The sequence below is a fragment of the Mustelus asterias genome, chromosome 11 (assembly GCF_964213995.1).
Source record: "Mustelus asterias chromosome 11, sMusAst1.hap1.1, whole genome shotgun sequence".
Classification (NCBI taxonomy): Eukaryota; Metazoa; Chordata; class Chondrichthyes; order Carcharhiniformes; family Triakidae; genus Mustelus; species Mustelus asterias.
Genome location: NC_135811.1, coordinates 76,988,005 through 77,272,464, shown reverse-complemented (window position 1 = coordinate 77,272,464; position 284,460 = coordinate 76,988,005). Strand labels below are relative to the sequence as shown.

The 284,460-nt window shown below is 45.7% G+C and overlaps 1 protein-coding gene across 2 annotated transcripts; it reads left to right on the top strand.

Annotated features, from left to right (window-relative positions):
- Positions 1 to 48,336: 48,336 nt before the first annotated feature.
- LOC144500606 (rho GTPase-activating protein 27-like) lies at positions 48,337 to 274,185 on the top strand. Of its 2 annotated transcripts, XM_078223802.1 has the most exons (17): positions 48,337 to 48,636; positions 101,716 to 102,765; positions 211,995 to 212,387; positions 216,259 to 216,489; positions 218,892 to 218,972; positions 222,218 to 222,349; positions 231,119 to 231,186; positions 238,853 to 238,940; positions 242,196 to 242,300; positions 245,251 to 245,349; positions 248,548 to 248,644; positions 251,127 to 251,255; positions 254,312 to 254,410; positions 257,208 to 257,285; positions 259,394 to 259,528; positions 262,927 to 263,032; positions 265,940 to 274,185. In XM_078223802.1, the coding sequence occupies exons 2-17, from the start codon at positions 101,737 to 101,739 to the stop codon at positions 266,136 to 266,138; spliced, it is 3,069 nt and encodes a 1,022-aa protein (XP_078079928.1). In that variant the 5' UTR covers positions 48,337 to 48,636; positions 101,716 to 101,736; the 3' UTR covers positions 266,139 to 274,185. The 2 variants fall into 2 exon arrangements, with proteins under 2 accessions (XP_078079928.1, XP_078079929.1); XM_078223803.1 differs by lacking the exons at positions 48,337 to 48,636; positions 101,716 to 102,765 and adding an exon at positions 183,683 to 183,805.
- The last annotated feature ends 10,275 nt before the right edge of the window (positions 274,186 to 284,460 follow it).

Below are 284,460 nucleotides of genomic sequence, written 5' to 3'. Positions count from 1 at the left end.
CCCGTAAATTTATCTATACTGCTCGCTTCAAGAACTCCGTGATAGCAAGTTCCACACTTTTACTACTTATTGGTTGAAGAAGTTTCTCCTGAATTCCCTATTGGATTCCTTGATGACTATCTTATATTGATGGTCTCGAGTTGTGCTTTTAGAGGAAATATTTCCTCCGTATCCACTCTATTAAAACCTTTCATCATTTTAAAGATTTCTTATCAGGTCAACTCTCAACCACCCTTTTTCAAGTGAGGAGACCTAACTTGTCATTCCTTTCTTGATATGTACATTATTGCAATCAAGTGAGAAGGAGTAAAAATTTACTTCTCTATCACTTCAGGTCTGGTGTACAGGGTTCCATTGTGATTATAGTGAAAATGTGTTTTAACAATACTGCAGGAGTCCCACTAAGTCGCTTTCAGATTATAAAGAATTAATCAGATAGGTTTTCTCAGTTTAAATCAAAGAACAAGATAAGTTTATTGATCTTCCTCTCTGAATTTAAAACAAAAACTAGATAAATGTTAACCCTAATTAGCATGTCACACACATTCCCTGGACCCCACGCACACACAGACTTGCAGACTTTTTACAGTTCATGAAGAAAATAAACGATCAAAGAAATATACAGTTAACTGGTTCTATATATGGTGATTCAACATTGTGGCCATTTTACTCAATTGTCTTCCTGTGTGTAGCTGTAAGGAATAGATATACATGTTTTATCTCCAAAGATTCTTGGTTTGCAGTAGATTCTTCCTCTTAGGAAAGTTACTCTGCAGTATCTGTGCCCAATACTTCCCAGAGAGAGAACGAAATGGCTCTTGCAGCCTTTTGGCATATCCTTCCAATCCCTCCCCGACCTGGTTAAAAACAGTTCTTGCTGGCTGTATATTCCAGAGGAATTTGATAACCGTGTCTGTTGCAGTCATTATGTTGTAGAATTACATTTTACAATTACATTTTTTGACGTCTCATCTCAAAACCTTTGAAGAGTAATAGTGTAAAAGTCAACAGGAGATGGGATCTTTCATGCTTCTCAGGGTTGGCGGAGGTGGGTGGCATGGTGGTAGTAGGGTTATGAGTCTGTTCCTTTTCATCCGACTTGTGGATAGGATGCTAACTATATGTTAGGCTAGCTGGTAATCTTTCCATTCTCTTAATGGGATTAGAGTTTATTAAAAATCCAGTGTGGGGGGGAAAAGATATTAGAGACTGGGGGGGGGGGTGATTCTCCCATCCAGCTGCACTAAAAAATTAGCGCAGCGGGCCAGGAAATTACAGCAGCACCTGATGCGTAGGATCTACACTGGGCGGGGATGTGCATAAATTATGGAAATGAGAATTCCCATATTTTAAATATCATTAGCAGGCTGCGACTGAAGTCACAGGCAGTGACCCGAGGCCGGAATTGAACCCGGGTCCCTAGCGCTGTGAGGCAGCAGTGCTAACCACCGTGCTGCCCCCATCATATTCACTGATGTTTGCACATCATTCATGATTTTTCAGATACTGAAGCAGTCCATGTCAATATGTAGCAATATCTGCACAATATCCAGGCTTGGGCTGACATATGGCAAGTAACATTTGTGCCATGCAAGTGGTAACGACCATCTCCAACAAGAGAAAATCTAACCATCACCCCTTAACATTCAACATCCTGGGGGTTACCATTGACCAGAAACTCAATCGGACAAGCCATATAAATATAAAGGGCAAGCTAGAGGCTAGGAATCCTGTGGTGAGTAACTCACTCCTTGATTTGCCAAACCTGTTCACCATCTACATGCTTAAGTCAAGAGTGTGATGGAATACTCTACACTTGCTTGGATGAGTGCAGCCCCAACGACAGTCAAGAAGCTTGACAGCATCCAGGACAAAGCTGCTCACTTGATTCGCACTCCATCCACAAACATTCACTCCCTCCACCACCGATGCACTATGGCAGCAGTGTGTACAAGATACACTGCAGGAATTCAGCAAGGCTCCTCCGACAGCACCCATGAAACCCACAACTGCTACCATCCAGAAGGACAAGGCAGCAGGTAAATGGGGGCACCACCACCTGGCGGTTCCCCTCCAAGCCACACACACATCACAGAAAGATCACAGAAACCCTACAGTGCTGAAAGAGGCCATTTGGCCCATCGAGTCTGTACCGACCACAATCCCACCCAGGCCCTACCCCCTTATACCTACATATTTACCCGCTAATCCCTCTAACCTACACATCTCAGGACATTAAGGGCCAATTTTAGCATAGCCGATCAACTTAACCCGCACATCTTTGGACTGTGGGAGGAAACCAGAGCACCCGGAGGAAACCCACGCAGACACGAGGAGAATGTGCAGACTCCACACAGACAGTGACCCAAGCCGGGAATCGAACCCAGGTCCCCGGAGCTGTGAAGCAGCAGTGCTAACCACTGTGCTACCGTGCCGCCCTGTTTTCCCTGCCATCCTGATTTGGAACTATATCACTGTTCCCTCACTGTCACTGGGTCACAATCCTGGGACTCCCACGCTAATAGCACTGAGTGTATTGACGCTACAAGGACTGCAGTGGTTCAAGAAGGCATCTCACCACCAGCATCTCGAAGGCAATGATTGCCTCTAGCACTCTTCTGTTTTGTTACAGAAACTATCTACATTGCTGTAGACATTTCAGCACATTTTAATAGGATTTCCTCTCCCTTTATGTTTAACCATCTTTTTAGACACCCGTTCTATTTCTCTACTTATTCCCTTGCCATTAATGTTTTCCCTTACTTTATACTGTCCTATCTTCTCCTGCCTTGTTCTGTTTACATTTAGACTACTTGATCAGAATTTTACTGTCCTGCCCTCTGCGGGAATCGGAGCGGGCAAGGGGCGGACAATGGAAAGGTCCATTGCCCTTGGGTGGAATTTTACGGTTTCAGGACGAGCGAGGCCATAAAATCCCACCCTTCATCTTCATTGTAGATCCCTTCCCCACTCCCTCCTCATGGCTCACTAATGTAAAGCATTTGCCACGTCTGAATTTACCCTTTCCAGGAGAACATGGCTCCCACCTTGGTTCAGATGGAGATCATCCCATCAGTGCTGCTCCTTCCTTTTCCATTCCCCATGAAATCAAACTCATTCTTTTCCACAGCAGCCACTCAGCCGTGTGTTATTTCTCCTGATCTGTTTGCTTTGTTGCCAATTTAAACGTGAATTCAGGCAATAATCCAGAGACTATTACCCTTGGGGTCCCCCATTTTAATTACAGCGCAACTCCTGATCTTCAATAGGGATCGTCTGCCTTTTTCTACCTCTGTCATTTCTTGCAACATGGGCCATGTCAACTGGATTCGTCCCTGCCCCTCCCCCACAACCCCTTTCCAAATTCCTCCCCAGACACCATAAAATATGCCTTAACCTGGGGTTGGCAACAACCCTTTGGGGATTCTTATTCTTGGCTGTGGAGGATTCTCTTTATCCTGCTAATTATAATGTCCCCTATTAATACAAATTTCAGTTTTGTTTTTGCTCTCCTCCCCACCCCACACCCTTCTAAGCAACAGTTTCTTTATGCATTGTACATCATCTCTGTTCTCAAGACTGGTGTTTGTGGGGCCTCCTTCTTTAATCTCTCCTAAACCCCAGCTACCTTGCTCCCTGTCAATAACACCTACCCTTTCCTGACTTTTTGTTTTCCCCTGGGGTGTCATTATATTCTGGATAAATGGATGGTATAGTGGCATGGTGGTTAGCACTGCTGCCTCACAGCGCCAGTGACCCAAGACCTGCGTAAGATGTTCTTTCGGGCAGACTCAATGGGCCAAAAAGCCTCATTCTGCATTGTAGGGATTCTATGGTAAAACTGGCCAGAAACTCTTCTCTCTGTCTTTATGTGTTACAGTCTCTCTGACTCGTAATCCAGTTCAAGGACTGCGCCAGAGAGATTTGAGAAGGAGACATCTTCTGCAGACGTATTTGTTCACAACTATCTCACTGTCCACAAGATTCCACATTCAGTGCTCCAGATATGTAACCTCCTCTGCCATCTCTTAGAATAGCTTTATGTTGTTTGTTTAATTAATTAACTTCTTACTGAATTTTATAGCTGTATCAAGCAGCTTAAGTAGTTTGAACTACAAAATGAATACAGTACTTGTACTTTCCCAGTCCTAGTTTAATGCTGTCTTAGTTTAGTGAAGAATATGCACCCTAAAATTCATTAACTAACCACTCACCTGCTTACCAGTTAATGTCTGTGCAATCCAGCTATCAGGTCTTGTTACCCCTTGATCCGCTATTGGACCATTACTTAATCTGTAAAAGACAAGAACAGCACCACTTTCCTCACTGCACTGAATCCCTTCACTCACCACAAACCCTGAGTTAAGCAAATACTCTCTGTAGCCATGCTCTGTCGAGCTGGACTTGGTGTTATTTGTTGTTTTCATGATTCAGAATTGTATGACAAGTTGCTTTAATGTTGTTGAATATTATCTTCAGTAAGGTCAGATTGTAACTGCCCCAGGTGAAACTGAACAATGAAAAATGTCTGCTGCTCTGTCTCACTGCTTGACTCTGCCTAATGCTCCCCCTCTACCTCTGTCCCTTTGTCCCCCCCCTTTCCCCCACCCTTACCTACTCCTCCTGCCCCTGCCACCTGCCCTCAACTCCATCCTATGCCCCAATCCATTCCCCTCTCTTTGGCTCTCGTCGTGTTCCCATTCCCCTCTCTCTCTTTCTCGCTGTCTGATGCCCTCTTCCCCTCTCTCCCTCCTCTGGCACCTTCTCTCCATCTATTTCATTCTCTGTCATGCTCCATGTTCCATGTGCACAAATTCTTTGGTCTGGATTTGTGCTACTTTGGGGAGACCAATCCAGCAAACCCAAAGTCCAAAGATGTGCGGGTTAGGTTGATTGGCCGTGCTAAAATTGCCCCTTAGTGTTCTGAGATGCGCAGGTTAGAGGGATTAGCGGGTAAATATGTAGGAATATAGGGGTAGGGCCTGGGTGGGATTGTGGTCGGTACAGACGCGATGGGCCAAATGGCCTCTTTCTGCACTGTAGGGTTTCTATGATTCTATGAAAGATCTGAGCCTCTGTCATTGTCTGTCTTTGTCTTTTTGTCTCCCTTTCTGCCACTGTCTCTCTTTCTCTTCCCTCGGTGTGCTCTCCCTCTGCATGCTCTCCCCACATTCTCTGCACTGTGCATTTTCCCGTATGCTCTCCCCGACATGTGCTCTCCCCTGCATGCTCTCCCCACTCGCCTGCATGCCCTCCCTCTTGTGCACTCTCTGCCTGCACGCTCTTTCTCTTGCATGCTCTTCCCCTGTGCATTCTTCCACCAACTCATTTTCACTCTCTCCAATCCACCCTCTTTCCTCTCCTCACATTCTGCTTACAATACCCCTTCATTCTGTCCCTTTCTTGTTCTCTTCCCTTTTGCTCTCTGCCCATTTGCACTCTCCCCCACTCACTCTTCCTCTCACTCTCTTCCCCCACTCTCTCTTCCCTTCCCTCCCATTATCTCCTCCACTCCCCTCTCAATCTCACTCCCCCTTTCTCTTTCCTCCTCCTCTCTCTTTTCCCTTTCTTTCTCTTACCCTTTGTCACTGGATCTCTCTTGCTTTTCCTCTCTCTGGCTTTCTGACTCAATCAATGTTGCTGTCTGTCTTCTGTCTCTGTAGCTGTGTCTCTCCCCTCTCTATTTTTTAATGCTCTCCTGCTTCCTCTCTCCCCCGCTTCCCCTCTCTGTTATAATTGAATCTTTTTTTCCCTCTCGATCTATCCTCCTTTCATGCTCTCTCCCTCTCGCTTTCTCTTCCTCTCGCTTTCTCTTCCTCTCGCTTCCTCTTCCTCTCGCTTTCTCTCACTCTCGCTTTCTCTCCCTCTCGCTTGCTTTCCTTCTTGCTCTCGCTCCCCCTTGCTCTCTCCCCTTTGCTCTCTCTCGCTCTCTCTTTTTCCCCCACCCTCTCTCTCCCCTCTCATCTCTCTGTCATCAGATCTCTCTTGCTCTTCCTCTCTCTGACTCATTCACTGTCACTCTCTTGATCTCTTGTCTCTAGCTGTAGTTCTCCCCCATCGCTCTTTATTTCCAATGCTTTCCTGCTTCCTCTCTCTCTCACTTCCCCTCTCTGTTAGAATTCAATATATTTCTCCCTTCCTTCTCCTAGGCAGTCACTGGGTGACAGGGGAGCTGTATGATTCGTGATCACCATGTTGTTTCCCCTTTCTTGATTCTTTTTGTTAAACAGAAAACCTCTGGCTGCCCACTCCCACTCCCAGCAGAAATCAACAGCTGATCATGTGAGAAATAAGTCATGTTAACCTCAAAGGATGACCAGTGCAAATTTGACTAAGTTTGTAAAGAATTTATTTTGATTTGAATTTTTTAAATTTCAGCACCTAAAGTAGTGCTAAACCTTTAGTGTTTCAGTAACTTTAAAAGATAAACCTGCCTTCAAATATTGCAAACCTAAATTATTTACACATTTATAAACAAGAATATATATAGATGAACTGAGCATGGTAGAATAGAATCCTGGCAGTGCAGGAGGAAGCCTTTCGGCCCATCGAGTCTACACCGATTCTCTGACAGAGCATCTTACCCAGGCCCACCCCCCTTGCCCTATCGCCCTAGCCCCACACATTTACCCCACTAATCCCCCAAATATACACATCTTGCATCATTAAGGCACAATTTTAGCATAGTGAATCCACCTAAACTGCACATCTTTGGATTATGGGAGGAAGTCGGAGCACCCGGAGGAAACCCACGCAGACATGGGGAGAACGTGCAAACTCCACACGAAGTCCTCAAAGTTGGAATCCAATATGACTAAGTTTGTAAATAATTTATTCTTTACACTGTGAGGCAGCAGTGTGCCACCGTGCCACCTCTAACATAATTTAATGATTTAAAAGCACTTTTTACATCAATTTGAATGATCTTTACATTGTGAACATAAGTGCCTGTGCAGCTCAAACACTGGTACAAGAATACGTAGAATACATACAGTGCAGAAGGAGGCCATTCAGCCCATCGAGCCAGCACCGACATCAATACTACCCAGACGCTATCCCCGTAACCCCACATACTTACCCTACTAATCTCGCTAACATCCCCCTAACACTAAGGAGCAATTTAGCATGACAATCAACCTAACCTGCACATTTTTGGACTGTGGGAGGAAACCGGAGCACCCGGATGAAACCCACGCAGACACAGGGAGAATGTGCCGACTCCGCACAGACAGTGACCCAAGCTGGGAATCGAACACGGGTCCCTGGCGCTGTGAGGAAGTAGTGCTAACCACTGTGCCACCGTGCTGCCCCTCGTAATCATTTATATTCATTTGAACAAGGATGATTAATGCTACCCAGGAAGCATCAGCTTTCACAGATGACACTTGTGCTCAATTGTCCTGCTTTAAAGGAGGTTAAACCGATCATTGTGCAATTATCTGTATTGTTTGGGATTATTGTAACTGGATGTTTCCACTGACTCTGTATTCCTCAGGATTAGGCCAAAGACTGTATTTCTCAGGATAGTGCCATCAGACCTTAGAACAGTTGACAAATGTTTTCAAGTTTATTGACTCGGTGATGGCTATACGTCCGAGGATTTTGATACCTCTTCTTTCAGCAGACACATTGCAACCTTCTGGTTAGCTGTGACATCCTAGGTCTTCACTCTTGCAAGTAAATTCACCTGTGACCTGATGCTACTTTCTAAGGGCTGCACTTTGAACACAATAGCTTTCTACTAATGGCAAGGAAGTCCTGTCACACTGAGTATTGAATGATGAAATAGGTAAGTAGACTCTGATTGGTAGAGGCATTGCCATGGAGAATGCAGCAGAGAACAGTTAACTGCCAAGCTTTTGTTTAAATTCAAACTTGGCAGGTCAGATCTAATTGGTCAAGGTTCTACTAATCAGAGTCCACTTGCCGACAAATCAGCACACTCTTCTCATGCAGTGTAAATTGTTATCTTTTTTACTGTTTGTTTATCTTGGATAGCTGTCCAGATGAGTGCAAGGTGTAAAGTATCAACAGCATGTCTTTTTTTTCAGCAATACTTAAATAATTTTAATTAAATCTCTTCACATTCCTACATGTTCACTTGATGATCCACAGCTAAGTTTCAGACCACATATCAATTAATCACCAAAACTGCCTCCTTCTAGAGACTTCAGCCATCTGAGTCCTCATTGTGGATATCTTTCGCTGAGCTCCTCCACTTTGCGCATCTCTTTAAACCCTCAAAAACATTCTTAGAATCCTCAATCTCTGGTGCGCGTAACCCCTCTCCCCTTAATCTGGCCACTTTCCATCATATCCCAGCTACTCCCACTGTAAAGCACTTTGGGACATGTTAAAGACATCCTATAAATTAAAATTAAAATTCAGATGTGTCCAAAATAAATTTTGGAATTGTATCAAATAGATACGTTGACCAAAGGCTTTCAATATATCAATTCCATTTTGATGATCATTTTTACTCATAACGGAAGAACCAGTTCCTCACAATTCATCTTGGTTTTAGAAGTCATCGGAAATGGTTGCTATTAGGATCTCAATGAATTGAGCTTCTGATACAGGTTTCAGTTCATTGAGAACCCCATTGTGAATTATGATTAAAGCTGGGGTCTTACTATGGACTTGGGTTGGGATCTGGACTCTTTATTGGGCACCTTTGTCCCATGGAGTGCCTCACATCCCTCCCTCCCCCGCCCCCCTCCCCCCCCCGCCCCATGCACCATCCTCCCACAGTAATCCACCCCCTCACTGATGCCTGTCTGACTGACCCCAACAAGCCCAACAAACTTACCTTCACTCCAGGATATCTTCCATGGTGGCTAGTACTTACCAGCTGTCGTTCAAGCAGGGGCCATAACTTCCTTTTTGCAGCTCGGATCAGAAGTCTATGTTGAAATAATGCAATATGGTCAAAGGACAGAAATATTCGTGGGCATTGGCAATGCATTGGCAATGTACCCAATATCGATGCAGATGGGAAGATCTGGGCCATGTTTACAAAAGATATAGTTTGTGGATTAAGAACATTATTAAGGTACAATCTAGTTTGTGTAAATACATAGCATACTAATACTTCACACTGAGCTGTTTAAACAGCAAAATATTTTTCATTTTAACCCAATGGGCAGAATTTTTCCATCCTGCTTACCATGGGAATTGTAGCGGGCGAGACAGAACTTTTGACACACCATGTAAAAGTCCGTTAACCTTAGGCGGGAATTTCTGGTCCTAGGGCACATGGCCGGAAAATCCGACCCAATATCTGCAGTTTTGATAGCCACGCATATGGCACCACTAACTCCACCTCATGGTCCTGACAGTTTCATATATGAACCAACAGTGCATGGATGCACATCATGATGTTACCATTTTATTGTAAACCATTAACAGTCCAAGTTAATAAGGCCATTAAAAATGCAAACAATGGAAGGGGTTCTATTCTAGAAAATTGAAATGAAAAGCAAGGAACCTAGTTCAAACTCAAATAGGACCTTATAGATAAAGTACAGTGTAGTGTTCAGGAAAGATGTAAAGACCGCAGGGAGGACACAGAGGAGATTTACTAAGATGTTACCAGAGATGAGGGACTTCAATTATGATGGGAGAATGGAAAAATTTGGACTGTTCTCTCTGCAACAGAGAAGGGTGATTGATAGTCTGATAGAGGGTTTCAAGATGATGTGGAGTTTATAATAGAGGAAATAAAATAATACTTTCTTGAATAGGTCAATAAGCAATGGTCATTAACATGATTGTCAAAGATCTGGAGGGGGATGAGAATTATTTTCCTCTCAGAGTTGCTGGCATCTGGAATTCTCTACCTGTAAAGCTAGTTGAAGATGATTCCATATATAATTTTAATAAGGGCTTTGACAGTGACCTGTACCTTGAGGTTGAGGAGCTTCTGGGATTTTGGACAAAAAGTGAGGATGTGGGACTAAGCAGGATTGCTCTTTCAAAGAACAGACACAAAGCTTGGGCCAAATTCTGTGCTGTAACCTTTTATGATTTTGTATTATCAAAAACAGATGTAGAGGCGCAAACCGCATTTACAAGGATGACAGTTGCATTGAGAGATTATAACTATCAGGAGAGACCGAAAAGGCTAGAACTCTTTTCTCTATAATTTGATTTGATTTGATTTATTACTGTCACATGTATTAGTACACAGTGAAAAGTATTGTTTCTTGCGCGCTATACAGACAAAGTATACCATTCACAGAGAAGGAAAGGAAAGAATGCAGAATGTAGTGTTACAGTCATAGCTAGGGTGTAGAGAAAGATCAACTTAGTGTGATGTAGGTCCATTCAAAAGTCTGATGGCAGCGGGGAAGAAGCTGTTATTGTGTTGGTTGGCACATGACCTCAGACTTCTGTATCTTTTTCCCAACAGAAGAAGGTGGAAGGGAGAATGTCCAGGGTGCGTGGGGTCCTTGATTATGCTGGCTGCTTTTCTGAGGCAGTCGGAAGTGCGGACAGTGTCAATGGATGGGAGGCTGGTTTGAGTGATGGACTGGGCTTCGTTCATAACCCTTTGTAGTTTCTTGCGGTCTTGGACAGAGCAGGAGCCATACCAAGCTGTGATACAACCAGAAAGAATGATTTCTATGGTGCATTTGTAGAAGTTGGTGACAGTTATAGTAGACATGCCAAATTCCCTTAGTCTCCTGAGAAAATCGAGGCGTTGGTGGCCGTTCTTAACTGTAGCATCCACGTGGAGGGACCAGGACAGGTTGTTGGTGATCTGGACACCTAAATACTTGAAGATCTTGACCATTTCTGCTTCATCCCCATTGATGCAGACAGGGGCATGCCCTCTACCACACTTCCTGAAGTGAAATTATTTTGCAATTTTGATGGAAAATATTGTTCATGCCATGTTGTAGTGATCCAAGTGACCCTTTGCATGAAAAGTGGATTGTGAAATTTGTTCACAAAATGCTAGTCATCAAATGACTAACACATGAGCAATTCCACCTGTCCCAATGATACATCACATGAGGTTGAATCCTAATTATTTCCATCCACATCTTTCATCTGACTTCCTTCTCAAGACAATTGCTTGACTTATTTTAAATTGCAGTTTGGAAAGAATGGTTGCAATCTTAACATTTTAACTGTCCAGTTGCAATCTACTGGATTTAATTTATTAACTGTTTACAACCGTGCTCCATTGACAAAGCAGGGATTCCAAATTTGCCCAGGATGAGTATTCATATGTTTGGAGTATCACATAGAACATAGAAAAGCTACAGCACAAACAGGCCCTTCGGCCCAAAAGTAGCGCCAAACAATTTCCTTACCTTCTAGGCTCATCTATAACCCTCTATCTTACTAACCTCCATGAACCTATCCAAAAGTCTCTTAAAAGACTCAATCGAATCCGCTTCCACCACCACTACCGGCAGCCGATTCCACGCACCCACCACCCTCTGAGTGAAAAACTTACCCCGAACATCTCCTCTATACCTACTCCCCAGCACCCTAAACCTGTGGCCTCTCGTGACAACCATTTCAGCCCTGGGTAAAAGCCTCTGAGAATCCACTCTATCAATACCTCTCAACATCTTGTACACCTCTCTCAGGTCACCTCTCATCCTTCGCCTCTCCAAGGAGAATAGACCTAGCTCTCTCAACCTATCCTCATAAGGCATACCACTTAATCCCGGCAACATCCTCGTAAATCTCCTCTGCACCCGTTCTATGGCTTCCACATCCTTTCTGTAATGAGGCGCCCAGAACTGGGCACAGTACTCCAGGTGGGGTCTGACCAGGGTCCTATACAGCTGCATCATTATCTCCCGATTTCTAAACTCAATTCCTCTATTGATGAAGGCCAGTATTCCATACACCTTCTTAACCACAGCCTCTACCTGCGACGCCTATGAGCGTCCTATGAACCCGGACCCCAAGATCCCTCTGTTCTTCCACACTGCCAAGCGTCTTACCCTTAATATTATTTTCTTCCAACCTATTCGACCTGCCAAAATGAACCACCATACACTTATCTGGGTTGAAGTCCATCTGCCACTTCTCCGCCCAGTCTTGCATCTTATCTATGTCTCGTTGTAACTGCTGACATCCCCCTACACTATCCACAACACCTCCAACCTTTGTGTCATCAGCAAACTTGCCAACCCATCCTTCCACTTCCTCATCCAGGTCATTTATAAAAATCACAAAGAGCAAGGGTCCCAGAACAGATCCCTGGGGCACCCCACTCTTTGCCTTCTGTGGGCAAGCCAGTTCTGAATCCACAAAGCAACATCCCCTTGTATCCCATGCCCCTTCACTTTCTCCATAAGCCTTGAATGGGGCACCTTATCAAACGCCTTACTGAAATCCATATAAACAACATCTACCGCTCTTCTCCCATCTAAGTGTCTAGTCACATCTTCAAAAAACTCAATCAGACTCGTAAGGCATGATCTGCCTCAGACAAAGCCGTGCTGGCTACTTCTGATCATACTATTCCTTTCCAAATGTTCATAAATCCTGCCTCTCAGGATCTTCTCCATCAACTTACCTACCACTGAGGTTAGACTCACCGGTCTATAATTTCCTGGACTATCTCTTCTCCCTTTCTTGAATAACGGAACCACATCCGCCATCCTCCAATTCTCCGGAACCTCTCCCGTCTCCATTGACGATGCAAAGATCATCGCCAGAGGATCAGCAATCTCTTCCCTCGCCTCCCACAGTAACCTGGGGTACATCCCATCCGGTCCTGATGATTTATCTAACTTGATGCTTTTCAACAGCTCCAACACATCCTCTTTCCTAATGCCCACATGCTCAGTCTTCTCAGTCCACTGCAAGTCTGCATTGCAACTACCGAGATCCTTTTCCACTGTGAATACTGAAGCAAAATATTCATTGAGTACCTCTGCTATTTCTATCGGTTCAATACAGACTTTCCCACCGTTACATTTGATAGGTCATACTCCTTCACATCTTATCCTCTTGCTCTTCACATACTTGTAGAATGCCTTGGGGTTTTCCTTTATCCTGTCTGCCAAGGCCTTCTCATGTCCCCTCCTGGCTCTTCTAATTTCCCTCTTTAGTTCCTTCCTACTAGTCATATACTCTTCTGGATTTCTAACATTACTTAGCTCCCTGAACCTTTTGTAGGCGTTTCTTCCTGACTAAATCCGTTACAGCTTTCATGCACCACGGTTCCTGTAACCTACCATAACTCCCCTGTCGCACCGGAACATTGCTGTGCAGAGCTCCAGACAAATTTTCCTTGAAAGTTTGCCACATTTCTTCCGTACATTTCCCTGAGAAAACCTCCTTCCAATTTATGCCTCTAATTTCCTGCCTAATAGCATCATAGTTGCCCTTACTCCAGATAAAAACTTTCCTAGCTCGGCTGATCCTATGTCTCTTAATGCTAGTGTAAAGGAGATAGAGTTATGATCACTATCCCCAAAATGCTCTCCCACTGATAGATCTGACACCTGCCCAGGTTCATTCCCTAATATCAAATCAAGCACAGTCTCTCTTCTTGAGGGCTTATCCACATACTGTGTCAGGAAGCTCTCCTGAACACACCTAACAAACTCCTCTCCATCGAAACCCCTTACCCTAGGGATATTAAATTAAAATCTCCCATCACGACCACTCTGTTATTATCACATCTCTCCAGAATCTGCTTCCCAATCTGCTCCTCCACATCTCTGCTACTATTGGGCGGCCTATAGAAAACAGCCAGTAAAGTTACCGACCCCTTCCTGTTCCTAACCTCCACCCACAGAGATTCCGTAGACAATCCTTCCGTGGCATCCATCTTTTCTACAGCTGTGACACTATCCCTGATCAACAGTGCCACTCCCCCACCTCTTTTGCCTCCTTCCCTGTCCCTCCTGAAACATCTGAAACAGGCACTTGAAGTACCCCGTCCTGACCCTGAGATAACCAAGTCTCTGTAATGGCCACCACATCACACTTCCAAGCAGTGATCCACACTCTAAGCTCATCCATTTTGTTCACTATACTCCTGGCATTAAAATAAACATTCCTCAACCCTTCGGTCTGAGAGCTCCCCTTCCCCTTCACCTGCCGATCCTCCCTCTCACACTGCCGACCAGCCCCTCTTATTTTTATTCTAACCTCCCCTCTCCCAGTCACCACATTTTGATTCCCACCCCCCAACCATTCTAGTTTAAACCGTCCCCAGTAACCTTAGCAAACCTTCCCGCCAGAATATTGGTCCCCCTGGGATTTAAGTGAAACCCGTCCTTTTTGTACAGGTCGCACCTGTCCCTAAAGAGGTCCCAATGATCCCGGAACCTGAGCCCCTGCCCCCTGCTCCAATCCCTCAGCCACTCATTCATCCTCCTCCTTATTCTGTTCCTTCCCTCACTGTCTCGTGGCACAGGTAGCAATCCTGAGATTATGACCTTAGTGTTCCTTTTACTTAACTCCCTACCCAACTCCCTATATTCTCTTTTCATAACCCCTTCCCCTTTCCTGGCTACGTCGGCAGTACCAGTATGCACTACGACCTCTGGCTCCTCTCCCTCCCACTTAAGGATTTCTTGGACCCTGTCGGAAACATCCCTGATCCCAGCTCCAGGGAGGCAAACCACCATCCGCGTTTCTCGACTTCTTCCACAGAAACGCCTGTCTGACCCCCTCACTGTGGAGTCCCCAATCACCACTGGCTTCCTACTCCTTTCCTTACCTTTTTTTGCTACAGGGCTGGTCTCCGCACAGGAGGCACGACCACTGCTGCTACCGCCAAGTGGGCTGTCCCCCCCAACAGTACTCAAACAAGAGTACTTATTCTTAAGGGGCACAACCACTGGGGTACTCTGAACCACCTGACTCTTCCCTTTCCTAACTGTGACCCACTCGCCTGATCCTTGTGGCCCTGGTGTTACCACCTGCTTATAACTCCTATCTATCACCTCCTCGTTTTCCCTGACCAGACGAATGTCCTCGAGCTGCAGCTCCAGTTCCCTAACTCGATCCCTTAGGAGCCGCAGCTCAATACACCTAGCGCAGATATGCACCTCTGGGAGGTTAGGCGACTCCACGACCTCCCACATCCGGCACTGAGTACAGTAAGTTGGTTTCACATTCATATTTCCCTTTTTCCTCAGATTCCGCAGGGGAAGAAATAAGAGTTAAACGTTGGGGGGCGGGGGGGGGGGGGGGGGGGGGGGGGGGGGAGGAACCTACCCTGTCTCTGCCTGTTTACGCCGAAGCCCGCTGAGCCAAAGCCCTTCAGCTCTCACTCTGCTCCCTTCTCACTCCGCTGCCCACTCTCAACGCTGCCCACATCTTTATAACTGTCCTTTTCATTGCAACTTGTGGTTTGTTGCTTATGTGTTTTTACTTCCCACTTGTGAAAATATGTGTTAGAGTTCATTTTTGTGCCACGCTACAATAAGAACATAAGAACATAAGAAATAGGAGCAGGAGTAGGCCATCTAGCCCCTCGAGCCTGCCCCGCCATTCAATAAGATCATGGCTGATCTGACGTGGATCAGTACCACTTACCCGCCTGATCCCCATAACCCTTAATTCCCTTACCGCTCAGGAATCCATCCATCCGCGCTTTAAACATATTCAGCGAGGTAGCCTCCACCACCTCAGTGGGCAGAGAATTCCAGAGATTCACCACCCTCTGGGAGAAGAAGTTCCTCCTCAACTCTGTCTTAAACCGACCCCCCTTTATTTTGAGGCTGTGTTCTCTAGTTTTAACTTCCTTACTAAGTGGAAAGAATCTCTCCGCCTCCACCCTATCCAGCCCCCGCATTATCTTATAAGTCTCCATAAGATCCCCCCTCATCCTTCTAAACTCCAACGAGTACAAACCCAATCTCCTCAGCCTCTCCTCATAATCCAAACCCCTCATCTCCGGTATCAACCTGGTGAACCTTCTCTGCACTCCCTCCAATGCCAATATATCCTTCCTCATATAAGGGGACCAATACTGCACACAGTATTCCAGCTGCGGCCTCACCAATGCCCTGTACAGGTGCATCAAGACATCCCTGCTTTTATATTCTATCCCCCTCGCAATATAGGCCAACATCCCATTTGCCTTCTTGATCACCTGTTGTACCTGCAGACTGGGCTTTTGCGTCTCATGCACAAGGACCCCCAGGTCCCTTTGCACGGTAGCATGTTTTAATTTGTTTCCATTGAGATAGTAATCCCATTTGTTATTATTTCCTCCAAAGTGTATAACCTCGCATTTATCAACGTTATACTCCATTTGCCATATCCTCGCCCACTCACTCAGCCTGTCCAAATCTCTCTGCAGATCTTCTCCGTCCTCCACACGATTCACTTTTCCACTTATCTTTGTGTCGTCTGCAAACTTCGTTACCCTACACTCCGTCCCCTCCTCCAGATCATCTATATAAATGGTAAACAGTTGCGGCCCGAGTACCGATCCCTGCGGCACGCCACTAGTTACCTTCCTCCAACCGGAAAAACACTCATTTATTCCGACTCTTTGCTTCCTGTCGGATAGCCAGTCCCCAATCCACTTTAACACACTACCCCCAACTCGGTGTGCCCTAATCTTCTTCAGCAGCCTTTTATGGGGCACCTTATCAAACGCCTTTTGGAAATCCAAAAACACCGCATCCACCGGTTCTCCTCCATCAACCGCCCTCGTCACATCTTCATAAAAATCCAACATGTTCGTCAAGCACGACTTTCCCCTCATGAATCCATGCTGCGTCTGATTGATCGAACCATTTCTATCCAGATGCCCTGCTATCTCCTCTTTAATAATGGATTCCAGCATTTGCCCTACTACAGACGTTAAGCTGACCGGCCTATAGTTACCCGCCTTTTGTCTCCTTCCTTTTTTAAACAGCGGCGTAACATTAGCCATTTTCCAATCAACCGCCACTACCCCAGAATGCAACGAGTTTTGATAAATAATCACTAACGCATCCACTATTACCTCTGACATTTCTTTCAATACCCTGGGATGCATTCCATCCGGACCCGGGGACTTGTCCACCTTCAGTCCCATTAGTCTACCCAGCACTGCCTCTCTGGTAACATTAATTGTATTAAGTATTTCTCCTGCTGCCAACACTCTATCGTTAATATTTGGCAAACTATTTGTGTCCTCCACCGTGAAGACCGACACAAAAAACTTATTTAAAGACTCAGCCATATCCTCATTTCCCACTATTATCTCCCCCCTCTCGTCCTCCAAGGGTCCAACATTCACTCTAGCCACTCTATTCCTTTTTATATATTTATAAAAACCTTTACTATCATTTTTTATATTAATTGCTAGCCTAGCTTCATAGTCTATCCTTCCTTTCTTTATCGCTTTCTTAGTCTCTCTTTGTTGTTTCTTAAATTTTTCCCAATCACTTGTTTCTCCACTATTTTTGGCCACTCTGTACGCAGCTGTTTTTATTTTAATACTCTCCTTTATTTCCTTCGTTATCCACGGCTGGTTCTCCCTTTTCTTACAATCCTTGTTTTTTGCTGGAATATATTTTTGCTGAGAACTGAAAAGGATCTCCTTAAAAATCCTCCACTGTTCCTCAGCTATCCTACCTGCCAGCCTGCTCTCCCAGTCTACCTTAGCCAATTCATCCCTCATCCTATCATATTTCCCTCTGTTCAAACAGAGGACACTGGTTTGAGACCAAACTTTCTCCTCTTCCATCTGAATCAGAAATTCGACCATATTGTGGTCACTAGACCCAAGAGGGTCCTTCACAATAAGATCCTTAATTCTACCTACCTCGTTACACAATACCAGATCCAAAATAGCTCGTTCCCTCGTCGGTTCCGTAACATGCTGTTCAAGGAAACTATCCCGACAGCATTCTAAGAACTCTTCCTCCATTCCACCCTTACCGACTTGAGTCTGCCAGTCAATGTGCATGTTGAAGTCCCCCATGATTATTGCCGTTCCGTTTTTACACGCATCCCTTATCTGCTTGTTTATAGCCCTCCCTACCTCAACATTATTATTTGGGGGCCTATATACCACACCTACTAGTGTCTTTCTCCCTCTACTATTCCTCATCTCTACCCATAATGATTCCACGTTTTGTTCCTCAGAGCCTATGTCATCCCTCAGTACTACCCTGATATTATCTCTTATTAATAGCGCAACCCCACCACCTTTTCCTTCCTGTCTATTCTTCCTAAACGCCTGATACCCCTGGATATTCATCTCCCAGTCCTGGTCACCTTTCAGCCACGTTTCTGTAATGGCCACTAGATCGTACCCACTTGTGCTGATTTGCACCATCAACTCATTCACCTTGTTCCGAATGCTTCGTGCATTCAGGCAAAGTGTCCTTATTCCAGCTTTTATCTGAACCCGCTTTGATGAGTCGCGAACACCCTCTCCCTCTACTCCCTTATCTAAATTACCGCCTTCATTCACTTGCACCCTCTCCTCTACCATTAATTTTGTAATTCCCCTTACCCCTGCATCCTCCCCCCCATCAATTAGTTCCTTGATCCTAGTCAACTCTTCTAGCTCCCCTCCCCCCAACCTATCTAGTTTAAATTCTCCCCAGTAGCCTTAGCCAACCTATCGGCCAGGATATTGGTCCCCGTGTGATTCAAGTTCCACCCGTTTTTTGTATACAGATCACCCCTGCCCCTAAAGAGGTCCCAATGGTCCAGGAACCTGAATCCCTGCCCCCTGCACCAGTCCCTCAGCCACACATTCATCCTCCACCTCACTCCATTCCTGCCCTCACCTTCCCGTGGCACAGGCAGTAATTGGTTTCACACTCATACTGGACACTTTATGTCAATTATTGCCTTGCTTTAATTTCCCTGTTCCAAGTCCTGTGGTTTATCTTATTTACGTGCTTCTGCTAAATAACATGATCTGCAAGTATGGAATCAGCTGTCGTACATGAACCAATACCCCATTTGAATTCCTACTACTATCCAGGGATGGGGCATGTGTATTTGCCACCCTAAGCTGAACATTCAGCCTGGCGCCAACCCCCAGCCCACCCATAATTACCTTTCGAAAACGAACACAGTAAATTGGTCCCACTCTTGCAGAACTGCCAAAAATTGTCAAAGTCTCGACTGGATGTAATCTGCGGCCTGCCCTCAGCTCCCGCTCCAGTGCCAAACTTCTGAGTCCCACTGCTCTGTTTCTGCAGCACCACCTTCACTTGGTGGCACTGGGATTTGTACACTCCACTCCTGCACCTCTCACAAGGCCTCAGACCACATCATGAGATCGTCGCCCAGCAACTTGCCTTTCAGGACGCTTGAACTTAAAGCACTCATTCAAGGTGCTCAGAATAAACTCATATCAATAACATTTCAAAGTTTCAGAATTCAAACTTTTTGCCATGGCTGCCGCAATCTACACTTTCCACTGCCTCGGAAAAGTAGCCAGCATAATCAAGGACCTCACGCACCCCGGACATGCTCGCTTCCACTTTCTTCCATCAAGAAAATGTCTGAGAACATGTACCAACCGATTCAAGAACAGCTTCTTCCCTGCTGCCATCAGACTTTTGAACCTTATATTAAGCTGAACTTTCTCTACACCCTAGCTTTAACTGTAACGTTACATTCTGCACCCTCTCTTTTCCTTCTCCCTGTGCACTCTATGAATGGTATGTTTTGTCTGTATAGGGTGCAAGAAACAATACTTTTCATTGTATCCCAATACATGTGACAATAATAAATCAAATCAAACCCCAGATTCTGCTTATCCAGAATTTTCTGTTTTTTAATCCTTGATACAGAGGTCATCCTGTTCGCTCTCTGCTCGACACCCTGCACCCTAGCTCCTCAGCTCATCCCTTGTCTGCTTAAGCCCAATTCAACTGTAATAACTTTACCGAGGCCCCCGATCTGGACCTCTTAGAATATGAGCTTGTTGATTAAGGCAGTAATGGCTTGTCAAATCAGGGAGCCCTGCATGTGTATATAATGTGGAGTGTCAGGCTTACTGGCACTTTGGGTTTATACTCTGTAAGAAGTACTTGTCGGTGTGTTACTTACTCTGTAAATCAATCTAAATTTGGTAAAGGGACACTGGCCTCGGAGGAGTTGTTTCATCAACCATATTGTTCGACTCAAACTACAGTTGCACAAACTCTGCAACCAATCCATCACCTTTACTGTCTGTTTCATAAGAACATAAGAACATAAGAAATAGGAGCAGGAGTAGGCCATCTAGCCCCTCGAGCCTGCCCCGCCATTCAATAAGATCATGGCTGATCTGACGTGGATCAGTACCACTTACCCGCCTGATCCCCATAACCCTTAATTCCCTTACCGATCAGGAATCCATCCATCCGCGCTTTAAACATATTCAGCGAGGTAGCCTCCACCACCTCAGTGGGCAGAGAATTCCAGAGATTCACCACCCTCTGGGAGAAGAAGTTCCTCCTCAACTCTGTCTTAAACCGACCCCCCTTTATTTTGAGGCTGTGTCCTCTAGTTTTATCTTCCTTTCTAAGTGGAAAGAATCTCTCCGCCTCCACCCTATCCAGCCCCCGCATGATCTTATAAGTCTCCATAAGATCCCCCCTCATCCTTCTAAACTCCAACGAGTACAAACCCAATCTCCTCAGCCTCTCCTCATAATCCAAACCCCTCATCTCCGGTATCAACCTGGTGAACCTTCTCTGCACTCCCTCCAATGCCAATATATCCTTCCTCATATAAGGGGACCAATACTGCACACAGTATTCCAGCTGCGGCCTCACCAATGCCCTGTACAGGAGCATCAAGACATCCCTGCTTTTATATTCTATCCCCTTCGCAATATAGGCCAACATCCCATTTGCCTTCTTGATCACCTGTTGTACCTGCAGACTGGCTCTGAACCATCACCGTCTTAGTCCTTATCCCAGTTCCACTACTTCATCGACACCTTTTTCATCTCACATTCAATTTATCCCAAACTATACCATTGGCCTGCCAGGTTTACATCAATAACAGCACATTGAGCACTCTGCTGCTACATCCCATTGTGCATTAAATCCCACTCAACACCTGCTAACCTCTGTAGGACCCCATTCCTCATTTGAAAATCCTTACTTTCGGAGTCCTCCAAGACTCCCTTTACTACTTTTGAACCTTCTTCTGATACTGTGTTCCTACCCACAGCCTTGCTTTGCCAACTCAGTCTCCTTCCTGCTTCCCTCTCTCCTTCTGTCCCTGGATTGTTGATGCAGCATTTAATTGTGCATAATCTGGAATTCCTCTTCTAAACCTACATCTGTTTCGCATCTTGAAAGTCTCTTAAAGTCCACGATACTGTGTCAGCTAACTTCACTCTCACTCATGCTCAGTTTTGCCACCCAATTAGGAAGCACTTTGGTACATTTTGCAATGTTGAAGTTGTGTAAGAAATGCAACTTGTTGCAATAAAATAGCACCGTGTTCTTTTTCTGAAGTTCCTTTTGGTACTGCAGGACATAACACACTCAGCCTTGGAGTGCTGGAAGCATGTATGATCACCCCCTTATACTTAATTGCCTATTTCAGTCACATTACTGTGGGGAAACGCTGAGGGTTAAAGAGAGACAGAAGGATATGAGTTCACAGCTGAGTATGCCTGTTTGAAACTTGAGTACAAAATCTAGGCTGGCACTTCATGGCAGGATTGAGACAGCGCTGCAATCCCCGAGTTGTCTTTCAGATGAGAAGTTAAACCAAGGTGGGTGGAAAAATTCCACATGCCACTATATCGAAGTGGAATGGAAGCTTTTCCTTGCCGTCCTTGCCCGACACCACTAAAAATGAAACAAATTATTTACACAGCGTCACAATGGTGTTTGTGGTGTCTTGTTGTACACATACTGGCTGCCTCATTTCCCACATCACAACAGTGGCTATACTTCCAATGTAAGTCATTGGTTGCAAAATGCTTTGGGATATCCTGAGATTGTGAAAGGTACTATGTCAATCCAAGTTCTTTCTTTATGATCTAACAATATCAATGTTCTAAATGAATGGCACATTGTGCAATACTAAAATGTATCTTTTATTAATTCCTGGGATGTGAGCATCACTGGCAAGGGCAACATTTATTGCCCATTCCTAAATACCCTTGAGAAGATGATGACGAGGATTTGTCTTCTTGAACTGTGGCAGTCTGTGTTCATGGTGCTTTTTCTGTACCAGTTTGAAACCAACTGTGTGGCATGCTGCAGAAAAGTCAACTAATATTGCTGCAGGTTTGTAGCTCTTAGGGGTTTTGGTAGTGTAGTGGTAGTGTCACTACACTGTTAATGCAGATACCTGGACTATACTCTGGGCACATGAGTTCAAATCCCACCACAGCAGTTGGTGGAATTTGAATTAATAAATCTGGAATCAAAAGCTGGCCTCTGTAATGGTGACATGAAAATCTCATTGATTGTTGTAAAAACCCATTTGATTCACTAATGTCCTCTGGGGGAGGAAATCTACCACCCTTACCCATGTGACTCCATAACCTTGAAATGGTCCAGCCAGCCACTTAGTTAGAGGGCAATTAGGGATGGAAAACAAATGCTGATCTTGCCAGAGATGCTCATATGCTGAATGGGGTGGCATGGTGGCACAGTGGTAGGGGCGGCATGGTGGCACAGTGGTTAGCACTGCTGGGTTCAATTCCGGCATCAGGTCACTGTCTGTGTGGAGTTTGCACATTCTTCCCGTGTCTGCGTGGGTTTCCTCTGGGTGCTCCAGTTTCCCCTTCCCACAGTCCAAAGATGTGCGGATTAGGTTGACTGGCCATATTAAATAGTGTTAGGGGATTGGCAGGGTAAATGTGTACGATTATGGGGATAGGGCCTGAGTGGGATTGTAGTTGGTGTGGAATCGATGGGCTGAATGGCCTCCTTCTGCACTGTAGAGATTCTATAATTCTATGGAAAAAGGAAAAAAAATGTCATATGTAGGCCAGACCAGGTAACAAGGACAGATTTCTTACACTCTAGGACATTAGTGATGGGTTTTTAGAGCAATCCGGTAGTGTAATGATCATTATTAAATATGGTCTAAACTCTGGAGACTCAATTCCTAGTCTGATGTTACTTTTACTCCCTTTGAAATTTAAAAATCTTGGCAATATTTTGCAGCTCAATGGATAAATAAAATTTGGCATGGTGATAGGTTGGCTGCCTATTCATTACAAACATGTTTTGCATTGCTGGCATAGTTCAATTTCACCCCTTGACTCCCACTCATTGAGCAGGAATCATGTTGTACTTGTTTTCTGGGTTTGTCCGTGGCTCACAGTAAAAGTCTGGGAACAATTCAATCATACATGTACCACCATCCTGGGGGTTCCCATTGACCACAAATGAAACTGGACCAGCCATATGGAGACTGTGGCTACAATGGCAGATCAGAAGCTGGGGATTCTGCAGAGAGTAACTTGCTTCCTGACTCCTCAAATCTCTTGTCCACCATCTATCTACAAGACACAAGCCAGGATATGTGCAGCTCCAACAATACTCAAAAAACTCGACACCATCCAGGACAAAGGGTGGGGATTCCACTGTCTGGAAGGAAAGGTGAAAATAAAACACTGGAAAAGATTTTTGGATGAGGAAGGCTTTTTGACTCATTCCTCAGATTAAGTGATTCATATTGTTGCTGTTTGTGGAATGTTACTGGCATGCTCACCTACATATTTCTCAAAGCAATTCATTATGTGATAAACTTCAAGCCATTTCAGTTATATGAGGAAATGCTATATAATTGTTTTAGTTCTCTTTCCTAATCATTCTTTGCCTTACTCTCAGGCTAATTATTTTGTATGCTTTGGCATGGAATTACATTTTAAAGTTTATTTATTAGTCACAAGTAAGGCTTGCATTAACACTGCAATGAAGTTACTGTGAAATTCCCCTAGTCGCCATAGTGCGGCGCCTTTTCAGGTCAATGCACCTGACCAGCACGTCTTTCAGAATGTGGGAGGAAACCGGAGCACCTGGAGGAAACCCACGTAGACACGGGGAGAATGTGCAGACTCCATACAGACAGTGACCCAAGCCAGGAATTGAACCCAGGTCCCTGGCGCTATGAAGCTGCAGTGCTAACCACTGTGCTACCGTGCCATTTGGTATCATTGAGCTTGATAACTCTTACCTCCTTCTGAATGTGGTGACGTCAATGCTCCCTTTTCTGCCCTGTCTCTCATTTTATTATCAGCTGCAAACTTGGATTTACTCCTTTAATGTCATTACTCTCAACCAAGTCATGAGTTGGGACATCTTGTTGAAGTTGTCCAAGACATTAGTAAGGCCACATTTGGAATATTGTGCACAGTTCTGGTCACCCTATTACAGAAAGGGTATTATCAAACTAGAAAGAGTGCAGAAAAGATTTACTAGGATGCTACCGGGACTTGATGGTTTGAGTTATAAGGAGGGGCTGGACAGACTGGGACTTTTTTCCTTGGTTTAGGAGGCTTAGGGGTGATCTTATAGAGGTCTATAAAATAATGAGGGGCATAGATAAGGTAGATAATCAACATCTTTTCCCAAAGGTAGGAGAGTCTAAAACTAGAGGGCATAGGTTTAAAATGAGGGGGGAAAGATTCAAAAGAGTCCAAAGGAGCAAATCTTTCAGAGGATGGTGAGTGTCTGGAATGAGCTGCCAGAGGCAGTAGAGGCGGGTACAATTTTTTCTTTTAAAAAGCACTTAGACAGTTACATGGGTAAGATGGATATAGAGCGATATGGGCCAAATGCAAGCAATTGGGATTAGCCTCGTGGTAAAAACTGAGCAGTATGGACAAGTTAGGCCGAAGGGCTTATTTCTATGCTGTAAACCTCTATGACTGACTCGAAAGACCAATCCTGGTACACTCCAGTTGATGGTTATTCTACCAAACCATTGATCTACCCAGTATCATGTTTCAGCCTCTAGTTCATGGCTCCATGGCTTTGACTGTTCATTGTGGGTATGAAACAATGTCAAAAGCTTCCTGAAAATCCAGGTATTAAATATTTGCATTTCATACCACAATGTCAGCAACATCCTCAAAAGACTTTCTGGATTTGGCTACAACTGCACATTGTTGCCGTTGATGACATTGACAAAGCCTCGGGTGCCATGTCCAGATTTCTCAATCAATGTTTGTTTATTCATTCTTGGATGAATGGGAAAGCACATCGGTAGAATGGACGAATAGTTTGTTACCTTTTCCACTGATTTTGGTCGCTAAATTTACGAATGCATTCAATGCACTTGCGTGTCCACTGTAATTACCAAAGGGAATGGTTGTGGCTGAGACAGTTGTTTTATTTTTAAAGGAAATGTGAATAAATATTTAAAGCAGAGAAGATGCAGTGCTTTTCAGAGAACAGAGCGATTGAATTAATCTTGAATTGCACTAGTCAAGTATTGGCACAACATTATGGGTTCAATGACCTTGCTCTAGAGGGAATGCGGAGAAAGTTTCCCCAGACTGATTCTTGGGATGGAAGGATTGACATATAAGGAGAGATTGGGGGAGAATTTTTCCTTCCCACCCACCTAGGGAACCATAGCAGGCGAGGGACAGACCATGGAAAGTTCCATTCAGCTTGGGCGGGATTTTCCGTTTTCGAGGTGAGCGCGGCTGGAAAATCCCGCCCACTGAATCGGTTAGGATTGTATTTGCTGGAGTTCAGGAGAATGAGGGGGGATCTGATAGAAACCTATAAAATTCCAACAGGACTAGACAGGGTAGATAGAAGAAGGGTGTTCCCGATGGTGGGGGTGTCCGGAGCCAAGGGTCACAGTTTGAGGACACAGAGTAGACCTTTTAGGACAGAGATGAGGAGAAATGTCTTCACCCAGAGGTCAGCCTGTGGAATTCACTACCACAGAAAGTAGTTGAGGCCATAACATTGTGGGAGTTAGAGATAGCACTTGAGCTGAAGGGAATCTAAGGATATGGGGTGAAGGCGGGATCAGGCTATTTAGTCGGATGATCAGCCAAGATCATAATGAACGGTGATGCAGGCTCGAAGGGCTGAATGGTCTCCTCCTCATCCTATTTTCTATGTTTCTATGACCTGTTACCTCTTAATTTCTTTATTCTAGTAAAAGCCTACTTGTCCATCATCCTTCTCACTCAACATACTGTTAAATCAACTTGTGACAGGAATCACTGACAATTATATTTCACTAATTCTCAGAATTATTTTCCAATGAAAAGACACGACCCAAAATGCGAATCTTTCTTTTCACTTTTCACCTGCACACGAATGTGTAAAGCTATTTTTAAAAATGACAGACCAGAGTTATTGGCCATTCAGTCTGCCTAAACAGCTATGCTAATAAATGTATCACAACACAGATGTTCCCCACTTCAACCAGAGCCATATAATTTCCTGGAAGAGACTTTAAAAATCCCAGGCCAATTAGGAGGACTGAACAGGAAAATTCCTCTTCAACCCTCTGAGGCAAACGGAACTGGTTCAGGAGACCACATTAGCCTTGATTTATATACAGGGTGGCGCACTGATAAATGGTGACCTCAGCCCAAGCCAGAAACAGATCCAGAATTCAAAGGAATTAAGCAAATCAGCATTCATTGCACACACTGACAAACTGTAATCATTATTCTCTAGGCAAAGAAGAACCATCTAACATCCAACCCAGTTCTACTCTTCCACAATCTCCAAACCTGATACGAAATCTTCCTAATGTTGAAATAACTGGTCTGCAGAAAAGAATCTCGTTTCTTGATTAATTTATTAATCTCAATCAAGTAGCCCATAAATCTACACTGCGCTAAAGTATAGGCACCCAGTTCCTTGAGCCTATCTATGTAACTAAAATGTTTTAAACTTGGAATGAATATGGCTCCCTCCACTGCACTCTCCCCAAAGCCTCAATATTTCCCATTACATGAGAACAGTACACCAGGCACAGAAAGCTGATTAAGCCTATCCAAAAATAGGCCAGAATATTTAGTTTCAATTCACATTGCAGATTTTTAATCAGTTTCAAATTTTCATTAAATTTCTTGAAGACATATTTCACTCTGAACACATTGGTCCATCTTTACAGTTTTGATTAATAACCTTGCTGTGTTTGTGAATGAGTTTTAATTTAATTAGAATTAAATGAGAAAAAAAATATTAAACTCAGGGGCGGACATACAATGAAACACACCATTCCCAGGCCCAGGGCCCCAACCAACACCCCGTGTTGGTGGGTGCCTGTCGGCATTTCTTGGGCACCAATTAGAGCTAGCCTGATAGCTCTGCATTTGTTGATAGACTCAACAAATACAAATGAGCCTATCATCAGGCAATCATAGAATCGTAGAATCCCTACGGCACAGAAGGAGGCCATTCGGCCCATTGAGTCTGCACCGAGCGCAATCCCACCCAGGCTCTATCCCCATAACTCCGTGTATTTACCTTAGCTAGTCCCCATGACCCTAAGGGGCAATTTAGCATGGCCAATCCACCTAACCCGCACACCTTTGGGCTGTGGGAGGAAATCGGAGCACCTGGAGGAAACTCATGCAGACACGGGGAAAACCTGGAGACTCCACACAGACAGAGATCAGGCTCTGATTGGTGGAGTCCCCTTAGAGCGGGAAAACACTGATCCAAAGTTGTTGAGGTGATTGGGAGGTAGAGAGGCAGCAGTCAAGGCAAAGATCTTCTCTTATGTTTTTGTAAAAAAGGCAGCAGGTTTCTCGATCTCGACCCAGGGCTGAGGAGGGCAGGCCAAAGCCAGGCAGCCTGAGGCAGCAGCGAGGCGAGCCAGTCATCGCCTAGGTGAACTGCGAGGTGCCAGTCATCAAGGGGAGCGGCAGAGCGACTCAGTCCCCAGCCAGGGCTGAGATAGACTGGGCAGTCTATGTCCAGGCAGCCAACACTGAGGTGCGTTCATTGAGGGGAGCAGGGGCAATTCGGCTCCCAGGGCTGAGGAGGACTGGGCAGGCCATATCTAGGCAGCCAGCAGCGAGGCAAAGTTTTGAGTGAGGTGAGAGGTGCCGGTCATTGACGGGAGCAATGGGGCGACTCAACTCCCAGGCTAGGGCAGGCAAGGCCATTGCCAAGCAGCCAGCTGTGAAGGGAGGTCATCAAAGTGAGGTGCGAGCACCGGTCATTGAAGGGAGCACCAGACAGTCAAACTCTTCTGTAGGGTCAATTCATTCCTTTGAATTGACGAAGACAGCACTGGTACAATGGTTTTGTTTTATTGAACAAAACTTAAAATTAACATTACAGAAGCGAAAAGAAAGAGAAAAGTTGGAGAGACTGGCTTTTTCACTGCCAGCCTCCTGTACTGACCTTGAACACACTGAACTCAAAAACAAAGCTGAACTGAAAACACAGAGCTGAAACTACAACATATGTCACTCATTGCTGTCTCCAACTTGGAGAATCAGGCCTGGTAGATGTTGTTTATGAAAAACGTGTTTTGCTTATGGAAAGCTTGTCTTGCTTGCATTATACTTTTCAGGAATGTGGTCAATTTCTAGTTAACCCAGCATGCCTTCTGAGTTTTAAAATGTAGTCAAGTTAAAACTAAGTTAGTAAACCCCTGCAGTCTAGCATTTAAATGGAATTGCATAGGCAGAAGTATCTTAAAATGAAGCCTTTGCATAGACTGAAGCAAACAGAGCTAAGCATACATAGGATCCTGCACCTTCTGAGGTCTAAAAATGCCTCTTGAATCCAATTTTACTATCGACTTCAACAGATTCCCACGGTAAATTATTCCACATCACTAATATCCTTTGGGTAAACAATTTAGAAATCTTGCAAGGCTGGTGTCTCTACCCAGTTCAAAGTATCATGCCTGAATGATCTCCAGCTCTTTCTCAGCTGTATATAGGGAGGCTGCACAATTGATAAATTGAGTCTGGAATATACAGCTCACTGTAGTGTTGTTGTGTGTTACAGCAGCATTGTCAGTCTGAGGGAGGACAGAGTCCAAGGTCTCTGTGCTGGTCATTGTGGGGAGGAGCGTAACATCATGGGGGGAGGGCCGTGACATAACTGGGGGAGGGGGGCCAGAAATGAAGGTGAGCGCGGGGTCCCACAAAGTGTAAGTCTGCCACTGATCAAACTTTTTTCTAATTTTAAAAATATACTTTATTCATATATAATTTGAAAAAAAATTACAGAAATATTTCCAATCATTACAACAGCAAAAACGGTCATATTTACATTTTCATTAACATCAAAATTTACAGTGTTCAGTCCAAAATGTTTCATATATTACAATACAATGCCAAATTCTTTATCAAACTGTGTACATTCGTCAAATTGCACTGTGTGGTGCTTTTATAGAGATACACACAGTTACGCAGTCCGAGGGCTTTTCCCAGTTACTAGCCCCTCGGTCTACATTGGCTGAAAGGCCTTACACAGTTGCCTTTTCCCATTATGCCTTTGCGACGGCCGCCCCAGTACATAGTCCTGGACTTTGGAATGTGCCAGTCTGCAACATTCGGTGGGGGACAATTCTTCACACTGGAAGATCAACAGGTTTCTCCTTTTCCGTCAGGGGCCTCGAGGACATTACGCGCTGACCACTGCTCGATCGCCATGTGGTCAAAGGTGTGTCTCTGAATAAATTTCTCCATGAGGGAGAGGTGATGCGGCGCCACTGATAAAACTGTGAAATGTTGGAAGTATGCAGGACAATCTAGTCAGGATTTGCTCATTTTTTTTTAACAGAACGTGCTGGCAATCCCTCTAAGGTCCGACCAGTTGCTGTTAGTAGGCAACTGGCGCCCTCATTTGGCTGAAAAGGATACCTCCACTTTGGTTGTCAGGATTGATTGGCAGGTGAAGATCTCTCTCTAGTGGCACAACTTAAACAATTGTCACTCAACCGCACTTCTTCAAATTGGCTGCTGCTCACTGGCTGAGGTTACATCAGTAAAGAGCCAATCACATCTCACGCTGTGTAGCGTATGCGAGGGCTACTAGCTAAAAGCAAGTTGTTGTCAAGCATACACCAGTACTGTCTCCTTTCACTCTGAAAAATTGTCACCACAGCAGTGAATACAGCTCCAATTTTGTCTATGAGAAGTGTTTACAGGATTTAGTACTCACCAAATACAACTAAAACAGACTTCAACTCAATGTTTTAGTTTAGTTTAATTGCAATTGAAGTAAATGTAGTTCTTTGGTGAGGTGAAATTTCATGACAGATGCATGTGATTCATAATAATGAAACACCAGCCGATAAGTCACATGTGTGGGTTTCGTAAGTTTCCACAATGACTTTTAATCATTGTGCAGTCTACCTGCCTTCTGGTGCAAAAGGCATGTGACATGCAACATACAAATCTTCCAAGTTAAGTGGTATTTTTGTAAGTGGGTGAAACTAATACAGAAGGCTTTCCCATATACTGAGCCGCACAGAGTCGGGGCTGCCAGATTTTGTTGCTTGCTCTAAGTTGGGTTAGTTGATCTCAGTGGTTGGTATCTACCATATCTAGCCATCAACTAGCTGTGGGCTGAGGCTCAGATATGAGATTCTTTGCAATCTGATTGATGCCATCTGTCACCCTATCGACTGACTCATGAATGGTGGTGAGCAGTATTTTATAGAATCATAGAATACTACAGTGCAGAAGGAGGCCATTCAGCCCACCGAGTCTGCACCAACCCAGCCCCTATCCCCACAACCCCATGCATTTACCATACCTAGTCCTCCTAACTCCATATTTCTTCTCTCGCTGGCCAATAAAAATGCCAGGCCAGCCGGTGGCGCCCAAGTCCCATAAACATATTTTTTTTAAATTGTAGAATTGTAACCCAACAAGCAGTTAATGCCCTTCTGAGCAAAGTGATGCCACCAGGAACGGATCTCTCAGGGCAGGAGTCTGTGGGCGATGGTCTGACTGGCACGGCCACAGTCACAATTTGAGCGGTTCCCTATGTTCCGCTTGTGGAGCAAGTGGGCACCTTCGCTGGCCCGTCCTCAAGTAGTTGAGGGTTGTCCAGATTTTCTGCGGGAGTTTGAAACTTGGGACCTCACCACTCTGTTAGCAGGTTGCGGATGGTGGCGTTTGCAACCCCAGGTAGTAGCTGCATGGGGCTTCACCCTCATTTTGAGCTTGGCTCTCGTGTTCTGGATGTGTTGCTGCCAAGTCAATGTACAGTCAGGAGTGGTGCCAAGGTATTTGTGCGTTGGGTCATGGGTGAGTGGTTGGCCACAGAACTGGAAGAAATTCCTCCCTCGCCTTCGAGTTCACATGGAAAGCTGAAATGGCAACCTTGGCAACGTTTGGGCAAAGTCTGCAGTTTCTGAAGGTGGCTTCCAGAGAACGTGGGTCTTTAGTGAATCTTTTCTCAACATCCTGGAGTTCTTTAGACTGAAAAGCCAGACCTTATTCATCAGCATCTGTGAAAATCCGTGACTTTATGGGAGGGTATATATGTCATTGGTATATCTGTTGAAGAAAGCCAGTGTAAGGATTGATTCCTGTGGGAGTCCAGTGTGGGTTATACTTGGATGGCTGATTTGATCTCTAAGGTGCACACAGAACCCTTGCTGATCATGGGGGTTGACTATTTGTCATATTTTCACACAGCAGATGATTTTGGAGAGTTTCAGCAGCATGCCTGTGTTCCACACTGTGACACAGCCACAGGATAAGTAAACAAGGGTGGTTCCCGCCTTCGGGCCTTTCTGGAAATTAATCTCGTGTGAGGTCAGTGTCAGAACAGATGCAGCCTGTGTGAAAACCTGCCTGTTGCGGGGTTGAGGGAGGGGCTGGGTGTGTACGTTACTGCTTCCACAATGGGTCTCAGTCCGTTTAGCAGATGTTCCAGGGCCTTGACCTCCAACTCAGAATCTACATCTTCGCTATGCAGAGGGGCCAAAGTGGAGGCAGCTTCAAGCTGAGGGCTGGCACTGGCGGTAGTTACCTCCATAACCGGTGGCCCGGGTGGCTCGGACATGGACTCCCTGGCCCTGAGATGGTCTAAGTTCTTCTTTAGGGTTTTATCCTGAACTTTGACCTTGTAAGTGTGTGGAGTGTGGAGAGTAGAGGATTTTCACAGTAACTCCATTGCAGTGATAATGTAAGCCTACTTGTGACACTAAATAAATAAACTTTAAAGTTGAAACTGTGTGCGTTTGCACATTCTCCCCATATCTGCGTGGGTTTCCTCCCGGTGCTCTGGTTTCTTCCCACAATCTAAAGATGTGAAGGTTAGGTGGATTAGCTAGGCTAAATTGTCTCTTAGTATCCCAAGGTGTCTCAAGGTAACTAGGTTAGGGGGATGAATGGGGTAAATATGTGGGGTTATGGGGATAGGATCTGGATAAGATGATCTATCAGAGAGTCAGTGAAGACTCAATGGGCCAAATGGCCTCCTTCTGCACTGTAAGGATTCTATAATTCTATATCAGTCTTGCATCTGTTTCCTTGAATTTACTTTCTTTGACCGTTAAGAAATTGTCAACAGGCTCACCTGGTTCCTGCCTTAGGCTTGGAAACTCACGTTGATGCATCTGATGGTTTGACTTTGGCTGGAGATGTGCGCTGGTTTTTTTCAAAAATATTTTCTGTCTTTTTATTGTCATTGCCACTCAGCTCCCAGCTATTTGAACAAATGTAACCATTTCTTTCCTACCCACACAAGGATATAGCTGACCCTTTCCTCCTCACTAGTGCCTTTTAGAAAGTCACTGAATTCCAGTGTGCACTTTTGTTTGAACTTCTCAAGTGCCTCGACGATGTTATCAACCTTTTAATTTATCACAGGCTGTAGCTATACATTCATCGCTGTGGAGCTGGCCTTTTCATTTTTGCACGATTCACTCACTCCCCCTCTCTCTCTCTCTCTCTCATTCTGGCACTAATTCAGGATGAAATTTTTTCAATCTAATTCTAGTTACTCGCAGAAATCGGCTGTCACCAAACTATGTCTTTTAGTTCCCAGAAGTCCAAAATAACTGCACTTTAAGCTCAAAGTGCTGCAGCTTCGGCGTTTGGGGTAGCACAGAGGCACAGTGGTTAGCACTGCTGCCTCACAGCGCTAGGGACCCGGGTTCAATTCCAGCCTCGGGTGACTGTCTGTGTGGAGTTTGCACATTCTCCCCATATCTGTGTGGGTTTCCACCAGGTGCTCTGATTTCCTCCCACAGTCCTAAGGTGTGCTCAGTAGGGGGTTTGGCCATGGTGAATTGTACAGGATTACGAGGATAGGGCAAGGGGAGAGGGCCTGGGTAAGAGAGTTGGTGTGAACGGGATGGGCCAAATGGCCTCCTTCTGCACTGTAGGGATTCTATGAGTGTATTTCTTACAGCTCTTCAAGCAGCTGACAAACTGAAACATGGTTGTTTGGCACCTGACTACAATACAGCAGTAAATGTGGCACTCTGGATACCATCCACAGAACAATTAGTTCCTAGCTATTCATAAATAACAATATAACATTAGACAACTGTTCAACCTACAACTGCACAGACAAGAGGCCCTGGAGCTTGTTTGTTTAAGGTGGTGTTCAGTGTGTTCCTACTTCAAGCTGCAGCTTGTTGATAAGGGCCGTTCATTGACTGAGGCTGAATTCTGCATTTGCAGTGTGCTCCTGGTGAATGTGGAAACTAATTCTGGTCAGAAATGAAAACAGTGTTAAAACTGCAGAACCAATCATTTTATAACTCATCATAAAACTTGCATTGAAATGACAGTCTGGTAATATCATGATAATTTGAAAAGTTACAAATAAAAGACTGAAGTATTAACCTGCACAGAATGAAATGTCAGTTTCTTTTCTGTCCACCTCAGTATTTGTTGAAACTCTTCTTTTTCACCAATGTTCTCTCCCTTCCCACCCAGTCTAAAAGCATCAGCCCCTTCCTTGGACTGATTTTAATGCAATCCATTAAATCCCAACAGTGCAGAAGGAGGCCATTCGGCCCATCAAGTCTGCACCGACTCTCCGAAAGGGTAGCTTTCCCAGGCTCACTCCCACCCCAACCCTATCCCTGTAACCCCACACATTTACCATGGCTAATCCACCTAACTTGCACACCTTTGGACACTAAGCGTCCGATTCTTCCAAAAAAATTCCAAGTTCTGAATTGGCGGGAATAATGGTGTAATTCACGATTGTTTTTTCAGTGGGAGTCCAGACTAGAATCTCCCACACTCTGCAATGCAGAGGCCACAATCGTAGATATCATTAAAAGCTCGGGGGCAGTGGGGGGGAGGGGGGGGGGGCGGGGCTATTCACACCGGATGTGCAGTGGCCCCGAACTGTCAGACTGCAGTTTTCTGGCCAGCTCGATCGCTGGCCAGCCCGGGACCCGCACTGCTGCCCCTCGGGACACCCCCACAGCCCGATTGCTGGCCAATCGCGGCCCGCACAAGAATTCCTGGGCCAGCTCCGACCCCCCTCTCCCGCCCGTCCCGGAGCACGGCAATCTCCAGCAGTGACAATCCCCCCAGAAGACCCCCCCTCCACTGACCCCTCCCCCCCCGGGAGGCAGGCCTCCCCCTGGCAAACATCCCCCCATCCAGCTTGTCCCGATTTCTGGCCTCCCTCCAGCCCCGACCGATCCTATTTGCAGACTGGCAGCAGGACCCCAACCCCCACCATTCACCCCATAGGCCCTGCCCACAATAGGCCCCACCCCTTTGGCACTGCCTCCCTGGCCCCACCCCTAGGCCCCGCTCTCCTGGCACTGCCCGATGCCTGGTGGACAGTGCCAAGGTGCCCCCTGGGCATGGGTACTTTGCCCCTTGGGCACTGCCAGGGGTACAGGCTGGCACTGTCAGGGTGCCCAAGTCCGGGGGGGCACCACCCCCCTCCGCCCAACACCCCCCTCCGCCCAACCCCCTAGGGGGCCCCAATTGATCCCCTTCACTCCAGCGGGGTCTCCCACTAGTTCCCCGAAAGTGGGGAGCTACTCTAAACCCCACCGGAGTGAAATACTCCTGGGGGGGTTGGGAGATGCTATCGGGCCCGATAATGACATTTAAAATAGATTTAAAACAGATTTAAATCACTTAGCTGGTCATCCCGCCAGTTTCCAGCACGGTCCCGACTGCGCCTGTTCTTTGTCTGTGGGAGACGTGCATGAATCCTGCAAAATGGCCAACACGCGCATCTCCCAACGCAACGTGCAAAAAAAGTGTATGTCGGGATGGGAGAATCAGGCCCCAAAGGGGCAATTTAGCATGGCCAATCCACCTAACCTGCATATCTGTGGACTATGGGAGGAAATCGGAGCACCCAAAGGAAACCCACGCAGATACGGCATAAATGTGCAAACTCCGCACAGACAGTCACCCAAGGTTAGAGTTGAACCTGGGTCCCTGGCGCTGTAAGGCAGCAGTGCTAACCACTGTGCCACCATGCATGTGAGATGAAGTCCTCTCCTAGGTAGGAGACATATAGGGGACTAGGTGAAGACATGTGGCTGCTGTATTGCTGTACAGTTATTCTTATTAATAAATCCTTTTGTGTTTCTAATGAAGTCTGTGAAAATGCATCATTACATCTAGCAACAAGGATAAAATTATCGTGACACCGCCTTTGGCCCAACACCTGTGGGTATTCTGTTTTAATTGAAGCCTGAAAAAAAGGTGCTTACCCGAATGCCTCTCTTTGGGAAAATGGGCCCATTTGAGATGCTGAGATCTTGCCAGACCCTGAGAAATGTAGAATCAGAAACGCTGGACAGTTCTAAGGTATGTGGGCAATGGAGCACGGCAGGAGCCCAGGTCAGAATCTACAAGAAAAGTAAACAAAATGCAGAAACGTTCCTCCACTTACATTGTAGATGAGGAGGTGAGGCGTTCCAGGCTCAACGCATTGGCGAGGCTAAGAGATAGACGTAGAACAAAGCTGAATTGGCCAGTACAATCAAAAGTTTAGAAAAGTATGGAGAGAAAAAAACAGGAGAAAATAGCCCTGTGAAAGCAGAGCTGTGGCTTTAAGTTAAAAAAATATAGAACTTAAGTTAAAAAAAAACCGAGTAGCTGCAAAGGTATTTTTCATCAAAGAGAATACAGGAAGTAGTGCTTTAAATAAAGGCAATGTCCCAAGTGAGCTGCAGTGAGATCTCCCGAAGCACGGGAAAATCAAGAAGCTGAAATTGCGACGCTCCTTATGTTGGAGCAGAGCCTGTGGGGTTTCTGTAGCAGCAATCGTTGCACTGATGATCTTCAAGTTCTGAAGATTTTAAAAGAACTTAACAAGTTTTATAATATAACAATGGCCCCAAATGAACCTCACCGGGTGTCCAAGTGAAGTTGACAAAAAAAGGCACATCAAAGAAAAACAAATGCAGGGAAAAAACCGAACTCTCCAAATGGAGAAAAACATTCCAGAGATCACTGAAAGGGTTTTCCTTTAGTAAAAGGAGAAGTTTTAAAAGTTAAAAAAAGAGGATTGCCAAAACTCCAAAAGTGCAGGAAAAATACAGAGAGAAAGCTGACAGCTAAGTAAAGAGAGTGACAGTCTTAAAGGGCAATGCATTTAATGTGGCAATGCATTTAAAGTGACAACCACAAGAAGGAACAAATGACTGTGGAGAGTAAAATTGGAGAAGACACCAGATAGAGGACAACTCTCAAAAAAGACCATAAGCAATGAAGGCCTGAAGGAAGAGGCAGCAGAAGACTTCAGAGGAGGGAACAAAGACCTCCAACAGGGAGCAACAAAGACTTCAAGGAAGAGACGATGAAAGACCTCAAAGAGGAGGCAACAAAGCTACCAGGAAGGAGGAAATAGAAGACCCCAGATGGTGGGCAAAAAGACCCTAGAAGGGCAATGAAAGACCCCACATGGCGAGTAATGAAAAACTCCAGAAGGATAACAATGAAAGACCCAGAAAGAGGGCAAAAGGAAACCTTAGAGAGGAGGCAATAGAAGACCATGGAAGGTGGAAAAAGAAGACCCCAGAAGGGGGGCAATGAAAGACCCCACATGGATGGCAATGAAAGACCCCACGTGGAGGGCAATGAAAGACCCCACATGGAGGGCAATGAAAGACCCCACATGGAGGGCAATGAAAGACCCCACGTGCAGGGCAATGAAAGACCCCACATGGAGGGTAATGAAAGACCCCACATGGAGGGCAATGAAAGACCCCACGTGGAGGGTAATGAAAGACCCCACATGGAGCGCAATGAAAGACCCCACGTGGAGGGCAATGAAAGACCCCACGTGGAGGGTAATGAACAACCCCAAAAGGAATGCAATGAAAGGGCAACAACAGAATTGCAGAATGGAAACAAGTTAATATTTCATCAGAGTCAGACCTGACCAACAGTGAAACCAAAAGAGTTTGGTTGAAGTTAAGACAAGTAGAAATGAAGATTCCATTTGTGAAATGTATATGTCCAGTAAGAACATGATGGATTCCCCTCAGAAGAAATGCAGAAATTAATGACTTCAAAAGAAATTAGGAACTATTGAACATAAATAGGAATCAGCAAAAAGAATTAAAGCTCTGGAAAAGATACTAAAACTAACAAGATGAAATGACTGACAGCAAACTGTTTAAAAAGTTGCAAACATTTACAAAATGAAGTTAAGAAGAAGGAGAACTTAATGAGACGATGGATAGTAAGCTGAACCCTGTGAAAAAGCAACTAGAAAATAAGAGCAAGTCCAGTGAATAATTGGATTGGGAGAACAAGAGCTTGAAGAAGGAGGATTAGCAATGAGAAATTAACTGAAGAGGTAAAAACATTGAAATTGACAGCAGAATCAGCAATTCGGAGAAAGAAACTGAAATTACGTGTGAGAACAAGATTGCTGAAGTGGTCATGCAAATGTAAAAGCACAAGGAGCAATATGATAAAATGGTCAATGAAAAAGATGCTGAATTGAAATGCTGGAAAGAGAAGAAACTTGGGCGGAGAGATGGCAGATGGAATTTAATCCGGACAAATGTGAGGTAATGCATTTTGGAAGGTCTAATACTGATAGGAAATATACAGTAAATGGCAGAACCCTTAAGAATATTGATCGGCAAAGGGATCTGGGTGTACAGGTGCACAGGTCACTGAAAGTGGCAATGCAGGTGGAGAAGGTAGTCAAGAAGGCATACGGCATGCTTGCCTTCATTGGCTGGGGCATTGAGTTTAAAAATTGGCAAGTCATGTTGCAGCTTTATAGAACCTTAGTTAGGCCGCACTTTGAATATAGTGTTCAATTCTGGTCGCCGCACTACCAGAAGGATGTGGAGGCTTTGGAGAAGGTACAGAAAAGATTTACCAAGATGTTGTCTGGTATGGAGGGCATTAGCTATGAGAAGAGGTTGGAGAAACTTGGTTTGTTCTCACTTGGTTTGTTGAGGGGCGACCTGATAGAAGTCTACAAGATTATGAGAGGCATGGACAGAGTGGATAGTCAGAAGCTTTTTCCCTGGGTGGAAGAGCCAATTACTAGGGGGCACAGGTTTAAGGTGCGAGGGGCAAGGTTTAAAGGAGATGTACGAGGCAGATTTTGTACACAGAGAGTAGTGGGTGCCTGGAACTCGTTGCCGGGGGAGGTAGTGGAAGCGGATACAGTAGTGACTTTTAAGGGGTGTCTTGACAAATACATGAATAGGATGGGAATAGAGGGATATGGTCCCTGAAAGGGTAGGGGGTTTTAGTTCAGTCGGGCAGCATGGGCGGTGCAGGCTTGGAGGGCGGAAGGGCCTGTTCCTGTGCTGTAATTTTCTTTGTTCTTTGTTCTTAATCGCATGATAAGAACCAGAAACAGAAGAACAATTAAAAAAAAGCAATATTAAGTACATTATATGACATGGTGTCATAGTGTGAAAGCTCAGGAGTGGATCAAGTTGGATCCCTGGAATTATTGTTTGGAAGGTGGGAAAACGAAAACCCCAGAAGGAGGGCAATGAAAGACCCCATGTGGAGGGCAATGAAAGACTGGACTCCTGTTGCACCAAGTGGACATGGAGGGACAGATCACTCGCAAACATGTGGATCACTTGAGGAGTTGAGAGGGGCTCCAGCAGTCAGCATTGCCATCAAGAAATGTTTTGAACCCGTAAGCACCAAACAACCTGATTGACCTGCTATAGACAAAACTGATGTCTCCATGGAAGCAAGTAGTGATGGTCTGCCTGTGTGAGAGGAGATACCTGTTATTGCAGTTCCTGGTAATGTTGATCTTCTGAAAACATCTCAGACTACACAATTACACTGCTCTACAAGAAACAGAAAAACCCCTCAAAGACTCAATTTATAATTGTCCGATGCATATAATATTTAGCTAAAATGTAGGATTTAGTTATTGAAGATTGTATGAAGGAATTAAAGGGGGAAGGATGTGGTGATTTGTGGTGATTGTCCTTTTAAGGATAACACAGCAGAGTAAAGGGTCACCTGGCTTAGGCAACCAACTGGGACACAGACTTGGTAATCACCCTAGGGGATGGAGTCCTCTCCTACTTGGGAGACATGTAGGGGACTAGGTCAACCATATGGCTGCTGTATTGCTGTACGGTTCTTCTTATTGATAAATCCTTTTGTGTTTCGATTAAAGTCTGTGAAAGTGCATCATTACAGGTTTCTTCTTCTGGTAGCATTCCTAGCCTCTTCTATGGCCCTGGCTCTTGTCAGACTATGACCGCCACTTGCCTTTCTCTCTGTTTCTGGACTACTGCTACACAATCTCCTGCTCCTACAATCAGAGTCCCTTTTGAAAGTCCGTGATCTTTTTCTAGGGCCGTGATCACTTCCCAGTCCACTTTCAGAACTCACACTGGCTCCACTGGTGTATATGTTACTCTGATGCCAACTTTGGGTAGTTGTCCTTTGTGATGAACAGCTTTATCCTTATCACTTGATCAATGTTCAGTCAGCAATTTATCTGCCATTATATGTTCCTCGTAATTGTCCAACATATGTATCTGTGAAGTACATGGTGCCTCTTCACTTTCTACTACATGTTCAGATTCTGTAAATGTATAATCAGTGCCAGTTAGCCTCAAGGAATACGCTCTAATAGTTTGATCACTGTTTTGTAAAATTACTGCTTTTCTATTACTGCCTATAACCTTACCTGGGCCTCTCCACTCTTTCTGCCCATTTCCTTTGTAATATATCATGTCCTGTGGATTAAAACCTATTTCTGATGGCCTTATGCAGTGCAATAAGACTTCCTGAATTTTCTCTGAAACTTCAGTCTTGATAACTGCCCTTCTCCCTGCATGCGGAGCATTTAAACGCTCAGGAAAAAATGAACTAATCATCATTCCTTTCATATCACTAAAGGTATTTTTGGATTTCTCCTCTAAACTACTTAATAGGGACTGTAACTACCATCCCCTCCCACCACCACCCCACCCCTCCAACCATTTGAAGGGAATTGCTTGTATGGACTCCCCATGTCAGGGCAGATGTCAGGAGAACTTCCATATTCCTTAAGCTTAATTCAGTCTTTACTATTTAGGAAATCCAGGTTATACTTTAACCAATCTAACCCATGTACTGTGGATGTGCAGCCACTGTCTAACACAGCACAATTTAATGAATCGACAACTAGAACACCCATTACCGAGTACAGTTTCTGGTGATCACTGAAGTTCATTCTGCCAGATCAGCTATCATCATCTCTCCTTCTGAACCTTCCATGTCAGGTGTCATTTCAAAAACCATGTTACTTCATTTTGGATAAATCATCACACAATGACCTTATGAGTCACATCTGAAACACCTGTTGCACATTCTGTGGTCATTCTTGGGGTTCAATCTCCTGTTATTGCTACCCAATTTCCATCATTTGTGGAGCTACCAAAAGGATCTCTATCCTCCATCCTTTTGTTTGTGGATCTTATTTCATACTGATGCATGTGTTGTACATCTGAATGGTCTTGAAATGCTGCCAGCATTGAATCCTCCATCTGTTGTGCTACTGCTGAAGGTCCCACTAGTGTCATGAAAGTGGCTGGAAATGATTTTCTCCAGAATTCTTTTTAATCTTCCAGACATCTGTTCCAAAAACATATTGCCTTCCGAGAATGTATCTCCAGTCAAGACCAGAAGTCTATCCATATTCAATACTTTAACAATCGAACAATTTGAAAGCAAACATTGAATTAGGGATCTCCAAATAGAATTTCTGCAAACTTGGAAATCACCCAGTTAAATTCTATTTATGGAATAAATGTCCATCTTCTAAATTTATCAAAGTCCTCATGTGCATTTAACATATCATCTTTCTGAAATATTTTGTCTATAAATTTTACGAGATTATCCAAACCTTCCTCACTGTTCAAATGATGAGCCTTTAGTTCTGAAAATACTTTGCACCTGATCTCCCCCCTCCACCTTCACTCCATTTCCATTTTTAAAAAATTTCATTTTGTTTCATCTCATTCATCCATTTTATCATCCCTTTTTCTCACTTGTATTTTTCCACTTACCATTCCAGCTCTCCTTCTTGCCCCTCCCCCCCACTTTACCCCCCTTCAGGGCAACTGCCACATTCCTTGGGCAGTCCTTTAACTATCTGCACCTCTGTTCTGCCATTCACACATTCTGATCACTTAATGGACATTTTTAGCACCTTCTCTGCCTTCTGTATCCTCATTTACATTCCCTTTGTCCCATTCAATCCCACCCTCATTGTATAAATCTCTGCTGATTCTCTTTGTTCTCAGCTCTGACGAAGGGTCATCTGGACTCGAAACGTTGGCTCTATTCTCTCCCCACAGATGCTGTCAGACCTGCTGAGATTTTCCACCATTTTCTGTTTTTGTTTCAGATTCCAGCATAAGCAATAATTTGCTTTCAGCTTGCACTTTATCTTGCCTCTATTGGGAAGCATACATGCCAATGCCACCCGAGTCCATTTATACCGTGGGTGGCACGGTAGTGGTTAGCACTGCTACTTCACAGCTCCAGGGACCTGGGTTCGATTCCCGGACACGAGGAAAAGGGGCACATTCTCCTCGTGTCTGCGTGTATTTCCTCTGGGTGCTCCGGTTTCCTCCCACAGTCCAAAGATGTGTGGGTTAGGTTGATTGGCCATGCTAAAATTGCCCCTTAGTGTCCTGAGATGTGTAGGTTAGAGGGATTAGCGGGTAAATGTGTAGGGATATGGGGGTAGGGCCTGGGTGGGATTGTGGTCGGTGCAGACCCGATGGGCCCGATGGCCTCTTTCTGCACTGTAGGGTTCTATGATTCTATGATCTACTTCACCCTTCCATTGGGCATAAGGTTCATCTTCACCCAACAATATTGGAAAATCAAACCCTGACCCTTTACACTTGGGGAGGGATTTTCCACCCACCGGTGCCCCAAGACCAGAAATTCCCGCCAGTGATCAACGGATCATTAAGTGGTCCACTGAATTTTCTGTCCACTCGCTACAATTCCCGCAGTGGGCAGGACGGAAAATTTCCAGTCTTGGTTTCAGCCATTCTTCTCCAGAATAACTCCAATTACAACCTCCTGTATGAAAAAGTATCCTAGTTTCCAATCTTCACATTAGGACCAAACGTTCCCTGCCACCAGTGTTAACAGAATCCAGTTGGTCAGGTCAAAGCCAAGACACACAGCTTTTTCTTAGTCAGAGTCTATTGAGTTTGATCAGTCTCAACACTCCTCATACACGCCCAGTGTCCCATCTGTCCCCTATTTGTACACGCTCAAATACTTAATTAAACAATGTCCTTCACCCCCATGCATATTAACATCATAATTATCATACTATTAACACTAAGGACCACATCTGTGGTAGTTAGCTTTTCTTTTCATATCTCTCTTTCTCTCCTTCCTATACTTTTGCTTTTTCAGAAAAAAAGTACTGTAGGAAAATGGAGATGAGTTAGCAGGTCAATATTGATCTTATCGAATAGCAGAGGAACTCAAGGGGCTGCTTTTGCTCCTATTTCTTATATTCTCATGTTCCATTTCTTACTTTGATGACTGAATGAGGGTGAATATTTATGGCTGTGCCTCTTGCCTTCTGTAAATGAAGGCTGATAGAAAGCAACAGGAAGCATTTGAGGCAGCACTGTTCTAACATTCAATTGTCTCTTTTTGGTCACCAAACCTCTAACACTTCAGGAAATCTATTACCAAGCTTCAAATTGGGTGGCACGGTGGCGAAGTGGTTAGCGCTGCTGCCTCACAGCACCTGGAACCCGGATTCGATTCCAGCCTTGGGTGATCGTCTGTGTGGAGTTTGCACATTCTCCGCGTGTCTACATGGGTTTCTTCCAGATGCTCCAGTTTCCTCCCGCAGTGCAAAGATGTGCAGGCTAGGTGCATTGGCCATGCTAAATTGCCCCTTAGTGTCCCAAGATGTGTAGGTTAGGGGGATTAGTGGGGTAACTATGTGGTGTTGCGGGAATAGGGCCTGGGTGGGATGCTCTGACAGTCAGTGCAGACTCGATGGGCCAAATGGCCTCCTTTTGCACTGTAGGGATTATATGAATCTATGAAATTCTCTAAACCAAGTTATTGCACCATTTATTCTGGCAGAGTTTCTGTCTATTTGATATAGAATTCAACTCTTTCACTATAAGGATATGTCCCACTTACCTAAGCCCAAATAAATTAAGCAGAGGTTAACAATAGCCAAAGCAAAGGTTCCTGCAACTAAGTAGGTGGGAATTGCCACAATATAACATGTGAAAACAGCAGTTTGTGGTGCGTTGTAACACTACCCAGAGCCTCACTAAGGGTATCCTGCTCACTAGGACACTGTCCTTCAGCAATGTCTCGAGCCAAGAGAATTAATTCCAGTATCCAGTGACAAATCTGCTTCTCAGGTCCAGCCAGTGACCTTACCTGGCTGCTCAATCTGGCTGGCTGGAGCGCTGACATGATTCCACTGTTCCATCAGCACTCAATTCAACATTTTGCCACCGTGCACAAACACCTTGGAATCTAATGCACCATTAGATTAGCTTGGGGGAGGCGATGGCCTAGTGGTATTATCGTGAGACTATTAGCCCAGAAACTCAGCTGAGGTTCTGGGGACTCGGGTTCAAATCCTGCCGCAGCAGATGGTGGAATTTGACTTCAATAAAAAAAATCTGGAATTAAGAATCTACTGATGACCATGAAACCATTGTTGATTGTCAGAAAAACCCATCTGGTTCACCAATGTCCTTTAGGGAAGGAAATCTGCCATCCTTACCTGGTCTGGCTTACATGTGACTCCAGAGCCACAGCAATGTGGTTGACTCTCAACTGGCCTCCGAGGGCAACTAGGAATGGGCAATAAATGCTGGCCAGCCAGCGATGCCCATGTCCCAGAAAAGAATTTTTAAAAATTGCCTAGAAACAATGAGCTATAAGAAACATAGAAACTAGAAGCAGGTGTAGGCCATTTGGCCCCTCGGGGCTGCTCCGCCATTCATTTTGATCATGGCTGATCATCGAATTCAATATCCTGATCCCTCCACCCCCCTTCCTCCCATATCCCTTGGTCCCTTTAGCCCAAGCGCTACATCTAATTTCTTCTTGAAATTGTCAGGTGTATGACTCTGAGCTGGATAGTTGGATTTTTATCGAGTAATTTATAAAATTTAAACTTGACAACGACACCCAAAGTGTTAAAATATGGAAGTAATTTATTCCAGTTGTTTCTGTTCCTTGTGCCTTAGTTTTTAAAAGTTTCACTTCATTTTGATGCTGAACTGAGAGATACTAAACATGATCCCAGCCTGTTGGTAGAGTTATATCCCTGTTTTCTAAATGTTCTGGTGCTTAAATACAGCACCAGCCAGGGCCAGCGTGAGAATATTTGCCGCCCTGGGTGATCATTCAGCCTGGAATCGCCCTGCCTTATATTCTAGGGGATGTCAAAGGATGAGACATCACACAAAAAGCCAGTTGCAATACGTGAGAGAGTTTTCAGAGGACACAAGTCTTGGGAATCTGGGGATGGGCTTAGGGAGCAAGTTAATGTGGCGATTCACTGCCTCCACATTGGGAAATCAGACTCGCTGCTATGCTGTGCTGTGTAGACACACCAGAGCAACGAGTGAGCTGTGAGATGAAAATTTGTTGTTTAGTTTCCAGTCATAGTAAGTTTAAAGTTTATTTACTAGTGTTACAAGTAGACTTACATTAACACTGCAATTAAGTTACTGCGAAAATCCCTTCGTCACCACAGTCCGGCACTTGTTCGGGTACACTGAGGGAGAATGTAGCATGGCCAAGACACCTAACCAGCATGTCTTTCGGACTGTGGGAGAGAACCGGAGCACCCGGAGGAAACCCACCCGGAAGAAACCCATGCAGACACGGGGAGAACGTGCAGACTCCACATAGACAGTGACCCAAGCCGGGAATCAAACCCGGGTCCCTGGCGCTGTGAGGCAGCAGGGCCAACCAGAGTGCTATCCTGCTGCCCGATAAATTGAAATAATGTGGGAGCGTTTGCCTTAATCTTTGGAACCAAATCACTGACCTGGTCAGAAATGAATTGATTCAAACCCGTTCGCCCCCATTACATTCGGACCAACACTTGCTGCTCGTGCCTGGTCCCTCAATGAGATCCCACCAATGCCAAAATCCTAGCCAATCAGAGTCCTCCTGGCATCTGTTTTGGGTCAAGGAGGTTTGAATCAGATTGGACAGCACTGTGTTGGATTTAATGCCACCTTGTGGCAATGCCTCATGACAATGGGAATAGGAGTTTCTTTCCTCTTGTTTACTGGCAACTAATTATGGTTTCAGTTCCCATTTTTTTGAAAGCTGGCAGTATCTTGCTGCTGCCCTGCCAACCCCCCTCCCCCCCCCCAACTACCTGAAGCCCTTTCCCCTCCAAGTCTTGCTGCCCCAGGTGAGTGTTTAGTTTCTTCCAGGAATGCCTACTCTGAAGATGTACTGCTCTTCTCTCCGACAGAATTTCCATTTGTCTCTTTTGTCCTGTCCCCTTCATTGCTTCCCATTTCCCCCCTGGTGTTTGACAAGGTGTTTACTAAAACTCACTTTCACAGTCACATTGCCTTCCTCAGTGGCTGTCTTCGTCTCCGCTCCCAGGAGTGCCTAGTTTGCTTAGTGGTAGCATCAACCTGGGACCAGCTTACCTTCGCCAGGCTTTGTCTCAACTGTTCATTGACAGGATAATGAGAGCAGTGGGTGGGATTACATGTCCATTTTGGGTATCAACATGGAATCATAGAATCATCGAATTCCTACAGAGCAGAAGATGGCCATTTGGCCCATCGAGTGTGCACCGACATCAATCTCATGCGGGCCCTATCCCCTGCTCATTGCCTTGACACAAAGGGGCAATTTTGCATGGCCAATCAACCTAACCTGCACATCACGGTGGCACAGTGGTTAGCGCTGCTGCCTCACAGCACTAGGAACCCGGGTTTGATTCCTGGCTTGAGTCACTGTCTGCATGCAATCTGCACGTTCTCCCCATGTCTGCATGGGTTTCGTCTGGGTGCTCCGGTTTCCTCCCACAGTCCAATAGACCTGCCGGTTAGATGCATTGACCATGATAAATTCTCCCTCAGTGTGTCCGAACAGGCGCCGGAGTGTGGCGACTAGGGGATTTTCATAGTAACTTCATTGCAGAGTTAATGTAAGCCTACTTGTGACACTAATAAATATACTGTAAACCTTTGGACTGTGGGAAGAAACTGGAGCACTTGGAGGAAACCCACCCAGACACAGGAAGAATGTGCAAACTCCCCGAGTGAGGACCCGAGGCTGGATTTGAAATTGGGCCCCTGGGTCCCTGGTGCTTTGAGGCAGCAGTACTAACCATTGTGCCACTATACTGCCCGGTGGGGGGGGGGTACTGCCCGGTGGGAGGGGGGGAGGGGGGGGTTCATTCTTTTTCAGGGAGATTTAAATAAAGAGATTGCCCTACATTCCACCGCTGCTCCTCCGTTCGGTTGTCTTTGAACCTGAATTGGGCAACAGTTAAATCCAGGCCAATGCTTTGAGTATCTGGCTGCAAAATGGAGTGTGGTCAACATTCACATTCTCCAGTGAACAGCACACAACCAGCTGGTCATATCCAGCTGAATCTCCAGTCTACAGGAAGAGTTGTTAATGAAAAGGCTAATTATAACTTCAACATCCATCGCAGTGAGTGCCTGTAATTTGTACCCACTCCTATATCCTGGTTTCCCTGTGGTGAACCAGTTAGAGGGAGCAGGATCTGCGTTATTCCCTGAAACAATCCTCCCCATAAAACAATTATTAATTCAACTCTCATAACTAGTAATTCAATTTAATTAATGCCAATCAACATCTAACCTTTATTTAAAAGCTCAAATATCAGTAACTATTAATTAACTTGGAATTTACTATATTGACTATTACTTAACTTCTAGCTTGTTATTTGCTTAACTTGTAGAGTCATAGTGATAGAGATATACAGCACAGAAACAGGCCCTTCGGCCCAACTTGTCCATGCCGACCAGGTTTCCTAAACTGAACTAGTCCCATTTGCCTGCGCTTGGCCCATATCCCTCTAAACCTTTCCCTATCCATGTACCTGTCCAAATGTCTTTTAAATGTTGTCATTATACCCACCTCTACCAACTCCTCTGGCAGTTCATTCCATATACGCACCACCCTCTGTGTGAAAAAGTTACCCCTCAGGTCCCTTTAACATTTTTCACCTCTCACCTTAAACCTATGCCCTCTAGTTTTGGACACCCCATACCTGGGAAAATGACTCTGGCTATTCACCTTATCTATACCCATCATGATTTTACAAACATCCATGAGGTTGACGCGGTGGCACAGTGGTTAGCACTGCTGCCTCACAGCCCCTGGGACCCGGGTTCGATTCCTGGCCCAGGGTACTGTTGTGAGGAGTCAGCACGTTCTCCCCGTGTCTATGTGGGTTTCCTCTAGGTGCTCTGGTTTCCTCCGAAAGGCATGCTGGGCAGGTGCATTGGCCATGCTAAATTCTCCCTCAGTGTACCTGAACAGGCGCTGGAGTGTGGCGACTAGGGGATTTTCACAGTAACTTCATTGCTAAGTTAATGTAAGCCTACTTGTGACACTAATAAATACAATTTAAATAAGGTCACCTCTCATCCTCCTATGTTCCAGAGAAAAATGTCCCAGCCTCTCATAATTCAAACCTTCCCGTCCCGGTAACATCCTTGTAAATCTTTTCTGCACCCTTTCCAGTTTAAAAACATCCTTCCTACAGCAAACATATAATTAATTACAGTTAATTATGCTTATTGTAAACATGACTGTTTTATATTATTGAAACACTTTTACAATAAAAACGAAACTGATTTTTTTTTCATTGTTAATCTTAAAATTAATTTTCCAGTTTGCAGAATTGCAGATAGAGTCCCCCCTTGTCAGAATGAGACTGAAACTCGGCGACTGAGGAAGTTTGAGAGATTCAATTTCAACAGGAAGCCAGAGGCGAACAGCAAAGGGGAGAGAGAGAGAGAGAGAGCGGCTGAGAACAAGTTCTGACCCGCAGAGAGAAAGCGAAGCGAGAGACAGAGGGAGAGGCAGAGAGAGGCAGATACGTGGGTCGGCTGGGGCATGCCATTAAAGACCATCGCCCAGTCAAGACACCACACAGACCTGCCAGGGGACACCCCACCCCGCTGGGAGGTTACATCAACATTCAAGGGCACTCCGACCAGAAACATTCCCCAGGGAGGAGAATATGCAGGAATTCCAGCCACGTTCAGATGAACCTGTTTGGTGGACTGAAGCGTTTGAGCGCAGCCCTCTCTGAAAGGTGAAGATTCATGTCCAAGCAGCAGCTTCAGGTAAAAACACGTTTGATTTCTTTGGATCGAAGGTTAATTATTTACAATTCGCCAGCCCTTTTTACCCAAGGTTGTTTTGTATTCAAGACTTACTGGAGAAGCAATCTCTCTTATTTTTTTTAAAGTTTGAAAATAATACATGCATTATTTTTGTAATCTCGGGGTGACGTTCATTGTTTAGACCGCGGATTCAAATATAAGAGGTTTGAAAGTGCTTGAGGAAGTGTTTCCGCACTGCCCTGTGATGGGTTGGTATATAAATTTACAGTAAATAGGGCAGTGCTGGAAGTTAGGTTCCAGGAGCCCAGTTGAATTCAAAACAAGCCGATAGCGCTGCTTAATCAGGTCACCCAGAAATGGCTAGTGTAGGTTAAAGATGGTTACAAATGAGCATTATATTTCCATACTTTAGCTTACTGCATAATTTATATATTGCAAAAAAAACAATTTAGCATTTTTAAAACAAAAGAAATACAACGATTTTGTGCATTTTCAGTTTCCAATCCATACATGAATTGCTCTGCAATATCTTGTTGCCAATTCACGGTAATAGCATCGACAATAATTAAATCTTCAGTGTGAACGCCTTAACACGTCATGAACATGGATTGTACTGAAGGTTGCCGTCTCCACACTGACAGTTCATGTTCGCATAAAGTGTAAAAATACAGGCAATGCGCGTTAAAAAAAAACGATCGTGGAAGCGCTTCCAACATGATCTAATTTAAAGGTTCAAGTGCTGACTAAAGAACCAACATCATGTTAGGCGTGACATCTATCCTCAGAGCAAGCCACACAGGTTGCAAGCCCATTCAGAGTTTTGGAGCAGTTAAGAACGCCATCCATCCAAGTAGACACATTTTCCTACCGGCCTGAGAGATTGTCACTCCACCCCCATGATATTCCTTCAGTCGGTTTGGTGTCACTCAGAAGTGCCATCTGATCCAGGTATCATTTTTTTAACGGTATTTCAACCGAATGATGTATCCTGCATAGGCAGAATAGTTCATGTTCGCATAAAGTGTAAAAATACAGGCAACACGCGTTAAAAAAAAACGATCGTGGATTATTATCTAAATGGAAATAAATTACAACATGCTGCTGTGCAGAGGGACCTGGGGGTCGTTGTGCATGAGACGCAAAACCCAGTCTGCAGGTGCAACAGGTGATCAAGAAGGCAAATGGGATGTTGGCCTATATCGCAAGGGGGACAGAATATAAAAGCAGAGATGTCTTGCTGCATCTGTACAGGGCATTGGTGAGGCCGCAGCTGGAATACTGTGCGCAGTATTGGTCCCCTTATTTGCGGAAGGATATATTGGCCTTGGAGGGAGTGCAGAGAAGGTTCACCAGGTTGATACCAGAGATGAGGGGTGTTGATTATGAGGAGAGACTGAGCAGATTGGGTTTGTATTCGTTGGAATTTAGAAGGCTGAGGGGGGATCTTATAGAGACCTATAAGATAATGAAGGGGCTGGATAGGGTAGAGGTGGAGAGATTCTTTCCACTTAGAAAGGAAACTAGAACTAGAGGGCACAGCCTCAAAATAAAGGGGGGTCGGTTTAGGACAGAGTTGAGGAGGAACTTCTTCTCTCAGAGGGTGGTGAATCTCTGGAATTCTCTGCCCACTGAAGTGGTGGAGGCTACCTCGTTGAATATGTTTAAATCACGGATAGATGGATTCCTGATCGGTAAGGGAATTAGGGGTTATAGTTTAGTTGCTAATTTGGCACAGTGGTTAGCACTGCTGCCTCACAGCTCCAGGGACCGGGTTTGATTCCCGGCTTGGGTCACTGTCTGTGCAAAGTCTGCATGTTCTCCCCGTGTCTGCATGGGTTTCCTCTGGGTGCTCAGGTTTCCTTCCACAGTTTGAAAGACGTGCTGGTTAGGTGCATTGGCCGTGCTAAATTGTCCCTCAGTGTCCCCGAACAGGCACCATAAGAACATAAGAACATAAGAAATAGGAGCAGGAGTAGGCCATCTAGCCCCTCGAGCCTGCCCCGCCATTCAATAAGATCATGGCTGATCTGAAGTGGATCAGTTCCACTTACCCGCCTGATCCCACCAGAATGTGGGGACTAGGGGATTTTCACAGTAACTTCATTGCAGTTACAGTGACTGTAACACTACATTCCTTCTCTATGAATGGTATGCTTTGTCTGTATAGCATGCAAGAAACAATACTTTTCACTGTATATTAATACATGTGACAATAAATCAATTCAAATCAGTGTTAATGTAAGCCTACTCATGACACTAATAAATGAACTTTAGTTTGAATATACTCGAAAGGGGAAGGTTAAATATAACAGTGATGAGATCTGAAAGGACGGTGATTCTAATATGACCTGATATCTGCTCAAGGTCTGATCAAATTTACTTTTTGTCTCTATTCAAAAGCGAATTTCTCCAAATAGCTGCATTGTCTAGTATGAAATGTGCAGAGTCTTTATCCTGTTTATTTAAAGTTTATTTATTAGTCACAAGTAGGCTTACATTCACACTGCAATGAAATTACTGTGAAAATCCCCTAGTTGCCACACTCCGTGGCATGTTCGGGTACAGTGAGGGAGAATTTAGCATGGCCAATTCACATAATCTGCACATCTTTGGACTGTGGGAGGAAACCACAGCGCCCAGAGGAAACTCATGCAGACACAGGGAGAATGCGCAAGCTCCACACAGACAGCGACCCAAGCCGCGAATCGAACCTAGATCCCTGGTGCTGTGAGGAAGCAGTGCTAACCACCGTGCTGCCCTGCTAGTATCTCTTAAGCAATGTTAGAGTGGTGACTGCCTCATAATATTATATTAACTCTTCAAGTCTATGTTTTGTGAGGCAATGCTTTTTTAACCCATTATGTAAAAAGGGAAGAAATTATTGCCAGATTGGAGTGAGTCACAACACTTGGTAAATAAAAACACCATTCAGTGTAGCACTAAATCTTATAGAAGAGTATTCAATTTCCGGACTATGCTCAGTAACTGATAGCAGGAGTAAAGTTCGGGGTGGCTCTAGGAAGTGGGGTGGAGAGGAAACCAAGCAGACACTCCCTGCTGGAATTGTGTATGGAGGAGGATTGGATTTGGTTGTGATGCCCTCTGTGATCCAATAGTCTACTGACAATCACCTCTTTGGGCTCACAGATGAATAATTAGCATTTGGGTGAGGTACAGGAATGTTGTTGGTGCAACTGGAATCAAAGCCCATGAATCATCACTGACTGAAGAGTAAAAGAGAACACTGGAAACAAACACTTTAAATTCAAATGTATTGCAGCAATGCTGTTGAAATCCAGTTATCATTGCTGCAAATTAAAATGCCTGATTGCTAAGATACCTAACAGAACAGGGTTACGGAAGTGAGAATATACCTTCCACAAAGAGCTTGCCATCTTGAAACACTTCCTAGATTTGGCCATTTAAACCAACTTGTAGCTTGACCAAAAGCCCTTTGTTCTATTCAATGTAGCACAGGTGACACAGTGGTTAGCACTGCTGCCTCACAGTGCCAGAGACCCGGGTTCGATTCCTGGTCTCGGATGACTGTTTGCACTTTCTCCCAGTGTCTGTGTGGGTTTCGTCCAGGTGCTCCGGTTTCCAATCCAAATGTGTAAGTTAGGTGGATTGGCCATGCTAATTTACCCCTTTGTGTCCCAAGATGTGTCGGCTTAGGGGGAATTAGAGGAGTAAATGACTGGGGTTGTGGGGGATAGGGCGGGGGTGCGCCTGGGTAAAATGCTCTGTTGGAGAGTTGGTGCAGACTTGATGGGCCGAATGGCCTCCTTCTGGACTGCAGGGATTCTATGATCCACTCAATGCTTCCACAGAATATCTGCAATCTATGTAATATCTTGATGGAAAATTCTAGATACATATTTCCAATCTCCAACATTTTACAATCATTATTCAGTCCTTGGTTTGTTGTGCTTTGCAGATGATATTTTCTGTGGTTCCAGCAATTTAAGCAAATTATGTATCATTGGATATTTGACCTTCTCGATCTTGTTTGTGATTGTAAAATATTCGACTTTTTGAATGTAATATTTCTTCTCTGGTCTGATCCCCATCGGCAAGGTGTAAAAGGGTGTTCTAATTGTGATAGATACTGTGGTTTAAAAAGGATCATAGCTCTGCCAAATTTGTTTATGGATTATTCTTGCACGGTGGCACAGTGGTTGGCACTGTTGCCTCTCAGCGCCAGGGACCTGGGTTCAATTTTGGCTCCGGGTCACTGTCTATATGGAGATTGCACATTTTCCCCATGTCTGTGTCGGTTTCCTCCAGGTGCTCCAGTTTCCTCCCACAGTCCAAAAGATATGCAGGTTAGGTTGATTGGCCATGCTAAATTGCCCCTTAGTGTCAGGGGGACTAGGAAGGTAAATACTATATTAGGATGGCACAGTGGTTATCACTGCTGCCTCACAGCACCAGGGACCCAGGCTCGGTTCCGGCCTTGCTCACTGTCTTTGTGGAGTTTGCACTTTCCCCTCGTGTCTGCGTGGGTTTCCTCCGGGTGCTCCAGGTGCTCCCACAGTCCAAAGATGTGCGGGTTAGGTTGATTGGCCTTGCTAAATTGCCTCTCGTGTCAGGGGGATTAGCAGGGTAAATGTGTGGGGCTATGGAAATAGGGCCTGGGTGGGATTGTGGTCGGTGCAGACTCAATGGGCCAAATGGCCTCCTCCTGCACTGTAGGGATTCTTTGATAATTTTATGTTAAAAATGCTATAGATCCTCTTAGACTGCATTATAACCACCCTCATCAAAATAGAACGGAAAATCAATGTGGGATTTTATGTGGAAATTAAATATTAAAGATGTTTTGGTACTCTTTAAAATCACAGTGCAAGAAGCAATGATTTAAGACACACTTTTCCTGCTTCTCATAATATTTCTATTGAAATAATGAATGCTACTGAAAATCTAATCAGTAAAGTCAGCTGATAACTGTTGATAACCCCCGAAGCAGCTGTATTAAATGGCAGTCATTAACTGCAAGTGCTTCAGTAATATTCAGTCAGTATCCCAGTCAGACTGGTATCCATGGAGATGCTTCAAAGTTACTTTTCCCTGATGGCGTACATAGGAACAGGCCCTGAGCCCAGCTCTGTCATTCATGTGGCCCAGGGATATCAAACTCAAATGATCCAAAGGGCCAAACTTCTTCTTATGAAAGTAGTGACGGGCCAGACCAGCATTTGTTTTTATTCATTCACAGGAGGTAAGTGTCGCTGGCAGGGCGCAGCATTTATTGAGCGTAACCAACTGCCCTCCATTGCGGAGGGCATTTGAAAGTCAGCCACATTGCTGTGGATCTGGAGTTGCATGTAGGCCAGACCAGGTAAGGACGGCAGATTTCCTTCCCTAAAGAACGTTACTGAGCCAGATGGGTTTTTACGACAATCGACAATGGTTTCATGGTCATCATTAGACTTTTAATTCCAGATTTATGCTGTGGTGGGATTCGAAACCGGGTCCCCAGAGCATTTCCCTTGGCCTCCGGATTATTAGTCCAGTGATAATACTACCAAGTCACTGCCTCCCCGATTGTTTTACAAAACAGGTATCATTAAAAATGTATGTACTAAGACCCAGACATTCCAGTTATAAGGACTGAAATCTTCCAGCTATTCTTGCCAGTGAGATATTCCAGTCCTGCTGATGGTGACCCTGTACCCGCGGCGAGCAACGGGTAAACCCATTGAGAGTACCGAGACCAGAAGATCCCACCAGCAGCCAATGGTGGGATGCCTCCTCTATGGCAGGGGTGAGGGGATTTAGAAAATTCCACCCAAAAACTTTTAATAAGTGAGTGCACGCTCTACAGTAGCAAATAAAATTAATGAAAAGATTAATAAAAGAGAAAAGATAATACATTTTCTCTTCATAGGCATGGTTAAGTACATTTTTATAATACAAGTAATTCTGCAGCTATCTGCATATGCACAATGCACTTATTGAATAAAGTAATTTATTAGTAACAAGTAAGGCTTACATTAACAATGCAAAAAAGTTACTGTGAAATTCCCCTAGTCGCCACAGTCCGACACCTGTTCGGATCAATGCACCTAACCAGCACATTTTTCAGAATGTGGGAGGAAACCGGAGCACCCGGAGGAAACCCACGCAGACATGGGGAGAACGTGCAGAGTCCACACAGACAAGTGACCCAAGCTGGGAATCAGACCCAGGTCCCTGGCGCTGTGAAGCAACAGTGCTAACCACTGTGCCACCGTGCCACTCACTGTCGCCAATTAGGTGGGATATATGTCTGAACTGCACACCCGAGAGAAGGGTAGCAATTTCAAAGCTTTTTGCTTCTGTACACAAATCCACAAGAATTTCCATCCTCTGCCTTTAACATGTTTGACAAGTTTACTTTGGGGTAAGTTCACTTACTGCTTGGAACTCTCTGCCAATTTCAAAATCGCTTTTGTCTTCTGTTCTATCAGGTTTGGATCAATTCATAACAGTGAGTGGGAAACCTGTAACAAAGGAAAAATGTTAGTCCTTTGAGACAAATATCCCATCACTTTAAAAAGAGCAAGCTGTTGTAACCTCGAAAATGCAGTTGAATTATTTTTGGACATAATTTGTTTGGGTATCATTTCTGGTTTTCTGTTCCCTTTGGACCCTTCTATATATACTCAGGATATGAACCAGAAACCCCCCAGGTTTGAAGATACCGTGATGGGGATTTTGTATCGAATCATTGGTGAATGTGTCTAAGATCAGTATTAAAAAACTGAAATTGCTGGCGATACACAGCACATCTGGCAGCATTTGAGGAGAGAGAAATAGAGTTAATGTCTCAGATCAGAGTTCTGATTATAAATCACTAACTTGAAACATTAACTTAATTCTCCTTTTCACAGATTCTACCTGCACTGCTATAGGTTTTTGCAGCATTTTCTGCTTTTATTTCCAATTTTCAGCATTTAGCAAATAGTTTTTATTTGGCAAATGTGAGGTCAGTGTTTCGGGCAGGCTTAGGGTCATAGAATCCCTACAGAAGGAGGTCATTCGGCCCATCGAGCCTGCACCGACAACAATCCCACCCAGGCCCTATCCCCGCAACTCCACGTATTTGCCCTGCTAGTCCCCCTGACACTAAGGAGCAATTTAGCATGGCCAATCAACTAACCTGCACATCTTTGGATATGTTTAGAATCATTGAATACTTCATTGATGTTAACTTTCATCTTTTCCCTATGTCCCTGAGGTGTTGCTAAGATATGTTTCATGGGCGTTAGTTACCATATCGTACTTGGCCCAAGTAACGATTCTTTATGTGTGTTGGCAGACTGTTCAACCATGTGAGTCACCACAGGTGGGCACAGTCTAGTCCTCACTTGAAATTCACACGTTTGTGCCCTCCAGCAGGATCACTGGATAGCAGTCAGAAATGGCTAATTATTCTCCTCGCTAGCTCAGCAGTGCTGAGGCTGGTTCCAGCGTCTGTTTATCCCAGAGCAGCCACCTCAGCAGTGACAGGAGATCAAAGCTGAGATGTGGCATGATTTGTCTCTCAGTGAGTGCCCTCACTCCTCCCTATCTCTTTGACCCCTACAACCTTGCCGGAATGCTACCTACCTCCATCTCTGGCCCCTTATGCATCCTTCATTTCCTTTGTGTCATCGTTGACAGCCATGTCTTTAGCCGTTTAGGCCCAAATGCTGAAATTCCCTCGCAAAACCACTCCACCTCTCTTGTCTCCTTTTCTGTTGCTGCTAAAAAAAGAGGAACATAGGAGCAGGAGTAGACCATTTGGCCCCTCGAGCCTGCTCCATCATTCAGTAGGATCATGGCTGATCACTTACCACATTGCCATTTCCCCAAGCTATCCCCATAGCCCTTAATGTCATTGGTATCGAGCTAGGAATCTATTGATCTTTTTCTTGAACATTCTGAGCCCTCTGGGATAGAGAATTCCAAAGATTCGCTAAGTTCGGAGTGGAGATATTCTGCCTCATTTCTGTTCTAAATGACCTTTATTCAGAGATTGTGGGGAAAATTCCCCCAAAAATGACAAGTCTCATGACGGCGAGAATAATGGAGTGATCCACGCCGGTCCCTCGGGTGCACGCTGCACCGCAATCCTCCCACACTCAGTCACTTTTTTTGGAGATTTGGGAGCTTTGTACCAGTACTAGGGTGGGCTCAGCCTAAACACGCTGGTGAGCCTGGCTTCAGGGTGCTCAGGCACCGTTCCGCAAGGGCGGCCTGATCTCATGGTACACTGGGAGACCCTCTCTCTAACCCCATGGATATCAGCCCTCCCCCACCCTTCTATTGACAGCATGTCACCCCCCCCCCCATTCCCCCCTATTCCCCCCCCTATTTCCCCCCCCCCCACCTCCTTCCGACACAGGTCGCCGGCAATGGGACCTTCCTGATGGGTCCCCCAACATCACCCCATAGCCCCCCCCCCTCCCCCCCGCCTCTGTCATAGTCTCCACTCAGGGCCCACCTCCACTTAGGCCCCACTCCCTGGGCACTGCCTCTAGCATACTGGTGGTGCCCAACTTGGCAGTGCTGGGCTGTCCTCTGGCCATTGCCGGGCAGTGACAGTGTCCCAGGCGACCCCGCCAGGTGGACACTGCGTGATGGGCACCACCCGGCCATGCCCCCAACCACTCACCGGCTTCAGTGGCCTCCTAGCTCCCCCAGTATGACCATCTTGACTGGTCTTCGCTCGTGGAGACCAGTAGTGATTCTTGCTGTTATCGCGCCACGCCTGAAGGCTGGCAAATTCTGTGTGCTGGGATTCAAATGGGCTCTACATATTTAAATACTACTTCAGATATGCCAATCGGCCTCACGTCCTTTCTGGGCATGAACCGGTTCGTACCATTAGGATGGGGCCAGGATACTCGAAACTATTTGGTGCCAGGTGCAAAATGACTTTTAGGCCCACACACTATTCTCCAGGACTGGCGTGGCACAGTGGCACAGTGGTTAGCACTGCTGCCTCACAGTGTCAGGGACCCGGGTTAAATTCCAGCCTCGGGTCACTGTCTGTGTGGAGTTTGCACATTCTCCCCGTGTCTGCATGGGTTTCCTCCGGATGCTCCAGTTTCCTCCCACACTTCAAAAAATATGCAGGTTAGGTTGATTGGCCATGTTAAATTGATTCTGGTGTCAGGGGGATTGGCAGAGTAAATATATGGCATTACAGGAAGAGGGCCTGTGTGGGATTGGACTTGACATGCCAAATTACCTCCTTCTGCACTGTAGGGATTCAATTCTTTGATTTTCACAGTAATTTAATTAGTGTTAATATAAGCCTACTTGTGACACGAATAAATAAACTTGTAAACTTAAACTTAATGGCACGGCGTGGTTGGAGAATCGTTGCCTGCGTCCCCGGTTTTGCCTACCAAACCCCACCCCCCCCAACGCCCCACCTCCAGCACAACCAGGAGAAACACCCTCTTGGCATTCATCCTGTTGAGTCCCTGAAGAACTTTGCAAGTTTTGAAAGTTTCTATGACTTACCTCTTTGGCCGAGCTTCTGGGTATCTGTCTGAAATCTCCATGTGTGGCTCAGTGTGACATTTCCATTTGGTAACCCGAAGCGCCTTGGAATGTTTCACTAAAAAACAATATTTCTCTGCAAGTTATTGTTGTTGAGTCATGCACGCATCAAGTGAATCACTCGGAGGGGAAGTGGATCTCCATTTGTTATATCATTCATTGGGATTAGGCTGAGTGACGGAGCTCGATGGGAAGGGAAGGAGAACACTAAGGAGCCAAGGGCGTTCACAGCTGATGAGATGCGCTGTCAGTTGGTGCGGCTGGAACATGGACCAGCAACAAGTGGAGCAATGAAGCAATTGAAACAACTATGTAAATACCTGGAACTGACTTGGATCAGCTGCTCTCCTTTGGTTGCTGTTTACTTCTATGATTTGAACTGTTGCAATAATTCAGTTCTAAAGGTGGTGAGGTAATGCAGAACTGTGCTGTATTCAAACAAAGCTCCAACGATAACCATCTTGGACTGCATTTTGTGCAACATAGAGTCATAGAGGTGTACAGCATGGAAATAGGCCCTTTGGCCCAACTTGTCCAGACCGCCCAGTTTTTATTACTAAGCTCGTCCCATATCACAGGGCAATGGTCGAAATGTATCAAAGTAAAACGATGGTTACTTTCATAGCCTGGGGCAAATATTTTAGCCCAATTAAGAGCTAGTGGTATTTTCTTTTTCAGTCTGTGCAGCTTGTCTGTTCATGAATGAGATGCGATTAATCAACGTGCTATCACACTAAAGGAATTCCTGTGGGGCCACTTGCAATCGTATATATTTTTACAATGCAAGGTAAATTCGGGTCAGTCTCAATCGCTGAGCCAAGGCAGGTGGATGGAGTTTAGATCCAGGTGAACCATAACCTCACTGAATAGGAGGACAGGCTTGATGGGCTGAATGGCTGGCTCTTTTGGTGGGAGTTTCCGGTCCCGCCTTCCACAGCACTGGAAATTCCCACCCGAAGTCAGAGGGCCTTTTGCTCATCTGTCAGATTTTCCGTCCTGCCTGTGACGATTCCCGCAGTAGGTAGGACTGGAAAATTTAGGCCGGAAATTCTCATCATCCTTTTTAAAGGGTGCTTGTGCTAAACCCATTCCAACATAGGGCAATGACAATGAAATGAAACACAACTCCAGTCCAATGAAAATGTCTATTTAGTATTTTGCAGAGAGGAATTTCATCACAGCAGTTTGAATACAGGCAGGATGTAGCAACATTTTGTTTCTGATGAGTTTAGGTAATAGGTTCCACCTTTTACTAATTTTAGTGTTAAAAACTAAATTTGCGTATTGAGGTATCGAGTGAGTTTTGGTAGCTTTAATATTTTCTTAATTGATCATGGGGTGGCATGGTGGCACAGTGGCCTCTCAGCGCCAGGGACCCGGGTTCAATTCTGGCCTCGGGTCACTGTCTGTGTGGAGTTTGCACTTTCTCCCCATGTCTGCGTGGGTTTCCTCCGGGTGCTCTGGTTTCCTCCCACGCTCCAAAGATGCGTCACCTGACTCACCTGAAGAAGGGGCTTGGAGCTCCGAAAGCTTGTGTGGCTTTTGCTACCAAATAAACCTGTTGGACTTTAACCTGGTGTTGTTAAACTTCTTACTGTGTTTACCCCAGTCCAACGCCGGCATCTCCACATCATGATACCCACAAGAGGCCATTGATGCAAGTCTCACAACTGGACCATCTTCTTGTGTTTATTTTGCTGGATCAATGTCAGCTTTTTTACTCATCTTTTCATGGGTTGCCATTTTATTTCCCTTTGGATGCCACCATTTATTTTTAAGGATAGAGTTGACAGCGGGAAACAGTGCCTGAACTCTCAGCTGTACTCTTCTGATCGGAAGCATCTTTCAAACTGGGGAATTTTCCAGATTAGGCAGCAATTCTAAATGCTAACATCTAAGTTTAACATTGTGTATAAACTTTGAGGGGATCTCAGTGTCCAAAGATGCCTATTTCCACCACTAAAAGGTTGTCTGCCCCTGGCATCAACTAAGCTCAAATACCCTCTTTCACACTTTGTCACTTCCTCGTTCGGTCTTTGCAAAGTTCCTCCCCTTGGCCTCCTCAGATTGATGCCGTCAAACTCATCCATAAATGATTCTGTCACTTGTGTTGCATTGTGTGGAAATTTGAGCTCACCTCAATGCTCCTCTGGCTCCCCATTCTCGATGTGTTTGTGTCAAAACCCTCATTCCCATTTACAGATTTGCTTGCGGGCATTTTCCATCTTACATCTGCAGTCTTCTCAATATCTCAGGTGGTGCACTCAACTCTTCTAGGTCAGAGTCATGTACTCCCCAATCTCCTGGCTGTACTTTCAATGCCAGCACCTCTGTTATAATGGCCCTCTGCTTTGGGATTCTCTTCCTAAATTTCTCTAGCGTGCTGCGTCATCCTGTACCTTCAAAACCCACAAAGCCTACACCTTTACTCCATGAATGAATAGTTGCATGGACGACACTTTGCAACCAATGCGCTTCTTTCAAAGTCTAATCACTGCTAATAGCAGCTCATTTGCACACAGCGAGATCCCGCAAAGAGCAAAGACATTAATGGCCAGATCATCATTTTTAAGACTAGGTTTGAAGATAAATGTTGTCCAGGATCTGGCTCTTCTAACAAATAGCAAACATGGGATTTTACACATCCACCAGAGAGCAGATAAGTTCCCAGTTTAATGTCTCATTTGAAAACCATGCACTTGGTTACCTCCTTGAAACCTTCTTCTGATTTTGCGCTGCTTCTCATCTACCCATTGGTGATTTTTTTACATTTAAGATACTATATAAACGTAATGTGGTATTATTATAAGGAAGTGCAAGTTTCACATTCCCAGCACCAACAACATCACCTTAAAGGAACCAGCCCCAATGTGCAGAAGATTAAATATATCTTAATTTCTTCCTTTTTTTAAAGAAGTGAAATCATTCTTGTTTCCTTCAGCTGCTATTTTATCTGAAGCTAGAGAGGGTTAGCCTTGAAGTTTTTTTTTAACTATTTCTTGGTGTATATCCAACATTTTAATAGTTTGAAACAGCTTGTTTACTCCACACAAACTTTCAGTGCTCTTGTTAAGTCAACTGCCCATCCAACCCTTGGGGCAGCATGGTGGTTCAGCGGCACAGCGGTTAGCACTGATGCCTCACAGCGCTAGGGACCTGGGTTTGATTCCCGAGTGGGGTCACTGCGCGGAGTCTGCACATTTCCCCGTGTCCGTGTGAGTTTCCTGCGGGTGCTCCGGTTTCCTCCCACAGTCCGAAAGACGTGCTGGTTAGGTGCATTGGCCATGCTAAATTCTCCCTCAGTGTACCCGAACAGGCGCCAGAATGTGGCGACTAGGGGATTTTCACATTAACTTTATTGCAGTGTTAATGTAAGACTACTTGTGACACTGATAGATAAACATAAACTTAAACTTGGGATGATGGCAGTGGATATGAAATTGATAACAAAACAGATCTCTCCACCTGCAGTGTGCCAATATGATGGATTTGGAGTGGGAATGCTGTGTTCTGTTGCGTCAGGTTTTGTGGTTTGGAAATCTTTAGATGCTTTTTTGTTCTTTACGAAGGTTCCATTGTGTATTTCCCTGTTGCATACAAATTGAAGCTATTTTAGTCTTCATTAATACCAGTCTGTTGCCCAAGGCAGGGTGTCATCAACTGATGACATGAGACACATTTGGAGAGGCATTTTGTACTCTCTTACATCCTGATGTCATGGTCTAGCATGATTGTTGGGGCTTACATCCTTGCAGTGAAATTTATCATGCCCTGAATGCACAGTTAAATTAGTGACAGCTACTAAATGGAGAAAGGAAGAAATAGCTCTCTTCCAGGTAGGCTGTCTAACATAATATGGAAATTATTAGAATATCAATTATAATCTTAGAAATTATTTGTTACACAAGTGCAAGAATCCTACAGAAGTAGCTTTGGAAATGTCTCTGTAACATCTCTTGATGTGAGTAAAAACTGCAAAATACAAAACCAAACAGGAGATACGAGGTGTGGTTGACAGCATAGTTGTGCCAGCGTAAATGTTGGAGCTCCACAATTACCTTTGAGGGTGGCACGGTGGCACAGTTAGCACAGCTGCCTAACAGCGCCAGAGACCTGGGTTCAATTATGGCTTTGGGTGACTGTGTGGAGTTTGCTCTTTCTCCCTGCATCTGCTTGGGTTTCTTCCGGGTGCTCTGGTTTTCTCCCACAGTCCAAAGATGAGTAGGTTAGGTGGATTAGCTACGGTAAATGCATGGGGCTACGGGGACAGGGTGGGGGAAGGGACCTAGGTAACATGCTTTGTCAGAGAATCAGTGTAGTCTTGATGGGCCAAATGGCCTCCTTCTATACTGTAGGGATTCTATGAAGAGAGTTACTCTCCTCCATTGTTTGTCCTGAAAAGTGTACATGTGTAGACATTGGGGTGGGAATAGGGATGCTTGTGACATTGTTATGATGGAACATCCTAGTCAAGGTCTTGCGAGAAACACAAATAACCCTGTCCCAGGACTTGAGCACAAAAACCAAAGCAGATGCTCCAGTGCTGAACTGAGGGAGTGCTGCCTTTAAGGTGTGATGTTAAACCAAGGCCCTATCTGACTGCTAGTTGTAAAAGATCTCATGCCATGATTTGGAAGAGGAACAGGGTAGTTTTTCCCAGTGATCTGGTCAATATTTATTCCTCAATCAACAGCACAAAAGCAGATGATCTGGTTATTATCATTTCTGGGAGCCTGCTGTGTATAAATTGGCAGATGCATTTCCAAATTACAATAACAGCTACAGTTGAAAAGTATTGCAGCGGCTATAAAGCACATTGAGCCATTCAGTTGTTGTGAGAGACACTATATAAATGTAAGGCTTCTTTCATTATTAAGAAGATAAAGAGGCCTTTCAATCTATTTGGTAAAGGGATTAAGCACTTGAGGGGATTTAAATGTTTTGAATGGACTTTCATGAATGAGAATTGTTTTTCACTGTAGTATTTGCTGTGACGAGGTCCTGTGGCACAGTGATAGTGACCCTGCCTCTGCGCCAGGAGCTCCTGGTTCAAGTCACTCCGAGACCTAGTGACCAAGAAAGGTACCAAGGGAGGCTTGCCTCAGTTCTCCGGGATTTTGTCCCAGCTGTTTTGTTAAGTTTTAGGCAGGGGCCATCGAGTCTGCAGTGTTTCTACCTGATTGAAAGCCAAGCCTATCAATGAGGCTCTCCCTAGGAGGGGACCTGTTGATGAAATCGAACACAGTCTTCTGGGGTCCCTGAGCTCTGCTAGACCTCCTCAGTGGATCAAAGGTTAAATTCCCATCTTTATGTCAGAGAACTCTATGGGACTTCTTTCTCTGGAGCGTAGGAGACTTAGGGGTGATCTTATAGAGGTCTATAAAATAATGAGGGGCATAGATAAGTCAATATCTTCTCCCAAAGGTAGAGGAGTCTAAAACTAGAGGGCATAGGTTTAAGGTGAAGGGGAGCGATACAAAAAGGCTCAGAGGGGCAGTTTTTTCATACAGAGGGTGGTGAGTGTCTGGAACAAGCTGCCAGAGGTAGTAGTCGAGGCGGGTACAATTTTGTCTTTTAAAATGCCTTTAGACAGTTAAATGGGTAAGATTGGTATAGAGGGATGTGGGCCAAATGCAAGCAATTGGGACTAGCTTAGTGGTTAAAAAAAGGGGCGGCATGGACAAGTTGGGCTGAAGGGCCTGTTTCCATGCTGTAAACCTCTATGATCTGTGATGTGTGCTAGCTCCTGAATGCTCAAAAATGGCAAACATCTGTAACCTGTGCATTGGGTAACCACAGGTCAATTTGTTTTGAGTACAATAATGGTAAGTGGTTCTCTGGACTGGTAATCTAGCGACACAGAGTAATGCTCTGGGGATTAAGACAAATTACTGCAGCTGCAGGGATTTGAAACATCTTGGGTGAGATTTTCCAGCCACGCTCCCCCCAAGGCCAGAAAATCCCACCCGAGGTCAACGGACCTTTGCATGGTCCGTGTCCTGCCTGCTACAATTCCTGTGGTGGGCGGGACAGGAAAATTCCGGAGCCTGATATGAAATGTTGGCTCTATTCTCTCTCCACAGATGCTGTCAGATCTACTGAAATTTTGCAGCATTTTCTGTTTTTGTAATACTCCGGTGGGGACCTGGATTTGAATCCCACCACGGCAAATGGTGAAATTTGAATTCAATAGAAGTCTGGAATTAAGAAACTATTGATGATCATGAAACCGTTGCTGGTTGTCATAGAAACCCATCATGTTCACTAATGTCCTTTGGGAAAGGAAATCTACCTTCTTACGCGAGTGAGCCTACATGTGACTCCAGACCCACAGCAATGTGGTTTACTCTTACAATGTCCTCAATTGGCCTAGCAAGTGGTTCAGTTCAAGGGCAATTAGGAATGGGCAATAAATATTGCCCCAGCCAGCGATGTCCACACCCACTGAAATTTTAAAAAGTAATATTTTGGTTGATAATTTGTTAGAATACTTCATGTAAAAATATTGAGTTGAATGCTTGTTTCCCATTAGCTGCCAATGCTTTTATGATGAAGCAACAGAGGAAGATTGTCAGGCAGTTTCTGGTCAGAAGTAGGTGTTATGTTTCCTGATTCTGGGTTGTGAAAATAAATAATTGAAGAGTGGGAGGAAGCTACGTTTATCTCATTTCCGAACAAAGCGTGTTTGTTTTTGAGGTGTGACGTAACTCATAAAAATTTATCATTGTTTTTTGAGGAGCCAACTGACAGTATAGTTTGCAAGTCAAATCTCGTAATCTCACAGATTAACATATCTGTGTTCATACTCCAGCAATCGCCATTCCAGCATTTTAGAATTCATACAATTGCTAGTTGGGGTGGCATGGTAGCACAGTGGTTAGCACTGCTGTCTCACAGAGCCAGGGACCCGGGTTCGATTCCCAGCTTGGGTCACTGTCTGTGTGAAGTCTGCACGTTCTCCTTGAGTCTGTGTGGGTTTCCTCTGGATGCTCTGGTTTCCTCCCACAGCCTGAAAAATGTGCTGGTTGGATGGATTGGCCGTGCTAAATTCTCTCTGTGTACCCGAACAGGCGCCAGAGTGTGGCGACTTGGGGATTTTCACTGTACCTTCATTGCGGTGTTAATGTAAGCCTACTTGTGACACTAATACATAAATTTGATTTTACCTCTGAAATTTAAACTCTCTCTGCTGCTTAATTAAAAGTATAGATTCCTTCAGAAAGAGCAAATGAAAGAAAGAACTTGAATTTAAATGGGGCCTGTGTCCTCAGGGTGTCTCGATGTGCTTTACAGACAAGTAAGTCATTTTAAAGTGGTTTCACAATTGTATCTAAATGGCGAGAGATGGCAGGGTTCTGAAATGAAGAGGGATCTGGGCGTCAGAGTGCATGAATCACAAAAGGTTCATGTGCAGGTACAGCAAATAATTAGGAAAATTAATTATTTGTTTATTGTGAGGGGAATTATAAAAAATGCTCGTTCACCAATTTAGGAAAACGCAGCTCATTTATTCACAGGTTCAAACCATACAGAGGCTTACAACCTTGTGGCTGCAATCAGCTCCTGCGATGTCTCTGAGCACAGAAGCCAGCGCTTATCAGGGTGATTCCCCCACCATGCTCCCCGAATGGTTCCCTGGTCATTTGACACTTACTTTGCAGATTGATCCTTAAAGGGACAATCACTGCAGGAATCGATTACAACAGCAGGGAAGATGAGCTTCAGCTTTACAGGAAAATGGAGTACTGTGTCCGGCATTGGTCTCCTTATTTAAGGAAAGATGTAAATGCGATAGAAGCAGTCCAGAGAAGGATTGCTGGACGAATACCAGGAATGGGTGGGCTATCTTATGAGGAAAGGGTGGAGAGGTTAGGCTTGTATCCTTTGGAGTTTAGAGGAGTAAGAGGCGGCTTGACTGAAACATGTAAGACCCTGAGGGATCTTGACAGTGTGAATGTGGAGAGAATGTTTTACCTCTTGTGGGAGAATCCAGAACTCGGGATCACAGTTTAAAATAAGGGGTGGCTCATTGAAGACATGTTTGAGGAGGATTTTTTTCTCACAAAGGGTGGCGAGTCTCTGGAATGCTCCTCCTCAAAAGTCTGTCGAGCAGGGTCGCTGAAGGCTGAGTGAGATAGATTCTTGATTAACTAGGCGTGAAAGATTATTGGGGATAAGCAGGAATGTGGTTACAATCGGGCCAGCCATGGTCTTACCGAATGGTAGAGCAGGCTCAAGGGGTTGATTGGCCCAATTCTGCTCCTAACTTGTATATTTGTATGAAACACCAATAGCCAAAATGTGTCCAGCAAGATCCCACAACCAGCAATGAAATAATGACCAAATAATCCACCTTTAGTCCCTGTCAACCTGTTTTATGGTTCAGGTGAATGTTAAAAATCCCATGGTATCAGTCGAACAAGATTGAGCTATTCTCACAGTGACTGTGAACAGTTTTGGGTCCCCATATCGAGGGAAAGATATACTGACATTGGAGGCAATCCACTGAAAGTTCACTAGGTTGATCCCAGGTATGGAAGGATTTTCTTATGAGGAGAGGTAGAGTAGATTGGGCCTGCACTGAGTGGAATTTAGAAGAATGAGAAGTGACATTATTGAGACATATAGGATGTTTTCTCTTATTTCATTCATGGGATGTGGGCGTTGCTGGCTGGGCTAGCATTTGTTGCCCATCCCTAATTGCCCTTGACCTGAGTGGCTGGCTAGGCCATTTCAGAGGGCAGTTGACAGTCAACCACATTGCTGTGGCTCTGGAGTCACATGTAGGCCAGACCAGGTAAGGACAGCAGATTTCCTTCCCTAAAGGATATTAGTGAACCAGATGGGTTTTTCTGACAATCGACAATGGTTTCATGGTCATCATTCTCAGGGGCCTTGATAGGGTAGATGCTGAGAGGTTGTTTCCCCTTGTGGGAGAATCTAGGACCAGAGAGCATAATCTCAGAGTAAGGGGGTCGCGCATTTAAGACAGAGATGAGGAGGAATTTCTTCTCTCAGGGGATAGTGAATCTGTGGAATTCTTTACCGTAGACGGTCGTAAAGGCTGAGTCATTAAGTATGTTCAAGGATGAGATAGACAGATTGTTAATTGGTAAGGGAATCAAGGCTGATGGGATAAGGCAGGAAAGTAGAGTTGAGGAGTATCATATGACATAAGTCATGATCTCCTTGAATGGCAGAGTAGACTTGATGGGCCGAGTGGCCTATTCTGTTCCCATGTCTAATGGTCTCATGGTCTTATGGATTTAACCCACTTTCTTAATTGCTCATTTACCCCATTGCTGTTTATGGGATCTGGTTGTTGCTCTTACCTGTGCGATAACCACTTCAGAGTGAGTTATCAATCATTAAACTTGTCAGTGTTTCTTTAATGTGGCTGTTTGCTAAGCAAATGCAAATCCTTTACTTGGTGATGGTGGTGATGCGGACGGAGCAGTGTATGAGAACAACAAGACCGTTATAGCTCACTAGATTTCCATGATTCCAACAGGTGGCCGTTCCAAGTCAACTCCCCTGTTTCACTGTGGTTACCTTTGGGTCACCGACAGAGTCAATCAGACATCTGGGGACAACTGACCTGCCTAGAAGGGAGGTGATGGCCTAGTGGTATTATCGCTCGACTATTAATCCAGAAACTCTGGGGACCTGGGTTCGAATCCCACCACAGCAGGTGGTAGAACTTGAGTTCAATAAAAAATATTTGGAATTAAGAATCTACTGATGAGCATGAAACCATTGTTGATTGTTGGAAAAATCCATCTGGTTCATTAATGTCCTTTAGGGAAGGAAATCTGCCATCCTTACCTGGTCTGGCTTAACTCGAGAGCCTCAGCAATTTGGTTGATTCTCAATTACCCTTCAAGAGCTACTAGGGATGGGCAATAAATGCTGGTCAGCCAGCGACACCCGTGTCCCATAAATGAATAAAAGGAGTAAATCAGATTTTTCATGGTCCTCCACACTTGAGAATTTAAATGGCATTGATCCCATCTTTACCCATCGTTGATTTGATTTGATTTGACCAGGACACATGGATACATAGCCAATATCCCGGACTGCCCAGGGTTGAATCCTTACATTTATACACCAGAAAGCATAGCTGCATGTGAGTATTAGAATGCTGGACAGCACCTCAATATAAACTATCCAGTGAGTTAATGAAGATCCTTGTGGTTCAAATGCAAACAGTGCTGCTGAACCAAAGTGCAACGTTGCTTCTGTTGTTGGTTTTGGACTGTTTACTCCCATAACACGAGTCTCTGATGGTGAATGGCCACATTGGAATGAATAAATCTGTCTGAAACCTTTAGACCAGTAAACAAGAGTGGGGTAATAAGCCTACTCAACATAGAAACTAGGAGCTGGAGTAGGCCATTCAGCCCTTTGAGCCTGCTCTGCCATTCAACATGATCATGGCTGATCCTCTCTCTCATCATATTACTCCAGCATTCTCCCAATATTCCTTGACACCTTTAGAGTCTAGAAATCTATCTATTTCCTTCTTAAATACATTCAGTGACTCGATGTCCACAGCCTTCTATGGTAGAGAATTCCATAGGTTCACCACCCTCTGAGTGAAGACATTTCTCCTCATCTCAGTTGAAATGGAACGGTTTGACATGGCCACTATCGTGTGGCTCATTGCTATTCCAGCCAATGCTTCCAGCTTTGGGACTGTGGACCTCACAAGGACAAATTTTATACAACTGCGCTGCCAACACGTGTTAACGCAAAATCACTGAGATAAGCGATAAATATCAGTAGAGAGCAGGTTCCCCTGCTACTGTAGGCATTAAGATTTTGGGGCCTTGTGTTAAAGTAAGACTTACATTTATATGGTGCTTTTCACAACCACTGGATGTCTCCAAGCATTTGACAACCAATTAAATACTTTAAAAGTGTAGTCAGTATTGTGATGTAGGAAATGCTGCAGCAAATTTGCACACAGCAAGATCCCACAAACAGCAATGTGATAAATGGCCAGATAATCTGTTTTTTTATAATGATGATTGAGGGATAAATATTGGGCAGGACACCAGGGGTAACTCCCGTGTCCTTCATTGAAATAGTGCCATGGGATTGTTTACATCTAACAGGCAGATGGGGCCTTAATGGCACTTATAAGCTCTCTCAGTACTGCACTGGAGCACCAACCTTGGTTTTTGTGCTCAAATTCTGCTCTTCTATGAAATAGTGGTATATTTACCTGCGTGGGCAGTTGGGGCCTTGGTTAAACATCTTGGGCAGGATTTTCCACCCAGCCCATCACAAAAGGTGGCCTGCCATTGGCCAGCAGTGGGATCTTCTGGTTGCACGATTGTCCCAACGAATGCACCCCTTGCTGCCAGGGAAATTGGAAGATCCCACCAGCGTGAATGACCAGAAAATTCCAGCCCTTGTCTGAAAGACTGCACCCTGCAATAGCGGAGTGCTCCCTCACTGCTACACGAAAGTGCGTTTGTGCTCAAGTGGTCCTTGAATGTAAAGGTTAGACTGAGTGACATCTAAGAGACATCTGAGCCATTGCTGACACCTTTACATTTTCCTGTCAATAGAGCCAAAATTGTCAGGTGCAATGGCACATTTTAAAATAGATTTCCTCTTCTACGATGGAAACTGACTGAAAGAGAATAAAGGACAACACCGTATGCGTTTTGCATGACTTCCCAAAGCGATCAGTGAATTGCTTTCTGAAATGTAGTCACTGTTGTCATGTAGAAAGATTGTTGAGAGTTTATTTTGTACAAATATTGTCCGCGTCAATTTGCATACTGAAATATGGCTTCGTACGATTGCTAATCACGTGGGAATAAGTGTGCATGTCTACCCAGAACAAGCAGAGGAAGACCTGCTGCACAGATGAACAATAAAAGTGGGTCAGGCATGTACTATTATAACAAAGATTTAGCAACACAAGGCCTCCTGCAACCTTCAGCAAACCACATTTCACTGCACCACCCTCTGTCACAGACCGCATAATTCTTGATGGTTTTGAGTCCTGAGAGTTGCAGCGTGGTCGGTTTCATGCCACAATCTGAAAAACAGTGCACTGCAACAACTCCAACCTGAGGTGCTGATCCCTTGTCAGAATATTGCAGAGAAACTGAATTCGCCCAACATGATTGCACCTGTAATGGACTAAATAGTTACTTCTCCTAGGAGACAAGACCCTGATTATTCCTGAGTCTACTTTACAGGAGCGCACTTTTTTTTAACAGAGATCGATGGTGCAACTTCACATTCCTTCCCTTGGAGAAGAATGTTTTGCAATGGAAGGATTTGCAGGCTGATTAATAGTCTGATGTGAACATTCCTTCCATGGCATGACCATCTTTACACAAGCCCATCGAGTGGGTAGACCAAGTAGTGGGAAGGATCTATAATAAGATGGGCTTGGGGGCAGGCACTCACACCCATATATAAATATGCCCCATTAGTAAATGTCAAACCTGCATTCAGAACAGGACTTATTGGCAGTGTCTCGGTATGAATTCTACCAATGTGGTCGCACCTTTTGATCCAATTAAGGAAAGCATGTTACTAAAATACATTAAGCATTCACCTACTAGCCAAACTGGGTTTCAAACCTTACTACAGCCCTTACTATTAGGTCAAAATACTGGAACTTTCTCTCTAACAGCGCAATGGATCTACTGACACCAAATGGACTGCTGTGATTCAAGAGGGTGGCTCGCCACCACCTTCTTAAGGGCAATTAAGGGTAAACATTGGTGTTGCCCACCTCACCAATGGGCAAGTTGGTGATAGAGCCGAATGGCTGAATGGCCTCCTTCTGCATTGTAGGGATTCTAGGTTCTCTGAACATTTCTTCAGTCACATCTAAATGTTGTGAATCAAGCTTCCACTAAATTATATGAGGCTTCTGGGCTGAGCTAGGCTCAACTATAGAGATGTTTGCTGGGAAAATATGTTGAGGGATAAGTCATACTGGAGTATTGCGCTGCATTGAGAAGATATATAACAGCGTTGGGCAGCCTGCAGCCAATCTGGGTTCTGAGTGTGGCCCACGAGACATTTTGTCAACCTTTGCTCATGCGTAGTGTTGCTACATTCTGCCGATTTCCATCCGTGTGGTTCCTTTTCCTACCGATATGTGTGAAGTGGTACAGACATAAAGCAAGGGCAAGTGAAGTGAGGCGCATGCTGATTGCTCACAACACTGACTGTGCACTCCCTCTGCGTCCAAAGCATAAATATTTCTTTTGTTTTTATCATCCAAAGTGTCGATAACAGTTCTATTAAGATAGAGCAATTAAGCATTTTCTATAACGCGTTATGAAATATTCGGCGTAAAGTAAATGTTTTTAATCTTGTCCATGGCGTCTCGGCTAGTGAAGAAGCCCCATTGCGGCCCACTGAGATGAAGGGGGGGGAGGGGGGAGGGGTGGGGTGTGGGCGTAGGGGTGGGGTGAGGGGGGAGGGGGGGGCGGAGGGCAGGCTCTCATGCCTCCCAGTCACCAGCCTGGGTTACCCATTACTGATATAGAAGCTAAGAGAGGTGGCTGAGAAGGAAGGGAACAATGGGAAAAAGCATCTTCAAGAATTACTTCAGTGCAGCCTTCATCATCCGGGCCCTGTGATTTACACTTGCTCCCATCTGCGACAAAGATACTCACTGTAGAATTGGACTCACTCAGCAATGTGGCAAAGTAACCAACCCACTTTGTTGCTTAAATGACGGTCTTTTGAAACTGACAGTTACAGAGGCAGAAACAAAGCAAGTTGTTTGTATCACTGATACCAGATTTCATGTTACTTTTTTGAATTCAGTGACCTGGACCTTAAGCCAGGCTCAGAATTATACAGTTTCCTGAGAAAATGGGGCAAGAGAGGTGGCAAGCTCAGGGTCCACCCTCTTTCAACAAGGATTCACACAACACAAGCACAAGCCAGTGAAGGGGAAATCTCTTGTCAATAAAAGTTTGCATGAAAAGTTCTTCAATATTCAACATAAATTAAATAATTTGAATTATTATCCACGGCTTTTTGAACAAGAGATAATTTTAAATGTAGCAGTAGCTCACAAAACCGCACAGTGAAGATGAATGCTGCAGTCGATTTTGCACCTGGTGTGGTCAGTATTTCTGCTCGTGATGCTTATTGCACTGACATGCATCAGTGAGTCCATGTTCAGTGTAACCCGCGCCATGGTTCTTCCAGTTATGTAAGTGGTAATAATTTACACCACTCTGTGCAATACAGAGGTTGTAATGTGAATCTCGCCAGCAGCGGCGGGCAGCTCGCCGGAAAGCCAACTGCAGACAGTTCGGGGCGCCAGTGTACACAGTATACTGGGAGATCTGTTACTCCCCCACCATGGACATCATTCCCCCCCACCACCAGTTGCTGCCACCCCCCCCCCCCCCCCCCCCCCCCCCCCCACCGCCCCCAACCGATCGCTGTCCTGTTGTGTGTCTCATTGTTCTAGCTTGCTTTGGCTTGCCTTGCCTGGACATAGAGAGAGCTAGAGAGTCACATACGGTTAACTGTGGTGGCTCTTCAGGTGGCCTTTGCTTCCTTTTGAGGGGGTCTCAACATAATGCAGACCTTCAGTCTTTCAGAGCTTTTTAATCTATGTTGCAAGGGGTGACGGAGCACAGCCTATCAATGATTTTCTGTTTGATGCAATGTCTTTTTGTCAGAGCTCCAACAACTCTTTCTTCAGTTTCAAATGAATGGAAAGTTGCTGTTGTGCTTGGCCAGGTTTCACTTAAATTAGTGGTGTGTTAGCTATTTCTAGATATTCACCACTGTCAGATTTGCTCAGTTATAGAATTTCACTTTTACACTGAACAACAGATTTGTCATGTGTTATAAAACCAAAATACTGCGGATGCTGGAATCTGAAACCAAAAGAGAAAACACTGGAAAATCTCAGCAGGTCTGGCAGCATCTGTAAGGAGAGTAAAGAGCTGACGTTTTGAGTCTGTTTTTGACAAAGGGTCATTTGGACTCGAAAGGTCAGCTCTTTTCTCTCCTTACAGATGCTGCCAGACCTGCTGAGATTTTCCTGCGTTTTCTCTTTTGTAATATGTGATGATGGTCGCGGGGCCCTGTGGGCCTACTCGAGTACGAGCTCCTTGATTAGGTGGGTCGAGGCTCGCCCAATGGGAAGGAGCAGTGAGGGGATTAAATCCAGCTGCCTCCACTCAGGCCAGCATTCGAAAGCCTCGGGGTTGATCTGTACCCTGGAGCTGCTGAGTACCACTTTGAGCACTTTGTAAATAAAGTGTAATGGTGACACAAGGTTGGTAAGATTACATAATGGTTACAAACAAATTGTGAACGTAGTGATAATCTGTGGTTGGCAAAGTGAGATTAATTTGTTCAGATATGAACTGTAAGCATATAGCCACTTTTTGAATGAAACCTCATAACTGGAAAAACATATTAACATATTTGAATGAAGCTTCCCTCGTTGCCATTTTATAGCAGGCACCTAGTCGCAGAAAAAGGTACTTAGTACAAAGGTGACTATGAAGTTATTAAATTGTCATAAAAATCGCACTGGTTCACTAATGTCCTATCAGTGAATGAAATCAGCCACCCTTATCCAGTTAACCCGTATGTGACTTCAGACCAACAGCATTATGGTTGATTTTTAACTGCCTTCTAGTAACCCATTCAATCGTACCAAATCATTTCTAAAAGGTATAATAAGAATAAGAATAAAACTGGACAGACTGTCCAACATCGATTTAGGCATCAGATTCCGACCTGGCAAAGCCCTTTTCAGGAATATCTGGAGACTTGTGCCAAACTTGGAGAGATGATCCAGATCATATGCCAAAATTATGCCACCTCCTCCCCCCCCCGGCCGCCCGAGGCTCATAAGATCCCACCCGAGGCCAACGGAGAATGCCGTTTTGCGAGCTTTGCTCGCCCCGGTATTTGGGCGGGCGAGGTGGTAAAATTCCAGCCATAATCTCTGAATCACACATTACAGCCAATGCCCAAGAATTATCCATCACCATCCCTTGATACGTCCTGTTCTAGCGGCAAAACAGACCCTCCAGATGTGGTGGCACAATGGTGATAGTTAGGAGAGAAAGGTCTTGGAAGTGCTCAACCCTGACTTCAGACCACACAAAAGGCCAGATTTTCAGAGCGTTATGGGACTTGGATCCAGAAGTCCCACCCCAATTATGACAGATCCCATTTTTTGCAGATAAGTGAAAGGGGGTGTGCCGTGACTCACAAAGGCGGGAAACATAAACCCACCAAGTCCTTTTGAACTCAGTGCTGAGTTCATACAAACCCTGTTTTCGTTGTACTGAGGAACTTAACCTACAGCGTGGGAGGGGATTTTTAGAATAGATATAAATGCTCGTAAAGGGAAAATAAGGTCTGTAGAAGTTATTTAAATCCCCAGCCCTTTAAAATTAACACAACATCCTGCCTATTCCAGCGAGAGTTGAAAAAAATCTGTTCCAGCAGTTATAATAGCTGTTTGGTGACATTAGCCCAAGGGCTTTCATTATATCATTATTAATCTCGATTGCTTTCCACAACCTACAATTATTATAACAGGGGTTCCTAAATTTGACAGCTCAAAGAGGCTATTAAAGGATTAGCAACCGTCTAGCAGTGGGGTTATGAACACAAGTATGTTTGTTTTGATAAGAGATTTAAGTACCTGAGGGCTTAAAGTTTTGAATGGGCTTTGCTGAATGTGTGTGTCCTTTTAATATAGTGAAGGCTATATAGATCATAGAATCATAGAAACCCTACAGTACAGAATGAGGCCATTCGGCCCACCGAGTCTGCACCGACCACAATCCCACCTAGGCCCTACCCCCATATCCCTACATATTTTACCCACTAATCCCTCTAACCTACACATCTCAGGACACTAAGGGGCAATTTAAGCATGGCCAATCAACCTAACCCGCACATCTTTGGAATGTGGGAGGAAACCGGAGCACCCGGAGGAAACCCACGCAGACACAAGGAGAATGTACAAACTCCACACAGACAGTGACCTAAGCCGGGAATCGAACCCAGGTCCCTGGAGCTGTGAAGCAGCAGTGCTAACCACTGTGCTACCGTGCCGTCCCATTTAGGCCTTTGTTTTATTTTTTCTTGGCATGGCTCCTGAAGTCTGCCCCTGGTGGATTATGGCTAAGTTGGCATGGAGAGTGTAGGGGATTGGTGGGTGGTTCGTTATATGTTGGCATAGGTGAGGGCTTTGTGTCTTATGAGTTGGCATTAAGTTGACCTGTCAACATGAATGTGGGTGGAGAGATGATGGGGTCTGAAGGATGAGGGCTGGAGGGCTCAAATTCCAGGAATGAACTGGAGCAAAGTACCAGAGAACAGAGCTGGGACTTTTAAACGGCCACCTTGGCACTTGGCAGCCCCTGTAGTCATCCCTGATCTGTGTCCCAGGATGGCAGGCTGACTTCATCCTACATTCGCTGAACTTAGCGCAAAAATTGGGTCAGATGGGGCACATTTTCTGGAGGTGGGTGCGGTGAGTCAGTAAATTTCCCGACTCATACTGCCCACTTTATGGTAAAACTCTGGCTCAAAGCCTGTTGGCATCAGGTCAAACACAGGCAAGGAAACCTCCTGCTGATTACCATTTACAGTCCTCCTTCAGCCAATGAATCCATACTACTCCACATTGAACACCATTGGGTGGCATGATGGCGCAGTGGTTAGCACTGCTGCCTCACAACACCAGGGACACGGGTTCAATTCCCGGCTTGGGTCACAGTCTGTGCAGAGTCTGCATGTTCTCCCGTGTCTGTATGGGTTTCCTCCGGGTGCTCCAGTTTCCTCCCATAGTCTGAAAGATGTATTGGTTAGGTGCACTGGCCATGCTAAATTCTCCCTCAGCGTACCCGAACAGGAGATTTAATGGAGTGTTAATGTAAGCCTACTTAGAAACCCTACAGTACAGAAAGAGGCCATTCGGCCCATCGAGTCTGCACCGACCACAATCCCACCCAGGCCCTACCCCCATATCCCTACAGATTTCCCCACTAATCCCTCTAACCTATGCATCTCAGGACACTAAGGGCAATTTTTTTTTTTTAGCATGGCCAATCAACCTAACCTCAGTGCCAACTTGTGACACTAATAAATAAACTTTAAACTTATACTTTAAATTTGGAAGAAGAACAAAGGATAGCAAGGCCTCAGAATGTACTCAGATTGTTAACTTGAGTGTCCATCACTACGGCTGGTTCGACAGCAGTGTTACTGGCCTAGCTGGTCGAGTTCTGAAGGATGTATCTGACAGCTGGAGGGCAGATTGGAGAGGATGAGGTCAAGTAGGTATTTCCAACGCATCAACGCGATGGAAATATCTTCTTGACCTCAACCTCTCCAGTCTGCCACAGATGCTTCTGCCCATGAAAGAATTGGTGGCAACAAGTATCCCACAGTCTCTGTGGAGACAAAGACCCACCTCCATCATGTTGTGTTGCACAACCAATGAGATAGATTTAGAACAGATCTGGCAGCTCACATTGGGCATCTATAAGGTGCTGTGGGCCAACATCAGAATTGGGTTTCATTACAGTGTGTAACCTTGTGACTCAGCATATTCCTCATTCTGACATTACCATCAAGCCAGGGGATGGTTCAGTGAGAGCTATAGGAGAGTCTGCCACAAGCAGTACCAGCTGTACCTAAAAATGAGGTGCCAACCTGGTGAAGATATAATAGATCGTTACGTACACAATAAGCAGTGGAAAATACATGCTTGTTAAGCAACCCATGGACAGCAGATCAAATCAAGGCTCTAATCACATTCGTTCATGAGTAGTGGGCTCAAGGGCTTAATCAGGAGCCAATGTTGCCATTTGCTTTCACCTACCAAGACACTCCCAACTATTTCTGAAGGTCCTCGCAAACCTATATGGGGAATACACTGGTAACCTGCCTTCTCAGGCTCTGAGATCAGCAGAAGTGAGATAGCAGAGAATAGAATAGAATCTTCTTCTTTGGTGATCATTCGCTAATGAGTATGATTGTCCACCTATAATATGGGGGTGGCACGGTGGTACAGTGGTTCACACTGCTGCCTCACAGTGCCAGGTACCTAGGTTCAATTCCCGGCTTGGGTCACTGTCTGTGTGGAGTTTGCACGTTCTCCCCATGTTTGCGTTGGTTTCCTCCGGGTGCTCCAGTTTCCTCCCACAGTCCAAAGATGTGCTGGTTAGGGCCTGGGTGGGATTGTAGTCAGTGCAGACTCGATGGGCCGAATGGCCTCCTTCTGCACTGTAGGATTCTAGTCTATGGATTCCAAGAAACTCCGTGTTACTGGTGATAAGTTCTAAGGGTCCTTGTGTAGTTTATGAGCCCAATCCAAGAACCGTATCTTCGACCACACACTTGGCAGGTGTTTCCGAGAGGTGGGTTCGGTCCTTGGACTCTAGTTCATTTGGGATTCCTTTCTCTGGCTCCTTTTCCAGGCCTCCTCTTACCATTGGGTGTCCTCGAAGTATTTAGTCCCGTCAATCAGGAGGTTCCTCCAAGTAGGTCTCTCCTGAGCAAGGGTCTCCCAGGTGTTGACGTCTATGTTACATGTCTTGAGGTAAGATTTCAGGGTGTCTTTGAAGCCTTCGTTCTAAGTGGAAATTTGTCTTTGGCTTCACCATCAGTATAACATCGATCATAGAATCCCTACAGTGCAGAAAGAGGTCATTCGCCCCATCGAGCCTGCACCGACAACAATCCCACCCAGGCCCTGTAATCCCATCTATTTACTCTGTTAGTCTCCCTGGTACTAAGGGGCGATTTAGCATGGCCAACCAACCTAACCCGCACATCTACAGACCCATTCACTTAATTTATTAATATTGCTATAATTTTTATGCTTCCACTGTAGAGTTTGCAATACCCCAGAGAGTGAATGTTTAAGGTGGTGAATGGGAGTGCTGATCCAACAGGTGGCTTTATTTGGTCATCTAATCAAGTCTGCACTGACTCTCCGACAGATTATCTTACCCAAAAACTGTATGAGATGTGGAGCTGTGCCATCCGCTGCATGAGTACCTCCTGGAACCATGTGACTTCAAGCTGGCACAGAAGCTGGGACAGTAATGGTCAGTCAGGACTGAAACGTTTCTTCATCTCGTTGTGGGTTGACCTATTCATTGCATGTTGCTGTGGAATAACACTGACGACAAACTTTTCTGGTAGCTATCAGCAACGACCAAAGAGGAGTTTGAGTGCTGGGCTGCATGTCTGTTGTCTGCACTCTTGATCCTGCATCCACGTTGACCTGTCCTGTCACACTCTACATAATGCATCCTCATTCCCTACTTATTCAGCCTTGATGAAGGTTGTTGATGAGTTGCCAAGTCCTTTAGTGCTTTCAAAAAGCTTTCTGAAGTACTGCTGTATGCTTATTACACTCTGCTCCACTTTAATCATCCCATCCTATCAAACATATCTTACGCAAACAGATCTTTTTTTAACTTCATTCATGGGGCATGGGCATTGCTGGTAAAGTGGGCATATATTGTCCATCTTGAAGTGCTCTTGAAAAGGTCATAGAATCCCAAAAGTGCAGAAGAAGACCATTTGGCCCATCGAGTCTGCGACAGAGTATCTTACTAAAACTCTCTCCGCTGCCCTATCCCTGTAGCTCCACACACTTAACATGGTTAATTCATCTAATCTATATAGCTTGGGACACGAAGGGGCAATTTAGGATGGCCAATCCACCTAACCTTCACATCTTTGCACTGTGGAAGGACACCAGAGCACCTGAAGGAAACCCACACAGATATGGGGAGAACGTGCAAATTCCACACAGTCACCCAAGGCTGGAATTGAACCCAGTTCCCTGGTGCTGCGAGGCAGCAGTGCTAATCACTGTATTTTCACATTGGAGGTGGGAATTGTGGTTGGGGGGGTGGGGGGGAGTGCAGGGAGGGGGGTTAGGACTAACGCCACGATTATGATCCCACCTTAGTCGCTGGGCTGCCAGGCGGTGCAATTTTGTGATCCCAGGGCCTTAGTTGGCATCAAGATGGGTCCGCCACTTATCCTGGCAGAGCCATTCAGAAGAACAGGTAAAAAGGCCAGGCCTCCATTCTACTCCTATGTGAGAACAGGGGAATTCTGCATGGAGAGACTTTGGGCAGAATTGAAACTTGTGTTTAAATATCACGTTATTGGACCCTCCAGACTGTCTCAAATCACTGCACAACCCACTCACTATCAATTTAAATATTATTTTGATATTCGAAATGTGTCTTGATAGCGAGTGGCCCACTTTCTTCACCATTTGACAAGTTCCTTTCCTTCAAATACGGTCTCACATCCCCAATCTGCCAGTGTGACCTCCATCCTGAGCAGAAACTGAACTCAACCACAATTATACATCAGTCGAATTCTCAGCTGTCCTGTGCTTCCGTTACAGCCAGCCTTTATAACAACACAACATTAGGGCAGCATTGTCACTACGTCCATATATTTTTAATAAAATATTACAATGATTATTGGTGTAAATTTAAAATAGAATCCTATAATTGAATCATAGAATGATAGAACCCTACAGTGCAGAAGGAGGCCATTCAGCCCATCGAGTCTGCACTGACCACAATCCCACCCAGGCCCGATCACTGTAACCCCACATATTTACCCTGCTAATCTAATCCCCTGACACCAGGGTCAATTTTGCATGGCCAATCAACCTAACCTGCACACCTTTGGACTGTGGGAGGAAACCAGAGCCCCCGGAGGAAACACACGTAGGCATGGGGAGAATGTGCAAACTCCACACAGACAGTGACCCGAGGCCAGAATTTAACCCGGGTCCCTGGCGCTATGAGGCAGCAGTACTAACCACTGTGCCACCGTGCTGCCCACAATAAAATCCCTACAGTGCAGAAGGAGGCCATTTGGCCCATTGAGTCTACACCGACTCTCCAATAGAGTACCTTACTCAGGCCCTATAACCCCATGTATCCACCCTGCGAATCCCTCTCGCCTACACATCTTTGGACACTAAGGGTCAATTTAAAATGGCCACTGCCTCTAACTGCACATTCTTATGACTGTGGGAGGAAACAGGAGCACCCGGAGGAAACCCACGCAGATATGGGGAGAATGTGCAGACTCCACACAGACAGTTACCCAAGGCTGGAATGGAACCTGGGCCCCTGACGCTGTGAGGCAACAGTGCTAACCACTGTGCCACTGTGCCGCCTGATTTTTCATGCAGATCCAGTTCTGTGGAGAATTCTAAACACATTAACACTATTTTGCTGGAAGCATTGCTGGTGCTTTATGGCTATCGTATTTACCATGACATCAGCCTATTCTGGACCCAATTTTTCCTTAAGTTTGGTATCATGATGTTTTTGCAATTGAAGACAGATGTTAAATTAGTTTGCAGCTTTCTCAAGTCCCCTTTTGTAAATGGGACAAGTAGTTTTCTGCTCCTGTTTAATATTAGAAGAAGCATTCAAATGATTAAATGGGACCTGTAACTACAGTAAGAAGTTTAACAACACCAGGTTAAAGTCCAACAGGTTTATTTGGTAGCAAAAGCCACACATTTTGCTACCAAATAAACCTGTTGGACTTTAACCTGGTGTTGTTAAACTTCTTACTGTGTTTACCCCAGTCCAACGCCGGCATCTCCACATCATGACCTGTAACTATAACAGGGCTAAGTCCTTTAAACTTTTAAGACCATTTTCAGTTAACATTTCACACTGTGTCCTCCTCCATCCAGTGCTTCTTAAGGGCTCCTGAAGTCTGGCCACCTCAATCAAAATCTCCAAACTTTACCTGGGGCAGGTTCTCAATGAGGTAACACTGATGTTAAGTGAGTCATTAACAGACATGGGTCTGCTTTCTGCCTGCGCTCTTTCCCATGTTGCACTGGTCACCCTATTAATGAAAGGATATTATTAAACTAGAAAGAGCACAGAAAAGATTTATTAGGATGATACCAGGACTTGATGGTTTGAGTTATAAGGAGGGGCTGGATAGACTGGGACATTTTTCCCTGGAGAGTAGGAGGCTCAGGGGTGATCTTATAGAGGTCTATAAAATAATGAGGGACATAGATCAGCGAGATAGTCAACATCTTTTCCCAAAGGTAGGGGTGTCTAAAACTAGAGAGCGTGGGTTTAAGGTGAGAGGGGAGAGATACAAAATGGTCCAGAGGGGCAATTTTTTCACACAGATGGTGGTGAGTGTCTGGAACGAGATGCCAGAGGCAGTAGCAAATGCGAGATCAATTTTATCTTTTAAAAAGCATTTAGACAGTTACATGGGTAAGACGGGTATAGAGGGATATGGGCCAAATGCGGGCAATTGGGACTAGCTCAGTGGTTAAAAAAGGATGGCATGGACAAGTTGGGCTGAAGGACCTGTTTCCATGCTGTAAACCTCTATGACACTAAATGACGCTGTGCGTAAACGGAGGTGTGATTTCCAGCCGTCCTATTCAGCAGTACCTTTTTTCTCTGCCATCCCAATTCTGGACCGCAAAACCCACCCCCATGACACCGGAATTTCAGCTTGGGTCTCTGGAGGGGAGGCAGTAGCTTAGTGGGATTCCACTGGACTAGTAATCTAGAGACCCAGGGTTCACTAATGTCCTTTAGGGAAGAAAATCTGCCATCCTTACCTGGCCTACATATAACTCCAGTGTCACAGCAACCTGGTTGACTCTTAAATGTCCTCAGTGATGGGGCAATGAACACTGGCCCAGCCAGCAACACCCACATCGCATGCACGATAACATTTTAAAAAATTACTAGTCCAGCAACGTAACCACCATCCCAGCAAAAGTATCAATCTTGACCATTCTGAGTTTGCAACTTGCAAATAATTATGCAAAATAGGTTATAAGATATAATCGAGCAACGGCATCCAGACTGATTGTAAATTAGTATTAAGCCAAAAGAAAAGCGATTTACATTTGATTATAAAAATCGACCCCATTCTAGTTTGTTGCTGAAAACCAACGGGGCCAGAGGATGCTGCTCAGAATGTCTTTTAGCATTTCACTTATTTTGTTCACATTTTATTCCTGTGCCTAGCTGAGTCTTTGGATATCTTCAACACAAAACTCATTGTGACCCCCTTATTGAGTGTAACTCGGCCATCCTACACAAATGGAATGAGCGACTACATGTCTTTTTAAAACAAAGACGTGTAGACCTGATGCAAGGACACGGCAATATCACAAAAAATCTCAGAATCCGCAGCAACAGAGAAACTGAAAATAGAAACTGAACTCAGCAAGAGGAGGTGGGTGGGGTGAAAGAATATAAGCAAACTATGTCACCGTTTTGACACTGATGGATAACTCGGTGACATTCATTCAGTTCTACTGGGTCAGGGTGATATCAATGGTCCAGATAGCAAGGGAGCCTTCTCATGGGGTTACATTGGTGCTCTGTGTGAGGAACTAGATCAAATGGAAGAAAATCTGCGCTAGTTTATGATGTTATTCTTGGTTCTTTCATGCTATCCTTCTTGATGGGGAGTTTGGTGCATGGATGGGATATCTGAATCTTGTAAGCTTCCAGAGAAGGGCTGTAGTTTGAACTATTTCTCTTAACTGCTTCTCTGTAAATTATCTAAATGGTTAATCTGTGTCTTGATCTGCCACCTTGGTGTGATAATCATGTGACTACTGTGCTCCAAGTTGACATGGACTCATACAGCACAGAAGGAGGCTACGTCATTCTCTTTGAGGAGCACCTCAATTAGTCCGTCCCGAACTGTGCTCCATTTCAGAGGGCATTTAAAAAAAATTCATTTGTGGGACACGGGCGTCGCTGTCTAGCCAGCATTTATTGCCCATCCCTAGTTGCCCTTGAGAAGGTGATGGTGAGCTGCGTTCTTGAATTGCTGCAGTCCATGTTCTGTGGGCTGACCCACAATGTCGATAGGGAGGGAATTCCAGGATTTTGACCCAGCAATTGCGAGGGAACAGCGATATATTTCCAAGTCAGGATGGTGAGTGGCTTGGAGGGGAACTTGCAGGTGGTGGTGTTTCCATGTATCTGCTGCCCTTGTCCTTCTAGATGGAAGTGGTCGTGCGTTTGGAAGGTGCTGTCTAAGGATCTTTGGTGAATTGCTGCGGTGCATCTTGTAGATATTACACACTGCTGCTACTGAGTGTCGGTGGTGGAGGGAATGGATGTTTGTAGATGTAGTGCCAATCAAGCGGGCTGTTTTGTCCTGGATAGTGTCAAGCTTCTTGAGTGTTGTTGCAGTTGCACTCATCCAGGCAAGAGAGACGTAGTCCATCACACTCCTGGCTTGTGTCTTGTGGATAGGCTTTGGGGAGTCAGAAGGTGTGTTACTCACTGCAGTATTCCTAGCCACTGGCCTGCTCTTGTAGCCACTGTGTTTATGTGGCGAGTCCAGTTGTGTTTCTGGTCAATGGCAACGCCAAGGATGTTGACAGTGGGGGATTCAGTGATGGTAACACCAATGTCAAGGAGCAGTGGTTAGAGTATCTCTTATTGGTGATGGTCATTGCCTTGCATTTGTATGGCACGAATGTTACTTGAGACATAATCACATTGCTGTGGTTCTGGAGTCACATGTAGGCCAGATCAGGTAAGGACAGATTTCCTTCCCTAATGGACATTCGTGAATCTGATGGGTTCTTACGACAATCAGTGCTGGTTTCATAGTCATCATTAGACTTTCAATTCCAGCTTTTTATTGAATTCAAATTTCATCATCTGCTGTGGTGGGATTTGAACCCAGGTCCCAGATCTTGCTCTGGGCCTCTGGATTACGAGTCCAGTGACAATATTACAACACTGCTGCCACCCCGTAGCCCTGAAATGTTTTCCCTATTGTTGTGAAACCATGCTTTATATTAAAATAAGGTTTTTGGGTTTACTGGCTGGAAACGCCCAATTATTATTTTAAAAGTCTAATGCCATATTCCACTGCTTTGGGATAATAGTCAAAGATGGCTGCACATTTGCATCATCATACCTTCTACATTCCTTAGCCAGCAAAGAGCAAAGAACAAAGAAAAGTACAGCACGGGAATGGGCCCTTCGGGCCTCAACTAAAACCATTTGCACTTACGGAGTCCATATCCTTCCATTCCCATCCTGTTCATGTATTTGTCTAATTGCCCCTTAAATGCCGCTACCATACCAGCTCCCACCTCCCCAGGCAGCGTGTTCCAGACATTCACCACCCTCTGTGTAAAAAAACTTGTGTTGCACATCTCCTTCAAGCTTTTCCCCACGCACCTTAAACCTATGTTCCCTAGTACTTGACTTTTCTACCCTAGGAAAGAGCATCTGACTATCCACTCTGTCCATGCCACTCATAATCTTGTAAACCTCTGTCAGGTCACCCCTCAACCTCCATCTTGGAACAATTGCCTTGAAAGAGGACAAATAGAAGGCAATCTCCTCTCTTATTAGCAAAGTGTCCAGCCAATCACATGGGTACTCAACTGGGTGGAGACAAACCATTAGACATAATCAATTGGACACTGGGACCCTGATTGAGTGAGGAACTTCCAGTCATGAAATAATCAAGTTGTAATTGGAATACACCGGGCATGACCTTATTTGGATCACTGGGCAGTTGGCGAGGAAAGGTCACATGACAAGCCAAACCTTTGACTATTTTAAGCACCCATGTACTATGCAGGATGAGACTAGCAACTGAGACCCTGAAGGAATAGGACTTTGAGTGGGTCCTTTCACTCCCTCATCCAACTTGCAAGTTTTTGAACCTTCTCTGCTGATTTTGGCTATCAAAAAGCCACAGACAGAAACTTTGAAAAGAACTCAACCCAGTGCTGGTGTCTCCAGAAGAGCAGATAAATCATCTGTTGACAACTTTGAACTGCTTTGATGCCAAAAGTGGCATCAAAGCAGGACCACCAAATTCAGCCTGAAGTCAGGCAAGTCATCAGCCTTCAAGAGCTGTATATCCCTTTAATTTGAATGGAATCTAAATTATTTAATTTATCTTCCCCACTCTGTAATCCATTTGTGTTTGTGTGTGTATATGAAAGTCAGATCATTTTTTAAAATTAGTTTATTAGTAGATTGGGTTAAGTACAATAAACGGGCAGCAGGGTGGCACAACGGTTGGCACTGCTGCCTCAAAGCACTAGGGACCCAGGTTTGATTCCCAGCTTGGGTCACTGTCTGTGCGGAATCTGCACGTTCTCCCCATGTCTGCGTGGGTTTCCTCTGGGTGCTCTGGTTTCCTCCGGTTGCGAAAGACTTGCTGGTTAGGTGCATTGGCCATGCTAAATTCTCCCTCAGTGTACCCGAACAGGCGACTAGGGGATTTTCACAGTAACTTCATTGCGGTGTTAATGTAAGCCTACTTATGACACAAATAAATAAATTTTAAAATTTATCTCATGATAAAAAAATAACTCATGACTGACCCTGTCTTTTATGGTCACAGCACGTGAACGGTTAAACACTCACGGAATTGGCAAGTATATCCTTTTGACACTCCAGTGAGCAGAGGGAAAAGAGGAAAGCATTGATCCCTTCTTACCTGGTCATAATGCCAACATGTTATGTCTCAAGTTGTGTTTTGAAAGTTACTGCATTCGATTTCGCCACTCTTTCAGGAAGTGCATTTCTGATGAGAACAGTTGCGTAAAAAAAAGTATCTTCCGACCTCACCTAGAATCATAGAATTTTACAGCACAAAAAGAGGCCATTCAACCCATCGTATCCCTGCTGGCCAATAAGCACCTATCTATTCTAATCCCATTTTCCAGCTTTTACCAATTCCCTGTTAAAGGTATTCTTATATCTGGAAAAATGCACCTAAAGCAGGTTAATAAATTGATGGGAATGAAAGAGATGGCTGAGTATGGTGGACAATTAAAAGCAAATTTGCAAGTATTACCTTATTAAAGTTGAGTAGTTTTGTGCAATTATTACAAATATATATATGTCTGGCAAAGTGTGAGTGGTGGTGATACATCTTTAATAGTCATTTGTGTTGGAATTCCATATGGAACATATATGGAATCCATATGTGCGTATGGTGAGCTAATTTACAGAGATTTCTGAAAGGTGACAGTTTATTTCTAAACTGGCAATTGCTGGCATGACATAACGGGTGGGATTCTCCGGCCACACTGGCCTCAAAACCGGAGAATCCCGCCTGAGGTTAATGGACCTTTTGCATGGTCCACCCCCCACCCGCTACAATCCCTGTGGCGGGCGGGACGGGAGAATTCCAGCCAACATACAAATTGCAAGCCATTTTCCACCCATTCATTTTAGTTGTAACGAGTGGAAGCTTACAAACCACATGCCCACTCTTTACCAATCTGCACATTCTGTCAGCACAATTCCCAGTTCGGTGCACTGGACCACAGAATCTTGCTAGATGGTTGAATATATGGTTTAAAGATGAAATTACAAGCAAGAGCCTGGCCTAATGCAAGAGTAATTACACTGAGGGATATAGTTGCGCTCAAGTTCAATGCATTCATATAAATGGAGAAATGGATTAATACCACCAGTAAAGACTTGGATTTATATAGTGTCTTTTATGGCCACAGGACACTCCAAAGTGCTTTATTCGGTGCATTTCACAATGTAGGGCTTTGTGATCTTACCGGCCGTTCACAACCAACCAAATCTCCGTTCACTGCAGTGGGATGGGAAAATCCCACCCAGACCTCCCCCCTCATGGCCCCTCAACTCCCAGCCTTCACCCCCTCAACACACTCGCATGCCCCATCTGTGCCACTCGTAGCCCCTACCAATTCCCTATTGTCCCCCATACCCAATACCAAGGCATTTCCCTTGAAACAACTCTTATGGCCCCTCTGTCCCCATGCCAATGTGCCCCCCACCTAACTCCTAATGCCCCTCAATCCTCCTCCGTATGGCACTTTCATGCCCATTTGCCTACTATACACTGTATAGAACCGATTAACCCGACAGTGACAATTCTGCCTCCTCTTCCTTGTAGCATGCCCTGAGAGGACATTGGTGACCATGGACCTGCCTCCGGCAGTATGACTGACCAGGAAATTTTCCTACTCTTAACCTGCCATTTTCCTACTCTTAACCTGATGAATGACAGATGGAATTTAATTTAGATAAATGTGAGGTGATGCATTTTGGTAGATCGAACCAGGGCAGGACTTACTCAGTTAAGGGTAGGGCGTTGGGGAGAGTTACAGAACAAAGAGATCTAGGGGTACAGGTTCTCAGCTCCTTGAAAGTGGAGTCACAGGTGGACGGAGTGGTGAAGAAGGCATTCGGCATGCTTGGTTTCATTGGTCAGAACATTGAATACAGGAGTTGGGACGTCTTGTTGAAGTTGTACAAGACATTGGGAAGTCCACACTTGGAATACTGTGTACAGTTCTGTCACCCTATTATAGAAAGGATATTATTAAACTAGGAAGAAAGCAGAAGAGATTTACTGGGATGATACTGGGACTTGATGGTTTGAGGAGAGGTTGGATAGACTGGGACTTTTTTCTCTGAAGCGTAGAAGGCTGAGGGGTGATCTTATAGAGGTCTATAAAATAATGAGGGACATAGATCAGCTAGATAGTCAATATCTTTTCCCAAAGGTAGGGGAGTCTAAAACTAGAGGGCATAGGTTTAAGGTGAGAGGGGAGATACAAAAGGGTCCAGAGGGGCAATTTTTTCACACAGAGGGTGGTGAGTCTCTGGAACAAGCTGCCAGAGATAGTAGTAGAGGTGGGTACAATTTTGTCTTTTAAAAAGTGTTTGGACAGTTAGGTGGATAAAATTAGGACTAGCTTAGGGGTTTGAAAAAAAGAGCAGCATGGACAAGTTGGGCCAAAGGGCCTGTTTCCATGCTGTAAACCTCTATGACTCTATGACTCAATGGTGTTGGAAGGATTTACAGGATAATCAACCTGTTTGACCAAATTATGAACACACGTTCCATGACTATCAAGTCCTGAAGTGGGACTTGAACCTAAAACTTCCAGCCAATAGGTGGGGGTGATAATCACTGCACCACAGGACCTCCCATATATTGACAGTAGGATGTATAAAAAGACTTTTAAAGAAGATATTCATTGATAACTTTTCACTTTCTTAAAAAAAACTCATTTTGCTACAGCCTAATCAAAGCATCAATCATCCAGACCCTTTGCTAGCTGAAACTGCAAGCACTCGAAACCAATTTTTCCTGTGGAAAAAACATTGAGAGATTGACAACACATATCAGACAGCCAGAGGTCATAGAGTCATAAAGCAATGCAGAAAAGACCCTTCGGCCCGCTGAGTCTTCACCGACAATAACTACCACTAAACGTGTGCTAATCCCATTTTCGTGCACTTGTCTCATATCCTTGAATGTTATAATTTCTCAATTGCTCATTCAATTATTTTTAAAGATTGGTAGGCTTCTCGCCTCCACTACCTTCCCAGGCAGTGCATTCCAGATTCCTACCACCCTCTGAGTGAAAATGTTTTTCTCAAATCCCTTCTGAATCTTCTGCCACTCACCCTAGGTTTATGCCCCTTCATAATTGACCCCATAACCAAGGAGAACAGCTGTGCCTTATTCACTCTGTCCATACTTTTCATGATCTTATACACCTCAATCATGTCCCCCTCAGCCTTCTCTGCTCTAAAGAAAACAATCCAAGCCTAGCTTGTCTTTCCTTAAAGTTCCACTGCAGGCAACATCCTGATGAACCTTCTCTGTGCCCCCTCTAGTGCTATCACATCCTTCCTACAGTGAGGTGACCAGAATGCCACATAGTACTCCAGTTATATACTTAAGTGATATAGAAGGAAATGTGGGGGGAATGTTAAGCAAGTTTACATATGACAACAAGACTGTACTGTGCTGTACTATTCTATGTTCTATGTGCTATGTTCTAGCTGTGGCCTAATCAGCGCTCTGTACAACTCCAACATTACCTCCTTGCTCTTGAACTCTATGCTACAACTGATGAAAGCACGTGTCCCATATGCCTTCTTAACTATCCTATTCATGTACTCTGCCAACTTCAGGGAGCTGTGAATAATTACCCCAAGATCCCTCTGTTCCTCTGAGCTTCTCAGTGTCCTGCCATTCATTAAATACTCCTTTGTCTTGTTTTTTCTTCCAAAGTGTATCACCTCACACTTAACAGGGTTAAATACCATCTACCATTGCTCTGCCCATCTGACTAACCCATGTATCCCTACAATTATCCTCTTCACTATTAACCACCCTACCAATCTTGTTGTCATATGTAAACTTGCTTAACATTCCCCCCACATTTCCTTCTATATCACTTAAGTATATAGCAAACAATAAGGGTCCAGTTCTGATCCTTGTGGTACACCACTGGACACTGGCCTCCAGCCATTGAAACAACCTTCTACCACAACCCTTTGTGTCCTATTACTAAACCACTTTCTGAACCTTCTTGTCAAGTTTCCCTGAATTCCACGTGCTTTAACCTTCTCAATCAGCCTCCCATGTGGGACCTTGTCAAAAGCTTTGCTAAAATCCATATAAACTACATCTACTGAACTTCCCTCATCCTCGCACTTGACCACTTTTTTGAAAAATTCTAACCAATTAGTGAGTCATGACTTCCCTCTGACAAAGCCATGCTGACTATCCCTAATTAACCCATGTCTTTCCAAAAGGATATTAATTCTCTCCATCAGAATTTTCTCCCAATAGTTTCCTTACCACTGACATGAGACTCACTGGTCTATAATTTCCTGGTTCATCTCTACCACCCTTCTTGAAAAGTGGAACCATGTTAACCTCCTCCAGTCCTTGGGCACTTCCCCCGTGGTAAGAGAAGAATTAAAATTTTGTGACAGAGCCCCTGCAATTTCTTGCTTCACCTCATCAATCATGGATTCTTTTGTGGGACTCAGGCACTTCAACTATTTAGTCTAGTGGATTCCTGGGCTCTCAGCCAAGACTCATTATGTATGCTTGGCTGAAATCCCAGAAATCTATTAGCGTACTAAAACACTTGAATCCTGGTGGAAACATTGCTTGATTGAATCAAATTAAGTAAATAGTAATTTCAGAGCAAACAGATGTAAATTAATGAATTTAAATCAAATATTAGAAAAGCTGTTACTGAAAGATTAAACATTATTTGGAAGAGTGGTGTGCGAATACAACAGGCTTCAATGGTGGGGGTAATAAAGGAATGAGGTTCAGAGGGACAATTAAGATGAAAAAGCAATAGACTTCAATGTGATAATTAGGATATTAGGAAAATGCTTCAATGAGAGAAGTAAACTCCTTATAAGTGATGAGTTTCAATGAGAGAGCGAGATAACTAGAGGGATGGGTTTAATGGGAAATTGAGCTATTTGGCATGACCTTTCATAGAATCATAGAATCCTACAGTGCAGAAGGAGGCCATTCGGCCCATCAAGTCTGCACCGACCACAATCCCACCCAGGCCCTATCCCCACAACCCCTCGCATTTACCCTAGCTAGTACCCCGGACACCCAGGGGCAATTTATCATGGCCAATCCACCTAACCCGCACATTTTTGGACATTGTGAGGAAACCGGTGCACCCAGAGGAAACTCACGCAGACACGGGGAGAATGTGCAAACTCCACACAGACAGTGACCCAAGCCGGGAATCGAACCTGGGTCTCTGGCGCTGTGAGGCAGCAGTGCTAACCACTGTGCCACCGTGCCGCCCTTTATTGGGAGATTTGCAGTTCTGGAAGATTGAGCTTCTTGACCTTTCCTTACATGTAAAATGCGCAGCTGATACAACACTTACTTTTGGACATTAGCAGTAATGTTAGGTATTGATACTGCTCAAGGATCTTCACAGCGACATTTCCTGTTATGTTCCTTTGTGGGTTGAACTATCTGTCAGCATACACTAAGTTGTCAGTCTAACGTTATCAGACTGATGGCAGAGATAAAGTGTGCATCCAGAATCTGAGACACTCATATTGTTGTAAGTGTGTTGACATAAGCCTGTGTTATTTCCCATCTCTGTTTTTCTCATATGTTGTTACTATTATGGATACATTACAATTGCTATTAAGCATCGCTGATGTGAGCTGCATTTTGAATATTTAGCAAATTGTAAATGATGATGCTTTGTTCACCACACTTTCTATCCAATATTCTGCTGAAGGGACAGATTTGTTCTGGGGAGACTAAATTTGAGCCCATGTATTTTTCCACCTTTAGGGTGTTACTTGTTGCTTCTTTGGTGCTCAATGAATCCAGCAAGGATTCTAAAGTGAATTTCAGGAACATTTAATTGATTTGATTTATTATTGTCACATGTGTAAGTATACAGTGAAAAGTATTGTTTCTTGCAGACTATACAAAGCATACCGTTCATAGAGAAGGAAATGAGAGAGTGCAGAATGTAGTGTTACAGTCATAGCTAGGATGTAGAGAAATACACTCATGTTGTTGTAAGTGTGTTGACTTAAGCCTATGTTATTTCCCACCTCTGTTTTTCTCATATGTTGTTACTATTATGGATACATTACAATTGCTTAATGCAAGGTAGGTCCATTCGAAAGTCTGATGGCAGCAGGGAAGAAGCTGTTCTTGAGTCAGTTGGCACATGATCTCAGACTTTTGTATCTTTTTCCCAATGGAAGAAGGTGGAAGAGAGTATGTCCGGGGTGCGTGGGGTCCTTAATTACGCTGGCTGCTTTGTCGAGGCAGCGGGAAGTATAGACAGAGTCAGTGGATGGGAGGCTGGTTTGCGTGATGGCGTAATCATGGCCCACAATCATATTAACCGGGATAACGAATAGAATAGAATCCCTACAGTACCGAAGGAGGCCATTTGGCCCATCGAGCCTGCACCAACAATAATCCCAGTCAGGTCCTATCCCTGTAACCCCATGTATTAACCCTGTTATTTCCCCTGACACAAAGGGGCAATTTATCACGGCCAATCAACCTAACCTGCACGTCTTTGGAGTGTGGGAGGAAACCGGAGCGTCCAGAAGAAACCCACGCAGACACGGGGAGTACGTGCAAACTCCACACGGACAGTCACCCGAGACCAGAATTGAACCCAGGTCCCTGGCGCTGTGAGGCAGCAGTGCTAACCACTGTGCCACCGCGCTGCACATAATGCATAATGGGAATCCCAACATCTCCCCTACTCATTTCCTAAAAATTCCTTCATTCAATGGCCACAGTCAAAATTTCACAATGTGTGTTCTAAATAGCAGAGATGCCATTTCTGAAGCGACACTTAGTAATAAGTTAATGATAGTATAAATCAAACCTGATACTGTTATGTTTTGGGACTGTCTTTAATTTAGGGTAAAATGAAAGGGATCATGCAGCCTGTTCTGAAATCTGCCTAACAATGTGGCTATTAAAGATAAAAGGGGTGCCTGTGTTGTTTTGTTGGCAAGAAGGTGTAAAGTGTTCACACTTGGAGACAATGGCAGCAACAGCTGTATTTACAATGGTTTAGTGTTAGGAATTAGGTCAGAAACTCCAAGGTATATTCTGAAGCTCGCCTAGACCCCAACTTTATTTGATTTTGTCATTAGTGTAAGCATAAGATGTTTAGCTCCAGGTGTGATTCTATTGACCGACTAGGCAGCTTTTATTAAAACAAACTTTATTTAAGAACACAGTTAGAATGTAACAACATTAATTAACATAACATACCAATTAAAATACTTAACTGTGACAAGGTATAATTCTTAACAGCCATCTATCTCCATAATTCCAATTTAAGCAATATGCCCATACATTCTTCTTCAGAACCAGTTAGCACCAAAAACAGATATGCTCATGCGGATGCTAGATTTCTAGCCTTTTAACCCCCCTGGACAGATACAGAAAGACACCTGCCTTTGAACTTCCATACAGCAGTTTCCAGAGAAAGATCTACCTTCAAGCAGCAGAACTTTGGAGAAAAAGACTATTTTCTGGCAGATCCCTGTCTCCCAATCCAGAGAGAGGAAGAGACAGACAGAGAGCTCTTCCTTCTCTCCACAGCTCCCAAACAGCAACTGAGCTGGGTTTCTCTCTGTGAGCCTAGCCCCGCCCAATCACATGACTTTTCTGGTCAAAATCCGAATCAAGCCCCACTCTGAAAAACCCCAGGGGAAGTACTAAAATAACAACCTTGCATTAGTCCAGATTAAACAAACATTTCAGCAATTAAGATCAATTATGATGCAGCAGTAACAACATGGGCTGTCAGGTACAGATAAAATGGAACCAATAATCAAACAAACTGCTAAAACAAATCTTGCACAAGAAACATGACTGAAATACATTTTGCAAAAGGCAAAGTATCATTACATTAGGCTGTGAGTCTCCAAAGTCTCAGGAAGGTGTTAAGAATGTCAGGTTGTAAGCAGTTGGGCTTTAAACTGTCCATTTATTTCAGATATACGAGAGATTTGGTGTCTTAAGAATACTTAATCAGCGTTTCTACCCACATACAAGGCCCATGTGATTCACATTGCCAGGGAGATGGACTTAGGGGGGGAAAGGATTTCTATGACATTCCTGGAAGAGCACAGACACTGAAAGTCTGCCAGGATCTGGGAGAGAGGAGGCAGCTAGAGGTTGAAAGTCTCAAATGTTCAGGAATGCAGGTGGAGGCTCATGTTCAGATTGAAAAGGTTAATAATGTGAGGTTCTAAATTGAGGTTGGAAGATTTGCCTAGCTTGTGATAGAGGAAGAATCACCAGGAAAAACCCTCTCCATGAAAGACAGCTCTAAGATTCAAAAGTTATACTGGTAATGAAAAAGAATGGAAATAAAACCTTGGGGGCTATGATTCACTTTGGATTGGGTATGGGGAAATCGAATGATTACTTAAGTATCCCCATGAAGTGAGTTTTTCAGTTGTATTAAAAGTAAAAGGGGTAAGATTTGCTCTGTAGTTCTAGTTCTAACTATTGTGTTTATTTCTACATGGACGGCAACAACTGGATCCTCCCCCTCCCACTCCAAGTTTTCTTTATTTTTGTAGCCGACAAAAATAATGTTTAGTCAATAGTGCTGTTAGTCTGTTTTTCACAGTAAAAGTCTAAGACATGAAATCTCACCATGTTATATTTCCAGCTGTCAGCTGGAGCTTTGAATTTCTGTGATGATCATAAGAGAGTGGAGATATTGTATGTGTAGAAACTGGAACAAAACACCGAACAAATACAGTCCACAATTCAGATACTACATTGATCATCTCTACATTTCAATTTGTGCCCAGCCTGCTTCTGATTACTCAAAGTTGTTATATGCACTGAGCTAATTGAATCAAGAGAAAACTATGTTTTGATTCCGTACCCTTCAGAGTCCCTGTCTTAGTTCCTCTAGAATTTCACATTTAACACATCTTAGTACTCACACTTTAAATAAAAAAACCTAAAATAGAAAACAATTAAAATCAATTCCAATTCTTTGATTTTTCTCTTGAAGTCGGCGACTGCTGGAGCCATTTCTTTATAAGGGAGAATAACCTGATTGAATCCCTCCCTTGTGATCGCTTGTAAAGACTGTTTTTAAAATTTAAAATTAATCTGAAAAGCTTTTTAGACTCTAAAACAGAAATGACAACATTTATGAATGAGTCTGCTCCCACACAGACAGCGCAATTGCGTGCCTTGCTGCATGACTGAAACTTTTAGTTATGAAGTGGACATCACGGACACCACGTAACAATCGTCAGGTAGGAGTGTTCCCTTCCAGTCGGGGAAGACTTCAGCAGTCCAGGGCATTCAGCCTCCGATCTTCGGGTAAGCGTTCTCCAAGGCGGCCTTCAAGACACATGACAACGCAGAGTTGCCGAGCAGAAGCTGAAAGCCAAGTTCCGCATGCATGAGGATGGCCTCAACCTGGATCTTGCGTTAATGTCACACTATGTGTAACCCCCATCATACTGCCTGAGTTTGCAAAATCCTAGGAACTGTCCTGCTTTGAGACAATTCACACCTCTTTAACCTGTGATTATCTCTCTCTCTCCATGCACACTGTTTGTACCTGTAAAGACTTGATTACCGGTAAAGACTTGTATTCCAACCATTCTTCACATTCCAATCTGTAATTATCTTGCAATTGTGTCTTTGCCTCTATATGTCATGTTTGTGAATTAACCTCCATTCACCTGATGAAGGAACAGCGCTCCAAATGCCCGTGATTCCAAATAAACCTGTTGGACTTTATCCTGGTGTTGTGAGACGTCTTACTTGTGGTAGTGATAGGGGATAGCATGGTAAGGGCAATAGATACTATTCTCTGCAACCATGACTGGGAACTCCATAGGTTTTGTTGCCTGCTCGGTACTCGATTAAGGACATCTCCTCATGGCCGGAGATGAACTTGGAGTGGGAGGAGGAGGATCCAGTTGTTACCGTCCATGTAGAAATAAACATAATAGTTAGAACTAGAACTAGATGTTGTGCTCAGAGAGTTTGAGGAGTTAGGGCCCAAATTAAAACACAGAACATCAAAGGTAATGATCTCTGGATTGTTACCTGAGTCAAGTGCCAATTGGCATTGGCTCAAGGTTCAATGGAATAACTTTCTCTTTTCTGAGGACTTGTGCCAATGCCCCATTAATTGAAACCACTTCTTCTGCAATAAATAGGTAAATTTAATAGCTGCAAAATATAGCAGCATTGCTTCGGTCTAATTTAGAATGCTTCAGTTTTTTCAATTTCTCTAAAGGCAAGTTTCTTTGAGTTTTCCACTCACGTTAATTTTGTTTTGAAACAATTGATTGGAGGAACGGGCCTGGTTTATTCATCCCAATGGCTGCATTTGTGCCATAATATTGTGAGATAACGCAGGCTTTGAAAGTGGAGTCTTGGGAATCCAAGGACTTTTCCAAATTGCCTCTCAAATTGTTCGAGTTAAATCTCCGCATCGCTGGCTGAAAATTGAGCAAATCATTGAGTTTATCAGGACTGAACTTATTAGCCCAACGTCAGAACAAAACCATGCCTTTGCCAAAATATGTTACAAGTGCAAAACAGATGGAGACATCCAGTCCCTGTTAAAGGGCGGAGCATTTCGTAATTTTTGGAAGAGGAACTTGAAAACAAAGCTTGCAAGTGGAGAGTTTGGCCTCACGCAGTGGCAGCTACTTTTTTCCATGTTCTGTCAGTGCTATGGGTGGTATAATAACAGTAAGAGTTTTAACAACACCGAGGTTAAAGATCAACAGGTTTATTTGGTAGCAAATGCTATTAGCTTTCGGAGCGCTGCTCCTTCGTCAGATGGAGTGGATATCTGCTCATAAACAGGGCATACAGAGACACAAACTCAAGTTACAGAATACTGATTAGAATGCGAATCTTTACAACTAATCAAGTCTTAAAGATACAGACAATGTGAGTGGAGAGAGCATTAGGCACAGGTTAAACAGGTCTTTAACCTGTGCCTAATGCTCTCTCCACTCACATTGTCTCTATCTTTAAGACTTGATTAGCTGTAAAGATTCGCATTCTAATCAGTATTCTGTAACTTGATTTTGTGTCTCTGTATGCCTTGTTTATGAACAGATATCCACCCATCTGATGAAGGAGCAGCGCTCCGAAAGCTAATGGCATTTGCTACCAAATAAACCTGTTGGACTTTAACCTGGTGTTGTTAAAACTCTTACTGTGTTTACCCCAGTCCAACGCCGGCATCTCCACATCATGGTATAATAACTCCAGGAGTCAGCTATAAAAGAACTTTGCATAATTGCACAAAAAAAGTGAAGCCAAACCACAGGTCTGTGGTGAACACAAACAGGTCCCAAACGGGACAATACATCAATGGACCCACTCAGGGGCCTGCTTTACTAAGAGCTCAGTATATGAGCTCCACCTGATCAGGTAATTGCCAGTCACCAGGGAGCTCGTATTCTACAAGTCCTACAGGGAGGTCAACCAGTGATACTCCATGAAACTGCCCAATGAGTGGCACAGTGGTTAGTACGGCTGCCGCACAGTGCCAGGGACCTGGGTTCGATTCCTGGCTTGGGTCACTATCTGTGGGGAGTTTACACATTCTCCCCGTGTCTGCATAGGTTTCCTCCAGGTGCTCCAGTTTCCTCCCACAGTCCGAAAGACATGCTGGTTAGGTGCATTGGCCATGCTAAATTATCTCTCAGTGTACCCGAACAGGCGCCAGACTAAGGGATTTTCACAATATCTTCATTGCAGTGTTAATGCAAGCCTACTTGTGACACTAATAAATAAACTTAAAACTAAATTTTAAGTCCTGGGGATTATCACAGATGATATTATCTGGCTTTCCTTTCACCCGCTCAGTTTGAACCCAAGATTTCATAATTCCTGAGAGCTGGCACCATGAAAACACAAAACCTAAGCCTGTGTTCCTCAAGTTCTTCAGCACACCCAGCACATCAGGCAAAAAAAGAGAAAGGTCATCCTCACTGATCCTTGGTTTAACTGAATCCTCTTCCTGGCAGTAAAGCAATTAATCTATAAGAGCAAAATACTACGGATGATGGAAATCTGAAATAAACAATAGAAAGTGCTGGAGATACTCAGCAGGTCTGGCAGCATCCGTGGAGAGAGATACAAAGTTAGTCCTCAAGTTGAGTATGACTCTCCATCACAATGACAGCTTTTAACTTTCCTTCACAATGACAGCTTTTAAACAGGAGAATCTTGTAGAATGTGAGCGACACAAGCATTTTTTTTTGCAGAAGTGAATGCTAACCATTGTGAAACTGAAACATCAGCACAGACTCCAGAATTTTGTTCCTTTTTTTTCTGAAAAGTAAACTTGAGAAACCTAGGTAGAAGGCCAAATCTCGTAAAGCAGGACATATCACTAAGGTTGAAAACAGAAAATGAGTGGTAATTAAAATGATAAATTTGGGGTTTTAATGTCTGCAGATTGTATACTGCTCGCCACGCTACCAGAAGGATGTGAAGGCTTTGGAAAGGATACAGAAAGGATTTACCAGGGTGTTGCCTGGTATGGAGGGCATTAGCTATGAGGAGAGGTTGGAGAAACTTGGTTTGTTCACACTGGAACCACGGAGGTTGAGGGGCGACCTCATAGAAGCCTACAAGATTTTGAGAGGCATGGACAGAGTGGATAGTCAGAAGCTTTTTCCCAGGGTGGAAGAGTCAATTACTAAGGGGCATAGGTTTAAGGTGCGAGGGGCAAGGTTTAAAGGAGATGTACGAGGCAAGTTTTTCACACAGAGGGTAGTGAGTGACTGGAACTCGCTGCCAGGGGAAGCAGATACGATAGTGACTTTTAAGGGGCGTCTTGACAATTCCATGAATAGGATAGGAATAGAGGGATATGGTCCCCGGAAGGGTAGGGGGTTTTAGTTCAGTCATGCAGCATGTTTGGTGCAGTCTTAGAGGGTCGAAGGGCCTGTTCCTGTGCTGTAATTTTCTTTGTTCTTTAAGAAAGGGAGGCCTGAACAGAGTCAACCCTAGAGTTGGCAAAGGCAAAGGTAAGGGCTTTATTTTTTTAAAGTTTATTCATTAGTGTCACAAGTAGGCTTACATTAACACTGCAATGAAGTTTCTGTGAAAATCCCCTAGTTGCTGCACTCCAGTGCCTGGTCAGGTACACTGAGGGAGAATTTAGCATGGCCAATGCACCTAACCAGCATGTCTTTCGGACTGTGGGAGGAAACCGGAGCACCCAGAGGAAACCCACACAGACACGGAGAGAACGCGCAGACTTCACAAGTGACCCAAGCCAGGCATCTAACCCGGGTCCCATGCACTGCGAGGCAGCAGTGCTAACCACCGTGCCACCCTGCTGCCTAATAGCAGAGAGGCTGAGCTGGGGAGAAAATAGCTTATGTTATGGAGGAGGAGTCTTGATGGAAAGAATATGGGGTCAGCTCAGGGTAGAAAAGGACAATCTGGTTGATCCAAGCAATGGCTAAGGCTAAGCAGCGATACTAAGGGCGGGATTTTCTGGCCTCACTCGTCCTGAAACCATAAAATCCCGCCCGAGGTCAACGGACGTTCCCATGGTTAATTGCAGCCAATCAACTCTGAGAGCATGAAAATAAATATTAGATTCTAAAGATATCAAGGGATATGGGGATATGATCTGTAGAACCATAGAATCCCTACAGTACAGAAGGAGACCATTCGGCCCATCGAGCCAGCACTAACAACAATCCCACCCTATCCTGATAGCCCCATGTATTTACCCTGGTAAGCTCCTGACACTAAGGAGCAATTTAGCATGGCCAGTCAACCCAATCCGTACCTCTAGTTGAATAGCAGAGCAGACTCGAGGGACCAAATGCCTTACTCCTGCCCCAACGTCCCTCTGTTCCCATTATCAGTGTGGAGTCTCATCCCTTCAGTTGAATTATTGGAGATTTATAAAATATGCAATTCAAATTTATGTTTATCTTTTCCTTTTCTTTATTCTCTCTCACCTGTCTTATTCCAATCTTTCTTTCCATTTTCTCTCTCTTTGCTTTCCTGATTTGATATTGGATTCACCCCCTCTAACTTACACTTGTTCCTCAGTCTTTGCTCTGTTTATTTCTTAATCCTACAATCTGATTGGTTATTGAGATGCACGGCAACATTGTTTATTCCGGTCCTCGATACCCTGTATCTCTCAGTGTGCCTTTATCAGCTCACACATGCCATTCCAGATTTGTAAAACCTAAACATACAAGACCAAGTCAACCAACAGATGCTGTTAGACGGCCTTTTATCATAAATTGTAGCCCATTATGCATCTAGGTGGCAGTAGTCACGGGTATTTGACATGATATTCCTCCTTTTTTAGTTAAAGTCTTATATTCCAGTAGGAGGGAGTCCTGAACCCTGACAATGTTGCAACGTCCTCAGAAATTAGTTTTCCTGAAGTTTTTTGTGATGACTTCAGCCAGGCAAATGAGGTTGGCCTGCTGGAGTATGAACTTCCTAATTGAGTCCTCCCACGCTCCTGATCTACGGACACCTGGTGCAGAGGGTGGGGGGCAGTGCAGGGAAGGAGGAGGACCTCCTCATGAACCTGCTCCTGGGCCTAGCAAGGCGTTCCATCTACAGGTCCAGGCAGCGGGCGATCGAGGGGGTCATCCAACCTGACTGTCTGCCCCTGTACCGCGGCTATATTCACGGCCGGGTGTCCCTGGAAAGGGAGCATGCGGTGTCCAAGGGCACCGTTGATGCCTTCCGTGCCCATTGGGCACCGCAGGGACGGGGGTGTATTATTGATCCGCTTAATCACATTTTAATTTGATGTTTTAAGTTTCCTTTCTGCTTTGTCTTTTGGTTCGGGCGATTCCCCTCCTTTTAGGGAACTGCCTCTTTTGAGTTGTCCCTGAGTTAATTTGATTTTGTTAATTTGGTTGGGCAACAAAAGATATCCCTGATTGGGCCATCAATTAGGGAGCCTCATGTTTCCTATTTAAAGCAGATGTGTCAGTCTCCCTGCCTCCTGCAGCAGGGAGCTTAACTGAGAGCACTGGGTTGTAAAGTATGTTGTGTAAATAAAGGAACCTTGGTGATGGGACCTTTGCCTCTGTGAACTTATTACATCATATTTACATGCTGTCTTGAAATGCAAAATATAATTCTAACAAGAGGAAATTTAGTGCAGTTATTGTTCTAACAGAGAGCTGCCCTTGAATATGTAACTGGAACAGAGGTGAGACTGTTCTGTGGCTGTAGTTCGGTCGCACTTCTCATGTCGCTCACTTGACTTAGAGCACATTCTGAGTCCTCTTCTTCCCAGCTAAGTGGCAGGTGCTCACTCAGTCTGGCTCTGAGTCATGCTGACTCACGGGTCCATCTGCCAGATTGTTTTCTGGTGATACTGGGACCAGCGATAGAGGAGATTGTAAATCACAAGTAAAAGGAAGAACAAAAATCAGGCATGTTCTTTATGGCGATTGCTATTCAGTAACCCTTACTTGAAAGTGACTATGTGATATGGGTGTGTTATTTACTTGTTCATAGGATGTGGGTGTTGCTGGCTAGGCCAGCATTTATTGCCCACCACTAATTGCCCTTGGGAAGGTGGTGGTGAGCTGCCTTCTTGAAACACTGCAGTCCATGTGTTGTAGGCACACCCACAGTGCTGTTAGCGAGAGAGTTCTAGGATTTTGACCCAATGACAGTGATATAGTTCCAAGTTAGGATGGTGTTATCTTGGAGGGGAACTTGCAGGTCGTGGTGTTCCCATGTATCTGCTACCCATGTCCATCCAGGTGGTAGAGGTTTGGGAGTTACTGTCGAAGGAGCCTTTGTGAGGTGTTGCAGTGCATCTTTTGATGATACACGCTGCTGCCACTGTGTGCCGGTGATGGAGGAAGTGATTGTTTAAGGTGGTGGATAGAGTGCTGGTCTGTGGATGTGCGCACTTGCACGTGTGTGCATGGAGGCCATTTGAGGATAGGATTGAGCTTAGCTATGATGCTGCCCATGGTTGAATAACTTGTTGACATCATTCACCCTATAGGCCCAGACATGAAGGAAGGCTGCATGGGTATTGTTACTGGAGGTGAACAGCCATGGGACTATATTCAACAGCAAGATTTGTTGAAAAAGGCTGTTGTGTTTATGGCATGAGATACTTACTCTTATTCCTTTCTTTTGCAGAAATGAGGTGATGTTCCTGAAATGAATCTTGCTGAAAGCACCGATACTGGGTTGGAGATGTCTGCAGTCAAAGGAAATATGTTGGTTCAAGTTGAATTTGACTATGAGTACACAAGGGATGGGAAACTCATCTCTATTAAGCAAAATGAGCAATATGTTCTGGTCTCGAGAACGAATGATAACTGGTGGTACGTGAAAAGCTTTGACCAATCCAAACCATTCTACGTGCCAGCACAATATGTGAGGCAATTGTCTTCAGATGGGACTACCTCTCCTGGGGTTCAGTCCCTGAATGGATCTGACTCTTCTGAAAACCAAAATGGAGGAGAGGAGACCAACACTGCAAGGGTATCGAAAAACCAATGTGACGTTGGGAAAAATCACAATGAACGACAAGAGCAGGATCTCCCCAGTCCAGATCTGATCCAGGAGATTAAGAACCAGGCTAACACAAGTCCTACTGAAGACAAAGATCCTTCTTTAAATCTCCTTGGCGATAATAGCCCTCCCAAAGTGCACGGTTCAGTAAATACTTTGCAGAATTTCAATGTGGCACCACATTTGCTGCCATGTTACAGTGAAGTGCACAGAGCTCTTGTAAAGAATAAAGAATCGGACAATCAAAAGTCCACCTCAGCCAAAGACTCAATACAGCAAAGCTCCACTGTCAGGGTTCGCCCCAAGCAGCTAGCCAACCCTGCCCAAAGATTGAGTCTAGCAGGAAGGCTCAGTACAATCCAACTACCTTCACAAAGCCTCAATCCCAATCAAAAGCTCAATTTGGGAAAGGACGTCAGCCCATTGGAAGAGTTCATGCCGCCCCGAAGTGCCAGCTTCAGCCATGTGATCAACTCCAAAAAACATTCTCCTCCAGGGATTGGTACTATGATATTGGAATGTCCAAAAACTGCGGAGAGAAAGGACTCTTCAAGCTCCAAGTCCTCGCCGCAAAAACCAGACTATGATTCTGAAAATGTTTACGAATCAATACCGGACTTTCCGAAGCCAAAGTCGAAAAAACAGAAAGGAAAGGCCCATGGTTCACCAAAGGTTAGTACGTTTGCGGCTTCAGAGAACAGGACCGATATGCGTGTGTGGATTTATTTACTTGTGGGATCTTGTCTGTCTATTTGTGGAGGAGACTGGTCTTTCATTCGTAACCCTTTCCCTTAGCAATATTTTTTCTTTTCAGTCCTCTTTTCAGTTTTGTCCGGCTTTTGTTTCCCTGATGAGTTTTAATTTCATTTGTCAGTTTGTTCCCTGTTTCTGTGCTCTGATCCCCAGTCTCATCTCTCCTGGCAATCCATGCCACAGAGATTTGCTTTGATTTTGAGCTTCAGACAATATTAGTTGGTTACTTTGCATTTGTTGAAAATTCCCAATCGTGCGTACAATCAGACAGCCTTACTTGAGCACAGCGTAGAATTTGAAGACCTTTATTTTGTCATCGCACACAGACTGCTCAATGCATGGAATTCACTTCCAGATGGAGCAAAGATTCACCAGTGAGAAAAGAGATGCTGCAATGGGTGTGGCTTTAGGATCTCTCTAAACAGATGATTTAAGATGGGGTGAATCATCTTCCTCGTTCATTGTTGTCTCAGAGTCTGAGTCATAGAGCAATATAGAAACAGAAGCAGGCCCTTCAGCCCAACCAGTCCATGCCAACCATGTTGCCCTCCCAGCTAGTCTGAATTGCCTGCGTTTGGCCCATATTCCTCTAATCCTTTCCCATCCACGTACTTACCCAATTGCTCCTTAAATATTGCTATTGTACTCGCCTCAGCCACTTCCTCTGGCAGCTCATTCCACATACACACCACTCTCTGCATGAAGAAGTTGCCCCTCCAGTCCCCTTTTAAATCTTACCCTTCTCACCTTAAACCTATGCCCTCTAGTTTTCAATTTGCCTACCCTGGGAAAAAGACTACGTGTGTTCATCCTATCTATGCCCCTCAGAATTTTATACACCTCAATAGGGTCACTGCTCATTCTCCTATGCTCAAGGAATAAAGCCCTAGCCTGGCCAACCTTTCCCTATAACTCAGGCCCACCAGTCCTGACAACACCCTCGTAAATCTTCTTTGCACTCTTTCCAGTTTATCAATGTCTTTCCTAGAACAGGGTGACCAAAATTGAACACAATACTCAATCTTGTGATTTTGGAAAACAAAATCCAGTTTAAAATTGAATAATTGACGAAGGGTTAATAATTGTGGATACTTAACATACATTTTTAGAACTACTTCAAGGTGACTGATCTATTTAGGACTTGTGTGGGACACATCTGGGGCAGTGCAATGTGAGGCACATATACTTATCTGCCTCTTTGGAATGGATACCAAACATCTGTCTTCTTGACTGAGACAGGTACACATATTCCTGTCCATCAGAATGCCCATATACCTGTCCAACTGAGACTGGTACACAGGTAGCTGTCCACGTACAGATGGGACAGGTGAGATGATCTTCAGAAAAGTGTTGATTGTTTCTGGCTGCAAGATGTGTTATCTTCAGTAAAGCCGATAAGAACCAGGATGAGGCCACAATGCAAAGCCACTTCAGTCAGCTGTGGAATTGCCTTGAACACAGCTCTCTGTCAAAAGTTTACATGGGTGCACAGAGTTCACAAGGGAATGGATTGTACAAGCTTATCGAAGTAGCAGGTTCGATGGGCAAAACAACCCTTTCTCGTTCTATGGGGCAGTATTTTCTGGTCGTGCCTAGTAATCCAGAGAACCAGGGTAATCTCTGGGGACCCAGGTTCGAATCCCACCATGGCAGATAGTGAAATTGTAATTCAATAAAAATCTGGGGAAAAAAAGTCTAATGAATCAGAGAATCCCTAGTGCAGAAGGAGGCCATTTGGCCATTGAGCCTGCACTGACAACAATCCCACCCAGGCCCTCTCCCTGCAACCCCACCCACACACCCCTCTAATCCCCCTGACATTAAGGGGGAATTTAATGTGGCCAATCCACCTAACCCACACATCTTTGGATTGTGGGAGGAAAGCGGAGCACCCAGAGGAAACCTACGCAGACAAAGGGAGAACGTGCAAACTCCGCACAGACAGCAACCCAAGCCGGGAATCGAACCCGGGTCCATGGTGCTGTGAAGCAGCAGTGCCAACTACTGTGCCACCGTACTGCCCAACAATGTAATGATGACCATGAAACCATTGTCGATCGTCGCAAAAACCCATCTGGTTCACTAATGTCCTTTAGGAAAGGAAATTGTCCTTACCTGGCCTGGCCTACATGTGGCTCCAGATCCACAGCAATGTGATTGAAGCTAAAATACCCTCAGGGATGGTAATCGATGCTGACCCAGCCAGCGATGCCCACATCCCTTGAATGAATCTATATTAAAAAATTCCTGTCCTGCCCGCGATGATTCCCACTATGGACGGGACTGGAACATTTACCCCATGTATCTTTTAAAATCTGCTTTTGCGTTCATCCAGTGACAGGGAGACAACAGCACAATCCAACAGGGAAGCAAGTTTTAACTGAAGCTTCCAGATAATCAGTGGCAACATGTCAGAGTGTAGACTCTGTAATTCTCATCTTCAAGAAGATAGATTGTTCCTGCAGAGGATATAGCGCAGATTCATCCGAATGATAGTGGGGGCTGTGGGGGAGATTAATTATGAAGACAGGGTTGCTTCAAGTTCAGAAGGCTGAAAGATGATTTGGTTGAGGCATTTTTGATTTGATGGCATGGATAAAAAAAGGAATTCTTTCCTCTGTGGGTAGTGTTGCCAACTCTCCAGGATTGGTCTGGAGTCTGCAGGAATTGAAGATCTATCTCCAGCTCACTGCTCTGTGCCACTCTGGAGAAAAATCATCGAGACATTAAAAAATGCTAGGTTTACAAAACAATGTCTTTGAACATTTCTCTCTACCAGATATAAAAATATTGAAAATGAGGAAAAGAAGGATGTTTGGCTGACAGTCGAGCATCATCCAATTAGGTAATGAGTTGTTTTGCTTTCCAATTGGTTCAAGACGTCACAAGGATAGATGTGTTGGCCGACTAATGGCTGGAGTGTGAAGGTGAGTCATGTAAGGAAACCTCCAGTACATTGAATCACAGCTCGCAACCCAGTGGAACTTTGCACTCTTGTGCACAGAGTGCTGGCTGAGTTGAGAAAACTGGCGTGTAGCTCTCCAGTTGCACAGCCGAGTTTTCTCTTCAAATTCTTTGGCACTCTGTGCACAGAAGATCTGGAGGTGTGCTTTTTGCTGTCACGCTGGCGGGGTGGGGCCTAAGGGCGCCCCGAACAGTGTTAAAACAATACTCCCCACCCTCATAGATATGGGGACCCCCTCCCCCCACAAGCTCTGGGGCAACTCCCCACCCCCGTGGATAAGGGGAACCACTTCCCATGGTTGAAGGGAACAGCCCTCATCCCCACAAGAACAGGGCAACCCTATCCCCAAACATAAGGGGATCCCCCACAATGAACCTCACCAGAGGGCCTGCCCCTGGCGCTGTCTTCAGGCACTGCCAAGGTGGCATTGTCAGGGCACAGTAAGGGGTCAGTACCAGGCCATGTCCCTCTCCTCCGGGGCTATGCTTACCATTGTACCCCTGATGGGTTCCCTTTGACAAGTTCGGGTTTTTCAATACCTATTGTAAACCTCGCTGACGCGATGTCACATCGGCGAGAGGGGTGTTATTTATTGGGAGGTGCAGGGAGGAGAATGTATGGTGGGGAAGCCTTTAAGTGTATAGTAATTTATTGTAATTAATTTAAATCAGGTTCCCACAGGAACCTCATTGCCTCACTGGTGAGGGTCTGGGTAAATCTCAGAATGAGATCTCACGTTCTCACAAGACTTTCCGCCGTGTCGCCATTTTCATCGGCATTGCACAGCAGCAGAAAAGCGTCCCGTTTGTGTGAGGGAACTGAGTGGACAGTGTTCAAATCTGTGGATGCTGGGGGTCAGTCAGAGCTTTTGAAACCACCATCGATAGATTTCTGTTAGATTGAGGTGCCAAGGAACATAAAATTTGATGGGTAAAAGGCACGGAGGTGCAATTAAGATGGTGGAGTGGCTTCACTCACTTCCTAACGTTTGCACTTATTCCAGCCCCAGAACTCTGAAAACTTTGGGTGGGATTTTCCAGGCCCCCCGCGCTCTGATTTCCGGTGGCGGGGGCGACTCACCATTGGCCCTCTGATGGGATCTTCTGGTCCTGCTGATGTCTACAGCGTTTTGCATGGCTCTCCTGTCCTGCCACCAGAGAACCCGCCGCAGCAGGGGTCACCTTCGGAGGGCCTGGAAGATCCCATCAGTGAGAAGGGCCAGGAAATCTCACCCTCCATATTTCTGTAACTCTGACCCCTCTTGCAACCCACTTCCTTCAATCCCTGATGGGCAGCTGGGATTTCCAGTGTCTTGGTTGTAAGCCCTGGAATTCTGTCCTGAAACCTCTCCGCCTTTCTCACCTCAATTCAGACATTGCTTCGAACCTAATTCTTTGACCAAGTTAGTTTGGTTATCTATCCTAATGTCTCCTTCTTTAGCTCTGTCCCAGTTTCTGTCTATTTATGCTTCTGTGAAGTTTGGTGCGAATTCTTTACTGCTGAGAGGTATCATCAAGAATTCACTTCACAGATAGGTGTCAGGGAACAGTCTTACTCACTCCACACTCTAAACTATGACTACCCCCCAAGACAGTTCCTGGGCAGATCACCCCACACCCAGGGTCACCTGACCCATTCCCTTAAAGGGGCTATGCCCTCACATACCATAATAAGAGTTTTAACACCAGGTTAAAGTTCAACAGATTTATTTGGTAGCAAATACCATTAGCTTTCGGAGCGCTGCTCCTTCGACGAAGGAGCAGCGCTCTGAAAGCTAATGGTATTTGCTACCAAATAAACCTGTTGGACTTTAACCTGGTGTTGTTAAAACTCTTACTGTGTTCACCCCAGTCCAACGCCGGCATCTCCACATCATGACTCACATACCATACCCAGGGTCACCTGACCCATTCCCTTAAAGGGGCTATGCCCTCACATACATAACATTTGGAACCATGAAGGTGCTTTATAAATACAAGATTTTGTTGTGATCATATTGGCATCTACATGCACGCTCCATGTAGCTCTGGATACCTTTCGAACGTTAATTAGTACTGAGCTCCTGGGGCAGTTGGTTAGAGACACACAGTAGCCAAGCGATCACGGTCAGTCTGTGTGTGAGTACTGTGTACTCCAAACCACATGGAGACAGGCTGGGGGTCTGGAAGTAAACACAAAGGGCTGGGTTTTCACAGAATCTGGAGACCCCATAGCTCTAAAAATGGCAGCTGAGATTGGATTCTGGGATTCCCGACCCGTTCCTGATGCCCCCAATTTTTAGCAGCGCAGTGTAGGGCTTCAGGCTGATGTGGGTTATGAACCTAGAAATCATAGAAACCCTACAGTACAGAAAGAGGCCACTCGGCCCATCGAGTCTGCACCGACCACAATCCCACCCAGGCCTTACCCCCATATCCCTACATATTTACCCACTAATCCCTCTAACCTACGCATCTCAGGACACTAAGGGCAATTTTTAGCATGGCCAATCAACCTAACCCGTACATCTTTGGACTGTGGGAGGAAACCAGAGCACCCGGAGGAAACCCACGCAGACATGAGGAGAATGTGCAAACTCTACACAGACAGTGACCCAAGCCGGGAATCGAACCCAGGTCCCAGGAGCTGTGAAGCAGCAGTGCTAACCACTGTGCTACCGTGCCGCCCATAACCAGGACCCTGATTTGGCTGACTCCACTGTGGGAGTCTTCAAGCCCTTGGCAATTGTCATGGAGTTGGACTAGCCTTTCACGGAGCTGTGGTCTATGACCTCTCAGAGGTGACTTGAACCTTAGTCTGCATGAGGGAACTATTTGAAAGATGTGTTCAATGCTTTTTTTCTCATGCCCTCATGATAACCTATGCCCTTCTACCCACTTCCCATGGCTGCTCATAACCCCCTTGCCAAACTATGACTCTCCATCGCCCCCCCCCCCTCCCCACCATGGCTGTTCCTACCTACCATGCTAAGTTATGCCCTTCCTCCCAGCCACCCCATGGCCTAACATAACCTCCATGCCAACCTATGGCACTTCCATGTCCATTCACCAACACACACTTAATTCATAAAATATCCCTTTATTACAACCCTATAAAACTGTCAATTATCTAAGTTATTTAAAGTATCAATTGCAGAAACTTCAAGCACTTGGAAGCTCTTTATCCTGTGTAAATAAACATTTGTGCAATTGACAGAACGGTTCATAAAGAAGAACTGTCAATCGAGCATTTTTCTCCCAGGGTATAGTTATTTCAACAGAGTAATGGAGGTCTGGGCTTTCAGCCAAGAATGCATGACATGGCTTGGACTGAATCTATATTGGGTGATTGGGCATGGATGTCCCATAGATTGGCATGGAGGTTACGTGAGGTCATGGGAGTGGATGGAGGGCATTAACTTGACATGGAAGGTATGACGGGGTCATGGGGGTAGGTGTGAGGAACATAACTTGACACGGAAGGTGTGAGGGGTCATGGGGATAGGTGCGAGGGGCATAACATGTCATGAAGGGTATGGGGGCCAGGACATGGGTGGGAAGCATCGGGTGGCATGGATGGGCATGGGGAGTGTGAGCGGGGATGAGGGCTCAGGGCTAGAGGGCTCTTTTTTAAAAATAGATTTTATTGTAACTGTGATCAAGCCCCAAGGTGGGCTTTTGAAACAGCCTACCTCAGCACCCGGCAGTCCTTGTGGCAGCCCCCGAGCTCTTACAAAGAGGAGTGGGCTTGATTCCAGCATGCACTTGTGCCCCCAAAATGAAAATCCCACCTTCCCAGGCACTTTCTCCCAAGATGGACAGGTGGAGCAAGGAAATCTCCCAACTCTCGCTACCCACTTTGAAGATGAAAATCCAACCGAGGGATTTAAATGTGCATTTAGGCAATTCTTTCAAAAAAATCAAGCAGAAATATGAAAGTTGTTTCATGTAAGGGATGGCACGGTGGCACAGTGGTTAGCACTGCTGCCTCATAGCGCCTGGGACCCAGGTTTGATTCCCGGCCTGGGGTGACCGTCTGTGTGGAGTTTACGCGCGCGTTCTCCCTGTGTCTGCGTGGGTTTCCTCCGAATGCTCCGATTTCCTCCCACAGTCTGAAGATGTGCCAGTTAGGTGGATTGGCCGTGCTAAATTGCCTTAGTGTTCCAAGATGTGTCGGTTCAAGGGATTAGCAGGGTAAATACGTGGGGTTATGGGGATAGGGTCTGGTGCAGCCTGGATGAGTCGAATGGCCTCCTTCTGCACTTTAGGGATTCTATGACGATTCTTATGTTTTTGCACCTGCCTTATTTTAAGTTACACCGGAACAGGTGGTATTTACTGATGGAAAGTAATGAATTGTTGGTGTACCGTGTCCAGACATAACTGCACAAGTTTTTCCATTTCCACATCACCTGCCCAATATTTTAAATACACATAGGAATACCTTAATGGAAGAAACAGTAAAAACTGGGAAATAAGAGTCCTGGTCCAAACTGGTCCTGTATACCTTCAAATGGAACATTGGCAAAAGCTGGGAATAAGAATATTGGTCTGAACTTTTTTTCCCTACTGGGCTATTTAACCTTATGTTGTCAGCCATGGCTCAGTGGTAGCACACTTACCTTAGAGCAGGTTCAAGTCCCAAGCTTGAAGATTGAGCACAAAATCTAGACTGATGCTTTAGTGGGGCACTGAAGAAGTTCTGCATTGTTGGAGGTACTGCCCTTTGATAGGAGCTGTGAATAGGATGGCACAGTGGTTAGCACTGCTGCCCCACAGCGCAAGGGACCCGGGTTCATTTCCCGGCTTGGGTCACTGTCTGTGCAGAGTTTGCACATTCTCCCTGTGTCTGCATGGGTTTCCTCCGGGTTCTCCAGTTTCCTCCCACAGTCTAAAGATGTGCGGGTTAGGTGGATTGGCCATGCTAAATTGCCCCTTAGTGTCAAGGATGTAGCAGTGTAAATATATTAGGTTACAGGGATAAAGCCTGGGTGAGATAGTTGTCGCTGCAGGCTCAATGGGCCAAATGACTCCTCTGCACTGTAGGATTCTATGATTCTATAAGTTTAACTCCAGAGTCTTGAGCACATAATTCAGGCTGACATTTCAGTGCAGACTGAGGGACGCTGCCCTGTCAGAGTGGCTGTCTTTCAGATGAGATGTTAACTCAAGGGCTTGTCTAGCCTCAAAGGGAAATGTAAAAAAAAATCTCTCGTCAAGAAATAGCAGGGCAGATCACCTCAGTGCCCCATGTTCAACCGCTGTAGCTTTGTATTTTCTTTTACAAGTTTTCAGGTAATATGCCAGATATGCTTACAGGTTCAGTGTTAATAGCCCATCATCTTAGTGAACCTGTGTCCCTATAATCTGGAGTGAACTTTTACAATGAGGAATTGGATGTTACAAAGTTTGTTTTGTTACATGCACTGGCTACTGTCGTCAGACAGGTGGCATGGTGATGCCATGGTTAGCGCTGCTGCCTCACAGCGCCAGGGACCCAGGTTCGGTTCAGTTTGGTTCCCGACTTAGGTCATTGTCTGTGTGGAATTTGCACGTTCTCCCCATGTCTGCGTGGGTTTTCTCCGGGTGCTCTGGTTTCCTCCCACAGTCCAAAGATGTGCTGGTGAGGGTGCATTGATGTGAAGATGCCGGCGTTGGACTGGGGTAAACACAGTAAGAAGTTTAACAACACCAGGTTAAAGTCCAACAGGTTTATTTGGTAGCAAAAGCCACACAAGCTTTCGGAGCTCCAAGCCCCTTCTTCAGGTGAGTGCTCACCTGAAGAAGGGGCTTGGAGCTCCGAAAGCTTGTGTGGCTTTTGCTACCAAATAAACCTGTTGGACTTTAACCTGGTGTTGTTAAACTTCTTACTGAGGGTGCATTGGCCATGTTAAATTCTCCCTCAGTGTACCCGAACAGGCGCCAGAGTGGGGTGACTGGGGGATTTTCACAGTAACTTCATTGTAGTGTTAATGTAAGCCTACTTATGAAACTAATAAATAAACTTTAAATTGAGCCCCTGTCTGCCCACTTAAGTGGACATAAAAAGTCCTACGTCACTAATTCGAAGAAGAGCAAAAGAGCTCTCCCTGCTATCCAAGCTGGTATTTATCCGTCATCCAGCATCACCAACTATCACAGGATTGTATTTCCTATAATGCAACTACACTTCGTTGACTGTAAGAGGCACCATCTCAATGCAATTCAGGAGAGCGAGATCATTCTCAAAAGGACCTGGAAGTGCAGTTCCTGAGTTGCTCCACTAGGGGACCCCATTGTGTGAAGTAGAAACCCTCCTGAGGCAGTGAGGCCTCCCTTGGTGAGTGAGGCCTTCCCTGTGGCTGCTGTTTAAACAGCGAGTGGGCCTCAGCCTGTGGTTTCCACTGAAAATTAGATGATACTCACAATGCCAAAACTCAAGAAAAAGTCTCAAAATCTTCACGGACTAAAAGATAGAGCTTGACTAAAGCATCGCAACCCTTGACCTTTGAGGTTTGGAGTCTTGCGGACACCTGTTTTCCACAGGTATTTTAAGCATTTATGTAGTGGCAAATAGATTTTAACATAAACAAATGTGAGGTTATCCATTTCGGATCAAAAAAAGGATAGATCGGGGTATTTTTTTAGAAGGCACAAAGTTAAATTCGGTGGATGTCCAACAAGACTTGAGGGTTTCAGCTGCATAACTCCTTAAAATGCCATGAATAGGTGCATAAAAAAGTTAAGACGGCCAACGGAATGCATCCTATACACCAGAAAGGGCTGGAGTATAGGTTTGCAGAGGTTATGGTGTAGTTCATAGATCATAGAATCTTACAGTGAAGAGGGAGGCTATTTGGCCCATTGAGTCTGTACCGACCACAATTCCAGGCCCTCTCCCCATAACCCCATGTATTTACCCTAGCTAATCCCCCTGACACTAAGGGGCAATTTAGCATTGCCAATACACCTAACCCGCACATCTTTGGACTGTGGGAGGAAACCAGAGCACCCGGAGGAAACCCACGGTGGTAAATGTGCAGACACCGCACAGACAGTGGCCCAAGCCAGGAATTGAACAGGGGTCCCTGGCGCTGTGAGGCAGCAGTGCCAACCACAGTGCCATCATGCCGGCCAGTTGCAGAAAACCTTATTTAGACCCCACTTAGAAGACTGTGAGCTGGTATGGGCAGCACACCTTAGGAAAGCTGTTTTGGCTTTGGAGGGAATTTATCGCAGGTTTACAAGAATGTTACCTGGACTTCAGGGATTAAGTTACGAGGAGAGATTAGACAAATTAGGCCATTATTCTCTCGAATTCAGAAGGTTGAGGGGTGATTGGATAGAAATCTACACAATATTTACAGGGAAGGACAAGGTGGATGAGGACAAACTTTCCACTAGTTGGAGGCTCTAGAACCAGGGGCCATAATAAAATTAGGGTGGGGTAATGGGCCTGGATAAGATGCTCTGTCAGAGGGTCAGTGAAGATTCGATGGGCCGAATGGCCCCCTTCTGCATTGTCGGGATTCTATGGTTCACACTCCAGGAGGGTTTTACTGCCAATGGGACACTAACATGTTGAACAGAGCTCTAACCTCACTGGGAAGAGTAAACAGGACTGCAGGTGTGCAGTGAAAGGATTGTCAGATATGTCTGATTGATGACTGCAGATTCTTTTTGTGTTTCTGGATTTTGCTCATCCATTATCAGGTTGTCACCAAAGTAAACACTGAGGAAGCAGTCTTGTTTGGTTTTCAAAGTGCCACATGCAACCTTATGCTGAACGCTTATTCACTGAGTCAGAGATCAATGCCCTCGGAGAATCATGCCCTGGAAAATTCCCAAAAAGGGTTGTCAGTCAGGAATTTCTGACTTCTGTGAATGATTAAAGTAAGGAATTTGGCAGAAAGCAACTCTTCCATTGCATTAAAAAACCTTGCAGACCAATGATTGGGTGGAATGGTGCCACACCTCAGAAACTGGGAAAGGCAAGTTCATTGCTTGAGTTCCAAGATCACTGAATCTTACAGCACAGGGTTTTTAAAAATTCATTTAGAGCAGTAGGTGTAGCCAGCATTTATTTTACATTTTACACGACAACGCAGAGTCGCTGAGCAGAAACTGATAGCCAAGTTCCACACACTTGAGGACAGCCTCAACCGGGATCTTGGGTTCATGTCACACTATCTGTAACCCCCACGACTTGCCTGGGCTTGCAAAATCTCACTAACTGTCCTGGCTGGAGACAATACACATCTCTTTAACCTGTGCTTAACCCTCTCTCCACTCACATTGTCTGCACCTTTAAGACTTGATTACCTGTAAAGACTCGCATTCCAACCATTATCTTGTAAATTGAGTTTGTGTCTGTCTATGCCCTGTTTGTGAACACAACTCCTCACTCACCTGAAGAAGGAGCGAGACTCCGAAAGCTTGTGCTGCTAAATAAAGTCCTGTTGGACTTTAACCTGGTGTTGTGAGACCTCTTATAGCATTTATTGCCCATCCCTAACTGTCCGAGGGCAGCTGAGATTCAACCAAATTGCTGTGGCTCTGGAGTCACACGTCGGCTAGACCAGGTAAGGATGGCAGATTTCCTTCCCTCAAGGACATTAGTGAACTGATGGGTTATTGGGCTTGTGGTGCCAGTACTGACAGTTCTCCAGATAGAGCTATGCTATTAGTCTCAACAGTCAATTACTCAGGTTGAATTCACCTCAAATCTGAAGGATATTATGAAAATGTTAGCTGATCTTGCACTGCAGCAGCTGGGATGCTACAGCTAACCTCCCTTGGGGAGTCATGACACCTTCTTGCTTCTTACTGAGTAACGCTAAAAATGACCACTGGGTTGATTAGGCTGAGGGTGAGAGATGGCATTGCTTTGGTCATCACCAATAAGCTCCCACAGTTGAATAGATTGCCAACGGCCACAATCCCATCTTGCACACGAACAACAGCCAGTTGGGCAAGACATGGGACCCACTGCCTCTGGAACCACGTATGGGGCATCAGGACAGGACGGAAAAAAATTTGCTCCTAATTTTCATGTTCAAACAGTGCAGATTTTTCAAAGCGGAGGGTCGCGACCTGTAGGTGGGTCATGGGATGTTGGAAAAGGGTCACCAGGTAAAGTCTCGCTGCCCGACAAACTGATCCAATTTGAAAAAAACACAGGGGATTTTCTGTGATCCTGTTTTTAAAAAATAATGGGATTTTCACTGTGCAGAGTCTGCACGTTCTCCCCGTGTCTGCGTAGGTTTCCTCCGGGTGCTCTGGTTTCCTCCCACACTCCAAAGATGTGCGGGTTAGGTGGGTTGGCCACGCTAAATTGCCGCTTAGTGTCAGGGGGACTAGTTAGGGTAAATGCATGGGGTTATGGGGATAGGGCCTGGGTGGGATTGTGGTCGGTGCAGACTCAATGGGCTGAATGGCCTCCTTCTGTAATGTAGGATTCTGTGATTCTTCTGTTTAAAAAAAACGCAGGATGTTCTGTGATCCTGTTTTAAAAAAACTGTTGGGTTTTCTGTGATCCTGTTCCAAACAAATGCGGGATATTCTATTTATAGCGCTCATTTTGTAGAAGGCGCTATGACAATGAGAACCTCTCAGAGGATAACAGCCAGCGTGAGGACTTTTGACGTGGAGGAAAAGCTTAGTATCACCTGATACAATTCAAGTTGCGTGCATTTTATGAAAGGAAAAGATGATAAGAATTCGGAGAGAGGTGTATTTTTAAATGTACAGTAAATCCCGTTTAGATTGCGACTGTGGCAGCAGTACCAAAGCTTGGCTGGTCAGTGGATTCTGCCCGAGTCTCCAATTTCCCGCCGTGAAGGCAGGTTATAACTTCAGAATTTGACGAGCATCGTCATTATCTCACAATCCAACTCATTATTTCCCCCATGCGCATAAAAATAATTTGCTGTTGAATCAATTTCAAAATGAGATGAGGTCTGAAAAGCGTTGAGACGTTTTGTTTAAATTACAGCTGTATGCGAGGAAGAATAATCGACACATGAACCACAGGCTTCAATGGATACAGCAACATGTAGCTACTGATGTGACTGTGGTGAACCATCGTTGGTTCCCACTAGGTAGTACTGAGCCAGGGTCTGGCCAGTACAACGAGTCTGTATATCTGTTGCTGTTGGGGTTAGGGTTGGGTTGTTCTACTTGTTACTGTTGAGGTTAGGGTTGGGCTGTTCTACCTGTATTATAGTTATTATGGTACATCCCAGTCGGGCTCCGCCTCCTGGGAGAGGTATAAAGGTCACTGCTCTGTCTGGGACTCCTCAGTCTGGGATCGTGTACTATATATGGTAGCTTCGTTGTAATAGTAAATAAAAGCCTTTATTTCCTTGAGCATCTCAAGCCTCGTGAGTAATATCGCGCATCAATTTTATTTACTATTAATTAAACTCTCGTCGTTAAAAAAAAAGGAAAACGATACAGAGAGTATGGAGCAAATGTTAAAACCCGAACGTCTTACACTCGACCCACGTGCGGCGGGCGCCTCTAACACCTTCGACCACTGGTTGAAATATTTTGAGGACTACCTTGCAGCCTCCGCAGCGGTCACCACAGACGACGACAGACTCCGGGTCCTCCGCGCGAGGGTAAGCGACGCCGTATATCTTGCGATCCGTGCGGCCACCGACTACAAAGGGGCCCTCGAGCTTCTTAAGAAGCGCTACATTAAACCGCCAAACGAGATGCATGCTCGATACCTCTTAGCCACTCGACGACAGCAGCCCGGCGAAACGACGGAACAGTACGCGTGCGAGCTCCTACAGCTAGCCAGGGGCTGTAACTGCAAAGCAGTGTCGGCAGACCAGAACATGCGCCAGTATACAGGAGGACCGTTTGCAGGCTCTCCACAATGACCTCTGCCATCCAGGGGTCACTCGGCTCTACCACTTCGTAAAAGCCCGCAATCTACCCTACTCAGTGGAGGATGTCAGGTCCATAACGAGAAGCTGTCGGGTATGCGCAGAATGCAAACCGCACTTTTACCGACCTGACAGGGCACAACCCGTCAAGGCTACTCGCCTCTTCGAAAGGCTGAGTGTGGATTTTAAGGGCCCCCTTCCCTCAACAGATCGGGATGTGTACTTTCTCAACATCATTGATGAGTACTCGAGATTCCCTTTTGTTATTCCCTGCTCCGATACATCCGCTGCCACGGTTATCAAGGCATTTCGTGATCTTTTCACCCTGTTCGGGTACCCCTGCTACATTCACAGCGATAGGGGCTCGTCGTTCATGAGCGATGACTTGAGGCAATACCTGCTCTCATACGGGATTGCCTCTAGTAGAACCACGAGCTACAACCCTAGGGGTAACGGACAGGTGGAACGTGAGAATGCTACAGTCTGGAAGGCTGTCTTACTGGCGTTGAAGTCAAAAAGCCTTCCAGTCTCCCGTTGGCAAGAGGTGCTCCCTGATGCGCTCCACTCCATACGCTCACTCCTGTGTACGGCAACCAACGCTACTCCCCATGAGAGGCTGTTTTCATTCCCTCGGAAGTCTTCCTCTGGGACCTCATTACCGTCTTGGTTGACGTACTCAGGACCTGTCCTCCTGCGGCGACATGTTAGGGCCCGCAAGTCCGACCCTTTGGTTGAACAGGTCCACCTCCTCCACGCCAACCCTCAGTATGCCTATGTGGCATACCCTGACGGGCGAGAGGACACGGTCTCGATTCGAGACCTGGTGCCAGCAGGGGACTTAGAAACCCCTGTCGCTCCCATACCTCCTGTTAGAGATCCCCCAACTTTTGTTTCCTCTCCGGACACGGCGCGGGCAGCATCGGGACCATCACTTAACCCTTTTACTCCCGTGTACAGCTTGCCTGAGTCCAGGAGATGGTCGCCACTTCAAGGCGTGTCAGAACTCAACGGATTATCATCACCTCGGGGTCAACCGGCCCGTGAGACTGTGGAGGAACCGTTGGACATCACCTTGGGGAGAACGCCACCGCGAGTGCCTACTCCGGTGTCATCACCGGTGTTGAGGAGATCACAACGATGGTGCGGTCCCCCTGACCGTCTGAACTTATAAACTGATGACAAATTATTCTGTGTTTTTTTTGTACCCCGCCGGCCTTTGTCTTCAAAGGAGGGGTGAATGTGGTGAACCATCGTTGGTTCCCGCTAGGTAGTACTGAGCCAGGGTCTGGCCAGTACTACGAGTTTGTATATATGTTGCTGTTGGGGTTAGGGTTGGGTTGTTCTACTTGTTACTGTTGGGGTTAGGGTTGGGCTGTTCTACCTGTATTATAGTTATTATGGTACATCCCAGTCGGGCTCTGCCTCCTGGGAGAGGTATAAAGGTTACTGCTCTGTCCGGGACCCCTCAGTCTGGGATCGTGTACTATATATGGTAGCTTCGTTGTAATAGTAAATAAAAGCCTTTATTTCCTTGAGCATCTCAAGCCTCGTGAGTAATATCGCGCATCAGTGACCATATTCCGCCTACCAGGGAGCTTCATTGAGGGGCTGAAAACAGATAGGGATGATTGGCGACTGCCCAAGTAAGTTTCCACCGAAAAGCAGCACCTTGAGGTGCTGAGCTCTGCATTCCAAAGATGCATCTAAAACGGGGAATCTGTCACAAGTAAACAGCACTGAATTTTCTATGGATGGCAGGTGCACAGTAAATGAGCGCATTGTCTGATTCAGATACTTATTTTGAATGTATATATTGACGAGAGGAGTTTGCAAAATACTGACACCAGTTTCCTTTGGATCGGAATATGGTTCGGATAAATTGGAAAATGGATCTGAAACAGACCCTCTTGATGTTTAATGTACTATATAATGCTAGTACGAGGTGAAAAGATCGTTTTTTAATACACATCCTACTTACATGAGGGATCATCATTTGGTAAAAGTGGGCCATTGGAAATTAAGTTTTGAAACACCGGTATAGTGGATACTAGCTGAATCGCTATGGACGTGGCATAGAAGGTATGGGGATGGTTTGGGGGGCATGGAGATGGCATGGTAATTGGTGGGGAATGAGGACTAAAGGGCCGACTAGCTTTCTGTACAAATGGCCTGAATCTCAGAGAACCAAGGCAGACTCTCTTCTAATCAGGCTGTTCAGCACTCACCCACCCCTGTAGCCACCTCCAGTGAATGCCTGGCTCTATGTTCTCTGGCTCCTGTCCCTCCAGCCAGGGTAAACAGCTTCTCAGCATCTACCTTGTCAAGCCTTTGAAAAATGTGATGCGTGGCATAGTGATTAGCACCGCTGCTTCGCAGCACCAGAGACCCGCGTTCAATTTCGGCCTTGGGTCATGTGGTGGACCTCAGTTGTGCCTTTGTCCTATATGGACCACCGTTGTGTGTGCTTGTCATACCTGGACACATCCCCTTCCAGTTTGGGTCCTCCCCTCAGCACCTAGTATAAAGGTGGCTGTCTCCTCCCCCTTGTTCAGTCCACGTTGGTTATTTGTTGGGATCTGCTCCTGATTCTGTTGTGAATAAAAGGCTACACTTATATTGGCATATCGGTAGTCTTTCGCCTTATTGATAGCGCATCAGGTCACAGTCTGGGTGGAATTTGCACGTTCTCCCCATGTCTGCCTGGGTTTCCTCTGGGTGTTCTGGTTTCCTCCCACACTCCAAAGATGTACAGGTTTGGTTGATTGGCCATGCTAAGTACCTTAGTCAGAGGTATTGGAGAGACGAAGGATGAGAGGAGACCTAATAGAGGTGTATAAGATGTCGAGAGGCATAGATCGGGTGGACTCTCAGAGGCTTTTTCCCAGGGTGGAAATGTCTGCTACGAGAGGACACAGGTTTAAGGTGCTGGGGGGTAGGTACAGGGGAGATGTTAGGGGTAAGTTTTTCACACAGAGGGTGGTGGGCGAGTGGAATCGGCTGCCGTCAGTGGTGGTGGTGGCGAACTCAATAGGGTCTTTTAAGAGACTCCTGGATGAGTACATGGAGCTTAATAGGATGGAGGGTTATAGGTAGGTCTAGAAGATAGGGATGTGTTCGGCACAACTTGTGGGCCGAAGGGCCTGTTTGTGCTGTAGTTTTTCTATGTTTCTATGTTTCTAAATACATGGGGTTACGGGGATAGGGCCTGGGTGGGTCGGTGCAGATTCGATGGGCCAAATGGCCTCGTTCTGCACTGTAGGGATTCTATGATTCAAGAGATTCTCTTTCATTCTTTGAAATTCCAGAGAATATTGGGCCATTTTACTCAACATCTTCTCCCAGGAGAATCCTCTTAGACCAGGAATGAATCAAATGAACCTTTACTGCATTGCCAGATGAATCCTGTTTGGTACAGTGATGATTGTCAGTGCCCCTAAGAGCAGTCACTGGGTTAAACTCTGCTGGTGTCGCATTACAGAACATGGGCTGGCCGAACACATTTTGAGACCAGTGAGAGTTCCTTGTGAGATTTCGCTCGCCCTATTTCTCGTGAAATGTTTGCATCATGTTTTATCATGAAGGAGCAGTCGAGGTGTCGTTAATATCCCCGTAGGAACTGGGTGAGGCAGCGGGCTAGAGATTAGTCTGGGCTCAAGGACTCACATTCGGTCTCCAGTTCCACTGGACATGAAGCCTCAGTTCAGTTCCCAGTGGCTATGCTGGTTGCAGTCAATTGAAGCTATTGCTAGAGGTCTCACAGAATGAGTTTGTGGGTAATGTGGCGATCACACTTGTGTATTGGAAGTGTTAGAACTCAGACATACTGCTGGACCAAAGTGGAGGCTTTATTCTGCACCTCACTGTGGCAGACCTCAGCAGTCCTGAGATGATTGACACACCCAGAGAATTTGGGCTGAGTTGCTATGTAACTAAGTAAGCGTACACTTGCGTGAAAGGATGGTGGAAGCAACTCTCACGGGGAGATTGAATACGTTGATGGATACATTGATGGAAGGGCAAAAATTGTGTGAATGGGGAGTTAGAGCAAGAGACAAAGCCCAACTGTATAGCTCTTTGAGCAAGAAGGTCAAAGCAGGATTGGCTGAGTAGCCTAATTCTCAGTAACTCCATTCATCCTTTTTAAGATCGATGGGCTGAATCTTACGATATTTTAGCAAAGTGTCAAATCTGATGAGAAAACTGGCGTGGAACTGTCCAGCTCCACTGGCCAATTTTCTCTCCGGGATCTTGTCCCTATAACTACAAAAAAATAAAGTGGGCAGGGTTTGCGCCATCACTGTGGCGAAGCGGGGATTCAGAGCTGGGACCTGGCTCTACTGAGGTTGGTGCCAACCTGGCAGTGCCAACCTGTGCCAGGGTGCATTGCCACGGCACTGCCTGGTCGTGTCCCTCTCCCCCAGGGGCTATACTGACCTTTGTGCCCCAGAGGGAACTTCCTGTCAGGTTCATGACTGGGTGAATCTGTTGTCAACCTTGCCAACATGTATGGGAATCTCGTGAGGGGGGGAACCTGGTAATGGGGTGTTTAATTACATTTAAAGCCTCTGAAATGTATTATGGCCATCAACCTGATTACATCGCTGGCGAGGAGGGACAAAAATCGGACATCGCGATCTCACCGGTGAGACTTGCAATTTCTGGGTTCCGCCGGACCTTGGGTCCCCACCAGCAATCTCGCAGACGGAGACTGCTGGCTCAAGGTCCCACCTGATATTTCTGCTCGAGCTACAACAGTGACATGGGGAGGCAATGGCATAGTGGTATTGTTTCTTGAGGCATGTCTTGGAAACATTCTTGGCATTCACCCTGTGAATGATGCAAAGTCTACTTTTTATTGACTTCTTCAAGAGCCTTGGCAAGTTGAACCACATTAAAGGAATTATATCGATGCGAGTTGAGCAGGCTGTTCCGGGCTGTGTGTGCACGTGTTTTTCTTATTACTGTGTCTGAAACACAGGAATGTAACGAACCAATTCAAACAATTGAGATTGTGTGTTGCCTGAGCAACCAGCAGCAATCTTGTTGTGTCGTGGCGCTTTTTACTTCAGGTATAATATCTGAAGAAGCTGTTACTCGGGGCAACACCTGGTTTACATAACAACAGGAGTCAGCTACTCAGACACTTCAGCTCAATCAGTTCAGTTGCATTGCGACCTATCTCTATCCCAGTTCCATTTATTCACAAGCTTACACACTCCTCTCCGAACAAACACCAGCGTACAGCAATGATATTAAAGCAACATTGCAAAACGCAAATGCAGAATCTTTATGACTTGATTCAAAGAATTCTTACACAGGATGACACAGTGGTTAGCACTACTGCCTCACAGCGCCAGGGGACCCGGGTTCGATTCCTGGTTTGGGTCACTATCTGCCTCCCGGAATCTGCATTTTCTCCCCGTGTCTGCGTGGGTTTCCTCCGGGTGCTCCGGTTTCCTCCCACAGTCCATAAAATGTGCTGGTTAGGTGCATTGGCTGTGCTAAATTCTCCCTCAGTGTACCCGAACAGGTGCCGGAGTGTGGCGACTCGGGGATTTTCACAGTAAATTTGTTGCAGTGTTAATGTAAGCCTACTTGTGGCACTAATAAATAAACTTCAAAAAAAACTTTAAGGAGGGAGATTAATTTAAACAGCCCTGATTTCCCCTCTCACCATCCATCTGTAAACGGGAAGGTGTTTTGATTTTAATTTCCCTCTTTACAAGCGGTGGCGTATTTCTCAACCCCTCAGTTGTGTGATGCAGTTTCTATTAACAACTCCACAGCAAGTTCGAGATCGGATGAATTCAGTGTGGTTTAATCACACTCACTCAAACCTGAGAGAGGGGGGTCGCAATGCAGCCTCTATTTTCACTTACACAATAAAAGGGGGGCAATTGAGAAAGAAAGGAAAATAATAACACAAGATTAAGAATTATTGTTTCACATGAGTCCAGAGTCTAGAATCCATGTCCAGTAGCGTATTCTTTCACAGAGTTGGCAGGTTGAAGACTGATGCTGGATAATTCATGAGACGACTTTCACAATGCAATGAGCATGTAGGCACTGGTACAGAATTTCGAGTGTAGAAGGGAACCAGGCATTTAAATCTGGACAGAACTTTGGTTGGGAGCTGCTGCTTTCTCAATGGAAAATGGCAGTCTGCTTTGTACAAAGAACAAAGAACAATACGGCACAGGAGCAGGCCCTTCAGCCCTCCAAGCCCGCGCCGCTTCCTGGTCCAAACTAGACCATTCTTTTGTATCCCTCCATTCTCACTCCATTCATGTGGCTATCTAGATAAGTCTTAAATGTTCCCAGTGTGTCCGCCTCCACCACTTTGCCCGGCAGTGCATTCCAGGCCCCCACCACCCTCTGTGTAAAATACATCCTTCTGATATCCGTGTTAAACCTCCCCCCCCCCCCCTCAACTTGAACCTATGACCCCTCGTGAACGTCACCACTGACCTGGGAAAAAGCTTCCCACCGTTCACCCTATCTATGCCTTTCATAATTATATACACCTCTATAAGGTCACCCCTCATCCTCCGTCTTTCCAGTGAGAACAACCCCAGTTTACCCAATCTCTCCTCAAAACTAAGCCCCTCCATACCAGGCAACATCCTGGTAAACCTCCTCTGCACTCTCTCTAAAGCCTCCACGTCCTTCTGGTAGTGTGGCGACCAGAACTGGGCGCAGTATTCCAAATGCGGCCGAACCAACGTTCTATACAACTGCAACATCAGACCCCAACTTTTATACTCTATGCCCCGTCCTATAAAGGCAAGCATGCCATATGCCTTATTCACCACCTGTGACGTCACCTTCAAGGATCTGTGGACTTGCACACCCAGGTCCCTCTGTGTATCTACACCCTTTATGGTTCTGCCATTTATCGTATAGCTCCTCCTACGTTAGTTCTACCAAAATGCATCACTTCGCATTTATCTGGATTGAACTCCATCTGCCATTTCTTTGCCCACAAGGCAATATTACCGGTTCCACAAGCTTGATCTGGGAAGGATGGGGGAGGGGCTGGTCATGTGACTTCACCCTCTCCACTTTGGATTGGACAAAGGGTGTATATCTCTTAGCCTGGATTCTTTAGATGGTTAATGTTTCCACCAATAGTAATGTCCAAAGAAGTTTCAGGCTCCTTTGTCCTATCAGGCTGGTAGTCTCTGTTGTCCAGGCCTGGTCTTTGAACAGTAAGTAGTCTCACAACACCAGGTTAAAGTCCAACAGGTTTATTTGGTAGCACGAGAGCTTTCAGAGTGCCGTTCCTTCATCAGGCGAGTGAAGAGTTCGGTTCACAAACAGGGCATATATAAACACAAACTCAGTTACAAGATAATGGTTGGAATGCGAGTCTTAACAGGTAATCAAGTCTTTACAGGTGCAGACAATGTGAGTGGAGAGAGGGTTAAGCACAGGTTAAAGAGATGTGTATGCCAGGACAGTTAATGATATTTAGCAAGCCCAGGCAAGTCGTGGGGGTTACAGATAGTGTGACATGAACCCAAAATCCCGGTTGAGGCCGTCCTCATGTGTGCGGAACTTGGCTATCAGTTTCTGCTCAGCGATTCTGCGTTGTCGTGTGTCTTGAAGGCCACTTTGGAGAACGCTTACCTGAAGATCAGAGGCTGAATGCCCTTGACCGCTGAAGTGTTCCCTGACAGGAAGGGGGCACTCCTGCTTAGTGATTGTCGAGCGGACTTTAACCTGGTGTTGTGAGACTACTTACTATGCCTACAAGTCCACATCATAGTCTTTGAAATGTAAATGGACTTTGTACAATTCCCTTGGGTTTGATCTGTGCAGTTACAGGGATCATTAGCATCTCTATAGAAATAATGAGATCTCGGCAGTCAAATTATGCACAGCAAGATCCCGGAAACTGCAATGTGATGATGAACATATAATCTGGCCTTGTGCTGTTTGTTAAGGGATGAGTATTGACCAGAATATCAGAGAGAGCTTCCCCATTCTTCTTCAAAATAGTTCCATAGGATCTTTTACATCCACCTGTGAGAGCGGACAAAAATAAAACCAGAAAGTGCTGGAAATACTCAGCAACTGGCAGCATCTGTGGAGAGGGAAATAGAAGAGTTTTAGCTGGAATTTTACCGGGCACGCTCGCCTGAGGCTTGTAAGATCGTGCCCGATGCCAATGCCGTTCTGCGAGCCTTGCCCACTCCGAAATCGGGGCGGGTGTGCCAGTTAAATCAGGGCCTTAATATTTTGAGTTGAATATAGCTTTCCTTCAGATTTCAGCAGGGCCTCAGTATAACATCTTGTGCCATCACCAACAGTGTGGCTCCCCCTCAATACTGCACTGGAGTGTCAGCCTAGATTTCTATGCTCAGGTCTCTGGTGAGGGACTGATGAAGCCACAACTTTTTGGCTCAGAGACAAGGGCCTTTCTCGCGGAGGAAGACAACGCTTTGTCCGCTGGTGGTGGGATCTTCTGGTCCTGCCACTGTCAATGGGATTTCCCATTGAATCCACCCCACGCTGTTGGAAACCCACTGTTGGGGGGCCAGAAGATGTGATGTGAATAGCCGGAATGCTACCAACAGAGCCTCAGTTGTCGCACCAATAACAATAACTGAAAATAATATGGTCCTACAGCGAGGTGAATAGCTTAGATGCATTTAAGGGGAGGCTGGATGAGTATATGAGGGAGAAGGGAATAAAGAATTATGCAACTAAAGTTAGATGAGGAAGATTGTGAAGATGTGATTGGAGCAGAGTGTCAGTATTGTTGGGCCAAAGAGTCTGTTTCCGTGCTGTGTATTCTGTGTAATTCTATCCAGTCATAGAGGTTTACAGCATGGAAACAGGCCCTTCGGCCCTACTTGTCCACGCCAAATTGTCCTTGCCCATTCCAATCCTGGAACAAGTTTAACCAGTGGAGACAAGGAGAGGAAATTGGAAGGGTTTTGTTAGTTTAGTATCACTCCCTTTGGATTTTATATAGGAAATGTAGCAAACTGATTTTGTTGGCTTAAAGTTAAATATTTGGCTGCCTAGTCCCAGTGCCCTGGAAATCCCTCTCGACACCACTCTGTCTTGCTTTCCCCTTTTCAGATACTTCCTGAGAGCTCTCTTTTTGACCATGGGTCACCTGTCCTGGCATCTGTGGCTTGGTGGCAGATTCTGTTGGGATGCGTTCCCATGAAGTGCCTTGGCATTCAAGGTGCTATATAGAAAGGAAGATAGGAACAGGAGGAATCCAGTTACCTGTTCGCCCATTCATGAGTTTATGGTAGATCTGTGATCTAACGCCATTTAACTTGCCTTTACTCCCTATTCCTTCGATTTTTGTTCGTCGCAAGTTATTTTCAACCTCAATTTTAAAATTAACAATCGATCGACCACCAATTACTGTTGACAAAAGGGAGTTCCAAATTTCATATAGTCTTCCATTTGTTACTTGCTTGACTGATTGGGTCAGTAACTAATGGTCAAAGAGTTTGGTGTGAAGAAGAATTTCCCAGTTTCACTCCTGATAGGTCCTAATGCCACCAAGTCCCAGACAGCACCCACCCCGCCCCCCACCCCCAACAAACTTCACCCTTTATCCTCACTGTACCCGTTGAAAGTTTTGATCAAATCACTCTTTAACTTTTTAAATTAATGAGAGAACAACTCTAGATTTGTGCCTCTTCTCCCTCTTGGCAATTATTTACAGATGAAGATTTTTTTGAATGGTTATACCCATTGATTCATAGAATCCCTACAGTGCAGAAGGAGACCATTCAGCCCATCGAGTCTGCACCGGCAACAATCCCACCCAGGCTCTATCCCCGTAACCTCATGTATTTCCCTGATAGTCCCTTGACACTAAGGGGCAATTTACCATGGCCAATCAAACTAACCTGCACATCTTTGGAGTGTGGGAAGAAACCAGAGCACCCAGAGGAAACCCACGCGGACACGGGGAGAATGTGCAGACTCTACACAGACAGTGACCCGAGGCCGGAATTGAACCCGGGTCTCTGGCGCTGTGAGGCAGCAGTGCTAACCACTGTGCTGCCAGTTGCAGATCTACTGGCGGCTAGTCAGGCCTATTCCTGACTGGCAGATTCTTCCACATTGAGTTCAGATGAAGGTGTATTCACTGCTGGGGGGGGGAAGTTGAATCCAAACTTCTCTTTTCCTCTTTCATGCTGGCTCTTCAGTGAGTCTCAAAGACGTCCCAATGTGGCATCTCCAGGCATCACGAGCTAGTTTGTGCAATCTCTAACTTAACCCTTGAAGTCCAGGTATTATTCCGGTAAATCTATGCCGCACTCATTCCAAGGCCTTATATCCTTCCCAATTGGTGGTCGATCAATTGTTACTTTTAAAATTGAGGTTGAAAATAACTTGCAACTAACAAAAATCGAAGGAATAGGGAGTAAAGGCAAGTTAAATGGAGTTAGGTGTGGTGCCCAGAACTGTTCACAGTAACTCCAAGTGTTTCAAGGGCTTTGTGTAGCTGTAGAATGACTTCTACCCACTTGCATTCTATTCCTTTAGATATAAAGGTCAGTATTCCTGATGCGCGTCAATGAGCACATGGAATCAAGGCTTTAGTATTGAAGGCTTTAATACAGTAACAATGAAACTACTAACACGAATACACCAGTTCAGACTGAAGGGGTCCTGCTGGAGCAGGGGGTCTTATACCCTGCCACCGGAGGCGGGACCCCACTGGAATGTGCCATGGTAACACTTATAACAGGTAAACACCCTAACCCAACAACATAGTACAACCCCCACAGTAATAACACCCTAGCCCAACAGTAACATGGTAACAAACCCCAGTGGTGAACCAACGATGGTTCACCACATTCACCCCTCCTTTAGGAACAAAAGGTGGCGGGGTGGACGAAAACAGACAATAACAAAAAAAAATCACAGGATTCACAAGTCCAGACGGTCTGGAGGACCGCACCGACGCTGCGATCTCCTCAACACCGGTTGCGAAAACGGAGCAGGTGCTTGTAGTGGCTCTCTCCAAGTAACGTGTGGCTGTCCCCTCAAGGACTCCCGGGCCGGCCGGCCCTGGTGAGGCGATGGTGCAGGGGATCCTGGAACGTTTGGTGGTAGTGGTGGTGGTGGTGATGATGGTGGCGCCGATCTCCGAGTCTCAGGCAAGCTGTACATGGGAGTAAAAGTGTTATGCACTGGTCCCGGTGCTGACCGCGCCACGTCTGGGGAAGTAATGAGGAGTAGTGGATTTGTGACTGGGGGAATAGGAGCGACAGGGGTTGCTACGTCCCCTGCGGGCGCCAGGTCTCTAATAGAGACAGTGTCCTCTCGCCCGTCAGGATATGCCACATAGGCATACTGAGGGTTGGCGTGGAGGAGTTGGACCGGTTCGACCAAGGGGTCGGACTTGCGAGCCCTCACATGGCGCCGCAGAAGGACGGGTCCTGGGTACGTCAACCAGGCTGGCAATGAGGTCCCCGAGGACGACTTCCGAGGGAATGAGAACATCCTCTCGTGGGGAGTAGCATTGGTTGCCGTACACAGGAGGGAGCGGATAGCATGGAGCGCATTTGGAAGGACCTCCTGCCAACGGGAGACTGGAAGGCCCCTGGATCTCAGTGCCAGTAGGACAGCCTTCCAGACTGTAGCATTCTCCCTTTCCACCTGTCCGTTACCCCTAGGGTTGTAGCTCGTGGTTCTACTAGAGGCAATCCCGAATGAGAGCAGGAATTGCCTCAAGTCGTTGCTCATGAACGACGAGCCCCTGTCGCTATGAATGTAGCAGGGGTACCCGAACAGGGTAAAAAGTTCACTGAAAACCTTGATGACGGTGGCAGTTGACGTGTCCGCACAGGGGAAAACAAACGGAAACCGGGAATATTCGTCTATTATATTGAGAAAATAGACATTCCGGTCCGTTGAGGGAAGGGGGCCCTTAAAATCCACACTCAGCCTCTCAAAAGGGCGAGTGGCCTTGACCAAATGTGCCCGGTCTGGTCGATAAAAGTGTGGTTTGCATTCTGCGCAAATCCGACAGCTTCTAGTTACTGACCTGACCTCCTCCACCGAGTAGGGCAGGTTGCGGGCTTTGATGAAGTGGTAGAGTCTGGTGACTCCAGGATGACACAGATCATTGTGGAGAGCCTTCAAGCGGTCCTCCTGCATGATGGCGCATGTTCCGCGCGAGAGGGCATCCGAGGGCTCATTGAGCTTCCCTGGACGATACATAATATCGTAATTATAGGTGGAGAGCTCAATTCTCCACCGCAAGATCTTATCGTTCTTGATCTTGCCCCTCTGCGTGTTATTGAACATAAACGCCACGGATCGTTGATCCGTGATCAGGGTGAACCGCTTACCTGCCAGGTAATGGCGCCAGTGTCTGACTGCCTCCACAATGGCCTGAGCCTCCTTTTCCACCGCTGAGTGCCGAATCTCTGGGCCTTGAAGGGTGCGGGAAAAAAACGCGACGGGCCTGCCTGCCTGGTTTAGTGTGGCGGCTAGGGCGAAGTCAGATGCATCACTCTCCACCTGGAAAGGGATGGATTCATCCACCGCGTGCATCGTGGCTTTCGAGATGTCGCTTTTCAAAACCTTGAAGGCCAATTGGGCCTCCGGCGTAAGTGGGAAGGTCGTGGACTTAATGAGCGGACGAGCTTTGTCCGCGTAGTTGGGGACCCACTGTGCATAATACGAAAAGAACCCGAGGCATCTCCTCAGTGCTTTCGTGCTAGCGGGCAAGGGAAGTTCAGTGAGTGGGCGCATACGGTCTGGATCAGGGCCAATGACCCCGTTTTCCACCACGTATCCGAGGATGGCTAACTTACGCGTACGGAATACGCACTTCTCCCTGTTATAGGTCAGATTCAGGCGAGATGCAGTGCGCAGAAAGTGTTGGAGATTCGTGTCGTGGTCCTGCTGGTCATGGCCGCAGATGGTGACGTTATCCAGGTACGGGAAGGTAGCCCGCAACCCATTCTGGTCCACCATTCGGTCCATAGCACGCTGGAAGACCGAGACCCCATTGGTGACACCAAATGGAACCCTGAGGAATTGGTATAGACGACCATCCGCCTCAAAGGCCGTATATTGTCGGTCCTCTGGGCGGATGGGGAGTTGATGGTAGGCGGACTTAAGGTCTATGGTAGAAAACACTCGGTACTGCGCAATCTGATTGACCATATCAGAAATGCGCGGGAGAGGATACGCATCCAGCTGCGTGTATCTATTAATGGTCTGACTATAGTCGATGGCCATCCGAGGTTTGTTTCCGCTTTTGACTACCACGACCTGCGCTCTCCACGGACTAGCACTGGCCTGTATGATCCCTTCCTTGAGGAGCCGCTGAACCTCAGATCTAATAAAGATCCGGTCCTCAGCGCTGTAACGCCTACTTTTAGTAGCGATGGGCTTGCAGCCAGGTACCAGATTTTTAAAAAGGGATGGTGTCGTGATCTTCAGGATGGATAGATTGCACGCGGGGCGCTTTGGGCAATTTGGAGGCTGCTGCTGGTTCCCTACTGCCAGTGAAGGGAGTGGCCCACCGTACTGTAGGATCACACTCTTCATGTGGACCATAAAGTTTAGTCCGAGGATAATTGGCGCGCAAAGGTGAGGTAGCACAAGGAGCCTGTATTGCTCGTAAACTGTGCCCTGTACCTCAAGAGTTACCATACATCGTCCTTGGATCGGTACAGACCGGGACTGTGATGCCATGGAAATTGTCTGTTTGGCAGGGAGAACCCGGAGTCCACACCTTTTAGCAGTTTCAGGGTGTATGAAACTTTCGGTGCTCCCACTGTCAAACAGACAATTCACAGTTCTGCCACTAACCTTTACCTCCATCATAGAATGTTCCAGTCTGTAATGCCTGGTCTGATCCAGAGAGATCGACGCCACCGTTGGCCCCTGGGCGTCACTGCATGCAGCCGATGTGGATGCTGAGGACCCCTGCTGGTCGCTCCTAGTCGTCGTGGACCATGATGGCCGCCCCCATGAATCGCACGTGGGCGAGGGCGCCAAGCGCAGCGACTCCTGGTGGTCTTCCTCCTCCTCTGTTTGCCACGATGGCGCCGTCCTGAGATCGCACGTGGTCGGACCTCGTGGGTACTGCAACGCCGAAAGAGATGGTCTCCGTTCTGGAGGGTTACAAACTGCACTGCCGTTTTTAGGTTTGGACCTGCAGACTTTGCCGTAGTGGCCTTTTTTACCGCACTGGCTGCAGATTGCCGTTATTGCCGGACACTGTTGCCGTGGATGCTTGGCCCCACCGCAAAAATAGCATCGCTGGCCACCTGGAGCTGCCGCCGTCGTCGAATCGATCTGGGAGCGCGGGTTCGCGGGGCGAGGAGGGAGCAGAGCTTGCTCCAACCACGTTGACTGCACGTGGTCCTCGGGGTACAGCGCCAAGCTCTTCGACGCCGCCTCCAACCTCGCGGCCATCCCCATTGCCTGGGTCAAGTTGAGTTTCCCCTTTTCTAGTAATTTAAGCCTGATGTACGAGGACCCTACCCCTGCTACGAACGCGTCTCGGGCGAGGTCGTACATGTATTGCTCGGCGGAGACGTCCTTACAGTCGCAACCCCTGGCAAGCTGCAGGAGCTCATTGGCATAATCCTCTATGGTTTCGCCCGACTGCCGACGTCGTGTAGCGAGGAGGTAACGAGCATGTATCTCGTTGGGTGGCGTAATGTACCTATTCTTTAGGAGCTCGACGGCACCCTGGTAAGTGGGAGCTGCACGAATGGCTAGGTAAATCGTGTCGCTTACCCTCGCGTGGAGGACCTGGAGTCTATCACTGTCCGTAGTGATAGCTACCGAGGCTGCCAGGTAGTCCTCAAAGCACTTCCACCAATGGTCGAATGTGTTAGCTGCACCGACCGCACGTGGGTCCAGTGTCAGACGATCCGGTTTTAGAATCTGTTCCATACTCTCTGTTTACTGTATTAAATTGATGCGCGTCAATGAGCACATGGAATCAAGGCTTTAGTATTGAAGGCTTTAATACAGTAACAATGAAACTACTAACACGAATACACCAGTTCAGACTGAAGGGGTCCTGCCGGAGCAGGGGGTCTTATACCCTGCCACCGGAGGCGGGACCCCACTGGAATGTGCCATGGTAACACTTATAACAGGTAAACACCCTAACCCAACAACATAGTACAACCCCCACAGTAATAACACCCTAGCCCAACAGTAACATGGTAACAAACCCCAGTGGTGAACCAACGATGGTTCACCACAATTCCCCATTGGCCTTTCTGCTTACATTCTGTACCTGTTCATGACAGTCTAATGACCTGTGCATCTGTATATAACTACATGTTGTTCTGTAGGCAGTTGCTGTTGTTTCTCTTCCCTTACTCAGTGGCACACTAAGGCACTTTTATCCATTTCCATAGCTAGTAATTCCAGGAACAGGTCGCTAGTCTGTCACCAGAGGCTTATAGATTGAGGGACACCACTCTGCATCAAAAATGGCTGACCAGGAATCTTTTCCACTCTTTTCTCTTGTCTCTGGGAACTTTGCTGCGCATGTGTCCATGGACAGTATCAGCCCTCCGCAACCCTCCCAACATAGTCACTTTTCAATTGTGAACTGGGACAGAGGGTCTTAGGAGGCTGTTTCACCTTGAGAGTCATCACAATTGGGGAGTGAGAGCAGGGTTACCACTGGCTGATATTCCTCTCTCCAGCCAAGGAATGCCTGATGCCATCTACAGTGGGTGGCACGGTAGCACAGTGGTTAGCACTGCTGCCTCACAGCGCCAGGGACCCGGGTTCAATTCCGGTCTCAGATCACTGTCTGTGTGGAGTTTGCACATTCTCCTGTGTCTGCGTGGGTTTCCTCCGGGTGCTCCGGTTTCTTCCCACAGTCCAAAGATGTGCGGGTTAGGTTGATTGGCCATGCTAAATTGATCCTAGTACCAGGGGGACTAACAGGATAAATATGTGGGGTTACGGGAATAGAGCCTGGGTGGGATTGTGGTCGGTGAAAACTCAATGGGCCGAATGGTCTCCTTCTGCACTGTCGAATTCTATGATACAGTGCCTTAACTACTGCCATTCCAATTCTCTTCCCACACATAGTGGTGGACCAAGACAGATCTTTGTTTCCATAACTAGTTATTCCTGGAACAAGTCGCTAGTTGCTGGTCCGTCACCTAAACTACTGCCAAGGTTGAGTTTAATTAAAGGCAAAATACTGCGGATGCTGGAATCTGAAACAAAACCAGAAAGTGCTGGAAAATCTCAGCAGGTCTGACAGCATCTGTTTGAAAAGTTGGCTCTATTCTCTCTCCCCAGATGCTGTCAGACCTACTGAGATTTTCCAGCATTTTCTGAGTTTAATTAGCTGCACATGGATCAAGAACTGAGCCTGAGGCCTACTGGTATTATGGGTTCCTGTCACACTGGCCTCTTCCTTTACACTTTTCCCTTCAGGGGAGATGTTGGGCGATTGTATGAAATCTGACTCAAGGTCTCCATAGAATCCCAGTGCAGAAGGAGGCCATTCGGCCCATCGGGTCTGCATCGACCACAACCCCACCCAGACCCTATTCCAATAACCCGATGCATTTACCCTAGCTAGTCACTAAGGGGTAATTTAGCATGGCCAATCCACCTAACCCGCACATCATCTGCGTACAATTAGATAATGTGGAGTAAAAGGAACTTAAATCTGTCAGAAACAAGTATATTTATGTTTCCTAGTTTCTATAGCAACCAATGACACACATAATGAGTAAAGGATACCTGGGGTGTATGGGATAGGAAAATAATTCTTAGATGAGTGAATATCTCCAGGCGAATCAGGCTTGGGTGGTGCATGGCAATGCACGATCACTATGCTTGCGCTGCATTCCTGAACTGCTTATGGTATCAGTGAGGCTTGGAAACATCTAGCTGTATCTGTGCTGTCAGTTCAGGGTGTGTACTGCCAAACCCCAGAGCACAATCTCCCGCACTGCTTCCTCCCTAGCAGCCTGCTGTATTTCGCCAGAGGTCATGGCCAAAGCCAACATCTCCAGCCTGACGCTGAACCCTGATCAGCTCATCCGGAAGAGGCATGAGATGTGTCACCACAGGGTGCAGTTGAGAAAGTGTTACGTCTGTTGCAATCCACAGGCGGAGTTTAACGGCCCCTCCTACTGTCAGGAATTTGTCAATGGACTTTTGAACAGTTCGCTGCATTCTCCCACCCCGTACCTGCCACAGCAGGGCCGTAAATTCTGCCCCATGGGTCAAGTCCAGGTTCAGTAATGTGCCATTGAAATAAGCATTTTAAACGTCCTAAATTTAGGGTCCTTGAATATTGACATATGAAATATTAGATAACGAATATTTAGCATGTCCCTATCTATCCTCATTTTTGCCTTTATTTTAAAATAGGTTAGTACATCAATGAGAGAATGTAAGGATTTTAAGTTGCAGTACCTAGCATTTGAACACGAATGCTCACAGTCTAATTTTAATGTATCTTTAGCAGCAAAATGCTAAATAAAGGAGTTAAAATGGAATACATGCTGAAAAACAGAGCAATGCAGTAAAGATGCAAAACCGGAGTGAAGGGCCAAGGGTGTTGGCCTGATCTCATGGGACAAAATGCCTCATTTATATAAAATGGGCAACGATTAGGCTGACAATAACCAATAATGTGGCAATGCAGTGAGCAGGAGGGGGAATGTCCCCAGGGGGAGTGAGGGTGAGTGTCACCCGGGGGGCAGTGAGGGTTGAGTGTCCCCCGGGGGGAGTGAGGGTGAGTGTCCTTTGGGGGGAGTGAGGGTAAGCGTCCCCCGGGGGGAGTGAGGGTGAGTGACCCCCGGGGGGGAGTGAGGGTGAGTGTCTCCCAGGGGGAGTGAGGGTGAGTGTCCCCCGGGGGGAGTGAGGGTGAGTGTCCCCTGGGGGGGAGTGAGGGTGAGTGTCCCCCGGGGGGGGAGTGTGGGTGAGTGTCCCCTGGGGGGGGAGTGAGGGTGAGTGTCCCCCGGGGGGGGGGGGGGGGGGGGGGAGTGAGTGTGTGTCCCCCGGGGGGGGGGGGGGGGGGGGGGAGTGAGGGGGAGTGTCCCCCGGGGGGGGGGGAGTGAGAGCGAGTGTCCCCCAGGGGGAGTGAGGGTGAGTGTTCCCCGGGGGGGAGTGAGGGTTGAGTGTCCTCCGGGGGGAGTGAGGGTGAGTGTGAGGGTGAGTGTCCCCCGGGGGGGGAGTGAGGGTTGAGTGTCCCCCGGGGGGAGTGAGGGTGAGTGTCCCCCGGGGGGGGGAGTGAGGCTGAATGTGAGGGTGAGTGTCCCCCGGGGGGGAGTGAGGGTGAGTGTCCCCCGGGGGGGGGGGGGGGAGTGAGGGTGCATGTCCCCCGGGGTGGGGAGTGACGGTGCGTGTCCCCCGGACGGGGGAATGAGGGTGAATGAGGGGGGGGAGAGGGGGGGTGGGCGGGGGGAGTGAGGGTGCGTGTCCCAGAGGAGTGAGGGGGTGTGTCCCCGGGGGGAGTGAGAGGGAGTGTCCCCCGGGGGGGAGTGAGGGTGCGTGTCCCCCGGGGGGGAGTGAGGGTGCGTGTCCCCCGGGGGGGGAGTGAGGGTGAGTGTCCCAGAGGAGTGAGGGGGTGTGTCCCCGGGGGTAGTGTCCCCCGGGGGGAGTGAGGGGGAGTGTCCCCCGGGGGGAGTGAGGGTTGAGTGTCCCCCGGGGGGGAGTGAGGGTGAGTGTCCCCGGGGGGAGTGAGGGTGCGTGTCCCCCGGGGGGGGGAGTGAGGGTGAGTGTCCCCCGGGGGGGAGTGAAGGTGAGTGTCCCAGAGGAGTGAGGGGGTGTGACCCCGGGGGGAGTGAGGGGGAGTGTCCCTGGAGGAGTGTTCCGGGGAAGTGAAGGATAAAAATTACTTCCCTTTTTGTTGTTGAGGACAGAGGGACTGCAATGTCCATCGTACTGAGAAATATCTGTGAGACGCTGGCTTGGAATAGCTGATCGTATTTCAGATCTACCCTCCTGCCGCTTGATCACATTTGCATTAAATCATATGGTGACAAATTTGTTGCCAAATGAGTTGATAGATTAGAGGGGAAATCTTGCAGGTTGTTATTGCTCCTTATCCCCTCCTCCATGAAGAAATCAAAATGAATTACATGGTCACATTTAACCATCTTTGACGCTGGTTCTCATTTCCTTGTAAGAGTTTTAACAACACCAGGTTAAAGTCCAACAGGTTTATTTGGTAGCAAATGCCATTAGCTTTTGGAGCGCTGCTCCTTCATCAGATGGAGTGGAAATCTGCTCTCAAACAGGGCATACAGAGACACAAAATCAAGTTACAGAATACTGATTAGAATACGAATCTCCACAGCTAATCAAGTAGAGATTCGCATTCTAATCAGTATCCTGTAACTTGATTTTGTGTCTCTGTATGCCCTGTTTGAGAGCAGATTTCCACTCCATCTGACGAAGGAGCAGCGCTCCAAAAGCTAATGGCTTTTGCTACCAAATAAACCTGTTGGACTTTAACCTGGTGTTGTTAAAACTCTTACTGTGTTTACCCCAGTCCAACGCCGGCATCTCCACATCATCTCATTTCCTTACCATTGAACTAATCCATTAAAAGCAACAAGTACACCAGTTAATGAATGGGGCAGATCCCATTCATTTCAGTCACATTGCATTTTTAAAATAGTTACATGAGGTGCATTCATTAAGATACAAATCACACCGAGAGCCAAAGGATGTGGACAGTGTGGTTAGTAACCCCAGCAGGGGGATAACAATAGGGGAATACCACTGTAGCTCATAACCTGGTTACTGTTGTTCTTTGAGAACATGAATGAAATCAGTGGGAAATGAAGGGCAATATTTATTCTCACTAATAGACTCCAAAGGCAAGGGGAAGAAGCTTTGTAGACCAGTCTGCCTGATACCCAACTCACACATACAAACATCAAACCCACACGAATGATTGCAGATAAATAACAACTGTACGATAAAGTAAACTGCCCTCAGATGTATGGTCCTTTTCTATTGTCCCACCTACCTGATCCCTACTATGTAAAAACCGCTGCTACTTTTATGCCGAATGTAAAGTGTTAGTAACAGAGAGGGCAACAGCAAATTCCTTCTCTCTCTTCAGTGAGTTATACATGTGTTCATTGTGTCTACTCCATGGTCTAACCTGTGGAAGCAATGTCCTTGTATATGAGCAAATGCCGTCTCTGCTTTCCTAGTGAAAAGTGACTTGTCCAAAATAGGCTTCCAATCTGTTGTGAGGGGTGGCAGAGGTTAGCACTGCTGCCTCACAGTGCCAGGGACCCGGGTTCAATTCCGGCCTTGGATGACTGTCTGGTTGGAGTTTGCACGTTCTCCCTGCGTCTGCATGGGTTTCCTCCGGGTGCTCCAGTTTCCTCCCACACTCCAAAGATGTGCAGGTTAGGTGGATTGGCTATGGCAAATGTGTGAGGTTACAGGGGTAGGGCAGGGGAGGTGGATATGGATAAGATGCTCTGTTGGAGAGTCAGTGCGGTCTTAATGGGCTGAATAGCCTCCTTCTGCACTGCAGGGATTCTATGGTTCTAAGATGATGGCAATATGAGCGGCATTCCTTGATGCTTGAGAATAAGAACTTATTAACCAGTGAGAGCAAACAGTCTTCAGTTGTTCTCTGGGGCTCGGACCACAGAAACAAGATGCTGATCACGACATTTAAGAACATAGTTCCCACGGAATGTGGAAAGACAAAGCAACTCAAGTTTACGCCTTCCATTATCCGTGTCAAATCATCCATCATTATCTCCACCCACCCATTTAATCACTCCAGAGAAAGTTCTGTGTTGCTTCTTAATCTCTGAAGGTACTTTTCAAAATATTCATCCATCCTCAAGTACTTTGCATCGTCCGCTAACCTCCATTCACGAAAATCCAAGATTTTTCGATCCCAGCACTAAAGAGTCAATTGTATCCGATAGAAAATACAATCATTTTAATCCCATGTTTAACCACCACAAGTTTGGACCTTTATCCTGAGAGAAAGTGTGTTGATTTGAGTTATCCTGGGCTTTATAGGCATGGAATACATAGGCAAGGAATCACTAGTGAACAATTATTGAACACTTGCTTGGCCTCAACTGGAGCACGGTGTTCAATTCTGGGCACCATGCGTAAGGAAGGGTATGACGCTTCAATGTAGAAGCAATTTACAGGAATGGTTCTCAGGATGAGGCACTTGAGGACAAATTGGAGAAGCTGAATGGTTCTCCTTGGAATTCGAGAAGAGATTTGATAGTGGTGTTTCAATTTCATAAAGGGTCGAGACAAAGTGGATGGAGAGGAACCATTCCCTTTGGCAGAGAATGATTGGACACTGACTTCAGAGGATTGGCAAAAGAACCAAAGGCAGCAGGAGGAATAACTTATTTCACACAATGAATGATACTGCCTAAGAGTGTGATGGAGACAGATTCAATCCTGCCTTTCAAAAGAACCTTTTGAAGTAAATGGAATTGCAGAGCCAAATGGCTGGGGACTGAGACTGGCTGTTGAAGTGGGCTGGTGCACACTCGACAGGCTGAATGGCATCCTTCTGTCCCGTAACCAGTCAATGATTGTATGAAATCAGATTCCCAACCAGATTACCTTAATTCCCTGGAAGAATCTTCTGATGTTGCAATATTACCACCTATTATAACAATATTGAATTTACAATTAGTGCCACATTTGTCCCCACTCTGCCTGATCTTTCCAGTGTGGAGGGGGCCGGAAGATTGTTGGCTGGTCTTTCTGTTTGCTAGTTATCCTACACTGTTTACCAGTGAGTCTGTCATGGTGATGTATACACTGAGGGCGATGAAACTAGACAGATGAAAAGAGTACCCAAAAACGCCTGCAAGGGGGAGAGCAAGCACCCTCCACTTTTATTTAAGATCCATTGTTTTTCAAAAATGGTGCAGAAGGGGCTATTGTTGAAGCCTTCTGGGAAAAGGAGTTGAAACTGGACAGGAGCTGTGATTGTACCCCAGAACGTGCCACACCCTTGGCCAGGCTGTTTGAGTACAGACACCACACTGACATTTACCCGACAATGGAACATTTCCTGGGAATGTCCTGTCCATAAACAACAGAACAAATCTGGCCAATTCCACTCCATCAGCCTACTCTCAATCATCAGCAAAGTGAGGGGTTCACAGTGCTATCATGCAGCAGTTACTCAGCAATAACCTGCTCACTGACCCTCCGTTTGGATTCCACCGGGACCACTTGGCTCCTCATCTCATTACAACTTGATCCATACATTAACAAAAGAACTGAACTCAAGAGAGGAAGTGAGAGTGACTGTCCTTCACCTAATGGCAATGTTTGATTGAGTGTGGCATCAAAGAGCCCCAGCAAAATTAGTCAGTGAAAATGGAGGAGAAAACTGTCCACAGGTTGGAGTCATACCTGGCACGAAGGAAGATAGTTGTGGTTGTGGGAGGCCAATCATCTCAGTCCCAGGACCTCACTCCAGTAGTTCCTCAGGGCCCAACTTCAGCAGCTTTACCAATGACGTTGTCTATCATAAGGTCAGAAGTGGGGCTGTTGGCTGGTGCTGGTACAGTGTTCAGCACCCTTTACAACTCCTTAGATATGCAAAACCGTCCATGACAAAGCACAACATGATCTGGGCAACATTCAGGCTTGGGCTGATAAGTGGCAAATAACATTCACCCCACACAAATGCCAGGCAATGTCTCCAACAAGAGAAAATCTAACCATCTCCCCATGACATGCAATGGCATTACCATTGCTGAATCCTCACCATCAACATCTTGGGGGTTATCATTCACCAGAAACTGTACTGAACCAGCCACATAAATACTGTGGCTACAAGAGCCGGTCAGAGGCTAGGAATCATGTGGCGAATAACTCACCTCCTGACTCTCCAAAGCATGTCCGCCTTCTACAAGGCAAAGGTCAGGAGTCTGATGGAATACACCCGCTTGTCTTAATAAGTGCAGCTCCAACAAGAAGCTTGACACCATCCAGGTCAAAGCAGGCCCATTCAATCAGCACCCCTTTCACTAACTTAAGCATTGACTGCCTCTCCCATTGAGGCACAGTGGCAGCAGTGTGCACCATGTACAAGACGCACTGCAACAATTCACCAAGTCTCCTTCAACAGCACATTGTAAACCCATGACTTCAACCAGCTAGACGGTGGCTGATGGGCACTCAATTCCATTGCGCCTCCCCTGTGGAACTGATTGGAGTGCCCCGTCAGTTCTCTGACTGTCACTGAGACCTTTGGACTGACAAAATCCTTTTTACGCCGTTAAATTTCTGCTGCTGATGGATAATGATCACTTTTGTGAGTCAGAGATAATTCGAGATGCGTAATGAGAAAATGAACATTCTGTCACAACAAATGTGCCCGTCAGTAACTCAGTGGAAAGTGCACAGGAAACAGCTTTACTAGGATGCTTCCTAGTTCTGCTTAATGTCTGGATCTCTGGAGAGCAACAGGATATCCTCCTCAGTTAGTGAACCTTTTTAAAAAGAAAATGTTAGTAAGATTTTCAGTTGGGCTTTCTAACCACCACTTGAAGTAGAAGTTAATAAAAAGAAAGGTAACTTCTCATTTCATTACTTTCCAGAACATGCAGGCATAAAGGAAAATAATATACAAAATATTGTGCTTTATTGGTAATGATTTGAAATAGGGTTACAGTGGAAGTTGCTCTCTCTTCATTTCAATGAAAATGATAATCTGGAGAATTGCTATTCTTATTATTATTTAAGGTTTATCTACTCAGGTGGTTGAACTGATAAAGCTGAGGTGGTGGCATAGTGGTATTGTCACTGGGCTAGTAATCCAGAGATCAAGGCAAGCCTCTGGGGAAGCAGGTTCGAATACCACCACTGCAGATGGTAAAATTTGTATTCAGTAAAAAATACGGACTTCAAAGTCTAACGGCGACTATGGAACCATTGTCGATGATCTTGCTCGCTAATGCCCTTTAGGGAAGGAAATCTGCTGTCCTTATCTGGTCTGGCCTACCTCTGACTCCAGACCTACAGCAATGTGGTTGACTCTTAACTGCCCTCTGAAATGGTTCATAGCTCTTTGAAAGTGGAGTCTCAGGTGGACAGGGTGGTGAAGAAGGCATTCGGCATGCTTGGTTTCATTGGTCAGAACATGAGTTGGCACATCTTGTTGAAGTTGTACAAGACATTGGTAAGGCCACACTTGGAATACTGTGTACAGTTCTGGTCACCCTATTATAGAAAGGATATTATTAAATTAGAAAGAGTGCACAAAAGATTAACTAGGATGCTATTTGGGACTTGATGGTTTGAGTTATAAGGAGATGCTGGATAGACTGGGACTTTTTTTCCCTGGAGCATAGGAGGCTTAGGGGTGATCTTATGGAGGTCTATAAAATACTGAGGGGCATAGATAAGGTAGATAGTCAAGATCTTTTCCCAAAGGTAGGAAAGTCTAACATCAGAGGGCATAGGTTTAAGGTGAGAGGGGAGAGATACAAAAGAGTCCAGAGGGGAAATTCTTTCACACAGAGGGTGGTGAGTGTCTGGAACGAGCTGCCAGAGGCAGTAGTAGAGGCGGGTACGATTTTGTCTTTTAAAAAGCATTTAGACAGTTACATGGGTAAGATGGGTATTGAATGATATGGGCCAATGTGGGCAATTGGGACTAGCTTAGTGGTAAAAACTGGGTGGCATGGACAACTTGGACCGAAGGACCTGTTTCCATGCTGTAAACCTCTATGACTCTAAGTGTAATTTCGTGGGCAACAAATGCTGACCTTTCAAGCACCACCAACATCCCATGAAAGAATAAAAAAGATGAATTTTACACTAAGTCACATTGTGTTATCACCAGCCTAGCAGTTGAGTGTTATCTTTACTAGTTTCATGTTTACTTCTTAATCCAACACAGATCACCCAGCAAATTCATCTCCAAATAATCAAAAGGGGGCAGCCTACACAATTTACCACTTCCTGAGCTGTTGTCATTCTGCCCTCACCTGAACACAAGCTGATTTCAGATAGGAGATTATGGGGGTAACCTGACTGAGCTATTTGAGATGACAAAAGAATTTGATGGAGTCATGGATATGAGTTCCGATGGCGAGGAGGGTCTAGAACAAGGGAGTAGCATAACCTTTCAAATTAAAGCCAGGCTGTTTAGTGTGGTGTCAGAAAGCACTGCTTTACACACAGGGTATTGGAAATCGAGAGCTCTTTTTCCCCTCCACAATGGTTTGAGTCTAAGTCTAAACAGAGATTGGTAGATTTTCATTTGGCAAGGGTATTAATTATTAGGAAATCAAGGCAGATAGGTGTTCAGATGCAAATGAGCCATGATCTGATTGGAGGGCAAAATAGGCTTAAGGTACGGAAGATCTAAGCTTTATCCAATGTTTATATGCAGGGGTCTGGCTTCCTCCCATAGTCCGAAAGACGTGCTGGCTAGGTGCATTGGCCATGCTAAATTCTCCCTCGGTGTACCCGAACAGGCGCCGGAGTGTGGTGACTCGGGGATTTTCACAGTAACTTCATTGCAGTGTTAATGTAAGCCTATTTGTGACACTAATAACTAAACTTTAAACTTTATCAATGAAATAGGTATGAGTCAAACTCATGACACAAAATTCTAGTGATATCAAAGTTATCAACCATTCCCACGCACAAGATAGCAAATCCCACAGAACTGATTGGATTTGATTTGATTTATTATTGTCACATGTATTGGGACACAGTGAAAAATATTGTTTCTTGCGTGCTATATAGACAAAACATACCGTTCATAGAGTACATAGTGGAGAAGGAAAGGAGAGGGTGCAGAATATAGTGTTACTGTCATCGCCACAGTGGTTACTTCGGTTGAGCTGAACTTCTCTAAACTTTGTCATGTGACCATGCTAACCAATCAGAATGGACATTGAATGCACAACAGCGCAAAATCTACCCCTACCTTAGAGTGCTGGGCAAGCCATCCTTTGGCATCGGGATGTTCCTTGTGAAAGGACCAGGCAAAACCTACGACAGCCATGGAGACATACGTGAAGGTGGGAAATGTCATACAATTCATGACAGAACTGACAGATTACTGTCATCGTAACTGCAGGAAGTTCACCGACCGAGGACCCTGAGGAGACTGGAGAACCTGATGAATGCCGGTGTACCTGTTTCCCTAGTCAATGCCATAGAAACATTCTGGCATCTTGCATTGCAGCATGAAATCATGTTCATCTCGGGATATGGGAGGAAGGAGGATCAGGATATTGAATTCGATGATCAGTCATAATCAAAATGAATGGAGAAGCAGGCTCGAAGGGCCGAATGGCCTACTCCTGCTTCTAGTTTCTGTGTTTCTATGTTCGTCTCCACTGATGGCATGGCGGACTGCATCACGCATGTCTAAAACAGCACGCTAATCAAAAGACAATTGCAGAATTTTTTCAGGGATAACTTCTAATCTTCGTCAATGCAGAGTTCTGAACTTTTTGCAAGGTCAGGTCATTGTAAAGTGTGGGCAAATTGAGTAAAAGACTTTTTCACACATTTACTGCTGCACTATGTTTTCATGTGGCATTTGTATCTTGTTTTTAACACAGAAAGGCATATCAGATTACACAGAGATGCAGTCATGTGGAAATGGGGCCTCCTCAGCTATCATGAAGCTCTGCTTAACACACATTTGTGGTGCGGGTCCCCTGGGAATCAACTCATTGAGATTTTACTATACACCACACAGTATAAAGGACATTAATGATCAAACAGCAAAATATCATCGCCCACCACTTCTATTTCTTCATTTCAAAGGAACATTGTTGTGTTTAGGGTAAATGGTTAACACTGATGCTAGCAAAAACGATGCTGAATTATACATTCCGCAAATTTATTTTATCATTCATGGGATGTGAGTGCTGTTGGGAAGGCCAGCATGTACAGGGTGGGCATGGTGGCAGTGGTTAGCACTGCTGCCTCACAGCGCCAGGGACCCAGGTTCGATTCCCGGCTTGGGTGACTGTATGTATGGAGTCTCCACATGCTCCCTGTGTCTGCATGGGTTTCCTCTGGGTGCTCCGGTTTCCTCCTACAGTCTGAAAGACATGCTGGTTAGGTGCATTGGCCATGCTAAATTCTCCCTCAGTGTACCCGAACAGGCGCCGGAGTGTGGCGACGAGGGGATTTTCACAGTAACTTCATTGTAGTGTTAATGTAAGTTACTTGTGACACTAATAAAATAAATGTAGTGCCCATCCCTGATTACCCTTCAGAAGGGTGTCTGCCTTCTTTAATACAACTGTGTGGCTTGCTGGAGGCAGTTCAACTACATTGACATGGGTCAGGATTTCCTTCCTTAAAATGATTATGACGTGTTTCCAATCTGGTCGTTTCAAGATTACCATGACTGATATTAGCTTTTGATCCCAGATTTATTTATTTACTTGAATTGGATCAATTAAATTCTCCAGACGCCATAGGGGAATTTTAACACACATCATCATTAGTCAGAGAGTGGGATTTTTTGGACCCCCGCGGCATGTTTTCTGACAGTGGTGGCTTACCATTGGCCATCAATGGGATCTTCTAGTCGCAACTGATGTCTACAGCATTTTGCGTTGCTCACCTGTTTTGTCACTGGCCATCTCACTGTGGGGGATGGGGGTATCACCTTTGGTGGGTCTGGAAAATCCTGCCGGCAGGAAGGGCTGGAAAATCCAGCCCCCCCCCCCCCCCCCCGCAAAGTCTCTGGATTAGAGGAGGGTACTCTGCATGGGATGGTGGTAATGAGCTGGGGCAGCGATCAGGGGATGGGTGGGTGTGGCGATTGTCCGGGGAGGGGGGATGGGTGAATGCGGCGATTGTCTGGGGAGATGATATGGGGGGAGGTTGATGATCGGGGAGGGGGTGGGTGGGATGATGTCTGGGGCTGGGGGGTGGGGGAGCAACAGATCTCCCAGTATACTGTGTACACACTGTACATAGGGCACTGGGAGATCAGGGCACCTGCGCAATGGCGACCCTAGAGCTCAGCAGCCAGCTTCCCGCCAAGAATAAGCTCTGCCCACTCCCCCTGCTGGCGAGAATCACATCTGAGCTCTTTTATTCTAAGTGCCATACGATTGCACCTGGGATCTCGCCCAAAGATTTGGTGTGATTCGGCACAACCCTGTTGATAACTGGCAGCAATTTGTACACTGTTCAAAGGCAGCTGACTAATGATGATGATGATGTGTGTTAAAATTCCCCTATGGCGTCTGGAGAATTTAATTGATCCAATTCAAATAAATAAATAAATCTGGGATCAAAAGCTAATATCAGTCATGGTAATCTTGAAACGACCAGATTGGAAACACGTCATAATCATTTTAAGGAAGGAAATCCTGACCCATGTCAATGTAGTTGAACTGCCTCCAGCAAGCCACACAGTTGTATTAAAGAAGGCAGACACCCTTCTGAAGGGTAATCAGGGATGGGCACTACATTTATTTTATTAGTGTCACAAGTAACTTACATTAACACTACAATGAAGTTACTGTGAAAATCCCCTCGTCGGCACACTCCGGCGCCTGTTCAGGTACACTGAGGGAGAATTTAGCATGGCCAATGCACCTAACCAGCATGTCTTTCAGACTGTGGGAGGAAACCGGAGCACCCGGAGGAAACCCATGCAGACACAGGGAGCATGTGGAGACTCCATACATACAGTCACCCAAGCCGGGTATAGGACAGAGGAAAACGAAATTTCCTGCCTACTAAAAGACTTTGTATGCTGGGTTAATTCAAACTTTCAAGACTAAGAATGATGGATTTTTTAATGAGGTAAAGTTATCAAGGGATATGTTGCACAGGTGGATAACTGGGATTTATCTGCCTTGACTGAGCTGGCTCCAGAGTCTGAGTGACTTACTGACGGTATCAGACACACAGAGGGCTTGTGGATGAAGTTCCTGCACATTCGTATCAGTCACCATGTTTGAACCTGCGCTTTTCTCACCTGTACAATCCCTGAAAATGGAAGAGCCCTGGTACATCTTTACAGGATGGCACCTGCTCACATGCTTGGTCTCCCAGGTATCGCACCTTGATATGATAGTTGAGCGGTGTAACGTTCTGTTGAACTGTTGTTACTTTAATCAAAGAAGTTGGCACTCAGAATCATAGAAACCCTACAGAACAGAAGGAGGCCATTCGGCCCATCGAGGCTTCACCAACTCTCCAACAAAGCACCTGATTCAGGCCCAATCCCCGTAAACCCACGTATTTACCCCACTGATCCCCTTAACCTACACACCTTGGGACACTAACTTAGCATGGCCAATCCATCTAACCTGCACACCTCTGGACTGTGGGAGGAAACCGGAGCACCTGAAGGAAACCCATGCAGACATGGAGAGAACGTATGAGCTCCAAACAGTCACCAAAGGCTGGATTTGAATCTGGGTCCCTGGCACTGTGAGGCAGCAGCGCTAACCACTGTGCCACTGTGTTGCCCAACTGAAAAGACAATGGCAAGGGTCTTTGCAATTGTTTTGCCAAGATTGATTGCCTTTGTGCAAGTTGCTTGCACAGCAATCAGTCATAACCAGTTAACCAGGAGGCTGTAATCTTCTCATAGGCAATTAGGGATGAGTGGTATCGTTGAAAACACTAAAGCTGTTAACAGGCAGCTGACTTCAGGGCGGCACGGTGGCACAATGGTTAGCACTGCTGCCTCACAGCGCCAGGGAGCCGGGTTCAATTCCCGGCTTGGGTCACTGCCTGTGTGGAGTTTGCATGTTCTCCCCGTGTCTGTGTGGGTTTCCTCCGGGTGCGCCGGTTTCCTCCCACACTCCAAAGATGTGTGGGTTAGGTTGATTGACCATGCTAAATTGACCCTTAGTGTCAGGGGATTAGCAGGGTAAATATGTGGGGTTACGGGAATGCTACCGGGACTTGATGGATTAAGTTATAAGGAGAGGCTGAATAGACTGGGACTTTTTTTTCTGGAGCGTAGGAGGCTGAGGGGTGACTTTATAGAGGTTTATAAAATAATGAGGGTCAATATCTTTTCCCAAAGGTAGGGGAGTCTAAAACTAGAGGGCATAGGTTTAAGGTGAGAGGGGAGAGATACAAAAGTGTCCAGAGGGGCAATTTTTTCACACAGAGGGTGGTGAGTGTCTGGAACAAGCTGCCAGAGGTAGTAGTAGAGGCGGGTACAATTTTGTTTTTTAAAAAGCATTTAGATAGTTACATGGGTATGATGGGTAGAGAGGGATATGGGCCAAATGCGGGCAATTGGGATTAGCTTAGGGGTTTTAAAAAAAAATAAAGGCGGCATGGACAAGTTGGGCCGAAGGGCCTGTTTCCATGCTGTAAACCTCTATGACTCTATGCATGGGGCCTGAGTGGGATTGTGATCGGTGCAGGCTCGATGGGCCAAATGGCCTCCTTCTACACTGTCGGGATTCTATGGTTCATTCAGTTCTGCATCTGAACGGACTGGACTACAATGTCCATCCATTGAGTGAAAGATCTTGACTGATACTTGGGATGGGGGTTGTTTTCTTACAATGAAAGGTTGGACAGGCTGGGCCTGTTTGCACTGGAATTTAGGAGATCGAGAGGTGCTCTTATTGAAATATATAAGATCCTGAGGAGATTTGACAGGGTGGATGCTGAAAGGATGCTTCCCCTTGTGGGAGAGACTGGAACTAGGGGACACAGTTTAAAAATAAGGGGTCTGTCTCCCATTTAAGACAGAGATGAGAAGAATTCTTTTCTCTCAAGTGGGTTGTGAATCTTTGAATCTATCTTCCCCAGAGAGGGCAGGGTCAGTGAATATTTTTGAGGCAGAGGTAGAGAGATTCTTGACTAACAAGGGGGTCATAGAGTCATAGAGGTTTACAGCATGGAAACAGGCCCTTCGGCCCAACTTGTCTATGCCACCCTTTTTTTTAAAAAACCCCTAAGCTAATCCCAATTGCCCGCATTTGGCCCATATCCCTCTATACCCATCTTACCCATGTAACTATCTAAATGCTTTTTAAAAGATAAAATTGTACCCGCCTCTACTACTACCTCTGGCACTCACCACCCTCTGTGTGAAAAAATTGCCCCTCTGGACACTTTTGTATCTCTCCCCTCTCACCTTAAACCTATGCCCTCTAGTTTTAGACTCCCCTACTTTTGGGAAAAGATATTGACTATCTACCTTGTCTATGCCCCTCATTATTTTATAGACCTCTATAAGGTCACCCCTCAGCCTCCGACACTCCAGAGGAAAAAAAGTCCCAGTCTATTCAGCCTCTCCTTATAACTCAAAGGGGTCAAAGGTTATCTGGGATGGGCGGAATGTGGAGTTGAGGCCACTATCAGATCAGCCTTGAGTGGAGCGGAGCAAGCTTGAGGGGCTGAGTGGCCTACTCTTGCTCCGAATTGCATGTTCGTGTGAAGTGTTTGACTCTGAAGTATGGCAGTGTCTAAATCCTTTGTCGGATGTTATTTCTTGTCCAAACCTTGTCTCTTTTTGGCTGGCAATTTCTCTGCTAAAAATGGATCCAGTCACTCAACCAAGACAGATTGGTTGGCTGCAGTGTCCCAGATGTCAATGTTCTCACATGATGTTGATGGCCTATTTCTCATTTTAGAATGCAGACACTGAAACAGTCCCATATCCACTCATCTTCCTAATATTGTATTAGATACGACAGATAAGGACATTCATCATTTTCCTCTAAGTTATGTTTTGCGTTTATAGCATGCTGTGTGGTGGCTTTACAGGGAAATATCAGTGTGGCACACTTCCTCAGTTGCTTGAACCTGTTGTTCCAGAAGATTGTACAGTCGATCCTTGTCATTGTGCACTTATTTTCCTCTCAGCCGGAACAGAAGCTAATTGTGAAGTTTCTTTGAAGGAATCAGCGATTTATTGCCTGGTTTTAATCTTTTCATTGTCCGCTTTGCACTCTGAATCACCAAAAAAAAAATCACTCGGTATTAATTTCAGTTGCTCTGTGTGGGATCTTCCTGTCCATCAACTGGCTGTCACCAAACAACAATGCCTACACTTCATAAACAATTTACAAACCCTTTGGCTCCTGGTGCCCAGGCAAAGGACATCACTGAGGTGGATGGCACAGTAGCACAGGTGATTAGTACTGCTGCCTCACAGCGCCAGGGATCCGGGTTCAATTCCGGCCTTAGGTGACTGTCTGTGTGGAGTGTGCATGTTCTCCTCATGTCTGCGTGGGTTTCCTCCGGGTGCTCTGGTTTCCTCCCACACTCCAAAGATAAGTGGGTTAGGTGGATTGGCCATGCTAAATTGCCCCTTAGTGTCAGGCTGACTAGCAGTGTAAATACATGGGGTTATGGGGATAGGGCCTGGGTGGGATTGTTGTCGGTATAGGCTTGATGGGCCGAAGGGCTTCCTTCTGCGTTGTAGGGATTCTGCGAATCTATGAATGTTTTATATGGTGATGGGAGTGAGCCAGAAGTTTGGTATATGTATTTCGAGGTCCTAAGGTCCGAGCTCAGGAGGGAGTTTAAAAGTAGGACCTGGAGGGTAGTACTCCCTGGAGTACTCCTAGTGCTACATGCTAGTTGGAGCAGAAAGAGTAAGAAAGGGACAATCGGTGAATGGCTTGAAGTATGGTGCAAGAGGGAAGTTTGCTTCACTAATGCCCTCCAGGGGACCCCAAATCCACAACAATATGATTGACTTTTAACTGAAATGGCCTAGTAATCCATTCAGTTCAAGGACAATTAGCGATGCTCAACAAATGCTGGCCTTGTCAGTGATGGCCACATCCCATGAAAGAATAAAAAATAACTCAAATAGCTTTTACCAGCATGGAAATAATAAGTACGTTGGAAGAAGCAAAATGGGTCCTGATAAGGATAGAGTGATTTATGCTGAATGGTGCAAGGCAAGACTGGAATACTTTTTTGCCCAGTGAGTGGGAATGACCTGGAACTCACTGGCCCTGACCGTGGTGCAAGTGGAAATAATCAATGATTTTGAAAGGGATTGGGATGGACACTTGTAAACGTACAGGCTTCCGAAGACAAGGCAGGGGAGCGGGACTGAGTGAATAGCTCTGAGGGGCCAAGCGACCTCCTTCAGTGCAGTAAATTCATGACTAAAACTCTGTGGAGTGCTTTGGAACATTCTAAAGACATGGGGTAGGATTTTCAGGATGATGAGCGAATGGCACTTGCCATCCTAACAGCATAGATGCCAACTCCTCTTGACCCCTCATTTGCCATTTTGCGCTCACTTGAGCGATGGTTGGCAGTGTGCGGGACTTTCATCTGCCCTTGGATGGAAGTCCCACCCATGACAGCTGTCGGCCAATCTGATTGATCGACAACTCGTCAATCTGGCCAGGCACAGGCTGCGGTGGCCAGAAGCGGTACCGTAACGGGTTTGCCTGGGACTAAGTCCCGGGACCTTGAAACGTTAAATCCGGGGATCCTCGGGACTTAGTAAAGGACACCCTGGGGGGATTGGGAGGGACTGATTGGGGGTGGGGTTTCCCTCGTGTGTGTGAGGGGTGTTGCCCAGGTGCTTGTTGGGTGGGGGGCTGGGGGTATTGCCCCTATGCTTGTGTGGGGTCTCACAGAGCAGGCAGCACCGGCTTCACAGAGATCGGAGCACCACCTTTAAAGGGCATCCTGATCTGTGTTGGAAAGAAACACCCACTCCCCATTCTCCCCCATGGACACGGGGAGCCCCAACTAACTATGGGCAATGTCCCCTCCCCACACAGGCATGGGGCAGCACCCCCCACACACAAGCACCAAGGTCATCCCCCTTTCACACAGACATAGGGACTACCCCTCCACCCAACCCAACAAGCACCGGGGCAACACCCCCCAAACACATGAGGAGAACCCCATCAATGGGTCTCCCTAGAGGGCATGCCTCAGCAGAGCCCCCTGGCACAGCTTTCCATTTCGCAATAGCTGTTGTGAACCTCACTGACGTGAAACCACATTAGCGAGGGGGGAGTTTCCTACCTGGGGAGATCACATGACAGGGAAGCCCTTTAAATATCTCTAAATTGATTTAAACATATTCACTGCATCACGGGTGAGTGGTGGGGAGAACCTCGGAATGAGATCTCGCCGGTAGATTCTTGGCCCCATGGTCTTGCAGAATTTTCTGTTGATGTCGCCATTTTCGACCACGATGAACGTTGGCTGAAAATCTTTGACCAGGTTTTTGGGCATCAGACCAAATATCCCTCTTTGTGGCTTGGTGTCACACTGTGAGTTATCATGCTCCTATGAGGCACCTCGGGCTGTTTCATTTTGTTGTTTTAAGATCTTCCTTAACATTGACCTTTTTAGCCAAGCATTTGGTCACACTCTCAGGCTGATTATTCCCTCGTGTGGAATCTTCCCGTTCTGCCCACCACGGGTATCGTAGCGAGCAGGACACGGATCATGCAAAGGTCTATTGATCTCAGACGGGATTTTCCAGTTTTGGGGCCAGCGTGGTCAGAAAATCCCACCCCTCATGTCTCCATGAGGGAGGTTGAGGCATTTTAATATGTTGAAGATATTACCTCAACACAAGTTGTCCTTTTCTTTACTGACTGCAACATGGTGGCACAATGGTGAACACTGCTGCCTCACAGCGCCAGGGACCCAAGTTCGATTCCGGCCTCGGGTCACTGTCTGTGTGGAGTTTGCACATTCTCCCCACGTCTACGTGGCTTTCCTCTGGGTGCTCCTGTTTCCTCCCACAGTCCAAAGATGTGCGGGTTAGGTTGATTGGCCATGCTAAATTGACTCTTAGTGTCAGGGGGATTAGCAGGCTAAATATGTGGGGTTACGGGGATAGGGCCTAGGTGGGATTGTGGTCGGTGCAGACTCGATGAGCCGAATGGCCTCCTTCTGCACTGTAGAGATTTTATGATTCTATTCTATGACTGACAAACTAACCTCACTTTCCACTCCAGGGGTATCAGCATTGCACTCCTTAGACACGATCTGGCAGCTGCTCTTTTGAATTGTTACAGAGTTGAGCAGTGGCCAAATCTGCAGGCCGTTAGTGCAGACGCAGTGCAGGTATTTATGCGTTTACAGGTTAATTAATACCTGTCCATTGCTATTCCTGTGACAAGCACAACCCAACTCTGCTATTTGCAGCAGACAAACAAGTATTGCAGGTCCCAGCCATAGATGTATTCAATTTAGATTTCACTGTGGTATAGGCTTGCTACCGTGTGACTGAGCCCAGAAATAGCTCAGTTAGCTAGACAGGAAAGCAGAAATTGCACAATGCACACACATGCTTAGTGCTGACAAATGACTTGAAGATCCATAGCTGTGCTTTGGGAACTTCTGAGGGCATATGAGGTGCATTATTGTGGGTATATCCAAATCTAAGACCCTATGTTAACTTGTCGAGGGAGAATGCTGTCACAAACTGCCTTCCCGTCAGCTTTATAAGAAAAGCCTGCTTAATGCACTGCAAAATCTCACAGCAAAGGGAGGTTACTGGCTCAGTGTCTGGTGGCGGGTGAGTTGGTTCAGGTAGCTGCCTGCCCCCACGGTGGATGTTCTTGTGGCCAAACTTGGAAGAGGAGAATTCGCCAGTTTCCAGCGTGTGCAGATATTTACTGTTTGGCGTATTAAGAGCCCTATATGAACACATTCCCCAACAGAGATTTGATATTCATTCACTGAATCAAACTAGCTCACAAAATCTGGGGCAGCACTTTAAGATGGAAGTGTGGTGGAGGCAGATTGAATCGAGGCATTCAAGAGGGCATTGGATGATTACTTGAATTGAAACAATGTGCAGGGGGATGGGGAAAAGACAGGGGAGTAGCACTAAATCATGATGCTCATTTGGAGAGTTAGTGCAGACATGATAGGCCAAATGGCCTTCTTTGCACTGTAATAAATCTGTGATTCTGAATGTTTAATCTTGTCAACCTTATCGTGAGGATGTCCATCCTGCATTATTTTAATATATTTGAAACTTGAGATTATCTTAAGCTTCAACATTTACAATCATATCTAATCAAGGTCATCTTTTAATTAAGCAAAATACTGTGGATGCTGGAATTTAAAGTTTATTCATTAGTCACAAGTAGGCTCACATTAACACTGCAATGGAGTTACTGTGAAAATCCCCGAGTCGCCACACTTCAATGAGATCACTTCTTATTCTTCTGAATTCCAATGCTCATTAGATGATCCCTTCATAGAATCTATATAATCCCTACAATGTAGAAGGAGGCCATTCAGCCCATCGAGTCTGCACCGACCACAATCCCACCCAGGCCCTATTCCTGTAACCCCCACATATTTACCCTGCTAATCCCCCTGACACTAGGGTCAATTTTAGCATGGCCAATCAACCTAACCCGTACATCTTTGGACTGTGGGAGGAAACCGGAGGAAACCCACACAGACAAGGGGAGAATGTGTAAACTCCACACAGACAGTGACCTGAGGCCGGAATTGAACCCGGGTCCCTGGCGCTGTGAGGCAGCAGTGCTAACCACTGTGCCATCATGCCGCCCTAAAATCATAGAATCCCTAAAGTACAGAAGGAAGCCATTCAGCCCACCGAGCCTACACTGACAAGGGCCGAATGGTCTGCTCCTGTTCCTATTTCTGATTGCCTAAAGCACTGGTGTTGTGTGATCAGAAAAAAAATCAACTGAACATCCATAATTGTATTTCAGAGATGAGAACAAACTTTATCACGCACTTGTCCCATATTCTTAAGTGTTATTTGATTTGATTTATTATTGTCACATGTACTAGCATGCAGTGAAAAATATTGTTTCTTGCACGCTTTACAGACAAAGCATACCGTTAATAGAGAAGGAAACGAGTGCAGAATGTAGTGTTACAGTCATAGCTAGGGTATAGAGAAAGATCAACTTAATGCAAGGTAGGTCCATTCAAAAATCTGACAGCAGCAGGGAAAAAGCTGTTCTTGAGTCGGTTGGTACGTGACCTCAGACTTTTGTATCTTTTTCCCGACGGAAGTAGGTGGAAGAAAGAATGTCCGGGGTGCATGGGGTCCTTAATTATGCTGGCTGCTTTGCCGAGGCAGCGGGAAGTGTAGACAGAGTCAATGGATGGGAGGCTGGTTTGCGTGATGGATTGGGCTACATTTGTGACCTTTTGTAGTTCCTTGCGGTCTTGGGCAGAGCAGGAGCCATACCAAGCTGTGATACAACCAGAAAGAATGCGTTCAATGGTGCATCTGTAAAAGTTGGTGAGAGTCGTAGCTGACATGCCAAATTTCCTTAGTCTTCTGAGAAAGTAGAGGTATTGGTGGGCTTTCTTAACTATAGTGTCAGCATGGGGGGACCAGGACAGATTGTTGGTGATCTGGAAACCTAAAAACTTGAAGCTTTCGACCCTTTCTACTTCGTCCCATTGATGTAGACAGGGGCATGCTCTCCTTTATGCTTCCTGAAGTCAATTTCAATCTTCTTCATTTTGTTGACATTGAGGGAGAGATTAGTGTCGCCGCACCAATTCACCAGATTCTCTATCTCATTCCTGTACTCTGTCTCATCATTGTTTGAGATCTGACCCCCTACGGTTGTGTTGTCAGCAAACTTGAAAATCGTGTTGGAGGGGAATTTGGCCACACAGTCATAGGTGTATAAGGAGTATAGTAAGGGGCTGAGAACATAGCCTTGTGGGGCACTGGTGTTGAGGATGATAATGGAGGAGGTGTTGTTGCCTATCCTTACTGATTGTGGTCTGTGGGTTAGGAAGTTCAGAATCCAGTCACAGAGGGAGGAGCCGAGGCCCAGGCCACAGAGTTTGGAGATGAGTTTCGTGGGAATAATAGTGTTGAAGGTTGAGCTGTAGTCAATAATAGGGGTCTGACATAGTTGTCCTTGTTATCTAGGTGTTCCAGGGTTGAGTGCAGGGCCAGGGAGACGGCATCTGCTGTGGACCTGTTGCGGCTGTCGGCAAACTGCAGTGGATCCAGGCAGTCCGGGAGGCTGGAATTGATTCGTGCCATGACTATATAATGATGGATGTCAGAGCCACTGGCTGATAGTCATTAAGGCACGCTGCTTGGCTTTTCTTAGGTACCGGGATGATGGTCGTCGTCTTGAAGCAGATAGGGACCTCAGATTGTTGTAAAGAGAGGTTGAAGATGTCTGCGAATACCCCCGCCAGCTGATCCGCGCAGGATCTGAGTGCTCGTCCGGGTACCCCATCCGGGCCAGTTGCTTTCCATGGGTTGACCTTCGAGAAAGCTGCTCTGACATGTTATGATATTTCAAGTGCTCATCCAAATATTTTTTTAAAGTTGTAAGTTTTCCGGCCTCCACTAACTTTCCAGGCAGTGCATTCCAGATCCCCAACAACCATCCCACCCAGGCCCTATCCCCGTAACCCCACGTATTTACACTGCCAATCCCCCTGCCATTAAGGTGCAATTTAGCACGGCCAATCAACGTAATCCGTACATCGTTTGGAATGTGGGAGGAACCAGAGCACCCAAGGAAATCCACGCAGACATGGGGAGGAGTGCAAACTCCACACAGACAGTGACCCCAGTCTGGAATTCATACCCATGGATAGGTAACTGGCTATCTGATAGAAGATCCACCCACATTGTCTGTACCTTTAAGACCTGGCTGGCTGTAGAGATTTGCATTCTAATTAGTATTCTGTAACTTGATTTTTGTGTCTGTGCACTGTTGGAGAACAGATATCCACTCCATCTGACGAAGGGGCAGCGCTCCGAAAGCTTATGGTATTTGCTACCAAATAAACCTGTTGGACTTTAACCTGGTGTTGTGAAACTTCTTACTGTGCTCACCCCAGTCCAACACCGGCATCTCCACATCATATCTGATCGAAGACAGAGGGTGGTGGTGGATGGAAAATTTTCGGACTGGAGGCAGGTTGCTAGCAGAGTGCCGCAGGGATCAGTGCTTGGTCCTCTGCTCTTTATGATTTTTATTAATGACTTAGAGGAGGGGGCTGAAGGGTGGATCAGTAAATTTGCTGATGACACCAAGATTGGTGGAGTAGTGGATGAGGTGGAGGGCTGTTGTAGGCTGCAGAGAGACATAGATAGGATGCAAAGCTGGACTGAAAAATGGCAATTGGAGTTTAACCCTGATAAATGTGAGGTGATTCATTTTGGTAGGACTAATTTAAATGTGGATTACAGTGTCAAAGGTAGGGTTCTGAAGACTGTGGAGGAACAGAGAGATCTTGGGGTCCATCTCCACAGATCTCTAAATGTTGCCACTCAAGTGGATAGAGCTGTGAAGAAGGCCTATGGTGTGTTAGCTTTTATTAACAGGGGGTTGGAGTTTAAGAGCCGTGGGGTTATGCTGCAACTGTACAGGACCTTGGTGAGACCACATTTGGAATATTGTGTGCAGTTCTGGTCACCTCACTATAAGAAGGATGTGGAAACGCTGAAAAGAGTGCAGAGGAGATTTACCAGGATGCTGCCTGGTTTGGAGGGTAGGTTTTATGAGGAAAGGTTGAGGGAGCTAGGGCTGTTCTCTCTGGAGCGGAGGAGGCTGAGGGGAGACTTAATTGAGGTTTATAAAATGATGAAGGGGATAGATAGAGTGAACGTTCAAAGACTATTTCCTCGGATGGATGGAGGGGCATAACTATAGGGTTCATGGTGGGAGATATAGGAAGGATATCAGAGGTAGGTTCTTTACGCAGAGAGTGGTTGGGGTGTGGAATGGACTGCCTGCAGTGATAGTGGAGTCAGACACTTTAGGAACATTTAAGCGGTTATTGGATAGGCACATGGAGCACACCAGGATGATAGGGAGTGGGATAGCTTGATCTTGGTTTCAGATAAAGCTCGGCACAACATCGTGGGCCGAAGGGCCTGTTCTGTGCTGTACTGTTCTATGTTCTATACCGGGGATCATCCTAGTGAACCTTCTCTGAACTGCCTCTTTCCTTAAATAAGGGGACCAAAACTGCTCAAAGTACTAAGGGGAAGTGCTCCAATATGTGTTGGCCTGTCTGTCTAGACACAGCTACTTTTGACCGCACAGTTAATCGGTAATTCATGAAGTCATACAGCCCAGAAAAGGCTCTGTGGCCCATCATGTCCGCACTGACAACAACTACCACTAAAGATGCACTAATCCCATTTTCCAGCACTTGTCCCATATTCTTAAATGTTATGATATTTCAAGTGCTTATCCAAATATTTTTTTAAATTGTAAAGTTTCTGGCTCCACTACTTCCAGGCAGTGCATTCCAGATCCCCAACACCCTCTGGGTGAAAAAATGTTTTTTTCTCAAATCCCCTCTGAATCTCCTGCCCCTTACTTCAAAGCTATGCCCACTTGTGACTGACCCCTCAACCAAGGGGAATAGCTGCTTCCTGCTCACCCTGTCCGTACCCCTCATACTTATACACCTCAATCATGTCCCCCCCTCAGCCTTCTCTGCTCTAGAGAAAACAATCCAAGTCTATCCAGTCTCTCCTTATAGCTCAAATGCTCAATCCCAGGCAACATCCTGGTGAACCTCCTCTGCACCCCCTCCAGTGCTGAATAATCCTGCATTATTATGAGGGATTTGAATAGGAATATGTCACCTGCTAAAACCTACAAGTCCGATCCTCCTGCTACACATAACCATCCACATTTGGAGGTGTGTATGCCCTGAGTATAATATAACAGAAATATGTAAGCATGCAGAGAAGGGAAATGAGTATGAGATACTTCTAATCTAAGGGAAATGGGTGAAAATGATCAATGAAGTCCAGGGATGGGAAGATTCATGCGAGATTCATAAAGAATAGGAAATATCTTAAGGGAAACCCTGAACTTTACTTTAAATGAAATTGCGTCGGTTTTTCAAGCCTTCCTGTAGTGTGTATTCCTGTGGTGGAAGTGACTCACCATTGGCCGCTGGCAGGATCTTCCAGTCCCGCCAATGTCTACAGTGCTTTGCATGGCTCATTCTCCACAGCCGGGATTCTCCTGTCCCGTTGCTGTGAATGGAGATTTGTTTGAGCGTTAAATTCTCTGCTCTTGCTGGCAGTGGTGGCGAGTTGTACGAGACCAGAGAATTCTGGCCCACATGTTAGGTAGAATCAGATGTTGTGAGTCTAGACGAGAAAAAAAGAGACCAAAGATTAGGTTTGTTTCAGAAAAAATGCTGCATTCAAAGAGTGATAAGTGTGTTGAATTTACACCAGGTAGAGCAGAAAGGGGGGTAACAACATTGAAGTTAAAGTTCGAGGCTATGTTGGTAAGATCCAACAGAAAAATGAGCTGTAATGGGCTCAAAGACCATCTCTTGCTCTACAATTTTCTTAGGAGTCAGAAGCATATCACATAAAAACATCAAATATTGATTTGATTTGATTTATTATTGGCACATGTATTAGTATATAGTGAAAAGTATTGTTTCTTGCGCGCTATACAGACAAAGAATACCGTTCATAGAGTACATAGGGGGGAAAGAAAGGAGAGGGTGCAGAATATAGTGTTGCAGTCATAGCTGGGGTGTAGAGAAAGATCAGCTTATATATGGTAGGTCCATTGGAGCAGGACGAGGGCGTAGGCCCCTTGAGTCTATCAGTAAAATCAGGACCGAACTCCGCTCTCCTGCCTCATCCCCATATTCCTTGATTCCCTCACTGTCCAAACATCAATTGATCTCAACCTTGGGTGGCACAGTTAGCACTGCTACCTCACAGCACCAGGGACCCGGCTTCAATTCTGGCCTCGGGTCACTGTCTGTGTGAAGTTTGCATGTTCTCCCCGTGTCTGCATGGGTTTCCTCCAGGTGCTCTGGTTTCCTCCCACAGTCCAAAGAAGTGCGGGTTAAATGGATTGGCCATGCTAAATTGCCCCTTAGTGTCAGGGGGACCAGTTATGGTAAATGTATGGTGTTATGGGGGGATAGGGCCTAGTGGGATTGTGGTCGGTGCAGACTCGATGGGCCAAATGGCCTCCTTCTGCACTGCAGGATTCTATGATTCTATACTCTATTGTTTGCGCACCTGCAGGTCTCTTGTTGAAGAATTGCAAAGATTCACGGCAATCTAAGTAAAGATGGGTGGAATTTTATAGCCCTGTTGAGGCAGAGTGGGGGGTCAGAAATTGCAGTGAGCCGTTTAAATGTGCATTGACTTTGGCAGGGCTGGAAGATCCTGCTGGCGGGAAAGGGCTGTAAATTCCACCCAATATTTCTCTTAATCTCAGAGTGTAAATAGCCAACCCCTTATCCTGAGATCATGAGTCCGGGGTTCACTGTCACTGGGTCAAATTCCTGGAACTCCCTCCCTAACAGCACTGTGGGTGTATCTACGCCGTGTGGACTGCAGCAATTCAAAAGGCAGCTCACCGCCACCTTCTCAAGGGCAAGTAAGGATGAGCCATAAATGCTGGCCTAGCCAATGAAGCCCACATCCCTTCAATAACTGAAAACAAGATTCACTTTGCATGAATTTTCATCACGGATTTAATCATTTGCAGGTTTCTATTGAAACTAAAGTGTGAATATGGATGGGAGGTTACCCTGCCAACATTTAAGTGCACAGTTCAGGTGTGCATCTCAAAAAGACCAGTTGAGCAAAGTACTGGGGTTGTCAATGCCAATTGCAAAGCCATAACCATAGTGTATGATCTTGTACGGCTAGATCTTATAACGGAAAGGTGTAGATGTTGACATTCTCGAAGCTCAAGACCAAATGGTCTTTATCTGAGCCTTAGTTCCGACATTCTGATCACGTAATGGAGCAAAGGTTGCTGGGGAGAGGAGCAGAGAGGGAAAAGGAGCCAATTCTGTTCTTGAAAAACATCATCTTACAAAAGATTTTGCCTCCATAAGACATAATCATAAGCAATCTTACTGGCTGTTCACACTACACTCCCACTGCAGCGAGAGCAAAGAATTTGGCACCCAGCCAAATCTCCGTTCACTGCAGTGGGATGAGAAAGTCCTGCTGGCGTGAATGGTGATGATGTTCATGCCGCTGCCTTTTACAAGCAAGAATGGACAGTGTGGGCATGATTCAGTGGCTGTGCTAACTGCGGGTGCAAATCCTGTAATGGCCGCTAAGTATTTCGAATGGCCAAAAATGGGATTTCCAATCGTGTTCTTCTCAGCCCCCCACCCAGGAATGGTGCAAACCTTATTAGAATATATTATCATATATTTAAATAAATTAGCGGGCTTAAAGTTCCTACTTCTGCCCTCAGTGCAGCGTCCCACCCAGCTGGCATGACAGCACACGGTGTGAATCACTGCTGGCTTTCAGAAATGAAAACTAGTCGTGATGACCGCGCTGTGGGTGCACAGGTAAGTATAGCCCCCGGGCAGTGAGGGACATGGCTGGGCAGTGCACTGGCACTACCCCCTGGCATCCTGGCATATTGGCACTGCCAACCTGACAGTGCCAGGTTGGCACTGCGAGGGGTGGTAGCTCTGGGGAGCCCCATTGGAGGAGTTCCCCTTATGTGTGGTGGTGGTGGTGGGGGGTGGGGGAGTTGACTCGATGCCTGTGAGGGAGGGGGACAATGCTTGTGGTGGGGGGGCGGGCTGGGGTTGGGGTTGGGAGAGGTGGAGGGGTTGATGCTTGTGGAGGTTGAGAGTGCACAACACCTGGGAGGGTAGGGAGGTAGAGTGCTATGATGCCTGGGTGGGTGAGGAGGTTGGTAGAAGTGGTGGAATGCACCGATGCTTTTGGTGGGGAGGCTGATGCGTGTGGGGAGTTGAGAGGTGATGCTGGTTGGGGTGGGATGCAGTGTCATCCCGATGCTTGTGGGGGGGGTATCCTCCATGTCTGTGGGTGTGTGGGGAATTTATTCTTAGCCCCTTTAAAGATAGCTCCCCGGTTGCTGTGCTGCCGGCCTTGCTGGCTCCATTAGGCCCCGGCCTAGTGACGGTGCAAACCACTGAGTGCCAGAAAATCTGGAGTGAAAACATGGCAGTGTATCTGGAAAGATTTCAGTCTGAACCTGATACTCTGCCAAATTTTGGGAAAAGTTTGCCCTGTCATCCTGTACAGTTAGTTATTTTCAGTACCCTTCCCCGCCCTCCTGTATTAATATTCATTTCCTTCCTATTTTTCTTCCCATCCTGTGTCCTTTTGGCCTTGTACTTAAACCTGAATGCCTTACCCTGTTACTATATATATATTCCTGGCCCTTTCCCCAGATTTTAAGATTGTCCTTCCTCCTGAATTATTGATTGTGAAATGTTTCCCCGCTACTCTATTTCCATGACAACTTTGGCGCTCACTGTTTCGGTTTGAATAAACTTTGTACAGTACTCTGACCCAAAATCTGTTACAGGCCTTCATTGATAGTCACTGTGGCTTAGCTGGTGGCAATCTCTCCTCTGAATCAGGAGGTTTTGGCTTCTAGTTCCTCTCCAGAAGTTGAAGCTTGAGTGCGTTACTCCAGTGGGGAGCGCTTCACTGTGGGAGGTGAAGTCTCCTGGATGAGACATTAAACCGAGGCTCGGACAATCGCAAAGAGCGGGGAGTTATCCCTGGCATTTTGGCCAATATTTATCCTTCAGTCAACAGCATAAGAACAGATTATCTGGTCATTATTTGAGGGAGATTTCTTGTGTAAATTGGCCACCATATATACTACACTTCAGTGACCATTAAGTGTTTTGCGGGTCTACTGAGGCTGTGACAGGTGCTACATAAACACAGGCTTTCTTTTTTCTCTTTTTGCACATTTGAAACTTTCATGCACAAAATAGTAGCTCTGAGGCAAGAAGAAAGGCTAGGCTAGAATCAAACATTTTGAAAACTATTATTATTATTTATTAGTGTCACAAGTAGGCTTACATTAACACTGCAGTGAAGTTACTGTGAAAATCCCCTAGTCGCCATACTCCGGCGCCTGTTCGGGTACACTGAGGGGGAATGTAACATGACCAATGCACCTAACCAGCATGTTTTTGGACTGTGGGCGGAAACCCACGCAGACACGGGGAGAATGTGCAGACTCCGCATGGACAGTGACCCAAGCCAGGAATCTAACCCATGTTCCTGGGACTGTGAGGCAGCAGTGCTAACCACTGTGTCACCGTATCGCCCTTAACTTACAGGTGATGGAATTTATTGTTGGTTTTAATTAGCATAGTGATCACTGTCATCGTTATTTTTATACTAATGATAACCCAGTTTTAGTTTTGAATTATTGCCTCCCCAAATTACTGCATAGGAGCATTGGTGTAATGATGTATGCTACAGACTTTGTTAGGGACATAAAGGGTATTTATTAACAAGGAAATACTGTACAGAGGCCGGCAGCAACCCCCTCCCCCCCCCCCCCCCCCAGTTGCCCTAGTCCCTACATGTCTACTACATGCCTTCTGTTACCTTCTGCCTAAGAGAGAGCTCCACCCTCAACGGTAATTACCCACTCTATCCTAATTGGTTCCTCTTCTGCTGTGTTGCCCTCAAAGGGTCAAACACCACATCCCTCCCCCTTTAAATCTTTAATACAATCTTCAGTAACCAAGTTACTCAAACCCAAATTCTAACTAAACCAGTTGGACAATTAGAAATGGAGTCTTCAAGGGGTTTTTCTATTTCATGTAGAATGGTGAATTCTGTAGTCTGAGGTCCTGGATCGACATTAACAAGAATTGAAAATGATGGGCACCTCTTCTGGCACAGACATTTCATTACTATTCCACAGAGACATCAGTTATGTCTATAACAGGTGGATCAGGTACTTTGGTGCTTACAGATTCAAAGTGTTGTTCTTGATGGCAACACTGACGAGATCTTGAAGCTTGTGTCACCAAACATAAACTCTTTTATTGGTGGGCTTTAACTATGTACAGTTCCAAATATACTCTTGCATGGAGCTGCTCCACACAGGCTTTCCCCTTGGTGTGGCCATTTCAGCAATCTTGTTCTGGCGCGTAATCTCACTTTCTTTCTCTGTCTGAATTGTTGATTCTGGTGTCAATTTCAATGCTTTTATCTCTTCAGTTAATTTCTCATGGTCAAGCTTCCTTCTTCAATGTTCGTATTCTCCTCATTCAGTTCTTCATTGGACTTGTTCTTATTTTCTGGTTGCTTTTTCAGCTTATTTCTCCATTGTCTCATTAAGTTCTCCTTAACTTAATTTTGTCGATTTTTGCAACTTATTTTGAAGTTTGCAGTCAGTCATTTCACCATGTTGTTTTAATGTTTTCTCCAGAGCTTTAATTGTTTTTGCTGATTCCTCTTTATGTTCAATAGTTCCAAGATTTTTTTAAGTCTTTACTTTCTGTGTTTCTTCCAAGGTGAATCCATCATGTTCTTACTGGGCATACACTTTTCACAAATGGTATCTTCATTTCTACTTGTCTTAATTTCAGCTAAAACCTTTTTGGCTTCATTCTTGTTTGTGTCTGTCGCAGATGAAGTGTTGACTTGTTTTCACTTTACAATTCTCCCATTGTCCATCATTTGGTCCTTTAGTGTCCTTTGGTGCACTCCTGCTGGGGTCTTTCTTCGTTGCCCACCTGGGATCTTTCAGTGCCCTCCTTCTGAGGTCTTCCATTGCCTGTTCCCTGAAGTCTTAATTTTCTCCTCTGAGGTCTGGCATTGCCTCTTCCTGGAGGTCTTATTGCCTCCATTGAGGTCTTCCATTGCTTATCTTGAGAGATGCCCTCTATTTGGGGTCTTCTCCAATTTTCCTGTTCATTGAGTTATCTGCTTCTTCTAGTTGTTGCTTTAAATGCATTGCCACATTAAATGCATTAGCGCTTTAGTCATATTCTTTCACCCCCGCCGCCCCCCCCCCACCTCTCCCCCAGCCACAGGCTAGTGTTGCATAGATGCAGTTGCCTTCCCTTTGCAGATGTATTTACAACAAACAAATCAATGCAGGTACAGAGTGTCTCACTCAGGCTGTTTCTATATTTTTTACTCGTAAAGCTGCAGCACTGCTTCTTTTGGACTTGTACTACAGCAATTCTTTCCCTCCTATTCCAGTTCTTTTCCCCTAAATTTGAAACCGCAGCTCTTCTAGCTGCTAGTTCCCTGGAGAATTTCTTCTTCTTCACTTAAAACACTGCTTTCTCTCTTCTCTTCTCTCTTTGGGTGGCACAGTGGTTAGCACTACTGCCTCACAGCACCAGGGCCCGGGTTCGATTCCCGGCTTGGATCACTGTCTGTGTGGAGTTTGCACATTCTTCCCGTGTCTGCGTGGGTTTCCTCCGGGTGCTCCAGTTTCCTCCCACAGTCCAAAAATGTGCGGGTTAGGTGGATTGGCCATGCTAAATTGCCCCTTAGTGTCAGGGGGGCTAGCTAGGGTAAATGCATGGGATTATGAGGATGGGGCCTGGCTGGAATTGTGGTTGGTGCAGACTTGATGGGCCGAATGACCTCCTTCTGCACTGTAGGATTCTATGATACTCTATGATACTTTGCAATAACTCTTTGTATTTCCTCAACCCAAGTTCTGTTTTCTTTTAATTCTTGCTTCTGAGGGCTATTTTCTCCCACTTTTTTCCATGCACTTCCTAACCTTTGACTGGACTGGCCAATTCAGTAGGTGCGGGAAGGAAAACAATAAAATGTTTAATTTGGTGAAGCCTAGAATTAAACTGCTCCCTTTGAAATCTGGCTTAATATCGATAACATTTTGTTATTGACTTATATTAATATTTGTGTTATATTGATGAATTGATGAATTAATCCATCCATCAGTGGTTCTGATGACAGGTCATTGAGCTGAAACATTGAGGTGAATTTTCTTGCAATTCCAACGTCGGGATCATTTCCCGGTCCCAACCCTGCTGGTGTCTGATCTTAGTAGTCCATTTGGCCCCTCGAGCCTCACTGCCGTTCAATAAGATTGTGGCTGATCCGATTGTAACCTCAACCCCACACTTCTGCCTACCTTGGATAGCCTTTCACCCCCGCATTTTCCGTCCAAATAAAGGAGGCCTAATCAGACGACTCGCAGCACCAGATGGCTGGCAGGCTCACTGAGTGGTTGGATGTGGCTGGGACTGAAGGAGGAATGTGGGGGCGCCTCAAGATGGAGGTGCTCTGGCACGTCTGCAGAATATGTAAAGGGAAGGAAGGCCAATAGTTGTTCGAGCCTCATAAGAGCCTGTCCACCATCCCGAAAGTCCTGGAAAGCCACCTCTCCCCCTCTTATTGAACAACATTGTGGGTGTACTTACACCACATATGAGCATAAGAGCTAGAAGCAGGAGAAGGCCCTCTGGCCCCTCAAGTCTGCTCCGCCATTCAATAAGATCATGGCTGATCTTTTAGTGGACTCAGTTCCACTTACCCACCTGCTCACCATAACCCTTAATTCCTTTACTGTTCAAAAATCTATTTATCTTTGCCTTAAAAACATTCAATGTGGTAGCCTCAACTGCTTCACTGGGCAGCGAATTCCACAGGGAATTCTACAACATGCATACGAACGTACAAATTAGGAGCAGGAGTAGTCCATTTGGCCCCTCGAGACTGCACTGCCGTTCAATAAGATTGTGGCTGATCCGATTGTAACCTCAACTCCACATTTCTGCCTACCTTGGATAGCCTTTCACCCCCTTATTAGTCAAGAATCTATCTAGCTGGGCTTTCAAAAATATTCATAGACTCTGCTTCCACTGCCTTTGGAGGAAGAGACAGAGACTATCCCCTCCGAGAGAAAATATTCCTCCTCATCTCCATCTTAAATGAGCGACCCCTTATTTTTAAACAGTGACCCTTAGTCCTAGATTCTCTGACAAGAGGAAACATCCTCTCCCACAGGAGCAGTTCAAGAAGGCACCTCATCACCATCTTCTCAAGGGCAATTAGGGATGGGCAATAAATCATGTCCTTACCAATAATACAGTAAGAGTTTTAACAACACCAGGTTAAAGTCCAACAGGTTTATTTGGTAGCAAATACCATTAGCTTTCGGAGCGCTGCTCCTTTGTCAGATGGAGTGGAAATCTGACGAAGGAGCAGCGCTCCGAAAGCCAATGGTATTTGCTACCAAATAAACCTGTTGGACTTTAACCTGGTGTTGTTAAAACTCTTACTGTGTTCACCCCAGTCCAACGCCGGCATCTCCACATCATGCTTACCAATAACACCCATATTCCAGGAATGAATAATAAAGAAAGATGAGTAATTACTTAAAATTCTCCTGCAATAAATCATCAAATCTCCATACACCCGGTAACAGGATAGACCAGTTGTACCTGTGGGTCGTAAGTTCTACTGCCAGGACAGCTGGCTCCTCTTGTGACCTCAATACTCAATATATTGTGATGGTTCAGCATTCCTTTGTAGTTTACACAAAATAGACTTGTGATACAAGCATACCGACGCTTTTGAAAAATTTGTGACAATCACTACACAGTGACACACCCACTGTCATTCTGTTAACTTTAATCCCTGGCGTGGTATCAGGTTTGCAAAACCCATGCTGTCTGATGCCATCCAGTTCTGGACTGTTGGCCGGGGTGGGGGTGGTTTCAGAGATTCTGAGATTCCAGAAAGAATTGCACTTATACAGTTCTTTTCACGATATTAGGACATTTCTAAACGCGTTACAGCTAAATAAGTACTGTTCACGTTCAGTCATTGCTGGGATGCAGGAAGTGCAAGGTCCCACAAACAGCAATGAGTTAATGACTAAGTAATCAGTGCTAGTGCTGCTGGTTTAGCAATAAATATTGGCAGGACGCTGGGGAGAACTCAACTGCTCTTCATTGAGAGACTGGCTAGAATTGCAAAATTTCCAGGATTGTGCATATGAACGTACAAATTAAGAGCAGCAGAAGTAGGCCACTCGACCCCTCAATCCTGCTCTGCCATTTAATAAGATTACAAATGATCTGCCTTCTCCGCATTCCCACCTACCCCTATAATCTTTCTCTCCTCATCAAGAATCTATGGATTGGCCATGCTAAAGTGCCCCTTGGTGCCAGTGGGACTAGCTAGGGTTATGGGGTTATGGGGATAGGGTCTGGGTGGGAGTGTGGTCGGTGCAGACTTGATGGGCTGAATGGCCTCCTTCTGCACTGTAGGATTCTATGATTCTATACTGCTGCCTTGAAAATATTCAAAGTTGCTACTTCCAGTGTCTTTTGAGCGAGAGAGTTCGAAAGACTCACGATCCTCTGAGAAAAACATTTCTCCTAATTTCTCTCTTATGTGGGTGACTCCATACTTTTTTAATCTAGTTTTAGATAGCCCCACAAGAGGAAGCATCCTTTCTACATCCACCTTGTCAAGTCCCCTCAGGATCTTATATGAGCCAGAGTTTACAAGAATTATTCTTCTGGACATTTGTGCAAGAGATCCATTTTCTTTGAACTCTTTTGTTTATTAGTTACAAAGAATGTGGGCGCAAGGTTGTTTGACTGGGAAATCCCTCTGATCATTGATGCCTTAAGGCTTGTTTAGTTCTGGCTTTGCGTAACTGTGACCAACACTGATAAAAAATCAAAGGTTCACAGACGTCAAACGACCTCCCATTCAATACAATACCGAATTGACCAAACATTTCCTCATTGAATTCTGAGTGCATCGACGGACTTCCTAAAGACTCCCAGACCCCAGAGTGTGTAATTTCGTGAGGTTGTTGTCACTGCTTTAACAAATGACTGGACTCCTCCCATTTCAGGTGTGGGCAGCGTTGTACCTGTGTCGCAGGCTCTGCAGTCATGGAAGGGGCGGGAATTGAACCAGCCATGCTGTGCACTCACAAATCAGGGGAGGCAGTCAAACTAGATTGTCTGTGTAATCCACTTAAACGCCAGACATTTAGCTGGAAGCAGTCCAGGAGCTTAAAGCACCTGCTTCTCACGGGCAACACACACGGGATTTGTAGCATAAACCCCAGCCGTATTAACTGAAGCAGTGAAGTTGCCTTCAATCATCGCAGATCTCAGGAGTTGGTAAGGATTTATTTTCCTTCCTTTCTCTTCTGTTTTCCTGGGTTATTGACTGGGAGCCTTTCAGGGAAAGGCGTCTGTGTACACGGGGAGCTGGAGGAACCAGGGTGTGGTGCACTCTGCTGTTGATAGTTTGTGTAAAACTTGTGTAGTTCTCTACTGTTTAGGATTTAAGGGATTTCTGGGCAGGATCATTTCTCCATCGCAGTTGTTGAGTTAAAACTGTTTCTTTTCCTGCCGATGATGTGCTGGAGGAAGGAGCAGGCATTTTAACAACTGCACCCTAGTTTTGAGATGCAGTTATGGATAACACACTCTTCCTCTCGATCTAGCAGCTTTGGGGCGACCAGTACAAGAGACTCAGAGTTAATGAGTCAAAAACAAAATCACTAAACGCCAACCTTTACGGTTAAACATTAGTGGCTTTATGAGTCTTCTCAAAGGCCCCTGTGATGGTCAGAGAGAGGCTGCTCAACTTATCAAAAAGCCACATGACAGCTAGCTGTGTGTTGACTCACTCTGAAACCCCATAATCCGGAATAAAACTGGTAACGCTAGTGTAAATGGGTGGCGCAGTGGTTAGCACTGCTGCCTCACTGTGCCAGGGACCCGGGTTCGTCTCTGTCTGTGTGGAGTCGACACATTCTCCCCATGTCTGCGCGTGTTTCCTCCACGTGCCCCAGTTTCCTCCCACAGTCCAAAAGACATGCTGGTTAGATGCATTGGCCATGCTAAATTCTCCCTCAGTGTACCCGAACAGGTGCCGGAGTGTGGCGACTAGGGGATTTTTACAGTAACTTCATTGCAGTGTTAATGTAAGCCTACTTGTGACACTAATAAATAAACTTTAAAATAGATGTATGTCACATACAATACGCTGCTGTTTTCAAAGTGTCACTATGTTCTGGGAAGATTACATTACAGGGACTGAGTGTCTATTTGATAGTTTCAGTTACTGTGGTTGATTAAGTGTCTCTATTTGGTCATCTCTGCTCCCTGTTTCTTCCTGAATGTATTGATTCATCTTTTGGTGCTGGTTTCATCTTCCATGTGTGAATGACGGTGTTTAAATTTAATTCTTGGAATGTGGGCATCATTGACACTCATCGCCCATCTATAGTTGCCCCCGTCATTTGGTTGCCAGACCAGTTCAGAGGACAGTTAGAAGTCAACGACACTATTATGGGCCTGGAGTCGCATATAGACCAGACATGGTAAGGACAGCAGGTTATCCTCCCTAAAGGACATTGCTGAACCAGTTTTTTTTTCAAAACAAAGATCTCGCAGCTTCATCAATTTCATAGTCATTGTTACTGATCACAGCTCATAAATTGCATTCAGCACTGAAAAATGCCATAGTGGATTATGTGGTAAACCACTGTTAGCTTATTACCTGTATATGTGACATGCCTGGACACATCCCAGCCGGCCCTACCCGAGACTCCACCCCCCCCGATCCAGGTATAAAGGTGACTGCTCCCCAACCCCCTGCCTCAGTCTGGGCCAGTTCATCGGCATGGGTGTGTTCCAAGTCCTTTGCTAATAAAAGCCTATTTGTTCTTGCATACAAACTAGTCTTTGCTCGATTGATGGTGCATCAGATTATTATGGGGAGGCGATGGCCTAGTGGTATTATTGCTACACTTTTAATCCATCTATTAATGTTCTGGAGACCTGGGTTCGAATCCCACCACGGCAGATGGTGGAATTTGAATTCAATTAAAAAAGTACCTGGAATTCAGAATCTACTGATGACCATGAAACCATTGTCGATTGTTGGAAAAACTCATCTGGGGTTCACTAATGTCCTTTGGGGAAGGAAATCTGCTGTCCTTACCTGGTCTGGCCGACATGTGAATCCAGAGCCACAGCAATGTGGTTGACTCTCAACTGTCCTCGGGCAACTAGGGATTGGGAATAAATGCTGACCACCCAGCGACGCCCATGTCCAACGAATTGATAAAAAATAATTACTCCAGTAGTGTTAACCATTTTATACTATTCTGTCAGGCCATTAAAGAGTAGGAGGGTATCCTATCTGAATTAATGCTGTTCTCACAGGCAGACTTTGCGAAGATTGAGCAGTGACTGGGTGAGATGCCTTCTGCACTATGTGCAACAGTCACAAGCACACACTTTGTAAAACACATTTCTAATATACCCTACATGCAACTCAGAGCAGAACTGTGCTACACCTTACAAAAAATATTCTTGACTGTAGGAGTGCTACAGTATTCAAGGAGGAGTTATTCTTGGGAGTTAAATGGAGTGCTCTGTCTGCCTTCCCAAGTGGATGTGTATGATCCTGTGGTTGGAGGTACAGTAGCTCTATTGTTGCACGCGAGGCTGGGAGAGAAGGAGTGAGATAGTTGCTGACCCAGTATGGCAAGCATTAGCTACCCGAACAAGAAGAGCCATTTCTTAAAAAAAATGTACAAATTGCCATATCTTAAAACCCACAGTGCAGCGACTGAAAAACCAGGGAGAGAATTTCTGTAACAAAAAGTTGTTAATGATACTTTCTCACAAGTGTAATGTTTAAAAAAATTGAAAAGAAGAAACAAGATATTCAAATACCATCAATATGAATTCGATTGATTAAGGTCAGAAGCCACGAGTCCTTAATAAGCCTGATGTGATTCTGGAGCTTTATGGAAATAAAATTGGAACAAAGCTCTTGAAAGGCTTGTGGAATATGTAGGAATAAAGAAATGCAAATCATGATGGAAGGAATGTTAATTCCATATTCAAATAATTAACATATTGTAACTTGATGATAGCCATTCCACTTGATGCCTTCACTCCTGCTGGATTGTCGTTTCATTTATACCCCTTCTTCAACACCGTATTTTCTGAGTTACATGGGAGTTGTGGCATGTAAACACCTATTGGTATTTAAATGAGCTGATCTATTATAGGGAGGCTATAGCCTGGTGGTGTTATCGCTGGACTATTAATCCAGAAACTCAGCTAATGTTCCGGGGAACCGGGTTTGACTCCCGCCACGGCAGATAGTGGAATTTGAATTCAATAAAAAATACCCGGAATTAAAAAATCTACAAACCATTTGTAGATAAAATCCATCTTGTTCACTGTTATCTTTTTAGGGAAAGAAATCTGCCATCCTTACCTATCACATGTGGTCTGGCCCACATGTGACTCCAGAGCCACAGCAATGTGGTTGACTCTCAACTGCCGTCAGTCTACTAGGGATGGGCAATAAATGCTGGCCAGTCAGCGATGTCCACATCCCACAAATGAATATAAAAAACATCAGTTCCAAGCGCCCCTTGTAGATATTGAAGAGGCTTCAGTAGTTTAGTGTGCAGGAGAATTGATGTCTCTTGTCTGGCTGCCAGAGTCTATACTGGAAGAGGAAAAGGCCATTTAGCCTCCCTGCTTGTTTAACCATTCAACCTGTACTCACTTTACTGACCTGTCCTTGTTCAATATTCCTCACCCAAATCAAATTTTACCAATCACATTGCTGAAGATTCCATCATCCACAGACCTGATTTCCACTCCTTTCTGTGGGAAGAAATGCTTTGTAAGTTCATTCCTAAATGCTTTAATTTTAAGTTGGCCGGAATTTTATCAACCCGCCCGCCACGGGAATCGGAGCAGCCGAATGGGCGGACCATGGAAATGTCTGTTGACCTCGGGCGGGATTTTACGGTTTCGGGACAAGCAAGGCCGTAAAATCCCCCCCGTCCCCTTGACCTTGATTTTCCCCCACCAGGGAATAGTATCCTTCCTCCCCTAGCAGAATTGTGATCCCATCTTTACACAGGTCAGCAGTTTGACGTGATTAGTTTACAGTATTGTAAGTACAGGAGACAGCGCCCGAGCTCTCTGTGAATACAGAAGGGTATAATCCTGTAAAAATAAAAGTTGGCTTACACACTTCTCCAATTACTAAGATGTAACTTTATAACTGCTCTGGAAATCATGCGGAAAGATAGAAATAACTTCAATTTTTACAGCATCGTTCAGGGTCTCAGGACATTCCAAGAGCTTTTCAACAAATGCGTTTACGGAACAGAAGGAGGCCATTCTGCCCATTGAGTCTATGCTGGCTCCCCGCAGAGCAATCCAGTCAGTCCCACTGCCACCATCAAGCCCTGTAACCCTGCAAGGTTATTTCCATCCAATTTTCTTTTGAAATCATTGGTTGTTTCCACTTCCATCAGTCACATGGGCAGAGGTTCCAATTCATTACTACTCGCTGCGTAAGAAAATTCTTCCTCACTCCATTTCTTGTCCTGAATCTCAAAACTGTTTTCCTGATCCTTGAACCATCAGTTAATGGGAAGTATTTTTCCCTGTTCACCATATCTAAGCCTGTCATAATTCTGTAAACCTCTAACAAATCTCACTTCAATCTCCCTTGCCTCCATGGAGAACAAACCCAGTCTTTCTAACCTAAGCTTGCAACTAAAACCCTCCCAAACCCTTGGAACTATTCTGGTAATTCTCCCCTGCACCTTCTTAAGAGTCTTTGCACCTTTCCTAAATTGCAGTGACCAGAACTAGGAGCAACACTCTAAGGTTTATAAGGTCAGGCAGAACTTGTCTGCTTTTGTACTCGATGCTGCTATTTGTGAAGCCCAGGATTACATCTGCTTCGCTAACCACTCTCTCAATATGTCCGGCCATCTTCAAAGCTCAATGCACATGCACCCCCAACCAAGTTCTTCTGTTGCTGCACACTCTTTAGAATTGTGCCATTAAGTCTATATTGCTTCTCTCTATCCATTTTTCCACAATGCATCACCTTATACTTCTCAGTATTGAATTCCATCTGTCACTTGTCTGCCCAGTCTCTTAGCCTATTTATGTCCCATTGTAAGTGATTCTTATCGTACTTGCATTTTTTTCCACTCCTCCAAGTTTGGTATCATCTGCAAATTTTGAAATTTGACGCCATTCCCAGATCCAGGTCATTTATATATAGCAAGTAAAAGAGGCAATGTTCCGAGCACTGATCCTTGGGGAGGACCTGAACACCCTCCAGACAGAATAAACAAATCGACCACCACTCATTACTTACTGACATCAAACCAATTATTTATCCAGTTGGGTACTGACTCTGCTTTTCCTTAAGCCACAATTTTGTTTGTGGTACTCTGTCAGACATTCCCTTAAAATCCACATAGACAACATCCACAGCATTCCCTTCATCAACCTTCTCTGTTACTTCTTCAAAAGGAAAATCAATTTGATTAGTCAAACACGATCTGACTTTTCCCTGCTGGCTCCCCTTAATTAACTTCAAGTTCCTGTTGATTTTTTTTTTTGCCTGATTATGAATGCCAGCACCCAACCCATCACTGACCTTAGACAAACCAGCCCACAGTTGTTAGGACAGTCCTTGCACTTCTTTTCCACAAAGAAGGGTGTCATATTTGCCATTCTCCAATCCTCTGACACTTTCCCTATATTTGGGCATGATTGAAAGATTCAGGCAAGCTCTTCCACAATCTCCACCTCTGCGGGAAGTAAGGCATTCAGACCAAGTGACTTGTATAGAATCATAGAATCTTACAGCGCAGGAGGAGGCTATTTGGCCCATCGAGTCTGCACCGACCACAATCCCCTCCACAGCTTATCACTATAACCTCATGCATTTACTCTTGCTAGTCCCCCTGACATTACAGGGCAATTTACCATGGCCAATCAACCTAAACTCGCACATTTTTGGACTGTGCGAGGAAACCGGAGCACCTGGAAGAAACGCATGCAGACACGGGAAGAACGTGCAAACTCCACACAGTCACCTGAGGCTGGAATTGAACCCTGGTCTCTGGTGCCGTGAGGCAGCAGTGCTAACCACTGTGCTGATCTGTGATGTCTATCACCAGCACAACAAACCTTCCCAGAGCCTGTTCCTTTTTGATGTACACACTATCTGTTGCTTCCCTAATCTCCACTTCTATTGACATTTATTTCAGATTCCTCTTCCTCAGTAAACCTCATTACAAAGTGCTTATTAAATATTCCAGCCTTGCCCTGTGCCTTTCTCCCTCTTCATCCAGGGAGCCCTGTTTTTGACTCCCTCATCTTTCACCTTTATTAATGATCACTTTCTCAAGGGTAATTAGGGATAGACAATAAATGCTGGCACAGCCATTGATGCCCGTATCTCATGAAAGAATAAATAAAATGTACCTACCCTGTGCTGAAGCATCTTTTTGTTAATGGTTACTCATTGTTGAGTTACAGTTTTTTCCGTCAGTATCTCCTCCCAATTTATTCCAGCTAGATCCCTTTTCATTGCATTGAGATCAGCCATCTACCAATTTAGAACTTCTGTACCAGATTGTGCCTTGCTGCTCTCCGTTACAGATTTAAATGTTGTGATATAATGATCACTCTTACCCAAATGTTCCCCCTCAAACACTTAGCTTGAATTTTCCCACGATGGAGAGCCTCTCCAACATGGTGAAAATGGTGGAAGTGGCTGGAAATCCTAAGCCACAGCCCACGAACAAGGCACTTTTTATTTTGACCAAGGCGGAAATGGAGGCAGGCCATGCTTTGCACAGGCACAGTTCACAGAGCTCGCTGCCAATTTTAATTATCTGCCTTCTCCACTTAATACTCCCTGGAGTGTGAAACCTGGAGTGTGAATATTAGACCAAGTAAGCGCAAGTGGATTCATTTGGATAGCTAGGTGTCCCATTCACGGAGGTAAGGTGCCCCTTTGGATTTTTTTCTCTGAAGGGAGGCAAGGGGTCCTTTTGGGGAGGTCAGGAGCCCTTTGGAACTACTAAAAGTTGACATAAAAAGTGCATAAACTCATTACTGTCAAACTCATTGGAACTGTAAACAAATGTGTCAAAATCAACTGACAGAAGCAGCAGTCAGAGTCCTGTCAAGTGGGCCTGTCAGAACTGTCAAGAGGCCTTGTTACGTCTGACTGACAAAGGAAGCTGTCAATGCATTGTAAAGTCCTGCTCTTTAAATTTTTGAAAAAAATACCTGCAGTGTTAAAGATAAACACTGCTTGCTGTGGGCATAGAGCCATATGTTGGCACGGAAGGTTTGGGTGATTATGGAAGTGGGTACCGCGCATACATTGGCATGGAGGATATGAGGGTGGGGAGAGGGCATCAAGTGGCATGGATGGGGCATGGGGCACAGGCTGGAGGGATGTTTCTTGGTTCATTTTTTAAAAAGACTTTGACAAAGTGCCAGAGCACAAAGTGAGGCCTTTCCACCCTGCCCACCTCCACACCTGGTAGACTTAGCTTTCGTTCTGGGGGCCTGTGGGTCCAACTCCCATTTCATCCTGGCACCCCCCCATCCCCCCCCACTCCCTGTCCCCAGCCTCCCCCAGAGCAAACATTCCAACTTCCGAGCCACATTTTCCCAGGTCAGGTTTGGGAAGCTAGAAAATACCCTTACCCTGCTCTCGCAAATTGGGGGGGGGGTGAAGATCCAGGCCTAGTCCACGAAGGCCATCTTATTTCCTGGTATCTGGCCCACCAATACTTCCTTTTTAGTTGCGCCAGGAACACAATGAACAAGGAAGTTCTCCTGAAAAACAATTCAATGATTCCTTCCCGTTCTTCCCCACCAGTATTTGGGTAATTAAAATGTCCCAGTATCATGTTCTGCACATCAGAGATCCCTTTGCAGATTTGTTGCCCCCCCCACTCCCCGCCCCACTTCTCTCACTAATAGCTCAAGTAGTATGATCTCACCTATTTGCTTTTAAGCTCTAAGTAAGTTATCCTTCCCCCCTCAAAAACATCCCCTCTATGCATCACTGTATTCCCTAATCAGCACTGCCACCCCACCTCCCTTTCTCTGAACACTTCAATGTGGGATGATATGGCAGCTTAATTAAGTGCAGCTCCTGTGAAAACACCACAGAGGCAAAGGAAGGGTTAATGCCCTTTTGTCATCATCTCTTTGTTATCTCAGAAAGTATGCAGGATTGAAATACAGGTTGTTTCAGAGAATTGTGTTGAAGTGCAGTATAAAGAGAGGTTAGTTCCACTTCAGCAGACATTGATTGTGTCACAAGCTGAATGGATTTTTTTTAAATTTAAAGGTGCATTGTTCTGAGGATTTCTGTTGTTCAACAGAAATTCTTGGCCATAGAGATATAAATGGAGATTGCTATTATGGTAGTGGGGCCTGAACTCTAAACCTGAAGACAGGTACGTTTTCTTCTTGGTAGAAGCCTTGATAATCCATCTGCCTTAACAACGCACGTGTTTATCTCCACAAATGTGGCCAAACCTACGTGAGTTCATCCAACACTTATTTCATAGCTCTTCTTCTCCCTGCAGTTTGCTTCCCCCTTTTCTGGAAGTCCCTGCAGTTGACATTGCAAACGCCCACTCTGGATAATAAATGTTGGTCAGTTCTTTGACCACAGGTTGCATCACAGCCTCGCCCATTCCGAAATTCACCAATCACCACTTTCCAGGAGTTGCTTATGGAATCCCTACAGTGCAGAAGAAGGCCATTTGACCCATCGAGCCTGCACCGACAATAAACCCACCCAGGTCCTATCCCTGTCACCCCATGTATTTACCCCGCTAACCCCCTCACACTAGGGGGAAATTTAGCATGGCCAACCGAACTAACCCACACATCTTTGGACTGTGGGAGGAAACTGGAGCACCCGGAGGAAACCCAGGCAGACATGGGGAGAACATGCAAACTCCACACAGACAGTCACCCAAGGCCGGAATCGAACCTGGGTCCTGGTGCTGTGAGGCAGCAGTGCTAACCACTGTGCCACCGCGCCGCCCTTGTTACTGAACAAGATGTAGGTGTAAGAATGGCCTATTTTATCCCCGTTTTGTATGAGGGCTATTGAGAGCAACAATTACATCTTCATCGCTACCTAGCTAACTAAGCACACAATGGGGATTGAACTTGTGACTTTTGTGATTAGTCTAGTTCTGGTCTACATGCTGCATTTACTGACTGGGCAGGGGGCAGTATTGATGAATAAAATAGACTTTTTTTTGCTTCATCACAACTTAAAGAAAGAACTTGCATTTATATAGCACCTTTCACAACCTCAGGAAGTCTCAAAACACTTTCCCACCAACCAAGGGTAAGGAGTCCAAAGCTAGGGGGCATAGGTTTAAGGTGAGAGGGGAAAGGGACCTGAGGGGCAACCTTTTCACACAGAGGGCGGCGCGTGTATGGAAGGAGCTGCCAGAGGAGGTGGTAGAGGCGGGTACAATTACAACATTTAAAAGACATTTGGACAGATACATGGATAGGGAAGGTTTAGAAGGATATGGGCCAAATGTAGGCAAATAGGACTAGTTTAGTTCAGGAAACCTGGTTGGCATGGACGAGATGTTTTCATGCTGTACATCTCTATGAGTCTATGGCCTGAATTTTACCGCCCATCTGCCACGGGAATCTGAGCGGGTGAGGGGCGGGCAATGGAAAGATCTGTTCAACTCGGGATTTTACGGTTTCGGGACAAGAGTGGCCGTAAAATCCCACCCTTTGGTTCTAAATACTTCTGAAGCATAGTCACTGTATTGGAGCGGAGGAAACACAGCCTCCAGTACGCAGACAGCATATTGACATTGTGGGCAAACTGCAGTAAGATAATAGCCCGATAATTTGTTTTTGGTGGTGGTGTTTGAGGAAGAAACAATGACCAGGACACCTGGGGAAACTCCTCAGCTATTCTTTGACACAGTGTCATGGAATCTTTCACATCCTCCTGAGAGGGTTTGTGTCTTACCCAAAGGCCAACACTTCTGACAGTGCAGCACTCCCAAATCCTGCAGTGGCGTCACCAGCTAGATCTTGTACTTTGCTATCTCGAGTCGGACTTAAATTCATAACCTTTAGAGCCAAAAGTAGGAGTGCTGCCCACTGACTCACAGTTGACACGTTTCAAACCTACACCTTTAGCAAAGCAAATCTGCTGGAGGAGAATGGAAAGTACAGAGCACTAGGTGCACCAAACCCTGTATGTTTAAGGAGTTTACCTACGCTTTCTTCACTGCATGCGTTTTAGCATTTGACTTCTTATAAAGTCCCTCAGTAACCACGTTTTACTCTTGTTTACTGTTGCCTAATTTAACCATTTTCCTTCACTTTGCTGACGAACCACATGTTTGCCGATGAATCCTAACCTTTGTGTAAAAACAAATGAGCGTCGATACTGGGGCAGAAATGCAAAAGTGCTGGAGAGACATCGATTCTCCCCTCGGAAACCTGACCCGATTATTGTGGTTACACCACAGTTGTAAAGCATGCTCTCCCTCCAGCCCTGTTGTAGTTGATGCTAAAAACTGGCAACCAAAAGGCCTGATTCTCGATAAGTCCTCCACTGTGAATTTAAAATGGGAACCAGAGTAGGCCATCCCAACAGCCTGCTCCACGTTTTTATTCTGTCATAAACTTATCTGTGCCTCAGCCCCATTTACCCACTTTTGATTGATATCCCGTGATCATTCTAATATTGATTACACTTCAAAAGTACTTTATTGACTGTAAATAGATTATCTGTTGCTTCCAGTCATAAATGTCTAATTGATGCAGCATCCACCATCTTTTGGAAGAGACTTCCAGGTTCGCACTCACACTTTTTGTGTGAAAAGACCATTTACTGATGTCACCACTAAATAACTTTGTTCTAATTTTATGATTTGTATCCTCGTGTTTTGGACCCCCTCCACCCTGGCAAGTCCCCTTCTCATTTAAAAAAAAACCTTAATAACCTCCTAAACTCAAAGGATTTTATCTTAATTCTTGAGGCCCTAATAGCATTCAGGCGGATCTATGTTGTATCCAATCCAATCCAATAAAAAGCTTTGCATTCATATAGCATCTTTTACATCCACAGGATATCCCAATGCACTTTACAACTGATGAAGTACTTTTGAAGTGTAGTCACTGTTGTAATGCAGGAAACATGGTCAGCAATGTGTGCAGAGCAAGTACCCACAAACAACAGTGTGATAACGGCCAGGCGGATCTATTGTTGGGATGTTGATGGAGGGATAATCAGCACCTGAAATAACTCCTCAGAAGCCGGTGTCCCTTCACCAGATTCCCTTTATTAAAAAACTTATCTCCACTCCTAAGAGTGTTTCAGGTACAAAGACAGAATCTGCAGTGTCAGTAGACCTGACATTCCTCATTATATACGCAGGTGAGACTCCCTGATTGGACAGGCAATCATTACCTCAATCAGGGAGCTCATACTCCAAGAGGCCCATCTCATGGACCTCGTTGAGGTCATTACAGCACCCGTAATAACTCCCCGACTCTTTGCCAAAATAGCATTATGATATCATTTAACTGAGGGCAGCCAGAGCCTTAGTTGTATGTCAGGAAATCTGGAAAAACTCAGCTTCTGTGGAGGGAGAAACAGAGTTAATGTTTGGAGTCTTAAGAACCTCGAAACATTAACTCTGTTTCTTTACAGATGCTGCCGAATATTTCCAGTTTTATATTTTCTATTTCCACTGTCCACACTATTTCATCTCAGTTTAATGTCTCCCCTTCCAAATCTGGAGCCTTTGATTGTTATGCTCCTGAAGGAGGGATTTGACCCCACCCCCTCCTGACTGAAAGATGAGAATGCAACCAACTGAACTACAAAGGAAACCCTCCCCGATGTCCGGCTCTAAAACCCAAGGCGATAAGAAATTTAAAACTTAAGTGAGTAAATTATTTGTCGTCAGTTTTACTTGAGACCTGACATTAAAAAATTGGTCATGATCTCACCCAACTCCCATTGATTAGGGTGGTACAGTGGTTAGCACTGTTGCCTCAGTATCAGGGACCCATGTTCAATTCGGTCTCGGGTGACTGTGTGGAGTTTGCACGTTCTCCCCATGCCTGCAGAGTTTCCTCTGGGTGCTCCGGTTTCCTCCCACAATCCAAAGGTGTGCAGGTTAGGTTGATTGGCCATGCTAAATTGCTGGTGTCCCAAGATGTGTTGGTTAGGGGGATTGGACATGGCAAATGTGGGGATTACAGGGATAGGGCAGGGGAGAGGACTTGGGTAAAGATGTTCTGTCAGAGTGTCAGTGCAGACTTGATGGGCTGAATGGCCTCTTCTGCATTTTAGGGATTCTATGATTCCATCAATATCTTAGAATTCACTCGCATGTGAACGTTTTCTGGCATCCCTCCCTGTGACCTGTTTCGCGATAGTGGAGGCAGCCCGCGATTGGCCGGAGGCGGGATCCTCCAGTCCTGTCACTATCAACTGGTTTTCCTGTTATTTGCACCCTCCGACACCAGAGAACGCTCAGCGGGGGGTCGCTATCAGCAGGACCGGAAGATCCCACTGGCGGGAACAGCCGGAAAATTTTAACCATTGTATCATACATAGTTGTACCATTATTGCCATGTAGCCATGCTATGTGGATTTCTACAACAACTTGCTTTAAAGTTGCACCATTAACAGAGTGAAGCATCACAAGGTGCTTAAGGAGAATGTCACTAAATACATTTTCACGTACGGCCACAGAAAGGCATGTTCGAACATGTAGCAAAAACTCGGTGTAGATGATAAGTCTAAAGAATGTCTTTTTTATAATTCAGTTATGGAACATGGACATTCCTGGACAGGCCAACATTTATTGCCCATCCCTGATTGCCCTAGAGAAGGTGCTGGTGAGCTGCCTTATTTAACCGCTGCAGTCTGTGGGTGTAAGTACACCCATAGTGCTGTTAGGAGGGGGAGTCATGATGTGGAGATGCCGGCGTTGGACCGGGGTAAACATAGTAAGAGTTTTAACAACACCAGGTTAAAGTCCAACAGGTATATTTGCTACCAAATAAACCTGTTGGACTTTAACCTGGTGTTGTTAAAACTCTTACTGAGGAGGGGGAGTTCCAGGATCATGACCCAACGACAGTGAAAGAACGGCAATGTATTTCTAAGTCAGGATGATGAGTGACTTAAAGGAGCTGGAGAGGCTGAGTGGTTCCGGGAGGTATTCCAGCCCTTTGGGCCTAAGCCGAATGTACACTGGCAATCAGAGAGTGTTGCAAATCAAGGATGCGCAAGGGGCCAGAATTGGAGGCGTGGAGTGTTTTTAAGGAGTTATCAGGCCAGAGAAGGTTACAGAGTTACAGCAAAGCACACGGTTGTTTCTTCCACAGGAATGGCCATACACCTGAAGCTGTGGCGGGGATAATATTTTGCATGAAGATTCCAAGTATGTCATTTGGTACCTTTCCAAAGTGTCACATCCCAACAATGTCATTTCTGCACCAATGTCCTGAGCACTATGTCCTGGGTTTGCATGCTGAGTAGAAACGCGGGAAGTTTTCCAGTCTGACAATGAATTGTATAGTCTGATTCTCACTGATTTTGAGCCCCAGATCAGCATCCATGTATTGCACACCAGTGCCAAATGGATTGAAATAAATTAACCAGCATTTAATGGGCAATTTATAGCTTCTTCAATGATGAGAAACTGAGTAAATTTTGCCTATTTTCTCTGGAGTTTAGAAGAATGAGAGATGATTCCATTAAATATGCAAAATCTTGAAGGGACTTGATAGAATGGACACTGAGAGGTTCTTCCCACTGGCTAGGGGAACTAGAACATGCTGGCACATGCTCCGGGGAAGGAGCTGAGATGAAGAGAAACCTTTTCACTCAAAGAGTGGGAAGTTTCTGGCCACGTTCGCCCCAAAACCGGAAAATCCTGCCCCAGGTCAACGGACCTTTGCCTTGTCTGTCCCCCGCCTATTATGATTCCCATGGTGGAAGGGATGGGAAAAATCCCCCGCAAAGTATTCTGAATCTTTGGAATTTTCTACCCCAGAGGGGGTGGATGCTCCATCGTTGAATATATTTAAAGCCGGGATAGACAGATTATTGGTCTCACGGAGAATGTGGGGAGTGGGCAGGAAAGTGGAGTTGAAGCCCAAAATCAGTCATTGTCATATATGAATGGCAGATCAGGCTCGATGGGCTGAATGGTATACTGCTACACCGATCTCTTGTATTTTATAACCACAGGCTTAGGCTGGGGTTGGGTAGAGAGGTTGTCAGAGCAGTAGGTGGTTTTTAACTACTCATGTAGCCACCGGGGCATCAGGTATCTGTGTGCATTAACCCCAGGATGCCTGTAACCCTTGTTGAGTTAGGAGGGAACTGGGTCAAATCAACTCGCGTTGCTGAGTGACCCACGTGATGACTGATTAAGACTGAAATATATTTCAGATAAACACTTTGTTTACAACACTTGTTGCAGGAGAAACCGAACACAACACGGTGATCCAGTGGTTAGCACTGCTGCCTCACAGCGTCAGGGGCCTGGGTTCAGTTCCCGGCTTGGGTCACTCTCTGTGCAGAGTCTGCACGTTCTCCCCGTGTCTGCGTGGGTTTCCTCCGGGTGCTCCGGTTTCCTCCCACAGCCTGAAAGACGTGCTGGTTAGATGTATTGGCTGTGCTAAATCCTCCCTCTGTGTACCTGAACAGGCTCCGGAATGTGGCAACAAGGGGATTTTCACAGTAACTTCATTGCAGTGTTAATGTAAGCCTACTTGTGACACGAATAAATAAACTTCAAACTTTAAATCTGTAGCAACAGTAACTGTGTCCTGAATTTTCAGGACAGCATGAGCTCGGTCCCTGCCATCTGTAGAGTTTGTGGGGACTCTGGCAGCCCCTTTGCCATTTTGCACTCTAACCAGCATTGGTTGGCGTAAGGCCACCTCCAGCCCTTACTGCCTTGGAGAACGGCTGGTCAATCAGCAACCGCGCTGCAGTGGCCAGAAGAGGCACTACAGGGAGCTTCCTGGCACAGGGTCCTGAGAACCGGAGGACAAGGACAGTGGCAGGGAGCCGAGGGCGGGGAGCGTAGGGAACGCCGAGGAGGTCACAGGATGAGTGACCAGGGTCTCGGGATAGGCCGGGGGCAGGAAGGGAGGTCCAGAGATCATTTGGTCTTAAGGGGTGTATACACATTCTTCCCCTGCCCCCTCCCTCCCCCCTCCCCTCTCCACCCCATCAGCCAAAGAAGGGGTCCATAAGTGGCCAATAATTAGGCACAGTGGCCTTAATTGCGACAAGGGCAGGGTTCCCATCCAAGGCCTTGGCTGCCTCAGCATTAAGTTGCTACAAGGCCAGGACAGGTAGTAACCCACAGGGAATCCCATCCATGAAATTTCATGTGCTCCTGCCCAATTCTGCCTCAGAACCTGCCATGGGGCAGCGGGGAGGGTAGTGTAAAATACTGGCCGGTGGCAACCTATAAACCAGAGGAAAAACAGGAGGTCACTAACAAGTTCCTTGTGACAAACCCCATCTGTTGATTGGCACACTATGCGAGTGGTCCTTGCTAAAGAAGTCCAGGACAAGCCTGGGCCACTATCCAGCCAGCCTCCACCACTGGCACCTCACTAAAAACCCCCTTAAGCACTTGCGGGGAGACACAAGCATTGCTGCACATTACCGAGATGTGTCCCCGCCACGGACTACATAGTGGAGTAAACAGCTTAAACTCAGCAAATTTGCATTCACTTAATAAAATAAACCATGCGTCATGAGGTCAAGAATGCATAGGCTAGATCCGGCGAGGGTGGGGTGGGGGTTGGACAGCTAAAGAACCCTTTACGGGCTACAGAATATCCATCCAGAAGGGCCAGCTGGTTGTTTCTTCCAAGACAAAAATGAAAACTCAAGGACTCATTTTAAAAAAGGAAATTGATCAGTGAAGCCTCTCTGCTCTTTGGGTGGCAGCTTCGAAGGTGTTTAGCTCAGCAAGCTACACAAGGAAGAAGTGTGAAAATAGTATCTGGTGTCAGTAAACATGGGCGGATGTGACTCTACTGCTAACTGTTCGTAAACACACGAACGAGCTCAGAAAACCTGCAGATTCTTGACTCTTCTGATGTGCCATTTATAAATACATCCTCTGCACCCGCAGATGCATTGAATGTGGCCGCTGAGTGATGATGCATCCAAAAAGCAGAGGTTGTACCAAATTAGTCGCAAAGTGTTCTGTTCCTTTTTTGTCCCTGACCACGCATTAACACGATAAACTCAGAAAGCTTCAGACTTCAGTGTGCTTTTTTCTCCCCCCCCCCCCCCCCCCCCGCCCCCTCCCTCCGCACTTCTTGACAGCAGAAAAGTTCCGTTTTGCTGTTTATGTCTTGATCTGAGATCTAACCAGGAAATGACGCCTCGGTCAGATGCGGTAGTTAACCTCCTTTTATAGTGTTGCAAAGGCCGCCACGATGTGAGGTGTTTTCAGGCTGGAATCGGACTCCCTGTTGACATGACCCAAGTTATTTCCATGGCGTATCAAGGTTCTAGGAACATGGACTGCCACCTGCCTCCTGTGGCCTATTCACAGGTAAGCGAACCTCTCGTGTCAACGGGGCACGACTGGCACTAGGTTGCCCTTGTGAATTGCCCATTCTTGCGAAAGCTTGCAACTGAAAGCACTTAACGCGCTGGTCACTGTCTGCTTTACGGCTGCTGCTTCCCTTTTCTCCTCCTAGAGCTTCCTGTACAACTGTGCAGAAGGTATTCTTCAGTATTTTGGAAATGTCATGAGCCAATTATTGCGGTGATGGTTTGCAAACAGAAACTCGTATAGACACAGCCAGAGTGAGTTCTGTAGATTTAGAATAGGGGTTGCACTGAGCAGCATCTATTGTCAATTAAGCTTTGGGTGCTGAAACTTGGATTGCTTATGAATTAGAAGCATCTACATGCAAACAGCCTTAGGAATGAGTGTGATGGAGTAGGATTCACCTCCACCTGGCCCACCACAATTGGTTTCTTCTGTACTCAGGGAGGGTATTTATCTATAGGCTATTAGGCTGGTCACTGAGCCGTGATTCTCCCATTTTGTATACTTTAATAACAGTAACCCTCGGCCTTTTGGCTAAAATCAAGTGTCAGATCCAGCCCAAGATGGGGTGCGATGCCTTATCTCATCAGCTTGGATCTTGTTTGTCTCTCTTGTAGAGGCCATGAATTGGATTTTGAATTTGTTTTTTGGAGCAAGCAAGGAATGGATTTGAGTTTCTCCGCTCCACTCTGAGCATTGGCTTTGTAACTTTAAGGATGGAGTAAAACATTGAAAAAAAATAACAGTAATCAAATGTAAAAGGAAAGACTTGCATTTCCATAGCACCTGTCATTAACATTTTACAACCATTCAGATGCTTCTGAAGTGTAGTCACTGCCGTAATGTGGGAAACACAGCAGCCAAGTTGCACATGGAAGCTCCCACAAACAGCAATGTGATAACAACGAGATAATCTGTTTTGTGAGAACACTCCCCAGCTCTTCTTCCAAATAGTGTCAAGGGATCTTTCATATCCACTTGTGAGGGCAGGCTGGGCCTCAGTTTAACATTGTATCTGAAAGATGATGCCTCTGACAGTACAGCACTCCCTCAGTACTACACTGGAGTTTATATGGATTTCAGCAAAGCCTTTGACAAGGCCTCACATGGGAGACTTGTAAAGAAGGCAGATGCAATTAAGGGTAATTTGATAAAGTGGATTCAAAATTGGCTCAGTTGTAGGAGACAGAGGGTGATGACAGAAGGCTGCTTTAGTGACTGGAAGCCAGTGTCCAGTGGTGTACCACAGGGATCTGTGTTGAGTTCCCTATTATTCATTATTTATTAAACAACATAGAGGATTATATGGAGGGGGTGGGGGGGGGGTGGGGGGGGGGGGGGGTAGATGACACAAATATTGGCCAGGTTGTTAACAATGAGGTATAGACAAAATGATCAAATGGGCAGATAAGTGGCAGATGGAATTTAACCCTGAAAAGTGTGAGGTGATGCATTTTGGAAGGAGTAATTTGACAAGGAAGTAGTCAATGAACGGCATGACACTCGGGAATTCTGAGAGCAAAGGGACCTTGGCATGTTTGTCCATAGACCTCTGAAGGCGAAAGGGCATGTTAGTAGGGTGGTGAAAAAGACATATAGAAATCATAGAAATCATAGAAACCCTACAGTGCAGAAGGAGGCCATTCGGCCCATCGAGTCTGCACCGACCACAAACCCACCCAGGCCCTACCCTCACATATTTACCCGCTAATCCCTCTAACCTACACATCCCAGGACTCTAAGGGGCAATTTTAACCTGGCCAATCAACCTAACCCGCACATCTTTGGACTGTGGGAGGAAACCGGAGCACCCGGAGGAAACCCACGCAGACACGAGGAGAATGTGCAAACTCCACACAGACAGTGTGGACACTTGCCTTTATCAATCAAGGCATAGATTACAAACGCAGGGAGGTCACGTCGGAATTGTATAGAACTTCGGTGAGGCCACAGCGAGAGTACTGTGTGCAGTTCTGATCGCCTCATTATAGGAAGGATGTGATTGCACTGGAGGGGGTGCAGAGGAGATTCACCAGGATGCTGCCTGGGATGGAGCATTTAAGTTGCAAAGAGAGATTGGATAAGCTTGGGTTGTTTTCATTAGAGCAGAGAAGACTGAGGGGCGACCTGATCGAGGTATACAAGATTATGAGGGGCGTGGACAGAGTGGATAGGGAGCAGCTGTTCCCCTTAGTTGAAGGTCAGTCATGAGGGGATGCAAGTTCAAGATGAGGGGCAGGAGGTTTAGGGGGGATGTGAGGAAAAACCTTTTTACCCAGAGGATGGTGACGGTCTGGAATGTGCTGCCTGGGAGGGTGGTGGAGGCGGGTTGCCTCACATCCTTTAAAAAGTACCTGGATGAGAACTTGGCAAATCATAACATTCAAAGCTATGGGAAATGTGCTGGTAAATGAGATTATGTAGGTAGGTCAGGTATTTCTCACGTGTTGATGCAGACTTGATGGGCCAAAGGGCCTCTTCTTCACTGTGATGCTATGATAAATTGGCTTTGGGAGCAGAGCAAAAGGACATGAACTGCTGAGTGAAAGAAAAATAAAATGTGAATTACCATTGGAAATACGTGCATGAGAAAGGAGGGAATTGACTCTGAAGGTAATGAAGTTCAACCTCTTTCAGATTCCCAGCAGCCGGCCAATGGGTAGTCATTGGGTGAGATTTTCCATTCCTCCTGCTGCCTGTTTCGCGATGGAGGAGGTGGCCCGCCATTAGCCAATGGCGGGATCTTCTGGCCCCACCGCCGTCAGCGAGGTTTCCAGTTTTATGAACCCTCCCCTGCAGGGAAACCCGTGGTGGGGTTTCGCCATCGGCAGGACTGGAAGGTCCTGCCAGCTGGAAAGGCTGGTAAATTCCGCACTTTATTTATGGTGATTCACAAGAGTCTGTGGTGTTCATACAGGCACACTGCGGTGGGAACTTGAAACTGTGCATCTTCCAGCTGCTGGACGTGGCACTGAAAATAGGAACCTCCAATTCCAGGAAACTCCTGGCCGATCCATGCGGGATGATTGGGAATCTTTGGGCAGCATTTTCCAGTATCGACAGCAGCAGGCATCGTCACGGGCGGGACTTACATAGAAACATAGAAAATAGAAGCAGGAGAAGGCCATTCGGCCCTTCGAGCCTGCTCCAGCCGCTCATTATGATCATGGTTGATCATCAAATTCAATATCCTGATCCCTGCTTCCACCTATATCCCTTGATCCCTTTAGCCCCGAGAGTTGTACCTAATTTCTTCTTGAAATAACACAACATTTTGGCCTCAACTACATTCTGTGGTAGTGAATTCCACAAATTCACCACCCTCTGGGTGAAGAAATTTCTCAGTTCTATAAGGTTTACCCATTATCCTCAAGCTATGACCCCCAGTTCTGGACTCCCCCACCATCGGAAACATTCTTTCTGAATCTACCCTGTCTAATTCTGTTAGAACTTTATAAGTTTCTATAAGATCCCCTCTAACTCTTCTAAACTCCAATGAATATAATCCTAACTGACTTAGTCTCTCCTCATATGACAGACCTGCCATCCCAGGAATCAGCTTGGCAAACCTTCGCTATACGCCCTCTATAGCAAGGACATCCTTCCTCAGCTAAGAGCATCAAAACTGCACACAATACTCCAGGTGGGGCCTCACCAATGCCCTATACAATTGCAGCAAAACATCCCTATTCCTATGCCTATACTTTTGGTCACTCTCCAAATTATCCTGTCCTGCCCGTAGCGTTGCCCGCTGCTAGGGGAACCAGAAATCCTGGCCTTATTGTAGATCCAGTGGATACAAGTGGGGCAGTGGAGCTTGTCGAGAGTTCAGCTGACACTTTCCTGTCTCACCACAGTACATTTACAGAAAGGACTAGGTGAATCATCAAAGAAAGTGTTTAGTTGGGTTTTTGCTATCCAAGGTGTGTACTGTTTAGATACCATTAAGCAGCCTTGTAGAAGTTACCAAGACGTTTTGGTTAACATTATTGAATTTTGTGCATATTTGCAGCAGAGGGTACAGATGTGGAGGGGAATCCTTTGATGTTGTTACCTAGCTCTAATAAAGCTTAGAATAGAATACAATAGAATCCCTACAGTGCAGAAGGAGGCCATTCGGCCCATCGAGTCTGTCCACCCAGACCCCACATATTTACCCTGCAAATCTCCCTGTCACTAAGGGGCAATTTAGCATGACCAATCTACCTAACCTGCACATCTTTGGACTGTGGGAGGAAACTGGAGCACCCGGAAGAAACCCACGCAGACACAGAGAGAATGTGCAAACTCTGCACAGACAGTGAGCCGAGGCCAGAATTGAACCCGTTGCTATGAGGAGGCGATGGTCTAGTGGTATTATCGCTGGACTGTTAATCCAGGAACTCAGCTAATGTTCTGGGGACCCGGGTTCGAATCTCACCACGGCAGATGATGACCAAGAATCTGCTGATGACCATGAAACCATTGTCGATTGTCGGAAAAAGCCATCTAGTTCACTAATGTCCTTCAGGGAAGGAAATCTGCCTTCCTCACCTGGTCTGGCCTAAATGTGACTCCAGAGTCACAGCAGTGTGGTTGGCTCTCAACTACCCTCCAAGGGCAACTAGAGATGGGTAATAAATGCTGGCCAACCAGCGATGCCCATGTCCCACAAATGAATTAATTTTAAAAAGTGCCTTCTTACATCACTGGTGGGCAATACTATATCTAGTCCCAGGGTAGCCCTTAGTATACTGGTTCCTTCTACTACCCCACCCCCAAGTTTTATCTCTTGGACATAGACTGACAATAGTTTGCTTACAGTTTGATTCAAGTCTTATGGTGTTGTAAGGCCAGTGTACTTAACTTTGCTGTTGCAACTATAACTACTCTATGAGGCTAAGCTACTTCGTGATTAACATTACAAGAATGCAGCATGCATGAACAGAATCCAATCCTTAATGTTAAGTAGGATCCTTCTACTATTGAAAGGGGAGACAGTGCTGTTGTAGTATCACAGTAAGGAAACTGATGGAGGGGTGGGCTGGATGGACCGATATCTACTGTAGAAAACATTGTTCTGACTAAAGCACAGGGGACACTGACTGTGCAGTGTGGCCAAAGCAAAAAAAACCCTTCCAGTTGGATATCTCAAGAACTTTGTTGAAAGCCCAGTATTTTGATTGAGATACATTGAGGTTAGCTATCTCGAGTTGTACCAAGTTACCACACTGTCGCATGTCAGGGTACTCTATGCAATGGACAGTACTTGCAGATACGTTATCAGGGAGTTGGGGGTTCTTGCACAGAGATAGTCATATCACACTACCATTACCACCACAGAACTGCCCAAAAAGGTCAAACCCTTATCAGTGTGGGATTTCAGGTTTACTGGGGTGAGTGGGTCAGGGGATCCACTTAGAACTTGGGTTCTTCATAGCCTGCATTAACCTAAGGAAATTTGGCATGTCCTCTACGACTCCCACCAACTTTTACAGATGCACCATAGAAAGCATTCTTTCCGGATGTATCACAGCTTGGTATGACTCCTGCTCTGTCCAAGACCACAAAAAAAACTACAAAGGGTCGTGAAGCACAGACCATCATGCAAACCAGGCTCCCATCCATTGACTTTGTCTACACTTCCCACTGCTTCGGAAAAGCAGCTAGCATAATCAAGGACCTCATGCACCCAGGACATTCTCTCTTCCACCTTCTTCCGTCAGGAAAAAGATACAGAAGTCTGAGATCACATACCAACCAACTCAAGAACAACTTCTTCCCTGCTGCCATCAGACTTTTGAATGGACCTACCTTGCATTAAATTGATCTTTCTCTACACCCCAGCTATGACTGTCTGTAACACTACATTCTGCACTCTCTCCTTTCGTTCCCTATGAATGGTATGCTTTGTCTATATACTGCGCAAGAAACAATACTTTTCACTGTATACTAATGCATGTGCCAATAATAAATCAAATCAAATCAAAACAATACCTTTGGCCTGCTGGAATGGACATGGGAAATTAGATATTAGAAAACTCAATCAGTGAGAGAAAGCAATTGTTGTGTTTAGAATCATGCACAGTGGCATGGATACCACAGGCCAAGTAGCCGCCTTCTATGGTGTAGCCATTCTAATGTCATTTCAAGGATGTTGCAATGGCTTTGTGTGTAATATCAGTGATTTGGACAGGCTGCTTGTTGGTTTGCTAACAAAAAATACCGATCTTCAAAGATGTCCAAAAGTTAGTCTCCTCCCGTTGTACAACTCAGAACCCCCACCTTCCAACTCTGTCTTATGTGACTTTGCCTCCTTGGGCATCAATTCTTTCTTTCCCACCGTTGGTGGCTGTGAATTCAGTTCTTGGGGCACCTCACTCAGGGATTGTTTCCCCAACCCCCTTGCCCTTATAAAAACCCATCTACCGGTGATCCTTATTTCAGCTCCCTTTTTGTGAGGCCCTTTAAAGCTAAAGTTTATTCATTAGTCACAAGTAAGTTTTACATTAACACTGCAATGAAGTTACTGAGAAAATCCCTATTTTACTATGTTAAATGTGCTTTTGAAACACAAGTTGCTGTTTTACCAGAATTATTGCCTCTTGGCTATGCTCTGATCGTCCCCTGTCTGAAATCCCCGATGGATTTCAGCCTTTCCCCCCAGCATTCAAAGTGCTGATCGAAGTTCTAATTAACCTCTCATGTCACAGTCCATCTTCTATGACACTGTTCTTTAATGCTTCCACTCTCATCTGTGAAATTTGGATTTTGCACTGCCTCCCCACATTGTTTCTCTTCCCATGTCTGATCAATCAGCTCTGGTGTAGCTCAGGTCTCCACCCCTCCCCCCCCCCTCCCTTTTTGTTTAGGTTTTCCCTTGGCACCATCATGTAGAGAGGAGGTAAACTTCTATTCATCTAATGATACACAATCCTGCTTTCCAAACTTCTCCATTGGCCCCTGGACCATTTCTTCTCTCCAATTGCCTGATCAACGTGAAGACTTAGAAATGCCATAACTTCCTCCAACTAAACTTGGCAAAACCAAAACCGATTATCTCTGCTCTCACCAAGCTCTGCTGGGTCCCCATTGACTTGACTAATGCGCGGCATGGTAGGACAGTGGTTAGCACTGCTGCTTCACAGCTCCAGGGACATGGGTTCGAATCCCGGCTCAGGTCGCTGTCTGTGTGGAGTTTGCACATGCTCCTCGTGCCTGCGTGGGTTTCCTCTGGGTGCTCCGGTTTCCTCCCACAGTCCAAAGATGTGCGGGCTAGGTTGATTGGCCATTCTAAATTGCTCCTTAGTGTCCCGGGATGCATAGGTTAGAGGGGTTAGTGGGTAAATATGTAGGGATATGTGGATAGGGCCTGGGTGGGATTGTGGTTGGTGCAGACTCGATGGGCCGAATGGCCTCTTTCTGCACTGTAGGATTCTATGATTCTATGATTCTATGACTTCAAGATGATTGTTCTTAACTTCAAATCCTTCCTTCCTTCACCTATCCCCTCACTATTGTAACCATCATTCTCACTAAGTGCCCCCCACATTGTACAGTCACATTGCACAAGCTACCCAAATAAAATTTGCTGCAATCATTAGCCATTCCTCACTAGCCTTCTGTTCACAGTCAAAATCCATAGCTGTGTCTTGCTCGATGGCCTCTCAAAAATGCTCCAACCCACACTTCTACAGAGTGATGAGACACAAGTCTGCAACTATGATTTCCCCACATAATGAACCTTGGGAATTTACTGTGCAGAGATCCAAGAGCTCTTCACCAGAATGTGGAAAGCACTGGTCCTGATAAACCATTGGGTCATTGCTGTGTCTCAGAAAGGTGGTTTTCACTTATTGTTTGGCAGAGAACGCTGAAGTCATTAACTAGATATCCACCAGGGATTCAATCATGTACCTCCCATGTATGTCAGCAATACCGTGTTGAAGAAGGAGATGGACATTTATATAGGAAACCTTTCAGAAATGGCTGACGACTTCAGCATTGCGCTTATTGTAACTATAATTAAATGGCACCGAAGGCTCAAGTGGAAGTTTGTGGCTCATTTTCAAGGCTTTCTTTGATTGAAGGACTTGGGCAGAGGCACCCAGAGAATTGAAAGGAGGTTCAAAAGAAGATATTTAACTGAAATAAATGTTCAGATTCTCATGGACAAAATGTAGAGAGAAAGTGAGATGGCTGGGTCCACATGGGAGGATGCTTCTGAAGCATGTCTCCTGTGTCATACGGAGGGAGGTGGCATTGTCACTCATTCCCTTAAGACTGCAGATGAGCGCCAGAAAGAGTTCAATGAACTGATTGTGGCAGGGAAGGTAATATATTGCTCACTATTCTGGGAATCTGTAGAGTGAGAAGGGACGTGCTTAGACACAACCTCTGTCGTGATCTGAATCTGGGAAAGCTGTGAACAGATCAGAGACACAGCAAGTCTGCTGAGGGTGGTGAGCAAAACGTAAGGCATGGCTTCAAGTGGCTGGCTCGCTTTATTCTGAGCATTGTTGGGTTGTGCCACTCTCTCGCGTGCTTTTTGTTGTCATTCTGTCATAATCGGTAGTAAATATAATGTGGACGATAACTGGTGTGTGATTAGAATGAGTTTGAGTGGCTCTGATGACATGAAAGTGGTGAGAATGAAGCTGCAGGAGTTTCAGTCGTTGTGAGTATCACGGGTGTTTGATGCTGTACTGCTTGAGCTGTATGTTTTTGGTAATACCCCATAAGGAACCCATTTACCAATTAACTACAAATGATAATCAGAGGCTTTTCTGTAATTGAGTGTGAAAATTTACATACTGGTCTTCCCGGAGATTTGACTAGAATATGTTTGTTTCGTTCAGATATGGGCTTATTTTTGGTGATTATACTTTTTAACTGCATAGGAACATGTTCAGCGTTTTGTTATTCTCTGCACCATGTGAAGTTGTTAGAAATAATGGGAAAACTTGCCTTTCTCATGCTTAAGACATCGCAAAGCAATTCGCAAACAATTAAGTACTTTTTGTGGTATTGTCAAGTTGTTATATAAGGAAGTGTGAGGACCTATTTGCACCTAGCAATCTGCTACAAACAACAGAGATAAATGATCAGACAAATTACCTTTCAGTGACATTGGTTTTGGAATAAATGTTAGCCAGGGCAACTTTGAATCATGCCGTGGGATCACTCGCATCCTTTCTGGTAATTAAAATTAGATACATTGGCCGAAATCTTATCACCATTCACGCCGATGGGATTTCCCCATCCCGCTGCAATGAATGGAGATTTGGCTGGCCACCAAATTCTCCAACCTCGCTGCAGCGGGAGTTTGGCGTGAATGGCAGGTAAGATTGTGCCCATTAGGTACATGCTCATGTGTTTGGATTTGACTTTATTTGCACCATTTCTTTCCCCTTCGTTTGGACAGTCCAAAGATGTGCGGGCTAGGTTGATTGGCCATTCTAAATTGCCCTTTAGTGTCCCGGGATGCATAGGTTAGAGGCGTTAGTGGGTAAATATGTAGGGATATGTGGATAGGGCCTGGGTGGGATTGTGGTCGGTGCAGACTCGATGGGCCGAATAGCCTCTTTCTGCACTGTAGGATTCTATGATTCTATGACATCAATAGGAAAAGATTGATGCAACACCTACATTAAAAATATACTTACTTCCCCATCCCAGACTTTACCTACATCCCAGATAATTGTCTGCTCAGCCCTTCGCTGCATTGGCCCTCTGTTCATTCCCCAACTACGGGCAGGGGCAAATTGCACATCATTCACATAACAACATTTCAGCATCTTCATTCCTTCTGTCAATTCACCTTACCCAGGGCTAATATTTGTATGTCTCTGAAGCAGTTAATTCATTAACTCAAAGCCCAATGTGAGTTCTATCCATCGGGAACTTATTTTCGAATAAAAATAAAATTTCATTGACCCAATTATGTAAAGACATCATTGCACCACCAGACCATTAATCAGTTTGCTATTCAGTTGTGGTAGCTCAGTATCTCAATGCTTACATTTTATGACATGATAGCACAAACAGGCTATCAGTTTACTAGTGTTAGAACTGTAACTCAGTGATCCATTTATATCATACACCTGCTTTCATTGGAATCAATTGTGAAATGTGATCCAATCTTTCTAATATAGCCAGTGGGGTGCAATCAAAGACTTGTGTGAATGTATAAGCGTACAATGTGCAAAATAACAAGAGCTTTCATTTATGTAGCACCTCTACGGTGGCACAGTGGTCAGCACTGCTGCCTCACAGTGCCGGGGACCCGGGTTCAATTCCCAGCTTGGATGCCTGTCTGTGTGGAGTTTACACATTCTCCCTGTGTCTGCATGGATTTCCTCCGGGTGCTCTGGTTTCCTCACACAGTCTGAAAGATGTACTGGTTAGGTGCATTGGCCATGCTAAATTCTCCCTCAGTGTACCCGAACAGGCGCCAGAGTGTGGCGACTAGGGGATTTTCACAGTAGCTTCATTGCAGTGTTAATGTAAGCCTACATGTGACACTAATAAACAAAACTTTAAACATAGCAGAACACCACAAAGAGCATGAACAGCTGAAACGTTGTCCCCAATCCAAAGAACGAAACAGGTGAGCAGATGCTTGGTCAGAGGGGAGGTTTAAATAAAGTTTTGAAGAGATGGAAAGGTTTAAATAAAGTTTTGAAGAGATGGAAAGGTTTGAGGAGCCATTCCTCACTTCCCCAAGTCTTCTATTCCTCCTATAATTTTACAAGCTTCTAAAACCTGAGCTTGGCTTTCATTAATCTATTTTGGAATTTGTCTCGATTCCTAATCCGCATTATAGGCCCTCACTTCTAGACCTTATTTTTGGTAAAAAGCAACACAATGGTTAAAGAACAACACAACATACATACATATTCTATATCCATTTTACGAACAGTCTCTTTATCAAGTCTACCAATGTTTCTATTGGGACAGACAGATTGTACCCTGTGCCACACTGGCACATAGTGTGGCAATCCTGTGCCACCTCATATCAACTGCTCTTCAGTAACAGGTTCTGGGTACTTATGTAAATCACCTTGATATGACACTAAACTATTGGTGTGACTTATCAAATGGCATAAATAACTCTTGTTTTAGTATGTTATACAAAATACTAAACAATCAAAGGTATCAAGTATTGGATACATGTTGGCTCCTACATTGGTTAAAATTAATGCAGTGTTATTCACGCGGGCACAGATTATATAGCCGTAAAGGTACTAAAATGATCTGTATATCATTGATTCTTTATTTAAGCATCTGAATGTCACCTATCTCAGTCTGTGATTCTTGATATGCAGAGACTTCTATTTTTAATGGACTTGTCAGAAGCATATTTCCTTTCGAATTGTACGAAAGTTCAATGTTGGTTGATTGCAATGGAACATTGTTCGCTTCCTCTTGCGCCTATGACTAAGATAAATTTTCTTCCTTTGCCACATGTATTTCACACATTTCAGCTGATATTTCAAGTGTATTTTTATGCTCATTCAGCTGAGGGACATCAGTGTCCTTTGTTATTTAGGTGTTGTAGGTAAGCAACAGCACGGGAGAGAAGCAGAGAAAACCTCTACTGATGTTCATTCCCCAGCTAGCTATGCTTGCTAATCTTTGCTGCAGTTGTTCACGGGCATGTAACTGTGCTGCCAGGGTAAAGAACCTTGTTTGAGTAGTTATAAATGTAAGGAACTGAACCAGTGTTAATGCAACTGTTTCGTTAGAAAGTCACTGGCCCCAAAATTAATTCAGTAGATGAAGCATATTGGGAATAAGAAAGACTTGTATTTATGTAATGCCTTTCATGACCTCACAATCTCCCAAAGCACTTTACAACCAATGAAGTACTTTTGAAGTAGGAAATAAGGCAATCAATTTGACACAGCGATAATGACCAGGTACTGTGTTTTAATAGAATTAGTTGAGTATAAGTATCGGGCAGAACACATTCCCTCATTCAAAGTAGCATCACTGAATCTTTTACATGTGCCTGAGAAGGCAGATGGAACTTCAGTTTAATGGCTCATCTGAAAGCAACACCAGTTCTTCAACAGTGCAGTGGAGTGCCAGCCTGCGCCAGCCTGGATTATGCACCCAACTCTCTGGAGTGGGACTTGAACTCATAACATTCTGACTCCGAGATGAGAGTGCTGCAACTGAACTAAAGATATGATTAGAGGTTGTGCTAAGACATTGTGCATTTTGAGTACATATTTTAATCAATTTGGTGCACACTATTCTCCTTTGACATGGAGTGGCAAACAGCCCAATTATCACTGTGTTCAAGCGATGTGATCTGCTATCAGAGCCTGCTGTGTATTATCTATTATGATACCAAAATTGAAGGCAGCAGTAATATATATAGAAGAATAATGCGTCTCCTGTGTGTCTCAGAGGGTTTACTGTCCTGTAAGAGTGAAGCTCATTTGCTTTATGCTTATTATGGTACAGACAGCACTCTGTGTGTTTAGATAGGCAATCAGTTCAGCAATTAACAGATCAAAGTATGTCAAAATAAATGTTACTTCAGGAAGCTAACTAGCTAAATCTGGCCTGTGTTGAGTTATCTAATCTCAGTTTGAACAGTGGTTGTTTTCTAAGAACTCATCACAGTGGCTTCAGATAGGGAAGAAAAAAGCGCTGGGATCCTGTTGTGGATCAATAGCTAGTGATCCTTTCTGAAAAATCAAAGGGAACAAACTCAGACTTGACTGTGACGCTTCAACAGAACATTGTGAAAACCTTATGGAGTCTGCTGGTCACACTTTCTGCCAGCATTTTAGGATTAAGCTAAATAAAGCTTGCTTTTCCCAAGGAAAGCCTATAATTTCTCAGTAAGTAACACGTTGCAAACCTGAAACAAGATTGTTACTGTTAAATTGTAATTCCTTCTAACTCCAATGGGGTTTCAAAGGTTCAGCTGATTATTCAGCAGAAAGAAGGATCATGAATTTTCACCCTTCACTGAAGTAAATTAACATTTTGTGTCCAGTTGGTTCACTATTAGTGTTCAAAAGATCTGTCGCTGTTGTAACTTAGGAAATGTGGCAGGCAATGTATGCAGAATAAAGTTCCTCAGACAGCAATGAGATAAATTTAAAGTTTATTTATTAGGGTTACAGTGACACTGCAATGAAGTTTCTGTGAAAATCCCCTAGTTGCCACACTCTGGCGCCTGTTTGGGTACACTACGGGAGAATTTAGCATGGTCAATGCACCTAACCAGCACGTCTTTTGGAATGTGGGAGGAAACCGGAGCACCCAGAGGAAACCCATGCAGACACGGGGAGAACATGTACACTTCGCACAGACAGTGACCCAAGTCGGGAATCGAACCCGGGTCCCTGGCGTTGTGAGGTAGCAGTGCTAATCACTGTGCCAACATGCCGGCAGAAAAATGGTCAGCTGTGGTTTGAGGATAAAAATTGGCCACGATGTACAGGGGAACTACCCTGTTTTTAAAAAAATGAATAGTGCCATGGACATTTTTTTAACATCAACATAAGGAGATGAAAAGAACCTCAGTATAATACTTCCTCCACAAGACTATCCAACAACAATACAGCACTCCCTCTTTCACACACTGGCATGTTTGTCAGTGTGACTGGAACCTATCAGATGCTGAATCAGAGATGACAGTGCTACCACTAAAGCATGGTTGACAGCTGGTGGAGTGTGGCCAGGCCAAGTGGAGTATAGACAGTTATAAAATAAAGTTCTCTCTTCTCTGTGCTAAATATACCTTAACCACAACAGCGAATAATACATTTTATTGTGGCGTGAACCTTTAACACACCTTATATCAACATCGCCAAGGTGCCTCTGAATGTAGTGTGTGAAAAGGGCACGGAAAATTCTAACACAGGAATGGACATTTGCAAGGCTTCTACTCAACAGCCAGCGAGCAAACTTTGCCAATAGGTATTGTGTATGAACTAACCTTCGATGAAACCAATTGCTCCTGATCCTTTGTGCCAATTTGCTCAAGTGGAGAGGAACAAAAGTAAAACCACATCGTTGCTGGTGGAATTATTGGAATGTTTAGTTGAAACAGCAAAACGTCAAGGGGGTGGTTTTTGAGGTTCAAAAAGTGGGAGTATACCCTGTACTGTTAAACATGAACATGTAGATTATTCCTAGCAATTGTTACCATGAGTACTGTGAGAATTTAGTTATTTTATATCCAGTTACAATGAGTGGTTGAAAGAAAAGAAAATCTGCATTCCAGAATCTTCTGGCTATTTTCTACATGTGATGTGAATGACCATTTAGCCAATGCCAAGTGTTTGATACGTGTAATATTGTTTAATGGATTGAACCAGATGCTGGTAAGTGGTATTGTGCTGTGGAACGTGATGCAGTTGGAATCAGGCTGAGTTTGAGTTATCATATTATTTTAAGGGTTTTTAGATCATGCAAGAGATAGGAGGAAGCAATGACCGAGTGGTATTATTGCTAGACTATTAATCCAGAAACTCAGCTAATGTTCTGGAGACCACAGGTTCGAATCCCACCACGGCAGATGGTGGAATTTGAATTCAATAAAACATATCTGGAATTAAGAATCTACTGATGACCATGAAACCATTGTTGATTGTCAGAAAAACCCATCTGGTTTACTAATGCCCTTTCGGGAAAGAAATCTGCCGTCCTTACCTGGTCTGGCCTACATGTGACTCCAGACCCACAGCAATGTGGTTGACTCTCAACTGCCCTCCAAGGGCAACTAGGGATGGGCGATAAATGCTGACCAACCAGCCCATGCCCCATGAATGAATAAAATAAAAGATGGTGGCATAATGCACTTGTAATCCAGAAGCCCAGGCTCTGGGGACGTGGGTTCAAATCCCACCAAGGCAGCTGGTGGGATTTAAATTCAATGAATAAATCTGTAAAACGAAACTACTCTGTGCGATAATGACCATGAAACTATTATCAATTCTTGTAAAGACCCATCTGGTTAATGAATGTCCTTTAGGAAAGAAAATCTCGGATCTACAAATAACTCCAGACCTTCAGCAATGCGGTTGACTTTTAACTATTTCATACAATACAATCCCTACAGTGCAGAAGGAGGCCATTCGGCCCATCAAGCCTGCACCAACAACAATCTCACCCAGGCCCCATCCCCGTAACCCCACATATTTACCCTGCTCTCAGTTCAAGGGCAATTAGGGATGGGCAACAAATGCTGGCTTTGCCATCGATGCCAACATCCCAAGAAAAAAATCCTATTGTTCCCACTATGTGTACAAGCCTGGTTACAGATCACATTGCATGCTGAAATTGGTCACTTTTTCAGCTGAAAAATGGACACAACATTGATTAAATTCACGCCGCTGTATTTTTGAGATTCTGTATGAAGAGTACATAAATCCCACAAAATTTGTTTCTGTTTTCACTCTTGGAGAGTTGTTTCAGTATGAGTGTCTTTCGTGCATGACTTAACGTCTGGAACCTTTTGCCCAGTTACTTTTGACCCTGATGCCATCAGTGCTTCTGCAGTAGCAGCCTCACCTCTGACTCAGAAGGTTATAAGTTCAAGTTCCACTTCGAAAGCTTAAGTATAAAGTGTAGGCTCATCATCTGGTTCTAAAATGCTATTAAATGAAACATTAAACTGAGGCCTTGTTTACCTCTCCTGCATAATCCGCACGCAGCCTCTATTATGAAGGAAAGCAGGGCCGTTCTTCCCAATATTCTGGTCAATATTCATTCCTCGTTTTATCACTGAAAAACAATTAGATTAATTGGTCATTATCACACACTGCTGTTTATGTGAACTTTCTACGTGCAAATTGGCTGCTTTGTTTCCAACATTATGTGGAGATGCCGGCGTTGGACTGGGGTGAACACAGTAAGAGTTTTAACAACATGGTATTTGCTGCCAAATAAATCTGTTGGACTCTAACCTGGTGTTGTTAAAACTCTTACTGTTTCCAACATTATAACAGAGATTATGGGTGGGATTTTCTGGCCACGCTCCCCTCAAAAACTGAAAATCCCACCCGAGGTCAAAGGACCTTTTCATGAGCCGTGTCTCACACGCTACGATTCCCGTGGCGGGCAGGACAGGAAAATTCCACTCTAATGGGTGGGATTTTCCATCGCCTCTGCGGCGTGTTTTGTGGTGGCAGGTGCGGCCTGCCATTGGCCGGTGGGGTAATCTTCCAGCTGTCAATGGGTTTTCCCGTTGTTCGCACCCTCTGCTGCTGTCAAGCCCATGGTGGGGGAGGGGGGGGTGGTCACCATCGGCAGGACTGGAAGGTCCCACCTGTGGGAAAGGCTGAAATTTTCTGGCCAATGTTCAAAAATACTTAATTGGCTGTAAAATGTCTGTGGGCCTTCCTGAATTCATGAAAAGTCCTATAGAAATACAGGCCATTTCTTCACTTCATTGTGCCAATTGGTGCATCCTTCTGAACTCTTACCAGCCTGAAGCTGTTGGAAACTCCAGCACCTGACAGTCTTCTAAGTCACCTCATCCTCAGAGAAAACTGCTCTCTTCTGCTCTCATGTTAAGGGAGCTGGTATAAAAATGTTAACGTAAATATTGTCCTCATCTACATCGGTTCCAGGGTTGAACACACCCTCCACCTTCGCCTCCCCCCTCAAGGATGGCTCACTTCCACTTTTCTGGGTGCCCGCTTTCACTGGGTGAACAAGCCTTCAGATACGTGCTAATGCTCACGATGCCTTAATACTTTGCCACCATTTGAAGTAATCGCCCTTTGTTACGATGTCCTATATACGTGGGAGAGGTCAGAGGCAACTCAGAACTAATGTGGGTTCTCCCTGAGTGAACAGGAAACCACAGTTTTTGCCATGGGATCAGGGAGACGTATTTTAAGTTTGCTGATGCATTGTCAGTGATGTGTGAAGCATGGAATACGGTAGATAATACTTGACCTCATAACAGGAAACAGGTGGCAGTTCTAAATAAGAATGTTTCAGACTAGAAAGTGGTTTCCAGTGGGAGACTCACTTTAGTATCACATTCTTGAAAATCATATTTTAGAATGTCTATAAGAATGCTGTTTTAAAAAATTCAAAGCTTGAAAGAAAAGAGGCAGAGAAATATTGAGAATGAATACTATCAGGTTAAGAGCTATTTAGCTGCAGTAAGTAGTTGGATCAGTTTAAAGGTTTGATGAATAAATTGTAAGATCATTTGTGTAGAAGATAGAGACCAAAAAAGAGGACGTGCTGATAAAGTGGGCACTGATCAAAGAAAGGATCCAGGAGTTATTGCCTCCATCCCACACGGGGTGGCACGGTGGTTAGCACTGCTGCCTCACAGCGCAGGGACCAGGGTTCAACTTGGATCACTATCTGTGTGGAGTCTGCACGTTCTCCCCGTGTCTGTGTGGGTTTCCTCTGGGTGCTTTGGTTTCCTCCCACAGTGTGAAAGATGTGCTGGTTAGGTGCATTGGCCATGCTAAATTCTCCCTCAGTGTACCCGAACAGGCGTCGGAGTGTGGTAACTCGGGGATTTTCACAGTAACTTCATTGCAATGTTAGTGTAACCCTACTTGTGACACAAATAAATAAACTTCATAAACCTTATAAAAACTTTTGGGGCGATTCTCCCAGTCAGCGCAGCGGGCCGGGAGACATACGTAGAGGCTGTTAAGTGGGTTTCCCGCTGCACAGTGCGTTTCCGGCTGCCGGATTTCCGGCACCGTCTGCTCCGTGCCAGAAATCTGGACTGAAGTGTCCACCCCTGCCAGGAATGTTTCATTCCAGTGGGGTTTACAACAGTTCCCCATGAACGGGGAGCTGGCAGCCCGACCCTGCTGGATTGAACGGGTGGGGCCATGGAGGGCCGCCTGAGAGGTCGGTGGTAAGGGGAGGGGGGGTGCCCCTGGTGGCAGGGGGGGGGATGTGGGGTGAAGGAGGAAGGGGGCAGGGAGATCAGGTCTGCAGGGGGGGGAATGGGTGGAGATCAGGGTGGTGAGCTTGGGGCTGGCCTGGACACGTTCAGGAGGCCAATACTCAGAAGGGCAGCGATGTGGGGGTCACAGGGCTGGCTAGTGATCGAGCTGGCCATGATCGGGAGGCCGGCAGTGCGGGCTACTGTGCATGCACCGATCTCCGCTATGACAGATCAGTGCATGTGCAGTGGTCGGCTTAGCACTATGCTACCAGCCTCTCCATCCACAGATTTCTAACGAGATTCATGCAATGACCTTCTGTGATGCATAGTGTGGGAGATTCATATTGAAAATCCTGCCGGAAAAACAGCGGGATTTACTCCCGTTTTTACGCTAATTCAGCATTTCGAATATTTGGGGGAGAATTCCATCCTTTATCTACAAAAGGCGGTCTAACATTTGGCTGCTCGTTAATGAATGGCATTGCCCTGATACAAATCTAAAGAAATTGTTCAGATCCCTCTAGAGAACACCGTGTGATCCTGGTCACCTAACCACAGGATTTTTGCCCTTGAAAGAATGCGCAGACCAGCGACAAAGATGCCTATGGGCATGAGTAGTTGGAAGAAAGGATTCAGGAAGCTGAACTGGTATTGTTTGCAAAGTGGTTTCCAGGCAACCTAACTGAAGTTACAAAGCCTTCAATAAATTCTGACTCAGGCAATATTTAATGTTTATGCTTTGAGGGAATGGTTAACAAATGTTGACATCTACTTGTCAGCCATTGAGTATATTTAAGGTAGAGATTGATAGATTTTTGAGTAACAGTAATGTAACCTGCTATGGGGATGGTGTAGGTAAAAGACATATAAGTGTCCGATCAGCCATAATCATATTGAATGGCAGAGCTGGCTCAATGGGCTGAATGGCCTGTTGTTGTTCCTGTGTTCTTACACCCTTGTGAGGAACTAGCCTGTGACTGGAAAGTTTAAACGAGTTCACTGTAGGGAAATAGCATGACTTGCCTATGCACAGTGCCAGCTGATGAAAGATTTTACCATATTGCAAACGTAAAGAATCTGAAAACAGACTGGTATTTTAGCCTCCGTGGCCTCCATAAAAATTGGTACGAGTTGAGTTGAAAACAGACTGGGCGACTGGTTTTGCTTTGCAGAACATCTCCAATTAGTCTGCGTGCATTACTCTGACCTTCCTGTTGTTTGTCAATTCAATTCACCATCTTGCTCTCATGGTCATATTTCTGTCCTTGGCCCACTTCACTGTTCCAGCGAAGCACTGTGTAAGCTTGAGGAACATAGAAGCAGGAGTAGGCCATTCGACCCTTTCAGCCTGCTCGCTTTAGCCCCAAGAGCTATGTCTAATTTCTTCTTGAACTCGCAACAACGTTTGGGCCTCAGCTACTCTCTGTGGTAGTGAATTCCACACATTCACCACCCTCTGGGTGAAAAAATTTCTTCTCACCTAAAACAACACTTCATCTTCCGATTCAGCACTCTCTGAAACTTTATTCAAATCTACTGAATCTTTATTTAGGCGCGATAACTGTAAGTGGAATATTGGGTTGTAAAGAGTTAACACATTTGCCTGAAATATCTCTTTGGAATTTTAGTCGGAGCAGTAGCACAGTAAATAGGTTAATACGTACACTGACAAGGAAGCTTAAAATAACTGCCAGACGACTGGGAAAGCTTTGTACACAGACTGGCCATGTGCTTGGCATTTTGCAAGAATAGCTGCTTATAATGGGAAGAGAGAAAGCAAGTGCTTTGTGTGGCGTTTTGCATAGAATTCCATCAAATCCATAGAAATAGGCCATTCAGCCCCAACTGGTCTATGCTAGCATTTGTTTTTTTCTGCGTGCCCCTCATCATCGCTCAGCCCTGTGATAGCTGCGTGGGCGATATTACGCATCCCTCAACTTTTTTTTAATTCATTCATGGGACATGGGCGCCACTGGCTGGCCAGCATTTATTTCCCATCCCTAGTTGCCCTTGGAGGGCAGTTGCTGTGGCTCTGGAGTCACATGTAGGCCAGACCAGGTAAGGACGGCAGATTTCCTTCCCTAAAGGACATTAGTGAACCAGATGGTTTTTCCAACAATCGACAATGGTCATCAGTAGATTCTTAATTCCAAATATTTTTTATTGAATTCAAATCCTACCATCAGCCATGACAGGATTCGAACCCGGGTTCCCAGAACATTGGCTGAGTTTTTGGATTAATAGTCAAGCGATAATACCACTAGGCCATCACCTCCCTTAGCGTTGCTTCAGAAGGTAAAAGGCCCCATCTCCATGTTAAGATGCTTTTACAGTACTAGAATATGACTGACTGTGAGAAGGAAAATGTTCAAACAGTGCCTTTCAGAAGCCATGTGCTGAAAATAAAAGATCTAATGGATTTGAATGACGCTTCAGAGAAGTCGTCACGTGAGTTAAAAGAATACACCAGAGTTGATTCTAGAGATGGAAACCATGATAACAGTCTGGACTCTACAGGATTTCTATACATTCTAACTCCAGTGGACACACTCACTCAAGAAAGCAGCAATTATGGTGTTGCTAGGAAACTTGAATCCTAAACAAAGGCTTTGTCATGGAACAAGAATGGTAGTTAGAAAGCTGCTTTCTTCGATGATGTGTGGAAAATATAACAGACAAATTTCAAGGAAATAGTGTTTAATTCCTCAAATAATACTGAACCTGGCACAGTAAGTAGTCTCACAACACCAGGTTAAAGTCCAACAGGTTTATTTGATACCACGAGCTTTCAGAGCGTTGCCCCTTTACCTGATGAAGGAGCAAAGGGGCAACGCTCCGAAAGTTCGTGCTACCAAATAAACCTGTTGGACTTTAACCTGGTGTTGTGAGACTACTTACTGTGCCCACCCCAGTCCAACGCCGGCAACTCCACATCATCAATATTGAACCTGTCAGATGTAAAATGGCCTCTTTAACCCAGGAGACAGGATTCCCAATTAGGCTTTTATATTCTATCACTAAGATCAAGTTACGAGGCCAGATGCTTGACCAAGTTTGCATTTACAAATTGTTTTTACTCATGGACAAGCTTATCTAGCCTTTCCGGTGAGAGGCTTTGAGTCTATAAAAATCTTTTAACGTGGGTGGCACAGTGGGTAGCACTGCTGCCTTACAGTGCCATGGACCCAGGTTTGATTCCGGCCTCAGGTGGAGTTTGCACATTCTCCCTGTGTCTGTGTGGGTTTCCTCTGGATGCTCCGGTTTCCTCCCACAGTCCAAAGATGTGAGGGTTAGATTGATTGGCCAGGTTAAATTAAACCCTAGTGTCAGGGGGATTTGCAGGGTAAATAAAAGGAATAGGGCCTGGGTGGGATTGTGGTTGGTGCAGACCCGATGGGCTGAATGGCCTCCTTCTGCACTGTAGGGATTCTATGATTCTTTGGTGAAATTCTGTTGTAATAAAGATACTGGCTGATGCGCGATTAAATCACTCGGGAGGCTGAATCGTACCCGGGAAATAAAGGCTTTTATTAGTAACAAGAATGGAGCATACTATATAACAATACAATCCCAGACTAAAGGGTCACCAGGCAGTGCAGTGACCTTTATACTCCTACAAGTAGGCGGAGCCAACCGGAGTGTAGCACAGAACAATACCAACAGGTAGAACACCCCAACCCTAACCCCAACAGTGACAACAGCAACATATGTACAAGTACCCATAGTGCTAACCATCTATGGTTCAGTACCCATAGTGGTAACCATCTATGGTTCACCACACTGGCCAAAATCCTCCACCCTTATTTGTGGCTGGTATTTTCAGGTGTTGCTTAATGGAGTTTTGGCTGATTCGCCAAATTTTCGGTTCTCGCTCGCCACGGACAAGAGCAGAGAATGCCGCCCACTTAGTTGACCGCAAATATTTTGCAGATCTCTGCTAATTTACCAAGTATGGCTTGGTGAAATGTTTTATATCTGAACCAGCTTAATTGCTTTTCAGTATGTTTTAATATGTCTTTGCCAACATAATAAATTGATTCCTTGTTGGTTGAGAGGTTCTGCCTGTTTCGCATGGACAAAGTAACAACTTGATGCTTTAGTTTAGGACTTAATGAATCTGTTTTTTAGTGGGCTGAATTTTACGCTGGGAGTGAAGTCCTGACACCCTCACCCCCGGCATAAAAGTCAGAAGTAAGCTCCCCTCAGTTTGGCTGCCTCACCTTGCAGCCATTTGACAGTCACTGAGCCGTTGATTAGCTTGAGGTGTGACTTCTGCCTGCCCCCGTTGCCCCACCCCAGCCTCACTTTGGGAGGAAGACTTCCCACCCCACCCTCTGAGAACTGCTCTCTGGTTCCAACAGTGCCACCAGGAGCGGTGGTCAATGCTGGGACTGCAGTGAGTCCCAGAGGGAAGTGTGCTGCGATGGAGCCAGACTTCAAGGCAAGCCTGGAGGGTGTTGCCAGGGCCAAGTTGGTGGGAAGATGTGGGGCCGGGGTGAACCGGGGAGGAAGAAAGTGGGGGTTGGGGGAATACATTGGGAGGGGACCTCCAATTGGCACACAAGGCCTAGAACTATCTGGAGCCCACCACCCCTATCATAGGTAAGGTCGCTTCAACCTCAGAAGGAGATCGTTAACTGACCTTTAGTTGACCCATGAGCGAGCTAGCTGCCTGATGCCACTCCCACCACTGGTAAAATTGTAGCGGGGATGGGCAGGCAGGTGCTGGGGATGGGCAGGTAGGTGCTAGGAATGGCACCATTGGCATGTTGCCCTATTTTACTGATCCCCCTCACCTCCACCGTCTCTGCTGTACTGTCCTTGAGAAGGGCTATAAAATTGAGGAGTAGTTAAGAGGAAGTTCTCTCTATTCAATTGAAGTGGTTTTGCAATCTGGGAAAATTATTGGCAAAAAGGTTTCAGCTTTAATCTTCTTTAATGTAGTTGACATCCTGGATCATTGGTAAGAGTCCAGGGAGTTGGGAGCAGCTGTGGCCTCAGTGGGAATTGGACGGCATTTTGAGAGAGTCTGTAATGTTTCACATCCAGAATCTAGGTTAAACTGCACCAGGTATGGATGGGATGAGTCTCACTTCTCTCTTCATGTTGCAATGTGACAGAAGGTTGGACAATTTGAGGCCCAGAGGATATGAGCCCACAGCTGGGCACTAATTGGCAGCCTCGAGGCTAGAGATTGGCTAAGAGTGGGACTGAAATGTACAATGGTAGAAGAGGTGGTGCTGGGGGCTTGAGAAAAGTCAGAGCTGCTAACTGTTGTAAAGGTAGTGTAGGTTGTACTTTAAGCTCTTCAAAGTGAAGGGAGAGGGTTTGACTTGTGCACCGACATGATTTTCTTTTAAGCAGTCGGTCAATGTATATTTCATGGGTCAGAGTTCTCCTCTCATTCCACCAAACTCCTGATTTTGTTGTTAAATGATTTAATTGGTTTAAGTCAGTGGTGCAGCCATGTATGTGACATCCTCTTCCACCATGCTCTCCTTCATGACACTCAAAACCTACGGGGGTGATCTTACCAGCTCGTCCCAATGTCAATCGGCACGGTGAGCTGGTAAGATCGGGCGAAAGGTGAAAAGTGCACTGGGAGATCGGGATGCCTGTACAATGGCGCCCTGGTGAGAATAGGCTCTGCTCCCTCCCTCTACTGGCGAGAATTGTATCTGTGTTCTTTGTTTTAATGAAGTGTCGTATAATTGTAACGCGGAGCTCACCCAAAAAATTGGCACAATTCTCTGCCGTTTTCATGCTCATTCGGCACTCAGAATTTTTTGGTGAGATCTCGCCATATGTTTTTGACCTAGCTTTTGGTCACACCTCCTTCACTAGCTCAGTGTTTTAAATCAGTATATGCTTGTGAAGGACCATGGGATGTTTTACCAAGTTAAATCTGCTCTAAAATGCAAGATGACATTGACAAAGAAACTCCACCCCTTGTTCCCACCAGAGTGTCACATTTCAGCAATGAAATGGTTGACATATAATATCTTATTTCCTTGTTGGCTGTTCCCACCCAACCCCAAGTTATTTATAATGATCATTCATTATTCTGTGCTGAAGTGCCACACTGGGCTTCCCAGGCTAACCGGCACCAAAATAATTACTGTGATCAGATATTAATGATCCCAGGTGTTGCCGAACAGTTGACAAGTTACAGCTCAAAGTTCTGCATCTTGCTGAACTAGAAAGACACATGATGTGAGTTTGATTCACTTATTTGCATTGATGCTCTAATAAATCTAACTGGCCACTCAGCCCATTGTTTTTATTGGTGTTCATTCTTGGGACATGAACGTCGCTGGCTGGCCAGCATTTATTGCCCATCCCTAGTTGCCCAAGGGCAGTTGAGAGTCAACCACATTGCTGTGGCTCTGGAGTCACATGTAGGCCAGACTCGGTAAGGACGGCAGATTTCTTTCCCTAAAGGACATTAGTGAACCAGATGGGTTTTTCCCGACAATCGATAATGGTTTCATAGTCATCAGTAGATTCTAAATTCCAGATATTATTTATTGAATTCAAATTCCACCATCTGCCGTGGCGGGATTCGAACCTGGGTCCCCAGAACATTAGCTGAGTTTCTGGATTAACAGTCTATCTCATAGATAATACCACTGGGCCATTGCCTCCCCTACATTGTGGGGCCTTGCTTTATGCAAAATGGCTGCTATGTTCAGTTAAATATAAAAGTGACACCACTTCAAAATAATGATTTGTACATGACGCATTGGGGAACATTTCTTAGAACCATTGTAATGTATTCTACAAATGCTGATCCTTCAAGATAGTGTTTTGGCCTAAATTAATCTGTAAGTAAAGACATTCATTCATTCTGGGTATATTTGGACTCCAATGTAAGAGGATTGGGCGTCAGCGAGTTAATTGGACTGCTTTTGCTTAATCATCTGGATACTAGTGATAGAAGATGCTTTGATAATTCCCTTGCTTCATTACAGGATTAGATAGATATTCAACTGTCGGAGGTTGAACCTAGTCCTGCCCAGTTGCCCATACATTTGCACTTCCTCAGTAGAGATTGCTGGATAAGGGTTGCTTTGGGTTGCTAACTGGCCAGTTTGGTGTTAAGTAGCTTGATGTTAATGATTCCGCCCCACTATTTCAAGATGGCAAAATCCTCCTGGTGGTCTTAATCAACTTCCTTCCCTTCACACACCAATAAAAGCCAGTCCTTCATCTCATTGGTGACTGTGGGATCTTGCTGGGCATAAATGTTAAATGATTTAGTTGGTTTAAGTTAGTAGTGCAGCCATGTATGTGACATCCTCCTCCACCTTTCCACCTTGCTCCCCTTTATGACATTGATTAAAACCTACGGGGGTGATCTTACCAGCTCGTCCCACTGGTGGCACAGTGGTTAGCACTGCTGCCTCACAGCGCCAGGGACCCGGGTTCAATTCCGGCCTCGGGTCACTGTCTGTGTGGAGTTCGCACTTTCCCCCCGTGTCTGCGTGGGTTTCCTCCGGGTGCACCTGTTTCCACGGCCCAAAGATGTGGGGGTTAGGCTAATTTGGCGTGACAAATTGACCCTAGTGTCAGGGGGATTAGCAGTGCAAATATATGGGGTTACGGGAATAGGAGCTGGGTAGGATTGTGGTTGGTACAGACTCGATGGGCCAAATGGCCTCCTTCTGTACAATAGGGATTCTAAGATTCTATTCTATGAAAATGACTGCTGTATTTATTTATGTAATAGTCATTACGCTTCAAAGTGATTGTTAGTGCACTCTGAGGAATTAGGACAGGAGGAGTTTGTCTCTCGAACCTGTTGCAACATTTATTGAGATACAGCTGATCTGTGACTTAACTCCATATGACTGCATTTACCCCACATACCTTCGGATAACAAAAAGCTGTCAATCTCAAATTTAAAATTTGCTGTTGATCAAGTGTCGATTGCCGCTTGCGGAAGTGAGTTCCACTCCTTGAGTGTAGAAATGTTTCCTAATATCATCGCTGAAAGATCTGTCTCTTAATTTGTAAACGAATGACTTCCTATTTTTGTACTCACCAGCCAGCAGACACAGATTCTCCCTGTCTCCTCTATCTGTTTCCCTACATATCTTGAAACATTTGATTAAATCACCTCCCAAGTCCCGCTGGCCCCTGGTTAATGATCACCCGTTTAGCACAAGGCTTGGAGTTTTCCCAAAATGCTCTCCAATACTGCTTGGATTGTTAAAGGGGAAATTCTCCCCCTTTTGAGAATTACAAAGGCGCAAGAAAAATAATAATACTCTAATTTTAAAAGTGTTTAAATTTGTGAATTTGTTTTCCTTTTCCCGTTGTGGGGTTTGGATGACTATTTTCAATTGGTTTGATTTATTGTCACATGTGTTGGGATACAGTGAAAAGTACTGTTTCTTGCGTTATACAGATAAAACATACCGTTCATAGAGTACATAGAGGAGAAGGAAAAGAGAAGGTTCAGAATATAGTGCTACAGTTACAGATAGTGTGAGGAGAAAGATCAGCTTAATGTGCGATTGGACCATTCAAAAGTCTGATGGCAGCAGGGAAGAAGCTGTTTTTGAGTGGGTTGGTACGTGTTTTCAGACTTCTGTATCTTTTTCACGATGTAAGAAAGTGGAAGAGAGAATCTCTGCTGTGCGTGGGGTCCTTAATTATGTTGGCTGCTTTCCTGAGGCAGTGGGAAGTGTAAATGGAGTCAATGGATGGGAGGCTGGTTTGCATGATGGACTGGGCTATGTTCACGCCCCTTTGTAGTCTTAGACAGAGCAGGAGCCATATCAAGCTGTGATGTAACTGGAAAGGATGCTTTTCTATGGTGCATCTGTAAAAATTGGTGAGGATCGTAGTGGACATGCCAAATTCCTTAGCCTGCTGAGAAAACTCCAGTATTAGAAGAAAGGGAGAGCAATTATTAATGCTTTTTAAAAAAAAGGGAATTTGCTGCAGGATTCATTTCATGCTGCCCTGGTGTGCAAACTACTTGATTTGAACTGTCCCAACATCGGTGGTGAATGAACAGAACAGGCGCCTCAAAGGTTGCATGGAAAAGGTTTCTGGTTCTCATTGGTTGGTGCTGCTGCACAGTCCTAAATGGGTGTGGAACAAGTTGGTTCTGCCCCAATAAAAAGGACAAACTGTTGAAAACTCCTGATTTTATTCCGAGCTCATTGCCATCATCCCATATGGTGACACCAAGCTTCACCTGAATAGCTGATGACAATGCTGTAAGGATATGAACCCTGTGATCTCTTTTTGTGCTTAATGCACTTCTAGATATTCCTCTATATGCTGATTACATGGAAGTGTTAATGGTTGGTTCCAAAGTCTCTCCTCTGGCCTTGTTCAGATGTATAAATATTATCCATTCCTGCTGATTACATTTGTCTTCTCCCATTTCCGTATGTTTTGGACTTGCATCTCGTCAGTCAATGCTGATTTTTTTAGATGAGTCACAAATGAGTGTGAAGGCAAAAGTTATGCAAGTAGAGAAGGCCGTTGTCAAGGTGCCCTGGCCAACATTCCTCCCTCACCCAGCAGCACATAAAACAGATCAACTCATCATTCATTCATTGGTTGTTTGTGGAATCTGGTGGATTGTCTGTTGCCATAACAGGTGTGCCTATTTTTTCAAAAGTGAGCCATAGGCTATAAAACGCTTTGTGATGCTTTGACCATAGGTCAACCCAGGCTTGTCATTTTAAAATTAAATTATAACATTGTATCGTTCATATTAATCACTCGCATAGGCTTTAGCCAAAGGTTTACTTTGTCAGTTGTGATGCGGTTCAGGACCTCCTGAAGTGACGGAAGATGATGTGGAAATGCATAGAATCCATAAAATAGAATCCATAGAATCCCTACAATGCAGAAGGAGGCCATTTGGCCCATCGAGTCTGCGCCGACAACAATTCCACCCGAGCCCTATCCTTGCAACCCCACGTAATCCCCTGACATTAAGGGGCAATGTCACCCAGATCTGTTCCCCTTAACCCCAAGTATTTACCCACAAACTCCCTAACCTACACATCTTGGGACACTAAGGGGCAATTTAGCATGGCCAATCCACCTAACCTGCACATCTTTGGACTTTGGGAGGAAACCGGAGCACCCGGGGGAAACCCGCGCAGACACGGGGAGAACGTGCAAACTCCGCACAGACAGTCACCGGAATCAAACCCGGGTCCCTGGCGGCAGCAGTGCTAACCACTGTGCCACCGTGCCACTCCGTACAAGTTGTTCCTCTTTGTCTCTAAATAGATTTAGCGGAATCTCATTTTGTTTTATTTATTTATGTTTTTGAAGGAATTTAAAGAACGATCGGAGGCGGTGTATCAGAACGTCACAGAGCTGAGGCAGGAGATTGCAGTGGAACCATCAAGTCTCGGCGCAGATTCGACCAGTCAGCTGGAAGAATGGGAAACGCATACTGATCAAGCAACTGGACAACCCTTCTACTACAACGTTGTGACTGGAGAGACAACCTGGGACTCTCCGTTTGATAATCCAGACAGCAAGGAGCCGCAAACCCCACATTCCCGCACTTCAAGCACGGACAGCCCCTTTGTCGGGTGGGAATCGCATCTTGATGAAATTAGTGGTCAGCCCTATTACTACAATCCTGTAACTGGGGAGACGACGTGGGAGCCACCGGATCAACAGGAGGAAGAGACGACAGACTGGATGGATAATCAGAGGGTATGTGACCATCCCTGTTTCGCTACAGGGTACATTTCTATGCATCACCAATTTGTGCCTCTGGCATAACATTTCACCCAATGGGAGCACAGGATTGAGAATTTGGGTTCAAAGGTCGGCAGGATCCACAGCATCTTCCTCCTATTCGTTTTAATGGATGGAAAATACTGTGCGTCCCATTGAAATTGTCGGTCAGACTTTAAATCTACCTGCGTGCCAGACAAAGCCATACGCTGAGAAAGCAGATTGGTCAGATAGATTGCTGCCCGCTTTGACGGACTGGGAGATGGGACAAACACCCGGGAGTTGGATATTGGTAAATGTGATGACAGCGGGAAACTATTCAATAAAAACAGAAACTTTGACCCCCAAACCCATTCCAGCTGACAGGCCTCACCTTTTCACACAGCAACCCCAACTGCACACCATCCCAACAAATGCTTTACTCCTGATCTATCTATTAAATCTGCCAGTTTCGACTTGAATTATTTTTACACCAACAACTTCGCTGCCAACTTACTTCATAAATCCATGGCCCTGTAACTTAAAAGAAAAGATTCCATCTTATTTAACCGCATAGCTTCCCGACTCATCTCATTTTAGTTGAATCTTTCACTGCATTTGCTTGGATGGACTTGATGGATTCTCTTCATGATTTTGTGGTTTGCTGTGAGGGAACCTCTGTGAACGGCCCATGGGTGGGATTCTGTGCCATTGTGTCCCCCCGCCAACCCCACCCAACCGGACAATGTGTTTTGCGATGGTGGACACAGCCTTTCATTAGCCAGCAGTGAGATCTTCAGATCCCATTGCTATCGGTGGGGTTTCCCATTGTTTGCACCTCTGCCGGTAGGAACGGCCGGAAAATCCCGCCCTGCCTATTTACATTGTTCTTCCACCATTTTCTCTCCTGTTAAAAGGAGCAATTTTCTAATTAATCAAAATGTATCTTCCCTCTTAATGCTCAAATCCTAAAGTAAACCACTCAATTCCATTTTCTTGCTCAATGTAGTAATGGCTCAGGCAATGGAATCGATTTGACGCGTGGTGAGATTTAGTGTGCTTTGTTTTGCAGTTCACCCCAAGATTTAAATATCTCATTCATTCGGAAAACTAACATTGGTAACCCTCAAACCATCAAGAAATTGAGGCAATTTGTCTCTCTTTGAGGTGGGCAAGAGACACTGGAATATAAAAAGGCTGAGTGACTTTGATATTTCTCCAATTATTTGACCCGTTAATAAGGACAGGGAATGAATCCCAAGTGAGGGTCAAGACATATCAAAGAAATGAAAGAAAGCATGGGCTTGCTTTTGTAAGTTGGGCTGAAACATTTAACCCCTTCACCTTCAGTGTGCACCGTGACTGCACTAGCCACAGGAGAGGCTGGAGCAGCTCACCAAGGTTTCCTCATCAGCACCTCCCAAACTCACTGCCTCCATTGCCTAAAAGAACAAGGGCAGCAGGTGCTTGGGAGCACCATTACCTCAAGGTAATGACTCGGACAAACATTGCCATTCCTACTTTTCTCACTGTGTCAAATTCCTGGAACCCCCAACTCCCACTAATAGCATCATGGTAGGAACCTCACCATGGATTATAACCATTCAAGCAACCTCATCACCACCATCTCCAGCAAACACAATAATTACTGGCCTTCATTGAATCCTACAGTGCAGAAAGAGGCCATTCGGCCCATCGAATCTGCACCGACAACACTCCCACCCAAGCCCTATCCCCATAACCCCATGCATTTACCCTAGCTAGTTCCCCCTGACACTAAGGGGAATTTTATCATGGCCAATCCATCTAACCCACACATCTTTGAACTGTGGGAGGAAACTGGAGCACCTAGAGGAAACCCACGCAGACACGGGGAGAATGTACACACTCAGCACACACAGTGACCCAAGGCAGGAATGGAACCTGGGTCCGTGGCGCTGTGAGACAGCAGTGCTAACCATTGTGTCACCGCACCTTGCTGGCAACACCCACACTCAGAACTAATGTTTTCAAAATAATATTTTATATAATCTCTCTGCCCCCAAATGCCTCACAACCAATAGGAAACATAGCATGCTATTGGCTAGAATTTGAGAGACTGTTGTCACATCTGTTGATGCCACACGGTTGTCAAAGGGCCATGTATATTGGATTAGTTGTCCCATTGGTGATCATACACAGCAAGTAATTTCCAAAGCACAGAGACTTAACCATCGATATGAAAGGGCAAACCCAAAATCTGACACCCTAAGAAGCAACATGAACAAAGGGCCAGAATAGTTGTTAATTTTGTCTGAAGTCTACTACACATTGACCTAATGAACTCTGTTTTAACATGCTGGAAACAGATGGAGCACAACATTGATAATGTTTTATAAAGGATCATGTCTATTGGTGATCTGTCATAAAATTATCTAAATACTAGCGCCTGACTCTGGTTTCCAACTACCACTCGACAGATTCGAAAGAAAATTCATTCTCACTTAATACCAAATATTCAAGATGAAGGCCCTTTATTTTTTCAAGGGCATTGAGATTGAGAGAAATGTCAGCCTCCCCATGATTATGCCACCTATGAGACATATTTGCACCTACCACATGCATGAGCTACTGCTGGGCGATAGGAAAAGATCCTCCAAAATCACAGTGCCTGAGAAAATACCAGCCAGTGTCACACTAGATCACACAAATCAAGTTTGATTCATTGCTTAAGCTGAGTTAGCTGATCTTGGTTCTGGAAGCAGTCGAGATGCTTCATGTCGTCACAACTCCCCTCAAGAGTGGGAGAGGAATAGAAAACCATCTTCCTGATTGTGACACTTGCGTGGAACATGGTTGCGTTGTCTGTGACTCTTCCGTGGTGGAGCAGCCAAACAATACTTTATCGGCTCCAGGGTGAACGATGCCGGTGTGAGCGATGCCGGTGTGAGCAACGTGAATGATACCAAGATATTTGGCCACAGCAGGATGATATGCATGGCGGATATGAAGAATCATAGAACCCTACAGTGCAGAAAGAGGCCATTCGGCCCATCGAGTCTGCACCAACCACAATCCCACCTAGGCCCTACCCCCATATCCCTACATATTTTACCCGCTAATCCCTCTAACCTACGCATCTCAGGACACTAAGGGGCAATTTTAGCATGGCCAATCAACCTAACCCGCACATCTTTGGACTGTGGGAGGAAACTGGAGCACCCGGAGGAAACCCACGCAGACACGAGGAGAATGTGCAAACTCCACACAGACAGTGACCCAAGCCGGGAATCGAACCCAGGTCCCTGGAACTGTGAAGCAGCAGTGCTAACCACTGTGCTACCGTGCCATCCCATAAATATGTCCATATTTCGAGATATGCATATCTAGTCAGTATTTCCAGAATAATATCCCAACAAGGTGGTACTGTCTTCAGGAGAAGAGAACAGGAAATGTATGTTTACTAATCCTTTATAGATTGATTATAAACAGGGATTTGAACAGGAAATGTCTGCACAGCCAGCACCATAAACCAATCCAGTCCCCAGAACTATCATTCCATGTGTGACATTTGGGGTGAGTTCTCTGGCCTCCCAGCTGCGTGTTTCCCGCCGAATAGAAGTGGCGCGTTGTTTGCTAGCGACGGGATTCCCTGGTCCTGCCTCAATGGGAATTCCCATTGGCGTTGCCCCACTTGGCGGGAATCCTGTGGACGGGGGTGTGCTGCTGGCTGGAGCAGAGAATCCCGCTGGCGTGAACGGCCAGAGAATTCTGGCCTTGATCGTTTCAGACTATGGCTATTTCTCTAACCGTTGGTAAGCAGGTGTTTTATGCAGCCACACTATGGGTTTGGATGGTGAAAGTTCACCTCTTGGTATTTTCCTTTCAGCCTCCCACTCCAGAAGAAGATTACCCAGAATTTATCGAGGGGAGTCCGACGGGATATTTGGGGCATGGGCGACAGTCTTCGCCTTGGTCGCAGGATGAGCAGAGTGAGCCCCAGTCACCAATGGACTCGCCATTGTACCAACCGATAGGTCTGCATACTCCCCCAGGCTGGTCCTATGAGAAGGACCAAGATGGACAGTTACTTTACATCAGTGATGTTACCCAAGAAAAAGTAAGAATCATTTTCCTGTGCCTGTGTGGCTGCAGCGTACCACATACCAAATGAAATTGGTCACTTTCCATTCCGAAGATTTTATTCCCCAGAGAGTATGGCGCAGAAATGACACCCTGGGAGACCAGCACAGCAACACTTCATATTCCTTCCTTTGCTATCTTAATTAACCTATTTAAAATAAATGTATTCTGCACATCTGCAAAGCCAGTGGAGGAAGGAATCCAAAATTATTGCATTCAGGGATGCTATCAATTTCAAACACTGTCTCTTAGCCAGTCTGAATGGTCAAAGGCTGCATGTCACTTACTCACCCATCTGAATGTTATTTTTTCTTTTATTCATTTGTGGGACATGGGCATCGCTGGCTGGCCAGCATTTATTGCCCATCCCTAGTTGCCCGAGGGCAGTTGAGAGTCAACCACATTGCTGTAGCTCAGGAGTCACACATAGGCCAGACCAGAAAAGGACATCAGATTTCTTTCCCTAAAGGACATTAGTGAACAGATGGATTGTTCCGACAATCGACAATTGTTCCATGGTCATCAATAGATTCTTAATTCCAGATTTTTTTTATTGAATTCAAATTCCACCATCTGCTGTGGCAGGATTCGAACCCAGGTCCTCAGAACATTAGCTCAGTTTCTGGATTAATGGTCTAGCGATAATACCATTAGACACCTCCTGTGCTGACCTTCCCCTGTTGTTACATTGACTGATTGTCCAGATTCATCCCCCATTGGAGAAAACTCCTATGCAACTTCCCAGTAATCTACTGTAAGTAATTTCTCAATAAGCTTTTGGTAATGAGGCCAGATTGTTGAGTTTCTTGAGAGACTGCCTTCGTATGTAGAGATTTGAATATAAAAGTTTCCAATTTTATGCCTCTGTCGTGTCAGCAGCTTGAGGTTTTGATGTAGAAATACACATTTGTGAAAGGTACCCGTGTGCTAATGGGCCATTAGCTACAGAGAACAAATATTCCAGCCTCAAATGTTAGCAGAGTACCGAAAGGTCAGCTCACTCCTGGCTGACATCATCATAGAATGGTGACAGCACGGAGAGAAGCCATTTGGCCCATTGTGTCTGTGCTAGCTCTCTGCCAGCTCACTTCAGCTGATTCCACTTCCCCCATCTTTCCTCGCGGGTTTGCAAATGTATCTTCTTCAGGTGCTTCTCTGATTTCCTTTTGGAAACCACAACTGGATCTGCCTCCACCGCACTCTCGGGCAGTGCATTCCAGATCCCAACCACTCACCATGTGAAGAATGTTGCTCCTTGTCTTGCCAAGGAACTTTCATCGATCTCCTTCAGTGCTCAACCCCTCAGCCAATGGGAACAATTCCAATATACTCTGCCCAGACCCCTCATGAATTTGAACACTTCGATCAAATCTCATTTCAACCTTCTCTTCTGTGGGGGCAGCAATCCCAGCTTCTCCAATCTATCCAGGAGATTGAAGGCCCACATACCTGGAATCATTCTTTTAAGTAATTTCTAAAACCTTAACCACCTCTGTAAAGTGTAGTGTCCAGAATTGAGCACAATATTCCATCTGAGACTAGATCGGTGTTTTATAAAGGTCCATCGTTGCTTGCTTGTGTACTCTGTGCCTCTATTTATGAAGCCCAGAATCTCATACACCTTTTCTGCCACTTTTGTAATCTGCTGCCTCCACCAGTTTGTGCACAATTATCCTCCAGATCTCTCTGCTCCACACCCTCTTTTAAAATTGCCTGTAAATCAAAGACTGATGAATGAACCCCAGCGTTTATCATAGAATCCCTACAGTGCAGAAGGAGGCTATTCGACCCATTGAGTCTACATCGACCCTCCGACAGAGCATTATACCCAGACCCTATCCCCGTAACCCCATGCATTTACCGCACTGATCCCCCTAACCTACACACCTTGGGCCACTAAGAGGCAATTTAGCATGGCCAATCCACCTAACCAGCTCGTCTTTCAGACTGTGGGAGGAGCAGCCGGAGGAAACCCACGCAGACATGGGGAGAATGTGCAGACTCCACACAGACAGTGACCCAAGCCGGGAATCGAACCCAGGTCCCTGGAGCTGTGAGGCAGCTGTGCTAACCACTGCATGTGAAGCGTATTGATTTAAAAGTGCGCAGAACCAATGGTATAACTTTGTGCAGCCACTGCACGGCATTTCTGAGACCAAGATGTGTCAGACTCGAACTGCAACATTTAAAACCTCCTGGGAGCTGCGCAGTGGCTCTGTTCACTTTTCCGTTTCAATCCAGTTTCTTGGAATTTGTGCTTTTGGTTTCATAGTAATTCAAACAAAGGCTTTAGCGGTTAATTCTCCGGCAGGATTGCTACATTTATTACTCTGAAAGTGATACTGTGTGACCTCGATTTTGTGTTGTATTTGCTCTCAGTGGATAAGGCATGTTGACGCCAACGGCAAGTTCTATTACTATAACCCAGAGGGAGACAAATCCGAGTGGGAGCTTCCACAGGTAAGGAATCGACCAAAATCTTGGAATTTGATTGAATATTGCCATCCTTAAAGGGACAGGATGCTTTTTATGATCACTTATCGAAAAATTAAACCCCTCAAATCACCCTTTTCAGACAAGAATGAATCAAAGCACTTCACAGCCAATCAATTAGTGTTGATGTAGTCATCGTTCTGTAGGCTAACAATGTGAAAAATATAATAGAGCACTACTGTGTATTTATTTAAAGTTTATTTATTAGTGTCACAAGTAGGCTTACATTAACACTGCAATGACGTTACTGTGAAAATCCCCTAGTCGCCACACTCTGGCGCCTGTTTGGGTACACTGAGGGAGAATTTAGCATGGCCAATGCACCTAACCAGCACATCTTTCAGATTGTGGGAGGAAACCGGAGCACCCGGAGGAAACCCACGCAGACACGGGAGAACATGCAGACTCTGCACAGACAGTGACCCAAGCCGGGAATCGAACCTGGGTCCTGGCACTGTGAGGCAGCAGTGTTAACCACTGTGCTGCCCTATGTGCTCAGTGGTTGCATTAATGCTGCTGAGTCAGAATGTGTATTCGTTCAATTCGTTCGAATGTTCAAATTCGGAAAATCCTGGCCTGGGTGTGGCAAAAACTCTTACTTTATTGAGAGGTTAGGTGGATTGGCCATGGTAAGTGTGTGGGGATAGGGCAGGCAAGAAGGGCCTGGGTAAGATACTCTGCAGAGAATCGGCACAGACTCGATGGGCCAAATGGTCGCCTCCTGCACTGTAGGGATTCTATGAGAGCACTTTGAAAGGTCACTGAGATTATAAATAAATTGGCCAGAACTTTGGGTGGAGGTATTGGCCCCCTTCCCTTACCCTCCCACCAGCTGAAAATTCAGGGGCAAGGCGCTCCCTGCATTAATCATCCAGTTATGGGTCTCAATTGGTCCAAGTGCACATAGACTACCCTACACTTCCCTGCTGCCAGTAAAATACTACAAAGGATTGGGGAAGGGGGAGGGTGGTGGTGGTAGGTGACAGGTATGAGTGCTCCCACCCCCTCCCTCCACCCACCCGAGCCATGCCAGCCTACTCTTGGGAGGAACATAAAATTCTAGCCCCTGAGTCTTTATTAAAGTTTGTGACCTTGTTTGACTGGTGCTTCATATTTGCCAGTGTGATCTGTTTTTTCCTTGCCAGTGAGAACACTCCCCAGAATCTAGTTACATTGCTGGCTGGATTTCTCTGAGTGAGTTTGCGGATTGCATTCGACCAGAGGATCTTATAGTCCTGGCAATGGTTTTCGCTGCATTGATTGTAAGATTGGGATGGATTGATGTGAGGAATGACCACAGCCTGGATAGTTTCCAGTCTTTCACCATGCAGCCATGTGGTGGCACAATGGCACAATGCTTAGCACTGCTGCCTCACAGCGCCAGGGACCCGGGTTGGATTCCCGGCTTGGGTCACTGTCTGTGTGGAGTTTCTCCCCGTGTTTGTGTGGGTTTCCTCCGGGTACTCTAGTTTCCTCCCACAGTCCAAAAGATGTGCAGGTCAGGTGAATTGACCATGCTAAATTGCCCCTTACTGGCAGGGGGACTAGCTAGGGTAAACGCGTGGGGTTATGGGGATAGGGCCTGGGTGGGATTGTGGTCGGTGCAGACTCGATGGGCTGAATGGCCTCCTTCTGCACTGCAGGATTCTATGATTCAGTCCAAGAGATTGGGATTGGATCATCCAGGCCCGGCGACCAGATTTCCTGGGGTTTGGAATTGCATCTGACCAGTGCTGATTATCTCTCACTCAGTAAAAGGTTACTTTAGACTGAAACTATTCAATGTTTTGGTGTCACTGATTTGATCCAATCCTCCCAGGCACTGCTTCCTCCCTGTGCCAGATTTTGTATCTCATGTCAGGCTCTCTATAACCATTGTTATCTTTTGGGAACTGTTGATGTGTTGTGGTTTTATCCCTCAGTTGTTCTGGCTTAAAGTTTATTTTGAGTGTTATGAAAATATCTCCCATTCTCTACCTCCTCTTCTTGCCAAGGCAGTGGTGCCCAATTGGAGTGCCATTCCAAAGGTGCCACTCACCCTCCAGCACATCCGCTCAAATCTTGCTGCCATTCACGCCAGTGGGATCTAACGGCCCAACTGATGGTGCACCCCTTTCCCAGTGACAATGGGAAATCTCGTTGTCAATGGTGGGACCATAAGATCCCACCACCAGCGTGTGATGCATCGCCTCCCACCGCTGCCAAGCACACTGCAGGGAGGGAGAAAAATCCTGCCCACCATCTATTTGTGAACTTGGACAATAAAGCCCCATTTAACCACCCTCCCCACTGCCCAACCTGCCATGTGTTGATGTCAACTAGTTACAATGAGCAGGACACCTGCAGGAAGGAGGTGGAGTTCTTCTTTGAAGATTCAGATTGGATTGTAATGGGGTAATTGGGATCTGACTACATTTAGTCAGAGGGAGTGGGGGGAACAGTGACGGTTTCATGCTGGAAGGAGGAAGTCAAAATCCAAAGGAGGCCCAGGCAGATAAGTTGATAGATGAATCCAACCTTCCTTTAGAGCCAGGAGAAGCAGGGATGTTGTTCTGGGCCTTACAAGGAAACCTTGACCCTCACTACGACTGGGTAAACCAGGTTGTGCATCTCAGGTCCCTGGTTGCAATTCCCGCCACAAAATTCTCCCTCTCATTCGCAAGCCGGCTAGTGGAATTGGCTGTGTTCAGCTGGGACTCTGGGAAAATAGACGAAATTGAGGCCTGACCATTAGGAATCTAGGCCCTATCCCCGTAACCCCGCGTATTTATCCTGCTAGTCCCCCTGACACTAATTTAGCATGGCCAATCAATTTAACCTGCACATCTTTGGACTGTGGGAGGAAACCGGAGCACCCGGAGGAAACCCACGCAGACACGGGGAGAACATGCAGACTCCGCACAGACAGTCATCCGAGGCCAGAATTGAACCCGGGTCCCTGGCGCTGTGAGGCAGCAGTGCTAACCACTGTGCTACCGTGCTGCCCCATTGGTTCACTTCAGTGTTCATGTGCATTGTCCAGCACCCCCATTATATCCTGTAACCGGAGACCCACCTTTTCCTGCCACGTGAGGAAGTTATATCTGTGCCTGTGGAGAAATGAGCGTTTTCGATCTACTCAGACCCTATTGCTGTATAAAATGTACAACTCTTTAGACTATTTGTCCCTGTTTTTGTGAGCTGAATAACCAATGTTTTCACCCCCCCTCCAGTATGGAACTCCCTCCAATCAACTTAGTGCAGGGAATGGATTGGACCAAGAAGGAAATTTTGTTTTCTCTAACTGGCGTCATGGCCACACACTGAAATCAATGCCATCCTTACGTTTGGATATTGAGGAGAAGGTGAGTAGAGTGATGAATCACTATGTGGAGCTTTGCAAGTCCTTAGCCTTTAGAACCCTTATTGATAGGGGCTGGGTGGTATAGCTGGGTTAGATGCTGACCTTTCGCCTCTGGCTCCTGGGTTTGGATCCAGACTCATGGAGCAGAAGTCTCCTTTGTTCACTAGCGTTAAGGATTGTATGTGGATTTAGTCCAGTCAGGCGACTGCACATGGGACCCATTGGCTGCTGGTAGGGATTGATCGCTAACTACCTTCATGCAACTGCCCCCAAAGGTCCCAAGTAACTGAACATATATGGGAAGGGGAGTGGGTTAAGCTTTGAACTGATGTCTAGCTATTGACAGTCTTGGCCCAGCATGTGTGCTTACCATTTTTAACTTAGTAAGGGTGCTTTGTATTGGAGTCAAACTGGGAGAAAGTTGAATGATTGGAGCTAGGGTGAAATGTTCTCTTTGAACCTGGTACATTTGACCTTGGCTTAGACAGTGTAAAGTTACCAATTAGCTGGAGTGATTATTCACACCACAATGAGCATAAATACACTGGTTTGCTAAAATATCTTGACTGGATCCCCTATTAACACCAGAATAAGCCAAATGTGTGTGTGTGGGATCATAGAGCATTTTTCTTCATGTTTATGCAAGATAAAATCATAAGAAATTGTGGCAAGACTAGGCCATTTGGCCCATTGAGCTTACGCCACCAATCAATAAGATGATAGCTGAACTTAACTCCACTTTTCCGACGACGCCTGCCATCAACCCCCTGGTTAATCAGTAATCTGTCAAACTCAACCTTGAATATAATCAATAACTCTGCCTCCACTGCTCTCTGAGGAAGAGAATTCCAAAGAGTAAGAGAAGAAATTCATCCTCATTGCCGTCTTAAATGGGAAACCCCGTGTGCCCCCCCCCTAGTTTGAGATTCCACCATAAAAAGAAACATCTTCCCATCATCCACCCTGTCAAAACCCCTCTTGTATCTTGTATGTTTCAATCAGGTCACCTCTCATTCTTAACTCGAATGAGTAACGGCATTTTCCCAAGGACAGAAGTTAGATGAACTGGCCTGTAATTTCCTGCTTTCTGCTCTCTCCTTTCTTGAATAGTGCAGTTTTCCAATCCATTGTGGCTTTCCAGAATCCAGGAAATTCTGAAAGATTACAAACAATGCATCCACTTGCACTACACTCATTTAAGGTGCTAGCAGGCTATCAGGTTCAGGGGACCGGTCGGCCTTTCGGGCGGAATTTTACAGCCCCTCCCGCTGGCGGGATTTTCCTGACCCGCCAAAGTCTTTTGAACAGCCACCACATTTTTTAAATCACTTTCCCCCACCGCGAGAGGCCATAAAATTCCACCCTTAGTCCCATTAGCTTTCCGAGTGTTTTTTCTCTAGTGGTAGTGATTGTTTTAAGTTGGAGCTGTATAAAACGCTCGTGAGGCCACAGCTCGAGTGCTGGTCACCACACCATGGGAGGGATGTGATTCCACTACAAAGGGTGCAGAGGAGATTCACCAGGATGTTGCCTGGGCTGGAGTGCTTCAGCTATGATGAGAGGCGAGAAAGGCTGAGATTGTTTTCCCAAGAGCGGAAAAAGCTGAGGGCTGACCTGATTGAGGTAGACAAAATGATGAGGGACATGGATAAGTTAGATAGGAAAAAACTTCTACCTTTAGCAGAGGGGTCAGTAACCAGGAAATTTAGAGGGGATTTGAGGAAAATCTTTTTCACCCAGAGGGTGATGGGAATCTGCAACTCACAGCCTGAAAGTGTGGTAGAGGAGGGAACCCTCACAACATTTTGGAAGCATTTAGATGAGCACTTGGAATGCCATAGCATGCAAGGCTACGCAGCAAGTGCTGGAAAATGGGATTAGGATAGCTGCGTGTTTGATGACCAGCATAGACACGATGGGCCAAAGGGCCTCTTCCTGTGCTGTAAAACTCTATGACTATGACTCAGTTTCTCCCTCCTTTTTGCCTTTTGATTTTCTACTCTTCTTGCAATACTCTTTGTGTCCTCTGCTGTGAAGACTGATACAAAATATTTGTTCAAAATCGCTGCCATTTCCTTGTTTATCGTTATTAATTCCCCAGTCTCTCTGAGCAAAGTTATTCTTTTCCTTTTTATATACTTATCTATGCTTTTACAGTCTGGTTTTATATTTCCTGCTAGTTTTCTCCCGTGCTCCAGTTTCTCCCTCTCGATTATTCTTTTCAGTCATCATATGCTGATTTCTAAAAGTTTCCCAATCTTCTGGGCTGCCGCTATTCCCTGCGGCATTGTACCCCTCTCCTTTCAATTTCATACCATCCTCAGCTTGCTTCGTGAGTCATGGATGGCGTAACATTGACTGACTGGCCTTTTTCCGACAAGTTCTTGAAAAAGACAAATAGTTATCCTCTGACTCAATTAGGGAGGAGGTTTGAGTTCTGCTTTTAATTCCTGTCACCAGTTCCTGAATAAAGTTGTGGTTTGTGCTCCCTCATGAACCATGAGGAATTCCGTAGTTTGACACCCACTTTGTCACATTGTACTTTACGTTGGGAATGACCAGTGCTGCAAGTCATGGGCCAGTTTCGGCCACGTTTCAAATGAACATGTGCCAGGGAGTCAGTCTGGTTGGTTCTCCTTCACACTACCTCATCATTACTTTACCTCAACAATGCAGCAGGCACATGTACTATGTCAGCTGTACCAGTGAGATCACCATGTTCGCTGGCTATTCTGACTTGCGGACTGCCTTCCACAGGGAGCTAGGTTGAGGCTGGCCAAAATCGCTTTAAGTCCCTTCTAATTATCAAGCAGAAGAAACTTTACATTATTCTGGCAGTGGTTACCAGGCCTTCCCTTCGACAGGACGCAGCAATATGCAGAGGATCAACTGGCGTTACAGCAGCTTGGACCCCACCACTCTCATCCATAGAGAACTTCAAGAACCTACCCCCAACTCACCACATGGCTCAACAATAACCATTCTGGATATGAATCGAACGTCTCCAACTCCTTAACACTGATCAAACCTGGAGGAAAGCTTGGGCATTAAGTGGGCATTAATTGCGGCCTGGCAGGAAACCCATCCATGCACTTTCCCACCACGGATTGCATCAGGGCAATGGTTAGAATGAGGTGGGGATCACACCCACCACCCTCCTGCCCAATGAAATGTTCCCCCCCCCACCAGCAAACACGCAATGGGAGAGGAGTCCATTGGTTGGAATAAATGGGACCACTTAAAGGCCTCATCTTGCCACTGCTGCTGGTATTCACCCAGTGGCAAGTTCGGGGCTCACCATGCAAGAACCCACTTTAAAGCAAACCTCATCAGACCTGCTTGTGGGCTTCTATTGGGGGTTCCCTCATTCATGGTCACTCGGTGCCTGATCAAGGGACCCAACATCGGAAAGGGGATCCTGCTGAGGGCCACCTCCCACGTCCTTGCTGCAGACCACCCACTGCCACAAAATCCACTCTGTGACTCCCCTCCCACTATCACTCATCTGTGCCTGTATCCCTCAATGATCTTCAGGTGGGTACAGAACCGGCATCAACCACCACCTCCCCAGAGGCGCTGCCAAGCATTGGCTTCAGATTAACCAGCAGCCCTGGGAAGGGTGGTACTTGTGCAGCCGGGATCCTTGATCCTGGGGAACGCCTTCCACTGCCCAGTTAAGTGCCTAATTCTCAGAGGCGACATGGGGGATCAAGATTTATAACATCTTCAATAGTGGATAAATCAACAGGCCCTAAATGAAATGTTTCTTAGGTTGCTAGGAGACATAAGGAAGACAGTCTTGGAGGCTCTGACCATAGTTTTTCTAATGCTTTCCAACCACAGGTGTGATGTGGAGGATTGGAAGTGTGCTAAACCATTGAATAGAACCATAGAATCCCTACAGTGCAGAAAGAGACCATTTAGCCCATTGAGCCTGCAGCAGTAACAATCCCACCCAGGCCCTATCCCCGTAACCCCACATATTTACCCTGTCAATTAAAATTGTACCATTGCTTGAAAAGGAAGGAAGGGATGAACCAAATAACTTTAAGCCAGTCAGCCTAGCATCTTTGGGCAGGTAAATTCTTGAAGAAAATTCCTAGGGACAGTATTCAACGTCATTTAGAAAGGCACAGTTCAGTGAAGGTCAGTCAGTATGGATTTGTTCAGGGAGGTTCAGGTTTACTTAACCTGACTGACCCTCCTTGTTGCCTCCACAAAATAAACATTGAGGCTAGTACATTTAATGAGGATTTTCACAAAGCTTTTGACCAGGTCACGTAGTGTAGACTGGTTAGAAAAGACAAAACCTAAGGGATCCGAGGGCAAGTAGCAAATGGCTCAGTAGCAGGAAGCAAAGGGTAATGGTCGGTGGGTGTCTTTTGTGACTGGAAGACACAATGAGGTTTGGCAGAGTTTAGTACTAGGTCCCCTATTTCTTATGATATATATCAATGATTTTCACTTCAATGTAGGGAGCACAATTAAGAAGTTTGCAGTTGAGACAAAACTTGACCGTGTGGTTAATCATGATAAAGAAAGCTGAAGGTCAGGTGGGCAGAAAAGTGGCAAATGGAATTCATTCTGGGATGTTTGAGGTGATGGATTTGAGAAAGGTGAACAAGGCCAAGGAATGCACAATAAATGATAGGATGGTGAGAAGTGTAAAGGATCAGATGGTGCTTGGAGTGCATGTTCACAGATCCCTAAAGGTAGCAGGACAGGTAGACCCTGTCTACGCGTCCTGCTGCCTCGAAAAAGCAGCCAGCATAATTAAGGACCCCACGTACCCCGGACATACTCTCTTCCACCTCCTTCCGTCAGGAAAACGACACAAGTCTGAGGTCACGCACCAACCAACTCAAGAACAGCTTCTTCCCTGCTGCCAGACTTCTGAATAGACCTACCTCGCATTAAGTTGATCTTTCTCTACACCCGAGCTATGACTGTAACACTACATTCTGCACTCTCTCCTATCCTTCTCTATGAATGGTATGCTTTGTCTGTAGAGCGCGCAAGAAACAATACTTTTCACTGTATACTAATACATGTGACAATAATGAATCAAATCAAATCAGAGGGACAATGGGAAGATGTACAGAACACTTTGTTTAATCAGCTGAGGCATAGAATATAAGAGTAGGTAGATTGAACTATATAAAACATAAGTTAGGCCACAGCTAAAAAACGACATGTGGCTCTGGTCAGCACATCACAAGAAGGATGTGATCGTGCTTGAAGAGGGTACAGAGGAGATTTAGTAGGATGTTACCAGGACTGGAGAACTTTAGCTATGACTTCTGTTTGTATGGGCTGGGATTGGTTTATGTGAAACAGAGGAGGCTGGGAGGAGGATTAATTGAGGTGTTATTTAATTGAGGAGATAAGATAGACTGACTATCTATCTCAGATAGGACCGGTCTTTTCCTCTTAGCAGAGTAATCAGTAATCAGAGGCATGAATTTAATGCATAGACAGAAAGATTAGAGGAAGTTGAGAAGAAGTGTTTCTATCTGGAGGGTGAAGAGAGTCTGCAGCTTGCTGCTTGAAAGGGTGGTCGCATTGGAAACACCCCTCCATTTTGAAAGAGTATTTGTATGTAAACTGGAAAATGGGATGGGGCTGGACCAGTCTCCGGCCAACACAAATACAAGGGAAGAATGGCCTCCTTTGGTGTATGAAATTTTCTGCTTCAAACAACAGGTGGCATGGTAGCACAGTGGTTAGCACATCTGCCTCACAGCACCAGGGACCCAGGTCCAATTCCAGCCTTGGTTGGCTATCTGTGTGGAGTTTGCACATTCTCCCTGTGTCTACATGGGTTTCCTGTGGATGCTCCGGTTTCCTCCCACACTCCAAAGATGTGCTGGTTACGTGGATTAGCCATGCGTGGGGATAGAACACAAGTGTGGGCCTGGGGATTTGTTTTGGAGAGAAGGTGTAGAGATGATGGACCAAATGGTCTCTTTCCAATGTAGGGATTCTATGGTTCTAATAGCTTAGGGCAGATTCTCTGGTTTGTGCTCTTTTACAAAATGCTGGATTAATTAATTTACTTTGATTGCTTTGATGCACCCAAAATCTCAACCATTTAACAACAACAACTTGTATTTATTTGGCAATTTTAAAGCAGTAAATCATGCCAAGGAACATAATCAGACAAAAAAATTACACCAAGTCAAAGAAAGAGACATTAGGCCTGATTTTAACTCTGTGAAAGGGTGTGGGTTTGAATGTGCTAAAATGAGGTCCATTAGACATAACAACCAAAAGTGAGGTCAAAGAGATGAGTGTAAGCACCGTGTTAAGGGAACAGAGAGAGGTGTAAAGAATTCCAGACCTTGGGGTTTGAGACACCTAACAACCTAGCTGCCAATACTGGATTGAAGGAAAGGGAGGGTTGAAGCCAGAATCATCAACTGAGGTGCCAAGAAGCCGGTGACCCTGGGGGCTCAAACACAGCCATTATATGAACTAGTTACCAACCTGAATTGGGTCCAGAATATTAGTAACTATTTCTGAACACTTAAGAGAACATTGTTTTTGTCCTGTGTTTGGGAAGAGACTGTATAATTTCAACAATAAATGATTTTAAAATGCATAAAAGTGTCTTGGGACATTTGAACAAGATGTGAACTTGTCTATGGGGAATCGAATCATGGATTATCCAGTTAAAGCAGGATTCAAATTGTAACTCAAGTAAGGACATAAAAATGGACTTCGGTATGTTGAAACTCAAATGGTGCACACTGTTGAATACAGTCATTAGGTGATCTGTACAGTGTGCTGTGTCGTAAGACAAAATACAGTCGATAAGGAGGAAGGCGGCACAGTGGTTAGCACTGCTGCCTCACAGCGTCAGGGACCTGGGTTCGACTTGCGACTTGGATCATTGTCTGTCCGTGTGGAGTTTGCACATTCTCCCCATGTCTGCATGGGTTTCCTCCGGGTGCTCTGGTTTCCTCCCATAGTCCAAAGATGTGCGGATGAGGTGGATTGGCCATGCTAAATTGCCCCTTAGTGTCAGGGGGATTAGCTAGAGTAAATGCATGGGGTTAGGGGGATGGGGCATGGGTGGGATTGTAGTTGTTGCAGAGTTGATGGGCCAAAAGGCCTCCCTCTGCACCATAGGATTCCATGAAGATATTATTTTCTCTAATGTGCCAGGGATTCTGCAATGATATATTATGTCCATTGTGGATGGAAAGTCGAGCTAATGCAGAATTGGGTCAATGCCTTCTGGTTGTTTTGGTGCTATGTGAGTGTGTGTGAGTGGAATATATTCCAGGGCGTTTCAATACAACTGTTTCCCATCATCCTCCTACTGGGTTTCTGACAGGATGACAGGAATAAGGCGGCAACACATTACATTCTGTTTGGTTCCTGACGTTCCCACTACACTAAATACTGGACACATCTCAAAAAATCTCAGTTTTCCAAGCTGTCAACTCAAGAGATTTCAATAGTGGACCATAATTACAAATATAAGCATTCTCACATTATTTTTTAATGAAAGAAGTTTTGGTATATTCTAATTGGTGAAGGATGTTGCTGTAGCCCATCCTTACACAGTCTTAGATTTATTTACGGAGTGAAGTATCACAAGCATGTACCTTCTAATTCATGCATAAAGTTTATTTATTAGTGTCACAAGTAGGCTTACATTAACACTGCAATGAAGTTACTGTGAAAATCCTCTAGTTGCCACACTCCGGCACCTGTTCGGGAACACTGAGGGAGAATTTAGCATGGCCAATGCACCTAACCAGCACGTCTTTCAGGCTGTGGGAGGAAACCGGAGCATCCGGAGGAAACCCATGCAGACACTGGGAGAAGGTGCAGACTCCACAGAGACAGTGACCCAAGCTAGGAATCGAACCCGGGTCTCTGACGCTGTGCGACAGCAGTGCTAATCACTCTGTCACCCTAACCATCCAAAGTTTCAGTGAGTGTCTCTTTACATGTGCTAAAGTGAAACCTCAGTTATTGTATACAATTAAACACAACTGACACACAATCAACAATCATTCCCACATGCCCTCAGGATTTGACTAAAGTCCGTAACTTTTGGGGCTCCCTCTTCTGCTCTCCCATGCCCTGTTTCAAGATTCCCATAATCAGGTATGAATTTCCCACATGATATGAATACGAGCAACTGACTGAGGGCAGGTTTTGATGCGAATTAATTTCTGTTCTGTTTCTTTAAGGCGTCGCTTGCTAAACACAGACGGAATGCGTCTGATTTCAGTGCCGAGCTTGCACTTGGAAATCGTGTTGAAATTCTGCTCCCACACGTTAGTGTTTCCTGTTTGTGAGCGAGGCCATCTCATTCTTCACCCCGATGCACTTTAACACTAATCCCATTACCCGCTGGGCAGCTGTATGCCCATCAAAGCGTGCTTTTTATGCATGATATTTTCATAGGGATCCTGTCTGCTGGTGACATCTTTTTTACATCTCTGAATTATTTGCTATATGGTTCTTTTCTAAGTGCGACCTCCACTTTGTATCTTTTCAAGCCATTGGTTTGCTCTGTTGCCTGGGATTACCTATTGTTATGCAGGTTCTGACCATCTATTGACGGGATAGCTTGAGGAACATTGCTGTGCGACACATGGAGCTTTCAGTCATCCCTTGCTTGTAGCTATTTTCTCTTCACCAGAGCTAATCGCCATGGAGTTTGGTGCAGCCTGGGACTGGACCTGTTGGGTGGCTTTCCTTTCCTCCTGCATTTCAGCGTGTACTCATTCGCTTTTCCTTTTTCGTTTAGTCTCAGTCCCTGGACAAAGCTGGAATTCTAAACAAAGCCAAAGTAGCGGATAACGGCAAGCGCATCAGGTAAGAAGCCTTTCTGAGCTCACTCAAAAGCTGTTCGGAGGGGGTTCTGTAGCTGCAGCAGCTTTGGAGAAAAACTTGTGGCTAAAGTCACAGATGTTCAGGTGGCTTTTAAGATAAGCGTGCAGCTATTAAAGCAATGTGACGGACTGTTTCCTTCCTGAATCTTCTATTCTCAGATGCCTCGCTGTTAATTATGCCAGCTGAAGATAAAAGCAAGCTCTTTAAAACACGTTTCCTTTCAGTTCTGGTGATGTAACACCGGGTGTATCAATTGGACCATTCAATGAGATCATGACTGATTCTTCCATACCTTTTTTATTTTGATTTACTCTTGACCTATTTTATTCTGACACTCACCTAGTTAAGTGGAAGTGGCAGAATTTTTTTAACCTTTATATTTAATGGTGTTTTTGACTTTTACATTTATAACCTTCCTTTCCCACACATTGTGACCAACATGCCCTCTCATATCGCAGGGGTGAACTCCATGCCAAGAATCCCTAGAAGCTATGGTGTTTCAAGTATAGACTAAGTTGCTCCAAGGCTTTATTGCTGTTCCCTCGGGCACTATTCCTGTACTGGGGATTCTGCTGTCAGTGTTCACTGCTTTGTGTCTGACACGCAGGACTTTGCTTCTGTCACTGAGTGGCTTTACTCCACGCAGGATTTTGTACCATTAGTTAGAGCTCCATCCCCACTATTCATTTTTTCCCTGTTGCTCAGAGTTAGTCCCCACACAAAGGGCTTCACTCTCATCATCAAAGACTTCAGCCGCGATCTTATCACCCGCCGTTCACGCCACGCTCCCTCTGCAGCCAAGTCAGAGAACCTGACGCCCAGCCAAATTTCCATTCACTGCAGCGGGGTGGGAAAATCCCGCCAGCGTGAACAGCCGTAACATTCTGGCCTTTGGCTGGGATTTTCCGATCCTGCCGCAATGGATGCAGTGAGCCAGCTGAAATCCCTAACTTCAGAGGTGCCGGTGTCGGGGTTTGGGCCGAGGTGAGGTGGGAGGAGGTCGTGAGGTCTCCAGCCCATGAGGAGAGTGTGCTGTCAGTCAGAAAGGGCCTTCCCATAGAGACACAACCGCCCCCCCCCCCCCACCACTTCTTGTTGGAGATCGAAGATTCCCCCCCACCCCAATCATCGTGCACCCACCAGCCTGAAAAATGAGTCTAGAACTAAGAACCTAAGAACTAGGAGCAGGAGTAGGCCATCTGGCCCTTCGAGCCTGCTCCGCCATTCAATAAGATCATGGCTGATCTTTTCGTGGACTCAGCTCCACTTACCCACCCGCTCACCGTAACCCTTAATTTCTTTACTGTTCAAAAATCTATCTTTTGCCTTAAAAACATTCAGTGAGGTAGTCTCAACTGCTTCACTGGGCAGGGAATTCCACAGATTCACAACCCTTTGGGTGAAGAAGTTCCTTCTCAACTCAGTCCTAAATCTGCTTCCCCCTTATTTTGAGGCTATGCCCCTAGTTCCAGTTTCACCCGCCGGTGGAAACATCCTTCCTGCTTCTATCTTATCTATTCCCTTCATAATCTTATATGTTTCTATAAGATGTCCCCTCATTCTTTTGAATTCCAATAAGTATAGCCCCAGTCTACTCAGTCTCTCCTCATAAGCCAACCCTCTCAACTCCGGAATCAACCTAGTGAATCTCCTATGTATCCCCTCCAGTGCCAGTATGCCCTTTCTCAAGTAAGGAGACCAAAACTGTACACAGTACTCCAGGTGTGGCCTCACCAGCACCTTATACAGCTGCAACATAATGCTTCCTATCTGAGGCCCTGCCCACTCCACTGTAACATCGTGTCCGGTTTGGGGGGGGCGGAATTTTGGAGAGAATCCCATCCATGTTGTTCCCACCTCCCCCGTGATCTCAAAACCCACCATTTCTTTTCAACCGCATAATTTTTGATGTCTTAACCTTGAAAGTAAAGTTGAAAGTAGTCTTCCTCAGGTGACTGGCTTGTTGATGGATAACCTTACAGTTGTGTGATACAATGCGGATATCAGGGATTTTTGTCAGAAGCTGAATACAGAGAATGCTCATCGATCCTTTTAGGTTTGCTTCAGAAAAATCTTCACTAATTTTCTCCCCTCCAATCCTCCCCCAAACACCGTGCTCCTTCAGCATTACCTCGGCTGCCGGGCTGTTCTTCAAATGTGAGTGTTGGCTATTCGACCATATGAGTACTCACAGACAAGCCCAATTCTGCCTTCATTCCATGTCCTTCACTTTCAAAAGTGAGTAAAAAGTATTGTTTGGAATTGGGAACCCAGCAGAGATTAACCACTTAGCAACAGGTCAGGGTTCAAACCTGAAACCTTGCGGGTGTGATTGGCTAACCCCACTGATCATAAGGAGAGTGAAGTATACACTTCCAAATAGCAACTTGCTTTAAACATTGTTTTAACCACCATACTGAAGTTCGAACTCCACAGAGATAAACTATCCCTCGTCCACCAGCCGTGACCTTTTTTTTTGTTAATTCTATCAACGGATGTGGGCGTCACTGGTTAGACCAGCATTTGCTGCCCATCGCTAATTGCTCTTCAGAAGTGATGGTGAGCCACCTTCTTGAACCTCCATGTGGCACAGGTACCCCCACAGTGCTGGTAGACAGGGCATTCCTGGATTTTGATCCAGTGACAGTGATGGAATGGTGATATATTTCCAAGTCAGGATAGTGTGTGTGGCTTGGAGGGGAACTTGCAGGTGATGGTGTTCCTATGTGGGGCAGCACAGTGGTGCAGTGGTTAGCACTGCTGCCTCACAGCTCCAGGGACCCAGGGTTTGATTCTGGCTCGGGTGACAGTCTGCGTGGAGTTTGCAAGTTCTCCCCATGTCTGTGTGGGTTCCCCTCTGGTGCTCCAGTTTCCTCCCACGGGTTAGGCTGATTGGCCATGCTAAATTGCCCTTTAGTATCAGGGGGATTGTCAGGGTAAATGCATGGAGTTGCGGGGATAGGGCCTGGGTGGGATTGTTGTTGGTGCAGACTCGATGGGCCAAATGGCCTTCTTCTGCACGGTAGGGATTCTGTGTGTCTGGGGTAAAGTTTCATGGTAAAGGCAAGCAACCCCATGAATCATTGCCTTGAACCCTCCAACACTAAATGAATTGGACTTAAGTTAGCATTTGATGTGACAGAATGATAACGAGCTGGGTGTTGTCACCTGGTGGGGCCGGGATTGGAGGCAGTGGGAGCTAAAAATAGCCACAGCATCTGGCAAGCTGACTTCTCAGCTCCATTCCACCTCTGGGCCATGTTTGGGGAGGTGGGATCTGAGGCCAGCAGGGCTATCTGTTCGAATGTGGCGGAAGCCAATCATGGTCATTAAAGGCCTAAATGATACCAATTAAGGAAGTTTTGGGCACCCAGCAGCAGGCAAGGGGATAAGCACACTGAGTAAAATCGAGTGCAGGTCATCCTGTGGAAGGGTCCCTAATCAGCACTGCAACTCTCCACCTTGGCTGTTCAATCTCTTCCTTAATTAAAGATGTAAGACAGTGGGAAACAGTGTGCCTCCATATTGAAGTGCCCTCACTCTTCCTTACCTCCCATTGCAGCCTCCTGCTCCTCTCAAGCTAGAAGGCCTCTGATCGGTCCACCAACGTCCTTAATTGGACAGCAAACCTGTCTCCAGGCCAATTAAGAAGGCGTCCCCGTGAAAGCCACAGTGAGAGACAGTTTTCCCAAGGGATTGGGTCTAGCATCCGGAAATATTCCGCACTGCTGTTTCCTGCTCCAAGAGTGACAATCCAGCCCATCAGCGCACAGCAACATTCTACATTTCAGTATCCCCACACACAACTTGCACAATAGGAAATGTATATTGGTAATTTTGATTCGCAAAGGGACGGAAGGCCTGGTTTTAATGCAGGGAAATTTATGTCCGCTGTAAATCAGGATACTGACCTTTGTGTCTATATTGCTGAGATATCCCTCTTTGTTTCCAAACGCTGTGCTGGGAATGTTTAACCATAAAACCTATCCCTGAATCCACATTGCTACTGTGCAATATTTTATTGCTGAACTTTGATTCGTGCAATATATAGTAAACAAAAAGCTTGCAGTAAATTGCTGCTTTTCCTCAATATAATTGAACAATGCTGTTATTCAGAGTGAATCGTCAAGCTCACAGGTACTTGGTTTCTCTCCATTCAAGGTTTTAAAACACAATATTCCCACCACCAAGTACTTTCCATTCTGTGTAATCAGAATGTTTCCATTTTGTAATTCCTGGCAATTGAATGCTGGTAATTAAATGGTTTGTCTAAAGCCACCTTTGAGTATCACCAACATCACATCTTTAGCTGCACCCTATCCACGCTGATTAACACATTCCAACTCTCTTAAGTTTATCTGTTAGTGTCACGTTATGACTGCAATAAAATTACTGTGAAAATCCCCCAGTTGCCACACTCTAGCACCTGTTCAGATTCATTGAGGGAGAATTTAGCTTGGCCAACGCACCTAACTAGCAAGTCTTTCAGACTGTGAGAGGAAACTAGAGCACCCGGAGGAAACCCACGCAGACATGGGGACAACATGCAAACTCCACACGGTGACCCAAGCCGGGAATCGAACCCGGATCCCTGGCACTGGGTTTTAGTGAACCAGTCAATTGCACTAAGTTACAGTCACCCGAAAAGTTGATTTTCCAATTTTGTGCATGCTTTAGCACACACGGGCAAATGCTCCAGGGACCCATCCTTTCCCATTGTACGCTCACCACCTCAAAGATGAGGATAACCCTAAACATTCTTCTTCAGGAAGGAGCAGGGAATTGGAATTCCGATGAAATGCTGCAACTGGGGCAGCCTCAGCTAAAACATAAATCATACAACAGTAATAGATGAGAGGTTCGCTGCCAAGCTCTCAAGTCGATATGTCTGTAGGTAGGGGCAGGAGTTGAGGGAAATTCTTTTCTTTGCTCTGTGTTGATGTTTTCCCTTGGGAGTGGGCCTGGCATCCGGAAATATTTCCTGCCCCTGTTTCCTGTTCCAGGAGGGACATAACATCAAAACAAAGAAAGTTGCAAACATAGAAATCGTAGGCCATTCGGCCCTTCATGCCATTCAATACAATCATGGCTGATCCTCTACCTCAATGCCCGACTCCTACACACTCTGCATACGTCTTGATGCCTTTACAGTCTAGAAATCTATTTCCTTCTGAATTATATTCAGAAACTTGACTTCCAGAGCCTTTGGCGGTAGAGAATTCTACAGATTCACCACCCTCTGAGTGCAAAGGTTCCTCCTCATCTCAGTCCAAAACGGCCTATCCCTGCATCCAGTCTCTCCAGCCCTGTCAGAATTTTATGCATTTTGGTTAGATCCCTTCTCATTCTTCTAAATTGCCATGAATACAGGCCCAGTCCACCCAATCTTTCCTCACATGACATCTCTAATTTCCTGTTTAATGCCATCTTCCGGCTTACCACTACAGTTCGGAGGCCTATAGGTAACTCCCACTAATGTCTTCCACCTCTTGTTGCTTCTTAGCTCCACCCAGACTGATTCTACATCTAGATTTTCTGAGCCAATATCATCCCTCACTATTGTACTGATCCCATCTTTAATTAAAAACGCTACCCTACCTCATTTTCCTTGTCCTTTCTAAGCATTGAATACTGTTGGATAGTCAGTTCCTAGCCATGGGTCACCATGCAGCTGTGTCTCTGTATAGTCAGTTCCAAGCCTTGGTCCGCCTTTGGCTATGTCTCTGTAAATACAATCATACTGTAACCATTTATATCAATTTGTGCTGTTAGTTCATCTACCTTATTGTGAATTCTGCAGGCATTCAGATACTCTATCTTTAGACTTGTCTTTTTAACATTTTTACACAGTTTTTTTGTACTATAGCCCTACTTGCTGCATTCCCTTGTTTCCTCTGCCTCCCACTTTTGCTTTCTACTTTTCTGTCTTTCATTTCTGTCATTTCTTTGTTCTATTGCCTTTCCCCGCTCAGCTTTCCATCTCCCTGTCACTCTAGTTTAAACCTTCCCCAACAGCACAAGCAAATACCCCCATCCTGGTCCTGCTGGGATGCAACTCATGCAACTTGTACAGGTCCCATCTTCCCCAGAATCAGCCTCAGCAATACAAATCTCTCTCCCTCCTACACCATCTCTCCAGCCACACATTCATCTGGTTTATTCTCCTATTCCTGCACTCGCTAGCACGTGGCACTGGGACGAATCCTGAGATTAATACCTTTTGAGATCCTGCTTTTTAATTGATTTGCTAGTTCCCTATGTTGTGCTTTCAGGACCTCATCCCTCTTCTTACCTACGTCATTGGTACTGAAATGGACCACAATCTCAGGCTGTTCACCCTCCCCCTTCAGAATCTCCTGCAGCCGCTCAGTGACCCTTGACCTTGGCAACATACCATCCCCAGCTGCGGCCACAGAAATGTCTATCTATTCACTTTACGATAGAATCCCCTATCACAATTGCTCTCCCACTCTTTCTTTCTCTTGTTCTGCGCGTGGATCTGGCTGTACCTGCATTTCCTGGAGAAATCACCCTTCCCAACAGTCTCCAAAACGGAAAACCTGCTAGAGAGGGAGATGGACCCAGGGGACTTTGGCAGTGCTTCCCTAGGCTTTTGCTGTGTCTGGCAGTCAACCACTCCCTTTCTGCCTGTGCAGTCTGCCTGGGGTGTGGCCACCTCACTGTAAGTGCTATCCATGATGGTCTCATTCTGCCGCATGCTCCACAGAGACTCCAGTTGCAGATCCAACTCCCAAATGTTGATTTTGAGTAGCTGCAGCTGGAGACAATTCCTGCACACATGATCACCCAGGACACAGGAAGTGTCCTGACTTCCCACATCGCACAAGAGGAGCATTCCACACAGCTGGGCTGCCGTGCCATGTCTTGCCCTTCAATTACTCCCTTGACTTTTACTTCCTCTAGTTTAGGGTTTATTAAGGGCAGCAGAAATACTCACCAGGTTCGATGGGCCGAATGGCCTCTTTCTGTACTGTAGGGTTTCTATGATTTCTATGATTACTGACCAAGGCTGCCGCTCTTTATTCTGGGCAAAGGTAGAAAAGGAAAGGATCACCTCGTTCCCTCCTGACCGAACTCCCTCCTCACCAAACTCCCTCGATCACCAAACTCCCTCGATCGCCAAACTCCCTCCTCACCAAACTCCCTCAGGGGAGGGTCAGCACAGTGGTTAGCACTGCTGCCTCACAGCGCCAGGGATCTGGGTTCAATCCTTGGCTTGGGTCACTGTCTGTGTGGAATTTGCATGTTCTCCCTGTGTCTGCGTTTCCTCCAGGAGCTCTGGTTTCCTCCCACAGTCCGAAAGACATTATGGTTAGGTGCATTGGCCATGCTAAATTTTCCCTCAGTGTACCCGAACAGGCGCCGGAATGTGGCAACTAGGGGATTTTCACAGTAACTTCATTGCATTGTTAATGTAAGCCTACTTGTGACAATAATAAATAAACTTTGCAGTCCCAAACAGCACTCCCCTGAATTCATAACATTCATAATATACTGAACCAGGGGTCAAAGGAAATCTCACCTAAAGGGTGTGTTCACCTGCTCCTGATCAGAATTGTACTTCACATTTCTATTGTGCGCTCAAATATATCACCCATACTATATTGATCTTTATATTTTATTTTAGGAAAAACTGGGGATCTTCATGGACTGTGCTGCAAGGTGGAATTCTGACGTTTTACAAAGATCCAAAGAATCAGTCTGCAGGCAGCTTGGTAACAAAACTTAATCAGGAATATCCCTGAACAGTAATCTTTGCTGGGGATAGCAGGGAAGGGGTGGGGATGGATTCTCCAGCCTCGCTCACGCGGGCCTAATCCTGCTATGGCCGGAGACCCTCGCGAGAGGGGCCACAACGGGATTGTGACGGGAAGATCGCGGGCGGAATTCTCCAGCCTCCCAGCCACGTGTTTCTCGGTGGCGGGTGGTGTGCTGTCTGCTGGCAGCGGGATTCTCTGATCCCATCATTGTCAATGGGATTTCCCATTGGTATCACCCCCACGCCTCCGTGGAACCCAGGGGAAGGGGTGCGCTGTCAGCGGGACCAGAGAATCCCACCAGTGTGAATGGCCAGAGAAATCTGTCCCCCCCATTTTGAGATTCTCCCCGCCCCAGGTTGGTGTCGGAATCTGGGCATAAACCGTATTAGCATATTTACATTCTAATTTAAATATTCAGGATAGGCTTTCAGCCGAATTCACCCGGCTCCTGCAATTCCTCCACTTGCCAGTGAAGTCGGCGGGAATCACCACTTGTCTCCAAAAATGGAGAGCAGACACAATGACCACATTGTGGTTTGGAGGCTATTGTAGCCCCCGGGTGGTCAGGGGCATGACTGGACAGTACCCCGGCACAACCAGGGTGCCAAAGGGCACTGCCAGGCAGGCACTGCCAAGGGGCAGGGTCTGAAGGGAACTTTGGCAACCCCATAGCTGGGGCGCTGGTACCAGTGTTTGGGGGGAGGGGTGGCCTAATGCTGATGATTGTGCTGGGGCGGAGGGGTGAATCTTTGCCTGCAAGAAGGTTGGGGGGGGGGAATTCTGTAGCGTTATTCTGAGATCGGGGCAACCTTTAAAAACAATCTCTATGGAGCTGGCTTTTACAGTGTCCCATTCTCACGGTGAGATTCACTCCAACCTGGGTGTAAATTGAGAGAGGTGGATACTCGACTAGACCTTGGGGTCTTCATGCATCAGTCGCAGGTACAGCAGGCAGTAAAGAAGGCAAATGGTACATTGGCCTTCATAGCGAGAGGATTTGAGTATAGGGATAGGGATGTTTTGCTGCAATTGTACAGGGCGTTGGTGAGGCGACACGTGGAGTATTGTGTGCAGTTCAGATGTCCTTATCTGAAGAAGGATGTTCTTGCTATGGAGTGAGTACAGCGAAGGTTTACCAGGCTGATTCCTGGGATGGCAGGTCTGTCATATGAGGAGAGACTAAGTCGATTAGGATTATATTCACTGGAGTTTAGAAAAGTGAGAGCGGATCCCATGATCAAAATGAATAGCGGAACAGGCTCGAAGGGCTGAATGGCCTACTCCTGCTTCTAGTTTCTACATAACCTCCCAAAAAATGTCTACATGTGGGTGGTTTGCGATTAGAATCACAGCATGTTTCCCACTGGCTACCACACTTAAAAATCTTTTGGGAGAATTGTGCCCAGTGAGTTTGATAAGGATGATTTTCAACTTCCCCACCTGGGCTGTAACCTGTAGGAAGGGGTTAGCTGGCTGTTGTCGATCTCACCTCATTACCCATGTATAAATGTCATTGTCATCATCAGTCTCAGCATCAAGATCACCAACAACAGTAACTCACCTTTACAGAGCACCTGTAACATGGGACAGGATTTATAGGATCCAGTGTTTCCCTTGCCGCTCTCTGAAAAGTCAGTGGAGAACACATCCCCACTGATGCTGGCTGCCTCACGGCCATTTCACACTCCAACTGGCAGAGTCAAACCAGAAAATGCTGGAAAACCTCAGCAGGCCTGCCAGCATCTGTGGAGAGAGAATGGAGCTAACATTTCGACTCTGTGAGACTTCTTCACATGAAAAGTCATAAGAAGGTTCCCTTTGTTTCTCTCTCCATAGATGCTGCCAGACCTGCTGAGTTTTTCCAGCATTTTCTGCTTTTGTTTCAGATTTCCAGCCTTCACAGTGATTTGCTTTTAATTTAATGGGCGGAGACTGGGCTTCACTCAGGAGGAAGTCCCGCCTCAGAGAGCTGTCCTCCAATCAGATTAGTTGGCAGATCTCTATCCCTGCAGCATCAGAAGCTGCAGTGGACAGGACTTGGACTGCGTACAGTCCCCGGAGCCAAAGCCTTGGGAGTCCAGGGCCAGATAAATAGAACAAAGAAAATTACAGCACAGGAAATGGCCCTTTAGCCCTCCAAGCCTGCACTGACCATGCTGCCCGACTTAACTAAAACCCCCTACCCTTCTGGGGACCATATCCCTCTATCCCCATCCTATTCATGTATTTGTCAAGACGCCTCTTAAAACTCACTGTCTTATCTGCTTCCACTGCCTCCCCCGGCAGCAAGTTCCAGGCACCCATCACCCTCTGTGTAAAAAAACTTGCCACGTACATCTCCTTTAAACCTTGCACCTTAAACCTATGCCCCCTAGCAATTGACTCTTCCACCCTGGGAAAAAGCTTCTGACTATCCACTCTGTCCATGCCCTCGTAATCTTGTAAACCTCTATCAGGTCACCCCTCAGCCTTCGTCGTTCCAGTGAGTACAAACCAGGTTTCTCCAACTTCTCCTCATAGCTAATGCCCTCCATACCAGGCAACATCCTGGTAAATCTTTTCTGTATCCTCTCCAAAGCCTCCGCATCCTTCTGGTAGTGTGCGGTCCTCACGGCGGGGAGGGAGTGTGAAGCCCAGCGGAGTGGGTAAAGAGTTGGGGTGTCTGTGGAGAGACTGGAGGATGATGGGGGGGGGGGGGGGGGGGGTTGGGGGGAGCCCAGCAGTGGCCAGACCTTGTGCAGGGGGAGGGGGGTGGGGAAGGCACTTGATGTTAAAATGATGGGGGTAACATCCTTCCCCTCTGAGGCCTAAATCCTGTTTATTTTCAGGCTTTCAACCCCCCCCACTCCCCCCCCCCCACCCTGCTGCCCCCCACTTGCCCAGCCCAGAAGTTCTATCGCCAGCCTGAAAATTAAGGTTGGGCAGGAAATGGGCATTAAGTTGTCAATGTGGCAAGGGCAGGTGGGCTGCCAAAGCGTCATTCACCCAAGCATAAAACAATCTTGTAGTATTCTGTAGGCAGAGTGTCAGAGGGCTTGTTCAATCATTCCACACAATTAGTAAGATGGAACCATGTTAAGATTCACATCCTCTCTCAGAAATGCAATGCACCATCCTGCAGAGAGGTTAATTTCGTCGCCCAGAAACATTGATAGGACGGCAGAAGATGGAAGTTCAGCCTTTTTCTTATCCAATGTTCTCTTTGCCTAGAAACAAGCAACTGGCCAATTCACACCTGAATATACTGTCGAACTGAAAGGAGCAAATATTGGCTGGGCAACAAAGGACAAGTCCAGCAAAAAGAACGTGTTGGAGGTGAGGAGGTGCACTTTTAATTTAACGGGGGGGTAGGGGGGGAAGAAATGATCCTCAGTTTTCACTTAATCATTTGCCCAACAAATGGGTAAATGAAAAACAGTGAAAAGGAAGAGATTGAAATGGATTTTTCTTTTTGTCTGTCAAATTGGAGGCAAACTACTTTGTCTAACACTGCCAACCTTTATCCACTTTTCAGGCTACGTCCAACACATCATGGGTTCAGTTCTTGGGTATACTTCTAAAATTTCACCCTCAGTGGAGGAATTAACTAGTTTCAATCCAATCTCTCTTCCAAAATAAAAAAGACAGTAACTTCCTATCCTTCGGTCTAACCTCAAATGGTCTCTCTCGCTCCAGTAAAGGTCTGATGAAGTTTGAAAATCTGTTTGCCTGGGTTGAATTTTGCATCCCCTCCCCTGCCTGGTGTGAGGCGGGACAAGATGGCAGGTGTAAAGTTGGGCATCATGCCAATGGTGCTTTGCCTAGCCCATGGGTATTTTATTTATAGTAGGGGAGGCACAGACAGCCCCATTTACTCATAGGCCAGTTGAGGCCCTTAAATAGGTGTCATCTCCCACCTCCACTGAGATCGTTCCCACCGAAAGGAGTTCCACAGCAAGTGACCTCTTGGTGGCTGGGCAGAGGTGTCGTCTCCTGTTCGGAAACCTATGCCCATCAGAGGCCACACCCAAGAAATTTCCTACTCCATCCCAACCCTCGTTTTCCCTACCCGCACTGCCTCCCTCTCAACCCTCTTGGGAGCAGAAGTTCCACCTCAAGCCAATGAACAGCCTGATGGCTATTAAAATTGCTATGGGGCTCAACCCTGACTTTTAAGCCGAGATATAGAAACCCTGCCCCACCCGAGCCTAAAATTTAGTCCACTCTGTCAAAAAAGGGCGTTACAGTACTTGCCACATAGCTGCGTGGTGACTGAGGTGTGAACCGCCCTCTGCCAATGGACGTGTTGCCAATCAGCTGTCCACTCTGCAGATGTTTGATTTTCTATTTCCTTGACGTAATTGGAAGAGAGGATAGCCCGCCATACAAAGCAGCAGCTGATCCAGTTGTTCTGCACTCAGTGGCAGCAACAAATCTGAACTGAATTATCCTGACCCATTGGGGTTGGGCTGGGAGGCAGGAGGACTGGCAACACTTCAGAGGGCAATGCAGACAGGAGAGCCCGATGTCTTCCCAGGCCATTTGCCAGTGGCAGGAACATCGTCAGCTCGGCTGCCTGATGGAGACACTTGAGAGGCCAAATGAGACCAGTCCTGCTACCATGGGCATTTTGTCCATGTTGGGTGGTCTGGCCACTCCATGGGGAAACAGCCGATGAAACCTGGTGGCATTCCAGATTGGGTGTCCGCCTTTGTGGCCATTCGCTAGCCCAATGCGTGGCCCCCTGGCAGCCCTCGCAGCAACGGCCCCCAGTAACTTCACCATCTCTTCCACATGCCCCCTAATCTTGCTTTGTGCCAACTTACCTCAAATCTCTCAGAGCTCTCAGCCGTTGAGGTCCCTTCTCTCTGGACCTGCAACCTATGCAATGGCCACAGCTTACGGTGGCGCTACTGAGCCGCTGGTGCTCTGATTGTGTTGGCGGAGCTAGGAACAGACCGTTGCCCTTAATTAGGTGGCAGCTCTGGCATTGGCTTCTTAATGGGCTGGTGGCCGTGGTATGTCACCCCAGATCCCGCCACTCAGCGAGGCAGGATTGGCCCCACCTTGCTGGCAATCGGGCAGACTTTACCAATTTTTTTTCTCTAAGTGTCATCCCAGGTGGAAAAAGCAAAGGATAGCACCCCCCCCCCAAACCCCCAACCCACCAATGGAATTTTCCCCCTCCACCACACAACCACAGAATTCCCCCAACCCCCATCATGGCTGTTCTGCATTTGGGGGAATTTCCATCCCCAGAAACAGGAATGGAAATCCCGCCCCCCCCCCTCCCCCTAGTGTCTTTAGCCATGGCTGACTGTCTCAGATACTGAAATGTGGGTCAAATTCTTTCCTGTCATTAGGATACATTGTCTCGTCTCAAACTCCCTGCAAGGCTCCATTAAAAAGAAAGCAGGTTAGCGATGTGGCTGCAACACTTTGACACTGACCTTGGTCTCTCTGGGTGCTTTGCCTAAAGGGATTGTAGGATAAGCAAGTCCACTCTCATACTTCTTTATTCTGGTCTCCTCTGGACACGAAATGCAAAATCTTGACATATATCGGAACCAAGATATCTCCCAAAGAAATATAAATAGAACCACCTGATTAATTTAAGCCATGTGCTTGAAGGATGAAGGACACGATTGCCCCAGTTTTCTGTACCGTGGCTTTTTTCTCTATTTCTTTGGAAGGTTCTGGAAACAGCTTTCACAGATGCCCAGTGTCTAAACTAGCTGACCACTCTCTCTCTCTGTGTGTGAGGATGGTTTTCTGACTGTTCAGTTCGGTGGGGAATGAACCCAATGCGAGATGGGTGGCACGGTGGCACAGTGGTTGGCATTGCTGCCTCACAGCACCAGGGACCCAGGTTTGATTCTGGCCTTGGTCAAACTTGGTGTGGAGTTTGCACATTCTCCCTGTGTCTGCGTGGGTTTCCTCCTGTGCCCTGGTTTTCTCCCATACTCCAAAGATGTGCAGATTGGGTGCATTGGTCATGCTAAAATTGACCCGAGTGTCAGGGGGACTAGCAGGGTAATTATGTGGGGTTACGGGCATAGGGCCTCAGTAGGATTGTGGGCTGTACAAACTTGATGGGCCAAATAGCCTCCTTCTGTACTGTAGGGATTCTATGAGATAATTTCCACTGATCATGAGTGGGGAACCCCCAAAAGTTTTCCCCTGCTTTATCAGTGTGTTCGACCCAAAGTGATGCCTGTCTTGCCTCCAGACTGGTTTCCCAGCTTCAAACACTCGGGATAGTAATAGTGCCTATGTTTGTTTTCAGTTGAAAACCCGAAGAGGCTCAGAGTACCTCATACAGTACGATACAGAGTCTGTCATTGGGGATTGGTATAAGATGATCAATGAGAGTATCCATCATCAGGTAGGTGACTAAAATTGAAGCAAGACATAGATCTAATGGACGGAGGGGGGAGAGGAAGGGGGCGGAATTAAGCCACAGGCTGGGAATATTCACCGGAAGTACCATTGTCTCCAAACCAAAGGAAAATATCCTTTTAAACACTTCAACAGCTCCACTAAAACCTATTGCCACAATCAGGCGGGATTTTCCAGGCATTCCTGTTGACAGGATTCTCCGGCCTTGCTGACAGCAACCCCCTCACCAGAGGAACCCTGGTGGCAAAGGGTGCAATGAATGGGAAACTCCATTGGCAGTTCCAGTCCTGCTGCCAGCCAGTCAATGGCAAGCCACCTCCGCCACCGCAAAACACGCCATGGGGGGCACGGACAAAATTCCACCCGATGTGCATTGACTTGTTCAGAAATGTATTTTGTCTCTTTCCCTCCTGGGGCCCTGCCAAGTAAGGCCCCCTCCTTCCTCTCAACTGCTGTACGATGCAGGCTATAGGAAGGGTGCTTGTGTATTTTGACACTTCCTTGATGGGTGGTTGGTCTCGAGACTAATCCCAGAAGACCCTCTTTGCATTCTCAATGCAAAGCCCCCGGTAATTGGCCTCTTAAAGGGGAAACAAGTCTTTCCTGTCCGCCATATCTAGGGTCGTCATAATTTTGTACACCACAATATGTCACCCTTTAGCCTCCTCTTTTCTAAGGTAAGCAATCCTAGCCTGTCCAATCTCTCCTCGCAGCTGCAATTTTTAAGCCCTGGCCACATTCTTATAAATCTCCACTGCACTCTGTCCAGAGCAATTCCTGTAATGTTGGGACTTGAACTGTACACACAATTCCAGCTGTGGCCTAATCAGTTTCGTTATTACATTTCTGCTTTTGTATTTAATACCTCGCCCAATAAAGGAAATCCATCTTGCCCACCTGACCTGCCACCTTCAGGAGCCTATGGACATGCACTCCAGGGTCTCTCACTTCCTCAACCCCTCTCGACATCTTCCTGTTTATTAAACACTTCTTTGTTTTGTTTGCCTTTCCCAACCACTTTTCCGGATTGAATTCCATTTTGCCATTTCTCTGCCCACTCAGTCAAACCATTGATATCATCCTGAAGTTGACAGCTCTCCTCTTCAGTATCAACTACACGACCAATTGTTGTGTCATCTGCAAATTTCCCAATCATGCCACCAACATTTAAGTCTAAATCATTAACATATACAACGAACCAAATTTTAGGGACAGCACAATGGCACAGTTGTGAGCACTGCTGCCTCACAGCGCCACGGGTTCAATTCTGGCCTCGGGTCACTGTCAGTGTGGAGCTTACACTTTCTCGTCGTGTGTGTGTGGGTTTCCTTCAGGTGCTCCGGTTTCCTCCCACACTCCAAAGATGTGCAGGTTAGGTTGATTGGCCATGCTAAATTGACCCTAGTGTCAGGGGGATTAGCAGGGTAAATGTGTGGGGTTATGGGGATAGGGCCTGGGTGGGATTGTGGTCGGTGCAGACTCGATGAGCCGAATGGCCTCCTTCTGCACTGTAAGGATTCTATCATTCTGTGAAACAGCAAGGGTCCCAAGACTAGGCCTTGTGGAACACTACTGGAAACTGTCTTTCATTCACAAAAACATCCTGTCACTGAGCCAGTTTTGGATCCAATGTGATCCTTCCCCCATCTCTCATGAAGTCTCACTTTTCTGACCAGTCGGTCATCTGGGACCTTGTCAAATGCCTTACTGAAGTCCATGCAGACAATATCCACTGCACTACCCTCATCAATGCTCCTTGTTACTGCCTCAAGTTAGTAAGACACAATCTTCCCGTAACAAATCACGCTGACTATCCCTGATCAATCTGTGCCCTACTAAGTGACAGCTCATCCTGTCTCTCAGAATTGTTCCCGATAATTTACCCACCATCGAAGCCAGACTGACAAGCTAATAATTTTCAGGCCGATCCCCCTCACCATTTATAAACAATGGTACAACATTCGCAGACCTCCAATACTCTGGGATCTCATCTATATCTAGTACAGATTGGAAAATGATCCTCAGAGCATCTACTTCCCCTGTGTCTTCAACAGCTTTGTACACAATCCATCTGGTCCTGGTGATTTATCCACCTTCAAGAATGCCAGTCTCTCCAGTATTTCACTATGCTTATTGTATCTAATATTTCGCATTCCTTCCTATAAGTAAACGTCTGCATCATCCCTCTCAGTGAAGACAGAGACAAAGTACATATTGAGAACCCTGCCCCCATATTCTGAAATAACCACAAGTTACCATACACATCTCTGATGGGCCCAAATTTTTCTTTAGTCATTCTCTTGCTCTTAATGTATTGGTTAAACAGCAGAGGGTTTTCTTTGATTTTAACCTGACAACAGTTTTTCATATCCTCTCTTTGCTTTCCTAATATCCATTTTTACTTCACCCCTGTACTTTCTCTTAAGTCTTCAGTGACTGTGCTAAGTTTTCTTTTTCTGCTTTATCTTGGCCTGTGTGCATCAGAATAACCTGGGGGCTCTAGATTTGGAAGTACCACCCTCTTTCTTTATGGGGACATGCTTACACTGTGCCCGTAGAGTTTCACCCTTGAGTGTCTCCTGCTGCTTTCACTCAGTTTTCCTTTCTGTATCCAATCTATTCTTGCCAGCTCATCTGTCAGCTTTGCAAAATTTGTCTTCCCCCATTTTAGAACTTTTACTCCTGTTCTAGCTTTGTCTTTTTCCATAATTATACTAAATCTAACTATATCATGGTCACTATCTCCAACATAATCTCCCATTGGTACTTCATTCACTTGTCCAACTTCAGATCTGAAGACTAAATCTAGAATTGCACCCCATAATGTATCTAATATTTCACACTCCTCTAACTAAAATGTCTGCATCATCCCTCTCCTTAGTGAAATCAGAGCCAAAGTACGCAAAGAACAATCTCCCAGCTGCAGGAATGTTCCCAGTTTTATTTGTTACCCCTCATTTGTCTATTATTACCATGTACATGGCAAGCATCTGGCCTGCTGCAGTCTGCAGGTGGTTTGTAGAATGCAACAATGGGTGCGGTTGTGGCAGAACATGTCCTTATCCAACATCCTCCTGGTTACATTTTTCTGTGACATCCTGCGGTGGCTGAATGAAGCTACTCCATAAATATTCATGAGGAGTGGCAATGCCTCAATGATTTTCTCTTTTGATTTCTATTAAAGTTGGACACAATCAGCGCAGATGAAGTTGATGCTGTTTCTGAGTTAGCCGGGCCTGAGAAGTACAACGCCAAAGACAGGGATGAGAAGAAAAATCGCAGTAAGTCTCTGAATGAGTTTGTAGAGTTTTATTTATTTTCCAATAGCGGCAGACCAATTTCCGATTCTCATATCACAGACTTAAACTGAACAGCCTCAAAACCGATCTCCAGTCCCGCAAGTGGGTGGATCTCCAGTCCCACAAGTGGGTGGATCTCCAGTCTCACAAGTGGGTGGATCTCCAGTCCCTCAAGTGGGTGGATCTCCATCCCTTTGCCCTGCACTATTTCCTCGCAATGTTGGGAAGATTGCTTCACTCGGTCTGTGCCGATGGGAATTGGCAGCCATTTTGGGAATGACGATAGACTCTGCTTCTCTCCTGGGAATTTGACAATCTGAAGTGTGGCAAGTGCATATCGACCCTTGACTTTTCCATTTTTTTTCGCAATATGCCGCCAATTCCCATTCCCAATAATTTTCTCGAGGGGGCATAACATTTCCACTTTTACTGATTTTTAAAAAAATTATTCCTTCATGGGGCGAGTGTCAGTGGCAAGACCAGCATTCATTGCCCATTCCTAATTGCCCCAGAGAAGGTGGTGGTGAACTGCCTACTTGAACTTTCTAAAAATTAATTTATGGGATGTGGGCATCACGGGCATTTATTGCCCGTCCCTAATTGTCCCTTGAACTGAGTAGCTTGCTCGGCCATTTCAGAAGGCATTTAAGAATCAGCCAAATTGCTGTGGCTCTGGAGTCACATGAAGGCCAAACCCAGTAAGGACGGCAGATTCCCCTCCCTAAGTGACATTAGTGAACCAGATGGGTTTTTGCAAAATTGACAATGGTTTCATGGTCATCATTAAACTTTTAATTCCAGATTTTTATTGAATCCAAATTTCACCATCTGCCATGGTGGGATTCGAACGCAGGTCCCCAGAGTATTACCCTGGGTCTCTGGATTACTCATCCAGTAAGAATACCACCGCACCACCTTCTCTCCTGCTATAGTCCATGAGGTGCATGCACTCTTCATGGCATTGTTAGGGAGGAAGTTCCAGGATCTTGATCCAACAAGTTCCAGTCATGATTCATCTAGAAACTGCCACATCACAGGATCAGCCTGGATGAAGAAGACCCTTCAGACCATTTGATCTCAGCTTCCCACAATGCTAATCCTTCCATCTTTTCACATTGTCCAGGATTTATCCGTTCCAGCTGCTATTCTTATCCAAAACTTTCTAAAACACTCTCCTTTCTGAATCATGAGGTTTGGGGTTTAAATCCCTCTAGAGGGTTGAGCACAAACTCGAGGCTGACACTGCAGCGCAGTACTGAGGGAATGCTGCACTGTCAACAGTACTATGTTTTGTATGAGATGTGAAAAGCAGGTCCCCGCCTTCCTTCTCGGATCGATATCCCAGATCAATGGGGTGGCACGTTGGCACCGTGATTAGCAATGCTGCCTCACGGTGCCAGGGACCCAAGTTCACTTCCTAGCTTGGGTCACAGTCTGTGCAGAGTCTGCACATTCTCCCCGTGTCTGCGTGGGTTTCCTCCGGGTGCTCTGGTTTCCTCCCACAGTCTGAAAGGCGTGCTGGTTAGGTGCATTGGCCGTGCTAAATTCTCCCTCAGTGTACCCGAACAGGTGCCGGAATGTGGCGACTGGGGGATTTTCACAGTAACTTCATTGCAGTGTTAATGTAAGCCTATTTGTGACAATAATAAATAAGCTTAAAACTTTAAATATTTGATGGAGAGAAAGGCAGTTCTGGCCAATGCTTATTCCTCTAGCAACCTTACTAAAAACAGATGATCTGATCATTGTTTGTGGGATCTTTCTCTGTGTATTTTGACTGTCATTTTTCCCTAGTTTGCAACAGGAACTGCACTTTAAAAATATCTCATTCCCATGGAATTCCCGGACCAAACTTTAAATACTGGAAATTTGGAACGGAAACAGTGGTTTAATGAGGATCAAGCGTTCCCTTTGAAATGTAACTGTGCGTGGCCTGTAAATCTCAGTGCACAATCCTTTTGCACCACTGTGCACACCCAATATTTCTCAGTGTACAAGGCCTATGCAGTACCTCTCAAGTGACTGAATGGCTGTGCACGCACAGAGCTTACTGGGAGAACTGGGCAGGGTGGGGGGCACTATAACCAGAGGGCAGAGATTTAAGTATTGATAAAAGTCCTCAAGGGGAGGTGAGATGATTGATTTTACACCATTCAGTCTCAATGCAGATTCAATAATAACTTTCAAAATACTGGAGGGAGAAAATTTGCAGGGATAGTTCCTTAAAGGAGCTGACATAGGCACGATGGACCAAATGGCCTCCTGTGGTGTATGATTTACAGAATAAAATGCAGGCCTGCCAGAGAACACCTTGAAGCATCATGTCAACGGTTTGCTCCTTGATGCTGCGACGGTGGGTGCAGTTCTTTGCCCTTGATGCTTTGCTCTGCTTGGAACCCCATCACCCCCAACATACTAGAGGTGACGCTGGCATTAACTCTTCCTTTTCATCTCTTTACTTCAGATGTTCCCAGGAATTCCGTGGCCAACACTACTGAAAGCGCAGACCACAAGAAAGCAAAGTCCAAATTAAAAAAATTCCTCCTCCGGAGACCGACCCTGCAGAGTGTGAGGGAAAAGGGTTATATCCAAGGTAAGGGAGGCAGCGTGAGACTGCATTGTGGCAATTGAAGGGCACTGGGCATTCCACAGACCACAAATCCCTGACGGCCATCTTGTTTTAGGCAGAGCGCTAAGAAAAGCAGCAAGTTAACTTGAGACTTCAAAACTGGCGTCATCATTGACCGCCAAACCGCCATTTTCGCCCCCAACCTTATTGACCTGTCTTCACTCTATCACTACATTGCTGTGTGACAAGAAAAGCCCAAAACCAAGCAGTTTGCAAGGTTTCACAGTCCCGCCTGTTCACTAATTAGCCACTGTGCTGTAGTGAGTTAGCGATCAACATTTGACATCCTGTCTCAAACAGATGAATAGAGAACATGAGAATACGCACAATCATGAGAACCGCAGAAAGCAAAACTAGTAAATGTTTATAAATATTTGGCATACCTCATAATCTTCCAGTAAATCCATCGCTTTTTGTTCTAAGTTCCAACATGTCTTTGTCCGCCTCATAACGTCACAGGAATTAAAAGCACAACAGAAGAACAGTGGGCCCATCATGACTGTTCCATCAAGGTCTGTGTTCCCATGGTACTGGAAATATCAGATGGCAATCATGAAAACATGAGAGCGGAAGAAGTAGTAGCTGGAGTAGGCCGTTTGGCCCTTCATATCTTTGGACATTATATCTTTGGACACTAAGGGGCAATTTTATCATGGCAAATCCACCTAACATGCACATCTTTGGGCTGTGGTGAGAACCAGGGGAAACCCACACAGACAAGGGGTGAACATGCAAACTCCACACAGACAGTCACCCAAGGCCGGAATTGAACCCGGGTCCCTGGCGCTCTAAGGCAGCAGTGCTAACCACTGTGCCACCCCGTCAAATCTGCTCTGCTATTCAGCAAGGTCATGGCTGATCGTCTACATCAACTCCACCTCCTTCCATTATCCCCACATCCCTTAATTCACTTCATACCCAAAATCTCATCAACCTCTGTCCTGAATATACTCAGTGACACAGCCCTCTGGGGTAGAGAATTCCAAACACAACCCTTGGATCTTCATCTCAGTCCCAATCGCTGACTCATCGCCGTGTTAAAAGACTCCACACGCAAGCTCTTGCCTCAGGCATTGTGGCAAGCATCGTCCTCGTTTTGAGGGATTGCTGGAAAGACAGAGGAAATTGCTGACATTGGCGGAGTTTTTGGGTGAATTTTATAGGGGGACACATTCCTTACCACCCATCCCTAACACCCGAACCCCACCCTACACCAGCACTAAATATGGCTGCCCTGTAGCAATAATAGAGTTACAGCAGCTTAATGAGGTAAGAGTGGGACTTCTGCCCCTCAGGGACAGGAGGTCCAGCACCCCCCCGCCCCCCCCCCCCCCCCCGTTCCCCCAATCGGAGGTTCCCTCTCTCCCAATCTTGCTGCTCCTCCAGAGACAGAAACTGTGATTGGAGGAGCTGCAAGGGCAGTAGATCTGTGGTCTGGACAGAGCACGGTTGAGACATGTAAATGAAAACACAAGTGGACAGATTGGAAACATAGGGGGGAATTATCCTGTCCCGCCCGCCACAGGAATCGTAGCGGGTGGGGTGTGGGGGGAGGGGGGCAGACCATGCAAAAGTCCATTGACTTCAGGTGGGATTTTCCAAATTTGGGCCAAGCGTGGCCGGAAGATCCCGCCCATAGACATTGGTGCACTCGGCACAACTTCAAAAGTTGCTGATGATGTGAAACGTGGAAGTGTTGTGAACTGTGAGAAGGATGGAGTAGAACTTCAAAACGACATAGAAAAGTTGATGATTGGGGAGACGATGACTATGGTTGCCCACTTTTGAGCTGCTAGATCCTTTCAAAATCTACCCCATTTAGTACGGTGCCACACAACACGCTGTAGAGTATCCTCAATGTGAAGATGGGACTTTGTCTTCACAAGGCTGTACTGTGGTCAACTTGACCAATCATGTCATGGTCGGATGCATCTGCAACAGGCAGACTGATGGGCCTGAGGTCAGGTATGCTTTTCACTCTTGTTGGTTCCCTCACCACCTGTTGTAGACCCAGTCTAGCAGTTATGTCCTTTAGGACCCAGCCAACTTGGTCACTCTTGGTGATGAACATTGAAATCCCCCACCCAGAGTACATTCTGTGCCCTCAGTGCTGGTAAGGAGGACTTCGCAAGGTCGACCAGACTGGTTTTGCCATTGTCTTTTCTGGTGCCTTGATGCTGGTGGTCCATCTGGTTTCATTCCTTCAGAACTTAGTAGCAGCTTGGTACAAGTGACTGGCTTGCTCGGCCATTTCAGAGGGCAGTTAAGTTTCACCTGGAGGCCAGACCAGGTAAGGATGGCAGATTTCCTTCTCTGAAGGACGTTACGACAATCGTTTCCGTTTTTAGCCTTTTTATTCTGTTAATTGAATTTAATTTAAATTCCATCAACTGCAATTGTGAGATTTGAACCTGTGTCTACCTGAACCTCTGGATTCCTAATGCACTGACATTACGTCACCGTCTCCCCTTACATTAGTGTCTAGACGCTATTAGTTTCCCTCTTATATTACTGCATGCACGTACGGTAGCATACGGCCTCCCTCCATGTTAATCCAATCAGTGTGTTGGTATGTTTATATTATGAATGTTAATGTAATCAGATATATCAGCCGGAATATTTTGCCCGTTCATGCCCCGCTCTGCTGCAAGCGACGATGGACAATTTGGTGCTCAGGAAATCTCCGTTCACTAAGGCGGAACCAGTGAATCCCACTGGTGTGAATGACCAGAAAATTCTGACCATTGTTTTGAACATATATAAATTAAAGATTAAGTTTGCAAGTACTGTACATTTCTTATGTTAAGGTAACTGTAGTGTGCATGTAACCGTATACACTTTGTGAAATAATGTACCATGGGTATATCTACAGAGTTTCCAGCACTCTCTCTGGCCCTGCCTTAACCAGTCAGATCATTCACTTCTCTGACTTTTCCAGTTTCAATGGCGTTAGCCCAGTAAGGCCGCAAGAGATCGTTTAATGGCCAGAGGCTCAGCAATGTTCACTTTGTGTTTTACAGATCAAGTATTTGGCTGCGGTTTGGAGGATCTGTGCCGGCGAGAGATCACCACAGTGCCTCACTTTGTCGTGAAGTGCATCGAAGCTGTGGAGAAACGAGGTAATGTCACCTACCAGTGTGAGGCGCGTGTCTCAGCCATTACTCCTGATTGCTGTCAATGGACAGCACTGGATGGTAATGGGTGGCATGGTGGCACAGTTGTCAGCATTGCTGCCTCACAGCGCCAGAGACCTGTGTTCAATTCTGGCCTTGGGTGACTGTACGGAGTTTGCATGTTCTCCCCGTGCCTGCGTGGGTTTCCTCCGGGTGCTCCAGTTTCCTCCCACAGTCTAAAGATGTGCAGTTTAGGTGGGTTGGCCATGCTAAATTGACCCTTAGGGCCTGATTTTACCATTTGCTTTCTAAGTGCTGAATCTGGGCGCAATTCAGATCCGACTTGGAAATCTGCTTTCAGGCACCCCCATTAGCACTTAGCCTGAAAAAAAAGATCGTGGGTACCATTTGCGCTGTGGGCAGGGCTTAGCACACCCAAAACGATCAGAGCTCTGAACTGCGCATGCGCAGTGAGAACAAAAATTTAAAAAGCACGCCCGTGTCAGATCACTCCCGAGCCACAGAAAGCGGAGAAAGTGGTCCGGGAGTGAAAAGCGGGGGCGATGGCCCCCACAGACATCATTGTCCCCCTTATCCACCTACCCCCCATTTCCCAGACCGATCACGACCCCTTGCCCCTTCCCCCCCACCGATTATCCGCAGAGTGGCAGCGGACCCCCCCTCAACCCCACACTCCCAGAGATTCATCCGCCCCCCCCCCCCCAACAGTGAACAATCAGGCCTCCCCCCCCACCAGAGAATGATCCGACCTCATTTCACCCCCTCCACCCCCCCTCCCTCACCCCCAAAGAGAATGATCCGACCTCACTCCCCCACCCCACCCCCCCGAGAATGATCTGGCCTCACTCCCACCCCCCGCCAGAGAATGATCTGGCCTACCGCCCCGTCCCCCCGTCCCCCCAAGGGAACATCTGACCCACCTCCTCCCCCCTCCCCGCCCCCTCATCAGAGAATGATCTGGCCCACCTCCCTCCCCCCCCAACCAGACAACGATTGCACCCCCCACCACCACCAACAGACAACGATCGGCCCTCCACCCCCCTCCCCCAAACCGGACAACGATCGGGCCTCCCTCACCCCACCCCCTCCCCACCAGAGATACATCTGACCCACCTCCTCCTCCCCCCCCCACCCCACCACCGTTCTGAGTCAGATTGCCGTTGGAAGCTCTGAACGCGCCTCTTCAGCAACTGGAGCGCCCAATTCAGACTTTTATTCAGCAGGTCCATTTTGGCGCGATTCCGGATCGGCGAACACGGTGGGAAAGGGGGAAATGCGAATAAAGTTGGGCGGGCAGTTCATTAATTCAATTTAAATGCTTTCAAATGCATTTAAATCGCCGTTGCGCCCGTTTCGGGCACGAATCGGATCGCGGCCGTTCCCGGGTCTCGGTAAAGTGGCCATCTCTGCGGACACGGGCGCGGATCGTGTTAATGGCCTCACAGTCGACTTTACCATGTTTTCGCCCCCGAAAACGGGCACGATGCAATGGTAAAAAAGGGCCCTTAGTCTCCCAAGATGTGTAGTTTAGGGGGATTAGTGAGGTAAATGTGTGGGGTTATGGGGAAAGGATGGAGGCGGAGACCCTGGATTGGATGCTGTTTTGGAGAGTCGGTGCAGACTCGATGGGTCGAATGGCCTTTTTCTGTACTGTAGGTATTTTATAGATTCTTCAGCTCCATGAGTTCATCTTTAATTTTGCAAGCTGGTCTCATAGAATAGTAATCATTCACAAAAAGAAATCTCATCTTTCTCTTCCACCGACAAGCTTTTTGCTGTCTTCCACTCTCAAAATCTTCTCTAATTCTCCGACTTGTTCTATCTGACTCTCTCTAACTCTTTCTATCGCTATCATGTTTGTCTTGCATGCTTTCCGTCTCCTGAGACAGTTAACGAATCTCTTTGTGTCAGCTCAGTATTGGTTCTCATTCTCCCCCCTTCTTCCTGTAAGTCCCTCCTTCCTGTTGTCTGCACTCTCCTCTGCGTCTTACCCACACTATCCACAGCTGCGGAGCTGATTTCGCTGCTATTTGAATGCAACAGCAGAGGAACAGAAGACCAAAACCTGAAGTGGGGCCTGAGCACTTGAGTGGGGGCAAAGGGATCAGAGAGCAGGTGAGAGTCGGGAAAAGCCAGTGTTGCTGCTTTGGGCCAGTTGATCTGATGGGGCTGTGACCAAACCAATGATGTCATACCAGGAACCTGGCAAAAGAGATCCAGAAAGTGAGGGTTTGAAAGGAAGTGCTGGGCCAGATAATGGTTTGGGAATGATTGTGTCAGTGTGGAGTAGGGGGGCAGACAGGAAAATGGAGACTACATTCGATCCAGTCGAATGATGAAGCAGGCTTAAAGGGCCGAATGGCCTACTCCTGCTCTGAAGTTCTATGTTCCAATATACCCAGAGAGTGACTGGAAAGTGAAACTTGATACCACAAGAATAAATCGATCGATGTATTTAAGGTTTCTGCTAAATAAACACAAGAGGGAGGAGGGAAGAGAGGACACGCTGAGGGATAGGCTGAGATGAAGGTGGCTGGGAGGAGCCTGTGGGGGACATAAATACCAGCAGAGACCATTTGGACTGAATGGCCTGTTTATGTGCTGTACAATCTATGTGATTAGTGCAGTTTATACTTCTGGCACCTATTTTGAATTTGGTACTGAACATGATATTGTCATTCTTTGGTATGCTTTCGTAAACCCTTCTGGCCTGTTGTCACTAGGATTCTCTGAAAACTGCCATATAAAGACTTCTCAATGACCTCCTTGTCTCTCCTGTTAGGTTTGGACATTGATGGCTTGTACCGTGTCAGTGGCAATCTGGCGATTATACAGAAGCTGCGTTTCAAAGTCAATCATGGTGAGGGTCCATCGCATACTGAAGAGATTGTTCAAAACTACATCAGCATCTTGTAATTATGTACCACCTTTAACAGAGTAAAAACTCCCCCTGCTTCGCAGGACTTTTCTTAGTTTATTTATTAGTGTCACAAGTAGGCTTACATTAACACTGCAATGAAGTTACTGTGGAAATCTCCTAGTCGCCACACTCTGGTGCTTGTTCCGAGTACACTGAGGGAGAATTTAGCATGGCCAATCAACCTAACCCGCACATCTTTGGACTGTGGGAGGAAACCGGAGTACTCGGAGGGAACCCACACAGGGGAGAACGTGCAGACTCTGCACAGACAGTGATCCAAGCCGGGAATCGAACCCGGGTCCCTGGCGCTGTGAGGTAGCAGTGCGAACCACTGTGCTGCCCCAGGCCCAATTTGACAGCACAAGCTGGCATTAGGAAGGGCAAGCAAAAGCTTGAGCTAAGCGTTAGTGTTTAAGGAGCTTCTTCAAGGAGAAAAAAAGAGGCGAAGAGGTTTTGAAATGGAATTCTAGAGCTGATGGAGCTGAAACAACTCAATAAGGCCTGGCCATCAGTAATAAAATGAAGGAAATCAAGCATGCATAAGAGGCCAGAATTGAAGGAACACAGAGTTGTAATGCTGGAAAATGTTCCAGATCGGCGGAAGCATGGCATGATGGTATTTAAAGATGAGGATTGTAAATTTGAAGCATTGCGGTATGGATGTCAATGTAAGTCAGAGACCACAGAGGTGATGGGGGAGCAGGACTTGGTATACACTAGGATACAGGCAGCAACATTTTTCTGTTTCAGTATCTCGCTCGCCCTCATTCCAGGGTAATTGCTGAACGGAAGTGACCTCCCTTTTCAAAACATACTTTCAAATCATTATTTTAGCTTCGAGCTGTGCTGGGTAGGACAGGGAAGATTAACATTCACAGCCAAGTGAGGTCTTGTGTTTGAATTTTGATTCCTGTTACATTTCTAAACGATGCAGTCTGGCAAAGTTTGATACATCCAAGCAATTCACTGGGAAATTATACTGTCATTCAGCCCATTTGATTCACGGGCTTCCTGGGTTGAGCTAAAATACTTCCAAATTTGATAGCACTGCCTACTGGGCCTCAGATAGGAGTCCACGAGAAATAATTTTAACAATTCATTTTATGTGAAGGTCATGTTGTCTGTGTGGTACAAACATTATTATTGAAAGCAAGCTTGGACGCCGGAAAGCAGGTGATGTAACGGTTCCGGACAGAATTCATAGAATCATAGAATCCCTACCATACAGAAAGAGGCCGCCCACCATTTTAAAGGACTTCCGAGATTTTTAAAAGTTCATTCATGGGATGTGGGCGTCCCAGGCTAGGCCAGCATTTGCTGTCCTTCCCTAATTTGCCCCTGAGAAAGTGGTGGTGAGCTGCCTTCTTGAACCGCGGCATGTCCTACCCTAAGTATCTACGCATGACTTAATTTTATTCCAATTTTCTGCACACCCGGCAGGAATACTGGCTCGTACTGGAATGCTAGTCTGTCCCCCCAGGTGGTCATTCTTTGTGCAAACTTTGGCAAGAGGGTTGGAAGGTTACCATGTCGGGCATCACTGCTGAGCCCAGCCTTCTCCTCATCCCACATCCACACGCACTCGTTCCAGTGTTGTGTTACCCGATAACAATTGAGAGTGAAAACATGACAGAGGAGGCAGTAGAAGCAGGTACAATAGCAACGTTTAAGAGGCATCTTGACAGATCCATGAATAGGCCGGGAATAGAGGGATACGGACTGCGTAGAGCCAAAAGGTCTTGGTTTAGTGTTGGTGCAGGCTTGGTGGGTAGTGGGGCCTGTTCCTGTGCTGTACTGTTCTTTGTTCTATATGTTCCACCTGGAAAGGCATGATTGCTGAGATCAACCAGCTTAGCAATTGCTCAGCACCATGCGGGATATGACCATAGCGACACCCCAGGTGGTCTGCATACCCTGAGTAAACAGCAACAAATGAGGGTTCAGAGAGCTGACTGATAAGGTTGAGAGGATTGAGTCTTTATCTTAGTGGTGGCTCAGTTGAAGCTGAATTTGTTCATTCTTTCCTTCTCCTTCTCCCCTCTGCGCAGATGAAAATGTGAACCTGGAGGAAGGCCCATGGGATGATGTCCATGTGATCACTGGGGCCCTGAAACTCTTCTTCCGGGAGCTGCCTGAGCCATTGTTTCCATTCAGCCATTTTGAGAGCTTCATTAGCGCAATGAGTGAGTGAAATGTTTATATTCGGGGTAACATTATCCTTTATAACGCTCCAGTTGCTGCTTCTGCGATCTGCTGATGGATTATTTATATTAGCCAATAACTATGATATTGCCCATGACTAGTTGATGGTTATAAGTTTTTTTAATATATATTTATAAAACTGGTTGGTGCCAAAGTTGGGAGAAAGGTTCCAGAATCTTATTCAAAAGAACCATCTAATTGTAATTATATCATGACAGTTGACATTTAGTTGGAAAGCCTGAGAAAACATTGACAACGAGAAGCAGGATTTGTGGATAAGAAAGCATTATGCTGCACAAGATTTTTAGTAATACAGAAATTTTACATTCAAAACACAGAATGGCTGGTTTCCATGGAGATACTTGTGGATTGGAGAACCATAAAATCCCTACAGTACTGAAAGAGGCCTCTTGGCCCATCAGCTCTGCACTGACACTCCAAAAGAGCATCCTGCCCAGGCCCTCCCCTCCGACCTATCCCCCTAACCCCACGTATGGCCAATCCATCTAATCTGCATATCTTTGGACTGCGGGAGGAAACCAGAGCACCCGGAGGAAACCCATGCAGACACGGAGAGAATGTGCAGGCTCCACACAGACAGTGACCCAAGCCGGGAATTGAACCTGGGTTCCCTTGCGCTCTGAGGTAGAGGTGCTAACAACTGTGCCACCGTGTCTACATCGAGGCTGGGAGGGTTAAAATGTTAAAAGTCAACGGGAACTGATTGATTCGAAATAATGACCTTTTGGCTAAGATCAAGTGTAGTTATGCTGATGCTGCACTTGGTTGAGGTCATTGGGTTGCATTTGAGCTTCATTTTCATATGAAGCAATTTTTAGAAGCGGCATCTCGGCCTTTTGGCTAAGATGCAAATGAGATCAAGCTTGGGGGGGCAGAGATGTCTGCCTACTCCAATCAGCTCGGCTCATGTAGATCAGGCCCAAGACAGGGTAGAGGATTGCATGCCCTGTCTTGTCAGCCTGGATCGGAAATGTCTCAACTTGTTGAGACTCTGAATTGGACTTGATTTGATTGAATTGGAAAAGTATTTTAAAAATAATGACAAAGCACTTTACACCATGAAAGTGGTTTGAATAATTGCAGCAATACTTCCTTATTCTTGTGCTCTGATCCCCTTACAATAAAGACTAATGTCCTCGCTAACTTGCGCTACTGAAATCCGAATGAACACCAACATTTTTGCCACTCCCTCGCCAGCAACGTAATCAGGTTCATGCTTACAATGGACCTGGATAGTTGGTGGTTTGTCTTTAACCGGTGCAGATGCAATGGGCCAAAGGGCCTTTTACATAGAATCCCTACAGGGCAGAAGGAGGCCATTTAGCCCATCAAACCTGCATCAATAACAATCTCACCTAGGCCCTATCCCCATAACCCCACGTACTTACCTGTTAGTCCCCCTGACCCTAAGGGGCAATTCCACATGGCCAGTCAGCCCAACAAATCTCCTTAAAAAAAAAACTTTCACTCACTATTGAAAAGGATAGGGTTAAAAACATAAAACATATAAAGGGAGGCACGGTAACACAGTGGTTAGCACGGCTGCTTCACAGCGCCAGGGACCTGGATTCGATTCCTGGCTTGGGTCACTGTCTGTGTGGAGTTTGCACATTCTCCTCATGTCTGCGTGGGTTTTCTCTGGGTGCTCCGGTTTCCTCCCACAGTCTAAAAATGTGTGGGTTAGGTTGATTGGCCATGCTAAAATTGCCCCTGAGTGTCCTGAGATGCGTAGGTTAGAGGGATTAGTGGGTAAATGTGTAGGGATATGGGGGTAGGGCTTGGGTGTGATTGTGGTCAGTACAGACTTGATGGGCCAGATGGCCTCTTTCTGCACTGTAGGGTTTCTATGATGATACGATTCTATAACCAGCAGCCTATATCAAAGACCACAATCCAATAAAACATTGCAAGAAGGTTTGCATTGTCATGGAGATAGGAAAGGAAAAAAGAAAATGCACTGTGTTGCTGATTGGGATGGCATTGTATGAATTTTATAGCAGAGATGGAGGACATTCAGCCTAATAGGCCTGTATCTGATCTCCAAGTGCCTCTATTTTTCCCAGCATGCTTTTCAGCTCAAACAGAAAATGCTGGAAATACTCAGCACATCAGGCAAGATCTGTGGAGCGAGAAACAGAGTTAACGACTGGGAATTTCCAGTCGCGTCTGTCCTGAGAACGAAATTTCCCACCTGAGGTCAATCGACCTGTAAGTGGTTCCGTCAAATTTTCCATTCCGCCCACGACGATTCCTGCAGCTGGTGGGACCAGCAAACTTACCCCAACATTTTGTGCTGAATACCTTCTGCATGCCCTAACAACCCATTTAAAATAAACTAATCCCATCCACTCACTGGGCTGAATTTTACTGGGGTGGGGAAGAGGTGTTATACTGACCATGCCTGCACCCCATCCCCCCCCCCCCCCCCCCATCAGCCCTCATTAATTATTATGTAAATGGTGGATGGGCTGCCAGTTTTGATGCCCACCTGCCTACTGTTTTATGGGAAGGGGTCAGGGGCGGACATGAAGACAGTGGGCTAGGCACCTGTCTTATTGCATGAAACACACTCGTCTGTCTCTGGAAGGGGGCATAAAATCCAGCCTCTTGTGTTCCTTTGGTGGTAGCCATCTATAAACTGGATTGAATGTGACAGGTGGTCCCTTTTTACAGCATTGTGAAATGTACGTCAGAAAACTCTGACCTCGCCCGCGGCTGGGATTCTCCGGTCCTGCTGCAGTGAATGAAGTTTTGGCTGAGCGCCAAATTCCCGGTTCTCGCTGGCAGTGGGGTGAACAGAATCACAGAATGCCCCCCATTTTGTGCCCATTGTTTACATATACACGCCATCATTTGAATTTATGTTATGCATTTGCAGGGCCTGGAAGTAAGTCACCAATCATAGAATCCTTACAATACAGAAGGAGGCCATTTGGCCCATCTGCACCGAAAACAATCCCACCCAGGCCCTATCCCCGAAACCCCACACATTTACCCCACTAATCCCTCTAACTTACGCATCCAGGGGCACTAAGGGACAATTTAGCATGGCCAATCAACCTAACCCATCTTTGGAGTGTGGGAGGAAACCGGAGCACCCAGAGGAAACCCACGCAGACACAGGTAGAATGTGCAAACTCCACACAGACAGTGACCCAAGCTGGGAATCGAACCCGGGTCCCTGGAGCTTGAGGCAGTGGTGTCAACCACTGTGTCACCGAACCGCCCATATCAACCCTAAGTGGTCATGGCACCAGGAAACATAACTCTGGCAAATATGGAGACAAAGTCTATTTGTTATCAAGAACTGGATTGCATGTCCTGCCTCCTTTTACAAATGTTTCTTTTTTTTTAACAGAACTGGGAGATCCTGGTCAACGGCTGTCATATATACAAGAGTTAATCCATTCACTCCCTATGGTCAACCATGATACCATGCAAGTTCTCTTCAGACACCTGTGCAAGTGAGTACCTGCCTTCACTCTAGATAAAACGCATTGTATGAAAGCCCAAAAAACGAGAGTCATGTTACACTGTTTACAGGTTTCTGTTACTCAAGTTTTTTGTGTCCTTTACTTGTCTTTGCTGGCGTAGCAGTTTAACATAGCTGCAACTGGGACAGATGTCTCGAGAAAATGGACCCTTGTAGACACTGTGAGCAATATGTAACTTTAGAGCAGAAAGGCCCTATTTGGACTGACAAGCCCAAAGTGGTTATTTTGAACGCATCTACCCCCCAGATCCCTCCAGCCCAATTCTCTCCAGAAACATATTCAACTGTTGCTTGAACATATTCCAAATCTTTTTATCCTCCTTTTTAACTCATTCTGTGAGTGCATTTTCCAGTCTCTCCAGCCCCCAGGATTATTCGGTCCTACCAAAAGTCAAAAGATGGCAGCATTTTGGACGGAGTGTTGGCACAGTGGTTAGCACTGCTTCCTCACAGTTCCAGGGACCCGGGTTCAGTTACAACCTTGGGTGTCTGTGTGGAATTTGCACATTCTCCCCATGCCTGTTTGGGTTTCCATCAGGTGCGCTGGTTGCCTCCCCCAGTTCAAAGATGTGTAGATTATTTGGATTAGCCATGGTAAATGTGCAGTGTTATGGGGATAGGATGGGGGACTGGGCCTGGGTAAGATGCTTTCGGAGAGTCAGTGCAGACTCTTTGGGCTGAATGGCCACCTTCTGCGATGTAGGGATTCTATGGTTCAGATATAATTAATATGAATGTATTATAATGAAGATACGTTCAGATATTTAAAAAAATTCTAAGCAAGTGCTAGAGATCTCTTTTCCTTCAACCATGTAGTCCACTAGTTTCTACATGCACTTTAATAGCATCCAGAACCTCCACAAGAGTTTTCCTTTAGAAATGCCTTGTTCCTGATCCTTTTGCACATGATGTTGGTGGATTGGTACTGGACTGGATGTACTTAAGGTCACTGATGTCCACAGAACGGTTGCTCATCATAGGTTGTTTATTCAAATTGAGATAAAGAGCAAAAGCTCACTGGACAACAAAATCGAGAGGAGAAGCAAGGAAAATTCAATCACTTCAGTAAGCAATTCTGTTTTGCCACACACTTGTGGAGTGTTCATGAATCCAACTGAGGAAAGAAAGAATCATAGAATCCCTACAGTGCAGAAGGAGGCCATTTGGCCCATTGAACCTGCACCGACAACAATCCCACCCAGGGCCCTATCCCTGCAACCCCACGTATTTTTGTCTTCTAATCCCCCTGACACTAAAGGACAATTTAGCATGGCCAATGCGCCTAACCCGCACATCTTTGAAATGTGGGGGGAAACCGGAGCACCCAGAGGAAACCCACGCAGACACGGGGAGAATGTACAAACTCCATACAGTGACCCAAGGCAGAAATCGAATCTGGGCCCCTGGCACTGTGAGGCAGCGGTGCCAACCACTGTGCCACCCATGGGAAATGTGGAATAATGAAGTGAGAAAGTAATTCTTAGCTCTATCAGTAACCTAGCAAAGTCATCCAGTTGGTAACTGATTTCAGGAGAATACCACATTCAATCCCTGACCTGCACTATGTTAGCTAACCTATTAGATTAGGAAAGCTTAAATAGGGTAGGCTTGGAGGAGATGTGGGGAGACCAAAACTTGGGGCTATAAAAATAATCTGGTCACTAGATATATCCAGTGGGAAATTCAGAAGAAGCTTCTGTAGCCAGTGATTGGATACAATGTGGGACTTGCTACCACAGGCCTGCTCCTGATCATTAACTCATGGTTACCGCTGTTAAGGGCCTGATCATCCATTGAGGATTGGATTGGGCTGTGACGCCTAATCCTCACATTTTTTGAAGAAAAAACGTTGATGCCCGTGACACAATTTTCTTAATGTTTTTGTCCTTATTTTAGCACGAATTCGTGAACAGCTCCATGAGGACTAGCCAAGGGGCACAATAGTTTGTTGAAGCGGTTATTCGTGGGGCTGGTTCATGGTGAATCTAAGCGCCCCCCCCCCCCCCCCCCACACTTTCTCCCTATTTTATCCCTCCTTTTTTTTACCTTTTCTTCCCCTTTCTTTCCCCTTTCCCCCTTTTTCTTAATTTTGCCTCTCTCTCATCCATCTCCCCCCTCCCCCCACATCTTCATCTGTCACAGTTTACCCTCTGATTTCAGCTTCTCTGCTGTTTAGCCATTCACGCCTTTTATTCTCTCTATGGACTGCCATTAGCAGCCTTTTTCGTTGTTTCTGTGGCTATGACTCATCTTTCATTCCCTCACACTACAGTACAAATATCTCCCATTTTCTTTGGCTTTTAGCTTTGACAAAGGGTCATCTGGACTCAAATCAGCTCTTTTCTCTCCTTACAGATGCGAACAGGGCGGCACGGTAGCACAGTGGTTAGCACTGCTGCTTCACAGCTCCAGGGACCTGGGTTCAATTCCAGCCTTGGGTCACTGTCTGTGTGGAGTTTGCACATTCTCCTCGTGTCTGCGTGCGTTTCCTCCGGGTGCTCCGGTTTCCTCCCACAGTCCAAAGATGTGTGGGTTAGGTTGATTGGCCATGCTAAAATTATCCCTTAGTGTCCTGAGATGCGTAGGTTAGAGGGATTAGTGGGTAAATATGTAGGGATATGGGGGTAGGGCCTGGGTGGGATTGTGGTCGGTGCAGACTTGATGGGCCAAATGGCCTCTTTCTGCACTGTAGAGTTTCAATGATTCTATGAACAGACCTGCTGAGATTTTCCAGCATTTTCTCTTTTGGTTTCAGATTCCAGCATCTGCAATAATTTGCTTTTCTTAAGCACAATTTATACGTTGCGATCAAATGATAAAGACATTATATGAAACACAGCTTTCAAAAGTTATAATAATCTCTTTTGCTCCCTTCCAGTGTGATAGAATATCGCACCCAGAACCGGATGAGTTCCCAGAGTATGGCAATTGTGTTTGGCCCCACCCTGCTGAAACCTGAGACTGAGACAGGAAACATCGCGGTCCACATGGTTTACCAGAACCAGATTGTAGAGTTCATCCTTAACCAGTACCAGCACCTTTTCAACGAAAGCCGGGAGTTGGCAGTTCTCAGATGAGCAACAGAGTGGGGCAGTGCAGCCCCACACACTGACTGGCTTGTATGTGTGTATGTGTGTGTGTGCACGAGTGCTTACATAGACTAATAAGGAGCTAGAGGTGTCTGCACGCAATGGACCTAGTCAAACATGGTCTTACGTAAAAAAAGCGAGGGAACGCTGTTCTTCAGAACATGGTCTGACTTAACTTCAAGACAATCGGAGATGAAGCATTACTCAAAGTGGGTCATATCCTTTGTGGACAGTGTATAGGTCTCTGAGGCTCTGTATGAACAAGCCTCTTCTTCTGCTGGACAATTCCGCTTTGCTGCCATGCCTGTGTTTTTTTTTTCAAGTATCCGGAAATCCTTGTATCTGGATCCAGGAAGAGATACCATGCTTATTTCACCTTCCTCCTGGCAGTAATCTTTGCAGGATATATCGGACTGCAGCTTTCACTCTGCGGTTCCTGGTGGCCCTTTGGACTTTTGCCCACCAGGAGTATTTTGCGATGGATCAGCACACTGCACTTTAAAGTGTGTCTCTCTGTCGTTTGAAGCTTTTTTTCATTAGATCTGACATCAGTAACAGAGTGACACCGGCATCTCCACATCATCAGTAACAGGAGCAGGATCCAGCCACCCAACCCCCCCCCACCCCCCCCCATCCCACCCCAAAGCATTGCCTTTTCATGTTTAGCTGTTTCTATTTATTGATATCGTATTTAATTTTTAAGAGAAAAGCATTGAAATGGGGAAAGCGTAACACTGTGGGTTATAGCACACATGGGCAGCTGAAGTCTGTGGGAGAAAGGAGTGGCGGAAATGATCTTCCTGGACTGGTGAGTCAGATAGACAAGCAAGCAAAGGATGGCACTGTTCGAATTGGCTTTCGTTCTTGCAGAAAGGCAATGGTGCAATTTACTCCAGCACTTCAAACCAAACCAAATAAACCATTTTATTTAAAGAATATTTCTGGCCAAAGGTACAAATATTAGATTGGGAGTTGGCGCTATGAAGTGGGAGGCTAGAGAGGTTAGAACAGAGACTGCAGTGAGTTGTGAATCATAGAATCCCTGCAGTGCAGAAGGAGGCCATTCAGCCCATCGAGTCTGCACCAACCACAATCCCAACCAGGCCCCATAACCCCATGCATTTACCCGAGCTAGTCCCCCTGACACTAAGGGGCAATTTAGCATTACCATCCACCTAACCCGCATGTCTTTGGAGCATGGGAGGAAACCGGAGCACCCAGAGGAAACCCACGCAGACATGGGGAGAATGTGCAAACTGCGTACAGTGACCCAAGCTGAGAATCGAACCCAGCTCCCTGGTGCTGTGAGGCAGCCGTGCTAACCACTGTGCCGCCATGCCGAGTGGTTGACCTATTTTGCGTTCTGTTCATCAGTTAATTACTGATATGGGAATTTCCATTGACGTCACCCCAAGCCGGCAGGAAACCCGTGAGCAGGGTTGCACTGCCGGCGGGACTGGAGAATCCCGCTAGCGTGAATAGCCAGTGAATTCCAGCCTTCGTTTTCGCCAAACTAGATAAAGGGCCCCAAGATAAAAGCAAAATACTGTGGATACTGGAATCTGAAACAAAAACAGAAAATGCTGGAAAATCTGAGCAGGCCTGACAGCATCTGTGGAAAAAGAACAGAACCAGCGTTTCGAGTCTGGATGAGTTCTGACGAATGGTCATCCAGAGTAGAAACGCTGGCTCTATTCTCTCTCCACAGGTGCTGTCAGACCTGCTGAGATTTTCCATCGTTCTTGGTTAGATAAAGGGCCCATTATCTGGAAGTGTAAGAGAATGAGATAAACAAAGTGGCCGTGGTCAGATGATGCCAAATTTGGATTTTAAAGTCACATGTTGTCGGAAGTGGAAGAATGAGGAGTTAAAAAGTTTAGGAATTCAAGCTTTCCGAGGTCTCCGATCTTTCTAAATTCCACGTCGTAATCTCAATGGGAGCCCATTTGAAATAATACCAATTGGAAAGCAATTCCGACATTAAGGTTGTTGATTAGATGTAATTTTCTTATTTGTACTTAGCTGATGACCAGCCTCACTCACCAACCAGGGAAACGGAGAGTGCTGTGCCTTGAATTCCCATCCATTAGAGCAGAACCAGCGAGGAGTATTGCTAATGCCTAATGATGGACAGGAGTGGTGACTGGATACAGTTAGTGATCACACTGCTATAGGAAGGATGTTATTAAACTGGAAAGAATGCAAAAAAGATTTAAAAGATTTTACCGGGACTGGAAGGTTTGGATTATAAGGAGGGGTTGGAGTTTTTTCCCTGGAGCGTAGGAGGATGAGGTGTGACCTTATAGAGGTTTATAAAATCATGAGGGGCATCGGTAAGGTGAATAGCCAAGGTCTTTTCCCCAGGGTCGAGGAGTCCAAAACTAGAGGGCATAGGTTTAAGGTGAGAGGGGAAAGATTTAAAAGGGACCTGATGGGCAACTTTTTCACACAGAGGGTGATGCGTATCTGGAATGAGCTGCCAAAGGAGGTGGTAGAGGCGGGTACAATTACAACATTTAAAAGGCATTTGGACAGGCACATGGATAGGGAAAGGTTTAGAGGGATAGGGGCCAACACAGGCAAATAGGACTAGTTCAGTTTAGGAAACCTGGTCGGCATGGACAAGTTGGGCCGAAGGGCCTGTTTCCGTGCTGTATATCTCAAAGACAGTAAGAAGTCCAACAGGTTTATTTGGTACCAAATAAACCTGTTGGACTTTAACCTGGTGTTGTTGTTGTTAGACTTCTTACTGTGTTTACCCCAGTCCAACGCCGGCACCTCCACATCATATCTCAAAGACTCCATGACTCTATATGGCCAGTAGGGGTCAGCATTGTTGTAGGATTCAATCTTGAGTCTGTGAATCATCCAAAAAGTCAACTTATGGAGACAATTTCAGAAAAGTCACAAAGAGAAGCAGACCAATTAGAATGAACACAAAGAAGCAATATGGGGAAGAATGGGAGCATTTGGGAAAGGAAACACGCACAAAAAGAAATGCGGAGAAGGCTGCAGTGATGTGATAAAGGTATGTAGAGAGTTCGGGTAGTGCTTGAGGACAAGTTGTTTACAGAAGAAGAAGGATCACAAATTGGAGGACAAGTTGTTTACAGAAGAAGAAGGATCACAAACTGGAGGGCACAAATTTCAGATAATTGTCAAAAGAAGCAGAGAAGAAGTGAGATGCATTTTGTTTTAATGCAGCGAGTTGTGACCTGGAGACGGTCGTGGAATCAGACTCAATAGTAACTTTCAAAAGTGAAATTATATATTTTCTAAATACTCAAGTGCTAAATTTAGGGAAAGAATAGGGTAGTGAGGTTAATTGGAAAGCTCTTTCAAAGAGCCAGCATGGATACAATGGGCTGAATGGCCTTTTTCAGTGCTGCAAGATTTTACAACTCCTTGCAGCTTGGGTTAAGGCCTTTGATTTACAGTTGGAAATGGTTGCGGCAGGGATGTGACACATTGTGGGCAAATGGGACATGTGTGGTATAACCTGTAGCCAGCATTTGAGTACAACAGCAGGATGCTGGCATCACCAACACAGTAAGAGTTTTAACAACACCAGGTTAAAGTCCAACAGGTTTATTTGGTAGCAAATGCCATTAGCTTTCAGAGCGCTGCTCCTTCGTCAGATGGAGTGGATATCCACACAGATATCCATTCCATCTGACAAAGGTGCAGCGCTCCGAAAGCTAATGGCATTTGCTACCAAATAAACCTGTTGGACTTTAACCTGGTGTTGTTAAAACTCTTACTGTGTTTACCCCAGTCCAACGCCGGCATCTCCACATCATGATCACCAACAGAGTCAGAGCTTAGAAATAAAAACAAAATACTGCGGATGCAGGCGATCTGAAATAAAGACAAAGTGTTGGAAAAACTCAGCAAGTCTGGCAGCATCTGTGGAGAGAGAGACGGGGTTAACATTTCCAGTCCAATATGTCACTCTTCTTCAAAACACAGTTCCGAAGAAGCATCACATTGGACTTGAAAAGTTAACTCCACAGATGTTGCCAGACTTGCTGAGTTTATCCAGCATTTTCTGTTTCGACAGAACCTAACTGTCAGTATTTCTTAGTCCTGCCCACAGGGTGAGTGGCTGTGCTGTCCAGAGAAGTGCAAAGTGTTTGTAAGATTCGCAGAGAGGTTAAAGGGAAAAACTGACAGATGGGGAACTTTGGGGATCTAACTAACCCACCCACCAAGATCCTCTCCCACTACTATTCAGTTCTCTGGAAATCAATTATTGACAGAGTCAATGGAGATAGTTATAGTCACTCCCCTCCTCTCTCTCTCTCAGACAGTATCCGGAGTGCATTGCTAATGAAACCTCTAAGGAGAGAAGTAGATCGCAACATTGAGTGGTGATTAATTTACTGACACTGGAACCTTAACAAGTCACCTGATTGATCCGAAATGATCCCTTTGACAACTCTGGGCCAAATATAATCCCCTGACCCATTTTTAATCATGTGACTGCCCGGTTGCATTCGGTTTTCTAGGACATGTTGTGAGAGTGTTATGAAAATGTACTGACAACATGGAGCCATGGAGGGGACTAGGAGTTCGTGTGACACCACCCACAATTTAAGTTAAAATTAATTGGATGAAGATGTATTCTATTATGGGTGAAAATATTGGTGTACATTCCTGATGAGTATTTACAGGATGTTACTTGGTGCTGAGAGCACATATTTGTAATACTTATGTTGCAAGGTGTATCAGATATTTCCTAATAGTTTTCCTCTTCATTCTCTTTGTCCATATCTTACAGTTTCAGTTAGAAGGCAGTTCCTGTATAACACTCAATCTGTGGACGCAGCAAGCAGGAGTCACTGAGCTCACACTCACTGCAGCTGTGTGGACAGATGTTACCACGCATGCACAAAGTTGTCAGTCTTCCTCATTGATTTTAAACAGATCACTTGACTTGAGGTCGAGTGCTCATTAGACATTGCATGAACTCCACACAGTGTGAGACTACCGAGCAAGAGCTGGTTGGCAAAGATCACTCTAGTCGGATCCAAAGTGAGAACTTCACCCCCCTGCTCCAAGTTATACTGCCCCTTTCATCTTCAACCCTTTCCAAACCAATTCTGCTCATCCGGAAGTGGTAACATAACTGAGGCCTTAAGCAACACAGTCTACCTGCAGAATATCCTGTATCTCTTCCTCCATTCTGTACGAGACTATGATGTACTGTGTGGAGAGCAGTGAGCAAATGACTAAGCCTGGCTTGGGATGCAAGGAAGGGGAAAGGTTGAAGACTCGTGAAACAGCATTTCTCAAAAAAGAGCTTTTTTAAAAAATAAAACTGGCTAAGATTACTCCAATTAAAGGGTTCTTACCGGTGTGAAATACAATCCATCAGAAAATTCAAGCTCTTATTTTTAAAGCCTTATCCACATAATATAAAGTTATTCTATGATTATCTTTAACTCGTATTCTGTGTTATTTTGCGCACATTGTTAAATAGATTCATTGGGCAGTAATTCTTGTGCTTGCCATTTTAGAATCATAGAATCCCTGCAGTACAGAAGGAGGCCATTCGGCCCATCGAGCCTGCACCGGCCACAATCCCACCCAGGCCCTATTCCCATAACCCCGTGCATTTACCCGAGCTAGTCCCCCTGACACTAAGGGGCAATTTAGCAATTCCAATCCACCTAACCCGCACATTTTTGGACTGTGGGAGGAAACCGGAGCACCTGGAGGAAACCCACGCTGACATGGGGAGAATGTACAAACTCCACACAGACAGTGACCCAAGCTGGGAATCGAACCCAGCTCCCTGGAGCTGTGAGGCAGCAGTGTTAACCACTGTGCCACCGTGCCGCCCCGGAGTTTAACAGAGTTGTTAAGCCAGTGTGCTGAACTTGCACACAAAACTAGTCTGGGTTAAGAGGGAACCGCCTTGAAGCTGTTATTGAGGCAAGGTTGTTGCTTAAACGATAGCATTTAATACAGATTGCACAGAAGCTCACTCCCAAATCCCGTAAAATTCAAAGATATGTTTTCATTAATCTGCAGATTGCTTCCAATTCACAGCTACTGATTGTCTTTATTTATTTACCGCTCTTGTTACCTTTAAGCACATAACTTGCTGGAAAAATTGTAAATAGCTTTAAAAAAGGTTCAGAAGTTATTTAAAATCATTTCAGGTGAAACCAAATTAATGTTCTGGGCTTGTTATTTTAAGAAAAGAGTAATTCTGTTGGACTTGTTCAGACACTGGTTCCTGCCTCAGCTGCACTAGATATTGGCAACCTCAGCTCTTAAAGGGCGTGTTGGTGTTGAACCTTTAACTGGTGTGCTGGTCACTTGATATTTAAAACTTGAAATCCCATTGTCTTAATCTATTGAATGTAAAGACTGCTGTGAAACATCTAATGTGATAAATATTCAGCGTTAGCAAAGGGAGGAATCGGTGATGGTGTTTCTAATGTTCCCTGAGAGGCCATTGTGCAGAGCTGAGCAGGTTGGCAAGTAACCCAGGTTTAACCCCTGGTCTCTCATACAATGTGCTGCACACATTGTCATTGGACTCAGTACCTCTGGGCTGGGGAAGGGGGAGAAAACCTCAACCAAGATTCCTACCCCAGATCAGTGTCCATTGACCCCCTGTTCATTTGAACATTAAGGCGAGGACATTGATGGGGCTCAGTTGAAAAATACCTTACAAAGTTGAGTAACCTTGACCATGTTCAATGCAATGGCTTGGGTGATGGATCCCTACCACAGGAGAAAGAGAATGGAAACTGGGAAAATGTACAATTGGGAGCTCCAATGCTGCACTAAATGGCTGATTTTGCATATAGAGAATCAGCAGTCACGTTATGTGTACTCTGTCCAAAGGCATGTCCTTGGTTCATTGTTTGCTGATGCTTCATCCTGAACCATTTTCTTGGAGGTTTTTGTCAGTGTTGGTTGGCCTTCCACTCAGGAGAAGGGCAAATGGGCAGGACCGAAGTCTGCCTCAGCTGGAATGGGAACTGAATCCACACTGTTGATATTAATCTGCAGCAGACTTTAGTCATCTAGCCAACGGAGCTAAGTAGCGCCATCCAGTTGGCTGTCCATCTTGGAAAAGAGTGGGCCACATGGCTATTGTCTCCCTTTATATGGTGCCACTGGGAGGCACTCCATGCAATTGGATATCTAACCTCATAAATGTACAACGTCAGCAACCTCTGACCCTGACTTGAGCATCCATTCCACCCATTCTCTCACCTCGGTGATATTGTCCACCTGCTATCTCTCCCGGCCCTCCATTTGTACAGTCCTAATCACTCCATCCACACCTCAGGGATTCATGTCCCAAACGGTCTCCTTGTTGTTCTTGATTGAGCGCGAGATCTTTCAAATTCCATCCACCCCTCCCCACCCCCTCCAGCCATTCCCCCACCCCCTCAACCTCACTTAACCTGTGAGGGGGGAACCTCTCCAGCGAAAACCACTCTATTTCTTTGACTTGGAAGACTGTCCTATACACCCGTCACCAACAGACTGGGATGTTCCTTAATCATCTCAAACCTCTGGAGCGCATTTTAAAACCACTTCAACTTTCCTCACTCTCAGCTCCTCAGACCCTCCGGCAAGACGATCGTTTGATAATTGTGCCTTCAGTCTCCCCCAGAGCAAATTCCTTTGCTTTCTAGTTTGTGACCCCCCTCCCTGACCCTCCTTGAATCTTGTTGTCACCTCGTTCCCTTGCTAAGCTTGACTTCTGCCTCTCCTCAAGTGAAATGAGATGTCACCTTGCCCTCTTAGCTTGTTATCTCCCTCTGTGTAAAGTGCAAGAGACTCCTCTCTGTATAAATACAAGTGCTTGTAATATATTTATATATAAGTAAGATTCTATTCAGGAATTACAGCTTTGCCTCACCTCCCTCTACCTTGCCTCTCTGGTGTTTCATTGCTGTTACATGCATGTTGATTAAATGAATGATGGATTATTGGAGCTTTGTTGCACAGGTGAACAAAAGGTGTACATGAACATTTTTCTGTAATAAAGAAATTGAAATATTGTCAAACTATTGAATGTTTTGGAATTTGTTTTAATGTTAATTCATTGCTTTTGTCTTGCCAACCAAATTGTTTGGGGGGTGAGGGGAAGAAGGACTTGCATTTAAATAGCACCTTTCACAATCTCGGATTAACCCAAAATGCTTCAAAACTTAGGAATTACTTTTGATGTAGTCACTGTTATAATGAAAAGAAATGAAACAGCCCCAAGCTCCTACAATGCGATCACAAGAAGATGATCTGTTGATGCTACATTAGGGATAAATATTGGCCCAGGACAAGGGGGAGAACTCCCCTCATTTCATTGAGTTGTTACTATGGGAACTTTTTGTCATCCTGAGAAGACAGATGGAAGCCTCAGTTTAACATCTCATCTGGAAGACAGCACCTCTGGCAGTGCTGCATTTTCTCAGTCTGTAATGGGAGTGTTATGCTTAATTGTGTTCAAGACATTGGAATTGAACTCACAACCTTCTGCCTTAGGAATAAGAGTGATACAGAGTAAGTCACAGCTGACAGGGTATTGGGCAGCCTTTATTACTTCACCCAAGTGCGAGATCCTTCACGTAAAATCTTAAATCCACTAAATGTTTGCTCTACAATCATGGTGAGGATTGGAAATCACATGAACTCGAACGCACCTTTGCCACAATACCCACACAAAGCGCCCCAAAGTGAGTCAAGAGGAACAGCTAAGTCCTGGTCTTCTTCCCTAACCCAGGGCACTGAGGCCAATTCCAAGTCCCTTACCAGTCACCTGGCTCAAGTCCTGGCATTGCACTACTGTCATCAGATGCAACTGGATGAAATAGTTTTGGCAGAATGAGGTAAAGGCAAAATATTGCGGATGCTGGAATCTAAAACAAAACCAGGTAATGCTGGAAAAGGCTCAAAGAATCATAGGATCCTACAGTGCAGAAGGAGGCCACTCAGCCCATTGAGTCTTCACCGACCTCAATCCCACCCAGGCCCTATCCCCATAACCCCATGCAATTACCTTAGCTAGGCCCCCTGACACTAAGGGGCAATTTATCATGGCCAATCCACCAAACCCGCACATCTTTGGACTGTGGGAGGAAACCGGAGCAGCCGGAGGAAACCACCGCAGACACGGGGAGAATGTGCACACTCCACACAGACAGTGACCCAAGCCAACAATCGAACCTGGGTCCCTGGCGCTGTGAGACAGCAGTGCTAACCACTGTGCCACCTGCTCTATTCTCCCTCCACAGATGCTGTCAAACCTGTTGGGATTTTCCAGCATTTTCTGTTGCCAGAAGGAGCATCCCATTGTGACTTGTGTTTTATTCATTCTTTCAGAGCTTATCGGTCTAAAACTGCAGCCAAGATCTGGTGGTGTTGCCATCAGATTCCTGGTGATAGCAGTGATTGTCAGGTCCATTATCATAGGATCATAGAAACCCTACAGTCCAGAAAGAGGCCATTTGGCCCATCGAATCTGCACTGACCACAATCCCACCCAGGCCCTACTCCCATATCCCTACATATTTACCCGCTAATCCCTCTAACCTACGCATCTAAGGACACTAAGGGGCAATTTTAGCATGGCCAATCAACCTAACCCACACATCTTTAGACTGTGGGAGGAAACCGGAGCACCCGGAGGAAACCCACACAGACACGAGGAGAATGTGCAAACTCCACACAGACAGTGACCCAAGCCAGGAATCGAACCCAGGCCCCTGGAGCTGTGAAGCAGCCGTGCTAACCACTGTGCTACCGTGCCACCCGGCACTAGGTAAGACCCAGTGTTACACAGATTGTCACACTATCCAATGTATGCTATCACTGTGGGTCTTGGGTGTGGCGCTCCTACTGGTGGATGATGAAGGCAAGGCTGGTGTTGTTTACCCTCTGTTGGACTTTTGGTTAACTATCCACATTGCAGACATTGCAGACATAGCGCGAAACGTCATGTGGATCTACCTCCATGCCCTGTTGTCAGGAGATCTGACTCCATTGATGATAAAGACTATGAGGACGATTCTCCTAGCCTGCTGTGCTGCTTTTGGAGCGCAGCAGGCCGGGAGACTCTAGTGAAGGCTGTTTCATGGGCTCCCCACTGGGCGGCAGTGCCTCCATGCCCCTCCCAGCGCCAGATTCCTGGTGCCATCAACTCCGTGCAAGAAATCGATGTGGAGCTGAATAAAATATTCAAATTGGGATTTCAATGTATTTGAATGTCATTAGTGGGCCTGGAACTGAAGTCTCTGGGCCCGCTAATATCTCTCCCTCCAATCCAGGAGTGTTTCACTCCAGCGGGGCTTAATATAGCTCCCCACTTACGGGGAGTTGGCAGCCCAATCCCACTGGAGTGAAGGGGGGGCAATCGAGGCCTCCCCAGAAGCTCAGGCACTGGGGGATGGTGGCCCCTGGGCATTGCCACCTTGTGGAGATGCCGGCGTTGGACTGGGGTAAACACAGTAAGAAGTTTAACAACACCAGGTTAAAGTCCAACAGGTTTATTTGGTAGCAAAAGCCACACAAGCTTTCGAGGCTCTGAGCCCCTTCTTCCTTGGCAGTGCCAGCCTGGGTCCTCTGGCACTGCCCAAGGGGCAAAGTGCCAATGCCCAGGGCGCTCCCCACCAGGCATAGGGCACTGCCAAGGGGGCCGGGCCTAATGGGGGTGGGCTTCTAGGGCAATCAGTGGGGTGGGGGTCCCATTGCCACACTGCATTTTGGGTTGAGTGACAGGGGGATGGAGGCCAGCAATTGGGGGTGGCCATCAGGGTGTTGAGGGGAGGTGGGGGGGTTAGCCTGCTGGTGTGTTGGGAATGTGGGGGAAGGACGGATCGGGAAAGTGGTGAGAGTGGGGGGGGCGGTCAAAGCTGGCCCAGGCATGTTCGGGGGGCCAGTGATTGGGCCATGGGGGAGTCAGAGGGCTGGCCAGCGATTGAGTTGGCCAGTGACCACTGCACATGGGTCTGATCTTCGCTCTGATAGATCTGCACATGTGCAGTGGCCCGCTCAGCGCTATCCTGCCAGTCTCTCCTATCCTTACCATTGTAACTTAGGGATTTTTAATGACACAAGTGTTGCAGGAAGATATATAACACTTGTACCTGACAAATGCACATTAGAAATAGTTGTAAAGAAATGGCAGATTAGAAGAGTCAGATTTCAGAGCGAATATCGGAAACACGGAGCTGAATGGGAGAGAAAAGAAAATTCAAAATAATCACCATATTTTTTTGGTTCAAACTCTACTGAATCTCAAAACAGCCAATTAGAATACAGGCCAAACCGAGTGAGGGGGTGGAGCTTGGTCAAAGAGGTGGAGTTTGAAATGATTGCCAATGCTACCACCTGTCTCGCCTCATGGCTCGGGATCTTCCTTAGCAGAAGCGTTTGGGCTGAAGGATGTGGCGGACCCCAGTGTATGCTGTAAAGGAGCTTCATGTCGAAGACCCGACTTCTCAGGGCAGTTACGGGATTGGGACTTAATAAGGGTTTAGCCAGCCATGCCCACAGCCTGAAAATGATTTTTTTAAATCCAGGATTGAGAATAACATTTTTGCATCAAGTTTCCTGGAATTGCAAATTGGGGACCTCCAGATCAGCCTGTGTTTCTTGGAACTGGGGGTCAGAGGGGTGGAATTAGTGGGCTAGGGGTGGGAAGTTTTACAGTATGTGCTCCTGTCAGTTTTTTTCACATTGTTTAATCCCTTGTGAGCTTTCCTGTTGGTGTCTCCATGGTTTCCCAATAAGCTACTCCAGAGGCCAGATTTCCCACAGGAGGAACTCACAACATGAGCCTCCTATGATGGAGATAGCTGTGCTGAGCAAAAATGCCTAACATGTACATCATTGCAGCGTGTTGTGCATTGTTTCTTGACTCTTTTGCTCTTTACTTGTTTTTTCTTAAGCACCACTGTTAATAATACGAGTGGATAAATGATGATCTCATTGGTAATTCATTATTTTGTGTGCTGTATTAGTACAGGCATGAACACCTCTGTTAACATAGCAGCCAAAGTTATGGGGTGGCACAGTGGTTTGCGCTGCTGTCTCACAGCTCCAGGGACCCGGGTTCAATTCTAGCCTCGGGTCACCGTCTGTGTGGAGTCTGCATGTTCTCCCCATGTGTGTGTGTGGGTTTCCTCCGGGTGCTCTGACTTCCTCCCCCAGTCCAAAGATGTGCGGGTTAGGTGGATTGGCCATGCTAAATGCACAGGGTTACAGGGATAGGGTGAGCTGTGGACCTTGGTAAAATGCTCTTTCGGAGAGTCAGTGCTGATTCAATGGGCCAAATGGCCTCCTTCTGCACTGTAGGGATTCTATGGATTAAATGCAATTATAAATTAAAAGCAAAATGCTACAGATGCTGGAAATCGGAAATAAAAATAGAACATGCTGGAAATATCTGGCCAACCTGGCATCATCTGTGGAGCGAGAGAAACAAAGGCCGGAATTCTCCAGCTGTTCATGCCAGAAGGAATCTCCGCTCCAGCCAGCAGGACAATCCCATCCATGGTTTTCGCGGCATCAATGGGACCAGGGAATCCCGCCAGTAGCAAACAGCACGTTGCCTTCCGCCGTTTGGCTGGGATGTTGCCCATCCCTAATTGCTCCGGCTGGGAGGCTGGAGAATCGAGTCGAAAGGCTGGAATCGTCCAGCTGTTTACATCAGCGAGATTTTTCTGGTCCCAGTTTCCCGGCTGCGTGGGGTTCAGTCAGTGGGAAATCCCACTGATAGCAGCGGGACCAGAAGATTCCACTGCCGGCTAATGGTGCGCCACCTCCCGCCGTGAGAAACACACAGCGGGGAGACCAGAAAGACCCCCCCAAAGTCAACGTTTTGTATCCAATATGACTTCAACACAGCATTGTCTGGAACGGTGACCCCTGGACTTCACTCTGACTGGCAATGATATCGTCCAATGATAGCTTTCTCCATGTGTAGCTCCTTCAGTCAGGTATATAATAGTATTTGCTCCAACAACTCCCACATGACACTGCCCACCCTTCTTTACCCAACCCCATAAATTTCCTATTCCTTTCTCCCTCATATGTTTATCCAGTTTCCCTGTAAATGCACAGTTACATTAGATGATGGACAGCTGCATCATCCAAAGCACAAATAGAAATCATAGAAATCCTACAGTGCAGAAAGAGGCCACTCGACCCATCGAGTCTGCACCGACCACGATCCCACCCAGGCCCTTTGCCCATATCCCTACATATTTACCCGCTAATCCCTCTAACCTACGCATCCCGGGACACTCAGGGGCAATTTAGCATGGCCAATTAACCTAACCCGCACATCTTTGGACTGTGGGAGGAAACCGGAGCACCCAGAGGAAACCCACGCAGACACGAGGAGAATGTGCAAACTCCACACAGACAATGACCCAAGCCGGGAATCGAACCCAGCTCCCTGGAGCTGTGAAGCAGCAGTGCTAACCACTGTGCTACCGTGCGGTGATGTAAAATTAACTTTCTCAGACTGGCCCCACATGATGAGATGGTTTATTCATGTTTGCAGCTTTCTAGTTGGGTAATGATAAGTGCAAATTCCAAGGAAATTTTTCTTTATCCCTCATTGTTTCCATTCCCAGGATGTGGGCGTCATTGGCTGGGCAAACATTTGTTGCCCAATTGCCCTTTCATCCTTGTTAATGTCCTTGTATGTCAAAATACAGTAAGAAGTCTCAAACCAGGTTAAAGTCCAACAGGTTTATTGAGACTCATCAGGTGATGAAGGAGCAGCGCTCCGAAAGCTCGTGATTCCAAATAAACCTGTTGGACTTTAACCTGGCATTGTGAGACTTCTTACTGTGCCCACTCCAGTCCAACGCCGGCATCTCCACATTATGTCAAAATAGACATATATCAACAAAATGAGGACCATACATACAATCATATGAATTAGGAGCAGGAGTAGGCCTCTTGACCCCTCGAGCCTGCTCCACCATTCATTATGATCATGACGAACTGATCCAGCCTCTCACCCTGCCTTCCCCCGATATCATTTCACCCCCTTGTGAATCAAGAATCTATCTAGCTCTACTTTAAAAAATAGAATCATAGAAACCCTACAGCGCAGAAAGAGGCCATTCGGCCCATCGAGTCTGCACCGACCACAATCCCACCCAGGCCCTACCCTCATATCCCGACATATTTACCCACTAATCCCTCTAACCTACACATCACAGGACACTAACAGCAATTTTAGCATGGCCAATCAACCTAACCCGCACATCTTTGGACTGTGGGAGGAAACCGGAGCACCCGGAGAAAACACACACAGACACGAGGAGAATGTGCAAACTCCACACAGACAGTGACCCAAGCCGGGAATCGAACCCAGGTCCCTGGAGCTGTGAAGCAGCAGTGCTAACCACTGTGCCGCCGGGCCACCCTCAGATCTCGGCGGCATTTTCCCGTCCCGCCTGCCACAGGAATCGTAGTGGGCGGGACAACACCATGCAAGGGTCTGTTGACCTCGGGTGGGATTTTCCAGCCTTGGGGTGAGTGCGGCCGGAAAATCCCGCCCTTTTCTTCCACTGTCCTTTCAGGAAGCGAGTTCCAGCGACTCACTGAGAGGGAAGAATTTCTCCTCATCTCTGTCTTAAATGAATGACCCCTAGATTCCCCAACAAGAGGGAACATTCTCTCCACATTCACCCTGTCAATATCACTCAGAATCTGAAAGGTTTTGATCAAATTGCCTCTTGCCCATCTAAACTCTAATGGATATACACTGAACCTCCTCAACGTTTCCGTATAAGACAACCTGCCCATGCCTAGTATTAGTTCAGTAAACCTTCTCTGAATTTGTCTAATACATGTATACCTTCCCTTAAAGAAGGAGACCAGTACTGAACATGATACTCCATATGTGGTCTCACCAATGCCCTGTGTAACTGACGAATAGCCTCTCTGTTTTTGGAATCAATTCCCCTCAAATTAAACAATAACATTCTATTAGTTCTTCTAATTACTTGCTATATCTGTATAATATAGTCTTTTGCAATCCATGCACCAAGGACACCCAGATCCCTCTGCACCTCAGAGCTCTTCAATCTCTCATTGTTTCAATAACATCTTTTTTATTCTACCTACCAAAATTGACAATTTCACATTTGCCCACTTTATACTCCATTTGCCAGGTTTTTGTCCACTCACTTGAACTATCTATGTCCTTTTGTAGCCTCTTTATGTCCTCTTCAGTATTGACTTTCCTACCTTTGTGTCATCAGAAAATTTATCAACCACATCTTCGGTCCTGCCATCTAAATAATTTATATAAACTAGAAAAGTTGAGGCCCCAGCACTGATCCCTGTGGCACGCCACTCATCACACCCTGCCAACGAGAACAAAAAATGGTTTTGCCAACTCTGTTTCCTTTTAGCTACTCAAACTTCAATCCATGCCAATATGTCACCTCCTAAACCATGAACTTTCATTTCCCACAATAATCTTTGATATGGCACTTTATCAATGCCTTCTAGAAATCTAAGAACAGTACATCCACCAGTTCCCCTTTATCCACAACACCTGTGACTTCATCAAAGAGCTCCAATAAATTGGTTAAACATGATTTCCCTTTAACGAAACCATGTTGACTCTGCCTGATGGCGTTGAATTTTTAAAGTAAAGTTAAAGTTTATTTATTAGTCACAAGTCAGGCTTACATTAACACTGCAATGAAGTTACTGTGAAATTCCCCTAGTCGCCAAAGTCCGGCATCTGTTTGGGTCAATGCACCTAACCAGCACGTCTTTCAGAATGTGGGAGGAAACCGGAACACCCGGAGGAAACCCATACAGACACAGGGAGAACGTGCAAACTCCACACAGACAGTGACCCAAGCCAGGAATTGAACCCAGGTCCCTGGGGTTGTGATACAGCAGTGCTAACCACTCTGCTACCGTGAATTTTTCCAAATGATTCTATAACATCTTTAATAACAGCTTCTGACATTTTCCCTATGGCAGTTGTTGGGCTAATTGACCTATAGCTTGTTAAGCAACACTTTCCAGGTTCATCTGAAAAAGCCAGAGGTGAAAATATGGCAGGAGCACTCTTCTTAGGCAGTCCATTGCAATCGAGGATGACTTCCTTCCACTCGAGTTCAATGGGTTTGAGATGGCTGATAAGTCCGATGTGTGACCTGCAGACATTGCCACATGCAGGGCAGTAGGTACTAGCACGATTGGCTAGATGGGCTGTTTGAAGGTTTATGCGCTCCCTGCAATGCCTCGACTTTGCCTCTGCATGTTCCTGACAAATTCTCTCAATATATTTGGAGCCTTCCTGGGTGATCCTTGACTATTTTGGTTAGTCCTGAGACATACTGTCCCCTGAGTCAACAGAAATCTCTTTAGGGATGCATTGAGGACATTTCCACAGTGGAGAACTATGGAAATACAAGCGGCAGTGCATCAGACGCCAGGAGCAGAACATCCATTGGACATCTCCCCGTGTCTTGTCTGATATTCTTCCCACAAACAAAACCACTGAAAACAAGATCATTTGGTTACTCATTTTATTGGCTGCTTTTGGAAGCTTGTTGTGTTCAAAATGATGATCACATTGGCCTTCATTGCAAGAAAGACCCTCCATTTATAGAACACTTCACAATTCCAGAATGTACCAAGTACTTTACGTCTAATGATGTACCTTTGAAGCATAATCATTGTTGTAGCCTAGTAAACACCGCAGCTAACCTACACACAGCAAGATCCCACAAACAACTAAGTAACAATATCCAAATGATAGGGTAGTAATACGTCCCTGGCAGTGAGGCCAAGTGGTTGCATTGGGCCAGCCACCCATTGTAAGTTTCATGTTAATTTCCAATGAATACAATGTCAAATTTCTGCCTCATTCTGTTCTTCTTTGTGCGATTGGTTCAGGGATAAATATTGACCAAGACACCAGGGAGATTGCCATTGCTCTTCAAAATAGTTCCTCAAGTTATTTCCATTCACCTGAGGGGGCCTCTCTTCTGAAAGATGACCTCCCTCAGGACTCCGTTAGTGAATAGTGAATTTCTTCCTTTGTAATTGAAAGATTACCAAACCGGCTCAAGAACAGCTCCTTCCCTGCTGCCATTGAATGGACCTATCATACATTATGTTGATCTTTCTCTACACCCTAGCTATGAGTGTAACACTACATTCTGCACTCTCTCCTTTCCTTCTCTATGAATGGCATGCTTTGTCTGTATAGCGCGCAAGAAACAATACTTCTCACTCTATACTAATACGTGTGACAATAATAAATCAAATCAAATCAAAAGATAGCTCAGTCACAGGACCTATATTAAAGGACCTATATCTGAGCTCTTTGCAAATATTACTTTTTGCAATGTGTCATTATAATAACCCATTCCCTTTTAGTCCAGTTGTGTTCGCCTGTTTCATGAGTGACTGTTACTCCTGTCTCAGACACTCTGGCTGACTGCCGGAGGCCCTGGTAAACCGCAATGGGGGCAATGTTTAAGACACAGGAAATGCGACTGGGGCAAGAGGTGAGAACCAACACAACACAGCTGGGCTGAAGACGTACTATGTGGGATGGGGATGCTGAGAGTGAGGTAGCCAATTTGGGGGTGGAGTTGAAGCAAAGTTCAGTTTCTTTACGTGGTTCCCTGTTTGAGATGTTACCTGGGGTATAAACACAATGTGAATTATAACTCAGAAACTATTGACATCAAGAAATTATTACAGTGTGTGTTTGCTGAAAATGTCTTGCATCAGCAATGTTTTTGAATAAAATAGATATAGAATATATTGGATTAGTTTATATAGGATATGTTATTTTTATTTCAAAAATATACTTTATTCATAAATAACCTGAAAAAACATTACAGGAAAGACATTTCCAATCGTTACAGACAGTGAAAAATGGTCATATTTACAATTTCCTTCACTTCAAATTTTACCGTGCTCAGTTCCAAGACATTTCATACAGTGCAGTTCAGAGTTCTTTGTTAAACTACATACATTCATCACATTGCACAGTGTGGTGCTTTTACAGAGTTACACACAGTTACGCAGTCCAAGGGTTTTTTACAGTTACTGGCCCCTCGGTCTGCCTTGGTTGAAAGGCTTTAAACAGTAGCCTTTCCTCTATAGGATATGTTAATGCACTCTCTCACTGTGTAGTTAAACTAAGTGTCAGCGGATGTGGAGAATCTTGAGAGCAAACCAGCTGTTTGCATTCACCTTTAACACAGCAAAACACCCCAAGCATGTGCCCGGAGCATAATCAGGCAGAAATTAACCCTCAGCCAAATAAGGCGATATC

Excerpts from the sequence above, each read along its gene's own strand:
- LOC144500606 (XM_078223802.1), top strand. The coding sequence starts at position 101,737 with ATGAATCTTGCTGAAAGCACCGATACTGGGTTGGAGATGTCTGCAGTC. Across the intron at positions 238,941-242,195 it reads ATCAGTCTGCAGGCAGCTTG|AAACAAGCAACTGGCCAATT; the intron begins GTAACAAAACTT and ends CTCTTTGCCTAG. Across the intron at positions 257,286-259,393 it reads GCGTTTCAAAGTCAATCATG|ATGAAAATGTGAACCTGGAG; the intron begins GTGAGGGTCCAT and ends CCCTCTGCGCAG.